A 288,358-nucleotide genomic window follows, 5' to 3' on the forward strand; every position below is an offset into this window, starting at 1 on the left:
TGTTTCCAACCTCCCCTGGCTGGGCAAGGTAACTGAGAGGGTGGTGGTCTCTCAGCTCCAGGCGGTCTTGGAGGAAACTGATTATCTAGACCCATTTCACACTGGTTTTCGGGCGGGCTATGAGGTGGAGACTGCCTTGGTCGGCCTGAAGGATGATCTCCAATTGGTAATTGACAGAGCAAGTGTGACCTTTTGGGTCTCTCGGTAGCTTTCGATACTATCGACCATAGTATCCTTCTGGAACGTCTCAGGGAGTTGGGGGTGGGAGGCACTGTTTTACAGTGGTTCCATTCCTACCTCTTGGACAGATTCCAGATGGTATCGATTGGAGATTGTTGCTCTTTGAGATCTGAGCTTAAGTATGGTGTCCCTCAAGGCTCCATACTTTCTCCAATGCTTTTTAACATCTACATGAAACTGCTGGGAGAGATCATCAGGGGATTTGGAGCTGGGTGTTACCAGTATGCTGATGACACTCAGATCTACTTCTCCATGTCAACTCCTTCAGGAGCTGGCATATCCTCTCTAAATGCCTGCCTGGAAATGGTAATGGGCTGGATGAGGGAGAATAAACTGAAGCTGAATCCAGATAAGACGGAGGTACTTATGGTGTGGGGTCAGAATTCCAGAGACGATTTTGATCTGCCTGTTCTAGATGGGGTCACACTTCCCCGAAAGGAACAGGTTCACAGTCTGGGAGTACTCCTGGATTCACACCTCTCCCTGGTTTCTCAGGTTGAGGCAGTGGCCAGGGCTTTCTGTCAGCTTCGGCTGATATGCCAGCTGTGCCCGTTTCTCAAGATCAATGACCTCAAAACAGTGGTACGTTTTTTGGTAACCTCTAGACTTGACTTCTGTGATGCGCTCTACATGGGGCTGCCTTTGTACGTAGTACGGAAACTTCAGTTGGTTCAGAATGCGGCAGCCAGGTTGGTCTCTGGGTCATCTCAGAGAGACCATATTACTCCTTTGCTGATAGAGCTACACTGGCTGCCTATAGGTTTCCGAGCAAAATAAAAAGTGCTAGTTATAGCCCTAAGCCCTAAACGGCTTAGGCCCTGGGTATTTGAGAGTATGTCTTCTTCATTATGAGTCCTATCATCCACTGTGGTCATCCGTGGAGGTCTGTCTCCAGTTGCCACCAGCTCGTGTGGTGGCCACACAGAGACAGGCCTTCTCGGTTGCTGCCCCAGGGCTATGGAATGCGCTCCCTATTGAGATACAATCCTCCTCATCTCTGACAATTTTTAAAAAAATATTTTAAAACCCATCTTTTTACTCAGGCTTTTTTAGCTTCTTGATAATGCATAGGTTTTAAATTCTGTGATTGTTTTAAATTGTTAGTTTTTAATGGTTTTTATGTGTTTTTATATGTGTTTTTAACTGTTTTATCATTGTGAACCACCCAGAGACACGGGTTTGGGGTGATATAAAAGTGTTAATAATAATAATAATAATAATAATAATAATAATAATAATTTACTGAGATTTTATCAGATTAAAAATAGAGCTTTGTTTAGAGAGCCATCTACTTGTATTTTTGTCTTGCTTTTACTAGTATAGATTGGAACCACTCCCTTTATCGTGATTCTAGGAGTGAATTACTGTATCCATTACTAGAGCAATTCCCTGGTAGGCCTGATTCCTTCTATCTTAACTACTGTTTTGCTGATACCAACGATGAAGAAACCAAAGTGGTAGCCAAATTTATTTATGGGGCAATGAGACAGACATCTCGCCACAGTCTTTATAAGTTTGATTTTATGGTTGTTTTAATTTATCTGTATATGTATCATTATATTTACTCTGTTTACTGTAATGCTGAATGGTTGTCACTTTTGTTTCTGTTTGGCCTATGGCTGCAATAAAAGAACTGACTGACTACTAGTATACAATTTAGATTTTCAGATCCAAGTGAATATCACTAAGAACCACTTTGGACAATACATTTCTCCTCAGAATTGACCCACATAAATAAAAAGAGAGAGGTCATGCTGACAGTGTTCCCACCCTGACATCTTTCCTGGGCATTCTGATATCTTCTCAACCAGGGGTGCAGATTTCCACCTAAGCACCTGAAGATTTCCCACCCTCATTTTAATGAAACCCGCCCCACCAAACCTAATAACCCATATCTCCCTCTAAGGTGTCTTTTCTTCCCCAAAAAACGATTAAGTGAGGATTTGCTCCTCAAGTCCTCTCTATCTACACTCCTGCTCCCAGTGTCATTTTCTGGCTGAAACGGAAGCCTGATTCAGATGTTATTCAAAAGCCCTGCTATAGCCATTTTCAGTGGGGTGAAGGGAGAGGAAGTTCTGCCCTGCCGCATCAATCACCCATGCATCCTACCTCTCACAGTTTCGAGGTGCCTTGTCTGAAGAAGGAAAAGGCCTCCCTGTGATGGGCACATCTGTGATTGGGGTGTGTGTGTGTGTGTGTGTGTGTGTGTGTGTGTGTGTGGATTGATCCACCCTTGCAATCATGGATGTGCCTACCATCACGGAAAGGGGTCTTCTCTCTTCAGACAAACCCCATCAGAACTGTGAGCAGTGGGGCACATTGTTGACTGCTGCTGCTGGACTTCTCCCCCCTTTGCCCCAAATTTCACAGCTACAGCTGGGCTTTTGAATAACTTCGGAATCAGGCTAGAGACTAGTGGAAAAAGTGAGGCCCTATTTGACAGTTTAACTGAAACCACTGCCATTTAACTCCTCCTCTCCAAAAACTATCTCCTGTCATAACCATTCCACACAACTTCATTATGTAAACAGTATGAAAGGCCTAGTATCTGATTTTGCTTATTTCCCACTTCCTTCCCCATTCCCCTTTCTTTTTCTATCATGCCTCTTAGATTGCAAGTTATTATCATAAAAATGTAAACAGCCTTGATTGTTTTGGCAGAAAAAGAATATAAAAATGGAGAAATAAAAACATAAATAAAATAAACTAATATATTACTGTGCTGTATGGGCATTTCCAATTGCCTTTCATTGCTTGACTTTTCAGTATCTGCATTGCTTAATCTTTGTTTCACTTTGGTAATTATCTTGCTTAATTCATCCTTCTCTTCATTTAGTTTTATTTTAGTGATTTTCAGTGAGGTATAATAATTCATTTCATTCAACACTAGCATAATCCTGAACTTCAGCAACATACATATTCATACAAATATAACTATATTCTCTGTATGAATTGCTGTCAGGCTGTGAGTATTTCTGCTTGTGTAGAGCAGAAAAAATGTCATTCTGTCAAGATCTATTATGCATTCTTTAATGATTGTGGCACATTCTGTTCATACATTATTACAATGGTATGTGCAGGTCCTATGATGTTAGACTCATTTGTTTCAATTTTCAGTGGTACATATAAAGATTTCCCACAGTGCACTCTGAATTTCTGCAGTGTGGCTATTCCCCTACTCCAAGATCTTGTCACTTATGCCTAAATCACCATGTTATTATTATTATTTTCATTTAGATCCCACTGTTTAACCTATAGGTCTCCAAAGTGGCATATCACATCAGCCATTCAGATCTCACAGGTATTTCCAAAGCCCTTTTTCTTCAGAGGAATGGCTGGCAGTGGGATGGAAAGTACCACTGATCTGTAGAACCACATAATGCAGAACTTCAGATGTTTACCAACCTACACAGTGTCAGAGCTGGGGTTGAAACCAAAATTTCTCCAGAGGAAAATTCAAAGAGAATGTCAGGGCTTCTCCAAGGAGAAAATGGAATTTGAAGAAAATGTCAGTTTTCCTTCCCATTTCCCCAAGCAGTTTCTCCAAATCCATCATGGGAGTCAACCTTGGCAAGGATATAAATGTAGTAAACAATTTATGACATTTACTCACTCAGTGTCGGTCCAGCTAATCCAGTATTTTCTACTCTACCAGTGCTTCTTCAGACTCTCAGGCTGTGATAATTCCTCAAGGTGTGGTCTATCCTGATTCCTTTGATCTGTTAATGGGAAATAGCAGAAAATGAACTTGGTACCTTTTCTAAACAAAGCATGTGCTCTTACCACCAAGCTATGGCCCTCTCCAAAGGGAATGATACATCTCAAGAAACGCCAAGTGTCCATAATAAATGACCCTGATAAATTCACTCTGATGTCAACATTTACCATGACAGTCTGGTAAATGTCAAGAACTGGGAAAACAAATTGCTTCTCTCCAAATCTCTTATGCATTCTGCTATTATTCAACAACATGAAGCCTGCAATCCATGAGCATTTATAAGGAAATAAACTCATCGCGCATAGTGGGATTTATTTCTAAATGTGCATGAGATCAAGCTGCAAAGAAATTCTCAGTAGTTTTGAAGAACATTGTGTTCAGATATGAAATACTTCTATTTCTATTGCATTTCCTTCCCATTTGTTACCCTAGCTGTTCCAGCTCACCCATTTTATGGCTGCAGACTCCTAGGTTTTGATTCACAGATTGCAGGAATGAGTAGTGCTGGAGAAGTGGGTTGGAAGTAATCATTGGAATCAAGTATAGTGAGGAAAGATAGTGAAGATGGTGGGGAAAGCAATTTCTGGGAATTGTATATCCTCAACTTTTTATAATCCAAGTATGCGTGCCAAAAAAAAATGGGGAAAAACTATTCTAATTTGAATGCTTCACACCATTACAAAGCTGGCTTTATATGGGTCAGTAAATAAAACAAACACACTTGCCTTGGAAGAAAGTAGACTTCTGGAGGAAAGTCTAGGTGAGTTACGTAAGTCACATAAAAACCTGTTTTTGGCAAAACCCCTATCCTATTCAAAAGAAAAAAACCATGCATGAAATAATGCTATAAGAAACAAGCATAAATAAAATAAATCTTGGGGTGGAATATCAGTCATGTGGTTGTAATCAAGACGTAGTGCTGGCTGGCCAGTAAAGGCTTATATATGGGGATATTTTTACTGGTACCCTATCACATTGGAAGGCTCCCAAATGATTGGTGTATATGATTCTGGCTTGGTTATTGGACAGCCTAGAAAGCCGTTTGGGACTCGTAGCTTTCAAGAAATCCATTTCAGTGAAAGATGGGAAAAAGAAAAAGCCATACCAGAGAATCCCTGTCTTAGGACCATCCAACAGTCGCAAACTAGTATTAAATTTTTCAAATGTATCAAAAATTTTAAGAACATAGGAAGCCACCTTATATCAAGACATATCATTGATGCATCTAGCTCAGTATTGTCTGGACTGATTGGCAGTGGCTCTCCAAGGCTTCAGGCTGGAGTCTCGCTCAGCCCTACCTGGAGATGCCACGTATTGATACTAGGATGTCTGCATGCAAAGCAAATGCTCTGCCACTGAGTTATGGCCCCATTCCCAAATCTTAGTCATAGTGCATACCATGACATTTGGCTGAGTAAAGCAGAGGACCCAATCACCACTCCTTTCTCTTCCTGTTACAATTTTCTCTATTAAAACCACATCCCATTATCCTCCTTTCTATTATGGAAAGAAGGAAGGGGGGGGGCAGCCTGTTGTATTCTATCTAGTAACCTTTTGCATTGTATTTTTTTGAAGTTTGTCTCAGTTGGGATCCTGTAGAGAGTGTGGGAGAGGGAAAAGAGAGGGAAGGGAGAAGGAGAAAATGGAGTAGTTGCTCAGAATAAAGTCTTAGTTAAACCAACATAAGACTGCTTTGTGTTTGTGAGGTGAGCAGCTATAAAACACAGCCTGACATCAGTTTGCCTTCCTTCCTCTGCAGGCTGTGTAGAGGGAGAGGGATGCCAGGTGGGGCTGTTCTGTTGCCCCTGAAAACTTCCACTACTGAAAACTTCCAGTGGGGGAAAAACAGGCTGCCGAAATTATGGAAATTTGAATACATCCTCTAAACACCAATTTTGCAAATATACAAACATGTTTATTTTCTGTTGTTCTCTGACAAAAGAGATCCATGCATTCAATAAGTGCTAAAAATAGAGGTGAATAACTATTGGCTTTCATATTTTTAAAGGAAGAGTAACAATTACTTGTTTTCCTCCATATGTTTTTCCCCTTGAAAAAGAGTTGTGATGAACTTGAAAACTGGCATGCTGTGCAATTTTTGTTGTTGTTCTAAAATATATTCTTTCCTGAGAGTAAAGGTAAGACATGCTGTCAAGTCAATTTTGACTCCTGGCACCCACAGAGTCCCGTGGTTTTCTTTGGTAGAATACACCCTCCGGTATTCTAGGTTTACCTTTGCCTCATCCTGCGCAGTAGGAGATGATGCCTTTTAGCATCTTCCTATATCGCTGTTGCCCTATATAGTACCAGCGGGGATTCGAACCGGCAACCTTCCACTTGTTAGTCAAGCATTTCCCTGCTGTGCCATTAGGTGGCTTTTCCTGACAGTACAGACAAAAAAAAAAGGGATCTTCCCACATATGCTTTGGGTCGGGTGGAGCTACCATTGGCCAAACATGTTCAAAGAACCTGGGCCACACCCTTCAGGTGCTGCGCCTCGCACCCCTACCCTGCCCCCTGTATCTGATGTCAGATGCAGGGGTGGGGTTTTTGCTGTGCAGCTCTGTTTAGAGCCACTTAGCCCAGCGCCAGCTTCCCAGCCTGGCTGGGAATGTGTCTCCCTGCCTTTGGAATGTGGAGCTGGTTGGGAATTTGCATGGAAACGGGGCATGCCAAGCAAAACCCCACCCCCTGCATCTGATGTCAGAGGCAAGGGGCAGAATGGGGGGGGGGCAGTGGCAGGCAAATGCCTCTGTTTTGGGTTGTGGGCTTGGCACATATGTTGTCAGTTAAAAGCAGCAAGAGTAGGTCATGAGAACCTAAGGGAACTACTCCTGCACACTGCACTTCCACACTGTTAGTGGCAATATTGACCAGTATAATGATTTTCAGGTTATTTTTATTGGTTTATTGTCTGTTTCAGTACTGAGTGGTGGCCACATCAAACATTTGGAGAAATGATTTTGATATTTTTAATATGAAGTGGAGCAAAATGATGAATACTGTATTGAAAAATTAGATATTTATTCATTTTAAGACACATTCATTTTATGTTCATGACTGACTTTCTGCCCTTTCTTGCACAAATAACAGGTGCTTCCTTTTAAAATTAGCACCTTATCTCTGCCTCTTTTGTGAGATGTGACAATGGAGTGTATTATTTCCCATCAATATGGTCAGGATCAGGGCTGAAACCTGTCGCTTGGATGGGGCAAGAATCAATTTCTAACATATGAAAACGTAGGAAATCTAATCATGTAACAGCTGCTTCATACACTACATCTATTCTGAGGGTACAAAGAGGACTCGTTCTCACAGATTGTCAGTTCACTGCCTCAAATATTAAAAATATGATCTAGGGAACTGCAACACTGAAGCTTAGCTAGGAAATGGAAGCATCAAATACTACAGATTCATTGGTGAGAAATATCTATTGTCATCTAACAACAATAGTGAATATTTTTTGCCCTATGTGAATCGTGAACTATCTAACAACATACTTTCATTCCCTACTTCTTGCCCCCAAGGAGAAGACTCAATTTACTGGAGACACTTAAACTGTGATTACAAATGTGCTGACATTCTAAAAACCTTGCCTCATGTTCTCTTCTATGCTGTATTCTCATGGGAGTGCTCCAAATTGCAATAGGACACCATGTCAAATGAGCTCCAGGTCTGAGATTTTTTTTAATGATCCAAGTTCTCATTTTGACATAAATGAATGTCCTACCAGTCTGCACAGTATACTTTTAGAGAGAGCTCCTAAATTCTATATGCCACATCTGATGCAAGCTCCATTTTGCATAACAGTAAATCTGAATCTATCACGAAGGAAGACCATAGGAAAATTCTGGTATGTATGAATTCTCTGAAATATAGTTGTTCATTATTATGTTGTGAAGAAGGATGTTGGTCTTGGAGTAAAGCGAGTTATTGTCAATAATCTGAGATTCCCAGGAAATGGTCTATGTGATCTTTTCTCCTTGTCTTTCCCTTTCTTTTGCCTTGTATATGTTACTCTCCATTCATACCCTATCTTGGTTCCCTTGCCTTGACTGCAAACCAAGCCTTACTTGTGAGCCTCTCATTAATCATGATGAGGTCTCATTCTGGTCAAGGCAATTGGTGCAAGCTGTCATAGTGAGGATGGTCAACATGGAGAACCAGTCACTCACTGTATCGATGGCTGCTGCTTTCTCTGTGCAAAGGAACCAGATGTATATATTCACATAATTGGGTAATTGGATCATTTTAGCATACATCTGACCTAGCATACTCCTCGCCTCAGTAAGATGCATGGAATTTGCATGGAAATGGGGCATGCTGAACAAAACCCCGCCCCCTGCATCTGACATCAGATGCAAGGGGCGGAACGGGGGGCACGGTGGCAGGTGAACACCTCTGCTTTGGGTTTGGGGCTTGGCAAATATGTTGTCCATTAAAAGCAGCAAAACACTTGTGTGGAAGTTCCTTGGACACAATAACAATATATTAAGAAAAGTCTGCTTTGATGCATTTATTAAAGTGCTTGTTTAATATCAGGAAATACTTTTCCAAATGAAATGAGAGTCTCAGTTGATTGTCTTTTACACAAGAACCAAGAAACATTAGTTTGGTTTAACACTAAGAAATCCTAAGTAAAACAATACTTTTGTTTTCAATAAAGAATCCTTAGTTTTAAACACACATTTTTGGTGTGCAGTATCACTACTTGTTTGTGTGAAATTTCACATCAAAATCTGATACCTATCATGTCAAGAGTCTTACATGTCAGGGCTCTTGACATGTTTTCAGTTGTCACATGGGAGCTGCTTCGTATGCAAAATATGGGATAGTGTACCTTCTCTCTACCTGTCTGAGCTCTGGCCTTCATTTCCTGAAGGACATTGTTTCATACAGATTTTATTTTCCAAGCTCATGTATTTATTTCTGGATAGCATTGGTCTTTTTCTCAAACTCTGTGTTTCTGGGATGTACTTTTTTCACGCTAGGTGAAGTTATTGTTACTGTTCATGGAAGATACTAATGAACTGCCCTCATTCTCCTATTATTACATAGATGTTACACCCTATGTAGCTATCCCATTTCTTTATTATATGCCTTTTACATTCTTCTGAAAGTAGTCCCTAGTAGCTGAACTGGCATTCAATTTGGTGTCCTGTAGTGCAAAATTTGCTCCTCTGAAGAAGTACACCTCAAGGCTGCACTGCATAGGTCCTAATTTCAGATTTAGGAATGACTTTTCTTTAGTATAGCCTTTTTCTGACTCTGCACAGTGTGTGTGAATTTCATCTGGAATCATTATTTTAAAATTTATATTATCCCCTGTTGGACTGAGGCAACTATTTTATCTCTCACTGTGAGGTGATTTTCCACTTCTCTCCCCAGTCAAATTGCCACAAGATCTACATTAAGGGAGTTATAAGAAGTCTAGCACATGGGGAGATCATAGGCCAACACAAGCAGAAGACTGATTTGCTGAGGTTCAATAAACTTGTGTTGACCTGTAGCAAAGAGACAACACTGTGCCATTTTGATAACCCCTGGATCTCTCTGTGTGAGAGATTTGTTTAGACAGCAATGACATGAAAATATAGTATTGGATCAGAATTGGTTTGTTACTAATTAATGTTTCTAATAAATATACATTTGTTAAAATTGTTCACCCTGTTTGAAAAATTATAATTTTTAAAAAAATAATCCAAAATGGTCTAGGTGAGAAGAGATATAGTTCTAAGGAAAATAAGTACAGAATTTCTATAAAGTAGTTTCTATGTAACCTAAAAGCCAGAAGCATAATGAACAATGCAATCCTATCCTCCAATTATGATGGCTATATGATTGCTGCTACATTCTTTATGCTGGTCTAACTACAAAAGGAAAAAACATGTAGGGGGGAAATGTAGGAAAAAAACTAATTAGAATTATTTGGGTATCTAGAAATGAGAGAAGTAATATATCTAAAACGTAAATCGCGATACAATGAACAAAACAGGAGCACAATGTGAAACTTTTATTTATACATTATTTCTGATCTAATGACAATTTGGGAGATTGTCATTAGGTCAGAAATTTTATACACTCTCTATATATAAACATTATTTTATATATAAATAAAAGTTTGGGAGGACATATGAAAAGCAAGTTTGCACAGAAGTGGGCAATGCTTCAATTATGATGGAAAGAAATGCCACATGCATTCTTCCTTGATTTTTCCTTTTGTTTTTGTTTGAATTTATGTTGTGTATGTTTTGTATATAACATAAGAGGGTATGGCTTACCTGAATTTTAGTTTATAAATGGGACTGCCTCATAAAACTGACCACCTTGTCCAATGAAAAGTTTCAATGTGGTTGAACCTGATATGCTAGCTCAGTGTTTTCCTAAATTTCCTAACTACTGATGCAGAAGTTCAGAAGTTCAGCAGTTCAGAAGTTCAACAGTTCAGAAGTTCAGAAGTTCAGAAGCTCGCAGTTCAGAAGCGACGCTGGGCCGAACGGCAGGCCTCGGCGTCACTCTGTGTTACATCCGCTGCTGCACCGGCTGCTGCCGCGGTTAAGCAATTCAAGGACTTTGCTTGCCGCTTGCTCACCCCCCCTCCTGCCCCATCTCAGTTGGTTAGCGATGCCGGGCCACACGGCAGGCCTCAGCATTGCTCTGGTGGCGGCCGCCGCTGTGGGGACGACGAGTTCGGACTCCGCTTGCTCCCCCGCCACCCACAGCCACCCCCTTGCCTCGGAGGACACATGGCAGCAGGCGGCTGCCTCCTACTGCAGGGCCAGGCTCTCTCTTGCTAGGAGAGAAACAAAAAAAAGAAATGCACACCAATGTGGCTTTTTTTAAAACAAAAAAATTAAAAGTTTTCGGAAAGATGCGTGTCAGATGTATGGGCGGGGGGGGGGGGGGCAATTTCAGTGCTTGCCCTGGGCGCTGTTTTCCCTAGTTACGCCTCTGCATGGAGTCGGGTTGAAAGGACCGAAAATGTCTCTAAAATGAAATTGGAAGGAGAATTTCAAGGTTCTTCCTAAGGAGAAAAATCAGAGAACTGGCATAGATGGTGTTTCCATATCACTAGCTGGAGTTAGGAATGTGCACAAAACTGGTTTACCCAGTTCAGTTTGAATCCAAACTGTATTTGAACTGGACTGGGCATGTTTGGTTTTGTCCCCTTGAATGGGGGGCCCAGCCCAGCTCAGCTTGAATTAGAACCAGTTCGGGACCATTTTGGGGGTGGTGAGTGGCATAAAAATCCATTGTTTAAAAGACTGACTTATCGCCACCAAGAGCTGAAGTGGCCACAGGCGCCCCGCCCACCGCTGACCTCCCCCTGAGTCTCCCTGGGCTGGTTTGGTCCATTTCGTGGTCATTTTGGCCCTCTGTGTGTGCAGCAAATATTTTTTGGGCTGCCGCACATGCGTGTGGTCCAAAAAGTGTCCACTGTGCATGCACTGAAAGCCAAAACAGCCCTGAAACAGACTGAACCAGCCCAGGGAGACTTGAGGCGGGGGAGGTTGGTAAGGGAGGGGGAACGGCTGGAGAACATACAACCCGCAGCTGCCGCAGCACCCCCCCCTTCCAAGGCTGCTGCAGCCTACAGTGACAGTAAGTCAAGCTGTTTTAAACAAATTTTTACGTCACTCACCACCCTCAAACCAGCCCTGAACTGGTCCAAGAGGTTCAGCCCAGCCTGCGACCAAACTGGACCCAGTTTGGTCCAAGGTCAAGCCCTCGAACCAAACTGGCTTGAATGTGAACTGGCTTGATTTCCAGCCAGTTCACACATCCCTAGCTGGAGTTTGTGAATTAATGTTTTGTACTAACTATGAGACAAATCAGGAAGTCCTGGGTTTGAATTTTACCTCTGCCATGGACTTACTAGGTGTCCCTAGAAAAAGCATCTTCCCTCAGTTCTCCTCACCATCTGCAAGTATGCATCCTCAGGGAATACAAGATAATACATGCAAAATGCTATACAATTGCTGAGTATTATTTTTATTAGAGAGCTGCAATCACATCCTCTTAAATTGAGGGTGGTGAAATCTGCCCTCCAGCTGTTGTTGAACTACAACTCCCATCATTCACAGCCACAATTGTAGTTGTAGTTGATGGTAGTTGTAGTTCAACAGGGCCAATTTTGCCCACCCCTGCCTTAAACGTAACTAAATGGGTTATGATTTTCTGGGACATTTGAAGACCCCTAAAATAATTCATTAAAGTAATCCCTATTTAAGGGAGGAAAAGCCTTTGAAAATGTGAGATTTCATTTCATTACTCATGAAGCTTTGAACTAACCCAGCTCTTTCTCAGCTGGCTGGCCTATATTCCACCCCTATCTGTGGCAAGGCTCTGATGAGCATTCAAGTTGCACATATGTAAAACAAACGAATGTGCATTTGTATATTGTATCCATATAATGTATGGATTTATTTCACTGCATCTCACTTTGTCTGGCTATATATTTATCCAGCTTCTAAAAAATTAGAATATGTGTTCATTTTTTTAAAAAAGTGGAATTCTGTTATCCTCATGACTTTGCTTTTTAAAAAATGATATATTCTTTTTAAAAATCTCAAGATAATTAGGGTGAAGGATCACATTTCAGGCCCCTTGATCTGGCTGTGAAGTAAACTTCCACCGCGGTATTCATGACATTCATTATTCATACAAATTAATATCCTGACTGTGCTATGCTAGAGCCCCATTATGCACAGCAAGTCTGCTTACACGGCTCCTAGTAAATAATACCTTATTGTGCAGCTCCACCAAGATGCTTGTAAATATTTACTACCCCTTTGCACTTGACCTGCTCAACAGTGAGTTCAGCAGGAGATTTTTCCCTCCAGGTTTTTATCCAAGCTGCAGCATATATACTGCTTATTGAGGAGTACTCGACAATTTAAGCATGTCTCCCTGCAGACTTTTAAAGTTGCCTACAACAATATAAACATAATTAAGGTACATATGTGTGATGAGCCATGTTGGTTCTGCTTTGAAGCACTAGCAGCAACAAAGGCATTCCAAATGCTTGCCTGTGTTTTCAACAACAACAAACGGATTATGACTTTGGGAACATATAACCACTTCTGGTGTGTTGGGAGGGTGACCAATGGCATAAGTGAAAGATCTAAAACCTCAGTACACAGCAAACATGGTACGATCAATGCACGGAAACAGATTGAGCCCACTGGCCCTGCCCCAGCCTCTGTTCATTGATCGGGTCTTGTAAACACAGCAAAGAGGCATACAGGCTGTGTGTGTATAGGCTCTGGATATGCAATCAATACTGTGCAAAAATGCTCTAGTCACAGGCTCTGAAGGGAGCATATTATCCAGCTTCAGGGCTGTTGGGAAAGTCCTGCAGATCCTAGACTGCCGTGCCCATGCATAACAGAAGATCATGCCTGCTTGGCATCTTTGAAACTGCCTAGAAGTGGGAAGTGTGTAATAGAGTAAGCGGAGCTGCTATGGACTCTTCTACAGTAAGGACAAGTTGCATGATCACCCTGAGATTGTACCATATTTACCTGAATAGAAGATGACTCTGAAATTCTGAATGCAAGAGGATGCCTTAAAAGATAGAGGTTAAATACAGGTTATGCCTGTATTTACCCAAAAGAAAGAGCACTCTGCATTCAAGACAGCCCCCCTATATTTAATAGGATAGAACTAGGGGGAAAACTTTATCTTGCAATTGGGTAAATATGGTACAAGTTCTAATTTCCTAACACAGAACTTCAGATGATTCAAACAAGCAACCCAGGCTGCATGATTCAGGAAAATGCAAGATCCCTTCTCCTTTCCCTGTCCCCAGTTCCTGTTTGACCCAGGAGATAATCTGTCACAGCCATCACATGGAGGGGATGGAGACATAAATATTTTAAATCAATACATATGCCAGAAATATGTGCTTCTAAGTTTATGATTTCCAACTAACAGCCCAATCCTAGGCAGATTTATTCAGAATTCATTCCCATTTATTTCCTTGGGTCATTTATTTCCTTGGGTCTTAGCAACCCATGGGGGTGGTTGGCACCCTCTTTGCACTAGACCACCACTCACTCTGGGCCACCCCAGCACCCCACAAGTGGCTTTAAGGTTTTTCTCCATAGGGAAGAATGGAGGTACCAGCAGCCCCATAACTGCACTTAGGGGGTGCTGGGGTGGCCCAGAGCAAGGGTGCCAACCACCCCCATGGGTTGCTAACCCATGGGGTACTGGGTTTTGTTGTTTCTGAAGTGTTCTGAGTGTAGATTCTTTGGTAGCATATAAGATTTTCAATGACAAACCATGAATCCACTCTCAACTGCTAACCTTAAAGACACATAAACTTCAAAAATCACTTTAAAATCAGCCCTTTGCCCAATTCCTTTCAAATAATTCTGATAGCTACCTGGCCCCACTTGGGCACTACCACCCACCACACTCCACTCTAGGACACCCCTTTCTCCCGGACGTGAAGCTATACATTTGCTGCAATCCTCATTATTCTCTATGAGGAATTCCAAAATAATTTTAAAATCCACCAATAATCAGAGGAGTGTCCAATTGCCTTGGAATTTTGTGGACAGTAGGAACCCCTGGGTTGTCTACCACTCACCCCACTTTTGTGCCCCTAGGTACTCCACAATAGGGGATATGGGCTGCTTTGGGTCCCATTATACCCTATGAGAAAAATAATTAAAAATCGTTCAAATATTCATTAAAAATCATAGGGGTGTCCGATTGCTTCGGGGTTCACATGGTTGTTGGCACCCATAAGTGCTCCACAATAAGGGATAATGGGCTGGTTCGAGTCCCATTATACCCTATGAGAAAAAAATAAAAATAATTTTCAAAAATTCATAAAAAATCGTACGAGTGTCCGATTGTTTTGGGGTTTGGATGGCAGGTACCACTGGGTGCGAGCTACCATCCTACCAATTTTTGGATGTCCAAACCAGTTCAAACTGGTTCAAACTGATTCAAACCGGTTCAAATTTGACCCGAACCAGGAGGAGGTTCGAGCAAAACCAAAACCGAACCATCCCAACCTGGTTCGAACCTGGTTTGAATTCGAACCGAACCAGGCAAACTGGTTTTGTGCACATCCCTACAAGGAGGGATGTACACTAGGGATGTGCACAAACTGAGGTTTGTGCACTGGCTTGATGCTGAACTATGTTCTTTGAACCTGTTGGCCCAATGGTGGCTCCACCCCTGTGCACAATGCCAGTACTCACATGATGCCTTGTCCAAACCAGTTTGAACCTGTTCGGCCCCAAACCAGTGCTTGAACCTCAATTTGTGCACATCCCTAATGTCCGTTTATGCTGGAGAAGAAGAGAAGAAATCAGACTTCTTCTCATGGTAAGAGTCTAGAGGCTCCCTACCAAACCTTGTCAGACCATTGGTCCATCAGGCCATGACTGCTGCTCTGTCCTCCTGTCTCTGTGGCAGGCAGGATGGAAGGAAGGAAGGAAGGTTTGATTTTGTGGTTTTCTCAGCACTGTGTAACTAAGTATAATATGCTTGCTGTGCTTAGTGTCCTATTGCTTGCTGTTAATCTGTTTTTGTTGAATCTCAGACTGACAACGGCAGAACTTGGGTGCCTACCTGCCTTCCTTGAGTGTAACCTGGTATGTTTGTGGGTGATATTGTGGTGAGAAATTGACAGTGGCAGTTCTCTGTGTAATATTCCTTGGGTAATGATGTGATGAGCTCCATGTCTGGCCTTGAGACTAACTTGTGCTTCACTCACTGCTCTGGTCTGCTCTGCAATCTGCATTCTGCATTGCTGTTGCAATGCTGAAGTAAGGAGTAATAGTTGTATGTGAGAGAGAAAATTGTGCCAATGATGTTACTGCAGCACAGGCACTGTGGCTGGCAGAGGATTCTGGGTCAGTGATTCTTTTTTGACCATTTTTAGATTGTGTGTTTGATAAAATGTGCTGTTCTGTGTTGGGAGCAACTGTGTGCTTCTGCTCGGTAGTGTAGGCAGGGTTGCAAAATTAGTGCAGTCTGCTTGTTTAGGCCATAGGGAACGAAGGGGAACTCCAATCACCCTGTTGTTTCCTATGGGTAAGTCTTAGGGACACCAGAATGGGTTGACTGCTATGACATGAAGGGTGCTACCTACTACCCAACCCACAAAGGACATTGGCAAGTAGGTGATTATAAAATGAAGTTTAACCTTTTAAAAAATCCCACCCATAGGATCCTCTGTGTGTGTGTGTGTGTGTGTGTGTGTGTGTGTGTGTAAAAGGGTTAATTTTTTTAAATTTAAAAAATCACCCTTTTGCACATTAGTTTTGAGGGTTAGGTAGTAGGTAGCATCATGCCCTTCCACATAGCCCTCTGGTGTCCTTAGAACTTACCCATGGGGAACAATGGGATGATTCAAATTCCAAATTGTTCCATTTGGGTGAATCATGCATTCCCTCCCCCGCCTCAAATTTTCAAGTCAATTCGTCTAAACGGCTGGCAGTGACCGGTTTTTTCGATGTATCAGTTTGAGTATTTGCGATTAGATTTGAGCTCAAATTGAATAGCAAAGCATGATTTGTAGACATCTCTACTATGCCTCCTGAAAATAAGTCATGTTATTGACAAAATTTCTCCCTAACCAATGAGGACTATAAACCTGATTTTAAAGGGGAACAAAGTTGTCTTTCTATGGTTTTAAAAATAGTTTGTATAGATATGAGGATGCAAAGGCTTCACTTCAAATCTCACCCCACTCCCCCCCCCCAAAAAAAACACCATGGAAAGCAAATGGAGATGATGTCCCCATCTCCTACATAATGTCCAAAGCAGCACAAGAGGCAAAACTAAGTCATATTAAATCAGTCTATGTATGGGTTCCCACAGTGACATTGGCCGGGCTCACATGTCATGGCAGCAAGCCAGTATGGAAGAACTGATGACTTCAGGATCATGTTTTTGGGAGGCCCAGAGGGTAGGGGAGATAATCAAAATATGCCTCCTCATACCACAGTGCAGCATTAGTCAGAATGTCAAGCACTGCTTCACCAGTTTAGTGCTCGTTTGGACATCAGTCACTATATTCAGCATTGTCATATATGAATAGGGTTTCTGAAACAGCAGTATTAAGTAGTAGAGCTGAGTGCAAAACCATTATTTTAGGACATATCCCATAATTGCTGAATTCATATCCCATAGTTGCTGAATAAAGATGTGAGCCATTGTTTATTTTGGAAGGTTGCTGCTGAGACAGGTGGCATATTTGAGATACATGAATGGAATGTCAGGAGATAACTTCTGCTTAGAGTGGAGAATCCCATTTGGTGGATGAAAATATTTAAGAAGGAACTTGATATTCAAATCCTGCCCCCATCTGTCCATGTGGAACTCTAATTCTGCCAAGAGGAAATTTGGAAAGCAGCGGTAGAATTAACTTCAGACAAATTGTAAAGTGTTGTAAACCTATTTGATGTCTTCACATCAAGCTTTTAAAAATGGTGCTTTTAAAGATGCCGGTACTCAGAATATTTCCAAGGAGTCCCATATGCTCTAATTTGTTTCAAGATTTAAAACAGAATTTAAATATCAAAAGCAAAAGTTCAGGTACCTAGAAAATTAGGAAGCTCTATTTAATACCTTACATCAGCATTTGTATGTTTGTGGTTGGCAGAGATTTGCTGGAATTTTGTTAAGATGTAAATTATCTGTCACAATTTTAAAGGAAAAAATCAACTGAAAACTTCCTTTGTCTTCAGGTTGCTTTTGTGATCAGCGTCTGCTTATTTTCACATTCTCCCAGCTGTACAATTGGAAAATATGCCAATTAAACCCATGTTTTAAGAAATCAATAAGATTACAGTATGGAGGGAAATAACCCTATCACTTCACTTGTATGTGAAGTAAGTCTGAAGAATCTGAAAATGTATGAGACAAGGGAGGAGGGGAAAAACCCTTTAAAGCCTCAAAACACTTGCAGTGTGCCACTTACTACACACTGTGACAGTGATAAATTCCCTCAGCGAATATCAGGTGCCCTGTTGTTATCTTTAACTGTCTTCTGGCTTGTCAATCTTTTGCTTGCAGATGGTACCAGTCATTCACACTGGCGAAACCTTGCTTAGAGGGACTTACACTCTGTGTTGGTAATAGGTGCTTTATCTTCTGTGGGATTATTTGCACACTGTCCGTGTGGATTTTTACAAAAGAAGCATCTTTGATTATCTGGCCATTTATCTTTTGTAGGAATCTTGTTGGAGACTGAATTACCTGATAAGGGTGGCTCTCTCAGAGCTGACTCTCTTCTGGCTTTTATCAGAGGGTAATAAGTCTGCTGTGTTTGGGATCTTAGAAGATGGGAGGGGCAGAGATGAAAACTTCATAGCTCGCATGACTGAATGGTGTACTAGACATTATATTTGTAGCTTTGGCAGTCAGCAAAAAAAAAGCCTGATTATTTTTAAAATATATGTTTTCATCCAATAATAAGAGTTCGCAAAAGAAGGTAGAGAAAAGTCTTCTTATTTCTTTGTAGAAAGTTCAGTTAACAGAATTTTTCTTTAAAAAATATTAGTGATATGAATGAATATGAAAAGATAAATTCTGCATCATGAAATGATGCACATTTTATTCATGTACATTTTTCTAATTAAAATAACCCTGATATTTATGGAACGTGCATGGGTTTTTGATGTCAAGGATTAATAGAATGCCTGCATGGGGCATTGTGGGGGGAAATCAGGTTTTAACAACATGAATTTAACAAATATGGACCAATGATTGCCTCCTAACCATTACAGCAAAGACACTTTTAAAGATGCTGGTACTGAGAATATTTCTGAGTGTTTCTTATTTCTGAGTGTTTTGAATGTTGAGGCTTTACCCAAAACGTCATGTTCACAAGTCATGGTTCATGCCAGGTACAGACTCCCGCTCTTGCCACTGTTTTCGTTTCATCAGAACCCAGAAATCTCAGGTAGAGAATGTCAGGTATCCACTCTAGCTCAACATCTGCCCGGCATTTGTGACCATTTGAAGTTGGTTTGGCAAAGTTGGGCTGAGGTGGGTACCGATATTCTCCAGCCAACATTTCTGGGTTCTGATGATGCAGAAATAGTGGCAGGAGTGGAAGCATGTGCCTGGCGGGAACTGTGGCTCTTCAGTAGACTTGCTGCTGTGATGTGAGAGCCTGGCCAGTATCTTTGATTGTATGATGAGCACAGCTTCTCCTAAAAAGGTAAATTTTCTTCAGTTCTTCTATATATCCCTCCCATTGTCCATCTAACTCTTATTAAGTACGATGCTTATCACATGGCTTTGTCATTCTTTACAGTGACATAAGATGGATTTGCTTCTCGTGATGCTTGTGTGAAATCATTGGGGAGATTGACATATTTTGAATGTTACCTTTTCATTGTACCTTTTTACAACTTTTGTGGACTGTTTTACCCATGATTTTTTTTTTTAAACCAAGGACAAATAATGAGGCGGGTCTCACAATCAAAGAGACCCGCCTGGGGAGGGTGAGCGGGGAGATACTCCAGATACTTACGATCCAAAAAAATGGGTTTGCGGAGCGAGCACTCCGCAAACCAGGTTAAGGGGTGGGTTACTTGAGCAGGTTACCCACTCAGGAACCACTGGGCTTGCAACCAAGCCCGGTGGTTCATACGATGGGACAAAATCGGGCTAGCAGAGGCTAGCCCAATTTCGTCCCATCGTGTGAATAGCCTCAATATGTAATGGTAAAGTGAGGCATGCAGTATGGCTTCATGGGCTTGTACACCACCACCCCTCCCCGACCAACTGCAGCTATTGAGAGGTATGGGGAACCCTGATCAGGACTGCAGTATTAAACCCTTTCCTGCTGAGCTACAGTCCTAACAAAAATTGTACCCCTGAAGCTGCTGTTACTTCCAGAACGCTGTTCTCGAAGCTTCTTTTGGCACCAGTGGAATCATAATTGATATATGGTAACAATTCAATCAACTGGACTCTCTGGCAGTTGTAACCATACTGTTAAAAGCTGAGGCTCTCCACATGAGCAGTGTGGAGAGTCAAGGAGGGTTTGTCAGGGAAATCAGGCACACTCTCCCCACACTTGAGCACTCCACCCAGTGTGGATGTTGCTTAGCTAAGGGGACAAGCCATGCTTGCTACCACAAGACTAGCTCTCCTCATTTTAAGAGGAAAACCTGGGTAGAAGTGATTGTGTGGAAGCCAAGTAAGAAGAAAACCTGGGTAGTTTTTTCCTCCTATCTTGCTTCCACACAATCACTTCTACCCAGGTTTTCCTCTTACCTTGCTTCCACACAACCAAACATCGGGAGCATAGTGAGCTCCCAAAACTGGGTAAAACACAGAGGCTCTTCTCATGATTGGTGAGAAGAGCCTCTAGGGAGTTAGCGAGGAGAGCGGGCTAAGGCCACTCTCCTCGCAGACAGTCTGCTCTGGGTGGCCGCAGCAGCCGCCCACACAACTGCCGGCTCTGTGATGGAGCCGGTGGAGGCTGGGAGGATCGGGGGCTGTGCGGCCCTCAGAAGCCCCAATATGCCCTGTGCAAGCGCGCAGGACATACTGGAGAGACCCCCGAGCTGGGAGGCTGCTTTTAAGCCTCCTGGCTGAGGGTCTACTCATGAGTAGCTGCACCGTGGAGCCACACCGTGGCTACTCACGATTTTGACGCAAACCCGGTTTAAGGGGAGGGGTAGTTAGGCGGGTTAACCACCTGGAAGCCACTGTGCTCGCCAGGCCTGATTTCGCCTGATCGTCAGAATAGCCTCAGTTTTTGATTGTGTGAATGACCTCACTGAAACATTGGGAGAACACACAGCTCCCAAACCCAGATAGAACACCTTTTTTGATTGTGTGAATGACCTCACATTCAAATTCTTCCCTGTTGAACACATCTTTGTTTTAAATTTTGCTGTCCACCTCTCTAAATAAAATAGCAAAATGCACTGGCTCTGAGTTTCCTAACCTGTGGCTTCAATGGAACAGGAAAGAGCAGTACCCCAAGGTGTCATTCCTGGATTCTTCCTTGCAGTTATGATTCTGTTCTTCTTCTCATGAATATATTGAAGTTGTGTGTGTGTGTGTGTGTGTGTGTGTGTGTGTGTGTACACACGTGTGTGCAGACATAGTAAATTTATAATCATGGCTAGGAAAAACAAGAATATATATGATATCCATACTATAGAATCTAGATTTAAGGATGCAAGCAAACAAACAGAAAATTAGCTGATTTTAGATTTGTTTGCAATTGTTGCTATCGTTTGGTTCTAGCCATATTCAACAGTGCATTAAGTTGTTTAATGTTATTGTAATTGTCATTCTTGGTTCACATTGTGTGGTTCTTTGTTACTGATCCTTCATTAAGACTCTTCAGCACAACTACCAAATTAATTTGCAGCCACCCAACAGCTGGTTTCTGATTTTGTTAGACTTTCTGTTGCATTTTAGTGTGTTGTTGGATTATGCTGTCTTGCACTTAGTGTGTGTAATCCATGTCTGCATTAAAAGGATACTTGACCGCATTTGGTGTAAATATCAGCACTATTTAGTCTCATGAAGACAACTGGTAAATCAGCTTACAGTTAGTTTGCTTCATTTTATCAGACTGTCAATAATCCAGTGCAAAGGATCACTGCGGCTATGCATTTTATTTAAAGTAAAGAAACAAAATTGACATTGCCTTTTTGGCCAAACTTCATTTGGGGGTTCTAGACACATGGTAAAAAAATGTTTAGAAAAATGCACCAGTCTTTGTATGAACACTGTAGCAATAAATGAAGGGCCAAAAAAGATGATTTTTAAGGAAATGAAACTCAAAATGGAAGTGTTCAACTCTTTGTAACTATTAAGTTTCCTTAATCTCGTGGACTAAAACTTCCAGATGGGTCAAATACGTTAACCACTACAAGAGAAGATTAAAAACAAGGGGGGAAATCCCTTCTAGGATTTTGATTTTATTGCTGGTATTGTTTTTGTCAATAAGCCTATTCAAGATATAGGGGTAAGCCTGTGTTCTGTACATCATAATTTAATAGTTTTGTGGTTTCTGTATTGGTCCTAACAATGGACACCAGAGCAGAAGACAAAAAATAGGACAGGGTCCAGCAGAAACATTTAAAGCTATTGACTAACATCCTAACTAAAGAAGTAGACATATCCCAGGAAGATGTGCCCACACTGTGGATGGCTTCCAGAGTGGAGGGGGTAAATTTTCCAATTCTTGCTTCCTCTAGAAATGCCCAGCACCACCAAAACATATGTCTCTGAGGGCTGTATGGCCCTCAGAGACATATTTTCAGATGAAGCAGGGATTGGAGGAAATCACCCCCACTTTCTGCACTCCATGCTATGCAACTAACAATGCAGTGTGAGCATATCTTCCTGGGGCACATCCTTTCTCCAAGTTAAGCTGTCAGTAATTGATTTTAATTGAAGAATAAAGCATGCATTCTAGTCACCCATTGAAATAAGCCAACTTTTGTTGGGTTGTACCCATAGTAGTCGTCTTAATGCTTTTTCTCATGAAATTACCTGCTCTTTTCCCCCCAAAATGGAAACGTTCTTCTATGACAAAAAATGACATGAAGCTGCCCTATACTGAGCCAGACCATTGATCCTTCTAACTCTAAACAAACTGGCAATAGCTCTCTGAAATTTCTGGCAGGAATCTTTGCAAGCTCTGAGATAATCTAGCTATAGATGTCAAAGACTGAAGCTGTAATTTAGTACACACAAAGCACATTCTCAGTTCTGTAGGCCCTCTCTTAAAGTTGTGGCTCACTGTCATTCATATAATGGCTTCATTGATGGCTCTAATACATGGGTTTCCTTTTAAACAGATCATGAGGCTCTTCAAACAATTAGTGTGAAGAGCCTCTAGGGGGTTTGTGGGGATGAGCAGACAAGCAGACAGTCTGCTCTGGGTGGCCACAGCAGCCACCCACACAACTGCCGGCTCCATCACGGAGCCTGCCGGGGCTGGGGAGTTTGGGGGCCACGCAGCCCCCAGAAGCTCCAGCATGCCCTGCACAAGGACACAGGGCATGCTGGAGAGACCCCTGAGCCGGAAGGCTGCTTTTCAGCCTCCCAGTCAGGGGTCTACTCATGAGTAGCCATGGCTACTCACAATTTTAAAAAATGGGTTTGCGGAGTGCTCCCTCTGCAAACCTGGTTTAAGCGGAGGGTTACTTTGGCAGGTTAACCGCCTGGAGGCCACCGGGCTCACCTGCAAGCCCGGTGGTTCTCACGGTCAGGGGAAATCGGGCTAGGCTCCCCTAGCCCGATTTCTCCTGATCGTGGGAATAGCCTCCATGAAAAGCAGAATCAGGAGTCACTCATCCATCTATGTTTCTGACATGTTTTTGTTCTATTCTATCCAGTATCTTTTATGTTTTGTTGTTTAGAAGTTTGTCCCAAGTGGGATCCTGTAGTGAGTTGGGAGGAGGGGGCTGGAGTTAGAAAGGAAAAGGGAGGAAAAGGAAAAGTAGCAAATGGAGTTGTTTCTGAATAAACCCTTAGTTAAATCTATGTAAGATAACTGTGTTTGTGAGAGAAGTAGCTATAAATCATTTGGCAACTGATTTTGAACCAGCAAAGCGTGTAAATGTTTCTGCAACTTCCTTTAATTGCATTACTGGGCCTACATTCCTGAACTGCTGCATTCTACCATTGCTGCTGCTGCTTGTTTCTCCAGCTTCCTGACCTGTACAACCCCTGAAGGTACTTTTTCCTTATCGACCCTGTACTTTGTTGTTCACTGAATGCCTACTGAGCATGGCTCAGATTCCACCAGCACCCTTTTTCTTATCCCCACCAGGAGAACCTGCCCTTCCCTGGAAACAATGGAGGTCCTATTTCTGCAATTACCTCCTCACCATACAGAGCCCTGATTTTAATCCAGCAAAGCAGAAGGCTACTTTGCTTCACTTCCTGGGCTCTGAAGGCCAAAGAATATATAATTATTTGCCCATTCCCACTAACTTGGAAGGGGATGCCAATTATTATGAAGCTGCTCTTCAAGCTTTCGATGATAATTTCAACTCTACTTTGAATGTGATTGCTGAACGTTATAAGTTTTATTCTAGATTCCATCTGCCTGATGAATCTATTTGTCAGTATGTTTCAGCACTGCATGCCTTAAGTGTAACCTGTGAGTTTGCCAACTATGAACTGATCAGGGAGCAGATTGTTATGAAAACAAATTGCTCCAAACTGTGTGAAAAACTGCTACTGGAGCAAAAACCTACCTTGGATAAAGTCAGAGAGATGGCTAGGATGGTGGGAAATGCTCTTCACTGTGCCAAATTGCAATCTTTGGTACCCCAAAGTCCACCTCCTGAAATCCAGGTTGTTCAATCTAATCCTTTCAAGCCCAATCTTCTCATATGGTGCTGCCCCCCAGAAGGTGGCAGCACAAGAAAGGAGGAGCTACCACTGCTACCGATGTGGAGACTCTGCCCACAAAGCTAGTTTTGCTCATTGTCCTGCATGGAACAGGTGCAAAAAAAGTGGACACTTTGCTAAGATTTGCAAGTCTGCTGTCCACTCCATTGCTGGTTCACTATATGATCAAGATGAGGCAGATGAAACACTTTCTGGCAGCATTTTAAGTGTGACAGACTCAGAGCATGCGTCTTCACATTGTCAAGTTAAACCTAATGGCCATGAAGTGCAGATGCTGGCTGTTTCTGGTTCTCCGTACACTTCAATTTCCCATCTGATTTACAAGAAACTCCGTACTACATCAGATCTGCACCTGCAGCCTTCAGACATCCATCCATGGTGATATGGAGGTTCCCTTATTGTCATAAATGGAAACTTCACTGTTGTCCTGGAATTCAAAGAAGGACTGCAGAAGGAAAAGTGTATGTGTTACAAAAAGGATTCTCAATATTGGGCTGGAAACATCAGAAAGATGGATGGACAGTGTTAGACGCAAAGAGCCCGGAACTCCTATTACAGATTATGGCACATCCATATGCTGATATGATTGCTGATTTCTTCTACATTTTTTGCTGATACTCCTGACATTACCATACATTTCAAACGTAAAATTCAGATGAAGGCAAATGCAATACCTGCACAACACAATGTGGAACATACCCAAAGCATTGTGCCAACCACTTAGATAGAAGCTCTTAAGACATCGTAGAGGCTGTTAATTCATCAGGGGTATCTCCCATTCTTCTTGTGAGGAAATCAAATGGTACACTTCGAATATGCATAGATTTAAGAGACTGAACTCCAGTCTTGTAGTGGATTGTCATCCATTGCCCAAAATCAATGAAATACTGCTTACTCTGAAAGAGTAAGTGTTCACAACTTTGGACTTGTAATCACTAATCAGTGTTCACAACTTTGGACTTGTCTTTGGCCTATCATCAAATTCTTCTGCTCAAAGGTTCTCACAAATTCACAGTCCTCAGACCTAGAAGGTCTTTCTCAATACAAAAGACTGCCTTAGCCTTTGCAGCTACAGTAATTCAAAGAATGATGCATGCAATTTTGGGGTCTACAAATGGAATCACTTACTTTCAGGATGACATTTTAGTACACGGCAAAATCATTGGGTAGCATGATGCTAAATAGGAGTGTGCACGGAACCAGTCCAGGGCCATGTAAGAGGCCTCTGAACCGGTTTGGAATTGGGCCGGTCCGGCGGTCCAGTCGGGGTGTGTGTGTCTGACTAAGGGAGAGTGTGTAGTACTTACCCCTCCCGCCGCTTTTCCCCCTCCAGCGCTCCACCTTGGTGCAAGGTTTTTGGGGCAACAGAGTTCCTCCCTGCCACCCCTGCCTCCATCGTTGTCTGGGGAAAGGGGAAGTTGCCATTGCGGTGCGCACATGCCCATTGCCGCCGTACACATGCCACACGTCACACGTTGCGTGTGTGACATGACACACACAATGTGTGATGTGTGCGGCACGCGCGCTGTGACGGGCGCATACGTGGTGGCAACAGTTACAGTTGCTTTTGCTTCCAGGGTGCTTACTGCACCAGAGAAAATGTATTTGGTCATGGAAAAAGAAGCTCTAGCATGTTTCTGGGCAGTGAAGCACCCCAGGACTTACTTGTGGGGCAGAAAATTCACTTTATGGCCAGACCATAAACCCTTATTTGCTTTATTTACGACTTGGGGATCAAGGTGAGCAACTCCAAGAATAGCCAAATGGATCACAGATTTTGATTTCCAGATGGAATATCTTACAGGTCTTTGAAACACATATGCAGATTGTTTATCTCAGCTTCCACTTCCATGTCAAGATGAAAACCCAAAAGGCAAGGATAGCTTCATCCACTCATGGTCTCTTCTTATTGAGCTGGTGCTGAGGACTGATTATTCAGAGGTACCAATCTCATTACAGGCAAAAGTGATCAAAAATTGCCCACCAAGGTCACCTGGGCATGAGCTTGACTAAAAGGTGAATCAGAGAAAGTTTTTGGTGGTGAGGTACGGACAAACACATTGAAATTGTAATAAGGCACTGTATGGCTTGTGCTGTATCTGACAGGTGCAGAGCCAGCCAAGCGGTGGCCTGGGTCCAGCCCCACCAGGCGGCCCCTCTGACGATGTCCTATGTGCGTGATGTCACACACATGGGCGTGCCTAAACCCCAAGAGAAATCCCCGCTCACAAGCGAGTGCTTTCCCATCCTTTTCAGGCAGCTTTTCAGGCCTGAGAGAAAGGCAGAATAGATGTTTTCAGGCAGCAAACTCTGCCTGAAATGGATGGGCAAGCACTCACTCGGGCTCTTCAGAGCTCAAGGCCATGCCCCTTTGCACATGGTCACGCACATTTCAGGCAGCGTTTGCTGAATGAAGGCATCTATTCTCCCTTTATCTCCCTCTCTGGAGGGAGACAAAGGGGAATAGATGCTTTTAGGCAGCAAACTCTTCCTGAAAAGGATGGGCAAGCACTCTCTCGGGGCTCTTAGTAGCCCGGGCATGGGCGGGAGGGTTCATTCAGGGCTCTTCCGCAGCCCAAGCCATGCCCCCCTGGGGATTTCAGCAGCCCCTACCATTGGTGGCCTGGGTTCTTTGAACCCATTCACACAATGGTGGCTATGCCCCTGGTATCTGACAAAGCACAGAAGACCTTTACCACAGGGTGTCCCAATGGTCCATGGGAAAATCTTACTCTGGATATAAAGGGGCCTTTTGATAATCAATTCGCAAAACAAAGGTTTGTCATAGTAATGTTGAATTACTATTCCAGGTGGCGAGAAGTTTTATTTGCTGTCAACATTACCACAAACAAGGCGATCCAGTTCATGGCTGCATTTTTTGCAAGAGAAGATCTTCCTGAAGAACTAGTAACTGACAATAGGAGACACCTTACCACATTTGAAATGGAGCAATATTTACATAACCATGGGATAAAACACAAGACTCCTCCTTTGTACCATCCTCGAGTGAATGGCTTAGTGGAAAGAATGAACAGATTAGTGAAATATAGTTTACAAATAAAGTTTACAACTGGCTACTGCACAACAACAATCCTGGAAAGAGGCAATCCATGAAACTCTTATTTGTTTATTGAACTACTCCTCATTCCACTACAGGAAAATTATCTTTTGAACTGCTGAGGGGATGCAAAGCCACCACCAAACTTACACAATGGCAATAATTGATAGAGCTTCCCATGGCATTTCACCCTGAGGATGCTGAGATTTGTGATCCGGTAAGGGAGAAGCAACAAAAATACAAATTGTATATGGATCAGAAACGGGGTACACATTTCAGATGGGGGACTTTGTTCAAGTATGGCTATCTTATAAAGTGAGGAAGGGGTGTTCCCTATATCCTGGACCAAAACAATCAAAATATGAAGACATTCTGTTATATTGGAAGATGGAAAGAAATTGAACAGTTTGAGACTTTCCAGTATGCATATTATGAGAAAAGAGGGAGGGGAGTCTGGTCTCGAGAGACGAACTGGAGATGACTTAGATCTTGCCTCCAGTTCTGACTTCACAGAGGAGGCTGATGAAAGTGATGGACAATCCTCTTTACCAGAAAGAATATCACTAACAACTCCTGTGCCAGAGAACCTAAGACTTAGGAGAAGTGTGTGTGACAGGAGACCACTTAAAAGACTTCAAGACTTTGTCACTGAATTTTAAATCAATTCAATTCTGGTTGTTATAAAGCAGAGGGATGTGTTTTATTCTATCCAGTATCTTTTATGTTTTGTTGTTTAGAAGTTTGTCCCAAGGGGATCCTGTAGTGTGTGTGTGTGTGTGTGTGTGTGTGTGTGTGTGTGTGTGTGTTGAGGAAGGGGGGAGTTAGAAAGGAGAAGGAGAAAATGAAGTTTCTGAATAAACTCTTTGTTTATCTACGTATATAAGATTACTTTGTATTTGTGAGGGAAGCAGCTATAAAACAGTATTGTAAGATACAAAATCACCCTTTGCCTCAGTGCCAGCAGCATGGATTGGCATGATTGGGCACCTGCTGAGGGCCAGAGCCCTAGAAGAGCCCACTGCTATGATTGTCTCTGTGCTCATATCCTCCATACCATCTCTCAGTCTCAATCAAGAGAATCACTCCATTGTCACTGTCTTTCTCTCATTCCATTTTCCTTAGTAAGCTCCACCACGATCAATGGGAGCCCACTGAGAACAGTTCATCAAGGACTCCAAAGTCTGGGCCTGGCCTTGCTTAGGCTGCAATCCTTCTCACTCTTTCCTAAGAGTAAGCATCACTAAATACAATGGGAATATCATGGGTAAAAAAAATAGAGAATTGCACTGTTAACCGCTGACATGAGGAAGATTTCTCAAAGAAGCCCCATTGAAATAAAATTTGTCATTTTAATTTCAACTTTGAGTAATTTTCCTCATCATGTCAGCCATTATTTTTTAGCCTTATTCATCACCTTTGCTATACTTTCTCAATACGCTGTACATCAATTTTTAAACCTTCTTTCTTACCTGATTTCGATCTGGTTGGGAAGTTTTAGTTGAGCACTTATTAATGCTAAACTGTAAATGCCGAAAGAAGTTCAACAGGATATCTATTTCAATCCCTTAAAGAAGTCATAATGCTGAGAGGATTCTGCTCGTATGTGTTTAATTTACCGGACACAATAAAGAAAACTTTCAGTAGTTTCTGAAATATAAATATACTGCCCCTGAATACAAACCTGAATCTAGGTCTAAATGCTCTGTCTGCGAGCATTACGATATAAATGGATTCATCCACCTCAATCAACTACATTTCAGTGTTCAAATAAAATGTCAAATATCATTCTTCCTTTCTTAAAAAAAAAAAATATTCCCAGAGCTACTAGGATTTTTTCACTTTTATTGCAGAAGAAATAATATTTTTCTTGGCAACAAAATATAACTACTTTATTAATTAAAATATCAATTAATATTCATAACCCATTATGCCTCCATGCAGCCTACAATGATCAATTGAAAAGCTGCAGAAACAATAAATAAAATCCTTTAAATCAAAAAACTAAATCAAAACAGAGACAGAAACATAATATAAAAGTTTCCTAAGAAACTGATGAAAAATTGAAATGCAAATACTTATAGCAATTAGGAAAGTGTACATGTAAAATTACACACACACACACACACACACACACACACACACAAAACACCATATCAAAATACAACAGTTTGGTTTACAGGATTCAGACTTGATTCCCAAGGTTTTATTTGAGTTTTTTCTGAGAGGAGAGCTTCAGATTGCACTGGACTATACCTAGCATTATTTAATTTAGCGAATGCTGATGATATTTGCAACTCCCCGCTCAATAAAATGAAGTTTGAATCCTGTTCCAAAAATTCTGATGCCATGCACCATGCTTCTGAGAAATCTGTGAAACTGAATGTAAATTTTTCAATATTTATTATTATCTCAACAAGCACAATATAGAGGCTCTGCACACAATCTGTGTGTAGAGCCTGGGAGGCTTAGCCCACTCTCCCTGCAGATGAGCAGTTGTGCAGCCCTGGGTGGCTGGATCAGCCACCCACATGATTAATGGCTCCGTCACAGAGCTGGTGCGGGCTGTGGGGATAGGGAGCCACTTGGCCCCTGGAAATCCCAGGATGCCCTGCGTGAGCGCACAGGGCATTCAGGGGGGACCCCTGATACTGGGAGGCTGCTTGTAGCCTCCTGGTCGAGGGTCTACTCTTGTGTCACCGCACACTGCAGCAGTACACGAGCAGGAAAATGAGGTTAACGGAGCACCCGCTCTGTTAACTCCATTTAAGGGGAGGGTGTTTCTGGCTGGCTAGCCACCTTAGGAGCACTGGGCTCACCCATGAGCCCGGTGGTTTCCACAATCACTGGAAAGTGAGCTAAGCTCCCTTAGCCCATCTTCTAGTGATCATGAGAATAGCCTGAGGGTATTCTCATTATTACTGGAAAGCGGGCTAAGCTCCCTTAGCCCACTTTCCAGTCATCGTGAGAACCAGTGGGCTCGCAGGCAAGTCCGGTGGTTCCCTGGTGGCTAGTCCACCAAAGTAGCCCTCCCCTTAGCCCAGGTTAGCGGAGTGAGTGCTCCGCTAACCCGGGCTTCCTGATCATGTATTGCTGTGGCATGGCTACATGCCATGGCAACACACGAGGAGACCCCCCATCTGGGAAGCTGCAAGCAGCCTCTGGGGCTCAGGGGTCTCTCCAGCATGCCCTGTGCACTCGTGTGGGGTATCCTGAAACTTATGGGGGCCGCGCAGCCCACAATCCCTGTAGCCCCCACCGGCTCTGTGATGGAGCCAGCACTTGTGTGGGCGGCCAATCCAGCCACCCAGGCTGCTGCCTTGATCGTCTGCGGGGAGAGCAGGCTAAGCCTGCTCTCCCTGCAGAACCCTCCGGTGGGTCTCACTGATTGTGAGACTCACCTCCCTTTCTTATAACACCTGCACACACATGGCACTCACGTGGTGAATATAAATAATCGCGCCTGAGTTCTCATGATTCCCTGCCTCACAAAATTTGTTACTAACATATGTAGCCTAGAGAGAAATTCACAACAATGGCAAAGTGTTTACACACTAAGCCTACAAATCCTACAATATATTGTGTCCATAAGCACAATTCAGACAGTGAAAGGTTCATATTCTTAATGCTACAGTCCTCTGACACTGAAATGTGAAAGTACATGTCAGAATTTTAATTAGAGTAAACAAATCGCAATATTTAAAGAGGCTTTAAACATGAAAATTTTGTGCTTGGAACTAACATAATGCAACTGGAAATGGAATTCTTCCTGAAGATGTTTGGTATTGGGATATACCAGGATGGAAGGTGGTACAGGTATTCTGTAGACAGGGTTTCATCCTGGGATAGATCTCCCAAATCCTACAGCTGATGTCACCACAGTGGACCTCAAGATTTCTCTCCAGCACTGTTTCAGGATTCTGCATAATCTACAACAATATTTGTTATTCCTGCGCTCAGATTGTTTGTACATACATACATGTTGTTGTGTGAATCACTGTACAGGTATTCATTATAAAAGTGAAACTGGGTACACATCCCTCAAATGCATGGTGCAGATAGGAAGTGTACTGCTTTCAGCATAACATGTAAATATCCATATCTGTGTCATGTTGTCCAGTTTACATATTAGATCAGGGGTTCCCAACCTATGGTACTCCAGCTATTGCTGAACTACAACTCCCATCATCCCTAGCTACATGAACTAGCTTGACCTTGAGCCAGTTTGACATCAAACTTGGTCAGCTCGAGGGATCGCACTCAACCCAAACCAGACCAGCTCGAGATCGAACCAAACCCCGACAGCCGGTCCAGGGGTTCTGATGGAAACTTTTTTAAGAACTCACCACCTCAGGGGGCATTGCTGTGGCCATGGGGGGGATCTCCAGTAGTTCCCACTACCCCCCCATGGGCCTCTGCCCAGTCTCATATTGGCCCCATTTCGGTGGTTTCTGGCCCATTCTGTGCCTCTACATGCTGGTGGTGGCCATTTTGGAGGCCACCACGCATGTGCACTGGCCATCTCTGTGATCCCAGTCATGCAGATGGCCAGTTTGTATGCACAATGGCCTCCAAAATGGCCAAAGAGGGGGGAAATTGTTAGCTCGAATTTGAGCTGAACCAGGGGGATCTGTTCATTGGGGGAACTTAACATGCCCGGTTCTATATGAGTCCGATTTAGACTCGAACCAAACCAGGCATTAGGGGTTTATGCACACTCCTAATTTCTGGAGAACCACAGTTTGGAAATCCCTGTATTTTATCATAGGAGCATAGAAATCTGGCTTATACCAAGTTAGACTATCAGCCCATCTAGCTTATTATTGTCTACACTGACTAACAGTAACAGTTCCAGACAGACTACTTTTCCAGCCCTACTTGGAAATGCCAAGGATTGAACCTGGGACCTTCTGCATGCAAAGCAGATGCTCTACCACTGAGCTACAGCCACATACCTTAAGCCACATACCTTATAGCAGATGGTGCTCACATGCAGTCACCCATCCAAATGCAAAGCAAGGCAAACCTTGCTTAGCAAAGGGGACAATCTGGCCACTCACACAGCTTTGCCCTGGCTCCTTTGATGAAGCTTGAGGCAGCAGCCAGGAACCCATTAGCTCCTGGGACTGGAGGGGGCAGAGTTAAAAAGGCAGTTAGCTTTTGGCATCTCTGCTCCCTCAGTCTGGTTCAGAGTAGCAATCCTCTCCCACCCATTCCTTGGTACAGTATGGGTTTTGCTGGTCATCTCTTTCGGGCCATGAAAGATTTTTGTTGTCTTCTCAGCTGATTGGCATTTGGTGCGTGCCCTTTTTTTGCCTGCTTTTGCCTACTTTTGTACCCTTTGGTTAGTCTGGAGTTTTCATGGTCACAATGGCAGGTACAGTGTGGGTTGCAACAACAGAATAGGGTTGGTGAGCACCTTAGGCATGCGTTGGGCAATAGAGGAGCTTGGGTCAGTCCCTAGATTCTTCACTGCTCAGGGAATTCTGACTTGACTCATTCTACTTGACTCACTCTAAGCATCACCTCCCAGAAAGCTAATGTGGCTCAGAGGTAGGGTGGGGTAGGGTAGGGTAGGGTAGGGTAGGGTAGGGTAGGGTAGGGTAGGGTGAGACTGTGGACAGAGTCCTGACCTTAGGTCAGATAAGAAGGGCAGCCTCTACCATAGGGCAATGGCGCTACCTGGACCAAAGGTGTTTTCACTCAGGGCGTTTCCAAGTTAGGGTTGTACCCCTAGTGGCATGCCTATAGCTACCGCACTTTAGGTGAGTGGAGAGCCATTCCCTTCCACTTGTTAAATAATTCTTTTTTTAAAAAAGTTGCCCTTTGCTACCATTAATACTGACTTATGTCTTCATTGGTCTGACCAGCTCTCCAGCTAATGTCACATAAGATCACATATGAGGCCATTCACACAATCAAAGACTGAGGCTCTTCTCATGATCAGTGAGAAGAGCCTGGATGGGGTTTGTGGGGAGAGCGGGCTAAGCCCACTCTCCCTGCAGACAAGCAGTCAGTCTGCTCTGGGTGGCCGAACTGGCTGCCTACACGACTGCCGGCTCTGTTACAGGGGCTGGCGCTGCTCCCAGAAGCTCCAGCATGGCATGGCGTGAGTGTGCAGGGCATGCTGGAGAGACCCCTGAGCTGGAAGGCTGATTTTCAGCCTCCCGGCAGGGGGTCCACTACTGAATTGCCACAGCGTGGAGCTGCGCCGCAGCAACTCACGATCGGAAAGCCCAGGTTAGCAGAGCTTAAGGCAGGAGCAATTAAGTGGGTTACCCGCTTTGACTAAATTTGGCTTGGTTGCGAGCCCGGTGAGTCTCATGATCTGTGGGAAGCAGGCTAAGCACCCTTAGCCCACTTTCCACTGATCATGAGAATAGCTTCACTATGTTCTACATGGGTTTAGGAGCTGTGTGTGCTCCCAATGTTTGATTGTGTGGAAGCAAGGTAAGAGGAAAACCTGGGTAGAAGTGATTGTGTGGAAGCAAGGAAAGAGGAAAAGCTACCCAGGTTTTCCTCCTGCCTTGCTTCCACACTTTTACCCATGTTTTCCTCCTACCTTGCTTCCACACAACCAAAAATTGGTGTGAACTCAACTCCCAAATCTGCGTGAAACACAGTTTTTGATTGTGAGAAAGACCTCACAGTAGCTTTCTAGCCTTCACTGGAACCAGACCTGGAGAAAATTTACATCTTTATATTATAAAGAAAGCAATAGGACTCTGCTGTACTACTGAGTGCTATAATACCATTACAGTATATAATGTATATATTGTGTTATACTAGGTATTGAATCAGATATGAAATAGCCTTTCCCACTGGGCTTATAGTCTAAACATATACACTGCAATATGGTCTTGTTTTCTGGTACTGGTTGTTTTTCTTCATAGACTGTAAATTTAATAGCTTGCTGTGTGGAAACAAAATCTATTGATTTGCGGTTTGGACAAGTTAATTTTACAATAAGTAGAACTGCAGGTAGCCTATATGTGAAGAGTCAGGTGATCTGAATGAGACAAACAGCATTCTAAAGATTATCACAGAGTGAATTGTCCCAGACTTGCAGTCTTCTTAAAGATATAACGTAGTCTGTGTTGCTGGTTGGCCTTAATTCCCTTAAAGGTGACACTAAGTAGTTAATGGAGTCATGGGGATTTAAGACTTGAGTTCTTCATTATATCCAGACAATTTGGGCTTGTCTTAATGACATTTCCTGGCAAGTCACCTAATTCCTGATCTGCTGCTAAAGTCGGCATTCTTTTGTTGAGAAAATGTTTATTGTGTCTAAGTGGGGTTAGAGTGCAAACTGGGAATAGGAAAACGCTGACATTAAAAGAGGAAAAAATCCAATGCTAATTTAGGAGATTCACAATATTCAAAAATGAGTCACACTAGTTTCAAAATATAATTTTGGCATAGAGATTGGAAAGAATTACAGTATGTCTGAAAGTGTGCATAAAATGGACAGATGCCCATGGGGCAGAAATACAGCATATAATAATACAAAATTTTACTATTGTCTGCCTTTTTGTGAAATAATTTGGCTGCCTGCAAGAGGTGCCACTTTCAGGGAAAGGAAGCAGCCATTCTTCCACTAACAGCATTTTAGATTCACTGGACCATTTCAGGTATTCATCCCATGGTTAATGAATATTGTTGGGGAATGGGAGGAAAGGGAGCCTATCTTGGTGGCTAGCTCTGCCCCCTCTTCCCCAAATACTCATATTCATTAGAGGAGAGGAGAGCTGGTCTTGTGGTAGCAAGCATGACTTGTCCCCTTAGCTAAGCAAGGTCTGCCCTGATTGCATTTGAATGGGAGACCACATGTGAGCACTGTAAGATATTCCCCTCAGGGGATGAAGCCGCTCTGGGAAGAGCAGAAGGTTTCAAGCTCCCTCCCTGGCTTCTCCATGATAGGGCTGAGAGAGACTCCTGCCTGCAACCTTGGAGAAGCCTCTGCCAGTCTGTGAAGACAATACTGAGCTAGATAGACCAATGGTCTGACTCAACTTATCACAGCTTCTGATGTTCCTCTGTTCCTAATATCTAAAGAAAGCCCCTGGGTCGGCTGCTATAAACACAGTGGGCAGTCCTCAGGCATTTTAATGAATGTGCATATTGGGGGAGAGACTGTCTCCCATGCACATACATTATTGTTAGAATAAACACCCGAAAAGGTGTGATTATCAGGTACACCTCCATCTCTATATAGTGTGCTTGTTCTACAGAAGGTGGATATTGTTACAGACAAATTAAATGGCCCATATAAAGAGAATGAATATCTCTCTATATATTATTAAGAAATATCATTATTAAAAATATATATGGATACCCATCTATCTAGAATATATCTATATAGCCATCTGTATTATATTTATGTCATTATAAAATTTAAATGTTGAGGAGGTAGTCAATATAATAGACTCGATGGAGTTGTATACATAAACTAGATCATTACTGAGACTTCCATTCGAATACCTCAGAAACATCAAGAATTGGTCAATTTAGCTGTTATTACTAATTAATGAACAGTAATAGCAACAATAGTATAATTACTATTATTAATTTAGCTGTTATTAGAGATGTGCAAACTGATTTGAGCTCAAATTGATTTGAGCTCAAAATGGGCCATTTTGAGTGTTTTGACTTCAAAACAAAACATCCTTATAATAAAGGGGTGTTTTGAGCTCAAAATAAAACTCAAAACATTTTGAGTGTTTTGAGTACCATTTTGAGGCCTGTTTTTCCAAGGAAAGCTGATCTATCAATTGGAGTCAGCAAGTAGACCAGTCCTCCAAGGTGGGCCGACACAATAAATCCAGTTTGGAGGCCTGGTCTAAACGCCTCATGCAGAGGGTAGACAAGCTCTCCATTCTGGACCTAGTGCGCCAGCCTTCCTTGGAGGACTTGGAGATCCACCAGGTAGATCAGTCCTCCGAGATGGGCCAACATGCTAAGTCCAGAGCTGAGGGCTAGTCTACCTACCAACCCCAATTGGTAGACCAGCTCTCCCTGGAAAAACAGCCCTGTTTTGGACTTAGATTGTTGGCCCACCTCAGAGGGGCTGATCTCGGTGGCACCACGGTGGCAAACCCACCTATGTAGCCTCCTTTAACCTCATTTTTCCAATTGTTTGTCAGCTCTGGCTGCCAACTTGCTAGCCACAGCTAGCAAACTCAGGGAGGGAGGATCACCATAATGCACTGTACACTTGCAGAGTGCATTATTGGAGCTCCAGAGGCGGGGCAACATGGGGAGACATGTTCGGAGACCCCTACCCTCAGAGCTGCTGGCAGCAGCATTGCTCATCTGGGTGGGCAATCTGCCCACCCTGGGAAGGTGGAATTATCATCTGCAGCGTGGGGGGGAGCTCATTAGGTATACATGCATGTGAAAAACTGCACTGGGCTCCCTTAGCCTGGTTTTGCACGTACATGTGAATAGCCTCACTTAATTGAACCTATGCATGAAGGGCACAAATACCTTTCAACAAGGGGCAGGGGGAGAAGATACCAATGACTGTTATTGTATATTGATAATATTGCTAATGAGATTATGAGATATCAGCATGAAACTAATAACAGCAAATGTTATTCAGTGGATTGGGGTATCATCAGAATACTGATCTTACCAGCTGCTTTCTCCCTGTACACTGGAGTCAGATAAGGCAGTCCAGACTCAGCACTGAACTGGATAAAGGCTAACAAACTGTCCAGAGACTATGGAGGTGCTGTTGTGGGTGTTGATTACCTGACTGAACAGGGGTTTTAGTCTGTGATGGATGGGGCTGCACACCTCCAGAGGATCTGTTCCACATTCATGGCTTAAAGCACCTTTTACCAACTTTGATTGGCACACCATCTTCTGGACTGCCACAGTGGACTGGTCACATGAAGGCTAGTTTACCATAACTGGTTGTATGGGACTACTTTTGAAGACCACCAGGAAACTTGAGCTGGTCCATTTTAGAAGATCTGATGTTGATGTGTGTGAATTTCCAAGTGCCATTCTAAGTGCTGATTTTCACCTATAAAGCTCTCTCCTGGGTCCAGGTCATCTGAAGGACTACCAAAGGAACATTTTGCCTTGGGACATTGCCATTTCCTCCCTCCCTCAAAAGGCATTTGAAATAATGGCAAAGTTATTTTAAAAGGAAGAGTTTTATTTGTGTTTGAAAAAGGAAAAAAAATCCTGAGCTAATTATATTTATTCTAGCAGAAATACTCAACTAACCAGTCTTCTTCCAGTAACTAGCAAAGTTGTCATAGCATTTAGCCACACTCTTTTCTAATTCATCCATAAGATGTCTAAACACCTGCTGTGCCAAATGGTATTGTCTTGTCATGCATTTGTCAGGTGATGACCTGGATAGCTAGAGATGTACATTCCTATCTGTGAAAAATCTGGGTTTTGAGTTCTCCATTGACTCCATGAATTCCACTTACTAAAGAGAGAGAGAGAGAGAATCTTTTCTGTTGTGATTTACTTTACTTTTCCTATTTTACTGAAACAAAGAGGTGGAGAAACCACTTCTGCACCTCATTTAGCAGCAGAATCTCGCCTGTTAATGATTTTCCTCAACGTAATATATGGAAACCTCTCATTTAAATGAAAGAATGGCTTTGTTTCCTGAAATGAATGATAAATGAGCATACAGCACACCATACTGCCTAATGAAATTTCAAACCTTGTTCTGAGAGCTACAGATTGTTTATTTCCCTGGCTCTGATTACTTGAAGGAAATCTTTGATAATAGTACAGCAAAATGGAGAATCTCATTGATATGCCTTAAAATAATATTTTTTAGAGTATAACATTTTAAAGCTACAGCTGTTAGGTAAAAACAGATGCACAGAACTACATTTTGTACTTGAATTACACATTTAGTTTCAAGGATGAGTATCCCTAGAGGCAGATGGTATTCCAGACTGTCAAAAAATGGAATGTTGTGATGGTGATGGGAAGAAAGTTATTCTTGATACTATGAATCAACCTGTTCAGTACTTACATACAGTGATATAGTAGGCCCAGTTCATACTTTCTAAGTTTCTCCAAGTAATCTTAAGCATGGATTGTTAAGTACTTTAAGCAACTTACTGTCTATCCTGTCTATTACATATGCAGCTCTATTATGGCTTTGTATTGTGTCATGTCCGACATGCATGGAGAGAGTTCCTCCATGACAGTAGGGAAGCCTGATGCTAGGAATACTGAAATTCCTGCTGTCATTCTGGAGCTCTGACTTGGAATTGAGCCCTCTTGAGTGACGCTTGCTTTGGTGTAGATAATCTTGCTGCATAACAATGGCTGAGAATGGTATGTTCCAAAAGTTGCATATCAGACTATAAAATGTTAAACTGGCATTTCAAGGACCTATCTTTCCTCCATTTGGATTTTGTGTTATTATTATGCATGTCACATATGGAAATATATACATAGTATATTGCTATTACTTCATATAGACTTCTTGTAGCTTGTTGCTGAGCTGTTTGACCTGAGAGTTTCAGACGGAGAGGGGTTTGTTCATTGTAGTCCTCCTCTCTGCCCAGCTTTCCCCCCATCTATTATTCCCAGTGACCATCTTTGGTCTCTAGGAGTCTGTGAACTGCCCTTCTCCTTGGTCTGCTCTGCTTTTATTAAAGACATACAGGACCCCACCTCCTGATTCTTTCCTCCCAGTACCTGCTTCCTCCCTTATTTCAGCCCCACCATGCCCTGTTAACTGTTTCATGTCCCCTTTTCTCCTCAGCTGTGCTACCATCTGCAGGTCTCCTGATGCTTTCCTCATAGTGCTTGACTGGTAAGTACACTTCTACCCTTTCACTTGTCAGTCTCTGGAATCACTTCTCTCTTGCCTTGCCTACCAGTTGGGCTGGCACATGGACCCACTGGCAGAGGAGAGTGTCCCAACAGCCTCCTGACATTTTAAAAAAAAAACTTTGTGGCATCCTAGTCTTAGATTTTAGAACAGGGTTTTAGAACAGTAAAACAGAAACAGAGTATTAACAATGGCTGACATCCTCAATAAATTTACTTGAGGGAGTCCCAATGAAGTTAAAAGGACATGTTAGGCACGGCTAAAGTGCCCTTTCAATTTCAATAAGACTGGCTTGAATAAATTTAGTCAGGATGAACCTGTGATCCATTTTGTTACCAGAATGGATTGTGTTTTCTTAGACAAGTGTAGGTATTAGGGAGCAGAAGGTAGAGCACAATGTATAAATATGCACAAGAAGCTGCCCTTCAGGAAGCAGCTGCTTTGAATTTATTTTAGAAGGAGCTAATGATCCACAATGAATTGTATCCACCAAAAAAAACCCCGTAGAAGGCATTTTATAACAGCGAGGTCTAGACACATAATTAAGATGGTGTCCTCAAAAGCCCCTGACTCTTAACCTTAAGAAGTGAATGTCTACTTTAAAAGACAACATTCAACTGTTGTTATTTACATAAGTAAATTAATTATATATATTATGAGCTCAAGGACGAGACCCAGAGCTTGGGCTATATAATTAGGTCCATGTGCCGTCCCGAAACCACATTGGTTCTTACATTGATAATAATGTTTCTGCAACCATTAAGGAGTAACATAAACCCTTTTAAAAGCATTTAAACCTGACCATTGATTGTAGGGTTGAATTTCTTGACTGTAAGCCCTTTGTTTTGTTTTGTTTTCCTTTGAATGGTAGGTATAGTACAATCCCAACAGTTTAAAGCCTCCCTCCAAAACATTTTCTTATCAGCCTGTTTCATTCTATTTCCAAGGATCTCTTTAAAAAAAAAATCACTGATAATAGTTTGAGCAGTATCTATGCTTATTCAATTGTAGGTAAAAATCTACTTTTAAATAGTGATTAAACTCTTTCTATATTTGAGCTACAACCTTGTAGATGTACTAGACAGGACAAGATCAAACCAAATTTAAGCACTCTTGAATATATATAAACTGGTGAAGATATAACTATTTTGAATATTTATAAACAGGTGAAGTACTCCACTACCAGGAACCGCTGGAGTCTACCTTGTGAAATTCCAATAACTACTTTACTGGCTACTTTAAACGTGCCTGACATGGGCAACTTCAAATGCTCTGTAGTGCACTTTTTTGTACATAATCCAAGTTTTCAATCTTAAATTCAAGACAATGCCCAAAAGCATTTATTTCCTAGGACATAATCTTTTCAAGGTGAAACATTAGATTTTATTTTGATATGAATTCCTTATGATATGGCTTGTTTTGAAGATGTGCACACTGCTGTACATATTTCAGTTCATTCAACCACTAATGTTTCAAATCTAGCCATAAATAAGTCTAATCAGACATTAGTCATGCAGTTTTCAGTGGAATTTTCTTTTTAGGTCTCAAGCCCTGAGGTGTAATTAGGTGCCTGTCAATATTAGAAAAATTGGTTGCATCCTGAGTTGTATGAATTGAATATGCTTTAGAGTCAATTTTAGCTGCTGTAGTCAGGTAGAGGTCTTGTGCAGGTCTTGTCCCCACCCTTTAAAAGTGGTGATTCTCTTTATTGAGCAAGGGGTGGGCAACTGGCCCTATCCATCCCCAGCACAGCATCCCTCCAGTGGCTGTTGCTAGTATATTGTGTTTATTATTTTATGTATATTATGTTTATTTCTCCTTGTGAGTCTCCATTGGTGCAGAGCCGCACCATGGCAACACATGATCAGAAAACCTGGGTTAGCGGAGCACTCGCTCCGCTAACCTGGGCTAAGGGGAGGGCTACTCTGGCGGGCTAGCCTCCAGTGAACCACCGGGCTCACCCACAAGCCCTCTGGTTCTCACAATGAAGAAAAACTGGGTTGGGCTTCTTTAGCCCAGTTTTGCCCCATCGTGAAAATAGCCTCATTGTGTTGGTATACTTATTCATTTCTCTGGAAACTACACCTTTTGTGCATTTGTGCATGAATTTGTCCCTTTCATTGAATGAGGAAGCCTAAAAGGTAGGAATTCTATGTGCATAGTGGAGCTTAACATTGATTTCTAGCTATTAATGATGTGATCGCTACAGCTTAATTGCTTACTTATGATCCTGCTAATCCAATCCCCTGTTCTTAAACAGGATATTTTCTAGCTAGAGCTAAGAGAGTTGTTGTGGGGATAAAATTAAATAACCCTTATGTAAACTAGCATGTGCTCTGGGGAGGAATGGAAGGATACCAGTGTGATAACCATAAGCAGTACATTTATATTGATTTTCACTGTCCATTCTTCCTCATTAACGTTGTCAATATTCTGTAATGAGAAGCAAATCCATCCTTGCTATTTAAATGCAAAGGATTGCCTTTAAACTTTGAGAGACGCACAGAAGTTTGCATTTTATGATTTTGTTTGCAACCCCTTTGTTGCTAAAGAGGCAATCTATTTGTATAATTAATCAGTCAAAATATCCCCAAGGAGTGTTCCTTTCTCCCCCCCCAGAAGATACCTTTTGTTGTTCACAAAGTAATGAAAACATTTCATCAAGGTTTTCTGTTGTGATTGATGGTCTTTGTTGAATTTGGTTGAAGGTATTTTCATCTAAGTGGTGCCTTGAGCTCTTTATTCACTTTCACGGGGATATGGAACATCGCTTTAATTCTTTACTAGTAACAGGTGTTTCCTCTATAGGAATCCATTAGCTCCATGTTTTTAAACAATACAAATCTGATTTTGATTTTAGGCATGAATTAAAAAAAACCATGATGCATTAAATAATTTACAAGCAGACCTCAAAAGCGATGAAAGACGAGTATTCAAAGACTAAAGGCTGAGTTCATAGACTAATTCTTCTTCAGCGCTTTCCAGTTTCTAATGATTGTTTTTAAGCACAAGAGTGAGCTTTCTGTACATACATTACACATTTTAATGATTTATTGAGTCACTCTTTTCAGGAAAGGCAGGTGGTGAAGGGCTAGTGATTGCTCCTACAACAGGTCTAGAATTGTCGGGACACTAAGGGAAAAGCAGACTTTCTTGTGAAAATCAAGTTAACACTTATATTTAGAGAGAGGAGTGGGGAGAGAGGGAGGGAGAAAAAAGACTTTTCTTTTCTGAATTCTTAACTCTTTGAGCCAGTACTCAAAGGAGAGCAACACGGAAATAATGAAGTCTAGACTTGAATATACCATGAGATAGTCTTGGAGCATCTGATGTGTGACACTATTACTACCACTACTACTTTTTCAGCAGCATCCAGACTAACTTAGTCATGACTAAATCCCATTGGAATTAATGGGACTTAAATTAATCATGATTTATTAATCATGATTGCCTCATTGACTTAAATGCTGCTTAGTCATGACTAACTAGTTACCCAATGTTTATATACCCGTAACAAAAAGTGTAGAAAGTATTGGGCATAGCCATTTTAATTGTTTATTTATATCTCTGTGGACCAATTTGGGAAAATTTGTTGAAAAGTGGTATATATAAATGTTCGTTGTATTCACTGTTAAAGGAATACAGAAAAAGAATGAAGATATGGTTACATTTCCCAAAAGCACTCACAGGGGTGATTCACATGATCGACCCTGGTGGGCTGGGAGGGCATGGGGGGGGAAGGCTGCACTTAACGTTCCTTCCCCTCAGATGACCAAACTTCCCTTTCTCAGCATGCCTCCCACGCACCCACATGGACAGCCCTGTTCTACGCAGCTCCATGAAGCAGGGAGCAGGGCGGAGGGATTTGGGATTAGAGCTTGTTGTTCTGGCCTCCAGGTGTCCCTCAGTGCAACGTGTGGCATGCACGTTGCATTGAGGATTCCCCCATCAGATGGGCACTCTATACACCTGTCTGTTTGACTCCACGGGCAACACACAACCTGAGGAATCTCATGATATCTGGTAGCTGAGCACCCTTAACCTCAGCTGAATGCCAAGTTTGTTAAGGGGGCTAGGCAGGTGGGGAGTGGAAGGATCCACAAGGATCCCACCACTTCTCATGATCATCCTAACCCTGCTTTGGGCAGACCAGGCAGGGTTAGTCTGGTTGTGAGAACATCCTCACAATCTAAAAATAAGCATACTGGAGACACCAGCAACAGCCTTTGAGAGCTATGCTGTGATGGGCTGAATAAAGACAGGTGCCCCCCCCCGCTAAATATAAGATACCATCACTTTAAAGGTGCCTCTTTGCCCAGTTAGCAGAGACATGAAGGCATTTGCAGTGATCTTTTCCTTCTGATAAAGATGGTCATGTCCTGGGCCCTGTTTTCATCTTTTCTAAATGCTTGTGCTCCCATTCTAGATGGATATAGATGGAATATAAATGAGATGGAATATAGACTACAAAAGAAAGCATCAAGGGGCTACAATCAGGCAAGTAAACATGATCACCACCCTCCATCTTCTGTGAGCCTTTTCTGTCTGATCCTGCAGGCTTAGATCCAGAAGTCCTGATTTCCTCATCCATAGACTGCCATTTTTGCCAGAGGAAAGGCCTGCCCCCCCCTCTCCCTCTCCCTCTCTCCCTCCCTCCCTCCCTCTCTCTCTCTCTCTCTCTCTCTCTGATGTATAAATGCACGAGTAGAATAATAGGTTTCCAAGATTTCCAGGTGTTCTGGCTCTTTCCTAAGAGCTACATGTACAGCCTCTCATTCACACACCTGCTTCTAAGGTAGTGGTGCACAGCCTTGGGTTCTCAGATGCTGTTGGACAATAATTCCCATCATCCCCATCTACAGTGGCTGAAGGCCAAGGAAAAAGAAGTTTCTTCTTGGAGCTTCTTATTGTACTGATTTTCAGGCTTAACAAAAGCATGAGGACTAGCCTTCTCCTTCACGGCTCCTAGAAGATGTTTTTGGGAAGGGGGTGAGAGCACTTTAGAATACCTAACTTACATAGGAACATAGGAAGCTGCCATATACTGAGTCAGACCATTGGTCTATGTAGCTCAGTATTGTCTACACAGACTGGCAGCGGCTTCTCTAAGGTTGCAGGCAGGAATCTCTCTCAGCCCTATCTTGGAGATGCCAGGGAGGGAACTTGAAACCACCTGCTCTTCCCAGAGTGGCTCCATCCCCTGAGGGGAATATATTGCAGTGCTCACACATCAAGAGGCTATTCACACGATTGTAAAAAAATCAGGCTAGCCTCCGCTAGCCCGATTTTCTACAATTGTGAGAACCACCGGGCTTGGCTACGAGCCTGGTGTTTCTTGAGCAGGTAACCTGCTCAAGTAGCCCGCCCTTTAAACTGGGTTTGTGGAGCGAGTGCTCCGCAAACTTGGTTTTTTGGGTCGTGAGTAGCTGCGCTGTGGCTCTGCACCGCGGTTTCTCATGTGTAGACCCCCAGCGGGAATCTGAAAAGCAGCCTCCCAGCTCGGGGGGTTCCCCAGCACTTGCGCAGGGCATACTGGAGCTTCCAGAGGTCATACTACTCCCGAACTCCCCAGCCCCTGCTGGCTCCGTCACGGAGCCGGATGTCTTGTAGGCAGCCAATCCGGCCGCCCAGAGCTCCCACTCACTCTTACAAACTGAGTCTCACTGATCGTGAGACCAGGCTCCAAGTCTCCCATTCATATGCAACCAGGGCAGACCTTGCTTAGCTAAGGGTACAAGTCATGCTTGCTACCACAAGACCAGCTCTCCTCCACTATTTGTGAGCTTCAGCAAAGTTCAAACATGTTTTGTCCTCTATAATAATAAGCTTGTTAAGCCAGCCACACCCAATTCCAGAACTTGGCAACATCACTAGCACGACATTGTGCCACTTCTATCTTCCATATATGGCCTTCAGCCACTGTAGCTGAGGAAGATGGAAGTTGTAGTTCAACGGCATCTGGGGACCTAAGGTTGAGAACTCCTGCTTTAGCTTCAGGTGTGTGAAATGGGAGGCTATAGACCACATGATGCTGTGCACCTGCATTTTCCTTTCTGTGCACTAGAGACAGATGAATTTAGCCAACCTTTCAAAGATTTAATCTGCAATCCTTGGGAAGAAGGCTGAATCCGGCGGGGAGGAACTGATAGCAACTTGTACTAGCCACAATTTTAACAAGGCATCCCTTCAAAACCACAAGGGACAAAATAGGGCCAGTGATTTACCAGGACCAGGGGGAAAGGCCTGTCTTTAGTAAAGAGGGACAGCTAGAGAAGAGTACTTTTTGAAGCAATGGGAATTGCTTCTCAATCCTAAACTTGTTCCCTGAGAAGTAAATTCAGTTTATGTCAATAGAACTTATATCTGGTTAAGCATGTGTCCAATTGCAGGCTAAATGGGTTTGGGATTAGGGCACCAACCTGCAGTCCATACAGAATTAAACCACAGTGCTTGGGTTTAAGCTACTTTTCACCTCAATCATACATATTTCTCTGGCAGTGAATTCCATTGATTTCAACTTAATTCAGACTAACAAGTTGTGGTCTGGTCTCTAATGATCCAAGAATGGAAATAACAAAACTGTGGACCACAAATGAATAAAGAAACAGAGAAAACTAATGGCCAGACTTCTCAAGAGGTGGAATTTAAGTTCACACATTAGATTAAAGCATGAATATCCCCAAACTTTTCCACTCTAAAAATGAAGGATAATATGCAATTTCCAATTCAGAGTTGTTCCCCAATATACTGTGTATTGTCTATAGCAGCTAGTAAGTTAAATAAATTCCTCTGTAACTACAGGACTTAATGTTCAATTAAGAGTTCAATCTGAGTTACAGCAATGAATCACAATGCATTAAATCTTTTATGGCTATGAATACCATCAGCCTTTTAACATCAGAGTTACCTGTAGGCAAAGCTCATAAAGACATATGCTTGCCTTGTACTCTCATTTTCCCATTGATGTTAGCGCTGCTGCAGTGCCTGACCTTTCAAGAACAGTTTAATGGGGACTCCTTACATTTGGTCCTTTCATCTCTTTGCAGTTTCTTCTGAACCCAGTGCATTAGCAGTTATTTAGGCACATTGGGAGGAAGTTTAGAACAAAATTTAATTTTTTGTGTGCATCCTATTATAATGCTCTAAAGATGCAGCTGTCGAGAACGGTTCATCTTCAGACTATTTGTGCATGTACCAGTGAACATGTCCGTAATGGTGCTTCCACAACATTGAGGTGATAGGTACATATGATTCATGTTATTGCTTTTCTTTGCTGTATCATAAGATGCAAATGCCAGTTCCATTACACTGGGACACAGTACAGTTTAAGATTATTTTGTTCCCTTGAAATTGGTGGGGATAAGTTACATAAAGGTGGTAAGGCACTTCAGAGCATAGAAGTGCTGTGAAAATCATTCTAATTTCTTAAGGATGCTGTACTTATGAAAGAGCTGGTATTTACATATTTTTTCTGCCTATTCCTATTTGCTTTTAAATATATGGGATGTAAGGAGTCCTGCAGAGATTTGGCTCACTTTTGCAAGCCTATTTATTTTGTACCAATCTCACTTCATTTTGAGGAGTAAATAGTTGTTTCCTATTCACTTCTTCAAAATCATGCACATGTTTTATGTATTTACAAATTTGTTCAGAGGTAAGTAAGACTGAGGACCAAAACAATTATGAATTTCCCTTCTTACTTTTGTTCAGAGTAGAGAGAACCAGCCTTTGCACTGAGACTCAATAAAGAGACACAGACACAAGTATATGTAGGAAAGTGTTTCAGATCAACTAGTCACAACTTTATTGAACTTAACAATATAACAATACTTACAAACATTGTTTAGGAAACTGAATAATGTAAGCTCCATCTCAAATCCCATCCCATGGGGTTCAGGCCCAAACAGGGGTACAGATTTCCCTCTAATTATTTGAGGTGTGTCCCCTTCATTTTACTGAACTCCTCATGACCAAACCCATATCTTCAATACCCTGAACATATTTTCCTTGCCCAAAGTCTCTTTCTCCCCTGCAAAATTAAAATGATGAATAATAAACAAATGAGGAGTTGCTCCTCAAGCTTTCCATCTGTCTGTACCCCTTAGCCAGATGCTTTCTGTCAAGGTCTTTCCCCCATGCCCTATCTTGATCTTGAGGGCACGCCCTCAACTCCTGCTTGTGGCTCCAGCAGCATCTGGTGGGCCACCATGAGAAACAGGATGCTGGACTAGATGGGCCTTGGGCCTGATCCAGCAGGGCTGTTCTTATATTCTTATGTTCTTATCTTGGCTACAGGATCCCAGCCCATGAACTACTCTGGAGCAGTACCTTGGCAAACCCTAGCTGACAGCTGCCTTTCCACCATTGCCCAAACCTCCTGCCTCAGTCATCCCTGAGCTGTCCTAATGTGATTATTAAACCCTGTTCATTTCTGCCTTCAGCCTATAGCAAAGGTCAGCCTGGTCACTATCAACCTGTATGCAAAGTCTAAATGCTTCATCAAAGAGTGGAATTCTGTCAAGACTGTCCTTATCTTATTCAAAAGCCCCCCAACCAGGGCTCTCATTGTTTGTAACTTCTCTTGCAGTGTCCAACCCAGTCCCCAGAAAAATCAGTGTTGATTGCCCTCTGGACCTTTTGGAGCCAAAGCACTATACAAATTCATTAATGATGTCAAAGCCATCAGCATGTCCAAACAGTCCAAAGAGCCAGCTGCACCCATGAAGATCATCCATTTCATGAGTCAAAAAATCAAAACCGGAGGTACAAGAAAAGCAGAACTGCAGCTCCAATGCTGAAGATGAAATGGAGCATTCTGGTGGCAAGGTGTTGTCAAAATAAAGCCTGCCCCTAAACATAAACCCCACAATTCAAATCAAGAGGACAAGCCACACTTAGCCAAGAATGCCCCCTTTCCCAGGCTACATACCATGGCTTATGCTGAGTTGAAAGAGGCATGTCACACAATATGCACAACTCTGAGGCAATATTCTCACTCAGTAGTCACCCCTAGATAAGGGAAATGATGGATATACATGAACTCTCCCTCTTCCTTCTTGGGAACCAACAGTGTAATTCCAAAATTGGTCAGTGGAGGAACTCATTGGTCAGTGGGGGACTCAAGACTATTCCTTGCTCCACATCCTTAACTAGCTTTGGATATACCATCTCCTTCCCATTAGACCTATTGCTCACTAGACAGGACTCAAAAATAAAACCTGCTAGCGAGATGGCAGCAGAATAGCACCACAGCAGCCCTCTTCACATGAACAAATTCCACATGTATCTCAAACACATGAATTTACATTTAAGCAGCAATAATCTGATAATGTGTGTGGGAATCCTTCCTAAGTTAAAGCTAGTTGTACAACTTTTAGGAGACCAATATTATAGGGCATATATCACAAATGAAAGCAAAGCAATGGGTTGACTCCTAAGTATTTCCTCTGCAAATGGAAGGTACTTCCATTCACACAAGGTGTGGCAATTTTTGCCAATCTCTCTTCCTTTGGCAGCTCACTTTGGCCTTGAAAAGCTGTTACTGAGGATTGTGGGACCCTAGAACATGATGCATGCAGCACAGGAGCTGCAGCAGGAAAGGGGAAATCACAGAAAATTACCCTTCCTCCTTGCATGAATGAAGAGCCTTCCATTTGTGAGGAAATGCTTGGATCCAACCCAATAATTTTTGAGGCATTAATAATATGTCACTTATTACAAAAGTGTGGACGGGTGCAACTAATGAAGATACAACTGCTGTGATACTGAAGTTGTGCATTTAAACTTTTCAAGCACGACTTATTTCCCATGCTTTCTGAAGTGTATAATTATCAACTAGATCATCAGACATTTGGCTGAGAAGTCATGGCTGCTACAGTGAAGATGACAAATTCAGTACTTCCACTGTACTAACAAGCAAATGGGGACGTGAAAGGATAACAGCAGATTGTATAGTGAAGTAAGCAGCAGTTGGCCTCCAGTGATAATGATAATGTTCCTAGTTTTGGTATGTGTGTTTGAAAGAAAACAAGAGGAAACATAACAGATGCTAATAGCATGCAAATTGTTCTTCCTGTATCCATCATGACCTGTATATTACGACCCTTTAGTCTATCACCTTTGCCTAGTTCAGAACTATGCTTGATCCAGCATTGTCACTAGAGGCTCAAGTGGTCTCTTTGTACACTGCCCCAAACTTTCATCTCTGGGTGGTTAACAATGCTGCTTCTACCATCCTAGTAGTGGCATAAAGGAATCATCTGGTCCAATAAAACTGCTGACTCTGCCTTGGATCCTACATCTAAACAACATTTTACTCAGGTACAGACAGTGACGTTCATATCCCTGCTTGAGCACCACCTGTCAACACTCCACTTACCTCCAGGTCACCAGCCTTGACAGGGACATCATGAGTCCTGCCATGTTCCCCCTCCTACCCTGCATCAGTGCTTAGTATGGGGTGTATCAGGCTGCACTTTGTGTCACTGAAGGGACCCATACAACTGACTGTGAGCTACTGCCTCAATGCAGCAATTTACTGTATAGCATCTGGTTTTGTTCATCAAAACTTTCTTAACAGGATACCCTCATCAGAATCTGAGAAGCCTCCCTTATCTTCAGGGAGACATACAAAGATAATTTCATCAAAAAGCAGAAAGGTGGCAGGTTTTAGGCCAATGACAAGTAGCATTTGGCTTCATTGGTTACATTTGGCTTGGCTTGACTTCCTAAAGGTGACAGAGTTAAGACTTTTTTTCAGAATTCCCTCCAGAAGGAGTGCATAATTTTGAGTTTAACTTAGTGCACTATAGCAAATGGATGTGTGGAAGACCTTTTGGTTGCCTTTGATGTACAATAAATATCGATAAAAAGACATCCCCTAGCAGGAAGGGCAGCAGCAATGAAATAGGATACAAGTGAAAAACTCGAACCAAAGTCTTCCAAAACTCTGTTCGCCTTTTATCAGCTTCGGCTGATACGCCAACTGTGACCTTACCTGGACAGAGGTAGCTTGGCCACAGTTACTTGTGCTCTCGCTTGGATTACTGCAATGCATTGTACGTGAGGCTGCCTTTGAAAACGGTCCAGAAACTGCATCTAATCCCAGGTTATGGCGGGACAGACTACCACCTCCCAGCCTCCTTTGCCCTCCCTCAATGACATATCCCTCCTAGGAAGCCTCAATGTTACCCTCCCATTCCAGAGTAACAGGGAAATATCCCCCCACTGGAACCAACCCCATCCCTACCCCTGATTTCATGCTTCTGCAGGTCTATCCGGATACAGGACTTCTTTGGGAGCACCTGTGCCACCACTGCCAGGAGAAACACTGGCATGGCAATGCATGGCAGGGCTTAACAGGGCATTTAAATGGATTTAAATGCCCTTTCCCTGCCAAGGGTGGGTGGGTGGAGATATAGATATAGATAATAGATATAGATGATGTGCCAATGCTTTTCCCATAGTCTGGCAATGGAGCTTTATGGGATTGGGATTGGCGACTGAGCACGAGGGAGAAGCTACCTTCTCCTGCAACTAGAGTCTGCTGGTCACAGTTTGCCAAACGTCTGCGGTGCAATTTACAGTTCCCAACTGAAGCTGCAGGTTCGCCAACCTCCAGTCACGTATAAACTGGGTCCTTTTGTGTCTAGTGCAATTTCTATATTGAAATGAATGTACAATGCTAAGGCACTATGCAGAGCACAACATATAGTGGGGATGGAATCCAGTAATCTGTAAAGGAGCAAGGGGCTTGGGCAGTAATTCTTGATGTGAGAATTGCTTCTTATAAGTGTAAAGTGTGCTGTCAAGTGGATTTCAACTCCTGGCGCCCACAGAGCCCTGTGGTTTTCTTTGGTAGAATACAGGAGGGGTTTACCATTGCCTCCTCTGGCGCAGTATGAGATGATGCCTTTCAGCATCTTCCCATATCGCTTATCGGGCAATATCCCATATTGCCCAATACAATACCAGTGGGGATTAGAACTGGCAACCTTCAGTGTTGGAGGTTTATTTATTTATTGTTGGATTTAACAATAAATCCAAGGTTATGGGTTTAGCTTTTCTTCTTTAGTAATCTGGAATAATGCTGTGTTTTTTCATGCCCTTAATTGCCTGCCTTCCATTTATGGATGAGTAGAGATATGCTGGTCTTCCTTTTTAAAAATGTACAACCTCTGTTCATATCATTGTACATGCTCAGTTTGTCACAATCTGTCCCTCTCTCTTTATTTATGTGTTACCAATGCATAAATGCTGATCTAATCACAGTACAAGTAAGAATCTTGATGCAACTTTCTGCTGTGCTGTAATCAATGCCCACGCTAAGTCAGATTAAAAGGGTCCCGATGGGACTGTTACATTGCATCAGCACTCCTTTTCTCATATGGTGTTTTAATCAGTGCACACAAGCACCCACTCATTGGTAACTTGTATGGGAGCTAAAAACATGAACTCAAAACGGGAGGAAGCCATGCATGGGGCAGTTCCAAAACTGATTTTAGAAATTCTCTAGGTTACACCAGAAGGTAGGCAGAGTGGAAGGACCAACCCACACAACAATAATGCAAAATAATGACTCGTATTTTTTGTGCAGACCATGGAAGAGAACAGCAAGTGAACCTTTTCTGTGGGGATAGTTTTGTGAGCTAAAAGCAAGCCTTTGTTGCCTATTCCATTAAAAAGTCTGATCTAGATGACCAAATAGTTGCTTCTGCTTCTCAGACAAGTGTTTGGCCTAGATGTCCATGTTGGTTCTTGCAAAATTATGCTCCTCTGATGTTCTGTACTATGCTTTCATCATCCTCTGCTTGTACCAAAAACATGGGCACACATGTTTACAACATTTGTAAAAGAGAAAGCCCTCTGTGTTGTGTTTTAGATGCCATTTTTATTTATATATGAGTGCATGGGGTGTGCACCTGTACCATATTGTCAGAGTGCCGGACTACAACAGTGGAGACTTTCAATCTCAAAGTCAATCTATTTCTGAGTCTCTCCTCTGCTTAGAAAGAAGCTCAAACATTTCCCTCTAAAGCTTATTCTGCTTTCATAATTGCATTTGTGGATCATATTTTCTTTCTTAAAAAAAAAAAAAAAAAAAACACTTTGCCAAAATAAGTTCAATTGTTTTCCTGACTCCACAATCATATTCTGCTTTTGTTTTTCATTATCACTTTTTCAGAACAACAGAAATAAATACCTTTCTCCTAATGTAAAATATGTTTCCTTGTATATACCCAAACTTTGATTCCTATTTTAAAAGAAAATACAATAGCCTACAGGTAGATATATCCTTGGAGATATATTAGGATAAAGCAGCATGACAACTGAAATATTATACCCCTGTGGTTTATTCATGATGACCCTTTTCACTACTGTGATAATAGCAGATGACAGCATCATGCCATGCCATGCATTCATTAAGTCTTGTTCTGTTCAGTCCATCATTTTGAAACACCAGTTTTAATGAAGGTTGATTCTCAGTGGCAACAGGGAGAGCCACATGCACACCAATGCAGCACAAGCGCATTTCCACAATCCTACTTTATATCCTATAACAAACCCAAAAATACAGTTCTGATCCATGTGGAAAGTGCTCCCCTTTTCCAGTATTGTTGCTAGTCGCAGTTCCAAAACTGTTTTGCTGGGAAAGGAAGACGCCACTTGAATTACCAGGCATTTGGGGTATGGCACATATTTTGGCAAGGAATTAGTAGGGTTCTTCAGAAATGTTTAACCATGTTCCTTATAAAACCCCATGTCCCATTAGCCCTGTTCCATATGAGGAAGTGATACTTTTGAAAGGGCTCAGATCTAAATACATTTCTGTTTGTTTTCAAATGTGTGTGGAAGTTATTAGTGCAGCTATAGCCATATTCATTCTTTCAGGTATAAAGGCGTGCAGTACATCCATCCCTTCTCCTGAGTGCAAATGGGGATATTGTATACGCACCCTGTGGTTCGCACAAAGTGATTCTTGTTTGAATTCATATTAAATGCAAAACTAATTAGTCAGCTCAGTGAATTCTCTCTGCAGCATTAAATGTATTTTCATGCAAGTGTTTACAAAATGTTTATCTAGCTCCCATGGAGGCTTGTGTCCTGCATGTGAAAATATGAATCCTATATTTCTAAAAAGCAAATATAATTTGAAGATACCTGGAGTATTAACTCCATGGTGAAATTGTGGAATACTTGGAACTTTCTTTTGCTCCCTTATATCTGCATCTTACAGTCCATTGAACATTGAAATTAATCTGTTTGGATCATCCATTTGAGAAAAGGCAACCTTTCCCATCTGTTTCCTATGAGCCATACAGGCAGCAATTTTTTCCCCCCAGGATCAAGTCATGGCACTGCTGTCTTCCTTTTTGAAGGATGGTGGCCGTGGTTAGTAGATAATTGTCAGCTTAATAGTGAGGGCTTCAGCAAATATTCTGAGGGAAGAATGCAGTGGTAAATTAATTTCACATGGGGATAAATTTATTTATTTATTTGATTTCTATACCGCCCTTCCAAAAATGGCTCAGGGCAGTTTACACAGAGAAAAAACAAATAAACAAGATGGATCCCTGTCCCCAAAGGGCTCACAATCTAAAAAGAGACATTAGATAGACACCAGCAACAGTCACTGGAGGGATGCTGTGCTGGGGGTGGACAGGGCCAGTTACTCTCCTCCTGCTAAATAAAGAGAATCACCATGTTAAAATGTGACTCTTTGCCAAGTTAGCAGGGATAAGTTAATTTCACATGGGGATAAATGATGGAATAAAAGTGAGTGAAAGAAAGAGGTAATTTGTTATTTGTTATTTATTTATTTGAAATTATACCCCACCCCTCCAGTACTGCTCGGGGTGGCTCACAACATTAATAAAACAGAAACAATGTAAAATAAGACTAATAAAGTTAAACAAGTTCAGTTAAAATACCAGGCTAAAACCACATTTAAAGTAATTAAAAACAACATTTCAAATTAAAAGTTATTTAAAAAGCTAAAAACTGAGAACTATAAAAACTGAAGAGCCTACCAGATATAAGCCGCAGATAAAACATGAAAAGGTGTTAAACTTTGACATTGACAGGGCTGGACAGCACCACTAGTAGTTTGCGTGGTACTGGGATGGTTGAAATGAACAGCAGCCCCAACACACGATCATGTCAAGGCTGCTGTGAGAATGTGCTTACCCTGTCATTAAATGGCATACCGATGTATTTTTGATGCATGTCCTTTAATCATGTGTGAGGGGTTATCATCCAAATCTCTCCTCTACAGAATGGCGGGGCAAGGGGAATGAGGGCCTGGGCTCACTCCTGTCCCTAGTGGCCCTGCGGGTGGCAGAGCATGCAGCAATGATGCCCCTTGCGTATGATGTGGTTAGAGCCCCAGAGAGGCTGCGTGAGCCCCCCCAGAGCCCATTCCCAGCCAGCATTTGCTGGCTGGATACATGAATTTCCCTTTCTCTCCCTAAAGCAAGGGAGAACAAGGGGAATCATGCACCCAGCCAGCAAGCTTCAGCTGGGAATGAGCTCCGGAGGCCCCAACCCTCTGGCCATGCCCCCTTGCATATGATGTCACATGTCAGGGTGTGTGGCTAGAGTCCCGTAAGTAATGCCTCTGGAGCCCATTCCAGAGGAGGCAAGGCGGGAGGTTCCAGGGTACCCCCCCAAATTTTGGGGGCATGTGTCCCACCCCCCAAACCCAATGATACCACTGAACTGGACAGGTGTATAGTCCAAACCAGGAAGCCATGAACTTTAGTGACATCACTACCTCCAGGTTTTTCAACACTTCCTAACCCATTCATTTTTAAATAGCTGCAGTACTATCCCTCCAATGCCTCTAGTGATGCATATGTTCAAGGTCTGGAGAATATCTTAGTGTTAGTCTTTTGTGTTGAGAAAAGTATTTCTCTTATCTCAGGTACCAAATATTGCTTGGGTCCCTGAAGTTTCCAAGCAAAAGCTATTGTCACAATGTGCCACTGGGTTAGCAAAACTGCTTCTTTTCAGCTTCTTTTCTGACAGTGTGGATTTCAAAGGTTGAGGAAGTGAAAAGTGTAAGGTGACTAACAAAAACTTTTCTCTATCTACTGATTTATTTTTTTAAAGTGCAAGGCTGATGTCACTTCTGATCTCTCAGATGTACATCATTTTCCTTCACATTTAGTAACTTAAACTTGTGAAGTTAAGAGAGCAGAAATGGGTGCCAGAGGGAGGGGGACACTAACCCTCTTTATCATTTCTAGATTTAACTCTGAAAAAGAATACTATTTTTAAAAAAACCTTGAAGCCAAGAAAGAATTAGGAATTAGTCTTCTGAATATGAATTGCAGAGTTCTCAGCTGCTATTCATGGTGGTTGTTTTATTTATTTTTACATTTATATCCCACTCTTCTTTCCAGAATCCCAGAACAGTGTACAAGGGTATGCTTATCCTCACAATAGGTAGGTTTAGGCTGAAAGCTAAATGACTCACCCAGAGTCACCCACTGAGTTTCATGGTTGAATGGGGATTTGCATTTGAGACCCCCTGGTCCTTGTTCAACACTTTAACCACTACACCATGCTGGCTTTTTTGTTATAATATTTTCTTACTTGTAGGTTCAGGTCAGGAGACATGTGGTTGAGCTCCCAGAGAGAATGTCCAGGGTCAGGAATCAGTAAGATGTGCATTTTTTATTTATTTTCTTGCTGTTCACCTTTTCAAAATGTTTTCTACGAATCTTACAAATGCAACAATAACATAACAGAAAAAGCAAGTGACAAACAATTGATCATAGGAATACTTAATATTAGAATAAAAAAGCTTCTGTTGTGATGTTGCTCTCTTCCCTAGAAAATTGTGGGGTGAATCCTGGGGAGAAAGGGTCGCATTTCAAAGCACCACTGATATGGCTGAGCAAAAAGTAGCCCGTTTCCAATTAGAAAACAGATGGAAGCCTACTTCTTGAATTCAAGTAAGCCCCTCACCTTGATGTATCAAATCAATGCAATATATTGGCTCAATTTGATGCATAAACCCCTGTGTATTGGTAATACACTACAAATTAAGTGCTATTAAATTGGAACCTGTACTGATAATTTGCTTAGTTCACAGCTCTAATACCTTTGTGCCTACCAACTTCAGACTGCCCCAGTTGTGAATTAGCTCCCATCACTAAGGATTCTTCAACAGGTCATACACACCATATAAATATAGGCCCTGGCTTGACAAAATGTTCTACAGGTTTCTGTTTCTCATGCAGTAACTGCTACTTTTCTATTCATTTATTTGTAATGAAATATTTCTGCCTGGAAATTTGATAGTCCTGCTAGTGATAAAGCCCGGCTATAGACTTGCTGTGTGTGCTGGAAGCTGTATGAACTGGAAGACTGAACAGCAAGATGGCAAGTAAGTATTTAATGTGCATAATATTGCACTAGGAAGATTAATTGGTTAATAAAAATGTAAATTGCTAGATAAATGTTATTAATATTAGCCCTTGGTAGCAATAAAGAACACTAGAGTAAAAGACCAAAAAAAAAAAAAAATCCTGTTACTCTAGCTGTGCTGGTTTCAGCTGATGCCAAAAATTCTTATCACATACTTGTCTTATTAAGTGAGTTTAGGACCATGGTTTTGTGGGAGGTTGTGGAGTTCATTTGATGCCAGCATTGACTTGAGATATTGATCTCAAAACACAAATCTTGTGGAAGGGTGGGGGGGAAACCCCTAGGTCCTTATCTGTCATTCCCATTTATGCAAGAGATTATTCACATTATATAATGTCTGGGGATCACTTATTCAGTGTAGATATTCAGGCAAAACTGGTCTTCTTTGCCTTGTGATTGCCCAGAGTGAGCCAATTAGGGTGGCTAATCTTTTCTGAGAACTCAACAGCAAATTGTTTTCGTACACATGCACTTGTGAATAGAGATGAGCCTTGTGCAGCAGTAAAGAGGCTGCTGCTGCTGCTGCATGCTGAAATACGGCCCTCTAGACATAGAGCTAGAGAAATTGAGATTCAGAGGAAGTAAAGGATCACCTAGGCACTACTGTACAACTGGATGAGGGACCAAAGCAGGATGATTCATATGATTTAGATGGCTCTGGGCCTGGAAGCTAAAGGAGCTAAGCCTCTTTCTGATATGGCTGTGAGCCCCTTTGCAGCAGGGGACCATTTGCTCATTATTTTTCTCACACTATTTGCTACTGCATTTACCTGAATCCAAGAGTAGGTTTTTTTCAACTTTTTTGATAATAGAAATCAGGAGGTCATCTTTAAATTCAGAGTCCGATTCCTTTTGAGTAAATGCAGGTATAAGTGTATTTACCTTTTAAGGATAAATTTAGAATCGTCTTCGATATGGGTAAATATGGTATATGCATGACTTTATGAACTTTTTGGAGGGTGGAAAAGTGGTATCTAGATTATGATAATGATGCAGACAAAGGAGAATAGCATCCTAGTCTTAACATAGCCCAGTCCAGAATAGCCATTCCACTCCTAAACATGTTAGCTCTGGTTAATGTTCTCTGGTTAAATTGGTGGCTCTCATATCATGCAGCATCACACCCATGGAAAAACAGGGCAAGTGCAGTGACTCCCTGTGATTCCAAACAGTGTCCTGTTCCATGTGATTCCAAATTGTGTCGCTGCTATCAAGCTCACAGGGCCTCGGTGGCTCCTAAGAATCATGCCATGGCTGTAGTAATGCTGCTTCCATTGGGAATAATGGGAACAGTGTGGCTTAGAAGCCACGGAGGCTCTGCTCGGAAGCAGTGAGGTCACACTTGGAGCCACCAGTGCAAGCAGCTGCTTTTCCATCAGCAGGGTGCTGTGTTTGTAGGGTTGTGCACGGAACCAGTTCGGCACTCCTTTTCTAGAGCGCCAAACCACTTCTGTTGACTGGCATTTGAACTGGTTCAGAGGGCAGGGGGGTTGCTTTAAATGACAGGGAAGGTGCTGCCTACCTGCCAGCCCCCAACCTGCTGCTTCCCCTCTACTAGTGCTCTCCTCAAAAAATGTGGGCATGAGATGCAGCATTCCTCCTTGTGTCACCATGCAAATAGCTGACGCGCATGCATGCGAGTGCCATGCATATCGACCATTTGTGTGGCGACACTGAATGGGATTGCAAGGAGCCCCTTGCTCATGCTTTTTGGGAGAGCACCAGCAGGGGGAAAGCAGCAGGGCAGGGATGGGCAAGTAGGAGGCACCCTCCCTGCCCCTTAAAGTAATCCCCACCCTCCCAAGGGTACCTGGAACCAGTTCCGTGCACATCCCTAGTGGTATGTAAACACCTGATCAGTTTCTCTCGCTCTATGTCTGTGTATTTAAGCATACCTCATTATTTTAAAATTCTGTCTTCAGCCAACATAAATCCATCTAAACAAAGGAGTAACTGTACTAATATAGACTCTCTTTTAACCGATTAATGTACAAACATAATAGCTTGTAACTATAACCCTGGTTTCATGTATAGAAGATAATTATTGGTATGCCTTTTTCTCCCTCAGGTGTAATGACTGATATAATTCTTTCCACTTGTTTGCTAACTGTTAAACTAGACCTCTAATGAACCACTAAGAGTATTCCTGGGTATTTAGCCAAGTGTTTAACCTCTTTTAAGTGAGTCTGTGCAAATAGATACATGGTAAATATTTAAAATCCCATGAATAAGCTTTACTCTAATCCTTATCAACAGACCTCGGATGTGAAGATGGAAGTATTATATACACTGCAGTTTCCTAAGCAGTGTCCTTCTGATCCTAGAGTGATGATTTGTATAATCACTAATGATTAAAATAAGGGGTGGGAGGAGATGGTGGTGGTGATGTCTTCTTAAATCTGTAGTACTTTACTGTGGCTAGGATAGAAATGAGATTGTGATTAAAATAACAAAATGTATTACTTAAGGGAACCTATTGCACACAGTGAAGCTATTCTCACGACCAGCAAAAACAGGGCTTGAGGTCTGAAGGCGAGGTTAGCACTACCGTGTGGAACCTCGGCATGCTCCCAAAGAGGGCTCTGTCAAAAGAGGGTCACCCAGTTCTCAGCCCCTCCTCTAAAACCAGGTTCAGCAAGCAGGGGAGGTTGCCTACCCCCTCCCAGTGCTCATGTGGAGCCACGGGACGCTGTGGGATGCTGCTTGAGGCTCCCTTCCTGCCCTCTTCACTGGGATACCATAGAGCCAGGATACCTGAGTGCCCTGCAAGGCAAGCAGAATGTTTGGGGAAAGCCTGGCCAGCCACAGCTCTCAGCAGCACTCACTCCAACTTTCTTTAAGTGACCGGCACCTTGCAAATGAGCCCAAGGGAAAAGATGAACATAGGAAGCTGTCTTCCACTGAGTCAGATCATTGGTCCATCCAGCTTAGTACTGTCTACACACAGACTGGCAGTGGCTTCCCGAGGCTCTCAGGCAGGATCTCGCTCGCTCTTGCCACCGCCCACAACTCTCTCGCCTGCTCTCGCAGCCCCCACAACTCTTTTGCCACCCCCTGCTCCCCCCACAAGTTTCCCCGCCCCCTGCAAGTCTCTCGCTCGCGCTCGCTGTCTTCCGTCTCTCTATCTCTGTCTTGCAGTCCTTGCTCCCCCCTGCCACTGCCAGGGACTGTTACCTGCTTGGCTGACAGCCTCCGAGCTCCCTGCTCCCTGCCGCTTCATGGTGCAGCTCAGCCAACTGTCTGCCGCCCGCAGCCTCCAGAGCCAACTGTCCAGCTCCCGAAGCTGCCCCCAGGGCCCATGGCCCGTCTTGAAGAATTAATAATATAGAATATCCCACTCTTCCCCCAAGGAGCCCAGAGCAGTGTGCTACATACTCAAGTTCCTCCTCACAACAACCCTGTGAAGTAGGTCAGACTGAGAGTGAAGTGACTGGCCCAGAGTCACCCAGCAAGTATCATGGCTGAATGGGGATTTTTGTGCTCCTTCCTGTCCCCTGCAAGTCACTGGAAGAGGGCAGCAGTGTCCCTGCCCTTGCCTGCAGCGTGGTGTAGTGGTTAGGGTGCTGGACAAGGACTGGGGAGACCCGAGTTCAAATCCCCAGCACCCTTGCTCTATCCAGGAGGAAACTGCACAGGTGATGGGGCTGCTGCTCTCCCCTTCCTGGTGCCTGTGGGGGGGGAGAGGAGTGTTGCTGCTGTAGCTGCTGCTGCTGCTGGGAGCCAGTTCAAAGGGAATTGGGCTAGAGCAGAGGTGCTGAGGGAGCTGGGCGCTCAGCAGAGGTGCTGAGGGAGCAGCCCAGAAATCAAGTCCCTGCCCCACTCAGAATCCAGGGAAAGGCAGGGTAGGGAGCAGCAGCAGTCTTGCCAACGCTCTCCTCCTTCCCAGGCAGACCTTCGGCTGCTCTGGGTGGGTCCGACAACGTTGCCAACAGGCAGGGAGCGGGTGGGATGGCTGGACGACCTTCCTGCAAGCAGGGGAGCCCCTTCTCGAAGCACAAGGGGCCCGCCGCACATCCCACCTCCAGAGACTCCCAGAGGTTCGGCCGCTCCTGGTCTGCCCACCACTGCCCCGGTGGGGGGGGGGATTGGTGCGCACATGGTGACTGGGATACTTGCAAAGTGTTTTGACTTCATGGTGGCAATGGCAGCAGCGGCAGGGGGCTTGCGGTGGCTGCAGGGGGCTCAGCGGTGGCCAGAGCAGCTCCTACACCCACTCGCCTGGTAACATGAGTGGCCTCCGTGCACGCGCAGAGGTCCAAAATGGGTTGCAGATTGACTTCCCTGTTATTTTGGAGGCTGCCAGGGAGTGGCAGTGGCAGATGGATGGGGAGGCAGAGTCGCCACTTGGCTATGGCGGCAGTGGGTGGGGGCAAGGGGGTTCTTACCATCTACACACACTATACAGTGGGATGGGGGGGTGGCACGGAGGCCACAGCTGCGGGGAGGGTGAGGGGCGGGGCAGGTTCCCCCTTCTGCCTTCCCAAGCCATGCTGTTGTAAGGTGGGATGGGCCGATGGGGGCTGCCACAGCAAGAGTGAAGGGGGTGGTGGCACATGTGGCAAGGAGGGCTGGTGCACACTCCCCATTGCCTGCTTGTCTACCCATCCACTGTGATCAGGGGGGCAATTGGACAGGGGTGGTAGGAGACTCATCTCATCACCCTTGCCACCAGCTTAGTGCCTGGGCTAGTTGTGGGGCATCTGGCAGCTGCTCTCACTGGCATCTGGTAACTGCTCCAGGGGGCATCTGCTGTATCCCTCCTGGATTTGGGGTGTGTGTTGGGGTTTGTGTGTGTTCATGTTGGCTTTTCCTCTGCTGGCAGCGGCAGCTGCAGCTACTCTCTTCTCTCTCCTGCCTTGTTGTGAGCAGGGTGTTTGGAGCATGGGGACGGTGTTCAATGCCTTTGACAGTGCTGCAGTTGCCAGGAAAGGGTTGCCAATGCTACCAATCAGGGAGCAGCAAAACGGAACTGCAGCTTGGAGCCCTTTGGTCTCCTTGGGTCACGTGCTTGCCCGGTCCACTCACAGACTGCCGTTGCCATGGGCGGGGCTGGAGGACCAACAATGCTAGCAACAGCTGGAGAATCTTAAAAAGTTAATCGTCTGTCACTCACACTCCCTGCCGGGTTTGCAACATGTGCCCGTCTGTTAGCTATGAGGTAAAAATAGGGTTCTATCTGCTTTCATGTGGTAACCCTGCCGGGTTTGCAACATGTGCCCGTCTGTTAGCTATGAGGTAAAAATAGGGTTCTATCTGCTTTCATGTGGTAACCCTGTTTTTGGCTCGTCTGAATAGCTTCAGTGCCTCTTCTTGTCTATGAATAGAAATGTTCTGCACTAGGGTGTGTGGAAGAACCAGCTCAATTTGAACCAGTTTGATTCAAGCCAGGCTCAGTTTTGTTCAAACGTGAACCAGACCAGCCTCAAAAAGAGGTGGCAAGTCTGTGTTCGAACCGAACAAATGGTTGGTTTTCTGCCACCGTCTTCCAATTGACTAGTGATCTGTCTCCTGATTGGCTTGTTATTCAAATCAGAGTGTTGTCAGGGCAACTCTCCCCCCATTGGCATCGGGGAGGAGGGAAGTGGGGCCCGAAAAGGAGGGAATTTCAAAGGGCATTTAAAGTCAGGCAGTGCCTGCCTGGCTTCACTCTGCTTTTAGATTCTGGAGAAAGCGAAAGAGCTTCCTTGCCTTGCTGCATTGCTGCTGGATCCCCCATGGCTGGATCCCCTCACTGCTGTGCCTTCTTGTTGGGCCCCAGTGTGTGCTTCTTGGCCTGAATGCCCAAGCTCCCTCTTGGTCAGACTCCAGCTGAACATGCTGAACGAAGAAGACGGATTGGTAAGCCCCATCACCACAGTGACCCTCTTGGTTTTAGGTTAGAGACTAGAGTACTTTCTTTTAAGTAGGGCCCAGTTTGGGGGAAGGGATGTCCTTCAGAAGGGTTGACCTAAGTTAAGGTTGGCCTACTGGCCTAGAAAAAATTCAAAAGAATCATTACAAAGCACCCTATTGACTGATTGTTTTGCAGGTTGGGTGGTAGGTAGAACCCACCATGCCCTACCACCCTACGTGTTTTGGTGTCCCTAGGCATTACCTATGGGGAATAAAGAGTTGGTTTGATTTCCCCATTATTCCCTATGGTTGAACCAGTTTGAACCGGTTTGAGTTCAAATTGAATTTGAACCGGAACAGCAATCAGTTTGGTCAAATTGGTTCTCAAACCTGCAGTCTGGTTCAAATTCAGTTCAAACAAACTGAACTGTGGAAACCGGTTCAATGAACATCTTTATTCTGCACAAACATGGCGATTTCCACAACGTCTGCTAATGATTTCTGTAAGTTAATAGTCAGCAGCAACTGTGTTAAACTAGTAGCAGCTACTGTGTGATGATAAAGGCAGTGGAGAAATCTTTCTCTTACCTTTCAGCTTTGGAAGGTGATGTTGGAGGTGGGGGCTGTCACAGTCAGCAGCATGCAAACCTATAATGACTGGATAAGTGACCTGTACTGGCAAACTGGTGACATCAACAGGGATGCCTATCCAGTCAGCAACTGTCTACTTACATAGCACTGGCTGTGACATCACAAACCCTCCCTCACTGCCTCCTCTTCTGTCATCATCTCCTGGTGCCAAAAGACAGAGCCAAAATTTTCCTCCCAACAACAACTGATATTTATATACCACTTTTCAACAAAGTCCACAAAGTGCTTTACATAGAGATAAATAAGTAAGTAGGGCTCCCTGTCTCCAAAGTGTTAACAATCTAAAAAAGAAACATAAGGCAAGACACCAGCAACAGCCACTGGAGGGATGCTTTTCTGCTGATGAATAGCATCAGTTGCTCTCCCTCTGCTCAATAAAGAGAATCACCACTTTTAAAAGGTGCCTATTTGCTCAGTTAGCAGGGGTAACTCTTGTGCTCCATAGTGATTGCCAGTTATTTTTCCTAGCTGCCACTGTTAATTATACATTGTATGAAGAAGTACATTTTTTTCTTTTTGGAACTTCCCTCAAATTAACATGATCTCAAGTTTTATTATTTTTAAAGAGGAAATTTTACATCTTTCCACTCTGCCACCATTCATATATATTTTTAATCAATCATGTCATCCCTAGGGAACCTTTATTGTAATCTGGAAAAGCTTTCCTTGCTTTATTACAACATCATTGGGTAGCTAGGGAGGTAAACAAGGTGATGATTTCAGAATAAATGGTAAGATAGTCCTTACATATTATGGGGAAATGAGGGAGAAATTGATATAGAGTTATTACCAAAAATTATATTCATATATTTGGCACATTTTGTATTTAAGATGAATGGTATTTGACAGTTTTCAGTTTTGAATCAGCAATATGAGCTCTAAAATAGCTTTTTTAAAAATATGGGTTTTTATTAATTGTAGTGTTTGATACTGAAAAGTTCTGGGTTGCCATTGGGCCATCTGCTCATTAGCGGAAAATGTGGTGTGTGTGTGTATTTGTGTGTGTTCTTCGCAATATACAAGATGCATTTTGGCTGTTAATTAGCCTTCTTCAGTGGCATTAATCCAAAACTTCTTTACAGTAGGGGTGTGCAAGCCGGCTTGAACCAAACAGGGCATTGCATTGGCAATGCTGGTCCAAGTTTGAACCAATCAAGCCAGGTTCAGTTCGAGCCTGTTCAAGCCTGTTCGAACGTTCTAGAGGCCATTTTAGATGTTGTGTTCCAGTTTGTGTTATTTGTGTTGCTTGATTTTATTGGCTGAGCTCTTGCTTCCCTGATTGGCCAGACAAGTCTCACTCTCTGGTAGGCTCTGCACTGTGCCAGTCCTTGAGAGCTGGCACCCAATTGGCCAGGAAGGAGGGCAAAGGTGGGGGCTGCCAAAGGAGGGAGTTTCAAATCCTATTTAAAGCCAAGCCTCTGGCCTAGCAAAATCACTCCAGCTGCAGTTGCTGCTTGGCTTCCTTCTGGTCTGCTGTTGCTGGTGCTGCTGGTGTGATGAGAGTCTGCTTGGCAGACTGTTGTGTTTTTGTTCCCAATCCCCTATTTCCTTCTGCCTGTTTTTCTCTGCCCCCCCCCCATCCCCTGCTTTAAACCACTTTTCCCCCTGGTGGGTGTCTGTTCTGCTGTGTGTTTGTTCTGCTGCTCCCCCCCCCCGAGTGAGTGAGTGAGTGAGTGTCTGTTTGTCTCTCTCTCTCCCCTTTCCTCTGGGCCAGGGGGTCCCAGGCCCTTTGACCTGAGGCCTCTCTCTGGCACATTTCCCTAATCCAGTCCCCACTTTCCCCCACCTTTTTTGCTTTTGGGGGCTGTTGCTTTTAAATCTGTTGGCTGAGTTGAGATAGAGAGAGTCCTCCTCAGATCAGCAGCCACTACCAGTTGTTTTTATTTTATTCTGGGTTCTTTGGGGTCCCCCCCCCTTGTTTTCTCTAGAGCAGGTGCTTTTCTTTGTTAATCTTTTTCTTGCTGTGCTTAGCACAATGCCTGCTCCAGAGGCCAGCACCTCTCTGTCCTCCATTTTCCTTCCCTCCCCCCACTTCCCCATCCCCATTCCCACAGCCTTTTTATTTATTTTCTCAGTGTTTTTACTTTTAATTTGTTCTTTGGGCAAGTGAAATAGCTGGAAAGCTTTCATTCTGCCCCCCCCCCCCACCCCTTGGCTGTGCCTGCCCACCCGCACTGTGCAAGCCTGCTGCCACTGGTCTAGAATTCCTTCTTTTTTTCTCCTGACCAGTGTGTGAAGCAGTAGATCTCCAGGACAACAAGGGGGTAAAGGATTACTTTTTGTTGTCCCTTCCCCCTCCTTTAGTGTTCCTCAAATACGGTCTCCTTTCGTATTTGGGTGTGGTGAGATATATTTTCTGTGTCTTTTCTTTACATGCTGTTTCTTATTTTCACAGCTTGTTTCTTGTTTTTACAGGTTATCCTTTAGTTGCCCCCCCCCCGTGTATTTTATTGCATTTTTGATTGTATGGTATTGGTGTGGGTGGAGTGGGTGGGTAGGCTTGTTTGAAAAGGGGTTTTCTTTAAACAGGGTTTCTTAAAAATAAAAAGGTTTTCCACCCCAATAGGTTTTGTTTGTTAGTTTGTTTTTTAAAAAGGTCCCCCCATCGGCTTTTTTTAAAAAAAAGTTGGGGTGGTTTTTTGCAGTTTCCCATTTTTTAAAAAAAGCCCCCAGGGTCTTTGGGAATGTCAGAGCACTGTGTGGTGAGCAAAGCTCACAGCAGGGTAGCAGGCAGAGGTGGGAGGTGTCCCCAAGCTGGTGCAGGAGGCTGGGGCAGAGAAGACACCATCCTGGGGTCCCACAGGTCCCCATCAGTGAATTCTTTGGCCCTGGTGAGGTGGTGGCAGAACGGCTCTCCTATCCAGAGGAGCCTGCTGCTGCCGAGCCAGGTCCTGGACCAGAGACAGGTCCATCAGGTGGTGCACTGCCTGGGTTGGTGCCCGGTGCAGATCCTGGTGTGGTGGAGGTGGAGGGCAAGGGCTTGATGGCTGGCAATGCAGTCAGATTTCCCCTCCATCTTGTGACCTTTCCAATGCTCTTCTCACCACTCAGTGGGGGGGGCCCTCATGATGCCCAGGTCATGGCAGAGCCCAGTGCTGGGTCCTCCCAGTCTGGTTTGAGGGGGAAGGGTCTGCTGCTGAGGTGGAGGGGGTGGCCCCTCCTCCAATGAAGCCGGGCCCATCTTCTTCCATGTGGGGTGAGTGATGGCAGTGGGCGAGCACCAGCAGCTCCCCTAGGTCTGCCGTCACACAAGAGGCCCAAGACAGTGCCCAGGGCATCTGAGGCCACCCAGAACAGTGATGTTTTGTAGCATTTTGAGGTCCCTCAAGATGCCCTAACCATTGCTTGCTGTGTCTACTGCAGAGCACAGGTCAGTCAGGGCAAGGTGTTGTAAATCTGTTGGCCCAGCTGACCCAACAGGATTTACAATCCCTTCACCTCTACTTCTGTGGGTTAAATAGAAAGTCTGGAGATAAGAGTAGCAGCTTAGCTAAACAACAAAAGCAGAAAAATGACTCACAAGAAAAGTAGTATAAAAAAATTTAAAGTCCCTTGAAATAAACTAGGTTCCCCCCCCCCCCCGCCACGATAACTGAGTCATAACTGAAAATAATGGAGCAAGGAATGAACAGAACAAGGACAGGCTGAAACATGAAAGGTTGAATAATTCTAAGTATGAATACCGTCTGCAGTAGGCAACATTGCTGACAGTAACTGTAACAGGAACAGCATCTGCTTAATATAGGGCTCAAGATAACCGGCAGCCAATCAGACTTTCCTGACTCATCACTTCTATTTCCTCTCCTGTGAGATCTTGCGCCTGCTGAGCCTTTCTCTGAGACGTCAAGAAGACATCTCAGACGTCAACACAGGTGAAATTCCAGCTTCCTCCTGATCAATCTCCTCATCCCTCATCTCTGCCATCTGTTCAGATTCCCCTGTCTGCTGCCATTCCAGCTCAGCATCAGAGTCTGTTCTCACAGCCGAACCCTCCTGCTGTGGTTCTGAGCCTGCACTCCCAACCAAGTCCTCCTGCTCTTCCTCTGACTCAGAGGTCTGGGCCATGACACAAAGATGCTAAGCATCTGGGGACAACCTTCATGTGTTGACACATGCGACAGCATCACCCGGATCTCCTTGACTCTGCTGGCAGTGCTAGTGCACCTCGTATGCCTGCGACTAGCACTGACAAGGGCAGTGTGCCAGCTTCCATGAAGCAGGGCACGCTGCCAGTCAAGTGGTGAACACAGTCATTGAGCAAGAAGCGCCCTGGTGACATGGACCCACAGCTCCTCACCCGTCTGATAGGGGAGCTGATGGCCACTAACAACCAGCTCTTTCAGGTGGTAGAGAACTCTGGCTTCCACCAGATACTCCAGCTGCTAGCACCCGACTACACCATCCCCTCAAGGACCATGTTCAGCCGCAACATGGTCTGCTCCCTGTACAGGTGGTGCAGCTCTCTATATGAAGCTCTCTCCAATATATGAAGCTCTCTCCAAACACACACACATACATATATATATACAGACCAGAGAAGCTAATCTGATAGAGATAGATTTGTTAAAAGAATGGTAGCTGTAAAAAAATTCCAGGGAGAAAAACCATGAACCCCACCAGCTTGGGGCTGCCTGAAGGGGGTTGTGGTGCAACCCACCATGCCCCAAGACCCACTTTGGGGTGTTCTGGCATCCCCCAAAGGGGGGAATGGGGCTGCCTCAAATCCCCATTGTTCCCTATTGGAGGAATGCAAAAATTGGAAAAATCTTCAAAAACTCATTAAATATCACAAAAGTGTCCAATTGCTTTGGGGTTCGGTGAGTGGTTGGCACCCCAGTTTTGTGCCCCTAGGTGCTCTACATAGGGAGCAATGGGCCAGTTTGAGTCTCCATTATACCCTATGTAGAACCTTTTAGAATCGGTTCAAACTGGGTTTGAATTCAAACCTAAATGTGGTGGGGGTGGGGGTTCAGGCAAAACCAAAACCAAACCTACTCACCCTGGTTTGAAGCTGGTTCAAATTTGAACCAAACAGGCCAAGCTGGTTTTGTGCACATCCCTAGTCTCAGGCTGTGCATAATCCAATCCCAGGCTACACACAATTCAGTCCAAGTGGGCCAGCACCACCTAACCCCATTGTGGAGTCCGCCTTCTAAATAAGTTTAAGGGAGGGGCTGCTTCCTTGGCCCCATTTTTAAAATATTGTGCAGCCTGGGCTGCTTCAGCTAATGCCACAACAATGGCAGGTGCCACGCCCACCACTAGGGGTATCTCCATAATGCACCACACACTTGTGTGGTACATTGTGGGAGTTCTGGGGGTCTGGATGATGTGCCTTGTCCCTCATACCTCTGTGCTTCTGATTGTCTAGGTGTGTGGGATTGTGTGCCTTGACCATCCTAGCCCTGGCAGCCAAATAATCTCTGGAGAAGACAAGCTTCTGCTGCCTTCCCCACTGCGCACCACCAAGGCCTTCTCACTGGTTGAGAGAAAGGACTCTTCATATCAACTCACAGATTTTTAAAGAAATATCCATGGAGTTTTATTAAGGACATCTTGATGGCACTGACTCAAAACCTTAGAAGAAATATCTACTTGGATGATGATGATGATGATGATGATGATGATGATGATGATGATAGAGCTAGACTTATACACTTTTGATGAACGAAGATCATTTTTATGTATGATTATTTTAAAGGATTTTAATAGTGTCAATTACGGTTTATGAATGGGATCAAATCATAGGAATTAATGGTTATAATTTATCATGCAAGTTTGATTAAATGAGATACTTCATTATTTAAGATTTGTATATTAAGATTTTTCAGTTAAGGTTCTTATGTGCACCATTTACTGGGTTGCCATTGGACCATCCACTCAGTGTGTGTGTGTGTGTGTGTGTGTGTGAGAGAGAGAGAGGAGAGAGAGAGAGAGAGAGAGAGAGAGAGAGAGAGAGAGAGAGAGAATATCAGCTTAGGGACTGAGGGTTAAAATCTGAGGTCTAGATAATGTTTCAAAGTTAACTGCTTTCATGCAGTCAGAAAACTATGATAAACTTAAGACTCATTTTTAAATGTACAGACCTCCCATAATGTCTCACTCTTAGATTACTAATGATTCACAGCTAAATGTTTAAATTCCACTGAAAAGTTAGTGATTTGATCATGTGTAGTGATATGAAAGTTCCATTTGTGGCTTTTATGCTCTGCAATGGCTCATTCACACAACATGGCTCCTTTCTTAATGCTTCAGTTATCAAGGGATGAACATACATGAATGAACCACCCATTCATTTCTGTTTCACATTGGTCTTTGTGAGCAAATCCGAAATGAAGTGGAAGAACTGAAATGGACTACAACTTTATTGGCAGCTAGAATCTACACAGAAATATTTAAATGCTCTGTTTATAGGCAATTCCCATATTCTCAGGATGGATGGGTACTTTTGGGATAGTTGGACCCTGAAAAGTGAAGTGGCTAGTCTGGCACTGAAATGACCACAGTCTAGTAACAAGTGTGTCAAGGAGGTGAGTCTTTTCCTATAAATAGACAGACCTTGTCCACCTCCCACTGATGGGCTTTGTGAGGAAGAGCTGTCTAATTCTCTCTGCTCCTCCTCCTGACTCCTGCTTTCCCAGCTTTCCCACAAAACCACCTCCTCAGCAATGCAGGGCAAGGCAAAAAAGCATAGTTAGAATTTTCTAAAACTGCATATTTTAAGCAGTTATGTTACCATAGTGTTTTCAGCAACCACAGTTGTTCCCAGTTCTTTACTTTTCTGTAGAACCGTGAGTGCCACCTTTGGAAAACAAATTACAGCAATAAGAAAGACAAGGTAACCAACATTGGCAGTGGATATCACTTTGGGAAGGTGTGTGAGTGCACATAGTGATTCTAGAAGGTGGTGCTAGCTTTAATGCTCCAAGTCATATAGGTGTTGATTTCTTTGTGATTGTGTTGCTGCTACCTTACTGTGACATTTCCACCTTCTAGTGACACAAGTTTCGTGGGGGCAAGCATGCAGCCGCCTCATTGCTAAAGACTTGGGTGGTATGTTCATTCACTTTTCGCCACAGGGCAGACCTTGAAATAACTGCTTAAAAGGAACCAAGTTTGTCAACTTAAAGAACTACGGACTACTTTGACCTGAGTGAACAAGTTGAGCCTGTGGGTACTCATTGAATTTGACAATAAATCTTTGCCATTTCAGCTCTCCTGTTCACCTTTTCTCACTAAATAACTGTTGAAATGAAGATGTGCATTTCCCCCCCTCTTTTTGAGACAGAAGAGGTTTCAAAGGGGGACAGAGGTCAGGAGTTCATGTGTGGCAGGCAGGACCGTGAAATGAGATAATGGTTGTGAGCAAAAGTCAGATGTATTTATAGGTGGTTAACGTGTGTCAGTGTTTAGATTTCACATCTGAACTAATTTTACCTGAAGGAAAAACAAGGCAAATGGCTGCAAAAAAGGTGTTATTCTAAGGCTGCCTCATTTTGTGATACATTGTAATCCTTTTTGGGTCACTTGAGAACACCTTTCCTTTGACCCAAGAGCGAGTAGCTTTTCCGTGTCTAATGCAGTTTCCAACTGGCAGCAGGCCTGCTAAATAGTTTCCCTTATGGGGTTTCATTTCAGTGCCTTGCCTGTCAGAGTCCTTTCTTCTTCACTGGTGATGTGTCCCAGCTATGTCAAACTTTGTTACCTTCCCAAGTGTTCAACCAAACACGCCCTTCCCAGTTTTTTCACCCAGTGATAACTGAAGTTACATTTTATCTATCGTATCTGCCAAGCCATTTTATTGTTTCATCTTTCAAGAGCTAGATATTTCCCCTTGTTTACAAATTGTTCCTGCTGTTGCACCTGATCACAAATCTTGGAACATAGATAGGAACATAGGAAGCTGCCACATACCAAGTCAGACCATTGGTCCATCTAGCTCAGTTTTGTCTATACAGACTGGCAATGGCTTCTCCAAGGATGCAGGCAGGAATCTCTCTCAGCCCTATCTTGAAGATCACCCTATCGCTCTCTTTAGGGAGAAAAAAGTCCCTTTCCATTTATGGGAAACAAGGTGGCGCTTATACCATCAAGTACTACCACTTAATGCGGCTAAGCCATGGCTCCCAGAGGACCAGCAAGAGTGCCCTAAAATCACCTGCAAACAGAAAGCTAGTGAGCTAGGTAAAACATTCAGGGAAACCCACTCACATTTCTTAAAAGAGTGTCTGGTAGCCAAAAGAGTGTGGCAGGGAGTAAGCAAGCTGTTAGAATGGCCTGATTTGGAAAAACAGACTTGGGAAGAACTAACATCGGGTTTGAGCGATAGAACCTCTTTTCGAGGTCCCAGAAAGAAACCTTCAAGGAAACGGGACAGAACGGGTGCCCTCATACTAGGGAATTGGAATGTTCCCCTCCTCGTAATCAGGTTAGTAAACCTGTATGTCATTTATGCAATGCTCCTGCATAGGAATAGGGAGGGAAGACGTGACCAAGAGGTTCACGTGGATGAGACAGTAAATCTCTTCTGGAAAAGTTTGTATGGTTATGTGCAAAAAGACAAGTCTATCTCTTCTAAACAGCAATGGGACAAATTGTGGAAATGGACGTTGGATGTAACCCCCCTGATTACCTGATGTGCCTTGAAATCCCCCACCCCCGAGTTACAGTACTACCTGCATATACTTCATAACCGTGTGGGTTTCCAAATCATTGTGTGTAAATCTTTGTAGATATCTTTATATATCTTTGTGTATCTTTTATATCTTTGTAGATATATCATGTACAAACAACCACTTTGTATATAATTGTGCTTTGGCAACGTACTGTATGCTTTGGTAGTTTGTTGGTTCAATAAAAAAATCTTGTCCTATTAAAAAAATAAATAAATCTTGTCCTATCTTGAAGATGCCAGAGAGGGAACTTGAAACCTCAGATGCTCTTCCCAGAGCAGTTCCATTCCCTAAGGGGAGTATCTTACAGTGCTCACATATTTGTAGTCTCCCATTCATATGCAACCAGGGCATTATGCTGTATGACACTGATACACATGCCCCTTGTACCTGCTTAAACTGTATATAGCTTGCATAAATATACTGTAGAAAAATGCTTCAATTAAGGGATGGTAGTTATCCCCAAATCTGAACCTCCTAGCACTATGCAGCACATCAAGTGGTCACCTCAAGGGAGTGGATTAAAAAAAAGCTGTGTCCTCCCCCCGCCCCTTCCTCCATTCCCATTGTGGCTTGAACAGTGGTACAAGTCTCCTGTTCCTGGTTGTCCGGAACCCTGAACATTCCCTTTTTTTCCTTTTTAGTAGGGATGTGCAAAATGTTTCAACTTGAAACAGGCCATTTCAAGTGTCTTGAGCGTGAAACAAAATGCCCTGTAAATAAAGGGCCTGTTTGGAGTTCATAATAAATAATCCTGTTTTGATTGGAAATGTTTCAACATTTTGAGCACCATTTTGGAAGCCTGTTTTTCCCTTGCTGGTTGGTTTTCTGGCAATAGCTTCCAAATGGCTTGCAACGTTCTTGCTTCTTGGTTGGCTTGTGTTCATACAAATAAAGTGTTGTCATGGGCAACTGTGTCCCCATTGGCTGAGGCGAGGGAGGGGGAGCCAAAAGGAGGGAGTTTCAAAATGTAGAGATCCTATCCTATGATAGGCTGTTAAAAATATAGGATCCTATGGGGGTTTGGGGAAAAGGTTAAACATTTGTTTAAAATTGGCTGCTTGACCATTTCTTTTGTGGGTTGGATGGTGGATAGCACCCATCATGCCCTACCTCCAATGCACCTTGGTGTCACTAGGAGCTACCCATTGGAAACAATGGGCTGTTTCAAGTCTCCCCATTATTTCCTATGGCCAAAACACTCAAAACATTTTAAGGTTTGTTCCGTCAGATGCTGTTTTGATGAAACTTTTCAGCCATCTGCATTTTGTTTCGGGCTTGAAAGAAAATGCAATATCTGTTCTCTGAACATCCCTGCTCTTTAGGGATGGGGATACAATGGAACAGTTGGTCACAGGTCTCATTTATTCAATAAATGTTTATCCTGCTTTCCCACCATTTATGCCTTCTAGATGGTTTACAAACCTATTTGTATAAAGTTATTTTCTATAACAATGGGAGTGGGTTTCTACAGTTAGATTTTTCACCCTAAAACAATCCAGCTATAAATATCTATATATTTAATTCTCTCAGACATACCCATGGCTAATCCCATGTGTGACAACTCTCGCAAGGGTTTGGAGAGTTGCCAGATAGCCATGGGTATGGGTGGGAGGGAAGAAAATGGCTGCAGCAGCAGTGGCCGGCCAGAAAGCAATGGGGGGGTCAGAGAGAAGTGGGCCAGTCAGCCCACCAAGCTAAAAGTGATGGGGTGTGTGGAGGAGTGGGGGGGGGAGAGGAGAAGATCCAAAAGCCTAAAAGCGGGGGCGAGGTGGAGAAGAAGCGGAATGGCTGGACGGCCAAAAAGTGGCAGGGGGAAGCGGGCAGGGTGGGGGGGAGAAGAAGTGGGCCAGGTGGCCCACCAGCCTAAAAGCAGCAGCAGTGTCGTGAACTGATAGCCCGGCTAACCCTACAGGATTTACAACCCCATGAAAGTAAACAGAAAGCAGCAACAAAACTGGATGAAGGAAAATAAAAGGCTCGCAAAGAAAACAGTAAATGAATAAAGTCCCCTGAACTGAAACTAGGTACCCTGCTCTAACAATAACTGAGTAATAAGTGGAAGGCAAAGACAAAACAAGGAATGAAACAAGCAAAGGACACAGAACAAGGAATTAAGGGAACAATTCAGGGAAGTACAGACAAGACAAACTGGAACACGGAAAATATATAATATGCAAGAGCACACTATAAGCTGCCAGCAAAATTGCAAACAGCAACTCAGCCATGAGAGATTGTTGAATATATATGGTTCCACAGAACCAGCAACCAATCAGGCTTCCCTGAGTCAGCAGTTTGGCTTTCTTTCTTGTGATCTCTTGCACCTGCATGAGTCCCACTGAGCCTGACTCTTGATACGTCGTCTCAATACAGGGAAATCCCAGGCTCTTCCTCATCAGAAACCAAGTCTGGCAGCTGTTGAGAATCTTCAGCCCCAGAGTCTGGTTTGTCTGCCAATTCTTGTTGCTGCGGCTCACTAGCAGGTGAGTCCTCCTGCTCTGATTCTTCTGATTCTGAAGTCTGAGCCATGACAAGCAGTGAGGGGCAGAGAAGTGGGCCAGCTGGCAAGAAAGTGGTGGGGGTGGGAGAGAAAGAAAAAGGTGGCGGCGGGTGGGTGGGTGGGCTGGCCGGAGGTGCAGATGCTCTGCGCCTGGCCCAGCTAGTTATTTATATTTATTATTAGAGCACAAATGCCTTCTGACATGACTTCTGACTCAGTGATGCCCTGCCATTGTCTGCAGGAGTTCCTCCAGTGTCATTGAGGATACTCCAGCATGGGCTCCGGTGTCAACTTCAGAGATCCACAGTCTCATCGCCCCACTGAGGTTGGGAAAGGCTCCAGGTTATTCTACCTTATTCCACCGAAGGCTGTTAAAAACAATCTGGACTGGTGGGCCCCTAATCTGCATCACTCTTTACCTACATCAACACGAATGGCCAAATTCCCAAGGATTGGGGGGTAGCGATCATTGTCCCCATATTTAAAAAGGGCAAGAAGGATGATCCCACCATTTATAGACCCATCAGTCTGCTCAATACTATTAGCAAACTGTCTGCAAGACACCTATATGGGAAACTTAGAGACTGGCTGGAACAGGAAAATCTCTTTGCTGAGGAACAAGCATGCTTTAGGGAAGGGCGCTCCACTTTTGATCAGTGCTTAGTGTTACAGCACCTCATTGGGAAATACTCCTCCTGTAGGGCGACTTCTCTACATGCTGCCTTCATTGATCTCAAGGCAGCATTCAATTCCATCTCACATGTCAAATTATGGGAGACGCTGGAGGCCTCCTGCATTGACCGCTGTCTGCTATATCTCTTTCGCACCCTGCATCTAGACACTTCACTCAAGGTGAGATGTAGCCCACAAAGTCACCTCACAAGTGCTATTCTAACACATAAAGGCATCAAACAAGGATGCATTCTGGCCCCTCTCCTATTCAATTTCTACATCAGCTCAATGGTTGGCCAGCTCAGCAATACAAATTTCCACCCTCCAAGCCCGCTGGGAGACATATAGCCATCCTGTTAAATGTGGATGATGCAGCCATCCTCTCAAGGACTCCCATTGGCCTTAGAAGAGCCCTGATGTTACACTCCAAGCAAGACTGCCTGAAAACTAATTATCACAAAACTAAAATCATGGCCTTTGCCAGGAGGCTCAAGATCCACTCCTGGAGGATTGAGGGACATAAGATTGAACAAGTGGCACATTTCAAGTAGGAATAGTTTTTCAGTCTGGTGGCTCTAGAAAAGCCCATGGAGAACTCGTGGCTTTAAATGCTCAGAGAAGTTCCTCTGCCACCCTCCAATTCCTGCGTACAAGAGGAGGCCACTACTTACCCACAGCTCTCAAACTGTTAAAAGTCAAGTCATTCGCTCAACTCCTCTATGGCGCTCAATTGGGCCCTTTCCCCAACATTGTGACTCTGGAATGTGTACAATCTAAATTCCTGAGAGCAGCACTCTGTGTACCGAGATATGTCTCCAATGCCACCCTGCGCCTGGAGACAGGCCAGATCAAGATTGAGGCTAGGGTGTGGGTGGCCACTCTCTGCTATTGGCTCAGACTATCCTTTTGCCCAATTGGTCTTGCCCCTCTAACCCTACACGATGATTACCAATCTAGTTGGGCTCAGACAATTGAGGCAAAAATAGCTACCCTGGACCTCTCCCCACTGACCCTGCTCAACATGGGCTATGATCAGGCAAAAGCAACCATCAAGGAGCACATTACAGACATTGAGCGCCAAACTGATGTCAGCAGTGTCCCAAAATTTTATATCAGTGAGGAACTTAGATATACTGCCTCTCCTGCAGCATATCTTACCCAACTGGAGGGCCCAAAACACAGAAGGGTTCACCTTGGCTCGCTGCCATGGCCTCCCCTCAGCAGTGCTAGAAGGCCGTTATAGAAGAATCCCATTCAGGACAGATCAAAACAACTGAGCATGTCCTCCTATACTGCTCATTCTATAGAGACATTCATGCCTCTCTCATCCTCCCATTGTTAAGCAAGTTCCCGGGACATCCGAGACAATTCTACAGCTTCTTGTTACTCTAGGACACTAAGCCTGCCATTGCATATAGCGTTGCCAGGTACTGTGTGATTGTGATCGGCATCTGTCGGAGGAGGATGGGCTGTGAGCCCTTTTAGCCTTAATCTGATCCCCAATGACTCTGGATAGATCTTGCATTTGCCCATGTCTCCCTTCTCATTGCCGTTTATTGCTTTTTATTGCTTCTTGTAATTTTTAATCTGGATTTTTCAGTTTTATTACCATTTTATACTCCCCTTTTTATCTCTTCTGTGCATTTTAATAATAGAAATAGCATTATTTTATCTCTCATTTTTAGTAGTTTTAGTTTTTTAGTATTAACATGTATATATGTAATCATTTTTATCTATTTTAACTTGTCTCTTTTTAAATTGCAAGCACCCTTCATTTTAGCCCTTTCATGATATGTATCATCATATATGCAATCACCTTTATCCTCCCGTATTTTTTAACATGTAACTTTTAATTCGTATTCATTTTTAGTCCTTTTAGTACTAATATGTAATCACCCTCATTTAACATGTAGTTTTATGCTGGTCTCTGACCGTAATAAAGGTTGATTGACTGATTGATTGACTCAGTGATGGCAGCAGGGCAAGGCACAAGATCTCCCCACAATGTCCAGCATCAGACCAATCTAGAAGCAAAGCAGGTAACACTGTCTGCATTGCAGCTGTTTCTGCCTGCTTCTCCACATACAGCTGGCTTGAGGAGAAGCTTGATGGATACAAAGAAGCTCGATGGTGTTGTCCATCTTTCCTGCTGATTTGGGGCTAGTTATGGCTGTGTCGGCCCTTACAACAGCTTGTATGTGCTGTACCCTCCTCTTGTTACAAACGAGAAAACTTGTTCAATAATAGAAGCTTGTTTCAGACATTATGCTGTATGAGTGTTCATATGTCTATACCCTTGTAGACGTGTTTGTGTGAATGACTGTACCTGTGTTCATTTTAAAGGTGAACCTGGATACAGGTGCTTCAAATTCATGGTACATTTAGGAAGTGTACTTCTCTATCTACGTTCAACATAACATGAATGACTGTACTTGTGTACAGATCTGTTCCTGTGTACATTGTAGACTCATACGAGTGTGGAACATAATGTTTCAGTAGGTCTCTAGTTTACACCTTTTCAGTGTACATTCACAGTTTTATTTCATTTTTCTTCACAACATATAACTGAGAATGGCTTGCAATAGTTCTTGGTGATGATCTTGATATGCTTGATTCATTTTCCATATGACATCATTCTGATACACTTTCATTTTAATTATAACTAGGTGCTAGCACCTTTTGTATCTTTCATGTATACCATACATAAATGGATCCTTCTATACACCACAGACATTTTTATTTTTGTGTTAGCATCTTTTTGTAGTTCTCCATAAATCTGTACAAATGCATTTAGGGACTAATAACCAATACTATAATTAGTGGTGTTCCAAGTTAAATAATAACATTCTGATGTAGAAATGGCTTAACGTAGTATTAATAGAGTCTTGGCACTCAGAAAACAACAGAGATCTTTATTTCTGCCTAATAACAATGTATTTCAGTTAAGCACCTTCAGTTAAGGTTGGAGACAATGTAAAAGGCAGCCAGGTCAATTTGTTCCAATGGAAGACTCAGATGTGTTAAACGAACCAGTCTGCTGACTAGTGCAAATTGTATATAATATTTCATTTGTAGGTGATAGGGATTTCTACTAGTGCTATAAACTGGTCTATCTCTGTTATGGGGAGCAAACAGCAACATGAATAAAGCATGAGGCAATGAAACCATACTCATCAAGGGGGCAAACAAAGCAAGAGGTTTAATGTGCAACCTATACATTTGGGCAACTAGTACAAGTTTAACAGGGACCTTAATAGATGGGAAGCAACCAGGAGCTAATTAGAATTGCCTGGCCACGAGTAAGCAGAATTACTGGCCATGACTAAACAGAATTACTGGGGAAGAACTGAGTTATAGACGTGTGCATGGAACCGGTTTGGCCAGTTCAGTTCCAGGTCCAGCCGAACCAGCCATTGAACCAGGCCAAAACAGTTTGCGGGCCAGGGGATTTATTGATTTATTTAAAATATTTATATCCTGCCCCTCTATTGCATTACTGCTCAGGGAATCCATTGAGGATTCCCCTTACAATTACAGGGGTGGGGGGCCCTTCAGGAGGTAAGGGGTGTCCGAGTGGGGGCAGCAAGTGATAGAAGGAACTGCTTACCCTGCCAGCGCAGCAGCTGGTACTGTCCACCCCAAGCATGGCCCCCCCTCCTTTACCAAGCCGCTGGCTCAGTTCTGGCCTCTGTGCAAGCTGGCGGCTTGGTAAAAGGAGCGGGGGCACACGTGGAGTAGCCAGCAGCAGCAACTGTGCCACAGGGTAAGCAACTCTTTACATCCTTCACCGCCCCCATCCGACTGCCCCTTACCATGCTGAACCAATTAGCCCGAACTGGGCCTTGTTTAGTCATAGACCAAACTGACCCCGGTTCAGTCTACCACCAGGTCCGGGCCAAGGTGAACCACTTCTGCATGAACTACCCATCCACACCCCTACTGAAGTAATCTATCAAACATTACTGGACAAGGATAATTTCCAAGCTTGCCACCAGAGTTGCCTGTGGCTCCAGGATCCTAATAAACAACTGTTAATAACGTTACTATAAAATGTTATTGTTTTTATGAACAGTCATGAAGTGGGTAACATGGCTTTTGAGAATGCCAGGATATTATACCAGGACGCTAAACTGAGTAGCTGACATCATGACCCATTCTAAAAGTAATAACCTAATATATATGCATGGCTAATAACTTAACATCCCAGTTTATCCTATATGATTATATATAATTTCTTGAATTTTCTTATAAGTTTAATTTATGCAATATGATTTTGCCTGATCAAAAACAGACCTCACCTACTAGTGTATGTATGCATGTTTGTATATATTTTATGCCATCTTTCCTGAAAAGGCAGCGCACAACCAGTCCAGTTTCATTTTAGTTAGTATTGATTTATTGTTAAAATTTGTAATACCACCTTTCATGAAAACAATTTCAAGGTGGTTTGCAAAACATTTAAAACATTTTAAGACTATAACAAGTTAAACAGGTTGACTATCCCTTATCCGAACTGCTTGGGACCAGAAGTGTTCCGGATTTTGGACTTTTCCGGATTTTGGAATATTTGCATACTGTGATGAGATATCTTGGGCATGGGATCCAAGTCTAAACATGAAAGGTTACTATAGAGGTTACTATACTATTTTTTAGGTTACTATACTATTTTTTAGGTTTTAGTTTTTATTTAAAGTATAAAAACAAATAAGCATTGAATTTACAATAACTACAGGTAGCTGTATATGTAATGAAAACTAATTCCAAGAAAATTTTCAACGCAATAATGTTGCTGCTCATGTTAAACTCAACCATGGCATTTTAGGTGGAGATGAAATTCAGATTTCATGTGAAAATAATGTTTTGTACTTACTAAAAAAAAGCTTGATCTATGCTTCCCTCCTTCATCCCCCTCTGCTCCTTTCCCTTCCCGTCCTCCATTTACATTTCGGTGGCGGCAGCTGCTGCCTTCGTCTCTAGAGCCAAAGCGAATGAGTGAGCTAAGGCATTTTTATTTATTTATTTATTTATTTATTTATTTATTTATTTATTTATTTATTGTTGAATTTGTATACTACCTTTCATTAAAACAATCCTAAGGCGGTTTACAACAAAATTAAAAACAAGATTATAAAAATGACACAATTAAAATATTAAACTTTATTTTTTGTTTTGTTACGAGGCACTCAGCCACAACAAGTCAGTGCTGCAGGCGCACGCCATGGTGGTTTCTGGATTTTGGAACATTCTGGATTTTGTATGTCCAGATTAGGGATACTCAACCTATACAATAAAAGTATTATATTGGAATATAAAAATACAAATCTAATTAAAAGTCTAATTTAAACATACACAATAGGACCATAAAATATAGAGCAGCAGCAACAAAAATGGCACTCATATAAAAGCCTGGGTAAAAAGCCAAAATTCCACTTGCTTTCTAAAAATGTGATGGAAACTGAGGAGCATATGCCCACCTGGAGAGCGTTCCAAAGTGTGGGGGCAATAACTGAGTATATAAGCAACTTGCCTATATAACCCAATGCTTTCTGAACTCAGTCTAGATTTCCTTCTAGCATAAGCATTTCATGTTAAAAGAAATATCTAGTCTACCAAGGCCACTCTTTGATTGAATAGTAAATGTAGCATATCAACAGAACTGATCTTATTTCTGTCTTAATGAAAACCTAAGTGCAGTACTGAATCCAGTTCTGTTTAACAGTGTCTGACAGCCACTGAGCCTGAAGATGAATCAAAGCTGACATTTTAGAATAAAACAGTAGCGCATTTGACCAAGCCAATAAATGGCTGCAGCTGGGACACATCTTGTGGTGGTGGCAAAGAAGACATCTGTGTGGATTCTGTGGCAAACTACTTTAGATCGCTAGGGGTTTTTTTGTTTTAAATTGTGTACAGGTGATATGGCACAAAGCATTTGCAAGAGAAACCTACTTTTGTCAAAAAGAGATGTGGAGTAATTGTTTCACGATGCAATTGTTAGATCTAAGGTAGCATGGAAATTAAGCTTGCCAAGCAATTTCCCCAAGGCTCTTGGCAGGTCATATTCTTTACATGCCACTTATCTGCTGTGTGTATCATCTCTCCAGATAACCATCTGAAACTCTGCAAGGAATGATAGAAGAAATGCAAGCGATTGGTTTGACTTGGATTTAGTGGAAGATAGGATAATCCTAGGTTTGAATGGCTTGTTAAATTGAAAGTGGAAAAGGAACAATTGTTAACATTCAAAAGTGACAATATTGGCAGGGCCAAGTCTGGAAATGTTGCCAAGTACACTGTAGGGACAGCAATCTAATGCGTCTGCCAGCGAGTGAAAATATACCTGGAATCCTAAGGTGCCTCTGGATCTGTGAACATTGTTCATTTCTAATTTATTGGTAGAAAATGCTGCTCACTGGCAGCAGCATCACCCAACAGCCAGATACACCAAACACTAATGTCAGTCCTTGTTAAGGTCTCCTCAACCTAAGCATTCTACGGTGTCATAGATGGCGTTGGTTGCCAGTGGTGCCCTTTAACATTTTATAAAAGCAATTCCTCCATAATAATTTAATGAGCACAAATCAAATATTAGAAATGGGATCCTATAGGAAACCTATGGAAAATAAGTTACTTTGTTTTGGTATATCTGTGTGTTGATATAGATGTCAAGGACAAGTATATGAAAAGCTATTGCGGGGGACAGGACAGAGAAATCTCTATAAGCATGGGTGTTCCACTAAAAGGAAAAGGTGGAATTGCTGTGCACACAGCATGATATGCTCCCGTCTGAGGGAAAGGAGGTCTGCTCACACAGAAAGTTGACCATGCCTTAGTTTTCATTGAACGGCAATGTATAATTTCAGGACTGGGATTCCTAATTCATTCTTTCTAAGGAGACAAGCCTGATCTCCCTTTTCATTACATCTCTTGTTTTTAATTTCAAACTGACATGTTTCCTAATAAGTAATTCTGGACACCATTCACATTGCTCTGCATACACATGCATACACATGATGTATAGACGTAATTATATTGTCTTTGTATTTTAAATCTTTTTAGTCAAATCCATATTTCTATATTTTTAGCTTAATATTTTAATTGTTGTAATTGTTATAGTTTTGTTTTAATTTTTCTGTGTGGACTGCCTTGAGATTGTTTTAATGAAAGGTGGTATCTAAATTTAACGATAGATAGATAGATAGATAGATAGATAGATAGATAGATAGATCACAATTCAGGGGTTCTTCAACTTGACTGCAACTCCCATCATGCCATTGTGGCTGGTGATGATGGAAGCTGAAGTGCATCAACATGTAGGGAGCCAAGTTTGTGAACCACTGGAATAATGGAAAAAAAATATTGCAGCAGCATATATGCGGAAATAAATAAGGAAATATTTCATACAGAGATGGGTAGATGACTCTGAAAATCATCTGTAGTTGCTCTGGTAAAATGAAGTCCACCAATTGTTCAGGATTTAATTTATTTTTAATAGTTTCTTATGAAGAGATGAGACCACCCTCTTGCCTAATATAGATGTTTGAATAAGGTGTGCACAGTAGCCTAGAAGTGTCCCAACTTGCACATATCTTGCTATGGACAAACCTCCTTTTCACTTTTTCCACTTCACATTACTTATCAGAGGTGGGAGGACAGAGATGGCCACAGTTATCAGTTATCTTGGATACTTCTATTCAGGACTATGGGAAAGCTTTATGAATATGCCCTAAGAAATATCCTAGAGATAGAGCTAGAGAAAAAAAATTGAAATAATTTTTATTTATGTCAATTTCAATTTAGGCAAATGGAACAAGGGCCATATTTAATGTATGGACCTTCAATGAGGATTTACCTACCTGAAGTTTGCATTTAGAATCTCAAAGATGAGGACTGGTCTTCTAAATTGAATCAGATTTATTATCTTGGACTGGGGGTGTGTGGAATCTCCAGAGAAAGTAAATGCTCAGCAAGAGAAAGTGCATTTTGCAAATTAAATAGAAAAAGCATTGCTCATTGTAAAATAGTTTGGTCCAAATGCACTTTTAAATGTGGCATTGTATTGTTTTCCATATGAGACACTTTTCAAATAGGATCTCCTGCTGAGAGAAATCATTGTATCTGAAAAAAGCAGTGGAAACCTGTCAATAATACCCATATGTCCTATAAAATGTTTTTATTTCTTTCATGGTATATTATGCTTCATCAGTTCTCTTAATCCTAGCTTCAGTTCACGTTGCCGTTCTGAAACAGCTCACTGAGCAGTAATTTATCTCTTGGCTGGGCATAACAACCGCAACTACAGGTTATTTTGGGAGCAGGGATTTGCATTGCATAAACTCTATTTGAAAATCATTTTCAAATGAGATTAATTTGCGATAGGGAAGGTATTCCTCTATTTTTAGAAGCAGCCTCTAAGCCACTTGAGGCCGACTCCGGAGTGCTTTCTTGGGTATCAGGCAGAATCTTCATTTGAGGATTAGAGAAGGGATGCCACAGGAGAAAGGAAAAGACGTTTCCCCTTATTTGTTTTAATACCTATTTAAAATTGGCAATGGAAAGATAATGACAGATTGCGTCCTAGCCAAATATTTCAGTTGTGCTCCAGATGACTTGTATGCCTTTTCAATTAGGCGGACTGCTTTAGCATGGGAAGAGATTACTGTTCCTGCATGCTGAAAATATATTAACAATTAAAATTGCAGGGGGAGTGGGGAGGGGCTGGGTCATGTACTGAGGATTATTGTCATTTTCTGTGCAAAATGACTGGGGATTCTCTTTGTATCATGTTAGTTTTTGTCACGAAGCAAAGAGAGCTACATGTTGAACAACTACAGTGTTTATTCAAGATGAAAATGGGGGTGGGAATATTTGCATATCTGCTGCAGAACCAAAAGAAAACCAGTGTTTCATAACAATGTGTTTTGTGGTCATAAGGTGCTTTTACAGGTTGGCAACTATGATAGCCACAACCAGGCCCATTTACAATTTACTGTATTTTTCTGATCTATTTACATCAGCAATGCCTTCAGAAAGTGTTAACTCAATATATTCACCAATTTCAGCACGTTTCAATACTGAAGGAGATTTGGGTGTTTGTGTGTGTGAAATGCTTCTCCTAGTATTCCGAGGGACCTCACAACATTCTGTCAGTTTTATCAGGATGAGGAGATGGCTTCCAATAGCCAAGCTGTCTTTTCACAGGAAATGCTATATCTCTGCAGGCCCCAATGTCCGTGATGGCAAAAGCAATTCTGCTGCTCTTACTAGGGGTGTGCCTCTAGGAATTTGCACATGCGCGGTGGCCATTTTGTTTTCGTTATAACCAATAAAGGCCTAAACAGATTGAGGCCTGGGTATTTGAGAGAACGTCTTTTTTGCTATGAACCACACTACCCATTGAGATCACCTGGAGAGGTTCGTCTGCAGTTGCCACCAGCCCATCTGGTCGCTACTCGGGGACGAGCCTTCTCCATTGCTGCCCCCGAGGCTTTGGAACACACTTCCTGCTGAAATAAGAGGCTCCCCATCTCTTACAACTTCTAAAAAGGCAGTCAAGATGCATTTGTTCACCCAGACTTTTAATTAGATACTGTTTTAATTATGTTTTAATTGTGTTTTAATAGTTTTAATTTTTAAAATTTTAATAGTTGAAAGGTTAATCTTTTTTATTCGTTGTTTTTAATCTTTCATAAATCGCCCAGAGAACTTGCATTTTGGGCGGTATAAAAACATGCTTAATAATAATAATAAATTAATAATAATAAGAGACAGGACATTTTCTGTAATAGTGCCTAGAATTTGGAATGCACTTCCTGGGAAGATCCTGGGAAGAGATTATAAAAAGCAGCCACTAGTTACCAACGGGACCTAAATGTGGGTCATCTAAGAACAGGATAAGTAGTAGAGGAGGATGAGAGAAATCAAAGCAGATTGCAAAAATTCTGCAATCCACCCAGACATGTTCTAGGTGTGAATTTTTATTGTTGTTGTTGTTGTTGTTGTTGTTGTTATTTCTTGTTTACACAGTCAGACAGGTGTTATTGACTGGTTTGTTTTATCCAGACATCGTGTCCTTCCCAAGGACCTGGGATGGCTGAATTTTATTGTCAGTTGTTATAGATATAGTCGCAGAATATAGGCTGTTCCCAGTAAAGCTGATTTTTGTAATTGGCTGGTGGTGATTTCTGTGGCCCCTATGGTGTTGAGGTGCTCTTCAAGGTCTTTTGGGACTGCACCCAGGGCGCCAATTACCACTGGGATTATTTGGGTCTTTTTCTGCCACAGTCTTTCAATTTCAATTTGTAGATCTTTGTATTTGGTGATTTTTTTCTATTTCTTTTTCTTCTATTCTGCTATCCCCTGGTATTGCTATGTCGATTATTTTGACTTGTTTTTCTTTCTTCTCGACTACAGTTATATCTGGTGTATTGTGTGGCAGGTGTTTGTCTGTTTGTAGTCGGAAGTCCCATAATATTTTAACATCTTCATTTTCTTCAACTTTTTCAATTTTATGGTCCCACCAATTTTTGGCTACAGGTAGCTTGTATTTTTTGCAGATGTTCCAGTGTATCATCCCTGCTACCTTGTCATGCCTTTGTTTGTAGTCAGTCTGTGTGATCTTTTTACAGCAGCTGATTAGGTGGTCCACGGTTTCATCTGCTTCTTTACAAAGGCGGCACTAGCTGTTTGTTGTTGACTTTTCTACTTTTGCTCTTATTGCATTTGTTCTTAGTGCCTGTTCTTGCGCAGCCAGTATTAAACCCTCTGTTTCTTTCTTCAAGTTGCCATTCTTAAGCCATTGCCAGGTCTTGGTGATGTCTGATTTTCCATTTATATTGTGCAAATATTGACCATGCAGGGGCTTATTTTTCCATTTTTCTGCTCGGTTCTTGACTTGTTCTTTCTTGTAGGCCTGCTTTGTTTCATTGGTGTTGAACAGTTTCTCATTCTTGACCATTTGAAGTGCATCTTCTTCACTGTCCTTGATATATTCTGCAAGGCCTCTTTTCTCCTCCTCTACTGTTTGATGGACTTGCAGCTTTCCTCTTCCACCTGAGCTGCGAGGGAGGTAGAGCCTATCTACATCACTGCGGGGGTGCAGAGCATGATGGATGGTCATGATTTTCCTAGTCTTACGATCTAGCGTCTCTAGCTCTGCCTGGGTCCAGTCTATTATTCCTGCAGTGTATCTGATAACAGGTATAGCCCAGGTGTCTATGGCTTGTATGGTGTTCCCGCCATTGAGTTTGGACTTGAGGATTTTTCTGACTCTCCTGATGTATTCACTTCCAATTTTTCTTTTAACTTCAGTGTGTGCGATGTTATCAGCCTGGAGAATGCCCAAGTATCTGTAATGTTCTTTCTCTTCCAGGTTCTTGATCTTGCTTCCAATGGGCAGTTCTATTCCTTCTGTTTTTCTTATTTTCCCTCTGTTCATTATTAATAGAGCACACTTGTCTAGTCCAAACTCCATTGCTATATCGCTACTGAATATACGGACAGTGTTTAGCAGTGATTCGATTTCTGACTGGGACTTTCCATACAACTTCAGATCGTCCATGTACAGCAGACGGTTGATTTGACTTGATGTTTTAGATGTTTGGTATCCGAGGCCCGTTTTGTTTAGTATTTGTGAAAGTGGGGTCATGGCGATTACAAACAACAGAGGGGATAGTGAGTCCCCTTGGAAAATGCCTCTTCTAATGCTAACCTGTCCAAGTGTCTCACCATTGATTGTTAACTGTGTACTCCACATGCTCATTGCTTTTTAAATAAATATCTGAATGTTTTTGCTGACACCAGTTGTTTCTAAACATTTTAGTATCCATGTGTGAGGCAATGAATCGAAGGCTTTCTTGTAGTCAATCCATGGAACACTTAGATTGGTTTTTCTTCTCTTGCAATTTTCTAAAATCATTTTGTCAATCAGCAGCTGGTCTTTTGTGCCTCTGGTGTTCGGGCAATTTCCTTTCTGTTCAACTGGAAGCTGTTTGTTAGTTAATAAGTGTTGCATGACTTCATCTGCTATTATTCCAGTTAATAATTTGAACATGGTTGGAAGGCAGGTTATCGGTCTACAATTACTTGGAACTGCACCTTTTTCTGGGTCTTTCATGATGAGATGAATTTTCCCAGTTGTTAGCCACTGTTAAATATCACCTCCTTGCAAAATGTGATTGAACTGTTTTGATAGTTTTTTATGAAGGCTTGTTAGGTGTTTAAGCCAAAAGCCATGCAGTTCATCGTCGCCTGGAGCAGTCCAATTTTTAATTTTCTTTGCTCTTTCACTTATTAATTCTGGTGTTATTATTAGATCTTGCATTTGTTGGTTACATTTTTGACCTCTTTCATCCAGCCTGCTTTCTTATTATAATCTATTGGATTGTCCCATAATTTCCCCCAGAATTGCACTGTTTCTTCTTTATTTGGTGTTTCTAGGTTTCTTGCAGTTTCTCCTTCTATGCTTTGGTAGAAACGTCTCTGATTCGACTGGAATTGGAGATTCTGCCTGTGTTGTGTAATTCTGGCTTCATACCTGCTAATCTTCTTTGACACTGCTGTTATTTGCTGCTTTATTATTTCCAGGACTTCTCTAATTTTCCTTAAATCTAGATGGTATTTTTGGATCAGATACTGTTTGGTGTTTTCATTCTTCAGCTTCTTGTCTTTCATATCTTTCAGTTTACTAGCATCTGATCTAAGCCTGGAGATTTTATTTTCTAATCTAATCTTCCATGTAGGTGATGTACTGCTTTCTTTTTTTACAGGTCCACTGATCTTATATCCGAGCTCTTGTGTTGTTATTGTTGCTGCACTGTACATTAGTTGGTTTGTTTCTTGCAAATTTTTGGTTGTTATTTCTGCAAGTGCAGCCTTGACATCTTTTAATGCCTGAGCAAGTTGTTTTTTGGCAACTGTTTTTAGAGCTGGAAGTCGAACGCTGGTGGTTGTTTGGTTCATGAGCTCAGTTATTTTTTGCTTTAGTTCTTTTTGCTTTTCTGTTAAATGGCATTTGTGTTTTTGAGGTGAAGGCAAAGGGGCGGTTGCCTGGTTTTGATTTTGAAACAGTTCAGTAACTCGATTTCCAACACCTCCTCCACCTGCGCCTGAGCAACTTCTTCAATTGGTGGTAATTCTTCTTCCATATCTTGAACCTGTGTTGCTCTTTCCAGTTCTTCCATCTCAACTTCTGTGAATACTTTATTTCTTATTATGAATCTTCTCTGGTCTGCTAGCCTTTGTTCTGTTATTTCTGTATCTGGATGCTTCTCTTTCCAAATTTGGTACATTCTTTTTAAATAACCTCTTCTAGTTGGACTAGACTTGTAATAGCAGATCATTATTTCCTTGTTGGCATTTTTCGTATATTTTTTCGGTTAAGTGATGTTTCTTCCAGTAATTTTGCTGTCTTCAGCCCTGGTTGCTCAACTGACGATCCTGAGTCCTGTTGCCCACTTGCCAGCAGATGTCCAGGGACTATAGCACCTGGCGCAGTACTTGTTGACCCGGGCGACGACCGATCTGGTATAGATTTATTAAAGTTAGGTCTCACCATATTGTTGATGGGAGAGGCACTCTTTGTCTGGCTCCTCTGGTGAGACCTGTCCAGTATGGTTGGACCTCTGGCATAGCTCTCACCTTCCTCAGAGCACACAAGCCCCACAACCACGCCAAGGTAGTGCCTCACTGTTGTTGTTGTTATTATTATTATTTCTTGTTCACACAGTCAGACAGGTGTTATTGACTGGTTTGTTTGATCCAGACATCGTGTCCTTCCCAAGGACCTGGGATGGCTGAATGTTATTGTCAATGTTGTTGCTGTTGTTATAGATATCGTCACAGAATATAGGCTGTTCCCAGTAAAGTAGCTTTTTGTAATTGGCTGGTGGTGATTTCTGTGGCCCCTATGGTGTTGAGGTGCTCTTCAAGGAGTTTTTGAAACCGCACCCAGGGCGCCAATTACCACTGGGATTATTTGAGTCTTTTTCTGCCACAGCCTTTCAATTTCAATTTGTAGATCTTTGTATTTGGTGATTTTTTCTATTTCTTTTTCTTCTATTCTGCTATCCCCTGGTATTGCTATGTCAATTATTTTGACTTGTTTTTCTTTCTTCTCGACTACAGTTATATCTGGTTTATTGTGTGGCAGATGTTTGTCTGTTTGTAGTCAGAAGTCCCATAATATTTTAACATCTTCATTTTCGACCACTTTTTCAATTTTATGGTCCCACCAATGTTTGGCTACAGGTAGCTTGTATTTTTTGCAGTTGTTCCAGTGTATCATCCCTGCTACCTTGTCATGCCTTTGTTTGTAGTCAGTCTGTGCGATCTTTTTACAACAGCTGATTAGGTGGTCCACTGTTTCATCTGCTTCTTTACAAAGGCGGCACTAGCTGTTTGTTGTTGACTTTTCTACTTTTGCTCTTATTGCATTTGTTCTTAGTGCCTGTTCTTGCGCAGCCAGTATTAAACCCTCTGTTTCTTTCTTCAAGTTGCCATTCTTAAGCCATTGCCAGGTCTTGGTGATGTCTGATTTTCCACTTATATTGTGCAAATATTGACCATGCAGGGGCTTATTTTTCCATTTTTCTGCTCAGGTCTTGACTTGTTCTTTCTTGTAGGCCTGCTTTGTTTCATTGGTGTTGAATAGTTTCTCATTATTGACCATCTTAAGTGCATCTTCTTCACTGTCCTTGATATATTCTGCAAGGCCTCTTTTCTCCTCCTCTACTGTTTGATGGACTTGCAGCATTCCTCTTCCACCTGAGCTGCGAGGGAGGTATAGACTATCTACATCATCATCATCATCATCATCATCATCATCATCATTATTGCCTCACCATGTCTTCTGATTACGCACAAGACAGGGGAATGCAATTGATTGGCCAGGGAATCCAGGGTGGTAGCAAATAGAAGCCATTTATGTTATGTTCATATCTCCATTTGATGAAGAGGAGTAACTTCAACCTTAGGGTTAAGATGCTCCTCTGAGATAAAGTGTAATCTCCTAACATTAGGACAGGGGTGTAGCAAGACCCCCAGGGGCCAAAACCCAGTGCATGCCCCAAACCATGTCCCCTGAACTTGATGCCTTTTCAGTACAACTATGCACATCACATGCCTGTGGCATCACGGTTATGCAACTTCCATAGTCAATCTGCACAGGTGTACAGTTCGGGCAGACTGGAGACTGCCATGCCTGCCACATGTCCCACTTAACCACCCCACCCACTCACCTGGAGCCAGAGAACAAGATAAGAAGCGGAGGTGGGGCAGGGGCGTCAGGGGCAGGGCTGGCCACAGGACAGGTCAGGACATGACAGGGCGGCAGTGGGGCACTCTACTTGGGGGCCCAGGGACATTAGTCCCTGTTTGTCCAACGGACGCTACACCCCTGCATTGGGGGATGCAGATTTTAGTTCCTGTATTGTTAGGGGTGGAGAGCTAATCCCCATGTTGTTTTAAATGGTTGTTAACTGAATAAAGTTGTGGCCCTTGGCTTCCAGAAATTGTGCCCCTTCATTTGGTATGGGTGCAATGGATGCTAACTGGGCAAAAGAGACACCTTTCAAATGTTGATTCTCTTTATATTAAGCACTGGGTCAGGAGCAACTGGCTCCCATAGTCCCAGCACAGAATCCCTCCAGTCACTGTTGCTGGTGTCTAACATATCTCTTTTTGGTGAGAGGGAACCATCCTATTATTATTATTTTCCTGTGTAAATTGCTTTGTGAGCTTTTTGTTGAAAAGCAGTATATAAATAATAGTAAACATAACGGATATAGTGAATGTGTTTTGGAAAACACACACTCACATAGATATGTGGGATTAATACTTCCTAGTGCTCAAAACATTTGCTGCTGTAGTTATATCTTATTCTGAAATTGAATTAACTTCACTATCTCAGGGTATCAGCCATTATGATTTGTCCTCAGGCAATGTCCTGAGACTACTTACTCTGGGAAGATATAGCTATCTTCAGGCAAATCTTCTGTGTTGTCTGTTTCCTCACATCATGTCCTATGACAAGTATCTTGTTAGCAAATCTCTTCATAGTTAGCATGTATTGAATAATGCAGTCAAAGAAATGAAGCTAAGCCTCAAAGCACCAGCTTCTCAGTTTACATTCATTAGTGTGACTCCATGATAAGGCTTCAGCGGACCTACACTAGCTTAAACCTGCTGAGATTCAAACACCAGGAGATTATTAACAGCCATGGCTTCCAGCAAGTGTGCTGTTTCAGGGACAAAATGTATACTGTTCAATATCTGGTTTTCCACCAGAAATAAAATCCAAGCAGTAGGATGCAGGGAGAATGCATGGAAACAAAGAATCTGAAGAACACAATTTGTTAGTGAGTGCACATATATTTGGAAAATACTTCAGCATAAGTATCATAATCTCCAACTTCTTTAACTGTTTTAATGTTGCCTAATTGTGTTCCAGACCTTTTAAGATAAAGACCACTCTTGTGCAATTCCAATTTGTGAAGCCAAGACCACTAATCTGCAATGGGGTTTGGAGCAGAGAATATTAAAGTGGAACAACTATGAACTGTATACATCAGATATCAGAATAACAGAAAAATAATGCTTGGCAGCAAGTCATTAATACATGGAATGACTCTAACAAGAAGTAGAATTGTCCTGCTTCTCTAGTAGAAATGTTGCATTTATTACTGTTAATGATAGTTTATAATTGTCAGAATGAAAAGAGTTACAAGGGCAAGGATGTTGGAGAAACACAAAGGCTACACAAATGGAAATAATTGTCATTATCTACAATATAGAAATGCTTAGAATTCTAAATAAATACATGTTTTAAATTTCTATTCAATCCTATATAGGTCAGTATAAACTTGGTACTAATTGCACCAAGTTCATAATATGAGGTCATGCAGAGAGACATTCTCAATGAATGCTCCTCTGAGCTTTCTTCCCCTATGTCTTCCCCAGATAGAAATTTTACTTTGCTTCACTTTGCAGGTGTGGATTCACAAATCTACAATGGGTGGATTTATGTTGAAGTCCAGGCAAGATATCAGGGAGCAGAGAGTACATACATGATTTGGGCATTTCCATGTGCATTGGAGCTTGGTCCACATTATCTTCACACTAAAAAGTTCCACTTTTTACATTTTCTCCTTAAACATTTGCTTGCTGATCTTGAGGAATATCATTCTATGCACCCACATGGTGCATTTTGTTTTCCTCTTTTAATAAAATGTATTTCTTTCCCCCCCTTATGAAATGCCTCCTGACTCTGACTCCCAGTGGTACTTTATGGTGAACTTAAGAATGCTTTTCTTAAAGCCTCACTAACTGAGTAAGGCTAACTAATAGGGATGTGCAATTTGATTCGGGTACATTACAAATCTATTTGTACCCAAATCTAGCTGATTTGGGTGATTTGGAGACAAAACAAATCACCCCTGTGATCCATTGGCTAGATTTGGGTACAAATCTAATCACACCTTATTCGATTTGAATTGATTTGAAATTCCTATTAATTCCCTATTAATTCCCCAATATTCTCAGCTTTCATTTTTAAAAAGCTAAGCTCTAGCCCTTGTAGAAGTGGAGTTATGGAATTAATTTCCTATTAATTCCCCAATATTCTCAGCTTTCATTTTTAAAAAGCTAAACTCTAGCCCTTGTAGAAGTGGAGTTATGGAGCAAAATGTGTGGTCACTATTATTCAAGTGTTTATATTCTTAGGTGTATAATAATAATAACTTTCCCTCAATAAATCCCTATGATGATTCATTACACTTCTTCATTTCTTCTATTCATTTTTACTGTCTTTTCCCGACTGGTATGTTTCCCAGACTATGGGAAACACCTATATAGGGCAGCAATGATGTAGGAAGATACTGAAAGGCATCATCTCATACTGCGTGAGAGATGGCAATGGTAAACCCCTCCTTTATTCTACCAAAGAAAACCACAGGGCTCTGTGGTCGCCAGGAGTCAACACCGACTCGACAGCACAACTTTACATTTAGAGATACGTTAACATTCACCCACCATTTCAGTGTTCTTTATTGCAAGGCCTGGGGGCCAGTGGAAGCTCCCATGACCTTAAGTGTGGTTCCCTAACTAACTGTTTATTAGACCTGTGAGAAGTTTACAGAAGCAACTGTTCCCAGATAAAAGGTATAAAACAGGTTGGGCTCCTTTCAGAGAAACTGAGCCATTATGAGCTCCAGCATAATCTTGGAAAGCACACATGGAGGTCTGGGAAGGACTACGCTCTGTGTGCGCCTTCCAAGATAGCACTGGGGATTTATCTGGCTCCATTTCTCTTAAATGAGTCCCCTTGGTGCCAGGAAAAGTGGATCACTGTGTGGAAGTCAGTGTGGTGGGAAATGTCTCACACATTGATTTTTTTTTTTTTGTCAAAGTGGCCCCCACTTGCAGAAAAAGTGAAGATAATTATCCCATATAATATGTTGGTCCTGTGACAATACTATTAACTTCTTCACAGCTGGTTTTTTGACTGCAAATGTGACTGAAATCAAATTTATTGTTGCACTTATCATGCAAAAAGAAATATCATTCTATGGCAATATAATATTTTGTCTGCAGCCCCATTTGCTTTTTTGTTGTTGCTTTGTTCTGTCTGAACAGATTTTGTTTTATGTTCAGTTTTATTTTAAAAATCACATTGTATGCTGATAGCTAAAGAGACAAAATGTGAAAAGTACACAGCCAGAATGAGTTTCTCAGACAAAGCTATTAAATGCTAATTTGAAACAAAAACGAACAAAATGAAATGTTCTCTGAAAAGGCAGGCTTGAGAACTACATTTGGAAATAGGTTTGGAAATAAAAGTGTCTTGCCTTCATATCATCAAAGAAACAAATACCATGTATCAAAACATATGTATAGCACGTAAGAAGTAAAGGTAGCATTCTGCAAACTGAATTGAGGAAACTTGAAGTTAGTATGTTGAATATATCAGTTTTATTTCTATGTTCAGTGGTAAGGATGAGCACAAATCGCAATTCAAAGCATGGTTTGCAGCACATCACCAGCACCTTTAAAATGCAAGAGAGCAGGTGCATACCTGCTCCTCTGCTGCTGACCACCCCTTCCTGTATCACTGGCATGCCCCCAGCTATCATCATATGCTGGTGGCACCCTCACCAGCTGTCCTCACATGACACATACATATGCACAGCCTCCACACATGCACAGAGGCCATTTGCATGGTCAACAACCATGCTCACCATGCAAATGGCCACCGCACATGTGCGGAGGCCATGTATGTGCCAGCATCATGTGAAGGCAGCTGGGGAGAGTGCTGTCTCCTCACACAACATGAGAAAAATTCACTGTACAGTGTATAAGGCATGAATAGAAGTAAATTTTGTAATTCAAACTATTCAAATATATGCATGTATTAAGCCAAGGATTTTTTTTTTTAAAAGATGGGCAGAGAGAACTGTTCAAATTGGTTTGGCATAACACAGATAATGTGAAATTACTATTTGACTAATCAGTTACCTGCATAATTGTATTAGTTGAAAAAACTGTAAGTTGCTTAAAACAAGTTACTTCTCTGTTCAGCTGTGGAGTTTAACACATTTCTATGGTAATATATACAAGCTATGTCTATTTTCAGAACTGTGAGGTGTGTTAGAAGAACAGTGTATAAACCAATGTGACTAATAAATGTCACTTGAGATCCATTTTCACACAAATCATCCCCGCTAGAGGAAATTGTATATGATGATACTTCAGGGATCTGTCTGTCTTTCTTTTCTTATTCAGAGGAGGGAAAGGGCTGCATTATTTTAAAAGCTTGTGTTTTCTTAGTAAATGCAGACTTGAGGTGACTCGCAGCTTCCAAACCACAGTCATGTTGATGATATGTCTTAAGAGAACATATTCCTCAATCAGGATCAAACTAGGACGGAATAACCATAATTCAGTTCCGCACATATATTTTAAAGTAAAAGCATGGTCTATGACTGTAATAAAAGATGATGATGATGATGATGATGATTGGTGATGAAGTAAAAGCAGTTATGCTACTAGAGGGCAGGACTGGATCAAATACATGGTACTGGAGAAAGTTTTCTTTTTTTCTTTTCAAATCTTCATTTGCAGCGTTCCCCACTGTGAGTCAAAAAGAAATTTCAAGACAATTCAGATTGGAAAATGAAATGGGGAATGGATTCCTTCCTCCAACTGTCACTACACTATTTTTATTAATTATTTATAAGAAATGTTTGATTCACATATCATATGTCAACATTTCTAGTTCATTGCTTTCTAGAAAAGCAAAGGGAAAAGAAAATACAAATACAATAAAAAGCAATTTTAAAACTCTTTAAAAATAAGTCTAAAAATCAAATTTAAAAATAAAAAATTAAATTTAAAAATCTTAAGTGAACAAAAGGTCTTTACCTGTTGATGAAGTGATGAAGCCAGGCGAACCTCACTGGGGAGGCTAAACCATAAATGGTGTGCAAGCTTGCAGGAGAGAGAAGAGGAGAGACAACATCTGCTCCCAGGTAGACCCCAGGGTGAGAGACTGGGTGCCTGCCTGTTTGCTTGTCCTGCTTGTTCTGTTGCCCCCCTGTCTGTTATCTGCCCCCTAGGACTTGTTGCTGTGCTGAGGTGAAGCCTTGCAGGATTGGGGCCGGGGAGGAGGGGGACTTGGCAGTTTCCTGCATTCCAGCTGCCTAGAGCTGCCTGCTCAGGGTTATATAGGCTTCTGCCAGTGGCGGCGGGCCTGCCACCGGCGGGGTGACACCAAAGGGGGTTGCCCCTTTGGTGGAGCCACTTTGGGGGCCAGCGAGAGCGAGGGCCAGGTCTCTTGGCCTAGGTATTTGTAGGGGGGGCATTTAATAGTTGAGCTTCTGTTTTAATTTGTCCTGGGTGAGACAATCTTAGAATGTGTCTGGACTTAACTGGAGATGGGGAGACAGGGGGCGTGTCCACTGACTGTGGGGTGGCCATTCCAGTTGTGGTGGGGAACAGAAGAAGTAACGTTGGCAAGTCAGCGGGCCGTTACAGGGGAAGGGGACTTGGAAATCTAATAGCTGTTTCCCCTTCCGGCCGTCCTGCCAGCTCTTTGACCTTGGGGAGCAGTGCTTATCATCCTTGGAACCTCACCTTGCTCCTCTGTAATGCCAGGTCGGTCCAGAACAAATCAGAAACCATCCATGGTTTGATTCTGGATGAAGGAGCTGACCTGGTATGTATTACAGAGACCTGGCTGGGGGAGGCTGGGGGCCCGGTGTGGTCCCAGCTTCTTCCTCCAGGCTACTCTGTTGAGGAGCGGGTGAGGGACCGTGGGCGGGGAGGTGGAGTGGCTGTGGTCTATAAGAATAACCTTTCCCTTACCAGGATCCCTGTTAGAGTGTCGGACCATATTGAATGTGTGTACTTAAGACTGGGTACCAGGGATAGACTGGGACTTCTGTTGGTGTACCGATCGCCCCACTGCTCAACGGAGTCCCTAACTGAGCTGATGGACTTGGTCTTGGACTTGGTGTTGGAGTCCCCCAGGCTTGTGGTGCTGGACGACTTCAATGTTCACTTTGGGACCAATTTGTCTGGGGCGGCTCAGGAGTTCATAGCGGCCATGATGACTATGGGCCTATCCCAAGTGGTCTCGGGGCTGATGCACATTGCTGGTCACATGCTTGATTTGGTCTTTCACTCTGATCAGGTGTCAGTATCTGGCCACCTGGCAGGGAAGTTCACAATACCAAATGGAGCTGCAGAAACAAGATACAGCTCGGAACAGTTCTTCTTTATCCAGCTTGGCTGCAAGCTGTCGACACGAAAGTTGACAAACGTTGTTTTCCAGCAGTGAAGAGAAAGCTGGTGATGTAATTTATAGTACAAGCCGAGAGCTCCCAGCTGGCAGGAATTCAAGGCTTATTAGCCCTCTGTAAGAGGCGTTTACTCCTCCTGATAGTTTCTAGCTGTGTTCTTTGTCTTGTAACACGCCTCTGTTGTGGAGTCAGTGGAGGTTGCTTGCATAGCTCCTCTTCTGATTGGTCCGTCATGGTTTCTGCTGTCTCAGGTTGTTGTGCCTGCTCTGAATCATCAGCTGGATCTGCCTCAGCCGTTTCTTGGAAGCTGACAGCTGGGCTCTGCCCCTCAGACACCCCTGCATCGGCTGAAAAGTTGACAGCTTCCCCTTCCTCCTCACTGTCTGAGATCGAGGGCGTGACACCAGGGTGGTGTTCCATGGGTGGGGAATCCTGTGATTTCCCCATTGTCATGGACGGACCACCATCTTGTTAAGGTCGCACTCACAATTGCTTCCCACCTTCACAGGGACGAAGGACCTATTAGGATGATCTGCCCGAGAAGGTTATTGGATCCAATAGGATTTCAAGAAGCCTTGGAGGGATTTAGTGCTGGGTCTGCTGGTGATCCTGTTGATGCCCTGGTGGAGAATTGGAACAGCAAACTCACTGGGGCAGTAGACATGATTGCTCCTAAGCGTCCTCTATGACGTGCTTCAAAATTGGTCCCTTGGTATGTGGAAGAACTACGGGGGCAGAAGCGGTGAGGTAGACGACTGGAGCACAAGTGGAGAAAGACTCGGCTTGAATCCAACAGATTGCAACATAGAGCTCATTTGAAGACCTATGCTCAGGCAATATGTGCGGCAAAGAAGCAATTCTTTTCTGCCCATATTGCATCTGCAAGTTCATGTCCGGCAGAGTTGTTCAGGGTTTTGAGAGGGCTAGTGAGTGCTCCTCCTCCCTTGAATCAGAATCTGGAACCATCAATTACCTGCTGTGATGTGTTTAATGCATTCTTTGTGGAAAAAAATCTCTCGTATTCAGGCCGACTTAGACTCCATCTCTACAATTACCTCAGTGTCTGATGTGGAGGTGTCCAGCAACTCCTCTTGTGTGATTAGGTTGGATCAGTTCCACTTTGTGACTCCTGAGGATGTGGACAAGCTGATTGGAATGGTGCGGTCTACCACCTGTTCTCTTGACCCTTGTCCGACATGGCTTATATTATCTGGCAGGGGGGTTGTTGTAGAAGGCCTGGTAGAGATTATAAATGCGTCTCTGAGGGAAGGTAGGATGCCTCCTTGTCTTAAGGAGGCAATTATTAGACGGCTTCTGAAGAAGCCTAACCTGGATTCCTCGGACTTGAACAACTACAGGCCTGTCTCCAACCTTCCGTGGCTGAGCAAGGTAATTGAGAGGGTGGTGGCCTCACAGCTCCAGACAGTCTTGGATGAAACTGATTATCTTGACCCATTTCAAACTGGCTTTCGGGCTGGCTATGGGGTGGAAACTGCTTTGGTTGGCCTGATGGATGATCTCCAATTGTCAATTGACAGAGGAAGTGTGACTCTGTTGGTCCTTTTGGACCTCTTGGCAGCTTTCAATACTATCGACCACAGTATCCTTCTGGAGCGTCTGAGGGGGTTGGGAGTTGGAGGCACGGCTTTGCAGTGGTTCCGCTCCCACCTCTCAGGCAGGTTCCAGATGGTGTCCCTTGGAGACTGCTGTTCTTCAAAATCTGAACCTTTGTATGGTGTTCCCCATGGCTCCATATTGTCTCCAATGTTGTTTAATATCTACATGAAACCACTGGGAAAGATCATCAGGAGATTTGGTGCAGGGTGTTACCAGTATGCTGATGACACCCAAATCTTTCTCCATGTCGGCATCATCGGGAGAGGGCATAACCTCGCTAAATGCCTGCCTGGAGTCGGTGATGGGCTGGATGAGGGCTAACAAGCTGAGACTGAATCCGGCTAAGACGGAGGTATTCATTGTCCATTGTCGGAACTCGAGAGATGATTTTGATCTGCCTGTTTTGGATGGGGTCACACTTCCCCAGAAGGAACAGGTATGCAGTCTAGGGGTGCTTCTGGACCCAAGCCTCTCCATGGTGTCCCAGGTTGAGACGGTGGCCAGAAGTGCTTTCTATCAGCTTCGGCTGATACGCCAGCTGCGTCCGTTTCTTGAGGTGAATGACCTCAAAACAGTGGTACATCTGCTGATAGCCCCCAGACTGGATCACTGTAATGCACTCTATGTGGGGCTGCCCTTGTACGTAGTCTGGAAACTACAGTTGGTCCAGAATGCGGCAGCCAGGCTGGTCTCTGGGTCATCTCAGAGAGACCATATAACTCCTGTATTGAAGGAGCTACACTGGCTGCCGATATGTTTCCGGGCAAAATACAAGGTGCTGGTTATAACCTATAAAGCCCTAAACAGTTTGGGCCCTGGGTATTTAAGGGAATGCCTTCTTCTGCATGAACTCCACCGCCCACTGAGATCTGCTGGAGAGGTCCGTCTGCAGCTGCCACCGGCTTGTCTGGTGGCCACTCAGGGACGGGCCTTCTCCGCTGCTGCCCCGAGTCTTTGGAATGTGCTCCCTAGTGATATAAGAGCCTCCCCATCTCTGACAGCTTTTTAAAAAGTCTTTAAAGACACATTTCTTCACCCAGGCTTTTAATTAATGTTTTAATGGTTTTAATGCTGTTTTAAAGTATTGTTTTGAAATTTTTAAATTGTTGTCATGTGTGTGTTCCCCACCCCCATTTTTGTCTTAATAAACATTTTACTTTGTTTTTATTCTGTTGTTAACTGCCCAGAGACATAAGTTTTGGGCAGTATAAAAATGTTTTAATAAATAAAACTACCAAAAAGGCGCTCTCCATAGTAGCTACCCGCCACACCTCATTGCACCTCCTCGGAGACGGGCTTCTGAAGAAGATGTTAAGGTCTGGGTTGGGACATATGGGGCAAGGTGCTCTCACAAGTGACCTGGTCCCAAGCCATTTAGAGATTTAAAGGTTAAAACCAACACTTTGAATTGGGCCCAGAAACTGACTGGGAGCCAGTGCAGCGGACAATGCACTGGTGTAATATGCTCAAAATGTCCTGTCCCAGTTATTATTCTTGCAGCCCTATTTTGTACCAGCTGCAGTTTCCGGACCATTTTCAAAGGCAGCCCCACATAAAATGCATTACTATAATCCAAGCGAGAGGTTACCAGAGCATGAGTAACTGTGGCCAACCTATCTCTGTCCAAGTATGGTCACAGCTGGCGTATCAGCCAAAGCTGATAAGAGGTGCACAGAGTTTTGGAAGTCTTTGGTTTGAGTGTTGCACTTGGATCCTATTTCATTGCTGCTGCCCTTCCTGCTAGGGGATGACTGTTTATAGATATTTATTGTACAACCAAAAGGTCTTCCACACATCCGTTTGCTATATTGCACTTGGTTAAACTCAAAATTATGCACTCCTTTTGGAGGGAATTCTGAAAAAAAGTCTTAACTCTATCACCTTTAGGAAGCCAAGCCAAGCCAAATGTACCTCATGAAGCCAAATGGAACTTCTCACTGGCCTGCCACCTTTCTGCTTTTTGAGGAAATTATCTTTTTATGTCTCCCTGAAGATAAGGGAGGCTTCTCGGATTCTGATGAGGGTATCCTGTTAAGAAAGCTTTGATGAACAAAACCATACAGTAAATTGCTGCATTGAGGCAGTAGCTCACAGTCAGTTGTATGGGTCCCTTCAGTGACACAAAGTGCAGCCTGATACACCCCATACTAAGCACTGATGCAGGGTAGGAGGGGGAACATGGCAGGACTCATGATGTCCCTGTCAAGGCTGGTGACCTGGAGGCAAGTGGAGTGTTGGCAGGTGGTCCTCAAGCAGGGATATGAACATCACTGTCTGTACCTGAGTAAAATGTTGTTTGGATGGAGAATCCAAGGTAGAGTCAGCAGTTTTATTGGACCAGATGATTCCTTTATGCCACTACTAGGATGGTAGAAGCAGCACTGTTAACTGCCCAGAGCCGAAAGTTTGGGGCAGTGTACAAATTTGATTTTATCTGATCATGCTTACTGGTAGTGCTGTTGTGCAGCACAGAAATGGTTCAGAAATTAAGGCTGCATTCATTTGACTAAACAGTCCTGGAACTGGGAACAGCTGAACACCCTGATGTACTCACTGCTGACAAGAGAAGAGATGCTACATAAATACATAAATAAGATGCTACAAATATAAGACCATCTCTTTCTCTATTTGTTTTCAGGAAGAACCTCAAGACTCTCCTGTTTTTGCAGGCTTTTAATTAGAATTTTGATAATTTTAAAAACTTGTTTTGGTGGCTGTTTTGCTCTGTTGTTTTTATTGTGTCATGTTTTAATCTGTGAAATTGAATGTTTTGAATTTTTTATACAGCCTAAAGATGTGCATATCAGGCAGTGTAAAAATATAATAGATAGATAGATTAGCTAAGATGGTCCCCTGTCGCCAAAGGACTCACAGTCTAAAAACAAATATAAGGCAGATATCAGCAACAGCCACTGGAGTGATGTTGTGCTGGGGTTCGATAGGTCATTTCTCGACAAGTTTTTTTCTTCTTCATTCCTTTCTCTATGCACCTTTTGGCTAAGTGGTCAGTTTTGTGGACTTAAGTTAGTCAAGAATCACCAAAGAATCACCCAAAAAGTCTAACACAGACACTTTGAATTTCAGAAGAGGAAACTTCTCCAAAATGAGGAGTATGGTGAAAAGAAAGCTTAAAGGGAAAATCAGGAGAGTCACTTTGCTCCAGAATGCATGGAGTTTACTCAAAACCACAATACTAGAAGCCCAGTTGGATTGTATACTCAAAAGGAGGAACAGTACCACTAAGTCCAGGAGGATGCCAGCATGGCTAACAGGTAATGTCAAGAAAGCCATAAAAGGGAAGAAGACTTCCTTCCAAAATTGGAAGGCCTGCCCAAATGATAACAGAAAGGAACACAAACTCTGGCAAAAGAAATGCAAGGTGACAATAAGGGAGGGAAAAAGAGAGTTTGAGGAACATTTGGCCAAAAGCATCAGGGGGGATAACAAAAACTTCTTTAAATACATCAGAAGCAGGAAACCTGCCAGGGAGGCAGTTGGACCTTTGGATAATGAGGGATTGAAAAGGATTATTAAGGAGGATATGGAGGTTGCAGAGAAGCTAAATGAGTTCTTTGCGTCTGTCTTCATGGCAGAGGATACTGAGCATATACCTGTTCCTGAAACAGGCTTTTCAGGGATGGAGGCTAAAGAACTGAGCCAGATAGATATGACAAGAGAAGATGTTCTAAACTGTATGCAAAAACTGAAAACTAGCAAATCCATCCAAGAGTCGGACGGCATCCATCCAAGAGTCCTCAAAGAACTCAAATGTGAAATTGCCAACCTCCTTGTTAAAATATATAATTTATCCGTGCAATCAGGCTCTGTACCGGAGGACTGGAAAGTAGCCAATGTAACATCATTTTTCAAAAAGGGATCCAGGGGTGATCTGGGAAATTACAGGCCGGTTAGCTTAATGTCCGTTCCAAGCAAATTGATGGAAAGCATCCTCAAGGATAAAATTGTAAATCACATAGAAGAACAGGCCCTGCTGGGAGATAAGCCGCATGACTTCTGCAAAGGTAAATCTTGCCTCACAAAACTTTTGGAGTTCTTTGAGAGTGTCAACAAGTGTGTGGATCAAGGTGATCCAGTTGACACAGTATACCTGGACTTCCAAAAAGCTTTTGACAAAGATCCTCATCAAAGACTCCTGAGGAAACTTAGTAGTCATGGGATAATGGGACACATAAATGTGTGGATTGCTAACTGGTTGAAGGATAGGAAACAGAGGGTAGGGATAAATGGAGAGTTTTCACAATGGAGAGAAGTAAGAAGTGGGGTCCCCCAGGGATCTTTACTGGAACCGGTGCTTTTTTTCCAATCCAATCCTTATTATGGTCATAGTCCAGAGTACAAAAACAAAAAAGAACAGACACACAAAAACAGAAAACATAAGAACCAGTGCTTTTTAATTTATTCATAAATGATCTAGAAGTAGGGGTAAGCAGCGAAGTGGCCAAATTAGCAGATGATACCAAACTCTTTCGGGTAGTGAAATCCAAAACAGATTGTGAGGTGCTCCTAAAAGATCTCTCCAAACTAGGGGAGTGCACGGCAAAATGGCAAATGTGCTTCAGTGTTGGCAAGTATAAGGTGATGCACATAGGGATAAAAAATCCCAACTTCAAGTATACGTTGATGGAATCTGAGCTGTTGGTGACTCATCAAGAGAAGGATTTTGGGGTCGTGGTGGACAGCTCATTGGAAGTGTTGACTCGATGTGCAGCAGCTGTGAAAAAGGCCAATTTCATGCTAGGGATCATTAGGAAGGGAGTTGAAAATAACAGGGCTATTATTATTATTATTATTATTATTATTATTAATAAAACTTTTATACCGCCCTTCCAAAAGGCTCAGGGTGGTTTACATTAAAACACCTTAAAATTTGTATAATGCCCTTATACAAAACTATGGTGTGGCCACACCTAGAGTACTGTGTACAATTCTGGTCACCACATCTAAAAAAGGACCTTGTAGAACTGGAAAAGGTGCAGAAGAGGGCAACCACGATTATCAGGGGCCTAGAGCACCTTTCTTATGAGGCAAAGCTACAACACCTGGGGCTATTTAGTTTAGAAAAAAGATGACTGCGGGGAGACATGATATAGGTCTATAAAATCATGCATGGAGTAGAGAAAATGGATAGAGAGAAATTCTTCTCCCTCTCACATAACACTCGAACCAGGGGTCATCCCATGGAATTGATTGCTGGGAAATTTAGGACCAGTAACAGCAGGAGAGAGGGCATGCCCTCAACTCCTGCTGTTGGTTTCAAATGGCATCTGGTGGGCCACTGTGTGAAACAGGATGCTGGACTAGATGGGCCTTGGGCCTGATCCAGCAGGGCTGTTCTTATGTTCTTTTAAAAAAATGATTATCTCAATTGTGGAAGGATGACTGAGACTATACTGCGCTGTCGAGGAGGTAGAGCATGAGGCTGGTCTACAGGACTAGCTTCATCAAGTCTTCTGAAACTTTTACAGAGCAATTGTTTTAAAGCAAGGAATGGTATAAAGATATCACAGTGTTTTATATATTTGTGCAAAATATTTGTATGGGTGTATTTGTCAACAGTGTTGTTACACCCAGTTTCAAGCCTTCCATGGTGAACCTACTCTTAGCATCAGTGAGTTAGTTACTTCAGACTCAATGATCTGGAGATGTCAAAAATAAAGACTTTACAAGAACAGCCCTAGGCGAAGCACTTGAGACAGCAGCTGTAACATTTCTCTTTTTCTCCCACTGTTTGCTTATAAAAGGCTCTCCACTGGCAGTTAGTGCCTCATGGGGATTTCTGTGTTTGTTTAACACCACACTGTTGTATTGACAGCAAAGCTCCATTATAAACACTGTACCTGAACATAAGTGGAGTTCCTTGAACTATAGCATGTGCAATTACCTGGTAGGGTAATTCCAAGACTTTGGGGATTTAGCAGAATGGGAAAGGCCAATGATAAGTGTCAAAACCAAAAAAACTATCTTCTAGATTGTCTCATATATACAATATATTTCCATTAAAAGGCCCCCTTTCCAATACTTTAGCACTTCTCTTATCAAACAGTCGTTTTTACTTGTTATGGTACATTCCAACAATTCCATTTTTGTTAAGCACATTTTACACAGTTTACTTGTTATGGCATATTCCAGAACACAATTGTAAAAGTTTAAATCCCATGTTAATGAGATATCCATGCACCGAGCTGCACATCAAATGACATCCTATGCTTGCACCTTTTTACATTACCATATAGACCTTGTGCATAAACAAGCATTTGTTGTTGGGGAGATATTTGAAATGTGCTTTTGCTATGCAATTCATATATGAAGGATTAGTTTGGGTCACCAAGCAAGATAGTCAAAATGCCATGAAATTTAGCATTTTATTCAGAAAAGTGCTGTGTTTTGTTTGTGCAGGTTTTTCCACAAATACCAATAAGGTTTATTAGCATCTACAGACTGTGGCATTATACAATGCGTAACCAGGAAATGTTCCTGCTTCTAATATTTTGCCGATCTGGAAAAATAGGCAAAATAATAAGAAGAAGAAGAAGAAGAAGATTAAAAATAATAATAAAAACAAGTAGGAAATTGCCAACTAGCAAGGAAATCCTGGTCTGCTTGTCAGAAAGTGCAGCTGAGGTATTTGGACTGTACAACTTCAGGCTGCAGGTGGAGATTCACTTGACCAGACTTTTTCACTATTAAATAACACATACAACAACCCTGCATGAGAAAAAAGGATCCAAGTACATTATCTTAATATAACAGCATCTGGAGTCACTGTCCTGGTCCCCTTTGAACCACATGGAATGAACCACTTGTTCAGTCATCTCAGGATGCTTGTAATAGGGAGCAACTACATTAAATTATTTATTATTATTATTATTATTATTACTATTATTATTATTATCCCACCTGTTCAGATATTATTATTATCCCATCTGTTCATAAGAACATAACAATCCTGCTGGATGAGGCCCAAGGTCTATTTAGTCCAGCACAGTGGCCCACCAGATGTCTCTGAGGAGCCCACCAGCAAGACATGAGGGCATGCCCTCTCTCCTGCTGTTGTTCAGATGATGATGTTATTATTATTAACAACAACAACAACCAGACAAACATCTACCACACAATACACTAGATAGAACTGTAGTTGAGAAGAAAGAAAAACAAGTTAAAATAATCGACATTGCAATACCAGAGGATAGCTGAATAGAAGAAAAAGAAATAGAAAAAATAACAAAATACAAAGATCTACAAATTGAAACTGAAAGGCTGTGGCAGAAAAAGACCCAAATAATCCCAGTGGTAATTGGCACCCTAGGTGCAATTCCAAAACACCTTGAAGAGCACCTCAACACTATAGGGGCCACAGAAATCACCATCAGCCAATTACAAAAAGCAACTTTACGGGAACAGCCTTTATTCTGCAATGATATCTATAATAATAACAGCAACAGCATTGATAATAACATTCAGCCATCCCAGGTCCTTGGGATGGACAACAACAACAACAACAACAACAACATTTCATCCCAGATGTTCAGATATTCTACTACTACTACTACTACTACTACTACTACTACTACTGGAGAGGACAGCTGGTGTTGTGGTGTTGTCCCTTTAGCTAAGCAGGGCCCACCCTGGTTGCATATGAATGGAGACTAGAAATGTGAGCACTGTAAGCATTCCCCTCAGGGGATGGAGCTGCTCTGGGAAGAGCAGAAGGTTTCAAGTTCCCTCCCTGGCTTCTCCAAGATAGGACAAGATTTTTTATTTATTTTTATTTTTAGGACAAGATTTTTTTTTTATTGAACCAACAAACTACTAAAGCATACAGTACGTTGCCAAAGCACAATTATATACAAAGTGGATGTTTGTACATCATATATCTACAAAGATTTACACACAAGGATTTGGAAACCCAAAGGGTTATAAAGTATATGCAGGCAGTACTGTAACTTGGGGTGGGGGATTACAAGGCACATCAGGTAATGGGGGGGGGGGTTTACATCCAACGTCTATTTCCATAATTTGTCCCATTGCTGTTTAGAAGAGATAGACTTGTCTTTTTGCACATAACCATACAAACTTTTCCAGAAGAGATTTACTGTCTCATCCACGTGAACCTCTTGGTCACGTCTTCCCTCCCTATTCCTATGCAGGAGCATTGCATAAATGACATACAGGTTTACTAACCTGATTATGAGAAGGGGAACGTTCCAATTCCCTAGTATGAGGGCACCTGTTCCGTCCTGTTTCCTTGAAGGTTTCTTTCAGGGACCTCGGAAAGAGGTACTATCGCTCAAACCGGAGGTTAGTTCTTCCCATGTCTGTTTTTCCAAATCAGGCCACTCTAACAGCTTACTTACTCCCTGCCACACTCTTTTGGCTACCACACACTCTTTTAAGAAATGTGAATGGGTTTCCCTGAATGTTTTGCCTAGCTCACTAGCTTTCTGTTCACAGGTGATTTTAGGACACTCTTGCTGGTCCTCTGGGAGTCATGGCTTAGCCGCATTAAGTGGTAGTACTTGGTGGTATAAACGCCACCTCATTTCCCATAAATGGAAAGGGACCTTTTTCTCCTTAAAGAGAGTGATAGGGTGGTCAGGTTGCAACAAATACTGTGAAGTGTGGTGTTTGTAGTGTTTACGTTCTAAATCAGGTTTTAAAAACCCCACTTCTAGGATCCCTCCATAAATTGTTTTCCTTAGCTTCTTAACTGAGGAGGAGCCTTTAAATAGATCTGGTTCAACCATCCATTTTTAAAGTGTGAATAACAAATCTCTCAAGTAGTCTGGGTGTTCTCTTTTTAATACTTGTGTGATATTACCGTTGAAAGATCCTTTCCCCCACCATGCTATGCCCCATGCTGACTTTGGCCAAAGCAGAGCGAAAAGAGAGACCCAGGTTTTTTGTAGGAGGTTGGACATATTATGGACATTCACGAAAATCCAGTTTCCAAAATTGTAGGACATGAATTCAGTTACAAAATAGGGCAGGGCAGGTAGGGCTAGGCCTCCCTGCTCAACCTCCTTAAATGCTACCACACGGGCCAAAGGGAAGGACGCTGTGTGCCATACTAGATGGAAGATCTGGCTTTCAGCTCTCCGAAGGAGATCAAGCGGAGGAGGGTAGACTACCGCCAGGTTATGCACCGAGGATATCAGATAAGTCCGGATGTAAACCACTTTCTGGTACATGGCAAGGCTCCATTTTTTCCACATGGTGATTTTAAGCATTACTTTTCCTTCCCAGTCTGTCCAATTTTCACCCCAGACTTTTTCCTTAATCCCATATTCAATCCCCAAAATGTTTACTGTATCTACCCACTTCAGTTTGGACTCTGGGGCCCCTTCGCTTTTACATTCAGAGATGGGTAGGTACGAGAGTTGCTGGTGTCCGGGGTCCATTTTAAGAAATACACTTTTGTCAGCATTTAATTCTGAGCCCGAGATCTTGCCATATTCCCAGAAGAGGTCTAGTATTACAGAGATTTCATTTTCATTCGATAACAGTAATGTAACATCATTGGCATGAGCTACAAATTTTACCCTAAACTCAGAATGCGGTTCTGAGTGGACAGGTGGTTCGGCTATCCCATCACTCTCCCTCCTCCTCCCTCCAGGGAAGATCTCGCAGGGTGCAGGGATAGAGACCGAGAGTCCTTGCAGATGGGGTTCTCTCTGAATCCTGATCAGGATCGGATCCAGGGCAAAAACATATAGTAATGGGCTCAGTGGGCATCCTTGGCGGACGCCCGAATGCAAAGTGATTGGGTTGCTCCGCCATCCATTAATCTGCGGTGTCACCTTTGCATTCGCATAGAACAGCTGTATCCAAGTAACGAAGAGGGGTGGTTAGAATCCAAAGGGAAGGTTTGAATCAGGTCTGTACAATCGTCCCGTGTCAGTTGTGGTTTTCCCAATTGTGGATTTGAGTATCCACAACTAGGAAGTTGTGAACGCCTTTGCCAACCGTGACCCGAGTATCCATGGTTTGGCAAGGTTGTTTTTTTAAATGCTTTTGGTGGATTTGGGGGGGTCAGGGGGTAATTTTCAGGGGTTTGGGGCAATTTTCAGGGCTTCAAGTATTATTTTCCGGGTCAGGGGATCATTTCCGGGGGTCAGAGTGTGATTTTCAGGGATTCAAGTGATTTTCAGGGGTTAGGAGTTCATTTCCAGGGGTCAGGGGGGATTTTTTTTCTATTTTTTTACTTTATTTTATGGTCTTTTCTTGACGGCAGTTCCCCTAACCCCCTGTTTCCATTGCTTCCAATGGCTCTCCAACCATGAATTTGCCAACCGGGAGGGTTTCCCAGAATGGAACCCTGGCGAGTGGTGAGGGACGACTGTAATTGTTCAAGTTAGAGGAGTCAAAGGGGGCTTTTTTTTAATGGTGGTCTCACCACTGCCTTTTCTGGGCATGATGGCATCCTGCCCTCCTTTAATGGAGCATTGATGACATGGGTAGGGCCTGATACCAACTGAGATAGGCCCATGGTTACAATGGTGGCCATGAAGTCCTACTGGGGGGGGGGGCGGCTAAGCATGGACATTGTAGTCCCCCCAGGCAAAAAGCCTGGGGGAGCCCAATGCCACCTCTGAGACCACCTCTGTCAGCTCAGGTAGGGAGACTGAAGTGCAGTGTGGTGGTCGGTACACCAACAGAATCCTCAGCCTATCGCACAGGCTCACCCTCAAAGATAAACACTTGGAATCTGGAGATTGTCTAACTGGGAACCTGGAAAGGGTTCAAAACAGCCAGCTCCAGGGAAAGAACCACTCTGGGTGGCTGATCTTAAAGTCCTTCCCAAGACACCAGGTTGCTGCTGTTGCCTGCACACCAAGCAGCTGCTGCTGTTAAATCTCTCTTAATGCTCTGTGTTAGCATTGTTAGCCCATGTTGTTAAACTTGTAGGGAATATCTATCTATCTATCTATCTCTCTATCTATCTATCTCTCTATCTCTCTATCTCTCTATCTCTTAGGTGTACCTGTCGCTAATCTCATGCGTGGCAGCTCTCGCGAGAGTGTGTGAGCGAGCTGCCGGCAGGGGAATAGGAAAGCAGCAGTGCCAGACAGGCAGGCGGGCAGGGGGAAAATGATGGCAGTGGCGGGTGGAGAAAATGGTGGTGGTGGCAGGTGGGAGAAAACAGCAGTGGTGGGTGTGGGGAGATAACAGCGGCAGGGAGTGGGCTAAGAAAATGTTGGTGAGCGGGCAGCAGGCAGGGGAAAAACGGCAGTGGTGGCAGTGGGCGGTGGGAGAACTAGAGGCACAGATTCTCTGCGCTCAGCCCAGCTAGTATCCAAGTAATCTTCCGGCAGGTGAGGCCTCAGTCTGCTCACTTTAAGGCTGAGAGACATACAGCCAAGAGCCCTTGTGTTCTCACCTTTAGGCTCATACCTCTGGCATGAGAGCTATTTCTAGTAATCACTTGGAGTCGGGAGCAGAAACAAACATTCAGGGCCCCACACAGCAGAATTCTACTCCACACCTCTTTCTCCAGGCTCTGTCATGAGCCACTCTTTGCTAGTAATCACCTAGAAGGGGGAGGAGCAGAGACAAACATTTAGGGCCCTGCCCAGCAAAACTTTTTTCCTTCCCTTCTGATGAGTGTACACACATGACATTAACTTTGGCTCATACTGATCTGATCCTAATTAATTCAAGTAATGAATCCTAAACCACCATTACCAAATCTGAAGCCAAAATACAGCCTTCATATTTGCCTCTGCATGTCAGTACATGCTAAACAAAGAACACTAGTGGAGGGCATGAGTGCGCATTTGTGACAGAAAAGCACCGAAAGGGTAAAGGATGTAACAAATGGCACTAGGCAAGCCATAACCCTCTCCATTATAGCAGCATGTGGTAGCTCTTCACAGATCCATTAAACTCTGAGAACCAGCAGTATATTAGCAGCTAAGGTTTTAAAAATTAGTTTGAATTTTTATAAAGATAAAAATTCCAAGAATAGTGTTGCACTTGCATAATGCAAGGAAATATGTTCCTCTAAGTCAGTGATCTTCATTGGAAGCCTGTGATGTTTCCCATAAACCCAAAGTGTGTCCCCCTGACTAATTGCTTATAGGGATGAGTCCGGACCGCACACGCACATTGTGGAGACATGAAGCACGCATGTGATGTGCGCGTGCACTACAGGCTTATTGAAGCCTTTGGGAGCATAGCCAACGGCAGCGGCAGGCTGCAGGAGCAAAATGTAAGAAGGGGTGGCAGGGAGGTATCCTGCCGCCCCAATTATTAAAAGAACTACGGGCGCCGGAGGGGAAAGCGGTGGGAGGGGTAAGTAAGCCCTCCCCCCACTCTTAAAGGAACCCCCCACCCCAGTGCCGGACTGCAGTTCCGCAGTTCCATGCACACCCCAAATTGCTTATTGGATTGTTCTGAAGCTTTGGCCAAAGGTGAATACTCTGAACAGTCCCCCTGGCACCATGCAGAGATGGCTATTTTCCCAGCACCAAGGAGGCTGCTTTATGGGAAACAGCCCTCTGAGCCCCGGCATCATTTTGGAAGATGCCCTTTCCCCACAGAGCCCTTAAAAGAGGGGTCCATCTCTTTTAAAGGGCCTTCCTGACACCAAGAAAAGGACAATACTCTAATACACATTTACCTACAAATTAGGAATTTTTTATTCAAAGCATAGAAGCCCTTATGTAATAAAATGATTGAAATAATATAATAAAGTGATCACATGTGGTATATATGAGATATATGTATTTCAATCAAATAATTCCTAATTATTTGTTTGAGGACAGTGTCAAGTGAAGATGATCAAAGGCACCCTTGCATAGATGTAACTATAGAATCAATGGAGAGGTGGGGGGAATTGAATGATGGCTATTGGTTGATATTGGTATTGCCATGTTTTGTCTTTTTCATGGGTCTCTAAAGGGTATCTTACTGATGAAGTGCTTTAATGGGGTGTGCAGGGGAATCTGAAAAGAGCACAATAGTAAAAAAAATTCCTACAGAGCTATAAGAGGAAAACAGCTCTCACACTGAAGTCTTATTATTGGTAGCTTTTTGCTGAACCATTAAACTCCCATAACTAGCAGTGTCTAACCAGTTGAGATTTTTTTAAAAAAATGGCTTTAAATAATAGTGTTGCACTTGCATAATGCAGTATGTGCCTCTGTGTGGTTTTCACTCCTCCACAATGTTGCACAACCATTAGTGGATTCCCCACCCCCACCTGGAACATAGGAGACTATACAACATGTGCAACAATCCGCTTGTTCCTGTGGGCTTCTACTAGCACAAGGACTAGTACAGAACTCTCTTTGTGCAATATCCATAAGCAGTGCCCTTCTTCTACAGAAATAGTGTAAAGGAAATGCACTTGTCTGTATTCTGCTGAACAATTATGCAGGTATTCCGCATCTATGAAAGTCTGCTTCACCTGTTGCTCTTAGGAGAATTAAATAGAATTGAGATAATCACCCAGGTGTGTCCTGGGCATGGCTTGTTTGCAGCAGCCTGGTTTCTAATGAAGCCTGAGGAATTGGGGGCCTGTTCTCCAAATGCATCTCTGAATTCATTATTAAAATTGGCTGCAGGGTGAAGAAGAAGAAGGGGTGGTGGTAGCACTGTGATGTTACCACTCTAATATTAGATGGCTTAAATGGAATGGTATATTCCATTTTGGAAGGGCGGTATATAAATCGAATAAATAAATAAATAAATAAATAAATAATATTCAATGGCTTAAATGGTATAGGAAAAGAAACAGAAAGGTTAGGCTTATTTAGGTATCTGCTGAAATAGCAATAATTATAAATAAAATCTGCATATACACAGAGTGTTAATGTTGAGTGGTAATTACAATATAATATAATGTAATATCATATTATATTATACTGTATTATATTTTAATTAATTTGTATACTGCCTAACTCTGAAGGTTCTAAGTGGTTCACACAAATAAACACAACAGAAACAAAATAACAACTGTTGAAACAATTTAAAACATTCAAGGGTTACTAAAAGGCTGGATGAAAAAATGTGTCTTAAGGGCTCTTTTAAAGACTGCTAAAGATTTTAAATCAACAGATATTACAACAGATGTAGGCATCCAGATAATAGATTTAAAGGATTTATACCAATCTTACAGGCAAATACGAGATATGTTAATATGAATGCACCCTAGCATGCATTTAAATAACACACACAATCACACACACACACACACTATTTGGACAACAGGCTGTGTCTTTCATGCATGCATCCAGTCCTTTTGTATACATGAGCAAATGTACATTTGCAATATGCTACCTGTGTATGAGTGTACGTACATAGATAAGAGGCCATCACCACATCTTATGGCAATCAATGCCATAAGTGAATTATATGCATCTCTGCTGAAGGAGGTCATTTGGTGAGCCTGACACAAACCCCTCATGTTTCCATCCTGATGACCTGTACAACCTGGTCAAATCACAATGGGCAGGTTCACATGACCACCACCCTGTCTGGAAGTGGGTAAAATGTCCATAAAAAGTTGGGATGCAAGAGTGTGCACTCCTAGTAGGAGAACTTCTTCCACCCAGCCAGCTCCAAATTTTGGGGACAGAATTCAGTAGGATCTTGGGAGAAGCGGGGAACCAGACACGGGCAGATAAAGATGTCACATCTGCTCGGAGCACTTGCTTTTGCCTCCCAACATTTTATTGACATTTTCCCCACTTCCAGACCAGGTGGTGAGCTCACCCTCTCTATACGAGTCAGCTCTGACCCATGAGCTCCTCAGTAAATTGTTTATCATGCCAGAGGTCTGTTCCAGTTCTGCAAAATTTGCATAACATAAAGGTGGCAGGTTATCCATTTTAGAAAATATTTCTCAAGACCTGCTCATACATTTTATTTTCTCTTCTCTTCTCCAGACAGTGCAAACTATCTGAACTAGCAAGTCTCATTCATTTCAGTAGGTCTTAGTCATGACTTACTTAGTTTGGATGCTGTCCAGTCACTTTTTTGTGATTAACCTTCATAGTGGGAGCCCTGTTCTTGTGAAGAGACACATCACCTTGTATCTTTGCCATCCTGTTCACTTCAAGGAGAGGTAAATAATATTAAAAGATGGCTGTTGCTGCTCTGTATTTTTCTGCAGAATGGTATGTATTCAGCATCCTAACCTCCAGTGCAGAAGAATCTATGGAAAGGAAAAGTAGAAGGGGTAAAGGGCCCAACTTTCCTTTCCTTTTTTCTTTACTTAAAATTGGCATTATTTGATGGGAAGTAAGTATTAGGCAAATTTTGTGGAGATTCATTTGTTTTAAATTTTGTGCTATCAGTACTGATGTCTAATGTACATTACAGGCAAAGTGCAATCAAGACATATTGAAATAAATCATTCAATCAATAACTTCTGAAATGAAATCATCATGTCATAAATCATGATTCCATGAAATAGTATTACATGAAATGAAGCATTGAATGTGTTTATTTGATGGTGTGAAACTTATGATTGTTTGTTTAACATAACACATGCTACAGGGCACATTGCTTAATTGGATGAGTGATGCATTTAAAACTCCTGGGCTTTTATGAGTTGATTTTTCTGTATCATGTTTGGGAATTCCAAATTGAACTAAGTAATAAAGTATACTAAAGTAAATGAAGCATACTAATGAAGCAAAGTTAACAGTTAAATGCACAAAACAATTAATCTAGGCAACCTGCATTTATGCTTTGGAGCCAATGACCAAGATTCATAAAACTGGACAGCTAGTTCATAAAACTGGACAGCTAGTTCTAGCAGGGTATTGGATGGTTCCCTGAGCAGCGGACTCATAGCAAACAATTTTTCAAAGTGAGAGAAGTCTAAAAAAGCAGTCTGTGTTGTAACACAGTGATAACCAGAAACAATAAATACTGAACTGAGGAGAGTGTCTGTTAAAGACACACATGAACACAGTTATGTACACTAGACTAATAAAGTTCATTTACTGAGACTAGTTTACAAAGATATTTAACATTATGTTAAATTTTAAATTATTTTTAAATAATTTAAATGTTTTGACCTTTTAATTTTGTTTTGATTTGTATTGTTTTATTGTAAATTGCCCAGAGACTTTGGGCATTATAGAAATATGTTAAATAAGTAAGTAAGTAAAAGCATTAATGCAGCTGGTGAAGTCTTATCCTCACAACAACCTTGTGAGATAGGTTAGGCTGAGATATAAATAGCCCAGAGTCATCCAATGAATTTCATGCCTAAATGGGGATTTGAACTCCCAGACGTAGTCCAGCACTCTAACCAATTATACACTCTAAAGAATTCATCCCCCACCTTTATCTTGAATCTCCTGCCAATCGATTCATTGGATGACCCATTGGAATTCCAGCATTCTACTTTTTTACTTTCTCCACTGTGGAAGATATTGGACTCACCCTGTTGAAGATATTAGACTTACATGTTATTTCTCCCAGCTTTGGCATTCAGAGGCATAGTGCCTCTGTCTGTGCTGGTCAGAGGTAATCTGGAATATTGTGTCCCTCCAGTTTAGTGCTCTGCATTTAAAGAAGATCAAAGATAAACTAGAATGAGTTCAGAGGAGGGCAACTATGATGGTGAGGGATCTGGAAAAGAAGTCTTATGAGGAAAAGCTGAAGGAACTTGGTACGTTTAGCCTGGAGAAGAGAAGACAAGAGGGAGATAAGGCAGCTGTCTTCAAATATCTGAAGGGCTGTCACAGAAGGAGGAACAGACCTGAGGGGAGGCCCAGAACCAATGATTTGCTATCATTCATTCATTCATCATCATTCATCCATCACATTTATATACCGCCCAAACTTTCGTCTCTGGGCGGTGAACATAAAACAATTAAAACACATATAAAAAGTTAAAACAATTCAACAATTTAAAATCAATCACTAAATTGAAACCAACACATTTTAAAAGGCTGAGAAAGCTTGGTTAAAAAGATGGGGTTTTAGATTTTTTTAAAAGATGGGGAGGATGGGGGATAAAGATGGGGACGATCGTATCTTAGAGGGAAGTGCATTCCACAATCTCGGGGCAGCAACCGAGAAGGCCCGTCTCTGTGTAGCCATCAGATGGGTTGGTGGTAACTGGAGACGGACCTCCTCAGATGACCTCAATGGGTGGTGGGGCTCGTAGTGCAGAAGATGCTCTCTTAGGTACCCAAGGCCTAAGTCGTTTAGGGCTTTTTAAGTTATAACTAGGACTTTGTATTTTGCCTGGAAACCTATTGGCAGCCAGTGTAACTCCAACAGCAAAGGAGTAATATGGTCTCTCCGAAATGACCCAGAGGCCAACCTGGCTGACGCATTCTGAATCAACTGAAGTTTACGGACAATGTACAAAGGCAGCCCCACGTAGAGTGCATTACAAAAGTCAAGTCTGGAGGTCACCAACAGATGTACCACTGTTTTGAGGTCATTGATCTCGAGAAACAGACACAGCTGGCGTATCAGCCCGAGCTGATAGAAAGCACCCCTGACCACTGCCTCAACCTGAGAAACCAGGGAAACATGTGGATCCAGAAGTACTCCCAGACTGTGAACCTGTTCCTTTTGGGGAAGTGTGACCCCATCTAGGGCAGGCAGATCAATATCGTCTCTGGAGTTCTGACCCCGCATAATAAGTACCTCCGTCTTATCTGGATTCAGCTTCAGTTTATTCTCCCTCATCCAGCCCATTACTGCTTCCAGGCAGGCATTTAGGGAGGATATGCCAGCTCCTAGAGAAGTTGACATGGAGAAGTAGATCTGGGTGTCATCAGCATATTGGTAACACACAGCTCCAAATCCCCTGATGATCTCTCCCAGTGGTTTCATGTAGATGTTAAAGAGCATTGGAGAGAGTATGGAGCCTTGAGGGACTTAAGCTCAGATTTCAAAGAGCAACAATCTCCAGTTGACGCCATCTGAAATATGTCCAAGAGGTAGAAGTGGAACTACTGTAAAACAGTGCCTCCCATCCCCAACGTTCCAGAAGGATACTATGATCAATAGTATCGAAAGCCGCCGAGAGCTCCAAAAGTACCAACAGAGTCACACTTCCTCTGTCCATTCCCAATTGGAGATCATCCATCAGGCTGATCAAGGCAGTTTCCACCTCATAGTCCCCCCTGAAAGCCAGTTTGAAATGAGTCTAGATAATCAGTTTCCTCCAAGACCGCCTGGAGCTGAGAGGCCACCATCCTCTCAATTACCTTGCCCAAGGTTGGAAACAGGCCTATAACTGCTCAACTCTGAGGGATCTAATGCAGGCTTCTTTAGAAGAGATCTAATAATTGCCTCCTTAAGACAAGGAGGCATCCTGCCTCAGAGAGGCATTTAATATTTCCACCAGGCTGTCTACAATAGCCTCCCTACTAGATAGAATAAGCCATGCTGGACAAGGGTCAAGAGAACAAGTGGTAGGCCTCACCACTCCAAGCAGCTTGTCCACATCCTCAGGAACCACAAACTGAAATTGATCCAGTTGAATCACATAAGAGGAGTTGTTGGAAATCCTCCAGTTCAGACATCAAATTAATTGTGGAGTCTCCATCTAACTTGACCTGAATCTGAGATATTTTATCTGCAAAAAACTCTTTAAACACATTGCAGCACGTAACTGATGTCTCCTAATTCTGGTTCAAGGGAGAAGCGGCAGATACTAGTCCCCTCACAACTCTGAACAACTCTGCTGGACGTGAACTCGCAGAGGCAATACGGGCTGAAAAGAACCGCTTATTTGCCTCATGTATCGCCTGAGCATAGATCTTTAAATGTGCTCTATGTTGTAATCTGTCAGATTCGAGTCGAGTCTTTCTCCACTTGCGCTTCAGTCGCCTACCTTGCCGCTTCAGCCCCCGTGGATCTTCCATATACCAAGGGGCCAATTTTGAAGCGAGTCTGAGGAGACACTTGGGAGCAATCATGTCTACTGCCCTGGTGAGCAAGTTGTTCCAATTCTCAACCAGGCCATCAACAGGATTACTGGCAAAGCCAACAGTGAATCCCTCCAAGGCTTTTTGGAATCCTACTAGATCCAATAACCTCTTCGTGCGGACCATTCTAATAGGCCCCTCACCACTGCAGAGGTGGAAAGTGGTTGTAAGTTCAACCTTAACCAGATGGTGGTCCGTCCATGACAATGGGGAAATCACAGGAGTGATTTCCCATGGAACACGACCCTGATCAGAGTAAAATACCAAATCAAGTGTGTGATCTGCAATATGTGTTGATCCAGAGATCCCTTGGGATAGGACCATAGTTGTCATGGCTGTTATGAACTCCTGAGCTGCCCCGGACAAACTGGTCCTGAAATGAACATACAATCAGCCATGATTGTAATAGAGCGATGTGGCTACAGGGACTGGCATCTGTGCATATGCCACTTTGCAAAGCACACACACTGGCCTTTTGCTTACAATACAGCCAGTAGGGCTGGCCCCATCTCCTGTCCCATTATGGCAAATCAGGAAACAGCTGATGATGTAATGAGGGCAATACAGGTTGGGAAGCCTGACTCAATCCACAGACAACCCAGCTCCTGGTTTTTGCAATGGAGTCCATGGCTGCCTTGATCATATGTGCACTGATTTTGCAGACCCATACAGAGGGTCTGCTTGTCTGTGGCTTCCAGGGTATACCTGTCTGAAAAGGGCTGATTATGAAGAACTTATTAACTGTAAGAGCTAATTGCAAATCAGCCTCATGTATTGCTGGCTTTCTTTCATGGGCGATTTTCAAGCAGAGGCTGGACTGGATGCTGTAGCAGTTTCCAGCATGGAGCAGGAGGTTGGGCTAGATAAGACAACTTATAAGGTTCCTTCTGACTCTAGAATTACTTGTTGCTATGGTGCAGTGCATTGTGGGATGCCAGAGGACTTCCTTCTCCATCTCCAGGCTCTGCCACTCACTGTTCCAGTGTTCATGTGGGTGCATGAGCAGTGGAGCCCTGATCGGGCTCCAGATCATGGGGTAGTGGGAGAGACAGGAAAGCTCCTTCCTTCCCCACAGGCTTCCCTGGTCCCAGCAGATTCAGTCGTGTGAACAATCTTAATTTCTCATAGGCCTTACTTATATAATTAATTTTTGAGGCTCAGGAATTCTGTTTCTGTCACAGCCTAAAGATTTTTTAAATATTTTTCTCCTATAACACCTTTCAGACTACATAAGATTACAAGCACCAATCTGACAAGGATTATCTCCCTGGTATTGCCTGTAGCAACAGTTCTCTTGTGGATTGCAGGGAGAGAAGTTTGGTGGTTCATTTATTCACATATTCACAAGAAAAGAGGCAAGAAGAAAATAACAAGGAAGTCAGCATAAGGAAGCACTTGATTTGTTCTGTCTGATTTGAATTAGAATAAACCTATTCACACGACTGGAGTATGAGGTGGGGGGGGGAGGCTACACTGAATTTGCCTTCCCCACAGATTATTGCTATGCCCTCCCTGGCGCCTATTTGGCCATGCACATGGGTCATGCACGTGGGAGCAACATGGCTTTCCTAAGGCCATCCTGGCCTCCAGGAATCCCACAATGCACCACACAACAAGCGCAGTATGTTGGGGGAGTCCCCCATCAGACAGGTGCTCTAGGCACCCATCTCTGTGTCTCCATGGGCTGCATGCAGCCGCACGATCCTGGCAGCTGGGTTAAAGGTGCAGTCATGCCCTTAACCTTGGCTAAGAGCTGGGCTTCAGAGTAGGGTTAGACTGGGCAGGAGCACTGGAATCTGTATTAATCCCGGCACTCCACACGAGCAGCCTACCCCAGGCTGGGCTGCCATAGCCTGTGTTAGGCTGCTCGTGAGAACAGCCTTAATATGTTAAAACTAAGTATACAAACTAAACATTAAATGGAATCTTGACAGTATCTCATGACTAATTTTCTTTCAAGTTTTGGGGCTGGGGTGGGGGTGGGTGGTAAAGGGGGAAAAAATTCTTGCCCTTTTAATTTACAATCAGACTGAGACCATAATTTTTCAGTGAACCCATGTTTTGCATGTGTGAGAGTCCTTTTTAATACCTTTCCATCCAGAATGTTTCTGCAATTCTTTTTTAACCTGAATATCTTACCAGATTTTAGATTTCTAAATATCTGTTCTTTGTTCTGATGCATCAGGAAGTGTAACCATCCTACAAAATCTGGTTTCAGACAGAAGTAAGTCTGAGCAAGGTATGGAGAAGCACTTGATGCAAAGAGGTAAGTTGGCCTCTTATTGGATCAAACAGCTGTGTCATGCAAATCCTAAACCAGTGCAGAAACTAAAGGTGAACCCCCACTCCCCAATTCTGTGCATACTTAATGAAGCCAGAGTGCCTGACACAGCAAAAAGTCTTCAAGACAAAAGGCTATCCCTGAAACATAGGCAAAGTACACCTTGCAATGCAATTCAAGACCCAAATCAGTTATGTAGATTCAGCTCAATAGAGCCCTGAGGAACCCTGTTCCTCAGAATAGCAGCTACCACATCCACACCTCAAGTACCTAGAAACTCCCCTTTGGCTTCTATCCCCTCCTAACTTTTACCTCCTCTGGAACCTAATAGAGGATAAACCCTACAGTAAGCTTTCCCCCCTAGATGTGAGTGTGTGTTTTCTGCAAGGATTCTGTAAAATGGAGGCTTGCAACCGCCATTTTGGCTACCTGAGCTCAAGGGATCATGAACTCTGCACATGCCCAGAGTTGGCAAACTATGCAATTTGGTTGCTTGGCAGAAGCAAATATGAGGCAATGCTGCCCAAGGTCAGAACAACAAGCGACTGAAATAGACCCCCATGGCTTCTCTTGCAAAAAGGGAGAAAGCTGGCAAGCAGACCTGGGACAAAGATACCTTCAGAAGCGAAATAGCTAACTCCCTTTGCAATGGGACTAGCCTCTCTAATCACTCCTACAACTACCCAGACAAGCATGGCACACCCCCAGCCTCCTATAACAATGTTAATGAGCTGGTAAAGACCCAGAGGTAGGTTGGTTAACAGAAAAAGAAAACCTCTCTCTCCCCCAGGAAGAGCTGTCTTGGTTTCAGATAAAGCTTTTTCATTCACCCATCCAGTACTCTACACACATCTCTCGACCAGTCTTTCCATCTTTTGTTTCTTAAAGATCATTGATTGGTTCATGAAAACATGAACTTCTTTGTAACACATGAGTTTCAGCCCTTGCAGTCAAGTGCCTGACATTTGCAATGCCCCAGGGCATGATTTTGCCGATTTGTACTCCTGACAAATGGTCAGAAGGAGGAAAACAGGAGGGAACACATAACATAGAACTCCGAGAAGGACCCTGGACCTATCCTGGAACCAAACACTATCCTGGTTCCCGAGCTTATGGGTGGCAACTCTGCACCACTTGCCCTTTCCTTTTCCTGCCTTTCTGCTTTGCCTCTGTGAGGAAATCTACCTGTGCACATCACAAGGGTTGTTGTGAGGATAAACCTAAGTATGTAGTACACCACTCTAGGCTCCTTGGAAGAAGAGCAGGATATAAAATGCAGTAATAGTAATAGTAATAATAATTAATGGACAAGGTAGCAGGGATGATACACTGGAACATCTGCAAAAAATACAAGCTACCTGTAGCCAAAAATTGGGGGAACCATAAAATTGAAAAAGTTGAAGAAAATGAAGATGCAAAAATATTATGGGATTTCCAACTACAAACAGACAACCATCTGCCACACAATACACCAGATATAACTGTAGTAGAGAAGAAAGAAAAACAAGTGAAAATAATAGACATAGCAATACCAGGGGATAGCAGAATAGAAGAAAAAGAAATAGAAAAAAAATCACAAAATACAAACATCTACAAATTGAATTTGAAAGGCTGTGGCAGAAGAAGACCAAGATAATCCCAGTGGTAATTGGCACCCTAGGTGCAATTCCAAAAGACCTTGAAGAGCACCTCAACACCATAGGGGCCACAGAAATCACCATCAGCCAACTACAAAAAGCAGCATTACTGGGAACAGCCTATATTCATCGCAGATCTCTATAACAACAGCAAAAACATTGACAATAAAATTCATCCATCCCAGGTCCTTGGGAAGGACTCAATGTCTGGATAAAACAAACCAGTCAATAACAACTGCCTGTGTAAACAACAACAGCAACAACAATAATAATCCTGCACATGCATTTAATGCACCAATGGATTGGGCCCGGTAATACTATGTTCCTAACCCTTTAAATCTCCTTGCTCCCTTCTCTCCCCTCCTTAAGTCTACATCTTGGTCCTTTCTCAAGTAAAGCCTTAAGCTGATCTAATGTACAATTCAGACTTTAAGCTAAAACGCCTCTACATGAGACTCTAGTTAATAGTGTTAGCGGCGGCGGCTGGTGCGGGCGCTGCCGGGGGGTGGGGTGGTGGGAGGCATCTTTAAGTGTAATTTAGTAGGTGCTTGCCTCCCATACCACCACACCCGAAAACTCTTCCCAGCAGCCCCATGCTGCCCAGCACTCACGGTGACAGAGGATCAGCTTTGCCGCTCAGCTGGCGGATGCCATTTGCGTGGCCAGCAAATGGCCTCCACACACATGCGGAATCCAACTGAGTGAAGGAGTTGACCCTCCACTGCAGCAGCCACCACTCACTGTTAGTTAAGTTTTTATTGCCTCTGTACCTTGCCTAATCAAACTTTTTCTCTTCCTGTACCCCGATAATCGCTAAATAAATCTGACTGTACCATATTCTCTTCTCTTCATTTCCAGACCAAAACGCTGCACAAATTGATAGTGTAATGAACTGTTCCATATAGTCACACTGATTTATTGATTTATTTCATTAAAACATTTTTATACTGCCCAAAACTTATGTCTCTCGGCGGTTTTTATTTTGTTTGTTTGTTTGTTTGTTTGTTGTTGCATTTATATACCACCTTTCGAACCCTAAGGCGGTTCCCCTCATTTCGTTAAAAGACAACCCCAAGGCGGTCCCCTCATTAGCCCCAAAGCCCAATTTGAGTGTTTAGCCAGCACTCTGAAACACTTTCATTAATAGCAAATACTGAGACTGAGGGCTTGGAGGTGGCAGGTGATCAGGGGCCTGCCCAAATGTGAGGGACAGCTAGTAATCTGGGAGGGTGGCAGGCTGGTGAACATGAGCTGCCTCCAGTTATGCCATGTTACTGCTAGTTTGAAATAGTTAATACATTCATCTACATGGGTTGTTCATTACACTAGAACATACTAACATGTTCTGTTCACATTCCATGTCCAATCCACCATTATTTAAAACCTTGCCTCCTAATATAAACGTGTTTACTGAGAAATGCCTCTGAATTCAGTGGAACAAATCCCCTGATATCCAGATCGGTCCAAAACAATTTCCTATCTGTTTTGCAAAATTCTGATGTGCTGCTCCTTCTTTATAATTAAAATAATAATAATCAAGTTGTCGGGATTTCCTACCCTCCTCCGTGAGACAGGGTTGTTTACCCAGACAAACAACAGGATGCTGGGAGAAGCAGGGGGCTCCAGGACAACCCCAGTAATTACCTTTCAGAAGTCAGGAAGGGCTCAGAGAGGCAGGCAACAGCTGCTGGGAGAAGGGCAAGTGCAGCCCAAGAGGCAGCAGAATGGTGGAGATGGAATAGCAATGATATCAGCTCCACAGCTGCAGCCTTGTGTGGAAATGCTAATGAAGGGGGTGGAGTTGGAGAAAAAGGTCCCTTAGGAGGCCAGGGATTGGGTGGACAATCCACTTGCCTGGCCAGGGAAGAAGGAGCAAGTTGGAAGGGGGGAGGAGTGTCCTAAACGTTGGGAATTATTTGAGGCAGGGGCTGCCGAAGGTGAGAGGATCAGCAGGTATGGGGTTTGTTTGTCTGGGGGACTCCTGTAGCAGAGCTCAGACCTTTGCTCCCGCTGATAAGTGAAGGAGTGGAGTGACTATACTTCCCTCCTCCCCCAACTCTGAGGCAATACTCGTGCCTATAATTTAGTGCGAGAGGGTGGGAAGGTTAATTAGAGAATTTCTCCTCCCTAAACATGGACACAAGTGAACGATTTCATTACCATTAATGTGGTCCAAATCTGTCACTTGAGAGACCTGCATCAACCTATTTTCATTGCCGTGCCAGTTCCGCTTCTACATATGTTTAAGATTGCAACCCTTAGCTTGAAATTGTTAATACATTCTTCTGTGTGAGCTGCTTTCTTTTTAATAGACATAAGCAGTAAATTCAAGTACAGCTTACACTCAGTTAGCCCAATTGGGAGATAATACACAAGATGCTTAGAATCAATTTACACTTTGTAATATAAGCAATTTATTTTATTTTGATTCTATCTTTTATGAGTTCTATCCATTCACTGGGATGAGCAAGTCTGCCATTGACTGTAATGTCTATTTTTAGGTGCTTCGCTATATCAATGCACTCCTTGGCTCAGTCCTCCAAGAGCCTTGCCAAAAAAAGGCCTATTATTTTACTTCAGTAGAGCTTGAGCAAGTGGAACACCACAGGGATCAGATTCCCTCTGGGTTGTTTTTTTTAATTGTTTCTTTCCCTTAATGTGGAAGTCCATAAATCTGTAAATATGTTTTCTTATTGTTCTAATATAACAGATTTATAGCATTGTGTGGAGTGGAAGATTGTAAAGCTTCCTTTTAAATGTAAGGAACATTTTAAAACAAGACAGCCATCAGTTCTCAGTCTGAATGTGAAGCGGCTATAGATTCACTGTTACCTGGACTGAGAAGACAAGTTCATATTACCTAAGTCCTGAATTAGCCCTGAATTTACTGCTCAAGTCTTTCATTCTCTGCCAATTTACCTATGAGTAAAATGGAGACATTAAGAATAAAACTATAAGTTGAGTCGTGCACACAAGCTTGCCAGGGAAGGCGGGCAGGATGCAGGGAAGGATTGGAGAGCTGGTCTTGTGGTAACAAGTATGACTTGTCCCCTTAGCTAAGCAGGGTCCACATTGGTTGCATATGAATGGGAGATTAGAAGTGTGAGTACTGTAAGATATTCCCCGTAGGGGATGGAGCCTCTCTGGGAAGAGCATCTAGGTTCCAAGTTCCCTCTCTGGCATCTCCAAGATAGGGCTGAGAGAGAGACTCCTGCCTGCAACCTTGGAGAAGCCACTGCCAGTCTGTGAAGACAATACTGAGCTAAACTAGGTCTGACTCAGTATATGGCAGCTTCCTATGTTCCCTCTGTTCCCAGGTGCTTGCCCTTCTCCCCTGTGCCATGACCACACGAGTAGTGGCGCGATGAAGGGAAACGCTGGGAGCAGGAGGACTTCCTGCATCCCAGGATGTCCCAGGACATGAGCATGACAGCTGCTCTTGTTAGAGCAGCTGCTGCACTCAGTGACTGCTCCTTCGCTCTGCCAGCTCACTGCTGGAAATGGTGGTGGGCTGGGGTGGGGAGCTGTTTAACCCAGCGGTGATAAGCCAGCCAATTGCAATTTCAGCTAAACGTGTGGGTGCAGTGCCGGGAGCGACATTTCTCCTGGAACTTCACGCATGCAGCCTAGCCCAGGATTGGCTGCCCTAGGCTGGGTCAGGCTGCCTGTGTAAATACCCTTATTATGTTAAACATGCAATTTTCACCAGCATGCTTGCATTTGCAAACTTAAACAGCAGCCACCGGGGCCCAAACAGGAGCAGGACTCCAGGGGAGGGCTTTTCCCCCCGTCATGGTACCCTTCTGCATTGCTTATCTCTGCAACTGCAATTTAAGTTTGAAAAAAGAAGCAGGTCCAAACTACATCTTTAACTTAGCATATAGCTTGGTCCCAGGACACTACCTGAGATTGCAAAGCACTATGGCTACAATCCAATGAGTGATTTGTTCATAAGTCTAGTTTTCACATGCATATTTCCTATCCCATCTCACACCCATGCCTAAGGCTACTGCCTCACAGTGCCTCATGAAAGGGACACCCCTGCACCCCAGTGTCAGTTCAGCCAGTTCTGATAATCTCTCAAACATAAGAGACTTGGGCACAAGCAGCTCCACTAGCTGCATAATGGCCAACATGCTGCTCAGTGGTATGGAGCTGCTGTGCACCATGTTGTCACTGTTACAGACTCATAAGGAAGCTCTGAATCTGTAGAGAAGGGGCAGTTGAATGATTGCCATGAATACGGATGTAATATCGGATGTGGCTGGCACACATGCATGCTGGCCTCTTCCAGTATTATGCTGACCGGGGCGGCAAGAAGGCATACAGCAATTCCGTGCCAGCTATTATGACTGCAGTGCCAGTGGGTAAATGCAGTGGGGGAGGTAAAGACACCTTCCCATGCCTTAAAGAACCCCCCCCCCAGGAGTGCATGGAACCAGTTCTGTGCACATCCCTGACTGTTGTCCACAGCATTGGAACTGCTTTACGAGTCCACGGCAGCCCTGATATGATGCATAGTGGCTCTGTACCACTGTGCATCATGTCAGCCACTGTTGATAAAGCTAGTAAATCTATTTGGTGGGGAAGGGAAGTGTTTAATGTATGCAACAGCAGTAGCTGCTATTCTCAGTATTGGCTAGGTAAGCACTTGGGGCTGCAGTTGAGAAAAGGTTGTATGTACCCTTGTCCCATTAATTTCAGTGAAATTTAATAATATTTGTTTCAATGGAAGTAATATTCTCTGGATTGCGTCATATGCACACTAAGCACTAGATACATTATTAATAATTGTAATTTGCCTCATATTAAAAAGCTGAAAGGTATTCATAAAATAAACCACCATAGTTAAACCACTATGTTTAACCTTCATAGTTTAGAAGCTGGAACAACAAAGCAGATGTTCAAAGCACTAATTAATCTTTGATGATAGAGAGGGAGAGAGCTTTTTGCTGCATTGTATTCAGGGTAAAGGAGTGTTGTGTAGTGTTCTGAACATTGTTATTGGTCTGTCCAGTCATGAATTACTACTGTGCTATTAAATTCTATGAGGGGGAAAATACTATGGATAGGGTTTGGTAGGGCGCTCTCTCTCTCTCTCTCTCTCTCTCTCTCTCTCTCTCTCTCTCTCTCTATATATATATATATATATATATGATCTCAAGAAGGCAGATCTGACCACAGTTATGCATGCCTTAGTCACGTCATGGCTGGATTACTCTAACATGCTCTATGTGGGGCTGCACTTGAAGAATATTTGGAAACTGCAGCTAGTGCAAAATGCAGCAGCCAGGATTTTATTTGGAGCTGCCCACTGGGATCATATTACACCCATTTTGAAAGAACTACATGGGCTGTCAGCTTGTTTCTGAGTTCAATTCAAGGTGCTGCTTTTGACCTTTAAAGCCCTTCATGGTTTGGGCCGTAGATATCTGAGGGACCTCCTGCTTCCTGTGGTTTCTGCCTGGTTGACGAGGTCATTGGAGGGGGCCCTGCTCTGTGTGCCAGCAATGAGGGAGGCTCAGCTGACAGTTATTGCCCTCGGATTTTGGAATGCTCTCGCAGTGGGCAATCGCCACTCAGTCTCCATCACAGTGTTTAGAAAGCAAGTGAAATCTTGGCTTTTATCCCAGGCTTTTATAGGAGTGTTGCTTTTGTTGCTGCTGCTCTGTATTTTGTGGTCTCATTGTGTATGTTTTTTTAAAAATTATCTGTATTTTTATATTCCAAGTTAATATTTTTATTGTGTAATTATTTTATAGTTCTATATGGTTTAAAATGTTTTGTAAAGTGCCTTTGAAGTTCTTTTAATAAAAGGTGGTATAAAAACCAACCAACAAAAAATGTTGGGCATTCATGGTGGGGAAAATGTCAGGGAAATATCATATTATATAATATTATCATATCATGCTTTCCTGTCTCAAATGACCTACCAACTTATCAATGTGCATTGAATTCAATACATTGGATAATGGGTATTTAAATATGTGCTACAACAATCCAAATTGCCTGTCATAATGGCCATATCACAGCAGGATGTTCCCCTTTGGACACACAGATCAGAAATGTGACATGGAGGGAAAGAGTTAAACCTCCCTCCCTCCCCACTGACATAATTGCCATGATCTAGAGTACACACCCCTGGCAGCTAGTTTAAAAAAAAACCAAACAACAACTGGAAAGACAATGACAGAATTAATGTCACATCTTTATTACTCTTAAATTACTTGTTTCCAGAGGCAAGGGTTTGAAATAATGAGGCTGTTCTCACATGCAGCCCAACTCAGGCTAGGGACACCCAGCCTGGATTAGACTATGTGTGAGAACTGCCAGGATCAGGCCTGATCCTGGAGGGCCAGGACGGCCTAGCATGGCTCTTTAGCCCAGCTGCTAGCCGAGGATAAGCAAGTGAGTGCTCCCGTAACCTGGGTTACTTGCTTGTGTGTGAGCCAGGCTGCTTCCTGTCCGGCCATACACAGAGATGGGCACCTAGAGCACACATCTCTTGGGGGAATCCCCCAATGCATCACACATGTCACATGATGCATTGTGGGATCTCCAGAGTTCGGGACAACAGGTCCTGGCTTCTGTTTACCTGCGCTGCCCGGAGCAGCACAGAGATTCATCCACACTGCTCGTGGCAATGCTGGTCATGTGGGCACATGGCTTGCGTGCCTTTGTGGCTGTGAGCGGTCATCTAGAGGAAGGTAGGTTGAACCCTGTCTCCCCACCCACCCACCTGACCCTGCATCTGAATAGCTCATGTGAACAGCTCCACTATTTTTGGGGAAAAGAGATGTGTTCTTATGCATCTCCCCCTACCAAATATCCACCAAATTAGCTAAAATTGGTGCAGAAGAAATCTATCATGAACGGAATGGGTAAACTCTGGATCTGATAGGCCTCTCCAATAAAGCATATGTCCTAGAAACTTTCAACTGGTACCCGTGTACATGACCCAAATGTGTATACAGTATATGAAGAAGAGACTACCACACCCACTGCTTTTCTCTCTCTTTTTCTTGTCACTTAGAGCTGACAGTCACACACACTAGTTATCTGTGCTTCGTCTGGTAGAAGAGCTACACTACAGTTATAGGCATAATGATTGATTGATTGATTGATTGATTGATTGATTAAGTGATGTCAAGTCGGTGTCGACTCTTAGTGACCACATAGATAGATTCTCTCCAGGATGAATAGGCATAATACCACTGGTAAAAGAACCATAGTTATTCAATAATCTAATAACAATGTAATAATTCTTGCTGTGGAAACACAAACTGCCAATGCAGTTCCCATATCAATGACAGTCTACAGTTGGAAAGACTTTCCCATAAACCATATAATTTATTACTGCTAAAAAGAATTGCTTCTATGTTTGGTCTTGTAAATGTCCTGGCCAAGAATCAATATTACTTGTGTATAACTACTGTTATTCTGTATAACTGCAGTGCAACACCTGTCAGAAAATTTTGTGTATATCCAGCCCCAGGGATCTCTTTGGGCAGTACTTTTCATTTGGAAAGTCATCTTTTATTACTTTTTACAGTGGCTGGCCAATCCTCTCTGTGATGTTCAGTATACTGTGGAAAGAGAAAATGATTGCTATCTTAGAGGCCAACCACATCTTCTGGTGCTTCATTCAGTTTTTACTGTGTCTGCAAGCAGGACATTGTGCTAACCCTCCCTCAACTTTCCCCTGCCAGATGTATGAAGGGTAGGAGCCCAAACAAATCATTGACCAGCTCATATGGACAGAGAAAAATGAATGTCTCCACTGGTAATCCGGTATATGGACCCAACAGTAGGCATGTGTGTCACTCATCAGGAAGTGACACACACTCGGTGTTTGTTTGTTTGTTTATTTATTAAAATATTTAATATACCACCCAATCCACAGACTCAGGATGGTGTACAAAGCAAGAAGAGCATCCAAATATTATTATTTTTTTTAAAAAACCCTTTAAATTAAAGGGCAAATGCCTGGTGGAAAAGACATGTCTTCAATAAGGATTTAAAGGCTGAAAGGGACCAAATCTGGGGAGGAAGGAAGTTCCAGAGTAGGGGGCAGCAACAGAGAAAGCCCTTCCATGGGTCCTAGTACTATAGACCTCTCTGAGACCAAGGACCGAAAGAAGGGCCTGACAGTAGAAATAGGGCTGCAACTGGTGGACCATCTGAAGCTAGGCAAAGGCACCTCTGGCCACAGCCTCCACCTGCTGCTCAAGCAGGAGCCGCGAGTCCAAAAGGAAGCCCAAGTTGCGGACCACTTCCTTCAGTGGCAGTGCAACCCCTTCCATAGAAAGACTCAAATCCAGAAATTGGCCAGGTTGAGAAGTAAGCAAAAGCAACTCAGTCTTGGTGGGATTATGTCTGAGCTTGTTTTGGCCCTTCCAGACCCTAACAGCCTCCAGACACTGGGCAAGCACAGAAACAGCATCTCCAGGGTGACCTGGGGTGGCAATATACAACTGGGTATCATCGGCATATTGCTGGAATCTCGCCACAAACCAGCGGATGACCTGTCCCACCAGTTTCATGTAGATATTAAAAAGAATGGGTGCGAGAACCGAGCCTTGAGGGACCCCATAGAGGAGTGGCCACAGGGCAGAGCACTAGCCACCAATGCACACCGACTGAAAGCACCTGCTAAGGAAGGAATGGAACCACTGCAAAACAGTGCCCCCAATATCCAATCCATGCAGGATTGGATGATCCAGAAGTTTGCATCTCCTCTGGAATGGAGGTGTGGATTCACATATCAGCCAAATTTACCCTGAAGTCCCTGAGAGCTATCAGGGAGCACTTCACACACAATTCGGTTTTTTTCATCACCCGTTAACGTGTAGCCAAATTTATATCCGGTGTACAAAAATCCACTTTTTTCAAGGATGTGTGTGTGTGTCAGCTTCAAACTCACAGTAAAGCTTCACAGAAAACTCATGGTAAAGTCTGCTGTCTGGGAAAGCTCTGGGACTGATACAACTGAGGTGTCTTATTTTGCTCAATATTGCTTATTTTGCAAAATATTCCTTTAAACATTCCCATTTGCAAATAGTAATGTGTCTCACTTACATAGCATGATTAAATGCAAAGCACTTCTTTATTCCTTTTTTCATTCACATTTACAACAATTCTGCGAATTAGGATTGCCAAGGGTGAGGGACTTGCCCCCAATCCATCTGGTAATTCTGTGATGGAGCTGCAGTTTGAATCCACGGGTCACATTGAAATCCTACAATGTTTCCATTAAATGCTGGTGACTCACATTATACAAAGAGGCGATTCTCACAATCAGTGGAAAGTGGGCTAAGGGAGCTTAGCCTGTTTTCCACGGACTGTGGGAACTACCAGGCGCGCAGGCGAGCCTGGTTTCCCCAAAGCAGGTAGCCCACTTAAATACCCCTGCCCTTAACCCAGGTTAACGGAGTGAGTGCTCTGCTAACCCGGGTTTTCCGATTGTGGATTGCTGCGGGACTGCTGATAATACCCCTTAGAAAAGTATTATCTTATAAAACTTCATTTTAAAAACCAAAAGGAGCCTAAATCTTCTTGACTGATTTATCATCTACACTAACTTGCTTGTCCCCTAGAACTCTCCTTCAAATTGGCACATCCAGTCACAGGGTTGGGCAAATCCTGCTAAAGATTGGGCCACATTCAGTCCTTTAGTTACATCAGTCTGCCAGGTAATATTTCCATTGTCCCCCTTGCACCTTGTGCTCAAGAAGGACATCATTAAGCTGAAAAATGGTGAAGCTAGGCTTTAAAAAGTGATTGCCTTATCCACCCCTCTAACCACGCTGCTACTCTGTTTCCCAGATACAAGGACTTTGCCAAATAGAGAATTTAATGCCTTGTGCATACGAAAAAGAAATCAACCCATTAACTCATCAGAAAGGAGCTCATTGCTTTCTGAATATGTCATTGATTATTCTTGTGACTTGAAATGCCATACATGTGAGAAAAAGTCAGAAGAATATTGAGCGAAATGTGTATATCCCATGAGACAAAAGAGCTATTATCACCGCTTTCCTGAATGTCAGTTCAGTGTGATTTTTGGTTTTTTGGCCAAAGCTCCTCACATCAAATGCTCTATTGCAAACAAATGCCTTGTTCAGTGGTTGAGATGGAGAATGATATTCATAGTGGACAAGCGTGGCCATGAAATCAATTGTTGAAGGATAAGCTCACTTATCAGTGACCCTATTTCATTCTGCCTATCAAACTGCTTGCATTATCCTCTGTCTCAGTTTTTCATGCATTTTGGTATAGCTATTATAGAGGAATGAACTAGTTATGGCTTATGGTAATATGGCTGTCTTAGTTCAAGCAAGTGAAAAAGATACTTTATCTTTCTAAAATGGAAGGCAGAAGGAAATCTTGATTCCCCTACACCGTGAACAGATGTGGTAGGCACTGGTCTGGAATAAATTTCCTTTCTCCTTTGTATTGTCTTATCAACCTTGAATTGGTTTCTTGCAGATGATCTGACTGTCACTCTGGAGCACATCTTTTTATTGATGAAAAGGAGGGAAAGTCATTAGTAGTAATGCTGGTGAAGGTGCGTGTAATAGAAGCTGCAGAATGAAAAACACAAATAGAATATTAAATTCAACAACTTGTATGAATGCAAGCTTAGCTGAAAATGAGCTTGCCACACAAAGAACTAAAGATGCTGGCTGAACTAAATATGGTTAAGACTGATCTAATTGTTAGAGCATTTCCAGGTATTGAGAGTCATATTCACCAGTCTGTTGTTTTCTTCAAAAGACAGTCCATCATCCTGAGCTGACCAACTCCAGTTTATCTCCAATGCTCCACGGTGAAGATAAAGGAAGCATAGGAAGAAACCTTAGCAAGGCTCAGGAGCTAATGGCTAACAGCTCCAGAATTCTGTCTAAAGGGTGATGGGCATGGTGGAGTCTCCATAGCACAAATGTGGTACTAGCAAATTAGTGTAGCAAGGGATCAAACAGATTTGACATGTGGAATTCATGGTTGTTTCTCCTGACTTTTGTTTTACTTTAAAGCAGCCATTTAGGGGTTCTGTTTTCAATTGAATTTTAACATTGCTGGGAGAGGAAGTACTTAAACCTTTACACTGTGCCATTTTCCTGATCGAAATTGCCCACCGAGGAAAAAATAATAATATATAGATACCTGTATTGTGCCTGTATTTTTTACCCAGCAAACCTAGATAAAGCCTCCTATCCCAGTGTTGCTGTTTGGATAAAAACTGAAGCAGCAGGGGATCAGATCATAGATCTACCACAGCCCTATAAGGTTAATAGCAGCAAGTAATGCAGAAAGAGACAATGCTGCAAACATATAATGTTACCAACGTGTTATGGCACAAGGAAAGACTTGTACCATGACAGTTGCATTGACTGAGATCAGTCAACCCTTCACAAAAGAAAATAAAGGCTACAAAGTAAGGATTTTGAAAAGCTTTGGGGTGCCCATTGTCTAATAGATCACAATTTTAAAGAAACGAACCAAGAGAGATTTTTTTAGATTTAATTCACTGGTTACTTTCAAAGAATTGGGGAGGAGCTGTTGCATGGCTTTCCTGTTGAGAGATATGAGAATACACCAACAAAAGTACATTCTGACATTGAAAATCTGGGTGACATTTCTGCTCCCAGTTCTCCCCTATATTTATTAAACACTAGTGTCGGTTATATTGAAATGTGTTTTAATAAGAGCGGAACATGGAGTAGTCTGTGCGTTAGTGGATGATGCAACATTCATCTTCATTCTATGCTGTTGTACCCAAAAGTAAAGTTCTATTCAGACATTATGCCATACATTAGGTCTGTGCAAAGTTGGATCAGTAAAATCAGATACAGTCCTATTTTACTGGAACTGGAGAGGTTCAGAAAGAGTCCAGACTCGAACTCACATGGCCAAGTTCAGATCAGACCTTTCTGATCCCCTTCATTAAAAATCGGAGCTTTCCTACTGGCAGTGGAAGTCTGCTCTCTTCTTTTCTTTTTTAGTGATTGTGGATGGGGGGCGCATTTCTGCCCTCTCTGCCCACCTGCCCATGCATAAATCTCATTTTTAAAAAGTTTTCTAACCAATTTTTCACGCACAAGCAGCTGATTTCCAGTTTTCTCCTGCAAATTCTCTGATGTTACATCACTTCCCCTGCGACTCTCTGGTGTTATGTTACTTTTCTTCTGGGCTCACAGTGAGTATTCATGGTTACTTTTTTAAAAAAGTAGGTTTGTCTGACTCCAATTCAACCCTGATCCCAACTCTGACCCCAATGTTTGGAAGGACCCTGAACTGACATTTGAGGCATCAAATCAGATCAGGTTGGACCCAATCCCAACTTCTACATTTGTGCACAGGCCTATTGTACATGCATTCAGGTTTCTGTTCATACATACATAAATATTTGTATTTTGTATGGTTATTTTATGCTTGTATTTTAAATCTTTTTAGTATGATCTATGTTTTTATATTTTAGCTAATATTTAAATTGTGTAATTTTTATAGTCTTGTTTTAATTTTTGTGTGAACTGCATTGGGATTGTTTTAATGAAAAGTGGTATATGAATTTAACAATAAATAAAATACATTTTTTTGTGAAAGACTATATATGCATTTGAGACAGATGCACCAGTCCCAAATGCAGGTACAGATAGGATGTATACTGGTGTACATAACATAATTCAACATAACATCTGATTAACTGTATATGCATTCAGAATTATATGTGTACACCATACTCAGATTATACATGTGGTAAACATAACCACAGGTACAGGATTTTGATCCCCCTGAATTTTATTTATTTTTCAAATTTGTAGACTGCCACAAACCTCCATACCCGGGCAGTTTACAACAACATACAGTAAAGCTAAAAAGCTTGGGTGAAAAAAGCTGTCAGAGATGTGAAGGCTCTTATTTCAGCAAGGAGAGCCTTCCAGAGCCACAACCCCACAGGTCACCCCAAGAAAGACAGGCAGCAGCAGACAGATGGCAATGCAAGCTCGCCCCCTGAGCCATCTGGAAAGTAGATGGTCTCTTCCTCTCCTGCAGGGCTTCTGGCAAGCTGAGGCCATGGGCAGCATTCCTATATAGGCCCAGAGCTGGCTAGTCTGGGCACGTGGTATCCAGGAACTGCAGACTCACCCCAGGCCCGAATCCTGCACAAACGACCCACAAACCAGCAGCCACAATCCAACAGGTCATCCCCGAGACAGGCAGCAGGCAGGCAGCAGTAGACTCATGGCAATGCAGACTCTCACACTGAGTTTTCTGGGAAGTAGAAGTTGAGGCGCTTCACATGAGTGGTGTGAAGCGCCTCGCGGTGGTTTCAAACATGTAGCCCTGGGCAGAAGGATTAGCCGCCCACATTGGCTCCATCACGGAGTTGGTGGGGGATGCGGGGATCAGGGACTGCTTGGACCCAGGAAGTCCCAGAATGCCCCGCATGAGCATGGGGGGGCATTCTGGGGGACCCCTGCAACCTGGAGGTGGCTTGTAGCCTCCCAGCCAGGGGTTGACTTATGTTTCACCATGCACTGCGGCGGCACACGAGCAAATAAACGAGGTTAACGGAGCGCTCGCTCCAATAACTTCATTTAAATGGAGGGGGATTTAGGTGGGCTAGCCACCTTGGAACCACTGGGATCACCCGCAAGCCTGGTGGTTCTGACGAGCACCAGAAAATGGGCTAGGTTCCCTTAGCCCGCTTTCTGGTGATCGTCAGAATAGTCTTGTTCTCTTCCTCTCCTGCAGGGCTTCTGGCCCTGAATTTTATTCAGCAGGCCCTGAATTCTGTTCAGCTTTCATCTGCATAGCAGGCCATAGTCTCTAGTCTTTTGAGTTTCATATAATCTGCAATTAGCACAAGCTGAGATCTTCAGCTTAGTTAAGCCAGTGAAATGTCACTGGAATTCAAGAACACTACACCAGATAATACCAAATGAAATCTAGCCATATAGTCTAGTTGATAATTCAAGAACCAAGCTGTGTGTATGTTGCATCATGGAAGTCATAGAATATTATTTACAGTCCCCTCTTAAGCCCACCCTCTTTCTCAATGTTTTTCTAAGTAGTAAACTAAATAAATGGTAGAGAAAATTGGAGGGTATTTTAGATCAGTGTAGTTTTACCTGTATTGTTATAAAGGTTAAAAAAGTGCAGATATGAAATACCCTCCAGTTTTCTCCGCCATAGCATCTCTTCTCTGAAATGCCCCTCCCATTTTTGACACCATAAAACCCGGTGCGCAAATTGATATTGAAACTGAATGCATTGAACAGAAATCAATATTATTATATACATGAATGTGCCACAAAGGAACCTTAAGTCAATATTGCTAATTAAAAACAAATGCCTTTAGTACAGACATTTGAGCTTTTATGTAAAGCTTTTCTATGGCATTTGGTTTAGTATTAGAAATGACATTGAATTCTATCATGGGGTCACTTGAACCAAGTGATTTTTCTATTTCTAATCTACAAGCTACCCATTTTCTCTGAGACTGGATAGGTCCAGTCCTATTAGGATTTTTGACACAGAAGGTCAGAAACTTCATCCATATTTTTTTTATGTTTATTGTGCTTTTGTCAAAAGTTTCTCAGTTATACCAGAAAAATGAAATATCCAATAATAACAGCTTTAATGGTTTTCTGCTCATGAGACATGTTACACATCTCTTTGTTTTCTACTCGCTGTGAATAAACAATGGCCCTTTAACCTTTTCTCCTCTAACTTAACTAGACTGCAAAAATATACTTTATACATAGTGATTTCATTCCATGGGCTATACATGGTGATATTTCAGTACTTGTGCTATACATGCTTATTAAAGGCAGCTGCATATTCAGGACAAAAACTGGCCACAATTTAGCACAGGAAGCTAACATGCAGTACTCAAGGGTCCAATAAATACCCCTTTCAATCATATAGTTATTGCTCTATCTCTCAGAGATGGCTGAGAGTAATCAGACCACTCATCCACTCTTGGATGCGTATAGCAGGCAATGCTTAACTGTAGCTTCTAGACAACATTCGCATGAGAGAGTCTTTGGAACCAAGTAAAGGTTGATAGTTTGAGCTGGCAGCCTCTTGAAAGTAAGAAGCAGGTTTGCCAGCTGAGGAGGGGGCAAAGTACAGGTTTGCTCCTGTGCCTTTTACAGGAGATTCACTATCTATCTATCTATATATTGAATGTATATACCGCCTAGTAAAAAAATCTCAAGTTGGTGTACAAAATTAAAACATAAATATAACATAAAATGTTAAAATCCATAAAAAGATAAAATAGATAAAAACACATTAAATTTTAAAAGTTTAGTCTCAGTTGAAGGCCTGGGAAAATAGGTATGTCTCCAGGGTCCTCCTAAAAACAAACAGAGAAGGAGATGCTCCAGTTTCAGCAGGCAGTGTGTTCTAAAGCCCTGGGGCAGCCACAAAGAAGGCTCAGTCCTGAGTTGCCACCAATCAAATTGGCGACAACCGTAGCTGGACCTCTCCAGATAATCTGAATAGGTGACAAGGTTCATGACAAGTGAAGGCACTCTCTTAAGTACCCTGGACCTAAGCCGTTAAGGGCTTTATAGGTAATAACCAGCACTTTGTATTTCATTCGGAAACCTATCGGCGGCCAGTGCAGTTCTTTTAGAACCAGTGTTATATGGCCCTTTCGGGTAAACCCAGAGACCAATCTGGCTGCCGCATTCTGTACCAATTGTAGTTTCCGAACTACGTACCAAGGCAGCCCCACGCAGAGTGCATTACAATGCAGAAATAAGAAGGTGGAATAGACATAAACATTACCTACTGCTGGTTGCTGCAGATCAAACCAATGGTAAAGTTACAGGGACCACTTCAAAATCTGGCGACCCTATAGCTCTTTACAGATATTCATTGAGTGAATATTTGTTTGTTTGTTTAACATAGGGACATAGGAAGCTGCCACATACTGTCAGATCGCTGGTCAATCTAGCTCAGACTGGCAGCAGCTTCTCCATGGTTACAGGCAGGAGTCTCTCTCAGCCCTATCTTGGAGAAGCTGGAGAGGGAACTTGGAACCTTCAGATGCTTTTCCCAGAGCAGTCCCATCCCCTAAGGGGGATATTTATAGTGCTCATACATGCAGTCTCCCATTCAAATGCAAACCAGGGCAGACCTTGCTTAGCAAAGGGGACAATTCATGCTTGCTACCACAAGACCCGATCTCACCATACCAGTGGTATACATATATACTGTACTATATGTATACCAGTGATATACATATTTGTATAGTGCCCACTACCAAAGTCTCTAGGCAGTTTACAGCAATAAAACAAACCAATTTTTAATCAATTAAAGCATATTAAAATACCCATAAAACCTACATATGCACCAAGGAGGGGCATGGGGAGCAACAGTTTCTACTCCAACCTATACACATTCACTGGAACATACATAAGATCTCCTAAATGTACAAAATATGCAGAGAGCTTTCTTTAGGACCCCTAGATTTTCAGGAGTTCCCAAGTGCATGGATCAAGCCCTCTACACATACTGGTATGTGGGCTACACATACTGGCATTGTAATGAAAATCCATAGTTTAGGACAGAGTATTGTGTTGCTCCTCACACACCAATTATTTCTCCCCGAATTAAGATGTGGAAAGGTTTTTTATGTCAGCGAGGAAAATGTACTGGGAGGATTCAGAGTGCAAGTATGTCCGAAAGAAGATATTTCCTTTATTAGAAAAGGTTCAGAATAACATATATAGGGGTAGGTTTTTAATATGTTGTCAATGTTAAACTTTTGTTAATGTTATTGCTACTGGATGATGAGTAGTGTATAGTACCTATTAGTATTTCTATGTTTTCTGCTTCTGGTCTTCTGAAATAAAGATTTCATTCATTCCCCTGAGTGCAAGTACTATATGTACATGTTGAATTTGATGGTATCCTATCCAGATAGATAGATAGATAGATAGATAGATAGATAGATAGAGTGCTCTATATACATCCTGTTTCTTTAAGAAATGTGTGGCCAGTTACATTCTGTAGGTACTACTCTTCCTCCTTAATGTTGGAGTGGCAGGAAAAGCTACACGCTGCAGAAATTCCCCATTAAAAGGACACAAGAACTGGATTGAGAACCCGATTTGGCAACCTTACTGAATCATTTCTGAGCACTATCCTGCTTTCAAAATATAACAGGCAGGGGGATTGCTCTGGCTTTTCGCTCAGAGACAAGAAGAAAAAGATATGATGTGACTTCTCTGGCTAAAGTGTTGGGTGATTGTCACACAATCAGAAAAACCCACACAGCTGGAATGCTGATTAATAAATAAGAGGTTCTGAGAGGAATATATTACAAATCACTCTACAGATTTAGTAAAATGAGGGGAAATTGATGGAATAACTTTAAACAACAGGGAAATTTGAAGAAATTACAATTAGCTTATGGATATCCCACCAGCACAAAAAAGAGGCAACATTTGTCCAATACATAATTCATGGCAGAATGTTTGCTCAACCCTAACTGATTTTTCTTTTATTTCAGTCATGAAAATAGTCATGAAAATAGCACTTCTTATTAGCATAGAACAGAAAATGTGTTTTAAATTAAATTACCTCACATTGTGGATTCTGCAGTTGACCATGTCCCTGAGATGAGAAATACTCCATCTTCCTTATTCTACAGCTGTACTTCTCTGACCATGTTGTTACCACTGAAATCTACTTTGTTTCTTGTCTGCATGTTTTATTTAGGTATCAACCAGACAGAAAGTATTCTTTGTGCATTGTGCCACAAAGTCAAAGGGGATTATATCACTTCTGTTGGGAATTTGAGCAAGTCTGTTTTTATCACAGAACATATTGATGTACCTATAGTAAGAGTATGATTTATGAATAGTCTGGATCAGGTGTTCACAACTCAAATGCCCCAGTGTGGCTTGGTGTGAGGGAGCTGAGATCAATTTTCAGTGCTTTATTGCATTAAAATTAAATAACAGTGTTAATGGAAGCAGTTATGAGATACTTGTGGCTCTTTTCCCCCTACCAAGGGACCTCCAGTTTTAACCAAGGATAGTGATCAGAAAATAGGCCCTATCTCCGCTGAGACAGTGGAGCACCTGAAGTGCATGTTGGCCACAAACAATGCCAAGTCCTCTTCTCTCCCTAAATTGCTGTTGCTTTCAGGCTGCAATCCTTCCTAGGCATGCTTACTTGGGAATAAGCCATACTGGGTACATTGTGAGAGGTATTTCCGAATAAACATGCATAGAATGGCGTTGTAAGGCGGTTTCCAGAGAGGAAAGAGGGTGGCCCCCTTGGAAAAGAGGGAACTGACTGAAGAGTGACCCACTGTCCTTTTAGGCTGCATTCTGTCTGTGCTTGCCTGGTGCTGCTGCTGCAGCACAAGCAGCCGTAACTGGCTCACGTGCTCATTAGTTCATTGCTGCCATAAGCATCTTAGCTGGTCCCAAGTGCTCCACTCCCTTGAGCTGCTGCTGCTGCTGCTTGTTAATAGGATGTGTCAAGAGCACTCCATGTCTCCTACTGTAGTTGCAGGATATTCCAACCCAGGGGCCCGCCAAAAAAGGCCCCTGCAAGCTGGATCCAGCCCCTGGGCCTTATGCTGTGCAGGCCAGGTCTAGGTCAATAGAACCAAAGCTTTGCACAAGAATGTTATTGCCAAGAAAAAGCTGAGGTTCTTTGTCATTTGTACTTAAGTTTCATGAAAGATAATGAGGCAATTCTCACGAGCAGCAGAAATCAGGCTAAGGGAGCCCAGCCCAGTTTCTGCTGCTTCTGTGATGCAACGGGAGCCGTGTGCTCTGCTAATCATTTCTGCTTCACACAACAGGGACTCATGAGTAGACCCCGATGGGGTGGCTACAACCTGCCTCCTGGTGTCAGGGGGCTCCCCAGAATGCCTGGTGGCCTTGCACGGGGCATCCTTGGACTTCCAGGGGCTGGCAGGCCCTTGATCCCTGCCATCCCAACGAGCTCCGATGACAGAACCGGTAATCATGTGGGCGGCTGATCCAGCCGCCCAGGGTGAACTGCCTGCTTATGTGCGGGGAGAGTGGGTTAACCCTGCTCTCCCCACAAACCCCCTGCAGGCTCTTCACACTGCTTGTGTGGAGAGCCTCAATGTTGGATTCAGTTTTCTTCAGATTAGAGTTGCCATCTACCCATCCTCATTGGGTCATTTTTTTTTTAAGGAGCCATTTGGCAGTGAAAGTAATAATGTATAGCTGTGGTTCCAAAATAGTGTTGTCACCTGAAACCCAAACCCTAGAAACATATCTTTATGTATCAAATTATCAAATGTAGTGGGGAACAATGAGATACATGGTTCTTCCAGATACAAGATTCCGTCTCAGGACTTATCATCTATCCCCTTCTTCACCTGTATATATTTTATTTTATTTTATTTTATTTTTCACATATATAGCCCACTCTTCCTCCAAGGAGCCCAGAGCAGGGTACATGGTCATGCTTGTCCTCGCAACAACCCTGTGAGGTAGGTTAGGAAGGAATCCGGGTGTTTCACATAGTGGAAGAAACAGGCAGATGTCAGGACAAGAAAGAAATGGGTAGAAGGAAACATGTTTCCTGATGCACGGAGGGATTTCAAGGAGTGCATCTGATTCCAGGTTTGTTTGTTTGTTTAGATATTTTAAAATCTCTTAAATAAATAAACCAACCTGGGAATCAGATGGGTTCAAAAGAAACATGCCTTTATTTTCTCCAGTAAATGTTGTGCTTGTGAACTGTATAGAGAGATAATTTCTTGTGTATGTCAGAGCTGCACTTTGGCAGCCATTTTGTGGGACCAGGAGGTCAGCCAAGAATGGAGGTTTAAAGACAAGGCTCCAACCAGAATAGCAGAGACCGTGGCCACCAGCCTGGAGTGTCTCTCTCTCTCTAGTATCTGGGAACACTTTATGCTCCAATCTGTTGTCTTGGTGACTCATCACATAAAAAGCTATGCACAGAGCTATGGGTTTCTGGATTTAGCCTCAGCAGTTAATGATGGTGTTGGAAAAGTGAACAAAAATTGGTTCTTGAGAGGTCTTCAGTGAAAGATTGGAATTGAGTGAAAAATAGGAATCCATATCAAAGTTTTTAGTAATGTAACTTTCTGCAATACTTAGAGGCCTTTCTCACAACCAGCCTAACCCTGCCTGGGGCAGCCCAGGCAGGGTTCGGCTGGTCGTGAGAAGCAGTGGGATCCCTGTGGATCTCTCCACTCTCCCCCTGCCTTACCCTCTTAACTAACCTGACTGTTGGCCAAGTCTAAGGGTGCACTCACATGATACCGGGTATCATGAATTCAGCCCGAGAAGACACAGAGCGATGCATTGTGGGATGCCTGGAGGCTGGAACAACAGGTTCTGGCCCCAGACCCCTCCACTCTGCTCCATGCAGCTCCAAGCTGCCCATGTGGGTGTGCAGGAGGCACGCCAAGGATGACCTGCCTGGTCGTCTGTGGCGCGGTAAGTGCAAGCAGCCTTCCTCCCCAATCTCCCTCCAGCCCTTTCTCACTGATCGTGAAAAAGGGCTCTTATTTTTGGGTTCAGAGTAAAATACATGCCCACACAGCAAACTCAGTTGGTCAAGTGCCTATCAGTGTGGACTGGAAACAGGGTTACTCAAAAATAAAGGAGTGGTTTCTACATACTCAGGTAATTAAGTGTGCATTTCTATTTTTTTAAAAACCCAAAACAATTAAAATTAAAAACCTTTCTCAAAAGTCCTGTGATCCTCCAGGACCTTACAGCATGTTGAGGGCATAGAGGAGGACTACATAACTTCAGTCCTCCTGCAGATGTTGGACTATAGCTCCCCTCATCCCTGACTATTGGCCACTGTGGCCAGGGATGATGAGAATTGTAGTCCAGCAACAGCTGGAAGGCTGAAGTTGTGCCACCCAGACACAGAGCAATTGACACACAGAGGTGGGTGTGGGGGCAGGAAAATGCAAGGGAGAATGAGAGAAGGAATTGGTTTGCTCAAGCCCTTAATATCAAGTATCTGAGAAGAAGGGAACATAGGAAACTGCCATATACTGAGTCAGACCATTGGTCCATTTAGCTTAGAATTGTCTACACAGAGTGGCAGTGGCTTCTCCAAGGTTTTTAGGCAGGATTCTCTCTCAGCTCAATCTTGGGGATGCCAGGGAGGGAACTTGGAACCTTCTGCATGCAAGCATGCATGTGCTCTTCCCAGAGTGGCCCTATCCCCTATGGAGAATAACTTAGGGGAATATCTTACACTGCTCACTCCATCTCCCTCAGGGGGTTGAGCAACTCTGGGAAGAGCAGACATTCCTTCGCTGGCTTCTCCAAGACAGGCTGAGAGAGATTCCTGCCTGCAACCTTGGAGAAGCTGCTGCCAGTCTGTGAAGACAATACTGAGCTACATAGCCCAATGGTCTGACTCAGTATACGGCAGCTTCCTATGTTCCTATTTAGTCTTCCATTCAAATGCAAACCAGGGCAGATACTGCTTAGCAAAGGGGACAATTCATGCTTGCTACTAGGGATGTGCAAAAAATTTCGGGAACAGAACGATCTGTGCCCAAAATGAACAATTTTGGGTGATTCGGGGCCGAACCGAATCACCCCCGATGTCCCCCGATATTTTTCGGGCACGAGCCGAATCACCCGAATTTTGGACCCAAAAAATTTGGGTGATTCGGTTCATGGTTGATTTTGGGCGATTTTTTAAATTTTAGTGACTTTGGGGCAGTTCGGGGGCATAGCATGGGATCTGGGCAAAAGGAGTGGGGTGGGGTGGTAGTGCCTAATGGGTGCAGGCTACCACCCATCCCCAATTTCAGGGGGATTGGGCAAAGGGCTGATTTTTGGGAAATTTCTGAAGTTTTCATGTCTTTGGGGCAGATTGGGGCATATTGGGGCAGAAAGTGGGGCCTGGGGCAGAATAGTGGGGTGGGGTGGTAGTGCCTAATGGGTGGAGGCTACCACCCCAACTTCAGGGGGTTTGGACAAAGGGCTGATTTTTTGAGAATTTTTGAAGTTTTAGTGACTTTGGGGCAGTTTGGGGGCAGAAAGTGGATCTGCCCCAAAGGAGTGGGGTGGGGTGGTAGTGCCTAATGGGTGGAGGCTACCACCCCAATTTCAGGGGGATTGGGCAGAGGGCTGATTTTTTGGGAATATTTGAAGTTTGGGTGTCTTTGGGGCAGATTGGGGGCAGAAAGTGGATCTGCCCCAAAGGAGTGGGGTGGGCTGGTAGATAGTGCCTAATGGGTGGAGGCTACCCATTGAAAAAACTTCTGAGGTGTGAATTCTCATTCTATCATAGCAAATGAGATTTTTTTCAATTAAACAACCCTCATGACCCCACTTTCACTTTTTCACACTTTCCTTTACTATGAATAATATGAGGAAGTAATCAATTTAGCACACTTCACCTTATGAAGACAAACCTCATAAAAATAAATTCACCAAAATTCACCCCTCTGCCCAATCCCCCTGAAATTGGGGATGGGTGGTAGCCTGCACCCATTAGGCACTACCACCCCACCCCACTCCTTTTGCCCAGATCCCATGCTATGCCCCCGAAATGCCCCAAAGTCACTAAAACTTTAAAAATTCACCAAAAATCAGGACTTTGCCCAATCCCCCGGAAATTGGGGTGGTAGACTCTACCCATTGAGCACTACCACCCCACCCCAAAATTTTGCCCCTGGGCCCCTTTTTACCCCCCGAGTCAATTCGGATTCAGATTAAATCCGAATCCGAAACGAATCAAGGGTGATTCGGGTGACCCAGATTCGGGCACAAAACAGAACAGGGGTGATTCGGTTCGGGTCCGAGCTGAATCACCTGAAAACCTGAATTGCACACCCCTACTTGCTACCACAAGACCAGCTCTCCTCCTACCTCTCCTACCTCTCTTAAGGAAGGAAAGGGAAATTGACTCTTTTTTTTGGAAGGGCACCTTTCTCACTCTCCAGATCCTACCCTACCCACCCACCCCCATCCAAATATATATAGCAACAACAGTGCTTCAGTTTGGGCTTGCGGCCAGCCCCAAACCTTGCCATCGAGCACCATATATCACAGTATGGAGGGCCACTAAGAGTGGGGAGAAAAGATGATGGCAAGTCCCATACTGTACCGTGAGACCTACAAGGTCTCCTGTCAAGCTGACTGAAACAGGAACACTTCTGTCTTATTGGACCGAAGATGCACTGCAATATTCTGTTGTGGATCTCTCTTATTTCTCTTATATTCTTCAGCTGTCATTGTACTTTTGTTTCTACCCCCAAAACCTAATTGGTTCTCCATATAATTATACCTTTTAGGAAGAGCAAACTATTTTTATCCCGTCACAGTGGGCTTAGCTTAGATCTATGCAATTCAGTGTTTCACAGCAGAACTTTAGGCTAGTTTGGCAGAGTTGTTGGTATACATAATTAGCACCTGAGCACAAAAATTGGAGGTAATTAAAGATGCCACATTGAAGCTCATTATCCTTTTCATGGATAAGATTACCATATGCTCCAGAACTGATCTGCTGTGAAAAATGAAAATGGGTCAAAGAGGAGATTCTGATAAATTTCTGCTTGTCAATGCATATTCTCCTGCAAAGAGGAAATTCTAATTTGGTTGGGTTGCTTTGAGATATTAGGAATAATACTTCATTGATTGATTGATTGATTGATTGATTGATTAAGTGATGTCAAGTTGATGTCGAATTCTAGCAACCACATAGATAGATTCTCTCTAGGATGATCTGTCTTCAACTTGGCCTTTAAGGTCTCTCAGGCTTAGGTAAAATATTGCTAGGAATTATATTACAATACTTAGCAAGCAGCCATCACTGGAGCTAGGTGTCTGCCAATACCAATGTCAGTAGAGATATGTGTGTTATTTTAGTAACAGCCCACTAGGTAACCTACTAATTATCTAGTTATGAATAGTCTGCTAGGTAACCCAGAAGAAAGACAACCCCCCCCCCCAAAAAAAACTAACCAGGCAGCACTAGAGTCTCTTATGCATCTCTTTGACAATATGGGCACCCCAGGGATGTAGCTATCAAAGGGGGACCGATGTTCCTGGGCCCCTGAGGGAAAGGGGGCCCACCAGCTGAATAACAACTTGCTGTTCACTTTCCTCTTCCTGTCTCTCTGAAGAAAAGAGGTGTGTGGATGTGAGGGGCAGCATAGGAGGTGAGGGGAAGGGACTCATCTTCACTTTTTGTCCCAGGGCCCACTCAAACTATGCTATGCTCCTGGGCCACCCACACTCCTGGGCCACCCACTTAAAATAGGGGGGGAAATCCAAGTACTATAATGACTTATCTACTCCAGTGAAGTCACATTGGCTGACATGCCCCATAGCACAATATGGGTGGTTCAGAACTGCCCATGCCATTGCGGGGCTCTTACATATGCCTACAGTGCTGCACAAGAGGCCTGTTCTGGTACAACTTAGCCTTGCACAGTTGTAGGTTGCATGCTACTGAACTGCCCACATTGTGCTGCAGGGCATGTCAGACACTGACTACAAAGAAGATTCTGGAACAAGAACTCCAGTGAATGTACTTATGGTTGGAAGCAAAGTGCTAAGCAATTTGGTGATTTTTGTGATGGTGATAATGGTGATAGTGACACTTCTAGTCATGATAGGCTGGGCTGCCCTAATGTCTCTGAAGAACAAGGCAGGGCAAGCTCAATGGCTAGAAAAGGGTAATATGGAAAAGTATGAACCTAAGAAACCAAAAAGCCAGGTTATATTTCTGGTTAGGAGGATTTTATCCACATGGAGTAGAGAAGAAGAATAAATGTGTTTCAGTGCATGCTAGCTCCTGCAGACGCACTTGCATCTCTTCTCTATTCCTTGCTTGTTTTCTTCCATTGTTGTCTGTATACATTGCAGATTCTGGATCAGCATGGTTAGTCTGTATGGCCAGAGTACCTGTATGCACGGACATTTAGTTACTGCACAGAAGTCCCTACATTTTGTAGTTGGATGTTTTAATGGCATATCAATGAGGAGCAGAAGACTGAAATATCATTTAAAAAAAATGGTAGAACTACATAAGTCTTGCTATGCCTAAATAATTGCCTAGGATGAACTGGCTGAAATGTAAAACATCATACTACTTAGGGATGTGCGGTTCGGTTCGGATCCGGACCGGTTCGTCCGAACCGGTCCGGATCCGGCGGCTCGATCCCGGACCGAATCGGGCCCTCCCGGGGACCGAGCCGGACCGAATTCGAGCCGGTTCGGTACCGAACCGGCTCGGGTTTCCCGAACCGGTTCGGGAATGAAATTGAGTCTCACTCAGTGTCTCTTTAAAGTGTGTCCTCCATTTTGTGTCTCCTTCCCGAAACTTTTGCTCCTCCTTGCATCCATTTTGTGATGCTATTTCCAGGCATTGTATTGGCTGCGCTATTGATCCTTGATTGGCCAGAATGAGTCCTTTGGTCTGGTAGGCTGCTTGGCTGTTGCACTGTTGAGAGCTGGCACCCTGTTGGCCGTGGGGGGAGTGCAAAGGTGGGGGCTCCCAAAGGAGGGAATTTCAAACCTATATAAACCCAAGCCTCTTCTCTGGAAACTTCTCTTGGCTGCAGTTGTGGGATCATCTCTGAGACCTGCTTGCCCTTTGCTGGCTGCTCTGGTGTCTCTGTGAGTCCTGACTGTGTCCTGTGTCTCTCTGTGTGTGCTCTGTCTAATCCTTTGTCCACCAGCCCTTTGTGACTCTCTGTGTGTCTCCTCTCTCTGTCTGTCTCTTCTCTTGCCTGTATACTGTGTGTTACTTCACTTTACTTTCTTCTTAATTTCCCCCAATTTTCCCTGTTCCTTGTCTGTCTGCTTTTCTCCCCCCCCTCCCCCCCCTTTCCCTTCTCATCCTTTGGGCCTACCCTCCCCCTCCCCCACTCCCACCCACTGCATCCTCATTGCTTTAAATCTTCTTCCATTAATTATTGCTCTTTGTCCTGCCTTGTTGTTGTCCAACTTTTTGATTTTCACATTGCATTCCATTGGTTTCAGTTATATATTGCTTGCTGGTTTTGCTTAAATTGTACCATTTTGTTTGTTTCTGCTGACTGCTGCTGCCCTGCGAGTTGGTTCCCTGAATCCCTCCCCCCCACCCCCAGAGGATTCTGTTGTTGTTTCTTGTTGTCCCATATAATCAGTTTTGGTTCCCTGCTCCAAACTTGCCCCTCCAAGTCCAACCACACCCCACCCCAACCCCACCCCATCCAGCCTTCTCCCAAGTTTGCTGCTGCCAAACCGAGTCCAGTTTTCTTTGCTTGGTTCCACTTATTCATTTGCTATTATTAATTTGCAGCAATTGTGGTTTCATTGTCTCTGTTCACTTAGTGGCCCCCCTCAGAGTCTGTGTTTGGTTCCCCCTCCCCACACCCCCACCCCCAAGTTTTTTCTGCTGGTTATAGTCTTTCTTTTAATTTTTTTTTTAAACTTCTGGCTTGTGTTCTCTTGATATATATTGCTTTATATATTTTGCTACCCTCCTCCTCCTCCTCCCCCCCCTGCCTGCCCCCCCACCCTCCCTCCTCCCAGACCCTACCCTAGCCCAGGCCCAGCTCCTCCCCCAACCACCCCATCCAGCCTAATCGCTGCTGCTGCCCGAGTTGTTCCAGTTTCTCCTTTGCTGTTTGTTGTTGCCCCCTCCCCTTCCCCCCAACACCCCTCTGCCACACACTAGCCCCCAACCACACACACCCTCTCTGCTCCCCCCACCCCACCTCTTTTTCTCCTTGCCCCTGACTCTCTCCACTCACCCCAGGCCCCCTGCCACACACTAGCCCCCAACCACACACACCCTCTCTGCTCCCCCCACCCCACCTCTTTTCCTCCTTGCCCCTGACTCTCTCCACTTACCCCAGGCCCCCTGCCACACACTAGCCCCAACCACACACACCCTCTCTGCTCCCCCCACCCCACCTCTTTTTCTCCTTGCCCCCGACTCTCTCCACTTACCCCAGGCCCCCTGCCACACACTAGCCCCAACCACACACAGCCTCTCTGCTCCCCCCACCCCACCTCTTTTTCTCCTTGCCCCCGACTCTCTCCACTTACCCCAGGCCCCCTGCCACACACTAGCCCCCAACCACACACACCCTCTCTGCTCCCCCCACCCCACCTCTTTTTCTCCTTGCCCCCGACTCTCTCCACTTACCCCAGGCCCCCTGCCACACACTAGCCCCCAACCACACACAGCCTCTCTGCTCCCCCCACCCCACCTCTTTTCCTCCTTGCCCCCGACTCTCTCCACTTACCCCAGGCCCCCTGCCACACACTAGCCCCAACCACACACACCCTCTCTGCTCCCCCCACCCCACCTCTTTTTCTCCTTGCCCCCGACTCTCTCCACTTACCCCAGGCCCCCTGCCACACACTAGCCCCCAACCACACACACCCTCTCTGCTCCCCCCACCCCACCTCTTTTTCTCCTTGCCCCCGACTCTCTCCACTTACCCCAGGCCCCCTGCCACACACTAGCCCCCAACCACACACACCCTCTCTGCTCCCCCCACCTCTTTGGACCGCTGCTACTGCTGTGTCCTCCCCCCACACCTGAATCCCCCCTCCCTGCTGCGCTGCGCTTCTCCTCTCTCCTCTTTCTCTCTATCATCTCTCTTTCTCCTCTCTCTCTCTTTCTTTTCTCTCTCTCTCCTCTCTTTCTCTTTGTCCCTGCCCCCCCCCTCTTTTCTCTCTCTCTTAGTCTTTTCTCTCTCTGCTCCCCTTCACTTTCCACCTCCTCTCCCACAGCTGCAGCCGCACACAGTAGCCTACCCACCTGGCGGCTGCCATCGGGTTTTTTTTTCTTTTTATAGTTTTTGGTTGATTTTGTCTCTGCTTGGGGGTGAGTTGAGCGACACAAATAGTGTTGTCTCCTCACTTCTGCCCCTCCATCGTTGTTGAACTACCCCGGTTGCCTGTGTGCCTCGTGCGGCCGCCCTGCTGTGTCTCAGCCCAGGGTGGCTGGCTGGCGGCGGCGAATCCGTGACCAGCAGTGAGTGGCAGGAGAAGGACCGGAAGAAGAGGGGTTAGTGCGTGTGCGATTGTGCACCTTTTGTTGCCCCTTTCTCTCCCTAGCTGGCGGTTTTAAATAGGGACACCCCTATTCTGAAATGCATTTGGGTGTGGGGAGGAGGGAGGGAACCTTGGAGAGGAGATGTACTGTTGTAAAACTTGTGTCTTCATGCCCATGCCCAGTAAAGAAATTGCTGCTGTGTGTTGCGTTGCATTGCATGCGTCTTGCAGGTGGTTTTTGAACAGGTGCCTTCCAGAGTGCTTCCTTGCCTCTGGGGCAGTCTGAGTGGGGTCCAGGGTTCTGATGCGATGCTGCCACTACATGCTGGGCCCATGCCATGCCAGAGTGCTTCCTTGCCTCTGGGGCAGTCTGAGTGGGGTCCTGGCTGGGCTCTGATGCTGCCACTACATGCTGGGCCAATACACACGTATGATGATGATCATGATGTTCAATCCATGAGGCTGCCATCAAGTGTTTGCTGCTGCTTGCTTGCCATGGCATTGGGCAGGCAGAGTCACAGAGTGGGTGGGTTCAACCTCTGTGTTGGTGTGACTGGGTTCTGGTTTTGGTTGTGTGCAATTTAGAGTCACTAAATAGGCTGCATTGAGTTTGATGCTCCCCCCACAGGAGCATTACTTGAGAACCACCCCCCAGAACCCACACTTTGTGTTCCAGTTCACTAAATAAGGGTTTCCTCCTTTGATCTGCAGGTTCCCAAGCGTTGACTGCATCCCTCCCCCACCCCCGGTAGGTGCTGTGCCCTCCCCCCATCCACTCTCCCCCCCCAAAAAAGCTAAAAACTTGCCACCCACACCACAACTACTCCACCCAAGTGCCCGTGCCACCCTCCCACACCGGGGTTCCACCCTTTAACCCCCTATTTTTCTAAAAAAAACCCCTCCCAGACCCATCTCCCCAATTGGCTTGGTGGTTGACTCCCAAATTCAAAAAGGACACCCTCCCCCTCACTTCGATTGGCTTCCCCCCCCCCATATCAAAAAGTCTTCCTTTCCCCCCAATTGGCTTCCTTTTTTGAAAACAAACTTCCCCCCCGCCGCCTCCAAATCAGCTGCCTTTTTTTTGGCCCCTAAGCCCCTCCAAATTATTTTTTTGACCCTGTCTGGCCTTCCTCCTAAAGTCTCCCTCCTTCTGACCTAGCAGCATGTCTGAGCGCCGTGTGGCGGGCAGGGCTCGCTCAAGGCTGGCAGGCAGAGGTGGGAGAGGCCAGGTGCGGGGTGCGCCTGCGGCACGGGGAGGGAGAGGACGCGGGGAGCCTGAGGACACCCCAGTTCTCCCCATTGGAGAATTCTTTGCTCCGGCCCCATCTTTGGTGCGCAGGATTCAGTTCCCCACGCCTGCTGCCGCCAATCGCGGCAGAGGCAGAGGCACCGTTAGGGCTGTGGCGGGTCCCTCCTCGCCGGCGGCACCAGGTGCTGCTGAGCTACCGCCAGTTGTTGAGGTGGAGGAGACTGTGGAGTTGGAAGAGCAGGTAGAGGGCGGTGAGGACCGTGCGGCTGGCAGCGATGCAGCCAGGTTCTCCCTCCCTCTGGGGCCCCTTCCCCCTATCCTTTCGCCGCTCAGTGGGGCCCCCCCTCGTGAAGCCCGACACTCTGGTGGGGAGCGGTCTGGCGAGGTGGTGGAGGAGAGGCCTGCCTCTCCGATGCCAGTTGAGCCGGGCCCTTCCTCCGCTGTGGAGGGCGGAAGGGGCAGGTTGGGTGGCAGCAGTGGGCAGGCAGCGGCGGCCGCCCCCCCCCCTAGGACTGCAGCCACCCTGCGAGAAACGGCCTAGGACGGCGCCCAGGGCGCAGGAGGCCAAGGGCAGTGGTGCATGGGTGCATTTTGAGGTCCCTCAAGATGCCCCATTCCACGCCCGCTGTGTCCACTGCAGGATGCTTGTCAGCCGTGGAAGGGACCCTGCGCACCTGGGTACGACGCCTATGTGGAGACACCTAGAGCGTCACCACCCAGGTCTCAGGGGACAGGCTGGCAGCGCTAGTGCGCCTTGTGCATCTGCCACTAGGGCGGGCAGCGGCAGTGTGCCAGCCAGCAGGCAGGCTACACTGCCCGTCCAGCGGTGGACGCAGTCCTCGGGCAGCCAGCGTATTGTTCGCGTGGACCATCATCACCTCACCCGCCTCATAGGGGAGATGATTTCCACCGATGACCAGCCGTTTCAGGTGGTCGAGAACAACGGCTTCCGCCGTATTCTCCAATACCTGGCTCCCGAATACGTCATCCCCTCAAGGACGACGTTCAGCCGGAACGTGGTCCCCTCCCTGTACCGCCGGTGCAGGGAGCTCGTGTCGGCCGAGCTGCGTGCAGCTCCGGCCGGGACAAGCGTGCATTTCACGACTGACCTCTGGACCAGTGTCAGTGGGATGCACGCTTCTTTCCTGGCCCTCACTGCCCACTGGTGGGGACCGGAGAGTGAGGGGACCTCCGCGGGCGATGCTTCCGGGTCCGGCGCGGCTCCCGATGCACTACGGCACAGGTGGGCCGTCCTGCACGTGGAGACGATGGACACGAGGCACACCGCGGAGGAGGTGGCGGCCGTACTCGATCGCCAGATAGAGGAGTGGATTGGCGGGTGTCCACACCTCTCCCGCGGCTTCATTGTCACCGACAATGGAGCCAACGTTACCGCCGCTGTCGAGACAGTCATGGACTGTGTGAACATACGGTGTATGGCACACACGCTCCATCTGACCGTCAGGGACGCCCTTGGCCTTAAGGAGCTGAGGGCGTCCCAGGAGAAGGGGGCCCGCCCCATCGCAGGTGCTGTTGCTGCCACGGCTACGCTTGTGGATAAGTCCCGCAAGCTGGCCGCCCACTTCCACCGCAGCGAGAAGTCCAGGAGACTGCTTCGCCAGAAGCAGGATGACCTTGGCCTTCCTCGCCATCTCATCCCTACGGATGTGGAGACGCGGTGGAACTCCACCTTCCTCCTGTTCCAGCGCCTGTTGGAGCAGGAGAGAGCCCTTGTCGCCCTGGCGAGGGACGAGTCCTTGGATGTCTGCGACTTCTCGAACGCAGAGTGGAAGCAGATGTCCAAGGCGGTGTCGGCACTCGAGCCCTTCCAGCTTGCCACGAAGGGCTTGTGTGGCGACACCACTCCCTTGAGCCAGGCGCTGCCCACAGCTGTTGGTCTCGAGAAGCTGATGGGTGGACTCCATATCTCTCTGACCACGCCAGAGGGTCGTGCTCTGGCTGGGAGGCTGAGGTCTGGGGTTGACAAGCGGCTCGTTGATGTGCTGGGAGACAGGGAGGAGTATGTCCTCGCTTGTCTCTGTCACCCAGCCCTCAAGGGCAATGCCGTGAGTGCCGACGACTTGCCCAGGTGGAAGGGCATCCTGGTCGAGAAGGTTAGGGAGGAGGAGGCCGCTAGGGCCCGCAGAGACCAGGGTGTTGGTAGTGGTGCGGGGGCAGCCCTCGCGGCCCAACCCGCACCCAGCAGCAGCATGGGCGGCCAGCCGGCGTCAGCTTCCCCTTCCCCTCCCTCTTCCCAGTCCAGCAGCGTGGCATCCCAGGCGGCGCCATCGCAGCAGCCATTTGCTACCGACTCGAGATCCGCCCAGTGGTTTCAGCGGTTCTGCTATGGCGCCATGCCTGGTATGCGGGAGGCTCGACCTGCCAGGCCCCCCTCCAGTGCTGAGCAATGCGTTGCGCAGTACTTGGAGGAGCCTGTGGAGGGAGACGGCGTGGACTGCGCACAGTTCTGGGCGAGCCGCCGCCAAGTCTGGCCGGACCTGGCGGTGGTGGCTGTGCGCCTCCTCTCCTGCCCCCCAACCAGTGTCCAGAGCGAGCGGGTGTTTTCACGTGCCGGGGACATGGTGACACCCTCTCGCTCCCGCTTGGACCCTGGTCTGGTGGAGCAGCTGGTCTTCCTTAAGGTGAACCTCCCCCTGTTGGGCTACCCCAAGCTGCAGTTTGAGACGGGCGAGTGATTACCGTGGGTTGCCCCATGGTTGGTCACCTGCCTGGCTCGAACTCTGTGCTTATCCCTACCCTCCCCCCTTCCACCTCTAGCTGAGCTGACGTGACAGATGCTGAGCCGTGCCAGCCAGTCGCAGCGTGTAGTGTGCCCACACAGAGATGCAGTTGTAGTAGTAGTTGTAGTGCTGCGACTGGCCAGATGTTTACAATGCCCACGCCCACCTAAAAAGAAACCCAATGCTGACCAGCACAGGCCCTTTATCTATCCACCTGTCAGCATTTGGGGACCTGGCGTGGGCACGGCACACCCCCCCAAAGTAGCACAGCCCACGGAGTACTAGACTTAGCGGCAGCGGCGGGTATACGTTCAAAAATGCAGTGTAGATATGTAAATACTGTATGTAAATAAACATGTAAATAATTTTTTCTTTAAAAACCCCATGTCAAAATCAAGCCTCAAAATTATGCAAAAGAAAGAAAAAAAGGTGACAAAGGGAGAACAAAATGATGAATGCCAAATGAATTGATTTTATTGAAAATGTCACCAGAAATCATGTGTGGGGGGCTTGGTTTACATGGAGAAGATGATTGGGTGATTTTTTGAAATGAAACGAATGAATTATTATCATCTTATGTTCATCTTGATTGTGGTCACTGTTGATGTTGGCTGATGGCAAAAAACCCAAAACCATCAGAATAGCAATGAACTGGCTGCCAACACAACATATTGATTGATAACTGTGCAGGGGGGGAATTGGGTCTGTGTGTGTGTGTGTGGTGCAGGCTCAGTCTGTCTCTTCCTGTTGTGTGTCTGTCTGTCTGTCTGTCTGTCTGTGTGAATGGATGCCTAGCACTGTCTCTGTGTGTGGATGCTTTCTGTGTGTAGTGTGGTGTGTGTCTGTCTACATGTTTTTTTTCCTCCCCCCCATGCCTCCCTCCATCCTTCCCCTCTCATCCTCTCCCCTTCCTCTTCACCACCTTCCATCCTCCCTCCCTTCCAGCCCACCACCGCCTCACCTGCCCCCAACCCCGGTCTGGCAGATGATGAGAGTCTGGTCTCTCCCACCGAAGCACACACGTGAGCACGTGTGTGCACAAATATGTGGCTGACCAACTCTGAGCCGGACCCTCCCCCCTTCAATCCCCTCTACATCCCTCTCCCCCTCCCCTTTCCTCCCCCCTGCCTCCCAGCCTCCCTCCCTGCCTCCCTCCCCCCTCCTAGCTAGCAGCGCACACATACACACACAAAACACCTGTGGTGGCAAACACCACCAGCACACATGCACTCACACTGGTGCCACCACCTCTGCCTTGGGCCTCTGTGTCCTTGAGCAGATATGTGGTGGTGGACCAGAGAAGCATTTCTTTCCAGCAAGGCAAAAGGCATGCACTCACTGCACACACACACACACACACACGAAGAGGTGAAGACGAGAAGAGGCAACTTCTAGAACCAGCAGCAGCAGGTGAGTGTCGTGTAATTGTGTTGCTTCCCAAGGCCACTGCCCATGCTCAATGCTCAGTCTGCTGAAACTAAAGAACTAGCTACAATCACCCTTCCTCACATGCAGCTCAGCTCAGCTCAGCTCAGCTGCACAGCACACTGACTAACTAGACACTACAGCTGGTGGTAGAAAAAACAGAAGTCTAGATTCTAGAAGATGTCCTGGTGGATTTTAAACTTTCAAATCTGTGCTAGGATTGCCTCGCCCGCCTCCTCCTCCTCCTCCTCCTCCTGCCTGTAATTGTGCCCTCTCCCCTTGCAGTTGCGCCGTCGTGATGGGTTGGTGATGTGCGTGCGCCGTCTACTTGTTAGCTCTCTCCTCCTCATGTTGGCTGGGCTTGCCAGGCACTGGCTGGCAGCAGCTGTTGGCTGTGTGCTAGGCTCAGGCTGTGGCGCGCGTGACTGGACTGGGAATGTTATTGTAGCGGCAACACTGGTTGTGGTGGTAGCAGTAGTAGCTGTTGTTGTTGCTGGGCTGGTGGCTGCTGGCCTGTGCTGACTCTGCGCACTTGGTCTGGTCTGGTCTGGTCATTGGGATGCAGATGTAGGGTGTGTGTGCATCATCCATGGGGAGCATCAGAGCAGAGCAGAGCAGGTTGGCTGGCTTCTGTCTGTCGGGCCTAGTCAGTGGCAGGCACTGAGTGAGGCGGTGGTTCCTTTGGGCATCACGTCACCCATCATGCAGAGCGGCAGGTCTGCTGCTCTGCTGCTCCGCCTCCTGCTTCTTCTCTGTGTGTGCTGCTCTTGTGCTTAGTGTGCTGCTCCGCTGCTGCTGCTGTGCTGGCAGGCAGCACAGCAGTGGCCTTTTTGTTAGATCAGAGAGTGGGTGTTGTCTCTCTGAGTGTCCTCCTCTTACTTGCTTGGATAGGAGTGGTGGTAGTAGGTAGGCATTAAGATGGACTGACTAGGTGTTACGTGTTAGGGCGCCCAGAGAGAGGGGCCAAAAAGATGGGGTGGCAATTGTTGGGTTGCTCCTAGTATTATTGGTGAATTTCTGAAGAAAAATTTTTTTCCATTGGCTAGAATGGGGGTTCGGGGCTGCCCCAGACCCGCCTCTGTGGGGTGGCAGCACCGCCAAAGTGGGTCCGGGGCCATGGCAAAAATGCCCTCAGTCCCTCCCAGCAATCCCCGTAGAGATAGGAGTGATGGTTCTGTTGTTTTTCTGAGGTGTTCTGAGTGAGTGTGGATTCTGTGATAGCAAATGAGAGTGGATTCATGGTGTCTCATTGGAAATCTCATAAGCTATCATAGAATCTACACTCAGAATACCTCAGAAAAACAACAGAACCATCACTCCTATCTCTACGGGGATTGCTGGGAGGGACTGAGGGCATTTTTGCCATGGCCCCGGACCCACTTTGGGGGTGCTGCCACCCCACAGAGGTGGGTCTGGGGCAGCCCCGAACCCCCATTCTAGCCAATGGGAAAAAAATTTTTCTTCAGAAATTCACCAATAATACTAGGAGCCACCAATTGCCTTGGGATTTTTGGGGTGGAGGACACCCATGGGTGGCTACCACCCACCCCAGCTTTTTTGCCCCTAAGGGCTCCACATTGTGAGTTATGGGCAAAAATTTATTTTTTGAAAAAAATTTGTAAAAAATCAGAGGAAGGTCCAATCGACTTGAAATTTGGGTGGCAGGTAGAACACAATGTCCCCTTCAAAACCAGCCACTTTTTGTGATCCGAACCGGTTCGGTTCGGATCCGAACCGGTTCGAAACCGAACCGGACCGGGGGGGTGGTCTGGCAAAACCAAAACCGAACCACCCCGGTCCGGTCCGGACCCGGTTCGGACCCGAACCGAACCGGGAGAACCGGTTTTATGCACATCCCTAATACTACTCTGGCATTTCACTTTTTCTTTGAGACAAATAAACGGTTCTGATGGTCTGGCTGAACCTGGGGAAACTTGGAGGAACTTTGTTCGAGATCTTGAAACAAAGGCGGTGGTTAAGCAAGAGATGTAACCAGTTTGGTGTTTCAGTCTTCCTGCTTGAGTACTGCTATAGATTAAACAGAAGGTCTAATACAAAACCCTTAGATATTTACTCACCTTTCTTTAACAGATTGCTGCACAAGCCTAGCATGCAATGCTGGAATAGATCTCTCCTAAAGAAGTCTTCAGTGGGAATCCTTTAAATGAGTAGGTTGAAGAAGAGCCATGCACTTCTGGTCTGCTGAATGTAAAAAAAGAGTTGATCAAGATTCAATACTTGTTGAAGGCAAATATTGGACTAGGAAATTCATGGCAGCATCTGCGTGATAATGTGAAGATGAAGGCATACTGGAAGGTTCTTAACAATCAATACTGAAATCAACAAATTATATCCACCCTTTAATTCTTTAATAATAATTAATATCTTTATAAACATAATTCAATCATATAAGATCACTCATTAAGAATATTCTTGGCATAACAGCTAAATATGTGAAACAACTTTTTGCTACATTAGGAAAAAAGAAATAGAGTATAATGCAGCACAGTAGATTCAAAATGTTTCTGTAGATAAATTCACATTGACCATATCTTAAATACAAATACTCTACAGATTATTTTCACTTGTCATAAATTTTTCCTCTTCCTTATTTAAATCTTCCATTATGTATTGTTTAATCTTTAATCGTATACAATCTTATTTATGTATTTCAAATACAGCTATATTCTATTTTTCTGTTTGACAAAACACATCCAGAATGACTGACAAACAGAGCAAATTAGCACACAATAAACTTCTTTTGAAATAAAAAAGACATAGGCTGAGTAATGAAGTGCTCTTGTTGCTGACACTGTGCTGGTCCTTGTAGGGGAAGAATGGCAGTTCAGTCGCCAAATAGCAGAGCAAACCCAGTTTGATGAGAAAGCAGCAAAACAAGAGGTCTTGAGATGATTCTTTATTATTGAAGAACTGCAAGGATTTATTAAAATAAAAGGTTACAAACAAATGTGAAAAAGCCTGCAGCTTAATTTCAGCTGTAGCTCATGGCTGAAGAGAGAAACTAAAACAAACAGCCATCTCTGGAAAGACAAATTGGAGACTAACACTGGAAGAAGAAAGAGGGGAGGAGTCCAGCACTTTTATCCATGACTGTAACTGCCGCCCCCCACACCCCATGGTCACTATGAGACATTGTAGATAAGAGCTGATGCCGCCAGGGTCTCAGCTCCAACAGTCCTAAGGTGGGAGGGATGCTTTTAGTCAATTTTCCCTTTGCTCTGAAGCCTACTGTGCCTATTGAGAATATGTTCCTAAGGGCTGCACGATCCTCAGGGCCTTTTTAGTCTACTTTCCAGTAGGCTTATGAAATTACCTGGCTTTCTGTGTGTGTGTCCATGTGTCCTTTTGTCTGTGTGTCCCCCCCATCAACTTCGCAATGCCTGGACCAATATGAATCAAATTGGGTACTCTTGTAGGGACACATAGGGACACCTCAATGGGTAGTTTTTGATGATCTAATCCACCCCGATCCAAGATGGCAGATGCGTAAGCATTTGAGGCAAAAGTTAAGTAACCTTAACCCTGTGTGAATTGGGGGGGATAGGTTCCTAAGCACACTGAAGTGTGCTGAAAATCACAAGGAAAAGCCGGGGGGAGCAGAAGTAAGCACAGTACCTTGCTCTCCAGCTCTTCAGCAGTCCAGCAATGCTGCCCAAACATCCAAATCCTCTGCTTTTTGTTCTTTTTTGAGGGGCTGGTTTTTTGTTTTGTTTTGTTGCAGAAAAAAGCCACAAAATGGCTCAGCACTACAAAATGGCAGCAGAAAGCTTTTCCAGTCACTCAAGAATTGCAGATAGGTGAAGATAATCCTGTTTTCTCCTCATGAAAAAGAAACTGGGTCCCTATGACCCAACTGCAGATATGTGAAACTGCAGGTGCCAGGACTATGGATAATGAGGGCCCCCTGTAATTAGTCAGTCAGTCATTTATTGTTACAGTCAAAGACCAGTACAATATGAACAGTGCATTAAATAAAAGATTAAAAGAACTTAAAATACATTTATATCTAAAAGTGAAAAAGTTAAGACAATTATAATTTCTTATTAGCCAATCATTGACAATTATTAATAGCAGTAGCACATTATCTAGCAACTGTGTTTGTAACTGTAAGCTCAGCATGTAATTAGTTTTTATAGTTAAAGGTAAATCAAGTATGTCTGTCTTGAGTTTTTCACAAGAAATGGCCTCACCAAATTACCAGTGTGACACTTCCTCCAATTTGAATTTTAACCTGTTCTAATTATATACACTCTATCTATTGTTATATAATTGTAACCTTTTTCTTTTGTTTTGGCTTGTGGCTGTAACATTAAAGAACTTGAATGTGAACACTTCCTCCATTCCATTTTAAGGCTATTGTAGTCTGCATTTGGGGCTTATCTTGCCTAACTACAGTATTTTCCACATTCCCCACTACTTTGTTTGTTTGTTTGTTTTGTGTTTATGCCTAACATCCAGCCAAATGAAGAGTTCTGATGCAAAGCAAAACTAGATCATTATCCTAATGAACCAACAAGAATATCCACAACTAATTATAAGTTATTAATCTTCACTCTTCCTATGGTAGCCCCCAACAACAAGCTAAAAGTTTATAACCCATAATCTCTTTCTTTTCCCATTACTTTGATACAACCCTATTGCAGGGGTAAACGTCTCTAACAGGATATTGCTGCTCTATGCATCATTTCTGCTTTCTTTGGTGTCAAATGTTCTCAGTAACATCTTGAAATGTTTCTCTTGAAGGAATGCTGACTCTAAATATACAAATCTGACAATAAATAAGCAGATAAATGAATAAAATTAGAATTCCCCTTTTCTCTCAAAAAATAATTACATTACATTTCATCATTACATTTCATCTGTTATTGTTTATTTGTTTGTTTGTTTAACATATTTATTTACCACCCAAAACCTGCATCTCTGGGTGGTGTACAACAAAAAGCAACACAAACAATATTCAAAATGATTAAAACATAAAAATTATTAAAAACACAATGTTAAAAGCTATGAATACTATATATCAAATTAAAATCCTGCGTGAAAACATGTGTCTTCAGTGCCTTTTTAAAAGTTGCCAGAGATGGGGAGGCTCTTATTTCAACATTGTTGTCATGGAGCTTTTCATTACATGTAGTTGTCAGACATTTGGTCTGGATCCATTAAAGCATATGACTAGTTTTGTGATCCCAAGAAAGATTTGCACTTTTGAAACTGAGTAGGTTTCATAAGCAGTTTGTGATATGGCATGCTAGTAAATCAAAATAGTCAAATTCCTCTGCACACCTCCATTATCATGGGCATGCCTAAAAATTCTTTTTGGGATCCCTGTCATTTTCTCTATTGCCATTTAAGGAATATTAAAGTCATGGAGAAATTTCTGCACTCAGCTTATGCCTGACCTTTCCCTCTGTCCTAAGTTCTGTTTTAATTATTGGATTGTCATTTACTTTATAAAGAATTTAATCCACTATGTCTGAAATACACCCAGGTTTTCATTTTAGGGTCAAAGAACCAAAATTATAAGTCTACCAACTATCAGGCAATATAGTATATTAACACATTTGGCTCTTTATCCCCTTGCATTTGTTTGAATTAAGATATTAATTCTTCCATTATCTTTCTTTGAATTAAGACAGTGGCTGACCAGATGCACCATGTTATGGGTCCATAATGCTGAACCTCAGGATTGCTGCAGACGCAGAATCCAGACCCACTTAAATTAAGAATGGGAGGTTGCTCTAGCAGTGCTTCCAGAGTTTCCCCCATTTACAGCAATAGAGGAAACTGTGGTAGCACTGCTAGTTGAATTGTCCGATCTTAATCGCTTAAGGCTGCATTAAAGGTCTGCAGCAGCCCCAGGGCACAACTTTATGGAGCCATAATGTAGCACATCAGGTTGCCACTATTGTTAGAAATAATAATAATAACAACAACAACAACCATCACCATCAGCCAATTACAAAAAGCAACTTTACTTGGAACAGCCTATATTCTGCAACAATATCTATAATAATAACAGCAACATTGATAATAAAATTCAGCCATCCCAGGTCCTTGGGAAGGACTCAATATCTGGATAAAACAAACCAGTCAATAACACCCGCCTGACTGTGTAAACAGCAACAACAACAATAATAATAAATGCCTCGATAATAATTTAATCATAATAATAATTTAAAATGTCTGGATATGACTGGAGTGAATGATAACATTAAAATTTTTGTTTAAAAGGCAATGAACACATGGAAGACTCATTTGCTAGTACACGGAGAAGAAGTGGAAGAAGTTAACATCCGGAGAGGAATATTTCAAGGACACTAATTGTCGCCTTTAATTTTTGTAATCTCCCTAATTCCGCTATCCATTATCTTGAATAAAACAAACCATGGATACCAAACTTCAAAAACATCAGTTAAGCTTTCCCACCTTCTTTAAATGGACGATCTAAAGCTTTAAGAAAGTCACCATCCAAAATTGAGTGATTACTCAATATGGTTAGAATTTATAGCCTTGATATCGTGATGGAGTTGGACTGGACATATGTGCTATATTGGCAACAAACTGAGGGAAAATGACAACTAGTGAAGGAATTGAGATGCCAAACGGAAACAACATAAAGAGTCCCACATTCTCCAAAGTGACAAAATCAAGCATGGTGAAGTGAAGACCAAATTTAGTAAGGAATATATCAGGCAAGTAAGAAAGACACTGAAGTCCAAACTTAATGGTGGTAACACTATCAAAGCGATCAACATATGGGCAATTCCTGTAATCCAATATACAGCAGGCATTGTTGATTGGACACAAGCAGAATTGGATGAGCTGGATTGGAAAAACAGGAAAATAATTACCATCAATCATGCCCTCCCTGTACTCAAGAAGTGATGTTGATAGGCTGTATCTGCCAAGAAATGAAGGTGGACATGGAATGTTGCAAGTCAGACAGTCTGTTGAAGAAGAAAAATGAGCATTGACAGAATATATCAATGAAAGCCAAGAAGATATGTTACAGGAAGTGAGTAAGACAGGACTGGTGAAAATAAAGGAATCAAAGGATGAATACCAAAAACAGCCGATGAGGAATCGATGAGGGAAATGGCACAAGAAACCATTGCACAGTCAGTTCTTTAATGACATACAATCAAAAGTTAACAATAGCACAACATAGCAGTTGTTAAAAAAGAGGACACTGAAGAAAGAAATGGAAGGTCTCATTATTTGCAGCCCAGGAACAATCACTACAGACAAATGCAAATGCAAAAATTGATAAGACCCAGAAAGATAATTACTGTTGGTTATGTAAGGAAGTGGATGAGATGGTTGAGCATCTTGTATGTTGCTGTAAGAAAATCACATGGACTGATTATAAGGAAAGACACAATAAAGTTGCTGCGATGATCCACTGGAACCTTTGCAAGAATTACAAATTGCCAGCAAGCAAGAACTGGTGAAATCATCCAATTGAGAAGGTTACAGAAAATGAGGAGGCAAAAATTATTTGGGATTTTCAAATAAAAACTGATAGGCAGTTAGCACATAATATGCTGGATCTGACAGTCATTGAGAAGAATCGGGTTCTGGTCATTGATATTGCAATCCCAGGGGATAGACGAGTTGGTGAAAAACAATTGGAGAAAACAACTAAATACAAGGACCTTCAGATTGAAATTGAGCAGCTCTGGAAAAAGAAAACAGAAGTGGTCCCAATTGTTGTTGGTGCCCTTGGTGCAGTACCAAAAGAACTTTTATTATTATTATTTTTACATTGTATATCTCGCTCTTCCTCCAAGGATCCCAGAGCAGTCTACTACATACTTAAGTTTCCCTTCACAACAACCCTGTGATGTAGGTTAGGCTGAAAGAGAAGTGACTGGCCCAGAGTCAGGCAGCAAGTATCATGGCTGAATGGGGATTTGAACTCAGGTCTCCCGAGTCCAGCACTCTAACCACTACACCATGCTGGCTCTGTTTTTTGAACTTGAACACCATCTTGACACCTTGGGCATCAATAAAATTACAACACTACGGCTACAGAAGGCCACACTACTCAGGAGAGCACGAATACCACAACACTATCTTTAATTTTTCTTTAGTTATCCTAGACCCTTGGAAATGGCCCAATAATTAAAGTACCAAATCCATTCAATAACATCTGGTAGACTGTGTGTAAAAAGCATAAATAATCACATTTTATTTGTTAACCACCCCATAACAAATTGTTCTCTAGGCAGCCTACAACACAACATTAAAACATGAGATAAAAACACAAAACAATTTAAATCATAACAGACAAAAGAATGGGGGGCAGGGAGAAAGTGCAAAATGCAAAACACAAAACAATTTTAAAGACTTTTTAAAAACCAGTTAGGAACATAGGAACATAAGAAACTGCCATAAACTGAGTCAGACAATAGGTCCATCTAGCTCATTATTGTCTGCACAGACTGGCAGTGGCTTCAGGCAGTTGCAGGCAGGAATCTCTCTCAGACTTATCTTGGAGATGCCAGTGAGGGAACCTAGAACATAGATGCTCTTCCCAGAGTGTCCCCATCCCCTGGGGAATATCTTACAGTGCTCACTTCAAGTCTCCCATTCATATGCAACCAGAGTGGACCCTGCTTAGCTAAGGGGACAAGTCATGCTTGCTACCATAAGACCAGCTCTCCTCTCCTCGATAAAATCAGATCAAAATTTAAAAAGCCTGAGTGAACAGAAAGGTCTTTAACTGGGGACTAAAATAACAAAGTGATGAAGTCAGGCGAATCTCACAGGGGAGGCCATTCCATAAATGGGGTGCAACCACTGAAAAGGCCTTCTCCCTAGTAGCCACCCGCCTCATCTTGTTGGGCAGGGGCACTTGGAGGAGGGCCTCCAATGAAGATCTTAAGGTCTGGGTTGTGACAAGTGGGGCAAGGTGCTCGCTCAAGTACCATGGTCCCAGGTCATTTAGGGCTTTAAATGTTAACACTAGGGATGTGCACGAATCATTTTTAATTCAATGTGTGCCCCAAACAAATCACCCCTGATTTGTTTTGTGTCCAAATATACCCCCATCACCCCAGATTGGATCTGTATTTGCTTCAATTTGATTCCGATTCAGACTGATTCAAACCACTTAACAAGGTCCTAGGGACACAAAATTTGGGAGGTTGGTGAGACATCATGGGTACCACCTACCACCCAAATTTCAAGGAAATGGGACACTTGCTTGACATTTAATGATTTTTTTTTTTTAGTGTTTACTGATTGTGAACATTTCCTCCATAGGAAACAATGGGGATTTGAAGTTGCCATATGCTAACTCTTACACAGATCCCCAGCTTTCATTTAAAAAAAAAAAGCTAAGCTCTAGCCCTTGTACAAGTGGAGTTATGGAGCAAAATGTGCAGTCATTATTTTTCAAGTGTTTGGGTTATTTGGTGTATAATAACTTTTCCTCATAATAAATCCCTATGAGGATTCACTGCACACCTTCATTTCTTCTATTCATTTTGACTGTCACTGGACAGTGCCAACTGTCAACTGCCATGTGCCAACTATACCCCCCCACACACACACACATACACTGGGGTACTCAGTTTATTTTTTAGGTGGAGTGGGGAATTAGTAGCATCCCATTTTCCAACTACCCTGCAGCCCACAAGCCACTGGGTATTCAGTTTATATTTTAGGCATTTTTGAGGTGTTTAGATTCTTTGGAATGTAATGAATCCTCATAGGAATTCCTTATGAGGAAAGGTTATTGGACACCAAAGTGCCTAAACACTTGAAAAAAATCCTAGAACATAAACTGATTAGTACCCCACTGCCTTGCAGGTGGGAGTGGGGTGCAGTTAGCACAGGGCAGTAGAGAGTTGGCACTGTCGAAAAGAGAGTCAAAATGAATAGAAGAAATGAAGGTGTGTAATGAATCCTCATAGGGATTCATTGAGAGAAAGTTATACACCAAAGAATGCAAACACTTGAAAAATAGTGACCACACATTTTGATCCATAACTCCACGTCTACAAGGGCTAGAGCTTAGCTGCTTTTTTTTTTTTTAAGAAACCTGGGAATCTGAGGGAATTAATAGGAGTGATCCAAACATCGAATCGATTCAAATCGAATCAGGTGTGATTCTATTTGTACCCAAATCTAGCCAATGGACCACAGTTGTGATTTTTTTTTGCTTCCAAATCACCTGAATCAGCTATATTTGGGTACAAATCGATTTGTACCCAAATCAATTTGCACATCCCTAGTTAACGCTAGCACTTTGAATTGTGCCTGGAAACAGATGGTGAGTTAGGGCAGCTGATGAAACACTGGTGTAATATGCTCAAAACATCCAGTCCCAGTTAATAATCTTGCAGCCCTATTTAGTACCAGCTGCAGTTTCTAGACCATTTTCAAAGGCAGCCCCACTGTATATGGCACAGTGTGGAAGTAACTTGCCTAGGCAGCAAGAGGTTGCTGGTTCTAATCCGCGCTGGCATGTTTTTCCAGACTAGGGGAAACAACTATATCGGGCAGTGGTGATATAGGAAGATACTGAAAGGCATCATCTCATACCGCATGGGAGATGGCAATGGTAAACCTCTCTTGTATTCTTCTGAAGAAAACCACATGGCTCTGAGGTCGCCAAGAGTCAACACCAACTCAACAGCACAAATTTACAATTTGTTATCATAGATTCAAAGACTTGGAAAGGTGATGCCCAACCCCCTGCTTGATACAGAAAATCAAGAGGTAGAACATACTCAACAAATCGCTGTTCAGACTCATCCCAAAGACCTCTGACCAGTGAGGGCCACTAGCCCCTAGGTAACTGGCTCCATCACTGAACTGCTCTCACACTGGGAAATTTCTCCTAATTTCAACTAGTTTCTTCTAATATCTGCCAAGATCTACCCCCCCCCCCCAACCACCAAATATAACCTTTCAGTCTGGTCCTAGTGCTCACTGGAAGAGCAGAGAACACATATTTTTCTCTGTAACCGCCTTTCAAAGGTGTTTGAAGAGTTATTTCTTGTCTCCTCTCAGCCTTCTCCAAGTCTAGTGTACTGAGTTCTGTCAGTTTTCCTCATGGGGTTGTTTTCTTCAGAGTCTGGAATCTTCCAGTTTGTCAACAACTCTCCAAATACCTGAAGGGCTGGAGAAGAGGACAAAGGTGTGTCTGCTGACCCAAGGGGCAGGACTCCATCTAAAAACAGTGTGTACACACACACACACATACACACACACACACTCACCACCATCACCACCAACAACTTTGGGAACTAATATTTATATTCATTCTCCCCTCCTTTGAAAAAAATAGAGGAAAAGATCTTTTCCTTCCCATCAAGTGCCTATAACACCCTGCTGGAAACAGGAACAAAGAAGCAATGAGCCACCAGATGAAAAGTTTTGATTCCCAGTGGGGGTGTGCATGCGTGTGTGCATGCATATAGTAAACATATGTGAATTAACTCACACCAGATGAAAGAGAGTTAGAATTTTACCAGGGCCAGTTGAAGTCTTACGTAGCATGTGTGCACATAACTAGGTACAGCAGTCCAGACTTCTGGGAGGAAGAGTATAAATATAAACTAAAAGACACAGACACTCCATAAGGGTTCATCTGGCCCTGACGAGACTCTAAGGCCATTGACTGTGAGTTAATTCATACATGTTTGGTAATTTAAGGTAGAAGTTTTATGTGCCAGCTGTCATACCTCAAGCAGAGCTTTCTTTACAGTTCATATCATTGACATAATCATGGAGTGGTAAGATACATGATGTACAGGTATATATAATGAAATAGTTTGAAAGTGAGAGGAGTGGTATTTTTTCTAATGGGATAATCACAGTGATCTAAACGAGGTTTGTACATGTACCACACAGAGGAATCTGAGAAATAAAGAACAAATAAATCTATATAAATGACCAATTCAGTAACATCTTTTTGTACTATCTAGAAACAGAGTGCAGTGTTAGATCAGCGAATAAAGTAAACCAAATCTCTAGGGCAATGGAGAAGCTTATTCCATTGGCAATAAGGGGGAGAGGAGCAGCATAATCAAAAGCACTCTGCCTCCAGTGCTCCCTCCCAATGGTAAGTTTATTAATGCTGGAAATTTCTCTCTGTGTCTAGCTCATTCTAGACAGTAGTCTCAACAAACACTGTCAATCAAGCTTAGATTGGCACCCCCTTCAGGCTGGTGCCCTGAGTGATCATCCAGCTTCCCACTCCTAAGGCTAGCCCTGAATAGAGGACAATTACATATTAGGGCTGTGCACAATCACAAATTCTGGATCAGCTTAGTTCCAGTCTGGAATCACAGAAAAGATTTCCAGGTCCTTTGGATTCTTCAGAATTCCAGTATTGGCTTTGGGATCCAATTTTTAATCAATGAAAATCCCCTAGGAGTCTATGGGGAAAGTAAAAACAAATTGCCAAAAATAAAATAAAAGAAGAAGCTAGAAAGGGAGTTCTGAAAGTTGACACACAAATAGCTAGGGACGGCCAGACTCTGTGTATTTAATTATAAGTGAATCCAACCATCACTTGTTTTAAAATTATTTTTTCATATAACCAAGAAATTGTACTCACAGAGAATCATGGAAGAAAAGTGATGCAACATCTGAGAATGTACTGATCTATGTTTTAAAGTGTAAGTAAAATAAATGGCTTTTTAAAAAAAAAGAAAAAGAAAAGAAATAAATGCATGGATGGGCAGGCAGGTGGGCAGATAGATGGCAGATAGATGGGCTTTTTTACCCCAGTCTCAATCGGAGCGGGGGATGCAGACTCCCGTTGCCATTTGGACTTCAAGAATGCTTCAGAATTCCTATTTCAGATCTGGATTATCTCAAATGCCCTCAGATATTGGCTGACATTCCACACATATACTGTGCAAACACAGTGCAACCCCAGTGTTAAGGAAGCCATCAGGGCTGTTATGCCCATAAAAGGCAGTATCAGGGCTGTTGGGGTGCTGGGCTGTTGCAAAACTCTTCCAAAAAAAAAGCATGCAGTGTTTCCTATGGAAGAAGCATGAAGAGAGCTGGTCTTGTGGTAGCAAGCATGACTTAGCTAAGCACCCTGGTTACATATAAAAGGGAGACTAGAAGTGTGAGCACCATAAGATATTCCCCTTAGGGGATGGAGTCATTCTGGGAAGAGTATCTAGGTTCCCAGTTCCTTCCATGGCATCTCCAAGATGGCGCTGAGAGAGATTCCTGCCTGCAACCTTGGAGAAGCCACTGCCAGTCTGTGTAGACACTATTGAGTGAGATGGGCCTATGGTCTGACTCAGTATATGGCAGCAGCTTCCTATGTTCCTATAAGTGCCTGCCTACACTCTGTTTTAAGGAGTTTTGCATCAGCCCAGCTCTGCAACATCCCCAAGGTTGCCTTTTATGTGTGCAGAAGCAGCCCTGGTGGCTTCCTAACCTTGAGCTCTTATTGTGCAGAATGTTGGCCAATGTGTATAGCCTGAATGGTACAATCTTTGCCCGTCTTGAAGTAGCGGCTCATCCTGTCAATGTTTAACCAGCCCACACAGCTCTACCTGATGAATGGTCAGCCTGCAAGCAGCGCAGCTTTCATCAACACCGGAGAAGGGTGGGATGGGGAAGAGAAGCACAGCTTCAACTGCTGGGAACCAGAAGCAAATACACTTTGTTTGTTTGTACCCCCACCCCAACTCCATCTTGGCAAGCATCTGCATTACTGCATAATCAGTAGAGCAAAACTTGGCAGAATTGGGGGCATACAGGGAAACAGACATTAAACATGAAGATTGAGAGTGTACAAGCTATTAAACCCTTTTCTTTCTTTCTCTTTAGAAAACAAAATGAATTAAATTATCTTGTAATGAAAGCATAATCACTGAAATTCTGTGGATTACCTTTTCCATTCTAGCTCCACTCTACAATTACAAAATGAAATTAGGACATCTTCTAGACGCAACGACCTTTGTCCAGATAATGGTGTCCTATGTCTACATTTAAGCTGCTATTCTTAATTGTCATTTCTGATCAGCTTCTCAAGAGCCTCTGCATTCCGCAAGAATCAACAGTAAAATGTTAAGTGTTCAGTCATTAAAAAATCATTTGATATTCATTGAAACACTATTAATCATCACGCATTCATTTGGCATTCATGGGACTGTCACATGGACTTCTCTAGGAGCTCAGTTATAATATGCATTAGCTAATGAGCATATAAAGCATTCCTGAATCAACATAGCTGCACAATATTTTTCTTATTTGCATTATTCATGTTCAGTAGATTTAGAAACAGGGTGGAAGCACTTGAAGCACACTTTTTGCTTTTAAAACCCAGGCAGCTGCTATCAATATACTTACTTATGAGAGTCCAGCTATTTGTCTCTTAGCTTAAGGATGTCTTGCATGCCTTAGACTTTACCATTTAAACATGTGTCCATTGTCAGTACTGAAGCAGAGCGTACAATACAGGCTACAGCATAAGTCTTTAGATCCATGAGTGCCTCTTGGTGGGCAGTCTGCTGTACATCATCAAGATACTGACATGATTTGCTTCTAAGTAAGTGGCTCTTGCTTTGCCAGTACTAAAGAAAGCTCTCAATATTTATGAATGTAGCAATCTGGCATAATAGTGAAGAGAAATGTTTGGGTTTTCTTTAACCTCCTATCTAAAATAAGCCAAATATTCTGTGTTATGAAAAGCTCATTCTAGATTCATATACACGACCCTTCCTGCTTGGATGTAGCAAATGAATGTTTAGTAGCAACTACTTTAGAAGTAGGGATGTGTAAATCGATTCGGGAACAAAATGATTTTATTGTTGTTGTTGTTATTTATTTGATGTCTATACTGCTGTTCCAAAAATGGCTAGGCAGTTGACACAGAGAAATAATAAATAAATAAGATGGATGGATCCCTGTCCCCAAACGGCTCACAATCTAAAAGAAACCATAAAATAGACACCAACAACAGTCACTGGAGGTACTGTGCTGGGGGTGAATGGGGCCAGTTACTCTCCCCCTGCTAAATAAAGAGAATCACCACATTACAAGGTGCCTCTTTGCCAGGTTAGCAGGGGACTTGCTAGCAGGGGACTTAGCAGGGATTTGTACCCAAATCTACCTGTTGGGGCAATTTGTGGGCAAAACAAATCATCCCTGTGCTAGCTGGCCAGATTCGGGTCCAAGACAAATTGCCCAGATTTGGGACCTGAAAAATTTGTAGACTCAGACCTCAATTTTGTGGTGTTCTCTCTTGCTGTCTCCATTTTGTGTCATGGTTTTTTTTTTTTTTAATTATCCTGCCCTCCCAAGCTTCAGATTGTTGACTTACAGTGTGCAACGATTGGCTAGTGATTCCCCTCTGGTTCCAGATTGGCTCATTTCCATTCAAATCTTATGTTGCCAGGGGTGACTGACCTGCACTGGCTAGGGGAAGGGTCAAAGAACAGACAAGGAAGGGGGAAGTTTGAAGGAGGGATTTTTAAATATACTTAAGGAGGCATGCAGCGACCATTCTGCCTTTCTGCCTCATGGGAGAAGAGAGAGAGCCAGAGGAGCTTTGCTTTGCCTTGCCTGCCTGCTGCCTGGAGTGGATTCTCTGCTTTTTGTTCCTGCTTGAGGAAAAAAGAAGGGAATTTTTGTTCACCTCCTTCCTGCTGCTGAGAGAATAACTGCCTGCACCTGCTGTCTGTGCGAATCTATTTGGGTACAAAATAAATTGTACCCAAATCTACCTTTTTTGGGAGATTTGTGTTCGGGAGATTTGTGTACAAAACAAATCACCCATGTGCTAGCTGGCCAGATTTGCACCCAAAACACAACAGGGGTGATTTGATTTGGGTACAAATTGAACTGAATAAATCAATTTGTGCACATCCCTGTTTAGAAGCCACCATTATTCCTTCATCTACGAATGAAAAAACATAAACAAGAACTATCCTTTCATTAACATTTCCCATAACAAGGAGAGCTGGTCTTGTGGAAGCAAGCATGAATTGTTCCCTTTGCCAAGCAGGGTCTGCCCTGGTTTGCATTTGGAAGAAAATGCAATTGTATGTATGTGATTGTATGTACAATTATTTTGCTGTAGTCTTTTATCAATACACATCAGGAAATGAACATATTGCTAAAGTACCACACATGAGGGCATCAAGAGTGAGGGTTTTTGTTGTTGTTTTGCTGGGGGGTAGTATTTAGGTGCACTACTGCACCAATGAGAGACCTTAAAGGCCAAGTTGAAGACCGATCATACCGGAGAGAATCTATCTATGTGGTCGCTAAGAGTCGACACCGACTTGATGGCACTTAACCAATCAATCAGTATTTAGGTATGCACCCAGTAGATTGGTGCTAGACCAGATGGCTGGGAGAAGGGCTAAAAAGCTGCTGCAAACTATGCCTCCTGCAATTCCAGAAAGAATTTTATGAATTCTTTTAGGGCCAGTTCAGAAAAACAGCAGCCCCAACACACGATCATGTCGTGGCTGCTGTGAGAACACACCCACCCCAACATCATTAAAGGACATGCTGATGTGTTCTCAGCATGTCCTTTAATCCTGTGAGGGGTGATTCAGATTATCATCCCTCACATGTAATTAAAGGATGTGCCAATTCAGGAACAGATGAGCACAGGGCAAACATTCATTCATTCATTCGATTTCTATACCGCCCTTCCCAAAATGGCTCAGGGTGGTTTACACAGAGAAAAAATAAATAAATAAGATGAAATACTATGAAACACTAAAATAATGGAGCTGTGGAATCATCTCAACCTACACTTATTCTCAAATAAACAAGCATAGGATTGCAGTCTAAACTGCAAGGCTATTCTCATGAGCAGCCTAAGCTTGACTAGTCCAGGCTGGGTTAGGCTACTCATGTGCAGTGCCAGGATCATTCCCGATCCTGGAACTTCCACCCTGCCTAATTCAACTTTTAACCCCGGCCTTTAGCTAGGGTTAAGGGCATGTAAAGTAAAGTGTGCCATCAAGTCGATTTCGACTCCTGGTGCCCACAGAGCCCTGTAGTTTTCTTTGGTAGAATACAGGAGGGGCTCACCATTGCCTCCTCCTGCGCAGTAGGAGATGATGCTTTTCATCATCTTCCTATATCGCTGCTGCCCGATATGGTATCAGCAGGGATTTGAACCGGCAACCTTCTGCTTGTTAGTCAAGCATTTCCCTGCTGTGCCATGCACCCTTAATGCTGGTGCTACGGTCGTGTCTGTGCTCAGGTTGCAGGCAGCCCCCCCGACACACACACACACACACAGAAGGGCAGCAAAAGTGCCAAGCTCAGGGTAGATTCCTCAGTGCGCCATGCTCTTGGTGCAATGCCTTGAGGGATGTTGGAAGAGTCCCCTCCAGCTCCCTTTTCTTCCACTTGCTGCAGTGTGGCTAGTGTGCCTCACAAGCAGCAGAGTCGTTTGCTTGTGTGTGGGGAGGCAGGAGCCTGCCTCCCTTCCCATCTGCCCAGATAAGAGGTCATGTGCATGACTTCTACATCTTATATCTATTTCCAGAAGGGCTGGGGATGTTATTATCCTTATACACACATAACCATAGCACCTGTGGGCAAGAGGGAGGTACTGACACACTGGAGGTAACCCACACAGATATGTCAGTCTCACAAAATCCAAAGAAGAAACCTAAGCAAACCCACCAAATTGCCCCAATGTAACTTAATGGAGCAGAATGTTTGTAGATTCAGAGGGAAGTTAACAGACAACCAGGTGGGAGGAGCTAACAGAACTCAGTGGTGAGGAGGGGAGATGAGACCTTGAGCACAAACAGTGAAAAATCTCTCAGCTTGAAGAACACTCCTTCAAGGAAGTCACAATCCTTTGTGCTTCTCAGGGAAGAAGGTGCCTAAAACATTCACCCATCTCAGGCACAGACTCAGGCTCTGGCACTCACAAACATTTTATTGTGGGTCCATACTTGTTTACTACTAAATCTTCATTATATTTAAGCATATTCCAAATGCTGGAAACCTCACACATTGACCTCACACATTGGCCAGGATATTCAGGTTGGAAATAATTTTCATCTCTGCTTCCCTTACAGAATGGGTTGAGGCCAGAGCCTTTCATTTACGTCTATCTTAGAACCAGCAGATATGATGAATCTCATTTTAGCAGATATAGCAATATTCTCGACTTACAGGAACCTGGGTTGAATTGTTAATGTGAAACCTGCTTAACCTATACAAAATATTCTGTCTGCCTATTCAAAATAGACATGACTTAAAAGATCTTGCATTTGGCATCAAGAAAACTACAGTCTCCTGCTTGGAACACCCCACAAAAAGTCATGCTAACTCTCTGCCTGCTCCAAAATTGCTACTAGTGTAGTGCTGTGACTACATTAAATCAATCTTTTTTAAAAAGCCTTTGAAATAACAATCTGACAGAATATTGTATGGAGGTTATTAAAGATAAAACCTCAGGAAGAAGACTTTGGAAATATTTATTATTACTTTGAAAACACACATTTATAGAGGCAAAGGGTAAAAATATAATTAAAGTATGCTGCCTTATCTGTGTGACCTGGGCATGCTTATTTTCTTGTCTCATTTTAAGCATCACAAAGCCATCAGGAACTGATACTCTGCTCTTTCTTGTTCACAGGCAGCATTTTGTCTTGCTAACAACTCTATTTGAAAATGACTCCTGATCCCAAAACAAAATTCTAGCATAACAAAATCAGAGAGAGAGAAAACCTGCCATATAGCCACAGGATTACTTGTACCTTTGACAATCTTCTGCAAACAATAAAAAGAAACGCATTGGCCAACATGACACACAATGTTCTGACACTAAAATGTTCCATGCCAGAGCTGCTGCAGTTGCACAGTTAGCCCCAGTGTTGTTGTTGTTGTTGTTTATTTGATTTCTATACCGTCCTTCCAAAAATGGCTCAGGGTGGTTTACACAGAGAAATAATAAATAAATAAGATGGATCTCTGTCCCCAAAGGGCTTACAACTGAAAAAGAAACATAAGATAGACAGCAGCAACAGTCACTGGAGGTACTGTGCTGGGGGTGGATAGGGCCAGGTACTCTTCCCCTGCTAAATAAAGAGAATCACTACATTAAAAGGTGCCTCTTTGCCAAGTTAGCAGAGGGTTAACAGTTAACTGTTAAGAATGAATGGCTGTGTAAGCAGCACTATTGCAGTTGTTCCCACTAACTGATGTGGGAATAACTGTGGGAGTGCCTCTTGTACAAATGCTCCTTCTTAGCAGTGTCATGACACATCTGTAGCAGCCCTGGCACAGAGCATTCCAGTGCCTGAAAACTGCAGGACGTGTCAGCCATTTAAACAAAAAAATAAAAATAAAATTGTATTTGGAAAGGAAAGGTTATGGCAAAGCTGCTAAATATTTGGTAATGTGTCTAACTCATTTTAACTCCCATAGCTCTTTTTACAAATACATAGGGGAGGGGGGAGGATTGTATCTCCTGTCACTGCCCTCAATCTCCAAAAATTCATCTGAAGACTTGAGTTGACCCTACGTGGCATGTGCGAATATCCCCAAGCATGTGTACAGAACTTTCATGAGTGTATTCAGTTGAAAGTGCATAGGCTCTATTCAGACCTTCAGATTAACACACAGAGGTTGAAAGCAGATATAGTAGGCCTAGTCCTTATGTTCCTCTCATACACCAACACATCCCCAATTTTGAAGGCCCAGGCTACTTGCAGTGCATATTTACTATGCCTGTGCATGTTCAGAAATATAGGTCCAACCTATCCTATCCTATAGATATTGGTATTTCATGGTTTTACCCTTCGGAATATCATTATTGGTATCCCATAAGAACAGCCCTGCTGGATCAGGCTCAAAGCCCATCTAGTCCAGCATCCTGTTTCAAACAGTGGCCCACCAGATGCCACTGGAAGCCTACAGCAGGAGTTGAGGGCATGCCCTCCATCCTGCTGTTACTTCCCTGCAACAGGTACTCAGAGGTATCCTGCCTTTGAAGTTGGAGGTGGCCTATAGCCCTCTTACTGGTAGCCATTGATAGACCCCTCCTCTTCCCTGAAGTTATCCAAACCCCTCTTAAAGCCATCCAGGTTGTTGGTTGTCACCACATCTTGTGGCAGAGAATTCCACAAGTTGATTATGCATTGTGTGAAAAAGTACTTCCGTTTGTTGGTCCTAGATTTTCTGGCAATCAATTTCATGGGATGACCTCTGATTCCAGTGTTATGGGAGAGGGAGAAGAATGTCTCTTTCTCCACTTTCTCCACACCATGAATTATTTTATAGTCCTCTATCATGTCTCCCCACAGTTGTATTTTTTCTAAACTACAAATTCCCAGGTGTTGTAGCCTAGCCTCATAAGAAAGGTGCTCTAGGCCCTTGATCATTTTGGCTGCCCTCTTCTACACCTTTTCCAGTTCTACAATGCCCTTTTTTAGATGTGGTGACCAGAATTGTATTCAGTACTCCAGGTGTGGCCGCACCATCGTTTTGTATAAGGGCATTATAATATTAGCAGTTTTATTTTCAATCACCTTCCTAATGATCCCTAGCATGGAATTGACCGTTTTCACAGCTGTCACACATTGAGGTGATACTTTCAACGAGCTGTCCACCATGACCCCAAGATCCCTCTCCTGGTCAGTCATCGACAGCTCAGATCCCATCAATGTATAGAAGTCTAGGGTGAAGTCTAGGGTAAAGTCTATCCATAGAGGTCCATGGGTGAAAAAATGGCAGAGAGAGTTTAAATTTGGCACGCATATAGCGGATGGCAATACTCTTGCACATTTAATTTCTAATAAATTTGCTCATCCATTGATTTTTAATTAATTTTTGAAAGTAAATCAGAAATTGTACTCATGTCCAAAAATTGCAGCAAATTGCAGCAAAGTCACATTCGAGAATCACATTCTAGAAGTTATGCAACGTCAGAGAATCTACCACTTGCTTTATAACGAGGCCAGTTGAAAATTAAATTTAAAAATTGGATAAATAAATAAAGTAATTCATGGGCAGGCAGGCAGGCAGATAGATGGCAGAAGTTGAGGGCAGGGGGAGGGGGGGTTTCCAAGTCACCAATGAGGAAAAAATGTGGACATTTTGGATTTCTGCTGCCAATTTGCACACAGATATTCCAGTATATTTCCCCAAATCACCGATACCCTATCAGATAATTCTGATATGATATAGCCTTCTAAATATTGGGTCAGAATTATTTCTGATATTTTTGATATATCGGGACATTTCCGGATTCCGAAATCCAGTATCACACAGGTCTAGTATTTGCTCTGTAAGAATTTCCCTTTACAAGCCTCAGGTGGGCTGAAAAATGGAGGGCATGGAGGAGGCTGGACGTCACCACGGCAGTGGTGAGGCTCCCTGGCGGTGTGGTTGCTTGGTGGCAACACCCCTAGGAGCCACCATTTGCATTGTGATAAAAATGGCTTGGTGACACAATTTTTGTGATGATGGAAATGGCCTCCGCACATGTGCCAAGGTCAATCTCATGGCCTCATCACTTGTGCAAAGGCCTGAACCAGGCTCCCACTGGTCTGGGTTGTTGGGAGCACTGGAGGGAGCTGCTGCCGGCCTCCCAACTCGAAGGATACACATGCAGCAGCAGCACATGAGGTAGCATCCTGCCTGCCCCTGCCCATCCTATTCTAACCCCTCCCCCGCCAATGCTTGTAAAGGGAAATCCTTACCAAATTCCACTTTATAAGCATATGAACTCATTCAACTGGGCCAAACCAGTTTGATCAGAACTGGGCCTGGTTCAGCTCGAACTCGGACCAGCCTCCCTTTTTGGAGACTAATGCGGTTCGAGGTGGTGCTTGTCATTCACCCTCATGAATGAGCAGTCTAGGTGGGGTGCAAACCAGTTCAAGCTTGAACCAGGTTTGAGTTGAACTGGCCTGGTTATACCAGTTCGAGTCTATGTGGATATCCAGCAAATGACTAGCCTGCAGTGGTTTGAGAATACAGTGGAAGAGCATTCTCAGTCTATTATGGAGCACTTCAGAGATGAAAAGATGCTGCTGTTAATTTGGAAATCGAGTCTGAGACAATTTCTTTTTGGAAAGGAATGCTGAGGCAAGCAAATCTTATTCAAGAGAAGGAGCAGCTTATGAGAGTGGTTTATTTTATGAGAGCTGTTTATGTTTATTGGGGGCTGAGGTGCAATGAGCAGAGATAATTTTGGGGTGCAGAATGTACAGGCCTTTTGGTGAACAGAGTATAGTACTACATATTACACCCCTACACTATTGTGTAGTGCTTCTGGGGTGCAATGCAAGAGGGAGAGAAATAATAATTGGTCGTGCTGTATTCTGGCACTGTATGAGCCCCCCCCCCCACAAAAAATTGATGCCTTAAGCGTCTGCCTAGGTCTGCATAGTCGATGGGCCAGCCCTGATAACAAGCCACCCTCCCATTTATTTTTAAGAGCCGCAAGTCGGCATAGTAAGGAGAAGAATCACCAGCTGACATACAGCACAACATTCTGTGTTCAAAGCAATTGAACATGCATGCAGCTGTGCAAATTCAAAAATTGTGCAAATGGAGTTGTGATAGATGGCCGTTGAAAATAATAAAAGAGTAAGTTTTGCTGATGTAATAAACAATAAGCCAATAACTATAAGCATATATAACATGCCTGCTAGTATTAGCCGAAACACTAAAACTACAATATCAGATTTTCAGCCCACTTTCTAGTAGGCATATGAGATCGCCCTGCATTCCATGTGTGTGTGTCTGTGCATCTGTGTGTGCTCCCCTACCCCATCAACTTCACAGTGCCTGGACCAATATGAACCAAATGGAGTACAGTTGTACAGGGACACATAGGGACACCTCAACAGCACAGTTTGTGATGATGTCATTCACACCAATTCAATGGTGGACATGTAAAACTTTGAGGCATAAGTGGGCTAACTTTTGAACCTCCAAACTGATTTGAACCAAATTTGCCACAGTTTGTGATGATGTCATCCACCTTGATTCAAGATGGCGGGTGAATAAGCATTTGAGGCAAAAGTGGACTAATTTGTGGACTGTCGAACTGATTTGAACCGAATCTGCTACAGGTGTAGTGAGTGTCACATAGAGACATCTCAGTGGTGTTTGCAATGATGTCATCTACCCCAATCCAAGATGGTGGACACGTGAACATTTGAAGCACGAGAGGGCTAACTTGTGGACCACCTAACTGATCTGAACCAAATTTGGTACAGCTGTAGTGAGTGACACAGAGGGACACTGCAACAGCATGGTTTGTGATGATGTCATCCACCCAGATTCAAGATGGTGGACACACGAAAGTTTGAGGTGCAAGTGAGAATCGATTTGGACCAAATTTGGTAGAGTTGTAGGGACCCATAGGGATCCCTCAAATGCATAGTTTGTGATGATGTCATCCACCCCAATTCAACACAGCAGACACATGAACATTAGAGGAGCAAGTGGGCTAACTTGTGAACTGACTAACCAGTTTGGACCAAACTTAATCCAGTTGTAAGCATAGTGAAAAGAAAGTCGGCAGATTAGTTCTTTCTAGAACTTTTTTTCTTCTTTGAAAAGTTTTCTTCTTTTAAAAGTACTTTGAAAAGTGTATCTCTACATTGGCATAACTTGCATGTTATATACTTCAAGCATGTACCTATGATTTCATGGTAGCCTATTAAAATATTATTCTCTAGATAAGTCTGGTATTTTTTCATGGAAATCAGAAAAGGGATATATTTGAAAATGTGTTGTATATTACTACCATCTAGCTGCTGGCATTTTAAATGTATTCTATTAATCTTATTATCATGAAACTGCTTAGCTACATCCAACCATGCTTCTAGCGCAGATTCATATGTTTTATTTGCAAATTACTGCTGTTCCAAGGCAAAGTTGATGATTTATATTTTCACCACTACAGTATCAATTAACACTTGATATCCCTTTTGTACTTCTGTGATGTGCTGTAAGCAATTTGTAGAGTGTTAAGTACAGAACTGATGCTAGCCTGTAATACTTTGCTTTAAGTCAATATAACTTAATTTTCATTTAGGTGGAAGCTTATAGAGCTATATTGTAGTACAATGAAACTATCTGTTTTAATACAAGAAGATAAAAAAATCATCACAAACACTTCACCAACTTTAGAGATCTTATAAAGATCTCGTTACGGAGCTGGCGGGAACTGGGGGGATCAGGGGCCATGCGGCCCCCGGAAGTGAGAGACCTCTGAGCCATGGGGTCTGCATGCTGGAGTCACCTAATTCCCCCTCCCCTTAAATGAGGTTAATGGAGGAGAGCTGGTCTTGTGGTAGCAAGCATGACTTGTCCTCATATCTAAGCAGGGTCTGCCCTGGTTGCATCTGAATGGGAGACTTGATGTGTGAGCACTGCAAGATATTCCCCTCAGGGGATGAAGCCGCTCTGGGAAGGGCAGAAGGTTTCAAGTTCCCTCCCTGGCTTCTCCAAGATAGGGCTGAGAGAGATTCCTGCCTGCAACCTTGGAGAAGCCGCTGCCAGTCTGTGAAGACAATATTGAGCTAAATAGACCAATGGTCTGACTCAGCATATGGCAGTTTCCTATGTTCCTATGTTTCCTATGTTCCTATGTTCCTATGAGTGCTCTGTTAATCTTGTTTTTTGCTCATGTGCCGCTGTGGCACGTGGCAACACATGAGTAGACCCCTGACAAGGAGGCTGCAACCAGCCTCCCGGTTGGGGGTCTACTCGTGAGTTGCCGCAGTGTGGAGCTGCTCTGCAGCAACACACGATTAGAAAAACTGGATTTGCAGAGCCCTCGCTCCGCAAACCCGGTTTAAGGGCAGGGCTACGTAAGCCGGTGACCCGCTTAAGAACCACCGGGCTCACAGCCAAGCCCGGTGGTTCACATGATGGGAGAAAATCAGGCTAGCCTCCGCGAGCCCAATTTTCTCCCATCGTGTAAATAGCTTCTGTGTCTGAATAGAGTGTTAATGGTGCCAAAGTGGTGGCTCCTAATGGAAGAAGCCACCAATAATCTTGTAAAATGGCATATAGGGGTGAATCATATAGGGGTGATCCATACTCTCCCATCCCAATCCAAGCCAGTGAAAAGAATAATCTTGTAAAATGGCATATAGCGGTGAATCATATAGGGGTGACTCATACTCTCCCATCCCAATCCAAGCCAGTGAAAAAATACATTCGATTGAGCCTTGGTATGAGACAAACACAAAATGAAGCTCTTCTCATGATCAGCTTCTGGCAGGTCTGCGAGGACAGCAGGTTAGCCAGTGGAGGCTGTGGGGATTGGAGGCCACCTGCCCCCCCCCCCGAAGTTCCAGGATGCCCCATTGCAAGCACGTAGGGCATTCTGGAGAGACCTCGAGGCTGGTAGACTGGTTGCAGCTTCCTGGTCAGGTCTCTACTCGTGTGTCGCCATGCGCTGCAGTGGCACATGAGCAAAAAATGAGGTTAACAGGGCTCTCGCTCCATTAACCTCATTTAAAGGGAATGGGAATTAGGCGAACTAGCCGCCTTGGAATCACCAGGCTTGCCTGCGAGCCCAGTAGTTCCAATGATCAATAGAAAGCGGGCTAGGTTGCCTTAGCTTGCTTTCTACTGATCATGGCAATAGTTTCACTGAATTTTGGAGAGAAGATTCTGAACTGATATAGGTTTGGGGTGCAGGGCTTATTCTCTGGTAATCTGATATAACCTGTTGCTAACTTGTTGGACTTCTCTGTTATTTCAGCTCCAACTGATGTTCAAGTTGTATATTTGACTGTAAACCAGATATCACAGAGACACCATAAGGCTCTATTATAACTGTTATGATGACTAATCTCAGCTCATAGTTTTGAGCTGCAAGATCCCTCGGAAATTGAGTTCCAGTTTCATTTGCTCTCATTTCATTTCATAGTCATGTATAGTGTTACATGGCAGCCACAACACTTCCTTTCTACTTTTCTTTCCCTGAAAAATAAGATTATTTCTCCCGCCAATGCGGGATCTGAAGATTGTTAAGAGGTATAAAAAGAAAATAGCATATTTGATTTTCAGCAAGGTCTTTTTCATTTTTATTCCCTTAGCTAATTACTAATGACAATTTCCAGAAAATGTATTTCTCATTCGCTAACCTATTGTTACTTGTATCTTGATCCTTGTATCATTTGTCAGACAGATTCCATCAATAGAAAGCAAATTCTGAGAGGATGATTGCAATGGATGAATATTGCAGCCGTTGTTTTATATCTAGTCAGTTTCAAAGAAACTGTGCAATCTTCCAGAACTCATATTGCCCTGTACCTCAAGAAGACACGAGACACAAAGGCATTGGAGTAAACAAGGGCCACAATTTATTAAAAACTTCAGAAGAACTTAATTAATGAGCAGGGATTGGCTCTCCACCCACACAGTGCGGTATGTATAGGTATGCCCACAAGGGGCATGTCTTCCCTATGGCTTAGGACGACTGCACCAGGGCTCCAGGCAGCTCCAATGCTCTAGAGCAGGAGCTGCCCATCTTAGCCGGCCTAATGCCAGGCCTCTGCCATAGCCGCAACCCCTAGTAGCTGCCCAGCCATTCCGGGGAGTTTAGCCTGACAGAGTAGATCAGTCCAGGCCAGACCTCCCTGAGCCGCCCAGCCTTTAGGGAGTTGACCTGTCCGAGCTATAGCCAAACACTTACCTACAGGTGCTCACCAATTTCAGATGTTATCCCCAAACCGCACCTACCCCCCACAGAACCCCGAAGCAATCAGACACTCCTGTGATATGTAATTATATAGTGAGGCGGGTCTCACGATCCATGAGACCCGCTTTCGCTGAAACTGCGGGGAGAGCGGGCTAAGCCAGCTCTCCCTGCAGACAACAGGGCAGGGAGACCTGGGTGGCTGGATAGGCCACCCACACAATTGCCGGCTCTGTGACGGAGCTGGCGAGGGCTGGGGGGAGCAGGGGCTGGGAGACCCCCGGAGCTGGGAGGCAGCTTTTCGCCTCCCGGTCAGGGGTCTACTTGCAAGTAGCTGCACCGCAGCTACTCACGAGCAGATAGCCCGGGGCTGCGGAGCGCTAAGGGGCAGGCTACTTGAGTGGGTTAGCCTCTCAAGAACCACCAGGCACACCTGTGAGCCTGGTAGTTCTTACGATTAACAAAAATCGGGCTTGGCTCTCCTGGCCTGATTTTTGTTAATTGTGAGAATAGCCCCTTTGAATATTTTTCAATTTTTGGCATTTTCCCCATAGGGAATAATTGGGACTTGAGGATGCCCCAACTGCCACCCTGGGGTGTTCCTGGGCTCCAAAGTGGGTTTGGGGGCAAGGTTCCTGGGCTCCAAAGTGGGTTTGGGGGCAAGGCAGTGGGGCTCATGGTTTTTAATATATATATATTTAAAGATTTTAGCCTGTCTCAATGTAATGTATAGGAATTTCTCTTTCCCCCCCCCCGTGAACAATGAGGTCACACAGAGTTAATTATGTCAGACATTGTTCTATATGGTTGAATGGGGGAGAAATTCCTATTCATTGCATTGGAACAGACTAAAATCTCTGAGCATGCTGTCTCTGTCCTGATTCCGCTTTGTTAGACCGCTAATCTCAAGTTTCATCCTCTCACCTGAGACACAGACTTCCGTCATCTTCCTCCCACTCTCCTGATGTAGTGAGCAGCTAGGCATGTAGGCTTTTCTATTTCTCTGATGTATTTCCAAAATAAACTACTTTATGTAGAACTTTAATTCCATGTCTCCAGACAATATTAATTAGCGGTACTCTTTTTACTTATGCACTTCTGCTGCAGGTGGGGGCCGATAAATAATCTAACCCCTCTGCACTCTAACCCCAGGAAGTAATGATGAAGATTGAAGAAGTAATGCTTTATTTTCTTGTTCATTCCTCAGTCGAAATCACTCCCTTCCAAAAACTGTTTTTAGCTCCACAGGACCCCCGCCCCCCCCAAAAAAAATCCTGCTAAAGATGCCGTGCTTGCCCACCCTTCATCTTTTCCATGCTAGGATGTGGAGAAACTAGCTGACGTACACCAGGAGAGACAAGCTTGTGACACTTTACTACTACTGCTGTACTGCTACTTATATGCCACTTTTTAACAAAAGTTTCCAAAGTACATAGAAAAATGAATAAATAATAAAAAAGATGGTTCCCTTTCCTCACAGGGCTAATAATAATAATAATAGTAGTAGTAGTAGTAGTAGTAATAATAATAATAATAATAATAATAATAATAATATCAAAACCAGGCAACTGCCCCTTTGCCTTCACCTCAAAAACACAAATGCCATTTAACAGAAAAGGAACAAGAAATAAAGCAAAAAATAACTGAGCACATGAACCAAACAACCACCAGGGTTCGACTTCCAGCTCTAAAAACAGTTGCCAAAAAACAACTTGCTCTGGCATTAAAAGATGTCAAGGCTGCACTTGCAGAAATAACAACCAAGAATTTGCAAGAAACAAACCAACTAATGTAGAGTGCAGCAACAATAACAACACAAGGGCTCGGATATAAGATCAGTGGACCTGTAAAAAAAGAAAGCAGTACATCACCTAAATGGAAGATTAGATTAGAAAATAAAATCTCCAGGCTTAGATCAGATGCTAGTCCAAACTCAATGGCGGGAACACCATACACCATACAATGGCGGGAACACCTGGGCTATACCTGTTATCAGATACACTGCAGGAATAATAGACTGGACCCAGGCAGAGCTAGAGACGCTGGATCGTAAGACCAGGAAGATCATGACCATCAATCATGCTCTGCACCCCCGCAGTGATGTAGATAGGCTATACCCTTTCGCAGCTCAGGTGGAATCGGAATGCTGCAAGTCCATCAAACAGCAGAGGAGGAGAAAAGAGGCCTTGAAGAATATATAAAGGACAGTGAAGAAGATGCACTTCAAATGGTCAATAATGAGAAACTATTCAACACCAATGAAACAAAGCAGGCCTACAAGAAAGAACAAGTCAAGAACCAAGCAGAAAAATGGAAAAAATAAGCCACTGCATGGTCAATATTTGCACAATATAAGTGGAAAATCAGACATCACCAAGACCTGGCAATGGCTTAAGAATGGCAACTTGAAGAAAGAAACAGAGGGTTTAATACTGGCTGCACAAGAACAGGCACTAAGAACAAATGCAATAAGAGCAAAAGTCGAAAAATCCACCACAAACAGCAAGTGCCGCCTTTGTAAAGAAGCAGATGAAACAGTGGACCACCTAATCAGCTGTTGTAAAAAGATTGCACAGACTGACTACAAACAAAGGCATGACAAAGTAGCCGGGATGATACACTGGAACAACTGCAAAAAATACAAGCTACCTGTAGCCAAACATTGGTGGGACCATAAAATTGAAAAAGTGGTAGGAAATGAAGATGTAAAAATATTATGGGACTTCCGACTACAAACAGACAAACATCTGCCACACAATACACCAGATAGAACTGTAGTGGAGAAGAAAGAAAAACAAATGAAAATAATCGACACGGCAATACCAGGGGATAGCAGAATAGAAGAAAAAGAAATAGAAAAAATCACCAAATACAAAGATCTACAAATTGAAATTGAAAGTCTGTGGCAGAAAAAGACCAAAATAATCCCAGTGGTCATTGGCGCCCTGGGTGCAGTTCCAAAAGACCTTGAAGAGCACCTCAACACCATAGGGGCCACAGAAATCACCATCAGCCAATTACAAAAAGCAGCTTTACTGGGAACAGCCTATATTCTGCGATGATATCTATAACAATTGACAATAAAATTCTGGCATCCCAGGTCCTTGGGAAGGACTCGATGTCTGGATAAAACAAACCAGTCAATAACACCTGTCTGACTGTGTAAACAAGAAAATAATAGCTACATTGTAATGAACAGAGGGGAAATAACAAAAACAGAAGGAATCGAACTGCCCAATGGAAGCAACATCAAGAACCTGGAAGAGAAAGAAAATTAAAAATACTTGGGCATTCTCCAGGCTAATATAACATCACACACACTGAAGTTAAAAGAAAAATTGGGAGTCAAATACATCAGGAGAGTGAGAAAAATCCTGAAGTCCAAACTCAATGGTGGGAACACCATACAAGCCATAAACACCTGCGCTATACCTGTTATCAGATACACTGCAGGAATAATAGACTGGAACCAGGCAGAGCTAGAGATGCTAGACGGTAAGACCAGGAAAATCATGAGCATCAATCATGCTCTGCAGCCCTACAGTGATGTAGATAGGCTATACCTCCCTCACAGCTCAGCTGGAATAGGAATGCTGCAAGTCCATCAAACAGCAGAGGAGGAGAAAAGAGGCCTTGAAGATTATATAAAGGACAGTGAAGAAGATGCACTTCAAATTGTCAATAATGAGAAACTATTCAACACCAATGAAACAAAGCAGGCCTACAAGAAAGAACAAGTCAAGAACAGAGCAGAAAAATGGAAAAATAAGCCACTGCATGGTCAATATCTGCACAATATAACCAGAAAATCAGACATCACCAAGACCTGGCAACTTGAAGAAAGAAACAGAGGGTTTAATACTGGCTGCACAAGAACAGGCATTAGAACAAATGCAATAAGAGCAAAAGTAGAAAAATCAACAACAAACAGCAAGTGCTGCCTTTGTAAAGAAGCAGATGAAACAGTGGACCACCTAATCAGCTGTTGCAAAAAGATCGCACAAACGGACTACAAATGCATGACAAGGTAGCAGGTACGATACACTGGAACATCTGCAAAAAATACAAGCTACCTGTAGCCAAAGATTGGTGGGGCCATAAAATTGAAAAAGTGGTAGAAAATGAAGATACAAAATTATTATGGGACTTCTGACTGCAAACAGACAAACATCTGCCACACAATACACCAGATAGAACTGTAGTCGAGAAGAAAGAAAAACAAGTTAAAATAACTGACATAGCTATACCAGGGGATAGCAGAATAGAAGAAAAAGAAATAGAAAAAAATCACAAAATACAAAGATCTACAAATTGGAATTGAAAGGCTGTAGCAGAAGAAGACCAAAATAATCCCAGTGGTAATTGGCGCCCTAGGTGCAATTCTAAGACAACTTGAAGAGTACCTCAACACCATAGGGCTCACAGAAATCACCATCAGCCAATTACAAAAAGCAACTTTACTGAGGACAGCCTATATTCTGCAACAATATCTATAATAATAACAGCAACAACACTGATAATAAAATTCAGCCATCCCAAGTCCTTGGGAAGGACTCAACGTCTGAATAAAACAAACCAGTCAATAACACCTTTCTGACTGTGTAAATAATAATAATAATAATAATAATATAAACATAATGTAGACACCAACAACAGCCACTGGAGGGATGTTGTGCTGGGCTTTGATAGAACCAGTTGCTCTCCCCCTGCTAAATATAATACAGTCACCACTTTGAAAGGTACCTCTTTGTTCACTTAGCTTTAAACCCAGATAGCCCTGTTCTGAAGGCAGTGGGGCTCGATGCCTCCTAAGGAGTGCATCATTATACTTCCACCAGTACTCCCATCATTCCCAATGGGAGTATTGGCTGAAGTGCAATGAAGTACTCCTTAGTAGGAATGACACCTCCCTACTTTCAGTAGCAACACTGGTGGGGTTTTTTTAAGATCTGTCGAAGTAGCAAGCTCATCTCCAGGGGTGAATTAATACATAGGCAAAGTAAGCACTTGTTGACGGTGGCAAATTTGTATGAGCGGCAAATTCTGATGGCAGGGGAAGAGGCCAAGGTAAAGTTCTTAGTCTTTCTTTAAAATTGCCTTTTAAAAAGCGCCACTGTGCAAGGATTGTGTGAGGACTAAAGAGCAGCCACCAACCTGATGGTGGCCGCAGCAGTAGAGAGGATAGTGGTGGCTGCGGAGGTGGGGACTCCTTCCTCCGTCGCTCCTCCTTCCCACATGAGAGGTGGTGGGTGGCTGTGGTCAATTTCAGAGGAGCTCCTTCCCCTATCCCTCTACCTGCCTCCCAAATGCCTCTCCCAGCCATCCATCCCTCCCGGGAATGGTGGTGGCGGGAGCTCCTCCCATCCCTCCACCCTCTGAAAGGACTGCTCTGGCTGGCTGCAGCCCATATTTGGGCCCCTCTCCCTGCACACATGCACACGCACACACACCCGAATATGGGCTACAGACGGCTAGAGCAGTCATTTGGGAAGGCGGAGGGATTGGAGAAGGGGCTCCCATCGCCACCTCTGTTGTCCCAGGAAGGATAGGAGAGGCATTTGAGAGAGCAGGTGGGCGGATGGGAGAAAGAGCTTCCGCCTCCTCATCCTGTGAAACAGGCCGAAGCTGCTTGGTGCCCAGCCGGACTCTCATATGGGAGGGAGGGCAGGAGGAGTCCTTGCCTCCGCTGCCACCGCCGCCCTTGCTACTGTCTGGTCAGTGGCCACTCTTTATTCCTCATTTTGCACCACACAGCAGTGCTTTTTAAAAGGTAATTTTAAAGCAAGACGAAGAACTCCCCACCAACCCCTGCAGCCCTGCTAAAGGGGAATTCGTCTCTGGGGACAGAGTGGGGCAGCAAGTCTTTCATTGCCTATGAGTGGCAAAAAGCTTAATCTGCCCCTGGTCATCTCTCCAGAATGTCAGCCACTGTCCGAGAAAGTTCTCCAATATTTATCACTGGGAGAAACTGAAATCCCTCTTCAAATTTCACTTTTGCCCTTAAAGAATACTGGCATTCCCTTTTGGATTTCAGTTGGGAGAAATTTCAGTTCTATGCCCATCCACAGAAAACTCAAGCTAAAGATGTATGTTAGGCAGTGGGGGGTGTTGGTCTTGTTTAATCAAATTTACAACTTGGAAACTACCATATTGAAATTAACATGAATATACAAATTTCAATGTAATACAGCCCATAATTTTGTTTCATTCTCTCTAATATCTTTAAAGAATTGGTTATTCCATGATAGCTGCTAAAACTGCAATATTAAAACAGGCTGAAGGTGAAATGACATCCAAGGGACCTTTTCCATTTTTCTTTTCATTGGCATACACACACAAATGGCATGCAAAATGTGATTGCTATGTAGGCTAGCATGATCAGATTTTAGCATATAGAAATATTCAGCTATACAGCACATTGCTACTTGATAGAAATCAATTAACACCTAACTCACTCGCAAGGCTCCAAGTAAATATGTTAATGATCTCAGCCTATGGCCATAATCCAGAGAAGAGCTTTCAAGATCAGTATAAAGAGTAAAGCATTTGTGCAGGGAAGAGCAGCCTTTGTCCCACAACTGCTATGCCTCTTTTGAAACTCAAGAATGTTAAAAAGAACCCATTTGCAGTGTGGTACACTAGTTAACCTTTACCGAATGACAGCAGGAGAAAAAGCAGCCAGAAACAATAAAGAGCGACTAATGGGATACTGCAACTATAAATAGTGGCATGATCGTCCCAAAGAGCAGAACACACCAGAAGTGAGGCCAGTGAAGGGGGAAGATGCTTTGAATGAATGGCGCCGTGGGAAATGACTTGACTAGCAAGCCAGAGGTTGCCAGTTCGAATCCCCACTGGTATGTTCCCCAGACTATGGGAACTATGGGAAACACCAATATCGGGCAGCAGTGATATAGGAAGATGCTGAAAGGCATCATCTCATATTGCATGGGTGATGGCAATGGTAAACCCTCCTGTATTCTACCAAAGACAACCACAGGGCTCTGTGGTCACCAGGAGTAGACACCAACTCAATGGCAAACTTTACCTTTACCTTTAGGTTTAGTTTTAATTTTAATGATTTTGTCTGTTTTAAATGTGTTGTTTTAATTTTAATTGCTTTATTATGTGTTTTTGATTTTAAGGTAAACTGCTCTGAGCCACTTTAGGAAGGGTAGTATATCAATCAATCAATCAATCAATCAAATATTAGAGAGGGGTGGCATCTGGGACACTGAGATGGGGCCAGCAAAGGCGGGAGGGAAACACAGGGATAGTGGTGGGAGCAGTGAGAAGGCTGGGATGGTGATGACCAGCAGGTTGGTCATAACTGTGTTGGGACAGGGTGGGTTGCCTGCAACCTCCACAGCCTGATCCATGTACCACCTAAGGCTCTCACCTCACCCTGCCTCATGGGGGAGCCTGGTTCCACACCATTAAGAGTACCTGTGTTAGTGGAGTAGTTGGTTCTTTAAAGTGTCTTCTTTAATATGATAATATGATAACGTGCCAAGGAATGACTCCTTAGGTGTTATATCTCTCCCTTCTCCACCTTCAATCTCCCTTTGTGTACCTGCCCTTTGGGGCATCTACCTCTGGCAGATGAGTGCATTTGCACTGTCTGTGTCTCACTTCACCCATCTCTGTCAGCATCAAAGGGCCCTTCTTTGCCTATTGGGACATTCACTTTAATGTGTTTGCACCAGGATCTGGTACAGGGGTGCAGCGATGATTGAGTGGATGGGTTCAAAGTACCTGGGGGGGCAGCTTCTGAGGGGCCCCAGACTCACCCCTCCATATTTTGTTCATTATCTCCCTCACTCTGAAGGGCTACCAGGGAAAGGGGCGGACATGGGCCCCCTCTTCCCTAGCTTTGCCCGTGTTCTGTTGGATCCCGTGGGTTCATCTTGTACACCGTAGGATCTTGAATCAGAAACTAGCGAAATAAGCAAGAAACCATAGAATTTATCAGGCCAGCTACTGGAGCTTAGCTCCCAGCCTTGGGGGAAAGTAGCTATACAATACACAGATACCAATCTCTTGATCTCAAATTCTGTGCACTCCAAGAGTGTCTCAATCAAGTTCAGGCCAGCTAAACTGTGACAAAAGTACTGCTGCTGCCTAACTCTGCTAGTGAAGCCTGGAGCCCAGCTCTGCTTGCTTGGCTGTTCTGCTATCCAGCCAGACTCTGTTGCTAAAGTATGTTGCCAAAATCTGCCCACCTGGGTATTCCTTTACTCTGCCTGGTGCCCAAGTCCAGATGTCCCTATGCTGTGCCTATAGTTTTAATTACATTTAACAATGGCTTAAATTTGTTTGTGTGCCTTTTTAGTGGCTTTTAAAATTGGTCTGATCTTTTGGAGAGATCTGGGAAGGCCTGTAGATTTCATGCCAATTGGCTGGAAAACAGAGAAGTTAGAAGCAGGAGGAGTACAGCTGGTTCTCCATTTGAAATCAACAGGGAATGAAAATGAACAAACAAAACATTCATGAGGATGAAATGAATGTGATTTCAGTGAATTAATACCACAGCAAATGAAGTTATGAACAACAGAACGGAAGGGAGCCATGACAATTTTTTTTAAAAGCCTGCACATTTTTTTAAAAAAAGATCAAATATATCAATTTTTTCTCTCATCCCTTTCTCAGACATAAAAGTGTGAATATTCCTATATACTAACAGTGATGTTAGTATATTGCTTAGAGTTATTTGTCACTACAAGTCCATCAACATTTTGAAATGCAGTATGTGAAACATCAGTTTTAGTCGATATATTTGACATATTATATCAATACCTAAAGTGCCAATAGATTCTGCTGTTTAGGTTGCACTCTGTGTGGATGATTATTTCTAAATTAAGAGATGCAAATTTAATCAATGGATTAAAAACTTTACATCACTTGAAGCTCTTGAAGAGCTTTTAATCAGCCTAGAAAAGTGAATGCATCATCTATCCCCCCCCCCCCGTGAAAGACAAAGTAATACATCTTTAGAGTAGATTTTAGTGGAGCTTTTCACATTTTAAAAAATTGCTCACTTCTGTGCTATGCCTCTGTTGTGCAGAGTGGCATTTACAGTAGGAACAAATTTATCTCCTTCCAAATACTCCTAACAAGTACTAGAAGAATGGATATAACCCATTTGTGTGGTATGTCAAGATGACACCTTCCTTTTCTCCAGAGTGTACACCGCCCTACACTGCTATTGTGCCAGCCCCTCTCAGCTATCTACTGGTGACACCTATTGACTACTTCGAGACTATGATCATGGGATTGGGAATAGTTGGGAAAGTGTACCTGATCAGGACCAGGTTCAGTCTTTTTTCCTACCCAAAGTGAAAAAGTCTAAGCCCCCTCCTGCCAAAACCCCTTCTATAAACCTCCTATTTCCAAACAGCTTCCATCAGCCGCCCATGCCTTTTTCATTTGGCAGTGAGACAGTATGAGTGAAGCATCTCCAAGACGATGTTGAGCATGGGCGTTCTGCCACCACCTTGAAAGGGCTTCCCGTATTCCTGTTGCACCCACATGGGTTTGGCAACGTTAACTCAAATAATAAAAAAAACCTTCCATTTAAAATGAGAGTTGAGATGATTTACATTTTATCCCATATGCTAAAAAGAATGGAAATTAGAACATAGGAACATAGGAAACTGCCATATACTGAGTCAGACCATTGGTTTATCTAGCTCAGTATTGTCTTCACAGACTGGCAGTGGCTTCTCCAAGGTTGCAGGCAGGAATCTCTCTCAGCCCTATCTTGGAGAAGCCAGGGAGGGAACTTGAAACCTTCTGCTCTTCCCAGAGCGGCTTCATCCCGAGGGGAATGTCTTGCAGTGCTCACACATCAAGTCTCCCATTCATATGCAACCAGGGCAGACCCTGCTTAGCTAAGGGGGCAAGTCATGCTTGCTACCACAAGACCAGCTCTCCTCTTGCACGTTAAGGTTCCCATCTTAAGTTATTTATTTATTTAAAATATTTATGCCCCTCCCCTCCAGTACACTACTGCCCAAACTAGATACAATGTCAAATAAATGATTAATAAAGTTAAACAAGTTAAAAGACCAGGCTAAAACAATATTTAAAATTACCATTTTAGAAGTACCAAATTAAAGGTTATTAATAAAAAGCTAAAAACTGAGAACTATAAAAACTAAAGAGCTTCTCTGTGACATATAAGTGGTAAAGACTTTGTGCAGTCTGGTGATGGCTATAGAAATAAGGCTCCATGCACCCACACTTTGCCTTGAATAGAGATGCATCAAGCAGAAATTAGCCAGGGACATCTTAAGGAGTGATTTGGGAAACTGCACCAGTTAAATGTCTGCCTGGATGCATCCCTCCCCAGCTCAATGTCCAACCGAAAGACCAAGGCAAAGTATGGGTGTATGGAGCCTCATGTCTAAAGCCATCACCATAACCAGACTGTACAAAGTCTTTGCCGTTTATATGGTGCAGAAGTTAAGATGGGCACCTTAACTTGCAATTTCCATTCTTTTCAGAACACAAGTAAAGCATCTTAACTTTCCTCTTAAACTGGATGCTTTTGGATTACTGAACTTCCAGGCATTTTAAAAAGGAAAATCTGATTAGACACTATGAGGAAGAGCTTACCTATACTGGTTTAGGGATGTGCATTAATCGATTTTTGCTATTCAGTTCACATTTGAATCAAATCAGCCTGATTAAATTAAAATTTGATTTGATTCTAATTGAATTTGAATTGATTTGACTGAATTTTAAGGGCTAGTGGGCTCTGAAGTGGGTTGGGTGGTAGGGCCCAATGGCTGCCAACTGCCACCCAAACCCCAAAGGAATGGGGCAAAGGGTTGAATTTTTAGGAATGTTTATGTGCTATGGATTCTTGGTTGTGAAATTACTTCTGCATAGGGATTCCCAACCAAGAATCCACAGCACATAAACATTCCTTTAAAAAAATCACCATTCACAGTGATGGCAGCAGCTCAGAGGGGACAAAATGGAGATTGTTGGGAACAAAATGGAGGCTTTGAATCACCAAATCAATTTGAGTTTGAATCGAGGGTGATTCGATTCAACCTCAAATCTGGTCAGCATCCTCAAGGGTGATTCAATTTGAGGTTGAATCACTCAAATCGCCCAGATTTGAGTCGAATTGATTTGGCCACGAATTGATTCACACATCACTATGATGGTTAAGTGAAGTCTTCCCATTCTTCAGAAGTATATCTCTGATGTAAATACTCTGTGTTCAAAGGCAGTCTGCAACCAGTTTGCATGCCACCGCAAGGCCCCGGTCATCCCACTTCCTCCTTGCTCTGTCTGGGTAAGTACAATTGCCACTTCATTGCTGCCATACGTGACTTCACAAGTCCATTCACTACCCTGCCCCCTCTGCCTCAAATAGCTTGTAAATATACTTGTTACCTTGCCACCAGCTTATAAGCATTCACCCTATCTTGGCTTCCCTTCCGGAACCCATTGCCATCTCCTTGCATTCCCTCGCGTGTCCATACACCCCTCTGCAGCAACCATGGAAATAGGGTTGGGAAGAAGTACACTTCCCAAATGTTCCAGTGTGCTTTCCCAATGTCCATGTACGAATTCTCAGCCAGCCCCTTGGGCTCTGCCTCCTGCAGAAGATGCCCTTCCAGCCCTGGGAATGTAATGAGCTGCACCAGAGATGGCCATGGTGGAAGCAACACCAGGGGGATGCTAGAGATTTGTGGGATTGCAGAGTCCAATAACCAGCCCTAGCTGGCAACACTTATTTTCTAGAGTTTAAAGGTCAATATTTAACTGCCGCATCTTAGCCTCTTTCTGCAACAGTTCTGAAGGGTGGTGTCCCTTATTTGATGCCTGCAAACTCTCAGGCAGATAGAGCAGACAATTTATATTTTATCACCAAGAGAATATTTAGGGCTTATAATGCTAGAATGCTTAAACTCTGTCTTAATTATATTAGCAGACTGTGTCACAAAGAAAGACTCCCTTTCTTTGAAAGGAGTTTTCTCCACTATAGAAGCTCCCTGTACATAGGGATAATTTTTCCTTTCTATTAAAAAAACTGCTGGTTTTGAACAGTATTCTTTGGAGGGTCCTGTAGTATCTTAAGCCTTGTTTGACATAAATTAGTACACATGCGACTAATATCATTACTGGCCTTGGTAACTGGGCTGGGCACAGAAATGATCTTCAAACTCACAGAATACCCCCCCCCCCATTTTAGTAGCAAAAAGTATTTCTGCAGTAGAAAAAGATCTCTTTTTCTTTTGACAACACATAATTATTCAGGGATATTTTAAGTCTCCACACTTGGCAACATTCCATGCAGCCCAACAAAGGGATCAGCATCCAAATTATAAAGTTTTCAAAGTTCTGTTTTGACTGAAGTTCTATAAATTACCTACCAAATAATATAATTATGTGAGCTCAAACCACAAGGTAGAACTTCCTGATGCTGAACACCAAAAGTTTTGTAACACCTTCAACTAAGATAAAGTCATACTACCCCACCCCACCGAGAAACGACAATTAAATGAAATTAATGGATTCAGTAATAATGGCAGTGTGATTCCACCCCATGATTATTCCGTGGAGAATAAGGACATATGTCAGTTTCCCTTGGTTCCAAGGTCCTCTCCTGTTTGTCATGGCCTCTCCTATTTGGTTTGGCCTCAGAGATTTCATAGAGTACCACTTTCTAGAGGCTCTGTTCATCCACAGAAACTCCTAGTAGGCTCTTAAATGGACTCACAGGGCACTTGCCAGCATAAGCCCTTGTTGGTATCTGTCCCCTCATCATTGGCCAGCCTATCTTTATATAGCATTTGACAATCCTGACAAATCTCGAGAGATTTCATGCTAAAATGAGATCTTGTTCCCAGACCCCAGCCCAAGAAGACACGTAGACTTATTATGGGTAAAAAGGGCCACAACTTTATTAACAGGAACAACAGACATGGCAGACTGGAACGCCAGATGATTAATCAACCTTAGAGAACAGTGCGGGCCACTAGGCCCGGGTTAGGACTCTAACGTCCTACCCAGCGCCTTACTGGGCGACACACCCTGGCGCGGGAAATGGGCAGGTACGCCCCACCCAATTCCTTCAAAGCCAACCCCCCCTTTAGAAGAGGGGATCTGGATACTTCAAGGTCTTCACCCACCCCGGACCACACAGCCCAAAGGTTGGTGAAGTCCTGAAGCAGGTTTCATGGCAATCCTTTCTCCCTGTGCCGCACAGGCCAAAAAGGAACAATTGACCAATCAACCTTATAAATATCCAAGGGTGCTCACCAATGTTCTATCCCTCAACCTACCCCCCAGCCCGCCCTGTTACTGCCATTGTGACCGGCCTAACTCTAACTAAACACCTGGGTACAGAACGGAGTAGGCGGAAAAAACCCCAACAGTGGCCAATGCGTTGGGAGCAAAAATTCCTACTCGGCCCCCTCGGGCGACCAATCACTAGACCCGCTCTGCACCAGGGGAGGGAGGGAGGTGAATGCCAGGCCAAACTGAAGAGCATGGGGCGTGGATCGGCCGATCACAGCCGAAACCATGCCCCCAAACCTAAAGGGCCAATCGGCCCGCTTCTTGGGCCTTGTGTAGGGCAGGGCAGGGACAAACTCCCTCCCCTCTGCATGAGGCCAAGGGGAGGGGGATTGTCCTGAGATCTTGCAAGATTTCCTGCAGATCTCTCAAGGCCTCCTCCCCGATTACATGCTCAGACATTTCTGTCTGTGTGGACCAGCTTGGTCCCATCCCACCCCCGATCAGATCACCATTCCCTGCAAGTTGGGAAGGCGACAGGAGGAAATGACCTGATGGCCAGGCTCTCCTCATTGGTGGGATAGGTTTGCCATCTCCTGACAAGATAACAAGAAGCAGGCAATATATGTGCACCTTAAATCTGTATTGGATTTTTTTCTTCTCTTTTTCTTAAACACTCACACACGAACAACAACAATGATCATTAAAAAAAATAAATGCTTTAGACTCTGTGTTAAGGATGCACATCAAACTGGCTTGGCCAGTTTGGTTCAAATCTGGATCGGATTCAAACTGACCCAGCCCGGTCCAGTTCCAGGTTTGGCCCAAATGGGTTTGGTTCAGTTCGACCATCAAACAGCTGAACCAGTTCACAGGCTGGTATGGGCATACTTGTAAGGGGGAATCCAAAGACGGAAACTCAAGTAAATCTTAAAAACAAGGTTCTACATCAGAGCCAAACTGCCTGTGAATATGTAGGCGTCATTTCTTAAATATGGAAGTGAAGCTACCATATTCACTGGCAGTTTGGCTCTGATGTAAAACCTTGTTTTTAGGATTTACTTGAAATTCCTTCTTTGGGATTTCCTTGCATGAGGTCCTTGGTCTTAATATTATGCAGTTTTACTAAAAAAGTCCAGGAGAAATAAACGCCCCCCCCCCCCCCCCGCTCAGAAGGGTCCCCCACTTCTATGCATTGTTGAGGGGCTGGGAGGAAGGAAAAAAAGAGAACCCACCTTCTTGCCTAGAATTCCTGCTGGTCCTGATTACTATGCACATTTACTCTGAAGTAAGCGCCAGTGGATTCAATTACTTCCCAGTAATTTATTCCAAGCTTTGCTGAGATGCTTTGCTTTTCCCTTTGGTGGGTGAGAGACAAAGGTGGCAGAGGGAGAAAACAAATCCCCATTAAAGAAAAGAGAGGGTGATATGTTTAACTATAAAAGTGGTCATAGTCTCTCCTTATCAGGCACATATATTCAGAACCAGGAAGTCACTCGCCAGAAACTGCCAGAACATGCCCAGCCAAACTTTGGCTCCAGAATTCCCAGTGGGCAGACTCAGTTATGCTCTTAGCTAATTGTCCCTTAGTTATTTTTTCCAATTATTATGGGGATATTGAACAAAATTTACTCAAAAATCACTAGACTGATGTTTTTCAAACCAGCAAAAGGCACCAGTCCAGTATTCACCCAATTTTGGGGGGAATACTAAAAAGGCATTACAAATTTTAAAAAATGCATTATCTGTGGTGAAAAATGTTTGCCAGTACTTTAAAACCTCTTTTCAGGAGTTAAAAACTTAAATTTCTGTATCTCAGCCATTTCACAATAGATTTGCACCAAATTTGGTGGGGTGGTGTCTCTTGTCCCCTAGGTGTGGCTTGCATGATCTCATAGGGATTAGATAGATAATTTTGATTGTATAAGCAATGCAATGTTCAGGGCTGATAATGACGGAAAGTTGAAAAAACTCCCTATCTTATGTATGTATGTATGTATGTATGTATGTATGTATTATTTTTACATTTTATATCCCGCTCTTCCTCCAAGGAGCCCAGAGCGGTGTACTACATACTGACTGTGCCAATATAATACTCACTGGCTAACCTGATATGTGTGTTTCTAACAACTGTATGCATGCAGGGCTAACCTGATGCTAGTCTATGTGCTTCTCAAGCATGGGTGCCCTTGTGCAAGAGCACGGTTATTTTTGGTGCTTTTGCTGCACTGTGGAAGTATTCTGTTATAATAGAAACACCTCCCTCAGGGCCAGGGAGGTTTTTCCACTGTAACAGGACACTTCTGAAGTGCTGTGAGAGTGCCAAAAATGTTGCACTCTGGTACAAGAGCACTGTCACTTCAGAAGCAGGGGGACTAATGCAGTATGTGTGTACCTAACTACAGTTAGACCCTAACTGTAGTTAGGTACACACATACTGCATTAGTCAGGATATCAGCCAGCAATTGTTCAGACTTTGGTGGTTTCTTTTTTCTACATGTCTAGACTTACATCTTTTCAACATGATAGATTTATTGGCGAATCTTTCTAAAAAATGGAAGAGGAATCTTTTGACAATCCTTTAATAGCTGCGATGCTATCACTCTTTGAAAAATTGGTGATTAGATCTCTTGGGGGGAGAAAGGTGGCAGAACCTTTTGTTTTGTTTTGTTTTGTTTTGTTATCTTTCCTCTAAGTATGTTTATGTCTTGTTGTTCCATAGCCAACAATGGCAGGGAAAATGTCTGGAGAATATTTCAAATCCGTTAAATTTAATATTCAAATGTTCATGTCGGTTTGTTCATTACTCTTTAAAATCCATTATTAACAGTCCCTTTCTATTTGCTATAGCTATGCATTCATGATTCTGTTTTGTTGACTGTATGTTGAATATCACATTCTGTACCTTGAATGTTTAATTCACTTCATTCTGTAGGTATGGCATTACCTTTGTTGTATCAAGGAAGCTGTGCTGAAATATGACGCATTGCCAATGTTCTCGTCCCTTTGCTGTTCTTAATTATTGTACAATATTGTTTGGATAGTTGAACACTATCCAGACCCAGTGACCTGTATAATTCATTCCATGGATATGTTAGAGACTAAAGTGTTGACTATTTATTTCCTTTCATTGCCTGTGTATGAAGAATTGGTTATCCTCTGACCTTAGTTCCCTCAAGCACTTCCCATCTGTCAGATGTTTCTGTAGCTACATGTGTACTGATAGCTACATCAGTCTAAATCACCAGACATAAACCCAGCCTTTCTGATAAAAAAAGCAGAAATAAATACAATGAAGGCAACACAAGCAGCAAATGCACTCTGTTGCTTTTTGAATATTTTCACTTCCTTCCGTTATGTGTATATAGATCAGATCTCATGTTAATCTTCCATATGTTGTGGTCTAAGTTCATGGTATTTTTATGTGGCCATAAAGTCTTATAGAACCAAAGAGTTGGAGGGAGATTTGTAAGCCATATAGTCCAGCTCCCTGCATTATGCAGGAATGGGATAAGATGCAGTCATAGCTCAGTGGTAGAGCACCTGCTTTGCATGCAGAAGATCCCAGTTTCAAGCCCTGGCATCTCAGGTCGTGCTGGGAAAGACTCTTGCCTAAAACCTTGGTGAGCTGCTGCCAGTCAGTGTAGACAATTCTGAAATAGATGGAGCAATGGTCTGACTCAACATAAGGCAGCTTCCTATGTAAATCTTTTAATTTGAATTTTAAAATAATTTTCAAAACTGGTTTTAATAACTATTTTATTCTATTTTTATTGTCATGTATTTTAATCCACAACTTTTAAATATTTTAAATTTTGTGCACCGCCTAGAGATGTACACATCAGGAGGCTTTGAAGTATGCTAAATGAATGAATGAATGAATCAAGAAATACAACATCGTCAACTAATGGCTGTTGAAGCCGGCCTCAGTTGTACAGAAGCCATGTGCTTTCAGCAGACTGACTAGGAATATTATCTCCATTGTTCCTAATTTCTTCAGTAGCTAATCATGGAAAGAATGTTCAATTAAGGCTGAAATTCTATGCACATTTACCCAAGAGCACAATGAACAAGTGGGACTTACTTCTGAATAAACATGCAGAGGTTCATGCCATCACCTACTTACCTTAAAACAAAAACTGGAGATGCTAGGAATAGAAACTGAGACCTCCTTCATACAAAGCATGAACTCTATCACTAAGGTGTAGTAGCTCTTCTAAGATACGTTTCCTGGGGGATATTAGCCCCCCCCCCCAAAGATAGACTCCTTGAATACTTATAGGAACACAGGAAGATGCCATATACTGAGACAGACCATTGGTCTATCTAGCTTAGCATTGTCTACACAAACTGGCAGCAGCTCCTCCAAGGTTGCAGGCAGGAATCTCTCTCAGCCCTATCTGGGAGATGCCAGGGAGAGAACTTGAAATGTTTTGCTCTTCCCAGAGCGGCCCCATCCCCTGAGGGGAATATCTTACAGTGCTCACATGTGGTCTCCCATTCAAATGCAACCAGGGTAGACCCTGCTTAGCTAGGGGGACAAGTCATGCTTGCTACTACAAGACCAGCTCTCCTCTCCTTTGATGACATACATGTTAATTATTGTATTTTACTTGGGGTTGGTGTGTATATTACGTGGAAACTTGGTTAGAGCTGAGCTCTGCACAACATCCCTGAGTCTCAGGAACATATGCCCCCCTCCCATCCCTATATGAACATCTACTTCTACTCTAGTTTGAAATAAGCTGAGATTGGTTGTGTCATTGAAACCTTGACCTGCTTGCTTCAAATGACTCATGATCTGTAACTCACTTCAAACCTGTGCTACAGATCTTGAGTTACTGAAGGAAAGTATGTTAGAATAAGCTGAGATTGGATTCAGATGACCTGATGAATCTCAGCTTATTTTAACCTAGATAGCAAGTAGATGCTGAGGTCATTCACAAAATCAAAAACTGTTCTCTATCTGAGTTTGGAAGCTGTGTGTGCTCCCAATTTTTGGTTGTGTGGAAGGAAGGTAAGAGGAAAACTTGGGTAGAAGTGTTGTGTGACAGCAAGGTGAGAGGAAAAGCTACCCAGGTTTTCCTCCTACTCAGTTTCAACCAAAAATTGGGAGCCTACACAGCTCCCAAACCCAAGTATAACACAGTTTTTGATTGTGTGAATGACCTCACTTTTGCCGGGATGGAAGGGGGAGCATGTATTCCTAAAGCTCAGAGAAGCTCAGCTCTGACTGAGGTTCTGTGGATATCTGAACAAGCCCTAGGATTAACATACTGGCCAGAGATTCAATGGATGGAAGGTGATATAAGTAAACAAAAGACATCGCCAGCTTATACCACTTGAAAGTCTGGCTTGATATGAATAAAATTATGCTGATAGGCAAGATCCATCAAAAGCCCTCATGGAATTTGTTAATAAAATAATGGCCTAACTTTCAATGTGTTTTCTTCTAGTTTTTCAGGTGGTAGGAATATGTGATATTCATAAGAGATACATAAATCAAACTGATCAGTTTTTCATGTGAGGAGGAAACGGTAAACCCCTCCTGTATTCTACCAAAAGAAAACCACAGGGCTCTGTAGGCTCCAGGAGTCAAAATCGACTTGATGGCACATTTTGCCTTTTACTAACTATAAAGTTCACAGCAAAAGTCTTAGGCCTCATGGGAAACCTGAGGTAAACTAACCTCAGGCTTGCCCTCCATGATGTCTGTAGAAACTGAACCACGGTTCCTGGTCTCAACCATGGTTCCAATTCCTCCCCCAAACCTCCAATGGAACTCTCGGTTCCATTGGAGGTCCAAGTAAGTTACACTTATGAAACCGAGGGTCTGAAGGCTCCAACGTCTCATCCAGTTCGGGACATTCACCCAAACTGGAGTTAAGAGAGGAAGTGCCTCCAACTCCTTAAATCCTGTTGGCTGGCGCGACTGTCCTTCAAGGGTTGGAGGAAAGCCACACAGCCAGTTCTGCTCTCTTTGCAGTCTCCCAGACTACAGATTGTGATTATCTGGGAGTGCACCAGGAGCCTGTCAGGCAAACTGCAGAGCTGGTTAGGATCCACAGTTTAAGGTATATCCAAAGGCAGCCTCACTCCCATTAACCACAGCTTTGAAATAGCATCTCATCTTTTGTGTTTTATTACATCACAAAAGTGGTTCATTAATTTTACAGCTCTTTTACACTGAACACTGAACTTTTTAAACTGATCTGTGGCAGCAGTCACTTCACAGTGTGAACCCCAAAGGTTTTGCCATTTTGCAGTTGACGGCGGAGAACTGGAAGATGAGAATGGCAGTTCAACTCCCATTAGCAGAGCAAAACCAGTTTGGTGAGAATTCACCCAAGCAAGAGGTCTGGAGACAGTTCTTTTAGTTTGCAGAACGAGAAGGATTTATTTAAAAGTTACAAACAAATAAAAAGAGCCTGCAGCTTATTTTAGCTGAGTTCATGGCTGAATGGAGAGAGAGACAGACAGACAGATCAACAGACAAAATGGAGACTACCAAATCTATGAGAACAAAGAGCGGAAGAGTCCAGCACTTTCCATTCATGACCCTGAAGCCCCCAGTGGTCACTATGAGACATTGCAGCTGAGAGCAGATGCTGCGAGGGCCCCAGTTCCAACAAGAATTACTCGTGTCCCTTTCCTGTACCCTTGTTCTTTATCAGATACTTTGTGTATCCACTGAAAAGGTGACTCCTCTCTCTCTCTCTCTCTCTCTCTCTCTCTCTCTCTCTCTCTCTCTCTATATATATATATATATATATATATATATACACATATATATTTTAAACCCTCTTTAGGCCTGGTGTTCTTGTAGCAGTGTATTTATTTATTTATTTATTTATTTATTTATTTATTGTTGAATTTCTATACCACCTTTCATTAAAAACAACCCCAAGGCGGTTTACAAAAGTTAAAAACATACAATAAAAATGACAAAATATTAAGCTAAAAGTATAAAACAAATCTAATTTCAAAACTATAAAATACAAGCATAAAAACACATAGACACAAGAATAAAAACACATAGAAGCAGCATAAAAACGGTCGTATAAAAGCCTGGGTAAAAAGCCATGATTTAAGAAGCTTTCTAAAAACTGTGATGGAGTCTGAGGAGCAAATAGCCACTGGGAGAGCATTCCAAAGTCTGAGGGCAACAACAGAGAAGGCCCTGTCCTGAGTACATGACAGACAAGCCTCCTTCATTGTAGGCACCTGGAGCAGAGCCCCCTCAGATGACCTTGTGAAGCGGGCAGCAACCCTTGGGAGCAGGCAGTCCCTCAGATACCCCGGGCCCAAACCATTAAGGGCTTTAAAGGTCAAAACCAGCACCTTGAATTGGACCTGGAAACGAACTGGCAGCCAGTGCCGTTCTTTCAGGATGGGTGTGATGTGCTCCCACTGGGCAGCTCTGTATAAAACCCTAGGTGCCGCATTTTGCACTAGCTGCAGTTTTCAGATATTCTTCAAGGGCAGCCCCACGTAGAGCGCATTACAGTAATCCAGCCATGACGTGACTAAGGCATGGGTAACTTTAATGGGTATTAAAGCATCAGAAAGCAGTTGAGTTGATAAGAACCCACATTCTTATGTGCTTCTTCAACTCTCAAGATTTCTAAGTATGTTTATCAGGATTGTTCAAGGTCTGCACAGTGAAAATGTTGATAGAAGCAATGTCTGCAACACATTTTCAATATGTCTGCAACACATTTCAATATGTCTGCAACACATTTTCATGAAAACGTTATGCAAATTTATAAATGTGTATGTGTGTGTGTGAAAAAGAGAGACAGAGTCAGAAGACCCATGAACACGTTATGTTCAACATTCATACAACAAGTGTGCAGTGTACCAGTGTACACGGGTGCAATCATTCACATGTTTTGCTGAACATAGGTACAGAAGTACACTTCCTATCTGTACCATTTGAAGGGTCTGTATCCAGGTTCACTTTTAAAAGGAACACAGGAGCAGTCATTCACACAAGCACATAAAACAACAATCCCGCCTTGGGATTGTTTTTAATGAAAGGCGGTATATAAATTTAACAATAAATAAAATAAATAAAGATACAAGTGTACAGACATCTGTACACTCGTAGGCAGAGTGACTCAAATCTCATCTTTGCCAGACAGTTATTTTCTCATCTGTACACACATTTAGACTAGAAATGATCTGCCAAGGGATTTTGCAAAATTCCGGAAACCTCCCTGCCCCCCCCCATATATGAAGCTAATCATATATTTATTACATTTATGCTCAATTTATTTAGTTTTTTTCCTAAAGATTCACCTTTTGTTCCTCTCTGCATACCTTATAAGAGCATACCAGGATGGCCTAAGTCCCTTTGTCAATCAATGTAATTCCCTGAAACAATCAGTATCCCATATAATCTCATCCCACATGCTATGAATTAGTTTATAATGGATCAAAGCATTCAATGAGATGCATATATAGTTGCCGCATTCAAACAAATGAATGATAGACTGTCAGAAATGTTCAATTTGGAAATCTGCAGCCACTCTAATCCCTTCTATTATTTTTATAGCAAAGAAAAGTTTTGCTAGAAACCAATTTTCCCATTCATAGTAAATCAGAATGTGGATTTGAAGCAAAATCTTTACTGTGGGGAAGGACAGAAGAAAAGGGAGGCAATAAACTACGTGTTTAAGAATAATTCAAATCATATTGAAAAGAATCTGGCAAAAATGAATAACTTTCTCTATCAGTACCTAACTATGTAGCAAAGAAAACATTATATTACATTTTGCCTCATTTGTCATTGTCTAATTTCATGTTTCAAGTCCCAGAAGAATGTTATCTTTGCTTTAATTGATTGGTTACCTTGGCTTTGATTTTTTTCTTAAATATTTTTGCTGGGAGAAGGGAAGAGATGGTGTTGACTTCCCTGGTAGTACAATGTACCAATTTGTTTTCTTAAGCCATCCAGGCACATTCCGGTAAATGTATCCCTTGCTCTGTAAGAAAGCTCTGCTGTGGAGCATTTCATTTCACTTTGGACCATAGACAATCTTCAAGTTTGTTCCAATAAATGATGCCATCTTTACTCCCCTTTATTCCCTTTCAAAAAAATCCACCTACCTTGGCCTCAAACATACTTGCTTCTACTGAAAGTTCGTTATACCAAATGGTCTTTATTTTGGAATATGTTTGTTTACAACACTGATTCTGTGGTCTGCCTCAAATGTGAATGAATCCAGGAATGTGGCTACATGGAGGCAATAGCGTTTAGTTTAGCACAGTCATCATTACTGTTTTTCAAGTGGGGGCCACTTTGGCAAAGAGCCATTTTCCATTGAGCTGACCACTGGACAGGACTCCTTGGTGCTGGGAGGTTGCTTTCAGAGAGATGGAGCCTGTGCTTCATAGCTCCAGGTAGAGGTGTGTAGAACCACTTTGAATCAAACTGGGTTCAATTCAAACTGAACCAGTTTGACCAGTTCAAACTCGAACTGAACCAGCCTCCAAAAAAGGTGGCCTATCCAAGTTCAAATCGAACTAGGCCCAGTCCGTTGTGGACCAGTTTGACCTAGTGCAACAACCTGAGTGGCGATGCTTGTAAAGAGGAATCCACTGAGGAATCCTTTTTACAAGCAAAGGGGAATCCTGACTTTAAATAGTTTCTAAAAGTGGCCAGTCAGGGCGACAAGAGGGCACCTTTCCGACACCAGTGCCTCAAAACTCCGACGTTCACCCCAGCAGTGTGCCCCACACAGTGGCAGCATGGTTCCAGTCCCAGAACACACAAATGGCCTCCATACGTCCGCAGAAGCCGGAATGTTGCCACCATACTGGCCGCACTGCTGGGGGGAGCACTGGGGTTTAGAGGAGCTGCAGCCACCGGCAGCATAGTGCGCTCTCACTCCCCACCCTTAGAAATCTTTTAAAGTCAGGATTCCACTTTGATTTCAACTCAGTTCGATTGAATGGACTGGACCACTGGCTGGTTCAACCAAACTGGTTCAAGTTATGGCACTTTGGTTCAAATTAGGTTCAAATTAGAACCAAACAGCCAAAAATGGTGTCATGCACACCCCTAGCTCCAGGAGAAAAGCCTGGAAGAGATACACTTCCTGACTCTGTACACATATTTCAAGATGGTGCAAGGGCTCAGGGAGTGTGTGTTTCCCTTAAAGAAGCTTTTCTCACCCTGTGCTTGGCCAAGTGCAGCACTGCATGGTGAAAATGGTCATCTCTGCATAGTGCCAGGGTGAGTAAGCAGAGTATTCAGCTTTGGCGGAAGGACCCATAAACACAGGCCCAATAAACAATTTGTTGGGGAGCCATACTTAGGGCTGACGGGGCTGCCACTGGCCACTGGGCCTTACAATAAAGAATAATGGTTTAGCATATCCACAGATTATCCTGTTCCAGGCTGAGCTGAGATCTCCACCAAAGCAGGGGTATAGAAGCCTACCAGACCTCAGACAGTTCCAAGAGCGAAAGTCAGAACCTTGGCCAATGCTAAGCATAGGAATAACAACTGGATACTGCAATCTAAGAAGAATGTTGCTCCTACAGCATCTTGCAACCAACTATCAATTTTAATAGCTACTGTTCAGGTGGAGTGAATTGTCTCCAACCCTTTCCTAGAAAAGCCTCTGTATCTTAAAGGGCCCTTGCCAGATTTCTTAAGCACTGGCTCCAACAATGCTGTGTGCAGGGTACCTTCTGCTAAGATTGGTAGGTCCTCAGGGGACTCCCAACTCAGGGAACAAAGGCAGAACTGTGTATTGGGATTCTGGTGGGCGTGCACACTCAGGTTCTTCTGATGTGGGTGGTCGCAGTGTCATGGGGTCAGCTGGGGTCTGAATAGTAGGTTCTTTTCACCCTGTCTCACCGTGAACTTTCTACCTTGTCTTCCAACTGAGCGGGATCCTGGATCCCGGATGATTGCACAGATACATCTGCTGTTTCCTTGCAAAGCTATGCATAGGTGTGACAGCTAAAACCAAGACTGATTATTTCTCCATGGCATCACCAAAGCTGGAAGAGACCCAAGGGGTACTACAACCCAACCCCATAATCATAAGCCTATAGCATGTTTGAAACATTTCTGCTCAACCTCATTTCAGCTGCAGTTTAACAAGGTTGTAGATTTAACAAGGTTCAAGTTGTGGAATGGGTCCTGCTGGAGATTGACAAAACACCTGGATGAAAAGGCACACCATTTTAGAAAAGGAAATAATCTGATATTACCAGAGTTGGAAGAACCTAATGGATGTATAACCCAAACCCTAACTTTATCATATGCTCAAAGCATTTCTGAAACATTTCTGCTCAATTTTTCCTTTGACAGCTTCAGATTGCCATCTATCCATCCTGCCTTTCTGTATACTAAGGTGGCTTACAAAATTATTGAGAACCAAACCAAGAACATAATTTCAGAACACAGTAAAACATCTTATAAACTTAACATCAGAAGCAGAATAAAACACCACAGTGGAATCAAACGTGCCAAGAAGGACCAGATCTTTAAAATGTCCAAGGAATAAAGTTGTTTTAAGGGCCCAGCTAAAAGAAGGAAACAAGGGGATCAGGGGTGGAGCCGTACATCAGTGGTGGAGCATCTACTTTGCATGCAGAAGATCCCAGGTTCAATCCATGACAACTCCGGGTGGAACTGAGGAAGACTCCCGCCTGTAGCTTTGGAGAGCTACTGACAGTCAGTGTAGACAATACTGAGCTAGATGGACCAATGTTCTGACTCAGTATAAGGCAGCTTCTTATGTTCCTATGAGTAGCTTTCTGAGAAAACCATTCCATATTTAGGTGCCACAGCCAACTCACCCATTGCACATCCATTGGTAGGGGGAGAGAATAAAGAGCCTCAAAAGTGTAGCGAAGGTCTTGGGCAGGTTCGTATGGGAATTTTTCTAAAATACCCTGTTTCCAGGCCATTTAAGGCTTTCAAGGTCAAGACCAGCACCAGAAAGGTACGTTCCTCAGTTTCTGTTATTGCTGAACCAAAACTTAGAGAATTGCCTGTAACATATAAGTGAATGCTACTCTACTGTTTGCTGTTATCCTATCCCCAGTGCTTAGTGGTGATACCTGCCTTCCTTTTCATCTGTTAAACTGTGATTCCTTATGCAAAATAGGTCTTAAATACTACCCTATTTCAATCGGTAATTTCATATAGTCAGAAAAAGCATACTCTAACATTAAAGCTTTTGTATACATCAGTACCATAAACCTAAATGCAAAGGGGACGTAAAATGACAGTGGGAAGAACTTAGAAAAAGTTTTCATTAAAGCTTAGCTTTGGGTTTTTAATCAGAAAGGAGTGATAGCTTCTGAGCTAAAAGAAAAATATTTTTTTGCTTACCAAGCCAAATCTAGCTTTACTGGCTGGCAGTAGCAGCAGCTTAGTATTTTCATCCAGCGCATTGACAAGAAACATGCTGTAACTTATTTGATCTATCAGTAACTGAGAAACAGCTTGAAAGACATTCCTTTATTCCTGTCAGAATGAATCAGACTTGTAATATCTCAGAAGATGAGACAATCGATTCATGAATATAATAAATATGCCGATTTCTATTGTTTTCTGTTAGATATGAATGCATTGATTGTTTAAGCTCCAGTGGTAATTGCACTCCCAAATAATGGCCCCCAAATATTTTTTTCAATACCTTATTTATTTCCCCCAACTGTTTTGCATCTCATTTTTGTACTTCTTATTTATTTATTTCTAATGAATCACTTCAGTACTTCTAGCATAAATATGGATAAGGAGGAAAATTCTCTTTCCCGATTTCCTTCAGTCGTCTCAATTGCTGTGTGCAGTTTACGGCAACATCTGCTTAGATAAGACTTCACTTCCTTCCCCCATTCATCCCCTGTCATAATAAAATATTGACAGAAACAATTTCTGCCGGGAAAATGGAAAGTTAATAGATAAGATGAAGCTCTACATGGTTTTTCATTAAAGTTCTGGTGAACTCCCACAACTTCTGTTGTATTTATTTAGATGATAATTTTTCAAGTATAAAAATGAACTCTACAGTCCTTCAAAGTCCCAAATTCAAAAGGTTTTAGCTACCTAGCACTGAACCAGCTCTGAGCAAGTTAATAGTGGATGTCCTGAAGCTTCCTCAGATATTTTGCATGCTTCTGTGGATTTTTAGAGGTTATGTGGCTGAGTGTGAGAAGTGGCTGGTTCAGATCTTACCTCAAGTTACCTAGGTCCCAAGTTCTCATTAGGTACCCCCCAGCTCAATGGAAAGCAGTTGGAAGGACACAATGTTCTGAAGATGATACTGTGATGGGTGGAATATTTCTTTCCTCAGGAAGACCCAGTTCTTTGTTATGATGCCTCCAAACATATTATCTTGGGGGGGGGGGGTTAAAGTTGTCCTGTTCTATTATTATTCTCCAGGTGTCTGAGCAAGTTATGCCTTGCAATAGGCATATGATCATTTGTTTTCAAAATCAATGGGGAAAGAGGTGAAATGGTTAGGGCCATATTGAAATCCCAACTTCTTTTCTAATGCTGTTTTCATTGGCAGTGGAAATGGGCAGAGGCCCCCTGCCTCTACATGCAGCATCAGTGGGCTGTTGACTGGTGCAGAAATAGCAAGCACACCTCCCTCTGTGATGGACCGCTCACTGTGCAGAATACACCACCCCCCACTGACAGAATGCATTTGATTTAAACCTGATTTGGTCCCACTGGAATACGTCGGGGTAAACATAAAGCTTAGTATTGCACCTTAAGAAGCTGTAAATTATGCCAATGGAAAGATGGAGTTCCAACAACTTATTTAGTTATATTGTTAGGATTATTAAAGAGCTTCAGGAAGTAACAACTTGAAAATGAACTCTGTGCCATCATCTCACCTCATTGCTACTTTTGTCATAAAATAAATTAATTTTGTACTTTTTCTGTTCCCATTACCTTGGTTGTCAAAGAGGGAGCTATCAAAATTCTAATAGCACCTGATGTACTTATGTAATTATTGTCTTATGCTCTACAACTTTGACATTTTCAATTTTGCTCTTGATCTGCTGATTAGTTAGTTCTCTCCTATAAGACCATTTTCTCATTAGCTTCCTTCCAAGCAAAACCAGGTAACAGAAAAGTCAGCACCTGTCTATTATAAATGTTTTGTGAGTGTTTGGCTTGCCAACTCCTGAGGGAGCAGAGTAATGCAGAGGCTTCACCTCATGCAAGCTGCTCAGCCATTGAGGTTGGTGGTGATGCCAAACCAAGGAAGGGTTCCATTCCATTCCATCTCACTGCCAAGCCTCAGCGGATTGATTGACTACCCCCCTCTTATTCAAACATGCCCAAAGCCACTGACCAGTTACATCATCCCTCCTTCTGTCCCTGCCCACACTGAACTTGCCAGCTGTGACCAAACAACTCCACTGAGCAATAGGGATGTGCATGGAATGGATTTTGCATTTTGTTTCAAGCTTGAAACAAAATGCAGATGGCTGAAACATTTTCAAAGTTTTTACAATGGAGGGAAGAAAGAAGTGGAGTCCCCCAGGGATTTACACTGGGACCAGTGCTCTTTACATTTTCATAAATGATCTAGAAGTTGGGGTAAGCAGAGAAATGGCCAGGTTTGCAGATGACACTAAACTATTTAGGGTAGTGAAATCCACAACAAATTGTGAGGAGCTCCAAAAGGATCATCCAAACTGAGTGAGTGAGCAACAAAATGACAAATGCAGTTCAATGTAAGCAAGTGCATATACACTGATAGGGTCTGAGCTGTCGGTGAGTCATCAGGAGATCTTGGAGTCATATTGGACAGTTTGTTGAAAGTGTCAAATTCTATGCTAGGGATCATTAGGAAAGGAGATTGAAAATAAAAAAGCTAATATTATAATGCCCTTATACAAATCGATGGTGCAGTCACATTTGGAGTACTGCGTACAGCTTTGGTCATCGTATCTTAAGAAGGACATTGTAGAACTGGAAAAAACGCAGAAGAGGGCAACCAAGATGATTAAAGGCCTGAAGCACCTTCGTTATGAGGCAAGGCTACAGCTTTAGAGGCAACTTCAGGGAGACATGATAGAGATATATAAAATTATGCATGGTGTAGAGCAAGGGTGGGGAACCTTGGCACTCCAGCTGTTGTTGAACTACAACTCCCCTCATCCCCAGCCACAATTATTGTGGCTGGGGATGATGGGAGTTGTAGTTCAACAACAGCTGGAGTGCCAAGGTTCCCCACCCCTGGTGTAGAGAATGGGCAGAGATAAATTTTTCTCCCTCTCTCACAACACTAAAAATTGAGTCATCCCATGAAACTGAAGGATGAGAAATTTAGGACAAACAAAAGGAAGTACTTTTTTCACACAGTGCACAATTAATCTATGGGATTCTCTGCCACAGGATGTGGTGACAGCCACTAGTCTGGATGGCTTTAAAAGGGGCATAGACAAATTCATGGAGGACAAGTCTATCGATGATAGTGGTGATAGGCCACCTCCAGCCTCAGAGGCAAGATGCCTCTAATACCAGTTGGAGGGGAGCAACAGCAGGAGAGAGGGCATGCCCTCACCTCTTGCCTATGGACTTCTCAGAGGCATTTGGTAGGCCACTGTGTAAAAGAGGATGCTGGACTAGATAGGCCTTGTGCCTGATCTAGCAGGGCTGTTCTTATGTTCCTACATTTCATCAAAATAGCAGTTGACCTGGTTGTTTTGACAGAACAAACCTTGAAAAGTTTTGAGTGTTTCAGCCATAGGGAACAATGGAGAAACTTCAAACACCCCATTGTTCCCCATGGGGAGTTCCTAGTGAAAGCAAAGTGGGTTGGGTGGTAGCACATGATGGGTGCTAGCTACCACCCAACCCACAAAAAAGTGGGCAAGCAGGCAATTTAAAATGAATTTTTAACCTTTCTCCAAAAACCCCTTGGGGGACAGCCAATGGAGGCACAGCTGCCCAATACAACACTTGATTTGTATAATAACAAGCCAACCAAGAAACAAGGAGATCACAAGTCATTAGGAAGCCAGTGCCAGAAATCCAATCAGCAAGGGACAAACAGGCCTCCAAAATGGCGCTCAAAATGTTGAAATGTTTCAATCAAAATGAGGTTGTTTTGTTTTGAACTCGAAACAAGTTGTTTATTTAAAGTTCATTTTGTCTTGAACTTCAGACACTCAAAATGGCCTGTTTCAAGTTGGAACGTTTCAACGTCGAAACGTTTTACACATTCCTACTGGGCAACCTCCTAACCACACAGACACAAAATCAGACTGAAGAGATGCTCATAACAACAGGGCCTTTTTAGCATTCCAAGGGCTTACTGGTAACATGCTCACACCACCACCTTCTCCTCATGCATCACATCTAGGAATTCTCACTACTAAGACTACTCACTACTCACTCTCTAAGTTCTTTATGGTTTTCAACCAATATTTACAACATCCTTACATCCAGGAATACAGCCATAGCTGCTTTGAGATTTTATGTGTTTGGAAAAGCAGTATTTATTGATGATGATGATAATAATGGAACAGTGGAACACCCAAAAGAATGAACTGGAAAATTCATACACATGCATCGGAGATGGAGCAGTGAGATAGCCAGCCACTTCACTGTTCCATATCCATGGTATGCGCATGCCTTTTCTAAGTCAATTCTTCTGGGAAGAACCATGGTTCCCCATTAGCTGGAATCCTAGTTAGTTGGAATTCTATTCTTTCATGTGGCTATGGAGGGGGAAGTAGTAGGGAGGGAGGTCATCTGAAATTCTCCATTGATGCCAGCAGGGTAGAGTTTACTTTTCCCCCTTTTGACAACCTTCCCTTCCCCTGGAAGCACTCTGTTGCACCTAAAGCTATGCCCCTGAGGGTTTTTCAGCCATCAAGGATGTATTTTGGAGTGGCACAGAGCAATTCTGGGGAAGTAGAGGTCATCAGGGTTTGACCTACCCTACACAAATGCCAAATCTGCATTACTCTGGAACACAGCACCAACGCCAGTATGTTTCATGAAGCACTCACCCTTTGTAAATCAGGATGTCAGCTATGGTGACTAGTATTAATTACTTACCAGTTACATGAAAACTATGTGCAGAAATATGATGAATGCATGTGATTGACACATGTGTATCTGCACTTTTTTGCTGCTGCCTGTTTCATCTAATTCAGACATTGAATGCTTTACAGTATCTATTGATTGTTCCACAAATTCTTCACCAGCTACCTTGGTCAAAAAGGTTGTTTTGATCTATCGTTAAGTGTACCATTATTTTATTACATTGATAGATGTGTGTGTTTTTAAAGGTACAGAGCTTGCTGTATTTTATGCTAAACCAATAATGCATTTTTCCTTCTAAGGACCTATGGTAACTTAAAAGCATTCATGAATCAATGGGACAAAGCAAGAGCAACTTGTGAAGGACTAATGCCATAATTTGCCTCCTTCTAGTAGGGTATAGATGTACTACATGGCATCAGAGAGATAAATTCCCAGATTGTCCCTTAATTCTCAGCTCTTCTACTCTTGCTGGTACAAAGCAGCAGACAGTATGTCTAGTCCTTTGTAAACAGTATAAATTCCCTATTCTTCAGTGAATCATTAGGTCATAGAGTACATATCTATACGGTAGCATGAGTGACTTGATTGGATAGTTGGAGCACTCAAGAAGTTTTTTAAAGTCCTGTTTTTATTTTTATAAAAACAAATCAATTATCTTTATTTTAAAGCCCTATTGGATCCGAAACAACCATTACTGCAGCTTATCAACTGCCAAGGCACATCAAATATATCATTTAAAATTCTAATGGTTGCCAAATACTTTGGCCGTGGTCCAGCAATCTCTAAACATACTTAACTATTTTACAGGAGCCAGGAGGAGTGGAGAATGGCTGAAATAAACCTATTAAAGATACAGATTGCTTTCAAATATTGTTAAGCCTCTCTCTCCCTCCCTCCCTCCCTCTAATCACAGGTCATTTTTTGTTGCTGTGGATGACTATGACTCTTTGGCTCCTATTCCAAACCTCATCAAATCCAGCCTTATACACGGTGGGCAGCTTTCTCTTGACACCTCTCATATGTAAATAGAAGACAGAATTCAGATCTCAAAGTAGAATACACCCATATCTACATATCAGGCTATAAAGGCAGTCCTTATAGCTGAATCGAGCTGGACAAATAGTCACTCTTTAATGACTTTAACAGAGGCTCTCCTATATTTAGCAGTGGCAGGACAACTATTCATCCCAGCATAGCATCTCTTCTAGGCCCTGTTGCTGGTATCTCCCTTGAGTTACCTTTTAGATTGTGATCATCTTTGGGACAATCCATGATCTTCCCTTCCTTTTGCCATGTAAAAAGGTTGGGAATTTTTAAAAAAGGAATATACATTTTCTAAATAATTCTAAACAACACACTATTATTGTGTTTAACATGGTCTGAAATACCATCTCTGCTCACCAAGAGGTGGGGAAAGATTTTTTCTGTGATTCTCCCCATGAATACCAGGGATCCAACATGCAGAATCATGGGGAGAATCTCTCCTCAACTGTAGCTGAGGATTGATATGTCTCTTCAACAAACACTGACTTTGTATCCTGCCTACAGTGCAACACCTGATACTTGCTTTAATACTGTGTTTATTATTTAGGCTGATTTCTAAAATGTTCCAACTCAAGCAAGGAAGGAGGTAAATTTAATCCAAAATAGTATTTTTCCTTACCAGACCACAGCCCTTTGCAGATATGCTATCCATGCAGAACAAACACCCCATAGGAGAGAGCCATGCAGTGGGGGCACTGATGTAATGAACTTGGCATGTCTAGTATAGGGCTGTTCAGCTTTGGCCCTCCAGCTGTTTTTGGACAACAACTCCCATAATCCCCAGCCACAGTGGCCCATAGCCAGGGATTATGGGAGTTGCAGTTCAACATCTGCAGGGGACCCGACAATGAGCAGCCCTGGTCTAGTAACATGTTGGAACAATCAACTGTAAGTCCCAATCAACTGTTATGAGAAAAGTGTAGCAGACAAACTATGTATTATGTGCAACATTTTTTAAGCAGCAATAATAATAATTAGCTAACCTTTCATTAAACTCCACTGAATAGGGGTGTTCAGAAAACCAGGTAGCCCAATTCACTTCAAGTCCAGACTGGATTCAAACTGGACTGGGCATGTTCAGTTTTGCACCCCCGCACCAACAGACCCCTGGCTCAGCTTGAATTTGAGCCAGCCTGGGGCGGAGGTCAGCTCAAGGTCAACCTGAACTGGGCCCGGTCCAGCTTGATGGTGAACCGGCTTGGGTTGGGGCCGGTTTGTACATCCCTACCACTGAATGGCAGCCTAGACTGTGCCGTTTTTGCCAATGGAGAAGAAAATAAAGCATAACAAAGATTTCTGGCCTTGGGCCTGAAGACAGACTATCAGAATGAGCAGAGTGTGTTAAAGAGGAGCAAATACATGTGCAGTCAGACATTTCCTTTGTTGAAAAGACAAGTTTCAGAACATTCCAAACTAATCTAAAGCCACAGCATATGTAGATATGAAATTTACATTTCTGGAAGCAAAATTTACACTTCTGGAACAGCCCCACCACCACCACCCAAGTCCTGCTATACTGCCTCATCGTAGGGGGTGTGTGTGTGTTCCTGGGAGGGATGAGTGAAGTACATCAGGAGGTATACTCCCAGTTGGGTCACCCAAAGCGCGAAGGCTGCCCAGCAAAGCAAGCAGGCACCTATATTGGGCAGCAGCGATATAGGAAGGTGTTGGAAGTGGACGATCCCTTCAGTGACAATGACAAAGGCATCATTTCATACTGCACGGGAGAAGGCAATGGTAAACTATTCCTGTATTTTACCAAGAAATCCACATGAATAGACAAAATTGGATCTATCTATGTGGTTGCTAAGAGTAGACACTGACTTGGTGGCACTTAAGTAAGAAAGCAAGCAAGCAAATTCATTCTAAATAGCTCAGGGGGGGAATTATGAAACATCTTAAATTTTGAGATGGGGCATGGGGGTGTTGATAAAGGGCAGCATTCTCCATGTTTTCAACTCTGCTACAGGCTTGGGTACATACAAAATGCAATCAAAGCCAAAAAGATCTTATTAATGTGACTTTCATGTCATTGGCCCTTTGTTGAATTTTACCAAGAACTTCTCTTCTCTTAGCAGTAATCCATCATAAACCATACATTTTAAAATCTTCATTTCTTCAGTTATTTCTTGGACCACCATTGCCAGCTCATGCTGTATTAACTTAATGCTTTTTTTTAATCTGGGCCACACTCTAGTTATTTGATTTCCTTAGTGCATATTTTGCTTGAGGTAAAATTAGTAGAAGCTTGCTCAAGCACTTTAATGATTATATTCTTGGTTTTTTAATATGAAATAATGTATTGGGTAGTATTTCATGAGGTACTCCTAGTCAAAAGTCCTGAAGAAATGAATAAATCAGGGATATGTTATGAGGAAAATAGTTTCCATGGACTCCATTTTGGTTCTGATTATTTGTGAATGAAGTTTCCATCCCCTGGACAAATGAGTTTGTCACAAAAGTGTTATCCTTTTTTTAAGATGGTTCATGGAATATTAAAGCATGACTATGCCTAAAAATGTTAGAATGTCCTATGCACCTCAAAAATCGAAAACTCAAATTGCCTCCCTGCAATTGATTGGAGACCAATTGATTGGGTTGGTGATGTATGTGTTACAAGAAGAGAGTGACAGACCGAAGAAAAAAAACTGGACTGGTGATGTATTGACAAAACAAAAATAAACAAAATCAAAGGTTCTTGCCATTTTAATTCACACAAGTCTATCCATTGTTACTCCAGCCTCTCCTGTAGATCCAATGAGCAGATATGTTAGGATCAAACTATGCATTGTGTTAAACATATAGTTTGGCCTTGTATTTTTTTTTTTTTAAATACTGTAAATAGTAATCAAGTGGTAGTCCCAGGAGGGGAACTACATGTAAAAAGGAAGAGTTTTATTCTTTCTTTTGTACTATAGTCCTGACAAAAATAGCCCCCAAGTTGTTCTTGCCTTGGAAAGGATGCAGCCATTGGTGCCAGAGGCAGCTTCACTTGAATACAGAGATAGCACCTGAGGGCATCCATAATTATGAGTACTATAACACAAGGAGAAAGGCTTATACCCTGCTCCTGTACACCAAAGTCCTAATCTTGTTTGATCTTCTCCATAGCTACAATTTACTATTATCTCTAGGGATGTGAACGGATCCGGCTCGGAGGCCCTTTATGGGCCTCCGAACTGATTCGAAGAACTGGCGGTTCTGCTGGTTCGATGGCAGCGTAGGTGCCGTTTTAAGAGTGGGGGAGGGTGTACTTACCCCTCCCACCGCTTCTCCCTAGCCGGCGTCCATTTCTCTAACAGCTAATTGGAGAGGCAGCATACCTCCCTGCTGCCCCGTTGCCCCTGTTGGCCGGAAGTTCCAGACACGCCTGAGTCTTATAGACCTCTATCATGTCTCCCCGAAGTCATCTTTTTTCCAAATTAAAAAGCCCCAGTTGTTGTAGCCTTACCTCATAAGGGAGGTGCTCTAGGCCCCTGTTCATCTTGGTTGTCCTCTTCTGCACCTTTTCCAGTTCTACAATGTCCTTTTTTAGATGTGAGGACCAGAATTGTACACAGTACTCCAGGTGTAGCTGCACCATCATTTTGTATAAGGGCATTATAATATTAGCAGTTTTATTTTCAATCCCCTTCCTAATGATCCCTAGCATGGAATTGGCCTTTTTCACAGCTGCAGCACATGAAGTCGACACTTTCAACGAGCTGTCCACCACGACCGCAAGATCCCTCTCCTGGCCAGTCACTGACAGCTCAGTTCCCATCAGTATATATGTGAAGCTGGAGTTCGTAACACTTTCTGTGGTCTGGAAGCATACTGTAAGATCAGAAATATGTTCCTGACCTTGTTCTAGATGGTTTAAAGCACAAAACAAACCAAGAATTTAACATATAAAAATCTGATTTAAAATATCAAACACCAACTAACTAAAAAGCTTGGCTGAAGAGATGTGTCTTTCTTGGGTGAAGAGATGTGTTCCTAAAAGCCAACATGGATGGATCAGCTCTAATCTCACCAGGCAGGAAGTGCATTCCACAGTCCTGTAAGCATGAATAGGATAACAACAACAACCACCTACAACTTTATTTGTTAGCCACCCCATAACAAGGCAAAGGGCTGGTTCATCACTTAAGGAACATACAAACAAAAGAATAGCCCTGCTGGATCAGGCCCAAGGCCCATACAGTCCAGCATCTTGTTTCATTCACACAGTGGCCCACCAGATGCCTTGGAGAAGCCCACCTGTAAGAGCTGAGAGCATGCCCTCTCTCTTGCTATTGTTCCCCTGTAACCGGTATTTAGAAGCATCTGGCCTCTGAGGCGGGAGGTGGCTAGCGACCAGACTAGTAGACACTGATAGACTTGACCTCCATGAATTGTTCTCTGGGAGGCTCAGAACAACATGACAGTAAAAAGCATAGACTAAAAACACATTAAAAAATTACAGCACAAAACAGAAAATACAAAATGCAATATAAAACATTTTTGAAACATCTTTTTGTAATCAATTTCAAAAAGCCTGAGTGGGCAGAAAAGTCTTTACCTGGTGTCTAAAAGAACAAAGTGACTGACCATGCCAGGCAAGCCTCAATAGGGAGGGTATTGCATAGATTATGCTGCACAAAGTTTATGTGAAGAAAATGGTGGGTCCCTTCCACTGTTCCCGCTAACAGGGATTCCCAAATGTTGTTCACTACAGCTCCCAGCATCACCAGCTGCAATGGCCTTTGGCTGGGAATTATGGGAGTTGTAGTGAACAACATCTGGGAATCCGTGTTAGAAGGAACAGTGGTCCTTTGTTATCTGCATACACAAACTTAAAAATACCATCCTCAAGAACCAGAGTTAGGAAGTTCTGAACAGGATGAAGTGAGCACTGTGTTTTGCAGTCATTTGCCAGAAGGTAAAGGAATTCTGGATAAGAGAAAAACATACCAAAAATCTCCAAGTTATCACAGATGAACAATATAGTAACCTTGCAAATTAAACCAGGAAATGTTTCGGAGAACAATAGCACATTTTTTAATGATATGACAAAGTCGTTTCCAGGCTGGAAAATGTTTTTGACAAAGTTCCATATCTGAGGTTAATGACAATATCTAAGGGCAGGAACTATGAAGTAAAAAAGAATGCTGGCAAAGGGAATGAGAGAGCGGGAAGACATATACAAATAGTTCCAAGTTCTAAATGGGTAATCCTATTTTGGAAGGATCCATAAAAAATGAAGAAGCATGAAAACAGAAAAATGCAGAGATAAAAATTAAAGACTCCCATCTGCTTTGCCATGTAGGAATAAAGGGAAAAAAGATTAAAAGGCAAAGAAATACTCAGAACAAGTTTAGCATTTGCAAATGCAGGGGTCCAAAAATATCAGCTTGGCTTACTAGTCCATCTGTCCTTACTATCCAATCCACCCCTCTGGCATGTGTGGAGGCCTTTCAGAAAAAGTAAGGGTTTCTCCAATGGTGGTATGGAGAAGTGAAGAGAAAGCATATATCTCTTCTACTGTTTGTTTAATTTTAGCTCAGTGGTAGAGAACCTGCAGAAGGCCCCAGGTCCAATGACCAGCATCTCTAGGGTGCTTTCCAGATTGAATCGAGACTGTGAGCTCTACAGTGGTAAAATGTTTCAGCATGGCAGGATCCTATTGAAAACATAAATACAGGGTGGTAGCCATTTGTTACGCAAAGCCACCAGCAGGGGGAGCAATCCTTTCTAGCTTGCACAAACCTCCTAAGCCCTCTTACAATAAGAAAAAACAGCTGTTTTCCCGCAATGTGCACATGCAGCATTGTAGCACTGAAACGCAAAGATAAATCCCGAAAGCAGGCATTGGAAATGTGAATGGAACCTTGCTGACAGCGCAGGGACTGTGATGTCGAGACACAGGCAGTACAGAAGCACACTTAGTGGACACATAGTGATGCTGTGGTCGCATGCAATCTGGAAAGCAACCTGGTAGGGTTGGGAAAGACTCCTGCCTGAAACCTTGGAGAAGCTGCTGCCGGTCTGTGTAGACAATACTGAGCTGGATGAATCAATGGTCTGACTTGGTATAAGGAAGCTTCCTTTGTTCCTGTGATGTCACAAGACTCTGGTAGTGGCTGCACGCTTCTCCTCCTGCCATATCACCTCTTATGTTCCCTGCTGGGTGGGAGCACCTAGCATGTCTTACTGCACTTTCTTGCAGCTGGGTAAGGCGGCAAGTAAGTCTTGCTGTCCTTATCCATGATGGTGGCAGTAGCAAGTCCTGCTCCACACAGTGGTGGCAGCAGCATTAGGGACAGAAGACGTGTCTTATGGTGGTGACCTGAATCTTTCTCACCAGAGGCCAAGGGGCATTTGGCCTGTGGCAGCCTGGTAAATGTTGATGCCTTCATGGATCCCTACCAAGTACTGTGATGACAGGATCTGTATTTTATGGTTGATTCTTGACTTTGGCTGACATCCAGACTAATGGAACTCCAGTGCAGTACATTCTAGCATAAGGTTGTGGTAGTACAAATGGGGCGAGGTGACGGGGGGAGAGCCAGCATGGTGTAGTGGTTAAAGGATTTGATTGGACTGGACTGAGGAGACCTGAGTTCAAATTTCCATTCAGCCATAAAACTCACTCGGTGACTCTGGGCCAGTTACTTATCCCTCAGCCTAATGTACCTCACAGGGTTGTGGTGAGGATAAACAACAAACTATGTACACTGCTCTGGACTCCTCAGAGGCAAAGCAGGACATAAGTGTGGATTTTGTTTTTTTAAAAAAGATCTCCCCTTCCTTCCTCTGGTGTCTGCACTTGAAGAAAATCTCTCCCTGAGCCTCTAGGACATATTTCCAGGTAGCACAGGGTAGCAAAAGAGATTAGGAGATAGAGTCCTGAAACTGGTCCCAACGCATTATATAATAAGTTTGTTCACATGGCCATTATATCCAATGCATTATATAATAAGGTTGTTCACATGGGGTCTGGGGGGAAGGCAGGATCCTCATCCTACCTACTCCCCCGCACATGACTGCTGGATCCCTGGAGGTGCCACCACTTGCACACTCACATGATTGGTGCTGCAGTGAGAAGTGCATCAATGCAGAGACTGAGGGAAGGACTCCTGGACTCCAGGAATCCCACAGTACACTGTACTGCTTGGGCAGTGCATTATAGGAATCCCTGAGGCCGTGTGCTCCATCCCCTAGCCTCTATGGACAAAATGGTGGCCAGTAGCCCAGTCGTCCGGACGTATGGGGAGTGGGGTAAGAGGGTGCATGCCCCCCTACCTTCCTTTTAGCCCGAGATAAAAGTCCAGGCTAACCAGTCAAGGAGTATCGGGATCGGGACCTATCCGAGTGCTTCTCATGTCTAGCTTTACCCAAGCTTGGGCAGCCTACTTGGGTAGAGCTGGTCATGATAATGACCTTAAAATAATATTTGAAAGTCAACACAGATTAAAATACATGAGACACGATAAAAACAATAGTATAGAACAGTTGTTATTAAAACAAATTATGAAAATTAATTCTGATTAAAAGTTTGCAAGAACAGTCTTCCTTGATGAATCTTGAGAGTCTTCCTGAAAACAGAGAAGGAGATGTTCTTATTTCAACAGGGAGCACATTCCAAAGCCCTGGGTCAGCCACAGAGAAATCCCAGTCCTGGGTTGCCACCAAACGAGCTGGTGGCAACTGTAACTGGACCTCTTCCGAAGATCATAACAGGTGGCAGGGTTTATGACAAAGGAAGCACTCTCTTAAAAAGCCTGGACCCATGCCATTAAGGGTTTTATAAATAATAACCAGCACTTTGTATTTCACCTGGAAATGTATCAGCAGCCTGTGCAGTTTTTTTCAAAACCGGTGTTATATTGTCCCTTCGGGTTGTCCCAGGGACAAATATGGCTGCAGCATTCTATAACAATTGTAGTTTCCGGACTATGTACAAAGGCAGCCCCACATAGAGTGCATTACAGTAGTCAAGCCTGGAGGTTACCAGCATATGTACAGCATATGTTTTAAGGTCATTCACCGCTAGAAATGGATGTAGCTGATGTAGCAGCTGAAGCTGATAAAAAGCGCGTTTGGCCACTGCCTCAACCTGAGAAACCAGGGAGAGCTTTGGGTCCAGGAGCACTCCCAAGCTACGTACCTGATCTTTCAGGGGGGAGTGTAACCCCATCCAGAACAGGCAGATCTCAACCATCACTCAGGTCCCAACTCCCCCACAGTCAGTACCTCCATCTTATTTGGATTCAGCTTCAGTTTGTTATCCCTCATCCAGCCCATTACGTCCTCCAGGCAGACATTTAGCGAAGATATGCCATTTTCTGATGCGGTCGACATGGAGAAGTAGATCTGGGTATCATCAGCATATTGATAACACCCTGAACCAAACCTCCTGATGATCTCTCCCAGCGGTTTCATGTATATGTTAAGGAGCATTGGAGACAGAATGGAGCCTTGTGGAAACCCCACACTTTAGTTCTTGCTTTGCAGAACAACAGTCTCCAAGCAACACCATCTGGAATCTACCAGAGAAGAAGGAGCAGAACCACTATAAAACAGTGCCACCCAATCCCACCTCCCTCCGGCGGTCCAGAAGGATACTGTGGTTGATAGTATCAAAGACCACAGAGAGATCCAAAAGGATCAGCAGAGTCACACTCCCTCTGTAGATAGCCAGTTGGAGATCATCCATCAGGCTGATCAAGGCAGCCTCAACCCCATAGCCCACACAAAAGCCAGTTTGAAATGGCTCTAAATAATCTGCATCATCCCAAACTGCCTGAAGCTAGAGGCTACCACCCACTCAATCACCTTGCCCAACCATTTAGATGTTCCTGCTGACTTGTGGACTGGAAATATTTATTACACTGTCACAAATGGGAATGTGGTAATAGGAGCTTTTGTATGTGAGGACCAAAATCATCATGAGCAGTCACTCTGTATGCAGTTAAGAGAGTCTGACAGAAACAGCATTGAGTTTTCCTGTGATGAGGAAATGAGGAACCTGGACTGATATTGTTTGGGACTAACACTCCTTGACCTTGCTTTACACCTCTGTAGCACTGGCTCAGCTTGTACATACATCTGTCAATGAGCAGATTTCTCTTCCAAAAGAAACTGAACTCGTAAAGTCTGTCCTGAATCTTCTTTGCACCAGGAGGATGGTGCACAAAACAATACTTTAATGGCTTTTTCCCAAACCAGTTGAGCTCCCCAAAATCTTGTTAAATCCTGCTTGACATTCTTGCTAGATTCCTCGCTATCCTTGCTCAGATTATTCAAAGACTGCAATATGCATATCCTCTCCAGAAAGATGTGTTCACTGAATCTGAGCTGCTATTCATTTGTATCATATTTTCCCCTTTTCTTCCCAAGCTCCAGGCATGACAATGTTTGCTGCAGAAACCTGGGCTACGTTGGAGAATTGAAAACTGCAATTAAGGCAACAAACACCCACCATCACAGACCATGATCAGCCGGAAACACAACATGCATAGGCTTTGCCCTAGGGCGGTAGCACCGGTTTCATAATAGGTTCTATGCAAATCTGGCAGAGATGGATAAGAAAATGTGATGCTGAACACCACTGATATTTCAGAAAATTAAATAAAAGCAACACTAAGCTTGTAACTGGAAAACATTTGTTGTGGCAGCAGCAACAACAATCTTGCATCTTGGGCTTGTTTTTTGTGGTTTGCATTGCTTTTGTCAGAATAAAAATTACCCCTCATACTAATTTCTTTTTTAAAAAAAAAAATTACTACTGATTAATAGTAGTTAATCAGTTCCCAGTCAAAACTGCGCTAAGCCCAAATTAAAAAATATATATTTTAAATTATTTACTTGAATGAATGAATGAATGAATGAATGCTTTGCCTTACTACACTGGAGAACAATATTATTATTACTATTACGATTATATTTCTATACCACTTTTCCATGGGAATGTTCTCAAGGTGGTTTACATAGAAAAAGAATACTAATAAGATAGTTCCCTGTCCCCAAAGGGCTCACAATCTAAAAATAAATGAAGTAGACAGCAACAAGAGCCATAGCAAAGACGTCATGGAGGGGTCGGACAGGGGTAATTGCTCTTCCCCCACTAAAAATAAAGAGAATATCCCCTTTGAAAGATGTCTCTTTGCCCTGTTGGCTGGGGTTAGAAAATGAAATATGTAGAAAAAAGATGTAGGAAAAGATGCCAGAAGAAGGTAGGTAGTGGACAGAGGCATAACTAGGAAAAATAGCGCCTAGGGCAAGCACTGAAATTACACCCCTGTCCAAACAGGAATGATGGGACTTGTAGTCAACAATATCTGGAAATCCCTGTTAAAAGGAACACTGTACCATCTAGACATGGTTGTTGATCAAAACCTGAAAACATGAGCCATCTCCGTAAAAGACTTAGAACAACAGTCAGGAGTTATGCGAGGATTCCAAGTGTCATTTTCTCTGTCTCCTCTCATTCTTTTTAAAAAAACACGACTTTGTCCTAGAGGATCACCTGCCCAAATAGCCACTAGCAAAATAGGGGAAGAAGAAGGTGGTGGGGTGTGTGTGTGTGTGTGAGTGTGGGTGTCTATAAACCAGTGAATGATTCATGCCAGCCTTTGTCTTATGATGACTGTTGGCTCATGATGGGGTATATGTGCATTCACCACACCAGTGCTTACTTTGACACCAAGAGGGAGGAGGATACATTAGTTTGCCACACTAGACAGAGGAATTTGCAACAGGAGCAGACAGCCAAGTTCTGCCAGGGCCAAAACCAGCCCCTGCCAGACTAAGAAATCATTGTAATTTGCCCCTTCCTGTCACAAGCAGTGTGCTGTTCTTTTATTATTGACTCTAACTCTCAGATATCCCAGTCATGGATGGAAAATTCAGGGTCAATTTACAAGAGACACATTTTCTACATAGAAGTTTCTTCTGTGCAGGTGTTGTGCAGAAACCCACGTTTAGTGACCGTCAGGGGCATAGCAAGGTTGGAATGGGCCAAGATGAGATTTTAAAATGGGCCCCCAGCCCCTCAAAGTCCAGGGCCTCCTCACACCCCAGGCCCCGAAGGATTTAAGTCTGATATTTCAAAATAAGTATGCTACCTGGAAATACATTTCACTGAATACACACATGCACACTTCACAGTATATAGTGATATACATTGAGTACTATATATCTGTGCTACTTTTAATACCTAGAACACACTAGCAATGCTAATTATTAAAATGGCCCCCTCGCTGAAGATTAGCAAAGGAGATTTTCAACCATGCAGGGTGAGCCTATGTTTGTTTTCTCAGAATTCTGAACAAATTCAGTAAAGTTTGATTCCAGGAGGTTTTTCACACGAGGCTTTTAAAGCGCTTTAACACACATCTCCTCTGGAATGGAGATGCTGTATTCACATGTTGGCCAGTTTTACCCTGAAGTCCCTGCAAGTTATTGGAGAGCAGTTCACACACAAGAAAAATAAAATAAAAGCACAGCACATGCTTCACAGTTCTCACTCAGACCTTCTGGGTTGCAAAACAACTTGAACATAAGTGCATTTATGAATGGATGAATGAATGAATAAATAAATATTTGTTCCAGAAGTTTTTGTAATTTTCTGACATGAAACAAGCCACTTATAGGCCTTTTTAGATAGTTTTTGTTTTTAAAGCCAGCACATTTTTCAGTCTGTTTTAAATTAAATATTCAGATTTCTCAGTCTCGCCCCACCCCCCATATCAAAGCCCTATGGCAAGCAGATCCCTATATTGGGGGGGGGGGTTAACCACAAAAGGAATTCACAGCCTACCTGGCAAAGGCTGTACTGGATGGTCTGGGCAGAGGGTCTGCTGCAGGGAACTCTGTCTGTCTCCTTCCTGGCTTCCTGCCTCCCTTCAGGCCTGCCGAGTTCAGGCTTCAGGGAGGCCTACTCGGAGGCCTCTCTGGAAGCCCCACCCACCCCCCAATCAGCTGACAGGCGGCAAGAGAAGAGCTCTGCAGTTTGCAGGCTGCTCCGATCCTAGGCCTCGCCGATCAGCCGGAGCTGGAGGCAAGTGGCTGAGGGGCCATGGGGCTGGGCAGGTGGGCAATGGGGTGGAGGTGGCAGGAACTGGTGTGGCGCCCCCACCTCAGTGGCACCTAGGGCATGTGCCCTGCCTGCCCCCCCAGTTCCGCCTATGGTAGTGGATAGCATTATGTAGAAACAGACAATAAATATGACTGAATACCTAGAGGTTCAATCACCAAGGGTTATGTATCCCTGAGTATACCCAGATACAGGGGCAATGGGAACATGCCAGTTGACTATGACCCCTAGTGTCAATTCACTCTATGGCTACATACCCCTGCATCAAATGGTACAGTGGGTGTCTAAGGAGAACAACACTGAATAAATCCTCCATGCAATTTGGAATGCTGGGTACCTAGGCAGATATCTAACTTCTGACGAGAGCTTATATCTAAATGCAAACCATGTTCCACAATTTGTTTGTACATCTACATCCTACATGTATGTAAGACCAATAAAGCAGAATTGCTTCAAAATCAATGAGACATCTGCCCTATTCAGGGCTGTTCTCAAGATTCTAATTAGGGAAGGAAACAGGTCTCAACCATGTTTGGGAGCTGTGCATGCTGCCATTTCCCAATTGACTGTGAGTAAAAAGCAAATTGGATGGAGAGTAAGTGATTGTCTGCTAAGCAGCAGCTGATTTGGAGGACTTTTCACCCCATCTTGTTAAAGCACTGAGTACAACTACTGGATAGGACAGAGCCATCCAACCCAGTGCCTGCTTAGCAGATGACCACTTCCTCCCGCTCCTACCTTGCTTCTTACTCACAGACTATCAGAAAAGAAGTGCTGTGTGAGGGTGCATCTTCTCCTCTAATTAGAATCAAGTGAACCAACCTATTATGTCAGGGGTTCCCAACCTTTTAAAACAAGGATATTCCTTCTGTTGCAAGCCTTCAGCTTAGGTACCCCATAGAGATTTTTACAATGTGTGTCTAAATGTGCACACACACACACACACTTACTTAGATGATACAGTTACGAGACAGGCTATTCCAGGCACTGGCTTACATCTAGCCTAAGTTACCCCTGAGTATTCCCATTGAAATTAATAGGACAAGTTTACTTGTCCTGTTAATTTCAATTGAAGTACTAGTACTAATTTTCTGAAACCTATCAGTCAGGCTAAAGGGAGGGTACAATAAGTTTCAGCATGCAGCCAGCCAATCAGGAGCAGAAGATAAGGGTCTTCACCCTCCTCCCTCCCATTCTGCAGTGGACACATCACTGAGGTCACATCGGTTTCAAGCCAGTGTTCCTCAGAAGGGGAACAAATACTGTGGCTGTAGCATGGGGAGACGGGAGGATTCTGGGTACCCCTCCGGGAGCCCTTCAAGTATCCTTAGATTTACTAGTACTAGTACCCACTGTGGGTAAACATTATATTATGTTATATAACTGTACAGATGTCTGTACACTTGCATAAATTTTTTACTGTATCTGCATTCTTTTAAAAATTGAACCTGGATATGGGCCCTTCAAACAGTACTGTTAGGAAGTATATGTTATACCAGCATTTAACATAATGTGTGAATAACTGTACCAGTGTATAGCTCTGCACTAGGGATGTGCAGAACGTTCCAAGCTCAGAATGTTCTCACTCCAAATGGGCCATTATGAGTGTTCCATTTCGAAATGGAACCCCCTTCAAATGCTTGGAACGTTCTGTCAGACCAACCAGACGAGCTGGTTGTTCTGATGGAATGAGCCCTTCATGTTTTGGAATGCTCTGTTTTGGAATCCAACAGAACAGTCACAATGGCCCTTTTCAAGTAAGAATGTTCTGAGGTCAGAATGTTCTACACATCCCTAATCTACATCTGTGTACTCATTGTATATTCAGTGTATACTCATTGTATGTTTGTTGAACATAATGTAAGAATAGGGCTATCATAGCCAGGAAATGAGCACATGGTGAGGAGTAACAAAAACACATCTGCAGGGACCTACCATCCTGATTGATTCAGTGATACAAATTCTGAAAACATCAACCTCCTGTTCAAAGGAAGAATAATGGGTATAGCATTTGACTTCTTTCTAAATACATGTGCATAGGTTTGCAACTTTATATGACAATCCAGCCAAATTAAGCATTTATGGTCAATTTCAATACAAGAGATTTAGGCATATGTCTAATTTTAAATTTTAAACTCAATGGGATGTAAAAGTGCTTAACTTCAGCTTGATCATGCCCAATACACTTTGTTCCCTTTGCAGTAATGTATTCAGGGGCAGAAAAATGAAAGTGTGTATTTTATGAAGTTTATCTTTATCTATAGCAAACAAACCTTCAATTAATTCTTCATCTTCAAGGCTATGAAGATTTGACAAAGGCATTAGGGGATTATTTTTATTAACCTCCATTAATTTGGTATTCCACCTACTTTGATAACAAGGGATTGCTAGAAAGATTTTGTTTTTATTAAAAGGTGTGAGTGAATGTAATTAAACCTGCATTACAGACTGGGAAAGAAATGACAATATTGGTTGGAGAATTAATAAGAAACTAAGTGATTCCAATAGTCTTTGGAGTTACATTAAATATCCTAGCCTCCCTTCTAGTGGCAGCAGAGAGAAATGCTAACTAGAGAGAGTGTATGAGAGGGAGGAGCTAAAGGGTACACATGAAATCTAAAGGGGTTCCTTCCAGCAAAGACAACTCTATGTCCTGCACACTTGAGAGAAGAGAGATTATGTCCTCCATTTTTAACCTAACAAAATAAAACTTGCCACGAGCTTTTTCAGATGGCAACTTTAGTGCAACTTTACTTTAGGAGGATGGGTGTGCATTCACCTATGGGCCAGATTTACCTCAAAGTCTGTGCGATATTTCAGAGATCACTTCACACAATTCGGATTTTCCCCTCTGAATTGGAACCTAGCCCAATTTATGTCTGGGCTTAAAAAATCCTCTTTTTGGACTGGAGTATCTGTTATGGGGACACTTTGAGAAGAGCATCAGGTTCCAATTTCCCTCCAAGATAGGGCTGAGACTCCTGCCTGCAACCTTGAGACTCCTGCCTGCAACCTTGGAGAAGCCGCTGGCAGTCTGTGTAGACAATACTGAGCTAAATTGACCAATGGTCTGACTTGGGATATGGCAGCTGCCTATGTTCCTATGACCCAAACTTGCAGTAAAGCCTCATGCTAAACCCCGAGGTTTACTGTCTGCTGTCTAAAAAAGCCTCTATGTAAAATTTTCAAATGTGGATTATTTTTGCAGGCACAGTTTGTCAGCAATTTATAATCCGATGGTTTCAATGCATGCTAATTTTCCATTCTGAGCTATTATTTTCATCTTCAGCATTATTATCTGGGGTTAAACAAAGTTTAGATGCTGCCAAAAAAACCCCCAAAACCCATAGTTGAATGATATCGCCAAAGCTGACAATGGGATTCAAATTGCCTAGCTGTCCGGAATGTTGTAACTTGCTTAAATCACTTCCTTAATTCTCCTTAATGACCCATTCAAAAATCTATTGCAGAGCAACTGAACTATTCAGAGTCAAACTTCATTAAACAAATACGCTAAAAATTAAGCAATGACAAAGTTCTCAGTGAAGTTCTCAAAGGGATACTAAGCTTAACACATAAATTGCTAATCTACCAAGCAGGAGAAAAACATCTGTCTGTCTTGAAGTTACTCATTGTTAGTCAGTAGGTCATATTTTCAGGTTCAATTAAATGGATAAAGCAGAAGAGAATGCTGTCAGTTGCAAACAATGCATCGTTTGTGAGATTGTAAGCCATTGGTAGGGGCTTGTGGGGTTTCTGTTTAGTGCTTTGATAAGCATTACAACACCCAAATAGTGCTGTTCACATCATTTTCTCTTCTGCATTTGCAGTCTAATGAGAGTTGTGTACCCTATTGGCATTTACTAGTATAGTAGAATAACTCATCCTATTTATATTGAGGCTAAGGTTGGAAAATAGCCTGTGTAGATATCATGGGATTGCCCATCCCTTCTAGATGGTCTTTGACACACCGCATGAGGCCATGCAGATGGCAAGAGCACTGCAGGATTCCTTGTAACAAAGATTCCCAAATGTTGCTGACTTGTTGGGAATTCCCAGCATTCCCAGCTGCAGTGGCCTTTGGCTGGTGATTATGGGAGTTGTAGTTGACAACATCTGGAAACCCCTGTTACAGGGAACACTGCTTCTGTTTTAGTGTAAGCACCACTGATGGTGTTGCAAACTAGGGCAGTTCTGCGGTGGCATAGGGTTATGTAAATACAATTGCATGATGGCACCCCTATTGGAAATAATGGTCATCCCATTGCAAGACTTTACATTGCAGTAGAACTGCCCTGATGCACAACCATGTTGATGGTATTTACATTGACACAACAGTGTGGTGGTGTTCCTACTACCTGCATTGCCTTGCACAGTATTTCAGTTGGTATGTACTAGCAGTGAAAACATAATTCCAGGAACATAGGCAGGCTATGGAAATAGAGTTCCTTTAACTCTTATTTAATTCCTTCAATGAGTCTATATGCTTTTCCCCATTTCTCCTCACCTCTCCTCTTAGATAGATTAATTATGGATAATAATAATAATAATAATAATAATAATAATAATAATAATAATAATAATAATGGTTAGCCAGCCCATAACAAATTGTTCCCGGGGAAGCTGCTCACGGCAATCCTTCAGAGAGGATTATGAATTACTATGTGTTCAGTGAACTGTTGTGAACTGTTTCTTAAAGAATAGCAACATTATTTTTAAATGAGGAGGAATGGCCAAAAATTCTCTACAATATGGCATGGTTTGTTTATTTTATTCTTAGAATAAAGACAGTAAATGCAGATTCCTCAAAAGCCCATGAGACCTTGAGAAATGAGAACTGGGTTAGGAGAACAGGCCATCTGTGCTTTTGGGTTGTCATGCCTATAAAAAGTGGAATGCATAGGGGACTCATATATGTGTAAGAATATATTGTAGTTAGCATTGCCTGGGGGGGGGAAACTCTCAACAGCAGCTGAATTTTAAAGGAAGGGTGAACAATGATATTAGTGAAATAAACAAATACATCACACAGTTATATCTGAATAATTGCTTTGATAAAAAAGCTTGAAGCTACATAGTGTATGTATATGTTTCTATTGCCTTTTAAGCCCTCAGACCAAATCCTCATGCTCTTCCAGATTTACATCAGCTAGCAAAGACATTTATGAACACTTGCCACTGTTAAGAGTATTCCTTCCTGGATGTTTGAAGATCAGAACAAAAACGATATGGGAAGGACATTTCTTAAAGCCTAGACACTTCTGTCTGAACTAAACTGGCTTTTGGATTTTTCTTAACTTCTCCTTTTGCTATATACACAACCTCTTCTTCTTCTTCTTCTTCTTCTTCTTCTTCTTCTTCTTCTTCTTCTTCTTCTTCTTCTTCTTCTTCTTCTCTGAGCATAATACCCTTTCAGGTAACATGCAACCAACCAATCAATCAATTTAGATTGGTGGTTCCCAACCTGTTCACGTGTTCCTGAACTACAACTCCCATAACTCCCAGCTATATGTTATTGTGGCTGGGGATGATGGGAGTTGTAGTTCAGGAACATCTAGAGTATCACATGTTGGGAACCCTTGATTTAGAAGATTTCCCCCACCCCAAGAAGCATGAGTGCAGTCTTAATGGCTGAAACATCCTGCAGCATAATGCAGACAGCTGAGAACCACCCTCACAGCAGGGCTCTAACACACACACACACACACGTATGCACACAGTTTTGCACATGAGGGCTGTCCTGATACAATTCACCCTTGCACAATATCAGGTTGTGTGCTGCTTGCAATGGGAATAATGCAAGTTGTTTGCGACCAGTGATCATACAAGGGTGAGTTGTATTGGAACAGCCCTCTTGTGCAACACCGTTGATGCATGTGTGAGAGCCCTAAGCAGCGCAGATTGCTCTGAACCACCCATGTTATGCTGCAGGGCATGTCAGTCACTATTTATTAGCAGTGGCAACCAGTGAAGCAGTTTCCTAAGACAAGTGCCAGCCACTAGAAAGGAGTGATATAGGAGATGACTTCACTTCTGATGGCTAGCCTAAAGGGTATCCTGAACTATAGCCATCAGCAGTGGAGGTTGGGGTGCGATCCACATTCAAATGCACACTTGCAGATTGGCTGTCAACTACTGACATCCATGGTCATAAGTATCCAGTCAGCACTGCACACTTGCATGGTTCTTATGGAGGCATTCTCTCTCTTCATTGCCATCTTCAGTTCGTTATAGGTAGCAGTGAGAATGCCTGCCCCTTTGACTACATTTGATCCACAGTTGCAGCTGATGGTTCCCATTTGTGAAATCTCCCCACTAACCACTGCTGTTGATTGGCTGCTGTTGAAATTCCTATTTTGGAAAGCAGTCTAAAAACAGACATGATAAAAGCTGCAGCATATAACAAAGGATTATTTGGTGTGGCTTACTACAGGATATCCCCTAGGACAGGGATCCTCAACGGTGGGCCCCCAGATGTTCTTGGACTTCAACTCCCATAATCCCCAGGCCCAGTGGCCTTTGGCTGGGGATTATGAGAGTTGAAGTCCAAGAACATCTGGGGGCCCAACGTTGAGGATCCCTGCCCTAGGACACCCTGAAAAAAGTTCTCAACTATCAAGTTATTAAACAAGTTTGATTTTCTTGATCATGCAGCTGATTTTTTTTAAAAAAAAGATTAATGTTCCATCTTTCTTCCATTATGGAGCTCAAGGTGCCATACATGATTTTCCACTTAGTCTCCGCTCCAAGTACTGACTAGAACTAAACCTGCTTAACTTCAGCAAGGCTGGACCGGTATGCACAAACCAGTCTGCAATGAACCAGTCTGCAACAAACTGGAACGGTTCCATGGTTCAACCACAAACCAAACAGGCCTCTAGGAGAGTTGGGCTGGTCCGTGATATATCATGTACCTTCAGACAATGACCTGTCTCTCCCATTGCTGATTATGGCAAGAGAAGCAACCTTTTAATCATGGTTTCCCTCCATCTGCTATAGATGGAGAATCTGGTGCTTTTGATTTGCAGATTCAGTATACCACCTTCACTGTGCAAAATCCTTGTTTCACTTTCTTTCCAATTTTTCATTCACTATGGCTTTGTTCAGTATCTAGTATCTAGATATGCCCAGTATGTAGATATGCCCAGGCATATCCTGGGCATGACTTGTTTGTCCCAGCCTGGCTTCTAATGTGTTAGAGAGCTCAGGAGGGTAGATTTCCTTATCTCCCCCAGCTACAGCAGAGGTTCACAGGTCGGGACCACTGCTAATTGATATTTGTCTGGAGAAATGGAGTTAAAGTTTTAAATAAAGTAGCTTATTTAGGAAATCCGTCAGGAGAGATAAAGAAGACCTATCCTGCCTCATTGCTAGCTAGCCTGCGTACATACAAGAAGAGGGGAAGAGAGAAGAAGGAAGTCTCTCTCTCCGGTGAGAGAATGATACCTGTCTAACAAAGGGGAATCGGAGTAGAGAAAGCATGGTCAGAGGGGGGATGCCCTTACTGGCTCTCTCTACCCCTAATGCCCCTAGTGGTCAACAGAGGCACTCTTACCCCTGGACTTCCAGGCAGAAGTCCAGGGCCTCCACAGTGCCTGGTGGGCCCCAAATCCTTTTTAGTCTGTCCCGAGTGGTGTGGTCACCTGGCCAAGCATGCTGATGCTTAATTTTCATGGGGGGGGGGTGCTCCAAAGGCCTTTAGGTCCAGACTCCAAAATTATCTAGGTGCACCTCTGATGGTCAGTTTCTGGTGATAAGAGTCAATGCCATCAGGAGCTGCATCTCCAACATAATGAAGCTTGAGGCATTAGGGTCCATTTCACTGGTTCAGGGATCCAGGTGGGCAGTGACTGGAGAGCCATTGCAGCTCTTACCCACACAGATCACCATTCAGCATCGGAAAGGCAGTTCCATATTCCCCACTCGAGAATAGTAAGTTTCAGCTGATCACCCTTTTGGGTAGGAATTTGGGGGCCTTGATAATATTGACTGCTGATGAAAAGTGTTTCCCCCCTTTACCTCGTATTATGTTCTGTAGTTAGTTAGGTTCCATCCCTAGTCACAACTTCAAGTACAGAGCAGAATTTGAAAAAATTAAGATAGTGAGGTTGTTCTCACAACACAAGCTACCTGGGCAGGAGATAGTTAATCCAGACAACTCATGTTGTCTCAACCACCAGGAGGCCTCCCGACCCAGCTACTCCAGATTTGGGTAGTCCTGATCTGCTACCCATGTACAAAGGGAGGTAGGAGGACAAGCACATGCCTCCCACCTTACTCCATGGTCGTGTTCAGCTCCACGCTACTGATAGCTGCTCCTGGGCTGTTGGCAGCCATCTTAACTACAGAGCCGGGGGAAGGAGCAGCCAAGCAGCATGGAGGTCTCCCAATGTACTGTGCTGCTCGCTCAGTGCATTGTGGGATACCTGGTGGTCTGCTCTCCTCCCCCCACTCCCAATTGGTGCTCAGCTTGCTGCCATGCTGCTCATATGGGTGCATGGGCAGTGGAGCTCTGGTCATCTGGGGGAAGGCAAGTAGGCTTTTGCTTTCCCACAGCCCACCCCCTCATGGCCTTGTGAACAACCTCAGTGATTGGTGAGTGCCCTAGGACAGGTGTTTGGCATGACGAGGAGTCCTTGCTCAGTCCCTAGACAGCTCAGTCCCTAGACGCTTGGGGAGTGCTGGCTGGGGACTATAGGCACTTAGCAACCTTAAAGGCTTCATGCCTTGAGGCAGTGATGTCTTTGCAGATCCCTGGACCCCTTTGGTCAGCTAAGAGGAGCAGCAATCTGCCATGCACTCATAGTGCTGTTCTGAACCAAGGTGTGTCGCCCAATGTAATGTAGGTAAGGTCTCACACCTAAGTCCAAGTACACACTGTGCATTTTTTTCAGACAGTCGAATCATTAATTCCACTTGGTGAATTACACTGTTCTGCTAGTGATGCATTGATATCATCTTTAATGCTGCCTGCTGACAATTCCATCAGTGGACACCTAGAAGTGATCTCATCATATAGATGGAATGCCTGCTGCAACATTTAAACATCCACAGTGCAATATCTCACTCTGTACAGTGATTTAAGATAATTTCATTTCCAGTTATACAACATAACTCTGTGGAGACAAATAAGTAATATCATGTTACAAAATAGAGCCTCCCAGGGCCCAAATTAAGAATTTATAGGCTCAACAATGCCTGAGTAATCTTACATAACTTGATGAGGTAGCAGAATTCTATACAATTATGTATATATGCAATTTATACACAGCAGTGTTCTCCCCTCATAAATCCGGAGGTGTAAGAACAGAAAAAGAGAAAATATTTCAGTCGCAGTGTTAATTGCTCTAATGTTTACCAAAGTGTTTTAAAAATGACCTTTCTATAAAGGAGACTTCCAAACTGGGGTTGAGGGATCACCTTGCATTTTTATTACACATACAGTAGATAGAGTTCTCACTGTTTAACAGTCTTTTTTAAAAAGGAGGATATTCTGATAAACAAAATTAATAAATTATCTGGGGGGAAATGTAGATTTGGAGAATGAGGATAAATATTCATTCATTCATTCATTCATTCATTTGCTTTCCCAAAGTGGCCCAGGGTGGTTTAGACTAGAAAACAGAAATACATAACAATTAAAATCAGGAATGAATTACAAGCGGATTAAAATTACAATTAAAACTAAATAGCATTCGTAGCCGGCTAAAAAGATGGGAAAATATAGATTTGGAGAACTTTAAGGTTCTCCTGAAGGCCTCCAGGGAAGACAATACTCTCATATCCATGGGGAGCACGTTCCACAACCTAGGGCTGACAGCAGAGAAGGCCCTATCCCAGGTCGCTACCAGATGAACCTGAAGAAGGACCCCTCCTGATGAGCAGTAGGGATCTTGTAAAGAAAGATTCTCTCTCAGGTATGCTGGACCTAAATAACAGAAGAGACATTAATTTTATTAAGAGTACAGTAATATATGATAAGGATGCAATGCTCTTCTTTTAAACAATAAAATAGCTAAATTGTACAAATGAATGTACAATTAAGCAATTTAAATAGGCTTGTCTTTAATGGAAAGAGAGGGGGAGGGAGAGAGTGAGGAAGGAAGGAAGGAAAAAGGCAGGCAGGCAGGCTATGAATGATTATCTACAGAACCTTATGGGATAAAGTAACTTAATGTTGTTTTTGTTAGCAAAAGAAACATTGCCCACATCACGTAAAGATTTCCTGTCATTGGCTGCCAATATGTTTCCAGGCAAAATACAAGGTGTTGGTTATAACCAATAAAGCCGTAAATGGCTTGGGCCCTGGGTATTTATAAGAACATCTTCTTCGTCATGAACCCCACCACCCATTGAGATCATCAGGAGAGGTCTGTCTGCATTTGCCACCAGCTCATCTGGTGGCTACTCAGGGACGGGCCTTCTCTACTGCTGCCCCAATGCTTTGGAATACACTCCCTAATGAAATAAGAGCCTCTGACAGCTTTTAAAAGGTCTTCAAAGATGCATCTGTTCACCCAGACTTTTAATTAATATTGTTTTAATGGTTTTAATGCTGTTTTAAAATATTATTTTAAAAATGTTAAATTGTTGTAATGTTTTAAACTCTTTATTTTTTGTTTTAACTAATGTTTTACTTTTTCTGTTTTTATTTTGTTGTAAAACACCCAGAGATGTATGTTTTGGGTGGTAAAAAATATGTTAAATTAATGAATAAATAAACAAAGAGGAAAATTACTCAAAGTAGTCCATTTCAATGAGACTACTTTGAGTAATTTTGCTTATCATGACAACCACAGTAGTGGATCTGGGTGCTGACAATGAGGGAGGCTCGGTTGTCGTGCACATGAGACAGGGCCTTCTCTGTTGCTGCCCCCAGACTCTGGAATGCTCTCCCAGTGGTTATTTGCTCCACAGTCTCCATCACAGCTTTTAGAAACCATGTTAAATCCTGGCTTTTTACCCAGGCTTTTATATGATTGTCTCTGCTGCTGCTCTTTGTATTTTGTATTGTTTTTATGCTTGTGTTTTAAATTTTTTAATCAGATTTGTTATATATATATATATATATATATATATATATATATATATATATATATATATCTTTATATTTTAATTGAGTCATTTTTTATAATCTTGTTTTTAAATCTGCTGTAGACTGCCTTGGGATTGTTTTAATGAAAGGCGGTATATAAATTTAACAATAAAATAAATAAATAAATAAATATAGATCTTCACCATTCATTTATTACTGAAATAATTGTAATGCACTGCAATGAACATGTATATGTTCATTGCAATGGCGGGTTTAGACATGTTTACACATCACTAGATTTTTATATGTTTGATTTCTCTAATTATATGCAAGTTCTTTCTGTTATATTGTATGTGTGTTGTTCCATTCATATAAGTACTGTAAATTAAGGATAAAGAAATTGTGGACTTTTAGACTTATCTTCCTGACTATTCGCATTTTCCTAGAGAGAGAGAACTATTTGTGGGCGGGAGAGCAGGGGAAGAGAAAGCCGGCCACTTTAAAATATTTTCTCATGTGATTCACCCTCTTTCTGAAATTCACAACACTGAAAGCCAGTTTGAATATGAATGTAATTCATGTTCTATGAGCTGCTGGAGTTATTTGCCATGATTTATGTTATGAATTTTGGAAGCATTTAAGCAAAGACATGATCACAGGTCAGTGACTGACATCCAGGCTAACGTTATGCATGTGGGAAAATGTTCTGTGTGGGCAATTTCACCAGTCTCACCTTCCCTCTGTGGTCCACAGTACCTCCTAAAAGTATGTCTATGAGGGTCCTGCAGACCTCCGGAACTATTTTGCACAGTGGCTGCAAGGGAATAGCATGCACATTTTTATGTGTGTTTGCAATGTTAACTTTGATGTCAGCCAGTATTACCCAAACAGATGTTTCTGTTAATTTGATTTGTCCGTATTGTATGCTTAGTTTGACCAGTGTCATCTTTGCTTGTATAACACAGAAAATGAGGTTTTGACTGGTATAATGATTCTCAATAGGACTACTTCCAGGTAAGGTGAATTTCAGTTTAGGTGCTCTGGTTCCTAGTGCAATGTTGAACAAATATTGCATAAACAGATAAGGTGCCCCAATTGGTTAATGCCATCAAGGATATTAGGCAATGCTCTTCTATGCTTCCACTCCCTATGCATGAAATGGGCTCTCCATTAGGGATTTGTCAGCCATCTCAATTCGAGCCAGACTCAACATTGAACCAGTGCTGTTCAGGTGGTCCAAATTCAAACCAGACCACCCCTCAAAGGGTGGGAGGGGGAAGGTCAGATTTGAACTGGACATACCCCAGTTCAAAGAACCAGCTTGCGGTCTGGTTCAGGGAAGGGGGTATACTTGTAAATGGGATCTGACAAGGATTCTCCTTTACAAGTACAGAGCATTATCTAGGGTAAAGTCGGTGGGGGGAGCAAAAAGGTACTTTTAACATTTACATTTCAGGTGGCAGGGATGGTGAAGGCAGCCATTGCGATGGCAGAGAAATCGGCAGTGGGGGTGGGGGCTCCTCCAACCCTTCCACTGGCCACCCAAATGATAGCCCAAGCCAGCTGCAGCCCAGTTCAGGCTTCTGCACATGCATGGACACCATTTTTGTATGGTTGTACATGCACAGAGGCCATTTGTGTCATCACACAAATCACATGGTGATGCAAATAGCCTCTGCACATGCATGGAGGTCACAAAAATGGTGTGTGCATATGTGCAGAGGCCTTAACCAGGCTGCAGTGAGCCTGGCTGCCATTTGGGAGGCCGGAGGTGGCGGTGAGGAGATGCCGCCGCCAATGTCTCCACCGTGGCAGCCACTGCACCCACCACCCCCGCTGCCCCTACCACCTGAAAATTAAAGGTTAAAAGTACCTTTCGTTTCATCCCCCCTCCCGCTTTACTCTAGGGAATGCCCTGTACTTGTAAAGGGGAATCCTTGCTCATATACTTAGGAGTGAGAAAGGATTTTTTAATTCTGGAGCAAGGTCTCCTTGTTCTAAAGGAAGAGAAACTGTGGTTGCCATCCCTTGTCAACAAAGGAAGGAAGGAAGGAAGGAAGGAAGGAAGGAAGGAAGGAAGAAAGGAAGGAAGGAACCTTTCCTGATCCACATTAACTGTACTACTCTTCTATACTACCTCCTACTCCACCCTCATTGTCACTCTCTGACCACTTCTCAGTCTTGATCTTTTCCATATAGCATAAACTGCAAACCCTCCAGTGTTACATACAGTCTTGAGTATATATACATTACATACAGTAATGAGCTACACACCTAAAAGAGCTGTGAACTTGCTGGTTGAATGGGACTTGCTGCCCCATCTGTGCTTCTAGTGAAGGTGAATGAAGCTCTGCAAATTACACCGTGCACCATCGTTGTTGAACCTGATCCCCAGCCTTCTCAATGAAAGTCCAGCACAGCAGTGATGACACACAGCATTATTCACATGGTTCTTCTTCCACCTTTGCTAGAACCATGGACAGAGTGACGAGTCCCATGCAGTAAAGAGTTCTCATCCCTCTTGGGTGTGCAGCTGGCAATCTGGTATGGAAGCCATTTTAAATAACATAACACAAAATAAATAAACCTTCCAGGCAGGATCTCTGCCACTTTTGTCTTCTGCACAGTGCCTGGCATTCTGGTGAAATTAATCAAATTCTAATAATAATAATAATAATAATAAGAAGAAGAAGAAGAAGAAGAAGAAGAAGAAGAAGAAGAAGAAGAAGAAGAAGAAGAAGAAGAAGAAGTAGTACTGTGTTGGATAATCAACTATAATTAGTTTGCAGCCATCATATGCAGGATTTGCTGGCAGAAACTTGAATCACAGTAGACCTATTAAAATGTAACAGCTCTTCAGTAAAGATATTATCACTATGAATGGAAGGAATTAGTGGCCCAACTTCATTTATTGTAGTTAGTAGGGACCTGGCACAGAGGAAGAAGAGCTGTGGGTGATAATTTGATTTTATTGCATGTGAAATTTTTTGGATAGACACCAACAGCGACTAATAGCTGTGAAACCTTGATCATCTGAGCATTTCCCACAGCCACACCCAGCTAGAAAATACCAGTGAAATATTTGCTGGGATCATTGGAGTATGTGGGTATTTTCACCTTCTTGGCATCAAAGGAATGGTGACCTTTCAGTGTCAACTTCCAAGATACCATATTTAGCCATGCAGCTCTGTGTCGCCAACATAAAAGAGAATCTTTGGATTACCCAGTGCAATTTTGCCCCAGTAGGTGAGAAACTGAGATTTACAGCTGTTGTTTTGTTTTTCTGGTGAAATAATGGCATGATGCTAAATTATTTGACAGTGCAATTTTATTATGGGCAGCTGGTGTAAATGGCCATACCTTCATGCCCATTTACTGCAGCTGAGGACCTCATCCTGTGTGTTATGCACATTAAGTGGGAAACATTTGCAATTCTACTCCTGAACATGGCTGTTTCTTTGAAAAATACTGTTAAAAGTGCATGTTTTCTGGCAGATATCTCCCTGTTCTTCAGCTCCTTGACTCAGAACTGCTGTGCTGATCATTGTTCACTAGTTCCTCCTATTGTGTTGACACTCTATTAAAGATCCATCCATCAATCATATATACATATGTCCAGGTGCTTCCCATGTGGTGGGTCTGGTGCTTTAGTACTAAATCTAAAATGTGGGAAAGCACTGTTTGAGGGGGAAAGAATGAGAACCCATTGGGAAGCTTGATGCATCATTTTCTTCAAATAGAGTAATACTGGAAATGTAGCAGTGTTAGACTGTTGTAGCCAAAGTATTGGAATGATCCCATAGCACCTTTACGGTAACAATGTTACTGTAATATAAACTAAATAGACTAGAAGGGCCACTACATTAAAATACATGAAGTGGGATAGAATTGGTGGGCATACAGTATGTACTTGAGAGTTAATATGGGAAGAAAACCAGTTCTAAACAACTGAGTTGAAAACAAAGGGTGCGTTGGGGTGGAGGGGCTATAGCCCAGTGATAGAGCATCTGCTTTCCATGCAGAAGTCCCCAGGTTCAACCCCTGGCATCTTCAGGCAGGGCTGGGAGAAACTCCAGTCCAAAACAATGGAGAGCTGCTGCCAGTCAGTGTATGGGTGCAGACAATACTGAGCTAGATGAATCAGTACAAGGCAGCTTCCTTCCTGTCTACCTATGATCAACTGTCACAAACATGTGGGGGAAGACTGTATTTTCCACCTGTGCTATCTACTCTGCTTGTGAAATTATCCCAACCAACCACCCACCTCACTTTGGAGTTTGGTAAATGCTGTATAAAGAGAAGTGATTTCGAAATTTGCTTAACCTGGCCAGCAAAACATAAATAATAGATGTAAACCATTTTTTCCTGTGTTTCTCAGCATATTGCTGCTGTGATTTTTGTATATTGACGGTTTTAGGTGCTCATAAAACGTTCTAGCCAATCTGACATACAGTCAGCATGGCAGCAGTAGTCCCCCCCCCCCCACCCCCATCTTCTCTATGAATGATGAAGGCTGAATTAGTGGACTTTCTTATCTGTCTTAGCAGTGGTATGTAGGTTTCCTCACTTTTCTAGCTGAAAATCCTCTTTACATAGTGTGTACTCTCCATCTTCCACAAACTAAGCTGAAGAGGCCCCATTTCCTTAATATTTCTTTGTCCTTCAAAAAGATTGGAAAATTCACACATCTATATGATTTCCACCCAGAGAATCCCCTTCATATGTTCCTTTAAGGGTGTGGTGGGAGAAGAAAAATGTACAAGCTTCATCATCACTGGCTGGGTGAAGGACCACTTACCATGATTATTTCAGGTCAATTAACTCAGAGTACAAAGATCTAATCATATTTAAGATAAACCAGAGAACGGCGTACTTGGTAACCATAATCACCAGTTCTCTAGACTATGAGGCTATTCACACGAGCATGAAAAACTGGGCTAAGGGAGCCCAGCCCAGTTGTGCACGCTTGTGTGAACCACCAGGATCAGGCTCTATCCTGGTGGCTACATGGTGGAAAATCTGCTTATTGAGCCACCCAGTTAATCAAGGTTAAGGGAGCGAGCGCTCACTTAACCTAGTTTATTTAATTGTGTGTCGGCTGTGGCTGCTTGCAGCTGCAGCTGGCACAATCGGGGGGGGGGGGGGCAGGGAGATCCCAGTAATGCACCGTGCACTTGCGCACAGCAGTGCGTTCCGGCATCCCAACCCTGGGAGTTGTAGCAGGAAATGCTGTTCATCTGGGCGGGCAATCCACCCGCCAAAGAACTACAAGCCAATGGTCTGAGAGGAAGGTACATTCAACCCTCCTTCTCCACAGACTGCACAGACTCCACAGACTGAACTCTTCTCATGGATTGTGAGAAGAGCTCTATTACTTATTAGTAACAGCTACAGTTGTCAGAGTTCTTTATATAAAAATTCCAGGCGGTAAAGAGTCTGGAAATTTGGACTTCCTCTCTGGAACTTATGTTGACAAGAAAAGTGGTTAAAACTCACATAGCTCAGAAGTAGTCCCATGACACTGTTTTAGAAAAGATGATAGAATTATAGAATTTTAGAGTTGGAAGGCACACTTTAGGTTGGTTGGTCTTCTAGTCCAACCACGTACTCAGTGCAAAGAGCATCCCTGAATGAGAGCCCTTAGAGCCTCTGTTTGAAAATATTTAGAGAAGGAGTGTCCACTGTGTGGCACATTATTCCACTGTTAAATATCTCTTATCATTAAGCATAGAGGTCATTCCCATGACCAGCCCTACCTGGATAGGACAGTGCAAGCCCAGGTATGGCTGGTCATCTTCAGCCCCGGGATAACTCCCAGTCCCACTGCTCCTCCCCTACCAATGGTAAAAGGGATATTTGGTGACATCTTGATGTCACCAGCTTCTGATTAAAAAAAGGTAAGAAAATAATCCATTTGCTATTTATGGACTTTTTTCCCCTTTTGAAGTTCCAGTGTTTGTTCTCAAGATATCTTTCTCATTAAGTGTCTTCTTCCTCCTCTACTCTGTCATCATCATGTGGTATCAGAATTAGAATAACCTCCATCTGGAGTATTCATTCAAAACCTTGTATGTCAAGATAAACATGATCAGATTTATAACCTAAGCATCATGAGAATGATCACTTTGATAATGGCTGTCATGAAGCAACCCTGATTTTGTGAGATAAAATATGGTGAAATCAGCAGGTGGGCATGATTTGAATAGAATAGGAACAATTCTAACAGCTGAGGTATTCAGGAATGTTGAGAGGCAACTTATAAATAACAATGGAGAAATGAACATAAGTCTGCAGATATTATATTGTGCAAGGGAAAGTAATGACAATTTAACTGCCAGATAGCCTCATCATCAGCAAATATGAATTCACTAGTACCTGTTATCATTTAGGAGAGGGATTGCATCTCTTTAGAAAGTTTATGAGAGAAATTAGTCTGAATTCACCTACCTGGGAGTCACACCCAGTAGTTAACTTGATTGGCACAGGTCCTTAAGTGGGGAACAAAGTGACATACTGAACAACAGCCCACCTACAGTTTCCAGCATTCCCTTTTCACAGGGTCCTGTGCCTTCTGGTTTAAAACTTCGACCTCTAGGTCCCAGCTCAGAGCTTTATGCTCTCCCTTCATTCCTCTAATAAACGGATCCTAGATCTAATTAAATCAAGGGAGGGCTCTTCCATCACAAGCCCCCACTATTATTTTATTTTATTTTACTTACATTTCTATACAGCCCCATACAACAATGTCCCTGGGCGGTTCACAATCTAAAAACTATTAAAACATTGACACAAGTAAAACAACTTAAAAATACAAATAAAACCCTAAAACACTTTAAAACTATAGACTAAAAGCCTGGCTAAACAGGTATGTTTTCAGGTCCTTATTTAAAACATTCAAAGAAAGGGAAATTCTAATTTCATTAGGAAATGTGTTGCAGAGTCTTGGAAAAGGCCTGGTTTCAAGTCGCTAGCAAATGAGCCGGTAGCAACCACAACAGGACCTCCTCAGATGATCTTAGGTGGCACTGGCACAGTTTTTGAAGAAGAAGGCATTCTCTGGTACTTGCAGGGGGTACAATTCTGAAGACTTCCCCTGACCCCTTCACCTGGAAGCCCACAGTGACACCCCAAAATAGATCCCTGAGTCCTGTATTACCCCTCAGGAACATATTTTCAAGTAGCACAGAGGGCTTCTGGGGGAAGGGGAAGTCATCAAATTCTGCCCCTCTCCCCATGCAAGTACTGGTGCTGCACCTATCAGCAACTATTGTTGAACTGATCAGCAGCAACCTATCAGTGCTGCATCTGCATTTTGTTCTATCTTCCATCACTTACACCTACATGGTGGTGTGCTCTTTTTGCCTGTTGCTGTGGCAACAGGACCCAGGACATGTGAGACTTCCTCCAAAGCACTTTTGAAAGCTGAGGAGTGGAGAAGTCTGTCGGAAGGCAAGGTATGTAGGCAGCTGAAATTCTTCTCCATAAACCAATTCCAGATGCAGTTGGATTTCACAATTATTCTCACCACAGATCGTTTCAAACCTTTGGAGGCTCATCTTGTCTCCAGTACCTCCTCTTATTCCTATGCCCCTCTGGCTTTTCTGTTTGCACACAAAGGCATCCTTTGGACATAACATGAAACTGGTGGTATATGTGGCAGAGATTTGTGTTTGTATTTGTCTGTATACGTGAAGCCACTGCTCCTTTTTTGCCTCCAAAGCTAAATTTGAACCTTTGGTTTCTAGTGGGTTTTACCTCAAAACCATCAGGTTCAAAGGGGCCATTGTTTCGTCTGAATTCTGCCGCCGCCATAACCTGGGTTTAGTGCTGTGGCTCCCCCAAAAACCATAGAGACGGTGGCTCGGAGCAGCCCAGAAATGGGTGAGCTCTATGTCAGGCATGTTTCTAGCTAGCCTCCTCTTGGAGCTGTCACCTCACCTTCTGCTGTCTCTGCACTCTTCCTGCCAGTGTTGGGTAACAGGGATGCTGCATCCCTAGCATTCAGGAAGGGAATGAGCCACATTGGAGAAAGCCCACTTTCCCTTATGGCTTATGGCCCACCCTTATGGCCCACCCTTGTCCATCTACACAAAAAGGATAGGATGACAAGACAGGGGAAGTGTGGGATGTCAAGACCAACTCCAGCAATTCAGGATTGCAGTGATATGTGCCCAAATACATGAAGCCACAACACCAGAAATTAAACAACTTTTGTTCCCCCCAAAAGGGCACACATGCCAGGCTGTTGGGGGGGTGATAACACAATGTTTGGAACAAATACCAATGTGCTGATCCCCTGCACAGTGGGGTTCTCCTTAATGCTACATCTACACCAGCTCATTTGGTGGCAACTCAGGGCTGGGCTTTCTCTGTGGCTGCCCCGAGGCTTTGGAAAATGCTTCCTGCTGAAATAAGAGCATCTCCTTCTCTGTTTGTTTTCAGGAAGACCCTCAAGACTCACCTGTTCTCACAGGCTTTTAATTAGAATTAATTTTAATAATCTGTTTTAATAATTGTTTTATGTTACTGGTTATATGTCTGTTTTTATGTTACTGTTTTAATTGCTTTGTATTTTAATCTGTACTGATTATTAAATATTGTTTTAAATTTTGTACACTGCCTAGAAATATATCTGTCAGGCACTATAAAAATATGATAAACAAACAAACAAACAAACGAAACAAACCTGTGGAAACCCTGGCCATGGCAACCTTCCTGTGGGCCAGTCATAGAGACAACATACAGCTCCACAAATCTGGTGCCTGTCTATGTCAATTGGATTGGGTTTATTGAGCAACCTGGAACACACACCTTGACACATAGCCAGGCATGTAGGACCTTCACTTAGAATTAACATAGACAATTTTTGATAGCTTCCATCTTAAGAAGGAGAAAGGGTGCATGCACAAGGAACCCTTTCATTAATAACACCCCTGATCTAGTGTGGCTGCTCAGCAAGGCATCCTTTCAAAGGTCTTGTTTGTACTGTCTGGTTGGGCATCAGGGCATTGATTGCCATGGATGACTGGACAGTATCTGTATTTTTAAGGTTCCCATGGATAACGCCCAAAAGAAAGCTCCTGGGGTTTTCCCCCCCAGTGGCCCTGTTCTATTTTTTGTACCACTTTGCAGGTGAAAGGGGGGACAGCCCCTTCTCCTGGCGTTCAAGCTTGCACTCTTGGCTATGCTTCATGAGTGGTTCTGTCCAGCGGGACGAAGGGAACGAACATGAGAGCACTGTGTGATGAGAAAACATGAAATAATGCTTATTCCCTTCTCCCAAGGACAGCTCTCTCATGAGAGTGCCTAGCCATGGAGGCACACAGACTCAAACCTCAACCATGTTTACCTCTGGTTTTGCATTAAGTCCAAAGGCAGCCTTTGTGTGCAAACAGAAGAGCCAGTATGGCATAGGAATAAGGCATATACAGGTGAAACTCAGAAAATTAGAATATCGTGCAAAAGTCCATTAATTTCAGTAATGCAAATTAAAAGGTGAAACATATATGAGAGACGCATTACATGCAAAGCGAGATAAGTCAAGCCTTAATTTGTTATAATTGTGATGATCATGGCATACAGCTCATGAAAACCCCAAATCCACAATCTCAGAAAATTAGAATATTACATGGAACCAAGAAGACAAAGATTGAAGAATAGAACAATATCGGACCTCTGAAAAGTATAAGCATGCATATGTATTCAGTACTTGGTTTGGGCCCCTTTTGCAGCAATTACTGCCTCAATGCGGCGTGGCATGGATGCTATCAGCCTGTGGCACTGATGAGGTATTATGGAAGGCCAGGATGCTTCATTAGTGGCCTTCAGCAATTCTACATTGTTTGGTCTCATGTCTCTCATCCTTCTCTTGGCAATGCCCCATAGATTCTCTATGGGGTCAGGTCAGGCGAATTTGCTGGCCAATCAAGCACAGTACACTGTATACTTTTCAGAGGTCTGATATTGTTCTATTCTTCAATCCTTGTCTTCTTGGTTCCATGTAATATTCTAATTTTCTGAGATTGTGGATTTGGGGTTTTCATGAGCTGTACGCCATGATCATCACAATTATAACAAATTAAGGCTTGACTTAACTCGCTTTGCATGTAATGTGTCTGTCTCATATATCAGTTTCACCTTTTAATTTGCATTACTGAAATTAATGGACTTTTGCATGATATTCTAATTTTCCGAGTTTCACCTGTATAGGGTACTGTACTAGAGGTAAAATGGGTAAAATGGACCTTCGGTTTGAAACATGAGGGCCGGAGGGCTGTTGCCACTAAGCACAGTTGCTAGATCCATGAAAGCCCAAGGAAAGGTTACCCCAACAACACCTTTCCAGGTCCCGGCAACTGCTGTGAACCGAAGGCCCCCGCACTCTCTCTGACAACCTGGTCTCCTCACAACCTACACATAGCCACGATTTTTTTTTTTTGCCCCACATAGCCACCTGGCTTGAAAGAGATAGCTCTAATCTGTGAGTGCCTTGCACTGTGGGATGCCCCACAGTGGCCAATTTACACAAGCCGCAACACCCATCCCAGGCCAGCCTGTTTTGCTGTGGACGTAGGAGCCATCCAGGGTTGAGTGGAGAGTTAAGTGTATGTGTTCTATTATTAACCAGAGATAGTAGGAGCCTCACATTAGTGGGGGGCCCTATAGTTGGATGACCTACTTCATGTGAGTGCAGTCCAAGGGAGAGCTGAAGCACATGCTGCTTCTGTTTTTCTCCAATGGACTGGCTCTCTCGTGAGTAGGCTAATCTGCTGCTGACAAGCCAACATGGGGCAAGAGTGTGTTGAGGCTTCCTGGACTGATCGGTCTGGGTCTGTGAGTCCAAGAGCATCCTTTGTCACAATTGACCAAGCCCCGGGATTCTTTGCCTGCCCTCATAAACATATTCCCTCCTAGGAAGTCATTTTATTTATGTATTTGTTTATTTGTTCATTCATTTGTTCATTCATTCATAGGTTCATTCATTCAATTTATATACCGCCCTTTCTAAAGTGGCCCAGGGCAGTTTACATTAAAATCAGAAACACATAATAACAATAACAACAACAACAACAACAACAACAACAACAACAAATTAAACCAGAATTAAAACTCATTAAAATTGAAATTAAAACTAGACTTTAAAAGCCAGGCTAAAAAGATGGATCTTTAAGGCTCCCCTGAAGACCTCCAAGGAAGATAATCCTTTTATCTTCTCTTATCCTCTCACCCAGTTATCTGATCCCTTCCCAGAATAACAGATTGCTAGAACCCCTCACCATACCACAGTATCAGTAACTGTGCTTGTGTGAGACTGTATAGCTGCAGAGTTCTTGCAAAGGCAGTGGTGCAAATGGTGTGAGGAAACTGGGTTAAAATGTCTTTTCCCTGCTGAGAGTGGGCATTCGATGTCAAAAAGGAACAATCGTACTAGGCACATCCCTCAAAGATGGTGGCCAATGGATGTCACTTTACTGATGTCCTGACACCTTGCCTACCGTCTGACGAGGCACATGGTACAGAGCTTGCTGGGATGCAGCCTTGGCAGACCAGGAATGCATGTGTGTGTGTGCCCAGAAGCCAGGAGTTGTGAAACTACAGTCTAATGATTATGTGTGGGATGATTACTGACTTCAGGGATTAACCACAGGTTCATCTACCCAAGGTTTCACTCTTTGTCTGAACAGGCCCCAAGAGTTGTTGAAATGTCTTTGTTTAAACCTTGTAATTTTAGAGCTGGAATCTTCTATGGTATAGAAGCCTCATACCCTGACTTGGAAGTGGTGTATCCTCCCGTTTTCCAAGAGGAGAGCTGGTCGACTGGTAGCAAGCATGACTTGTCCCCTTAGCTAAGCAGGGTCCACCCACATTGCATATGAATGGGAGACTTGATTTGTGAGCACTGTAAGATATTCCCCTTAAGGGATGAGGCTGCTCTGGGAAGAGCAGAAGGTTCCAAGTTCCCTCCCTGTCATCTCCAAAATAGGGCTGAGAGAGACTCCTGCCTGCAGCCTTGGAGAAGCTGCTGCCAGTCTGTGTAGACAATACTGAGCTAGATGGACCTATGGTCTGACTTATATGGCAGCTTCCTGTGTTTCTATGTTCCTAATTTTCTGTCTGTTAAAATCAAGGTCAGAGGCACTGCTGGTGCTCGTGTGCTAAGCAGCTGCTGGGTTGGAGAATTTCCCTTCTACCTCATTTAACAGCAGGATACAGCTTCTGGGTAGGAGGGAGCCCTCCAACCCAATTGGTGCTTAGCACATGGACACAGAAATGAGCACCTCCAACCTTGTCTTTAACCGACAGGTGATCAGCAAAGGGGAATGCATACAGTTTCCGAATTAGGATAGGAGGCTTGTACCAAGACCCCAGCCCAAAAAGGCACGGACACAGAGCATGTTTGGGTAAAGGGCCACGACTTTATTTTAACCAATGCAAGGCATAGTGGACTGACAGCAAAGTGGGTGATTAATCACCCTAAATTAACAGTGCGGGTCTACGAAGGTCGGGTTAGGATTCCATCCTCCTTCCCCAGACCTTATAGGGCGACACACCTTGGCTCAGGCAAGAAGCAGGTACAACCTACCTCCCGCCTTCAAGGCCAACCCCCTCTTCTGAGGGGGCCTGAATACTTCTAGGTCTTCACCCGTCGCAGACCGTGCAGCCCAAGGGCTGGTGAATTCCTGAAGCTGGTGTCATGGAGAATCAATCTCCCTGGTCCGCACAAACCACAAGGGAGCGATTGACCAATCGACCTGATCAATATTCAAAGGTGCTCACCAAAGTTCAATTCCTGAACTTACCCCCCAACCCGCACTGTTCCTGCCACACAGGGAGGTTAGCCTAGCTTGACCTCCCTGCCCCATATTCCTCCAAAAGTTCAACAAGCCTACTTCTGATATTACGAATATAGAGGTCACACCCCTCCACAGAAAGGTGCACCCCATCTGGGTGATACAGGTGTGGGAAGTGGGCAGAAAGACCGGGCTGGTACAACACCGTGCCCCCAGCCGCCACCACCAGCTTACCAATGGCGGCAGATGCCTTCTGCCGTGCCCTTTCAATGCCTCTAATATTCCAGACTCCTCGCCAGACCCGCCGCTTTATCCAATCAGCCCAAACAATGCACACATCAGGCAACCAACCCTTCAAAACTGTCAAATCGGAAGAGGCCTGTTGAACTAAAGAGATGCCAGTCCGCTTGCCCAAGTCGTTTTCGCCCAAATGAATGACGATAACATCCAGCCTAGGGAACCTGGCTAGATGATCCCAAACTGCCGGGAGCAACTGGCTCCACAGCATGCCCCTCATGCCCTTCCAATAAACAGTTGCACGCTTGGCCAAACCCAGCTGGGTGCCCCACTGGGAGGTGCTGGCCCTCTTGAATGCCCAGAAGACCAACGAATGGCCACAAAGGAGGATGCGAACAGGAGCCGCTGCTCCGCCAGCACCTGCCAAGAAAACAAACAAGTAAAATACCACTGAACCGGCACTCAGCGCACGTAGCGCCATACCGCTGAAGATTTCCAATGCCCAATATGCTTCACAACCTCCTCCTGCAACCCCATCCGACTGGCAGTGGTAGCCGCCCCAATTCAAAAAGAATGGAGTGTGAATCCGGAGGTAGGTACCCCAGCAGAGGCCAAAGCCCTGAGCAGGATTGCCAAAAACTGGTACTGCGTCAGCGGGTCCCCAGTATCATGAACAAACAAACAGCCCCCCATGTTGAGGCCCATGTTGAGGCCCATGTCTAAGTAGTGCCGGAGTGTTGCCACTGGACAAATAGGGGGAGCACTGGCGGCCGTCAGGTGAATAACCTGCCCCCGTCCTCTTTGGTCCATTTTGGACCTGCGCAGGAACAACTGCGCTTCCCCTTGCAAGAGGGACAGATTGGAAAACTTCAGGCATCGGTCCCGAGGGGAATGGCCACTCCTAGGCAGTAGCTCCCCTGGTCGAAATGCCCCAAAGAAAGCAACCAACACGGCCGCCTGAAAAAGAGTGACTTCCCATGAGGACCTGCAACACATAGGCAATTTCTCAAGCAATGATTGAATCAAATCAAGGGTGAGGGGGCGCCTGTCATCCTTTACGCGCAGAACCCCCTGGGCCCATCCTTCCAGCATCCTCCGAACCCTGGGGTCACCTGAACAATCCTCAACCCCTCGGGCTTGGGCTTCAAAAGACAATGCTGCCACATAACCAGTTAAAGTGGACACAGCATGCCCTTCCCCATGTAACCGAACCAGGAACTGTAGAAGGTGGTCCCTTGGCACCAGCCAATCCTCCGCCAACCCCTCATCCCTCCGAAAGTGAGAGAAAGCGGCTATTTTGGAAGAATAGCTCACCCGGGTGCTGGGCGCCAGTGAGGCTGCTATAGCCTGCTGAGCCTCTACTTGCCAAAGTGCCATAATGCAGCAGGCATGGGTTCTGGGTGAAGTGCTGCTTCGGGTGCTAACTCCCTGAACCTGTCCACCTGAAAGCGAGACAGGGCATCAGCGATATCATTCTGGAGCCCCGGGACATGACGTGCCACAAACAGGATGTTCACCCGTAGGCATTGCAACACAAACGCCCACAGTAAACCCATAACCTGCGGGGAGTGGGAGGTCTGCGAGTTAACAACCTGGACCACCGCTTGGTTATCACACCAAAAACAGACAGTGGAGTTAGCCAACTCCCCTGCCCACAGGTGCACAGCCACCACAATGGGAAAGAATTCCAGGAAAGTTAAGTCTCTGGTTATACCACCAGACACCCACTGTGGGGGCCAGTGCACTGCGCACCAACCCTGAAAGTATATTCCAAAACCAACGCCCCCAGCGGCGTCAGAATGGACCTGGAGCTCAGCTTCAAGAAGCTGCACACCCCTCCAAAAGAACATGCCATTGAAACCCAACAGAAATGCCTCCCACACAGCCAGATCAGCCCTCAACCCCTCCGAAATCCTGACTCGATGGTGTGGGGCCTGCAACCCGGACATAAGGTCACAGAGGTGTCGAAGGAACGCCCTGCCAGGCACCACCACCCTGCAAGCAAACTTGAGGTGCCCCGCCACCACCTGCAGTTCCCACTGCGTAGCTTTACAAGCTCGCCCTAGAGTCCTCACTAAATCCAATAGAGCCTCCAACTTCCCCAAGGGAAGTCGGGAACAGCAGGCCAAGGTATCCAGCTCAATACCCAGAAAAGAGAGCTGGGTAACAGGTCCCTCGGTCTTTTCTGCTGCCAAGGGAACACCCAATTCCCAGGCCAGCGTGATAAAACAACCCAGCAGGTGCTGGCATTCAGTAGAATTAGCCCACCCTGAGAAAAGAAAATCATCAAAAAAAATGCGCCGAAAAGGCCAGGCCCGCCCTCTGCCTCAAGGCCCATTCAAGGAACGTACTAAAAGCCTCGAAGGCAGTGCACAAGATAGAACATCCCATTGGCAGGGCCCAATCAAAATAAAACTTGCTGTCAAAAGCAAAACCAAACAAGTCAAAATCCACCGAGTGAACCGGGAGGAGGCGAAAGGCAGACTCAATGTTGCATTTCACCAAAAGGGCCCCCACCCCCCGGCCCTGAACCATCTTCACCGCCTCGTCAAAAGATGTGTACCGAACCGAGCACAAGGCATCCGGAATTCCATCATTAACTGAGGATCCCCTGGGGTGCGACAAATGGTGTATTAAACAAAACACCCCAGGTGACTTTTTAGGCACCACCCCCAAAGGGGAAACCCGCAAGTCAGAAAAAGGGGGGTGGTCGAAAGGCCCAGCTACCCTGCCTGCTGCAACTTCTTTATTGATCTTTCTGATAACCACTGCTTCCATACCCAGCACGGATTTAAGGTTGCTGGACATGGTGGGTACCCGGTGGGACACAGAGGGGATTCTGAATCCCTCCATGAAGCCCTCCAACAAATAGGCAGCAGCAGCCCTGTTTGGGTACTCCCGCAACATGTGCTCGAGGACATCAAGCCTGATTGGGCTGGGCCCCTTTACCCGCAAGGGGTGGGGGAGGACTCCCTTTCCTACTACTCCCAGGTCTAAATCTAGCTCCTGACCCCGAGGCGCGAGCCCTGGGGCAAATGGAGCTCGGGCGTTTCACCCCGCAGAGACCACAAGCATGTCTGAACTGACAGGCTGGCCGTGCGCAACGCCCCCCGTCATTATATTCCCAGCAGACCATGTGGGGTTGAACCCACTGCTGGCCTGCCGCTGCAGCCGCAGACCCACCATGCGGTTTGGACAGCAAATGGCCACTGTCAGACCTATCTCCTTCCACTGGCCAAGATGGGGACACAATCACAAGCCAGAGCTCCTGCAAAGGAGTGTCCCAAGGTAGGGAAGGGTCCAGTGTGGCCCGCATCCTAAAACTTTCGTCATAACGAACCCATGCCGTGCCTGCGAAATCTGACATTGCCCTATGGATTATGTCCATATACTTAAGAAGGGCCGGCCCCCTAGCTGGCTAAGCCTGTACCACTATCCCCATGTAGATAGTGAAACCCAAAAGCCAATTGTTCCAGGTCTTCTCAATGGGCTTTCTCTTCGTGGCTTCGTGCTCCTTGCACGATTCGCCTTCCTTGTGCTTCACCTCCGGTTCACGAAACAAGAGGCTGAAGACATCTACATATTCTCCTTTCAAGATTTTTTCTTTTGTGGCTGGGAGTAGATGATCCCCTAAAGGGAGCCCCACTGCACCCTATGGGGCGTGCTGTGGGGTAGGCAAGATACCCATGTGGTAATAACCCGACCCGCTTGCCTGGCCTGGGAGAGCATTAACCGCCCCTTCAAAGCCCAAGGATGGCAACGCCGAAGATGGTCTGTGCCCGAGCCAGACTTGTTCAGCTACCCCCTGTGAACCCGCTATAGTGCCAGGAAAACCCGGTGCATGACCCATGCCCCAGTGCTGAGTGTAAGGCGGCCACCATGGGCTTCCCCATCCGCCTATCGCAGGTATCAGCCAGGGAACTACTGGCCACTGGCCGGTACCGCCAGGTGGTGTAGGTGCAGCAAACTCACCCGGGACCACAGGGGCGGATGGATCTCCTGGGCTGGGACCAGCCGGCAATGCAGGTTCAGGATCGTTGGGAGCCACCGGCTCAGGAACTCCAGGCACAGGTGCAGGTACAACAGGTGCTTCAGGAGCAACCGGGCCAGTAGGAACGACGCCTTGCTCAAGCACACTCAGCCTATCAGAAAGAGATCTTAGTAACTGCGTTCTGGCTGCCACCCTCGTGCGCTTGGGCACCGGTGGAGGCACACCCGAAGGCCCAGCTTCCTTGTCAGGAGGAGCAGCCCTGGCTCTCTCAAGGGCCTCCATCCTTTGCATGAGACCTCTAATGAGCACCATCTTTTCATCCTCATCTTCTGAAGAAGAAGGGGGGGTGCAGGCTGCTTGGGCGGCTTCACAGGCTTCCCCCCTTTATTTCCTTTTGCCTTCTTAGGCATTGCAGTAAGGAGACCCCACACCAAGCTCAAACTCCCAAACAAAGCAGGCCCACCTCCAAGCTGGGCTGAAAAGGCAGATGAGGAGGGGGGGTTCCAACACAAATAGGGATAAGCCACCCACCAGGCCACCAAGGACGGAGGCAGAGGAAGGAGGGGTTTGTCCGCCCCCTGGGCAACCAGACAAAGCTGCCCTCGTTCACGAAAAAAGGGTGGTGGGGGCTACAGACGTGTGCAGGCGCCACCACCCAGCTGCTGGCAAGCCCCACCCAATATGCACTACAACCTCCAGTGCAGCCCCATCCCGCACTCCGGCCACCAACCCAGCCCAGCTGCTATCTCCCCCTGCTCCCCCCCACCAAACCAGGCGGAGACGCGGCTGTTGCCAGGACCAGGCCCAGACTGGGCCCACCGCAGCTGGACTCAGCCGTTGCCACTCGGGAGGCCCACTGCCGCCGAAAGAGACGCCGCCAACGTCGTGCCCGCTACCGCCGACGCCCCGGCCCTGCAGGGCGGCCCGCAGAAGAGAGGAGGCTGAATGCTGAAGGCTGGAGGCCCCACCGCCGCTCTGGCGGCCCACCACGACCACCACCACTGCCGGTAACCCCCAAGGCTGAGCCACCTGAATGCTGCCGCAGAAGCACGCCTGATCAACGAAGAGGAGCACCAAAGAAGAGCTCCTCTCTCGTTGAAAGCTGGGCCAAGACTGAACAGCTAGGGCGGGCTCTGCACTAGAGCAGCTCAAGACCCGCCCCCTCTTCGCTTGACCAATGAGGCAGTTTTTTGGTCTCGTGCAGGGTGGCTGGTACAAATCACCCTCCCCTCTGCACAAGGCCAAGGGGAGGGGCATTCTCCTAACCTAATTATGATTGTGTGAACTGCCCTAGTTTCAACTATAGTAGGAGTTACTGTTTATCTGGGACACCAGGAGCTTTTCCAAATGGTGATTGAATTCAGCTTTACTACACTTAGGCCAATGAGGGGAGGGGATTTATACAAGGGGACCTGTCATGCTCTTCCTGGTGGCGCATCATTGTGGGGAGTGGCCGAGTCTGGAATGGTTCAGCTCAGCCTCAGAATGTCTCAGAAAGGGCCGTCCCTATCTTCTGTGAGGGCTTCTTCTGCTCACATCCCTCTGGAGATGGAAGCCACCCTGGGCCTCCACCTGAGTCACAGAGCTCCTGGCAGAGTGAACTCTCCTTGGCAACTGGCCCCTCATCATTGGCAAGCTGGCCTCTACACAGTCCCTGGCAATCAGAGCATGTCTCTTGAAATCTCAGCTCTGGCCAAGATTTAAAACTGAAATCTCATGAGATCTCCCTGAGAGCTCATGAGACACCTCTGATGCCCCGCAGGATGGAGCTGTTCTCCAGCATCATCCTGTTATCCTCCAAAGGGGGCCACATTAGTGCAGGTTGGGCAGAACAGCCCTCACGATCGGGGCCATTTGGGGCCACCAGCCCCATAGTTGGTCTTTTGTGGAGGGCGGCCACTTGATCCCTGCAGCTTCGTGCCCTCATCCGCCTGATTCCTCCACAGGACCATTTACAGTGACATCAGGATGGTGACAGAAGGAGCCATTTATATAGCCAATGGCATTATTCTCTGCTAACTGAGCAAAGAGGCACCTTTTTAAAAATGGTGATTCTCTTTACTTAGCAGGGAGAGAGCAACTCACCCTATCCATCCCCAGCACAACATCCCTCCAGTGGCTATTGCTTGTATCTTTCTTATGTTGTTCTTTTCTTTTCTTTTGATTGTGAGCCCTTTGGGGACAGGGAAGGAGCAATTTTATTTATGTATTTATTTCTATGTAAACTGCTTTGGGAACTTTTGTTGAAATGAGGTGTGTGTGTGTGTGTGTGTGTGTGTGTGTATTCCTCATATTCATATTAATCAGCTTTGCACCTGATGATTTACCATTGCTGTACATTATATGCCCTTGCAAAAAGTAGCACTTTGGTGCAGTGCTCAAAACAGCGTAACTTTAGGCACTTCCTGCCCAAGCAAAGCCACCCATCTCGGAAAGCTCCAGTCTACAACATACAGTCGTTGATCCTGTCTGTCTCTTACTTAAATAAAAGCATTCTCATTTTTGTTTTGGAAGATGTCATGGCTCAGACTTCAGAATCAGAAGAATCAGAGCAGGAGGACTCGCCTGCTAGTGAGCCACAGCAACAAGAATTGGCAGAGAAACCAGACTCTGGAGCTGAAGATTCTCAACAGCTGCCAGACTTGGTTTCTGATGAGGAAGAGCCTGGGATATCCCCTGTATTGAGACGATGTATCCAGAGTCAGGCTCAGTGGAACTCATGCAGGTGCAGGAGATCACAAGAAAGAAAGCCAAACTGCTGACTCAGGGAAGCCTGATTGGTTGTTGGTTCTGTGGAACCATATATATTCAACAGTCTCCCATGACTGAATTGCTGTTTGCAACTTTGCTGGCAGCTTATAGTGTGCTCTTGCATATTATATTTTTTCCATGTTCCAGTTTGTCTTGTCTGTACTTCCCTGCATTGTTCCCTTAATTCCTTGTTCTGTGTCTTTCGCTTGTTTCATTCCTTGTTTTGTCTTTGCCTTCCACTTATTACTCAGTTATTGTTAGAGGGGGGTACCTAGTTTCAGTTCAGGGGACTTTATTCATTTACTGTTTTCTTTGCGAGCCTTTTATTTTCCTTCAGTTTCATTGCTGCTTTCTGCTTACTTTCATGGGGTTGTAAATCCTGTAGGGTTAGCTGGGCTATCAGTTCACGACAGAAGAGCAGGGGACTATATTCCATCCAGATTAAAGTAAGTTTATCTTTCCTCACTGGAGATTGTTCCCCGCCCCCCGAAAACTCTTGACAAGCGCAAAGATACCTCAATAATGCCCTGTTCGGCCTCATTCATAGCTTCCCTGTTCACCTTGATGCTCTTGCTTGGCTTGAGACGTGTTTTTGTAGAGGCAGGATGAGCTGAGACTTTTTCATCCATTTACTTTTAATAGTAAAGGTAATTTTCTCAGGTGGTCACCAAATAGCTGCAAATACTGCTGCTTGAGCTAAAGAAATTTTTCTAAGACACTAATGGCAAAAGACACAGGAAAAGTGATAGAACCCAGCATGTCCTCATTCTGGCTACCAGCTACACAGTAGCAGGCTCCAAAGTGTGAAGCCTTTGCCAATTTTTTCTTGTTATAATCTAGCAGGGCTTTTTTAAAAAGCTGCTGAGTGGGGGTAGAGTTAGAAATGCAAAAGATTTTCATCCTGTGGACACTGCGATGACAACCGTTCTCATCGGTTAAAAGAAATCCCACTGAAGCACTAGTAGGCCGCTAATGGATTAGAAGCCATACCGAGAAAGACATTCCAGTATGGAAATCCTTATAAGCAAAGCACTCAACATGCTGATTTGAAAGTCCACCGTTGGGGAAAATTTTGTAATTATTTGAAACTGGAATTTGAAGACAGTCCTGTTCTCTTCCCACATTGATCCTGGAAAGAAATGAGTGACTGCATACAAAATTTTATGTACTAGCTGGCCCTGCACAGAACATCTGTGTGCTGTGACTTTATTGCTCTCCTTAAAGTCCTGCCACAGCCCCTGCTTTATTGCTGTGTCAGCCACCCCACTCGCATCCACCCCAATCCTCCCCACCACCACTTTCAGCCACCCCTCCTCCCCCACTTTCAGCCACCCCACTCGCATCTACCACCTCCACCCCCACTTTCAGCCACCCAACTCACAGCCACCCCCTCCACTCCCCCACACTCAGCCACAGCCACCCCAGTCATAGCCACTCACCCACTTTCAGCCACCCCAGTCGTAGCCACTCACCCACTTTCAGCCACCCCAGTCATAGCCACTCACCCACTTCCAGCCACCCCCTACTCCCCAGCCACCCCTCTCCTCCACTTTCATCCATGAAGGATGGATGGGAAGCCCCAGCTTTGCTGTCCTCACGATGAGACTCAGTGAGGCATCAGAGGCCAGCGGTTGGAGCTGAGGGAGTGAGCAATGCCACTGCTCTTTCTTCGGCCCTCCTGCTCCTCCTTGGCAGCAGCTCCATCTGCTCCTCAGCCTCACCCTCCATGCCTTCTCTCTCTCTCCAAATGTTGTCAGAACTCTCACAAGATGTGTTACATACATCCTAAGGCTTTTAAATATAAAGAAGATACTGTGGATGACATCCTCACAATGAAATGTGTGCATAAAGAGGGACTGCAGGGATTTTATTGGGACCACACACAACACCCACAGTGTTCACGGGCATTGTTGCACAAATGGGTGAAACATCCCTGCTCTGCTCATGCTCTGGAAGCACTCTGGAAGAGAGGATATCGTGCTCTGGTTAGAGAGTTGGACCAGTTTTGGGAGATCCGTGTTCAAATCCCTGTTTAGCCATAAAACTCACTAGGTAAGTCTGGGCTAGTCACTTATCCCTCAACCTATCCTACCTCACAGGGCTGTGTACATAACCATGTACACTGTTCTGGGCTCCTTGGAGGAAGAGGGAGCTATAATTATAAGAAAGTACGGTCAGTGACATATTTCCTCGCTTCCAGAGTGTGGAGTGTGTCCTAGAGAGACATTTTGCCTGCTTGCACAACAGCACATACATAGATGGACTGGGGGAGTTACACATGGGTCCCATTCCTGTCTCTGAAGTTCCTCTTTACGTTTGTGCTCCATTAGTCAGGATGCCAGCCACTGAATGTAACCAAGTAAAAATTAATTTCTAACAGCTAGTGAATGATATGATAACTACTCTCAGCTCGTCTCCAAAATCATGTATTTATTTCCAGGCTTTCCTCTGAAGGTTTATTAGTTTTCCAGAGAAAGCTCTAAAGAAATAAAGAAATAAATCCTTATTTTTGAAAAGGGTGCGAGAGTGACCATAGATGGGAATAACTCATTATTTCGCTCTATGACATAACTACTTTTCAGCCTTTCCCAGACTGGAAATGATGCTTCTGAGCATCTCAGGTGCATCATTTCCTGCTGAGGAGCATGGGATGTGTTGTTTTCCCATGGGCTTCAGCTGGATAGACTTTAGTGCAGTTTTAACTCTACCGGTGAAAGTGTTTGCCTTCAGTCAGATTGTGCCCAGTGCCAGTCAGTGGCATAGTGGCATTGGTGGTGGCCTGTGTCTAATTTTTTGGCAGGCTCCCACCATCACTACTGCTGGCCCCCATGCCCCCTGCTAATCTGCTGCCCTCACTTCCAGTCACCCGCCACTGACCTCTGTGGCCCCCACTCACCTCTGCCATCACATCTGGCTTGCTGCCCTTTGCCAGTCACAATGCAGTATAATGATGTCACCGCCTCAACATGCGCCTTTCCTAGGGATGACAGGCATCAGGTGGTGACATCATTATACCATGTTGCATCCAGCAAAGGAAAACAAGCTATCCATGATGGTAGTGGTGAGCAAGGGACATGTAGGCCAACGGAAGCCAGTGGTGGGCAGGTGGGTGGGCAGAGGGTGTGCTGCAATAAAGGTGGCGAATAAAAAAGAGTGTGGTGGTCCTCGTGACAGGGCTACTGGTACATCATTTGCAGAGCTCATGGGCACTCAATGGTAAATCTGCCCCAGTGCCAGTATTGTAAACGGTCTGTGGACACCAATTAAAGAACACTGGTTAGTATTGACAAAACAGACACATCTTAGAGCTACCAAAATTAGTTAGAGCTGTTTAACTAACAAAAATTCTCAGTGAAGACAGGGAGGGAACCAGTTCAAATGATATGGCCAGCAGCGCAAGTGAACAGGAAAGGGAAGCACCAAGAGTGCACCCATTGGGACATCCTTCATATGCATTGCTTCACTGAATGTGGGAGCTGTTCATCTGAAAGGTCCCTCAACACATGCTCCAAGTACTTGTTTGTGAGTACTTTCAGTGTGCTTCCTGTTCATGTGTGCTGCCTGCCATATCTTTTCAACTGGTCCAAAGTCTTGTAAGCTTGTCAACAGAAGCTGGACCCAGCTGTTTATCATGATTGTGCTTATAAATGAAACAATGCAGAGCCTTGGTGTTAGCTTTCCCAGCTATGAACTGCGGAAAGAGAAAAGAAAGGAAAGGCCCACTGGATAATACTATTTAACACAAAAGCCATCTTGTTTAATCTCATCTAGTTTAATTTTTTGTCTCCCTACTGGTGGAGGACTTTAAAAGTGCTCATTTGACTTGGCATATCCAATGTAATGCTCAAAAAATCCCTTTGGGATTTACTGATGAGTGAATAACAGTGTTTTACTGATGAGTAAATAACAGTGAGCCATGAAGTGAGCATTTGCTGGCACAGTTCACAGAAACAAGTTCACATGAGTTTACAGTCAAATATATAGCTAGAAAATAAATTAAAAAGTCATTTAATGGTCCTAGAAAACACCTAACATTGACTGTTGTTTACTTATTATGGACTCTTTCCATGAAGAGAGATTTGCACACTGTGAGATTTGAGTGTATATATGCAGATGAAAAAATAGATTCCTTAGATTGATTTCCATTGCCCTGCCTACCTCAGAGAACTGTAGCTAAAGAATACAAATTATACAACTACACCAAAGTTTTTATCCCTGGGGCAGGATTATCTGAATGTTTCGTTCCATGCCATTCACCCAAGCATTAACTAGTCTTTGTGCACAAAATGTTCTTTTGACCTCGCATTCCTCAATGGAAAATTCAAAATCTATATCTGTGAAATTAGAAGCTTTCATTCTATCCAGTTTGAATGTTACCTGTGCAGTGCTCTTTTTTCTGCTTCTAATCAGTCAGTCATATTCTTTATTTTCAATTTTGCAGCACTAATTAATGCTATTGAATTAGTTCTCACTGTATGAGGCAATATTTTCCTAGAAAATGAAACCAGATCAATGCAACCTCTGAAATGCTGTAAAGGCTATGACCAGGGGTGTAACAAGGTTGGAGTGGGCCCAGAGACAAGATTTTAAAGTGGGGGCCCCCTCACTGAAGCTCAGCTCATGAAGTAATCTTAAATGAGGCTGAATGGTGATAACAAAAGGCATGGTAATTGTGTGTGTGTGTGTGTGTGTGTGTGTGTGTGTGTGTGTAACCTATGTGCCACAATAGAACATCATCCTAAATTTTTTTAAAAGGTTTTGTAAATTGTGGATGCTACAAGTCATTTAATGGTACTAGAGAAAGACATGCTGTTGTGGTAGCTCCAGGTCTTAACACTCACATCAGTTTTGGAGGATGAATACAACTGAAGGAAGCCCGGGTGGGTGTGCAGCTGCACACCGGGTGGGTGTGCAGCTGGGGGAGTTAGTCACGTAACTTGCCTCTGGGGGGCCCCAAGGCAGTGGGCCCCCAGACAACTGGCTCCCCTTGCCCTATTCTAGTTACGCCCCCGGCTATGACCCCCAGAAGGTCTAACTTACCAACTCAACATCAGTTGCTTGTATTTATTTCAAGATAGATATGGGCCTCTGGGTATCACTTTATGTTGCTCAACTTTTCAGTTCACTGCTGCTCTAATACCCACACCTAGCCCTTTGACTACAGCCTAAAAGGAGCAAACATGGCTCAGGATTACAGCACATTTCCTTCACGCAGAAGGTTCTAAGTTGAATCCCTTGCTTCTGGTGCTAAAAGTAGGAGCTAAAATGACTCCTCTCTGTTCAAGCTGTTCAAGAAGCTTTAGACATTTAGGAGCCAAATCTAGGGTGACTAGCCCATTGTCACTAAGTGACCTGTCCCCATGTGTATGAGAGCTCACAATTGCTGTGAGGCTCCTGAGTAGATAAAGAGTGCGATCTCCAAGCCTGGAGACTTGAACATAGACAGGGAGGCTTCTGAGAGCCTGACAGAAAAGCTTGGCTAGCAACAAAACATAATCATGTATACTGCTCTGGGATCCTTAGAGGAAGAGCTAGATATAAATGTAGTAAATAAAATAAATAAGTAGTTTACAAAGAAAGAACAGTCCTGTTGTAAAAGGATATTCTCCCGTGTATTTAATAGAATGGGTAGGATATTTTCTCCTATTCTAAATAATGCAAGAGAATATTCTTTTCCATGTCTATGTTGCCACTGCCACTGCCACAAGCAGTGCCACCCTTGAAATCCCTTGAAAGGTTTCCCCATTTGAAGTTTTCCTCACAGTTTTGCCTCCTCAGATTTGCCCCTCCCCAATTTCACTGACACAGTTATTTCTGAATAATAACAATTTCAGTTGAATTTTTTTAAGCTGAAACAATTATTATTGATGGCTGAAAAGGAGGAAGAGGAATAAGAGGAGCTATCCTGCTTCAGGCCCATGCTGCCTTTAGAGGAACCGTTATAGAATGTTCCACATAAACGGAGCTTAGTGCAGCTGCCATAAAAGCCAAATGCCAGAAATGAAGTACTGAGAAGGAGCTCTAGCTTTTCTGCCCTTCTTGCAGAAGCTCCTGTGTTCCTGGGACAGGGGAAGTTCCTGATATCTCCAGATGGAATGGAGAAAGACCCCTTCTGAAACCCTGAGTAGCTGCTGCCAGCTACTGTGGACCATAGTTGGCAGCTTCAAATGTCACACAGAACCTCTGTTAATGCCCACCACAACATCCCTCAGTCTTGGGGCATGTGCTTTCATCTCTGCACAAGTGGCCACTTCCTTTCTAGGTCAGGAAAAGCTGAGATTGATCATGATGTCTGAAGCCACCAATCCTGGATTCTTCCAACCTGCTTGCTTCAGAAAACCCAAGCTCTGAAACTCACATGAACCTTCAGGTTCAGATCCATTCACTGCTTTGAATTCAAATAATATTTATAGTTGCTACAAATTTGAAGTGACTTTGTAGTATAGAATCAAAATCTAAAGAATTCTAATTATTATTAAAAAAATTTTCTCTGGCATTACTCTCTGATACAGAAGTTATCCTTGGGTAACTTGAGAGTCGCATTCTTATCCATCCTGGTTGATCTTTTATTGGTTCATGCCTTTGCAAAGTAACAGTACTAACTGGCCTCAGTTAGTGGTCAAGTCTACATTCAAAAATTATAATTTTGTTGTCACTTTTCCTATCAGTTTCCACTGTCTCCATCCTTTGAAGGGAAGGTTCTTATGCAGATGTTCCCTCTCCATCTTAAGGCACACTAATATGATTGTATATCTGCCTTATAGTGGATTGGACCATTGCTCTACCTAACTCTATATTGTCTATACAGCTCGCAGCTGCTCTCCAGAATTTCAGGTAGGGGTCTTCAACAGCCCTACCTGGAAATGTCAGATACTGAATCTGGCACATGCCCACCAGTTTGGTTTTCAATTTGATCATACTCTGAAGTTTCACTGGTAGCTAGCTTTGATGATCTTTACCAGAAGATTGAAAAGATACATTGATCTGGGCTTGAGAAGTGCTGGTAAGGTGCCGTAGGAATTCATGGAACCACTTTGTTCAGCAGAACTTTTTGAAGGATAACACACTGCAAATTCATTGTCCAGAGTTTTTTTAAAATTAAAAAATAGATTGATTGATCTCCTTTAAAAAATCTGGTGCTATTGTTAGGATGAGTTCTAGAGAAAACTTTCTTCAATCATTGCTAATCCTTTTCAACTAGAGAAGCATCATGGGAGCTGAGGATATAGGCTGGCTGGCTGTGATGGCTTCAGTTTCAAAAGCAATGAGCACCAAAAAACTCCACTAAGACGAGCCACAGATCCATGATCATTTGAAAAATCTGACCACTATATGGTTTCCTTATGTCTGCAGTTAATTATTGGTTTGATATTTCATAAAACATATTTAATTGCCTTCAAAATGAGTCAAGGTGATTAGGAGGCAGCATGTTCTAGATTTGGTGCAAGGAATGCACCTGTTTGGTACGTGAACAATAACAAAAGTACAAACGGTTTTGGAGCTTCTCTAAACTCCCATCTATAGGCACAGATTAAAAGCGTACAGTGCAATTTTACAAAAGCAAAAGAAGAAAAGAGAAATTGGGAAATCTCTTTATGTGTTTTCTTCAAATGAGGGCAGCATATGTTGCAGGCCCACTTTGAAGCCAAAAGCTTGCCATTTTCACCAGGACGTGAATCCTGGTGCTCCATTTGCTGCTTGTAAAGGATGGATTATAGATTTTCAAAAGACACCCAATTCAAGACAGCATGTTCAGTTCTAATGAGTTCATTGACACCTCAGACTAAAGTTTCTTTCTATAGTGGCAAAGGAAATTTTGATAGGAAAGGAAATTAAGGGTCTATCTTCTTATTCTCAGAAATTTCTAGCCTCACATTCCTAGTGCCTTTTAGCAATAGGAGAATTAGGGTTTGTTCATACATTTAGAGCTCACTAACCAACATTAAAAGTACTAGGAACCATTAAAATCTCATTGTTTCCAGACTGTAAATACAATGACATTAAACAATGGGATCTATGACACTGATAATGATGGCATAGGCTACATTGTGGAATTTAACCTACCCATGTAAGACTTAATCTTGGTGCCTAGGATTTGGTTGAAAGATTAAGATAAATTCACTTCTTTGAATAAGATTTCTTGAATGAATGTTAAGTGCTGCAAAGGGTGCTGTTTCATACTGGGGTGTATTAAACATAGTCACTGTGATACGAATTACAAGTTCATCCCACCCCCAACTCACCCATTTTCTATGAAAAATAAGAAATAATGGTACAAATTAAATTGTCTGCTGAGACTTTTTCAAAGCAGACAATTTATTTTACTGCTGAACAAAATGGAGTCAATCCAGAGTACTAGAACTTCAGAAGACACTCAGAGGGCTGTGCTAGCTACACTTTCTCACACCACAATGCTTGGGACCACCCCAAAATAGAGATCACACCTCTTCCAAGAGAACTGTAATACATGGAGCCAGGGGAAGCAGAATAACTGTGATCAACTGCAGACTAGAGGAGTGAGGAATTGAAGACTCAAACATATGGTCATCTGAAATATGGTATTTCTCCATGTATTGCTTTTGAAAGACCAGTGTTGCTAATAACTGCTTTGTTATTATCTGGCATTTATAAGCTGACACTTCAAAAGAATGGAAATATACAAGAATGAATTTTCTATGGATTTTATCCCCATAGTTACCCAGGAAGGTCCCCCTCCACCTTTTCAGCAAAGGTGGAGAAATACTGATATGTTGGCCTGAAGCTCATATTTTTCTCTCCTCACTGCAACCCCATAGTGTCCTTAATGAGGATCTCTAATGCGGGAATGCACAGTATGATTAATTTGGCATTCCTGGTGCCTTAGATGCTACAAAAGAATCAGAATTGGTCAGGAAGAACCACACCAGCACAACAGCAGCCTGAAGGCATGACCAAAACAAATCAATCTTTATTATGGCCATAGACCAGTATAAGGGGTGATTACATATAAAATATTAAAGGTAAAAGTAAATATTAAAGGCCTAGGGATGAGTAATACAATACAAGCATACGATAAAAGACTATTAAAACGTAGAAATAGAAGTAAAATTTAAAATAAAACTATGGCTGTCCAAAAACTAAATGACTTTTAATGGCCAAGATCTGAAGATTGCAGTTAACCATAGTTAATAATGGTAAAAAATGGGTACAAATATTTATTTTTAAAAACCCATAAAGCATAAAAGAAAAAAAGAAGAAAGATGCATCAAAAAGTTATATGAAAGGCATGGAGGCATTAAAAGACATATAAAATTATACAAGGACAACTATAGGCTTAGTAAGAGTTTTATCAATTTAAGGCAAGGTAAAAAGCCAAGAAGCTGTGGAACTATAGAACTGTAGGAGTACAGGGCTGCCATGAGACTGGCAACACTGTAAGTGGTGGCGGGGTTGTTACCAGAGAGCAGTAGAGAGGTGTAAAATTGGTTCATATGGTCACGATACTTATGTAATAGCGGTAGAATGAAGATGGAGCGAATATCCCTGTAATACGAACAAGGAAGGAGAACGTGCTCTGTTGTTTCTACTTGCCCAGAGTCACAAGGGCATTGACATCCCGAGAGTGGGATCTTCTTATATTGTCCCTCAAGCACAGCTGAGGAAAGAAAATCACAACGCGCCAGCGTAAAGGACCTCTTGACCAGCTGTGCCACAAGGCTGAAGGCTGATATAAATGACATGCACACAAGCATTTTCTCTGGTGGGGCAGAAGGCACAGTCCTCATCCCTATCCAGGTTCTGCCACTGGCTATGGCACTTGAGCAGTGAGGCAACAATTGGCAGAAACATAAGATGGAGGAGGAAGTCCTCTGGCATCCCTCCATGCACTGCACCAGGAGTGCGGTGCATTAAAGGATCCTCCCACAGCGGGGTTCTCTTGCCACCCGGCTCTGTGTGTGCCTGTAGCCCACACACACTCACAACCCTGAACCTGAGGTAAGGATGTGTTCATGCCTTTAAACCCAGGTTAAAGCCTGGGGTAAAGTCCAAGACTTGGGGTCAAGGAAGCACCGGGATTGGGCTCGATCCTGGTGGTGCACATGGGCAGCCTAGCCCAGGCCAGGCTGCTCAAGCCTGGGCTTGGCTTCCCGTGTGAATAGCCTAATTTATTGTTAAGCATCTCAGTTCTGACTCAGCTTCCCAGCTTGAAGGAGTTCTCTGAAACTGGCACAGAAAGAGCTGTTAGAGAAGACTCAGGTTAGGGTACATCCCTTCCACAAGAGTCAAAATCCCCACCCATGTGTAATGTGTCCATGCGTTAAAAAAGAACACAGATCAAGAGATCTATATGCATGTCTTTTGTCCTCTAGATTATCTGAATAAAGAGGAGTATCAGGAGCCCCAAACTAGGGATGTGCACGAACTGGCAGATGGCCAGTTTGGAAATGGTGGGGTTACTTTTAAGGAGCAGGGAGGGTGCTCTTATCCCCACCCTGAAGCATTTCCCCTGCTGGCGCTGTCTGCAAAATTGCTGGTACGGGGTGGTAGCATACCTCTTGCCGCCCAGATCAGTGTCAGACCAGAAGTGGCCGGTGCACGCACCGGTCACTTCTGGTCTGATGCTGATTGGGGTGGCAAGAGGTATGCTGCCACCACACACCAGCGATTTTGCAGACAGTGCCAGTGGGGAGAATGTGGGTGTGTGTGTAAGAGCATCCTCCTTTCTTCTAAAAGGTACACACACCCCACCTGACGTTGAACTGGTAGGACCCCCAGACCTGTCCGGAGATCCGGAAAAGGACCTCCAAACAGGTTCATGCACATCCCTCTTCCAAACCAAGCAAGCTTTTGTCTTTGAGTCATTAAGGGCCATTCCCAGCATGAATACATATCTAACCCATTCCTCGAGAAATAAGAAGAGCCCCCCTCCCCCCACCCAGTGTATGCAAGGATCCTGTGTGTATGTTGTTTCTCAAATTCTGCCTGTTTGTGTGTGTGTTTTGTTGGAAATTCTCTGTGGTGAGAGAATCCCTTTTTCAATATAGCAGAGTTCACAGAGGCACAAACACAGCGGATTTAGTTATGCATGCATGTGTGCTAAGAGTAAAGTAACTTGGAGCCAATTGCTTGTTTCAAATCAATATAAAAGGTATTTATTAAGGAACTCCATTCTAGATAGGAAAGTGAGGATTTAGGATCTCTAATCTATCTATCTAAATGGATGCAGATGGATTCACCATCTTCTCTGCACATATGGTGCAGGGCAAGAGACTTGCCATGTTGCAAGGTCAACAGCCAGGTAGGAAGAGAGAGAAGGAGGAAGGAAGTTGAATCCCCTAAGATTAGCAATCTACATTTCAAAGGGATAGCATCAGAGCAGCAGGAAGTGATGACCAAATGTCTTTGACCTTCTAGCCCTCTGACTTACTAGTCTGTCCTCCACTGTCTGAGGCAAAGAGACAGCGCAAAGTCCTTTCCTTCCAACACCCCCTCTCGTTGTCTCGTGACTCAGTTCACAATATTCATTTTCTCTCTCAGCTTTTCAAAGCAGGGTCTTGGTAGTGGCTTAGTGAGTAAGTCTGCGAGCATTTCATTTGTCGGGCAGTAGAGCAACTTGATTAGTCCATCTTTCTGCAGACTTCTCACTACGTGGTACTTCACATCAATATGTCTGGTACTCCTCTTTACATCTTCTTGTTTGGAGAGTTGAATGCAGCTTTGGTTGTCTTCATACACTGGTATGGGCTGTGGTACATCTGTACCTAGGTCCTTCAGTAGTTGACACAGCCATTGTATCTCGTGACAGCCCTGTGCAGCTGATACATAATATGCTTCAGTGGTTGATGATGCTACTATGTCTTGTTTTCTGCTTGACCAGCTTATCGCTCCATCTCCATAGAAAATTATGTGACCACTGGTGGATTTCCTGTCTGTTATATCTCCACCCCAGTCTGCATCTACGTATGCTTCTAGTTTTGGTTCACTATTAGCTGGCAGCTTGAGCTTAAAGTGTGCAGTACCCTTTAGGTACCTAACAAGTCTTTTCATTGCATTCCAGTCCTTGACTGTTGGTGATGCAGTCTTTCTACAAAGTAAACCAACTGCTGTACTAATATCTGGCCTAGTGAGTGTACTAATGTATAAAAGCTTACCCAATGCTTCACGATATCTATGGTTGTCAGATAGTGGCTCAGTTTGATCTTCTTGCTTTATGTAGTTCACTTCCATTGGAGTTGGTGTAGGATTTGCATTTTCCAGTCTGAGCAAGTTTATCAAGTCTTTAATTTTCTGTTCTTGGTTGATCAGGAAACTTCCATCTTTCTCTCTTTGTACTTGAATGCCCAAGTAGTGTGCAATGTTGCCAAGTTGCTTGACTTCCACTTCTTTGTTCAGATGATCCATTATTTCCTTGCTGTCATCTGGATTTTCATAGGCAAAAATCAAATCATCAACATACGCCAAAATGTAAGTCCATTTCCCATCTCTGCATCTCGTGTACAGGCAGGGATCAGCTTCACTTCTTTTGAAGTTTGCTTGAAGCAGCATATCATTCAGTTTTATATTCCATGCTCTGGCAGCTTGTTTTAAACCATAAATGCTCTTTTGCAGTTTGCATACATAGTCCTCTTTGCCTTCCTGTAAGAAACCTGGTGGTTGTTGCATGTAAATGTCCTCTTCTAGTTCACCATGCAAGAATGCAGTTTTCACGTCTAGGTGCTCAACATGCATTCCTTTGCTAGCAGCAATACTTAACAGAGTCCTTACTGTGGTATGTTTAACCACTGGTGCAAAGGTTTCATCATAATCTTCTCCATATTTTTGTGAATATCCTTTTGCTACTAATCTGGCTTTGTAGCGCTGAATCTCACCATCAGCATCATGTTTGAGTTTGAAAACCCATTTGCAGCCAATAACTTTTCTTCCTTGTGGTAACTTAGTAAGAGTCCAGGTTTTGTTTTTCTGTAGAGCCTCAAGCTCTTCAATTGCAGCCTGTTTCCACTTCTGGGCTTCTGGTTGTGGTAGCTGGGATATTTCCTCCCATGATGAAGGTTCTGGTTGTTCCGCTGTTCTTGCGAGGTAGGACAGCCTCGGAGCTGGAACACCTCTGTTTGAGCGTGTTGATCGCCTCACCTCACCCTCTGTGGTCCCTTCTATCACCTCAGGTGCGTCTGGTGGATCGCTGGGGGTCTCTGTGTCAAGTGTGGTTGGATCTGGATCTGCTGTCTCCTCCTCCTCCTCAGTTCCTCTGAGATCAGGAAGCATAATCCAGTCATCAGGGTGCTTGGTCTGGTTGCTTGCTTCAGTGTAGGCCCCCTCTGAAGGTGTAGCTCTTTCATCCTCTTCAAAACACACTGCTCTGCTTATGGTTATCCTGTTGGTGTCAGGATCCAGAATTCTGTAGGCTTTGGATTGTGCTGCGTAGCCTACAAAAATCCCTTTTGTGGCCCTAGGCCCTAACTTAGTCCTTTTTTCCTTTGGGATGTATGAGTAAGCCGTGCTTCCAAAGACACGCAGGTGCGTCAGGGACGGCTTATGACCATGCCAAAGTTCATAAGGTGTTGTTTCAATAGGTTTTGTGTGCATTCTGTTTTGTATGTATGTAGCAGTCATGATGCCTTCTCCCCAGAATTTCTGTGGGAGGTGTGCGTCAGCAAGCATGCATCTTACCATGTCCAGTAGAGTTCTGTTCATTCTTTCTGCGATTCCATTTTGGGGCGGGCAGTAAGGCACCGTAGTTTGATGCACGATTCCATGTTCTCTCAAGAACTGCTGTGTAGCATTGGACATGTATTCTCCTCCATTGTCTGTGCGCAGGATCTTTGGCTTCCAGCCAAATTTGTTGCTTGCCATCGCCACATATTGTTTTAATTTCTCCAGCATCTCTGATTTTTCCTTCAGTAAATAAACACACGTGTATCGTGAGAAATCATCTGTTATAGTTAGAAAATATTTATGATTACCTATGGTTGCTGGTAGTGGTCCAGATATGTCACTGTGGATCAGATCCAAGGGTCCTTTCGTCTTCCTTTCACTCTGCTTTGGGAATGGCTTGTTTACTGCTTTGAACTCGAGACAAGAAACACAGTTAGTTACAGTGTCACATGGTACAAAATCAATGCCATTAGCTAATCCCTGTTCCTTCATGTTTTGAATTGATTCAAAACTTCTGTGTCCTAGTCTTCTGTGCCATAATTGTAAGCAGTTTCCATGCTGACACAACTTGGCTAGGTTCATTACATTAGGCTGGTATGCCTCAGGTCTGGACTGGGCTGGTCTTTCTCTGTCTGTAAATTGCTCTTCCACATGATAAAGACCTTGAAATTCCGAGCCCACAAGGCAAACTTCTCCATTCTGGGTAACAACACATTGTCCATTTTTAATATACAATTCACAGCCTTGTTGCTCTAGCTTGGATATTGAAATCAAGGAGCTTGAGAATTCAGGGATATACAAAACATCTCTCAGAAAAAATGGTTTAACAGATCCATCCAGCAATTTGCAATATAAAATTCCTTCGCCCTTTTTCTTTGCTTTAATTGTAGTATTATTGCCCAAATAAACGGTCTCTTCAGGAATATCAAACAGTTCAGTATAGAAACTTAGATTTTTAGAAATATGGACAGATGACCCAGAATCTAAAATCAGCTTTTCATTATTTTTCATTAAATTAACACTATAGTTCTTGTTGAAATGTCTGTCTGTATACTTGGAATCTCTATTTTCATTCTCCTTTGTTTGACTGATATTCCCAGACCTCCTGGTCTGATTCTTGGGACAATGCGCCACCCGGTGGCCAAATTCGTTACATAGGAAACACCTGAAGGCTTTGTTTCCAGCTGACCTCATTTCAGCACTGGCGGTCATGTGACCTCTCTCTCTGGGCTGAGTTTCTCTGGTGTAATCTGCTCTCTTTGTATGCAAATGTGAGGTGCCCATGCGGTTCCCTCTTGCAGCATTTCCTCCAGCATTCCCTCCCCATCTCGGGTTACGTCTGGAATGATCAATTGTTGCTTTAAGAGCAAAGTTGCTAGCCAGTTCACTTTCATAGCGTGAGTTTAAAAGGTTTCTTCGGTTAGCCTCCGAAGACAATGTTTCTACAGCCTTTTCAAAGTTTAGATTGGTGTGGGTTTCCAATTGCCCAATTATAGTGCTATAGGAAGCAGGCAAGCTCAAGAACAGAGTCTCCAGCTTTTGACTCTCTGTAAATTCCTCTCCTGCTTGTCTAAATTGGAAAAAGAAATCTTCCAAAGTCCCAATAAAAGTAGAGAAACAGTCCCCATCTTTATATTGGAGATCTTGCAATTTTCGGCGTAAATTAAACGTGTATGCCCATCCTTTCCTCATATGCATAGAATCTAGCTTGTTTAGCATCTCCTTTGAGGTTCCAAGATCACAAATAGCATAAAGGAAAGTTTTACTCACGGAAGCTGTAATCATCGCTTGTGATTTTCGGTCCTTAATTAGCCAGAGTTCCTTCTCCTTTTTCTCAGCGTCCGAGGTTCCATCTGGCGGGGGGTCTTCCTCAGTAACTTGGTGGAGTCCCTCTGCTTTCAGTGCAATCCTCAGTCGAGTCTTCCATTCCAAGTAATTATCCGCTTCCAGGATGGTAAGCCTGAGTTTTCCCTCCAGGTATGCAGCCATGCTCACCGGCTCCAAAAGGCAGTTGCTGTAGATTAGCAATTCAAAGTGTCCACGCTAGATCTCAATGGATCTCCTGGAACAAACCTAACTATCTAGTTGCAGCACACGCAGCTCAAAATACTGCTCCCATAACTGGCTGGAGCCCATAACCTGTTGGAAATTCTCTGTGGTGAGAGAATCCCTTTTTCAATATAGCAGAGTTCACAGAGGCACAAACACAGCGGATTTAGTTATGCATGCATGTGTGCTAAGAGTAAAGTAACTTGGAGCCAATTGCTTGTTTCAAATCAATATAAAAGGTATTTATTAAGGAACTCCATTCTAGATAGGAAAGTGAGGATTTAGGATCTCTAATCTATCTATCTAAATGGATGCAGATGGATTCACCATCTTCTCTGCACATATGGTGCAGGGCAAGAGACTTGCCATGTTGCAAGGTCAACAGCCAGGTAGGAAGAGAGAGAAGGAGGAAGGAAGTTGAATCCCCTAAGATTAGCAATCTACATTTCAAAGGGATAGCATCAGAGCAGCAGGAAGTGATGACCAAATGTCTTTGACCTTCTAGCCCTCTGACTTACTAGTCTGTCCTCCACTGTCTGAGGCAAAGAGACAGCGCAAAGTCCTTTCCTTCCAACATGTTTCACATGCACTTTCCCAATCTTCTTGGAATCCTTCATGCATCCCAAGTTTTAGCAGGCTCTGGTTTGCTGTTGTGGGATTGGTAGTTAAGTCCAAGTTGACTTTCTGCTGCACCAGAGGTCTTGTAACTTGGCTCCTTCTCACAACTTCTATCACTGAGGCTCTTTTGAAGTGAGCCAGTGTGATTTTACACTTGCAGATCTGAACTGCTCAGACCTCTCAGTTCCTTCCATAACCCAAAGGAAGAGCCGATCCACCTTTTTCCATCCAGAGAAGGGTGACAAAAAACCTTGCAATCCATGTTCACCAGCTGTACAGAAACCCAGGATATTTTCTGCACTCTATCACATCTCTCTCCCACATCCCTCTAGACTAACATCATCTCTAGCTTGCATTAGTTAGAAACTAGATGCTCTGCTTAAGATCCAGCATCTTGAAGTCCATCACTTCTGGCTGGCTCACTGAGAGGCTGCCAACTACAGGTTTAATCTTGTGTGTGTGCTTCTGTTCTTTAATAGACCTTGTCTTTCAAAGAAACTTGTCCTGACACTGTTACTGACCTTGAGTACTCAAACACTGACCGTACATTTACCCATGACCTTACAACATTTATCCAGCTACCTTACAGAACAACATTGCTTTTGCACATTGGCACCTATTTTGAGCTTATTCCCCAACAGAAGCCAAAAGCATAGTCATAGGGTGTGGCAACAATCACACATCTGAGTAAATGTGGTAACAGATATGCAGATAGAACAGAAGTGTGCTTTAAAGACAACAACAGCAACTACTACTACTACTACTACTACTACTACTACCACTACCACTATTACTGATGATGATGATGATGATGATGAAGAATTATATCTTGCTTTTCAGCAAAAAAAAGTTCTCAAAGCGGTTTATACAGAAAAAAGAGTAAGATGATTCCCTGTTGCAAGAGGGCTCACAATAAAAAAGAAAGATAAGTGAAATACCAGCAACAGCCACTGGGGAGATGCTGTGCTTGTCCTGAATAAGGACAATTGCTCTCCGCCTGTTAAAAATAAGAGATCAACCACTCCAAAGGTGTCTCTTTGCCCAGTTAGCAGGGGTTAAAATACATTCACTTCAGCTGAACTGACAGCTGTGGTTGGTTTGGATGGAGAATAAAGCTGTGCGTGTCCTTTCTGGAGTAGCAGTAATTCTTAGCAGACCTTTAGGTTAATCATTCAATATCCACATCTTCATTAAATAAGCTGTGATAAGACATTAAGGGTGTTTGATTTTTCATTTGTTGGTGGTCAGTCACTCAATAGCTCATTTATACACTATTCAAATTTTAAAAATCAAGAACATCATAGTAAATGTGAAGTAATGTAAAAACTATATAGTTTTTATATTGAAAATGCAAGTACCAAATTGAAAACAACAATGATGCTCAACTGTAGCTTCACTTCCAACAAAACATCCCCGGGTGTGATTTACAATTAGCAGCATCTTGAAAATGAGACTTCCTTTTACATTTAAAAACTGCTACCACTCAATCCATCAAGCCTTAAAATCTTGCTCTTGATTAATTGCATTCTCTTCTGCCATTTCTCTCAAGAAGGCTTCATAAAATCAAGGCTATATTATTCAAAGTGTTCATCGAATGAGATGCATCCCCAGCTAGCCAATTCAATCACTACGGAGCTCGCAAACAGTAGGTGGTATGTGTTTTTGCAAATTTGGGTTTCATTACGGAGGCATTAGGATCTAATTTATGACAGCTTGGGCATGCTGGTCTACCTTCACATAAGGATTCTGCAGCCTCGCTCTCTGGACTAGCTATGGGGATCTGGGAGTGTTGTGAACTAAACAAAAAACACTAGGGAGAAAGAAGCTGCTTCACAGTAAATCACTCAAATTAATTAATAAGCAGCATTGATTGGCTCCATGGTCACAATGTCCGGTTGTTCTCCAATGGAAAGCGTAGAGTTTCTCAAACAATGTGCGGAGAAGGAAGCCCCTACAGGCTCTAAGCAGCGATGTTGCCGGAAACTCTTTTCCCACAAGGAGAAACAAAGTTTTAAATGCTAAGGTAACATCTGCATGTCATTAAGGCGATCGATGAAAACAGGAGGTATGAGGAAGGATGAATAAAATCTGAACAGTATATTGAACCAAGCAGGTGATTTGTATTAGTCTTTAAGATGAAGAAATGAATGCCAGCATTAGGAAAGCAATAATTTCAAAAGAAAATCCAATTTTCCAAATAAACTTCTGACCTGTGTAAGCATCGGAACTAAAGTCTTTCTTTTATGAAAATTGGCAGAGTTCCGTAGCACATAAAAGCAACTGTGTTTAGAAATATTACGGAATATCAAAGTCTGTTTAAATGCCACTAACGTTGTGGGAAACAGTACAGCTTTAGTATAAAGCTAGGTAGCATTTTTCCCCCCTGAAAATGTTCCTAGTGTTACATCTACTGGTCTGAGTGAATTAAGCTTTGGGCACAAATATAACTTTCAAATGAAAAGCGCAGATGCTTGGTATTTGGAGACATAAAGGACATGTTTATTACCCATTAAGGCTAGATAGATGACTGGTTCAAGGAACACTCATTGTCCTTCTTCATTTTCTTTGCCGGTCTTAACAGAGTTCAAGAAGGATTGGAAATCCAAGGTGAAACTTAAATATTGTCCATCTTTTCCCACGAAGAAGTCGCTTGAGTGTTTGTGTCTTGAATATTTTAGAGAAGTATTTGAATGCAGGACTATTTCTGGCACTCTTGAATACAATACTTTTTCAGCTTGGTGTTGCTAGGAATGAAAGGGGTTTCTGCATTTGTTCATCTGCTTGCCCAGCACAACTTGTAACCTATCAAATTTAATGCAACCCACTGGTCATATATGATAGTCCAGACTAGGCTCAATATACCTCCTCGTTTTTGCTGCCTGCCTGGGATGGCTAAAAAAAGGGAGTTGTCAGATACCTAGCAATCCACAATATATGGCTGGTTTCATTCAGTTTAATGGATCATAAGGCGTGCAGTGTTCTCATTTATAGTTTTCAATTATGTTCACTATATTGGACACAACAAGATACATACTATCCCCAGCTCAAAGAACCTAATTCAAACAACGATGCTTATTGGCATGTTTTTGAGACAATCCAGAAAGCATAAACTAGAAGTCAGTACTGGCTCCATGTTTTTGTGGGCTCCATACCACACATCTGAACACTTGGGAGGGTCTGGGGCTCATTACCCACACAAGTGGTTGCAGATGCTTTTTAAAAATTTCACTGCTGCTGCTGCCAGCTCCATTTCTCACTCAATTTCTGAGCATGTCCTTTACTTGTATCTAAGGGGTGATCTGAATGGTCTCTGAATCGTCTCAAACAGAGGTGATTTGGATAATTGCTCTTTACGCATGAGTAAAGGACAGGCCAAAAATGTGTCAGCACATCCTTGGGTGAAGTAGGGATGTGTACGTTTGTGATGAGGCTCCATCGCACATGTAAAAGAAGGGCAGGCTGAGATTCATCTGGCCCATGGGTGATCTCAAACTAGAAATAATTAACTGTTCTCTCGCAACTCTAGAAACTGTTTGTTGTTCTTGCCCCAGTTCCATGTCTGTTTGGGTGCTGTTGCAGTTTCAACTGGGCTGTGACATGGTCTGTTCCAATCCTTCCCACAATCCTCCTGTATGTCCCCAACACCCATCCTCTGCCTAAAACCCAAGCCTCTTGCCTGCCACGCTGAGCTCTTTGTGACTCCAGAGGTGGCAGAAGGAGACTGGAGATGAGCTTCTCTCCCCTCTCCTTTCCTTGATTGCTGGAATGGAGTCATGAGACCATAACAGAAGCAAAGAGGGCAGGGAATCTTAGACTTACCATTGGGAATTTTAGACTTTCCTGTACTTCTGCCTTAAGTCAGGCTCTTTGTGGCTGGCACACTGTGGTGATGCCATGCTAGGCATCAGATAAGGAAGGGGAGGGGAATGCTGCCAGTGCTGGAGCTATGAGAAAAGTAAGTGAGGAGAGAGGAAGGATTAAGTGGCCATCAAGAAATGCTTATACTTCTTTCCAGTTAATTAATATCCAAGCCTACAATGCCCAGCAGCCCTCCTGACCTGTTGTGATGACTCCATGCTAGGAAAGAAAACTACATTCTTTTGGAAGAGAAAGAGGCAGGCAATGCTTAAAAATTTCTCTTCCGTTTGGACTAAAATCCAAGCTAGGGAATACATTTGCACATGTTTTTTTAAAAAAAAATATGTATGTATGTATGTATGTATGTATGTATGTATGTATGTATGTATGTAATTTGGAGCTGGCTCCAAAGCTCTAGGTGGTTCACATATTGCATATCACAATGTTTTTCTCCCCTTGAAGGAGAAAAATGCCAGAAAATGACTTCAAAGCTGTGTTCAGATAAAACTAGTTGGAATGCTCACTTCAGATTTCGAATGTGTATTCCAAATCACCAAGATTTGAATTCATAACCAAAGAATTATAATCCTCAGTGATGTCGCTAATCCAAGGAGAAGGCATAGTAAAGAGCCAGAGAAACAAACATGGCTTAGAGACATGAGTCTGAGAAGAACACTGAGAAGAAACACTGCCTGAATTCCAAGATGGGTTATTAAATGGCAGCAGCAGCAACAACAACAAACCAAAATACTGTTTTGTTCATATTTATTTGATGCCACAGCTCTGAACATCTGAGTGGGAGGTAAATGTTGCATTCAGTGTAGGCCATTCCTTATTGCTGCCATTTAGCCTTGCCTGTAGGAGAAGGATCCGCTTGCATCCACATCACAATCACATATCATAACGTGATTACCACTATGTACTGATTTATAGAGGTTAGAACTGCCTCTAGCCTTGCTTGATAACACCCTCTGCTAACTTATTTACCCACTGAAAGAAGGGGGAAAAATATTGCTTCTTAACTGAAAAGCTCTGATACGTAACAAAGTAAAACATTTATTAGCCACTTTTCTTAGACCGATTTTGTTTAAGGGGTTTAGAGTTAATAATTTAACCAGATTAATAAATTAAGTGAGCCACTGCCATGTCTTAGCCTTTGCAGACTAGTTCTACAGGTCCCAGTTCAATGGCAATAGCACAAAATGAAATCCACGCACAGCTGAGGAAAGGGAGCCCAGCTATAGGATGACGTGTATCACTGTGCTGGTATTATGATTAATGTTCAGTCAATCAATCTCTATTACGGTCACAGACCAGCATATTGTGATGGATGTTTTTTAAAAGGCTGGATAGTGTGCACAACTGCATGAGAGGTAGAGAGTGCTCAGCCTGAAAAACAGGGAGGCTGTTCTCATGAGCAGACAAGCTCGTGCTTGACTGCCCATAAGAACCTCCAGTAGGCATGCGACCCCTGGCAGCACCTTGGTGGCCAACTCCGCCTTGTAAACAAGGTTAAGGGAGCAAGTAACCCCTGCTAACTTGGCAAAGAGGCACCTTTTAATATGGTGGTTCTCTTTATTTAGCAGGGGGAGAGTAACTGGCCCTATCCACCCCCAGCACAGTACCTCCAGTGACTGTTGCTGGTGTCTATCTTGTTTCTTTTTAGCTTGTGAGCCCTTTGGGGACAGGGATCCATCTTATTTATTTATTATTTCTCTGTGTGAACCGCCCTGAGCCATTTTTGGCAAGGCGGTATAGAAATGGAATTATTAATGATAACAACAACAACAACAACAACAACCCCATTTACATGATTGTGTACCAATGCTAGGTGCTTTCACCTTGTGCAGAAGCACTGATGGGTGCCCAACCCATGGCTGGGAGAATCTCCACAATGCACCATGCCCTTGTGCGGTGCATTGTGGGATCTCCATTGTGGGATCACCTCGTGTGGTGCCTTGTGGGTTCCAGCCTCCGGAGCCCAGCACTGCAGGCATACAGTGCTGCTCGTCATCTCGGAGCATGGTTCATACTCCCAGCAGAAGAACCCGGTTATCTGAGGGGAAGGTAAGTTAAATGCAACCTACCCACTGCCGTGACCTCCCCACCCACTCTCGGCAATCATGAGAATCGCCTGAGGGATTTGCACAGAACCAGTGAAACAGAATCATTTCTGTTCAGAAATTAAACAGAAAGAGAATTTATGTTTAGAAATTAAACAGAATCTGAAGGTAAAGCATGGAGAGACGCCGTCCACTTCATCCTCGGCATCAAGACTAAGCCCAGTATTAAGCCTGAATGTGGAGAATGAATGCACTACTGGCTACCTTCCCCAGCCCGCTCTACTCACCCAGGTTCAGCTCTTGTCTGAAAAGGCATGCTCTGAATCAAAGGACAGAAGCAGCTGTGGCCATAGAGGGTATCCACATGGCAGGTGTGGCTAGCTGGCACAGCCCCAGGGGCATAGCTAGGGGAGAGGGGGCCCGTGTTCATCCCTCTCTCTGGTGGCCCCCCCAAGAGTGAGGGAGATAATGAAGAAAATAGGGAGGGAAGGAGCTGAGGGCCCGCAATCTTTAAACCCTTTCACTCAGTTATAGCTACGCCCCTGCACAGCCCTGGCCCTCCTCTACGCGGGTTCAGGTTGAATGTCTAGAGAGGGCTTAAATCTCAGGGAAAGTAAGGCAATGCACTGAGAGATGTGGCTGGGAGATGTGGTTTGCCTTGAGGCTAGCCAATTCCAGCTCCCGTACAAATCCTTGCCAGCAGACAGTTTTTCTGGTTGTGCGTATGCTACAATATAGCACAGCAGTGGGTGAGTGGTTTTGTGTGTCACCCATGCTCAGAAATGTCCCAGGCAGAATCCATGGCAGTGCTCCTCATGGCGATATTCCAACAAGCCTGGGGAAAGACTAACATCTCCCCAGTAACAATATAATGCTATCAGAGTAGTGAGAAAATGAAATAGCCCAGAAACATAAGTGGTCCCTTAAGGGGAGATATCAGAAACTTGATCTGAGGGCAGGAAAAAGTAGCAAAAATTGTGCCCCCCTTTCACTCTAGCTAGGGCTGCAGAGGAAAACAGGTGCACAGATAGGCTTCAGTCTTCTTGCGTCTCCACTGGACTATTTCTGTTGTCCTAGCCTTGCAGAGAATGTCAGCCAGTTTCACTAGTACTCTGACCCCGTTTGCTAGCTTATTTATTATTTATTTATTGCATTTTTATACTGCCTTTCCTTCTTGACCAAGACATCCAAAGTGGTTTACAACTCTGTCTTTACCTGAATTGAAGACGACTCTGAATTTAAGATGATCCCTTTGAAAAGGTAGAGGTGAAATACAGGTTATGTTTGAATTCATTTGAAAGGAACAGGACTCTGAATTTAGGATGACCAGCCTCTTGATTTATAATATCATAAAAGCTTTGAAAAAATCTAGACAATACAGGATTAAAAATAAACAATTTACGTAAGATTTGTGAAGCAGTGTCGTCTCGGGTGATTGGTGGTCTTTTCAGGAGCTCACTGGCCTGGGCACATTCCTTCTTGCCTCCCTCTCAGAGTATACAAGTTTTTCAGTACACCAGAGAAAGCACTGCCTCAATAGACCAGTGTTGGTCTCTATGGGCACTGATGTTTAGCTCTCACTTGACCTGGGTGCTTCCATTCTGGCCTTCCACTCAGGGAACACAGGTCTTTCTGTGTTCTCCTGGGAAGGTTAGAAGTTAAAACTTAGATGTTAAAGGCTGAAGAACAGACTCTGCTGTCCCTTTCAGGGGAAATTGTCTGCTCAGTGACTTTTGTCAAGTGGTTTTTGAAACCATTCATTTATCTGAAATTCTAACAAAATGATTCAGAGTCATGTGGGTACTGAAAAAAGATAAAGTGATTTCCATTTGTTAGAAACTATTTTCAGGCCATTGTCTGGTCTCAGAGCAAAATATAATGAATATTGAATTTGAACAATATGCATGCAAGCTAGCTATGTGGAGTGCAGAGAGTTTTTTCCTTGACTTTGCAGGCCAGATAGAAATTTACAGCTAAAATGGAGAAGGTGTGGTTGATGAAATAGAAGTCAGGCAGATTTCTATATGTAATGCAAGCATATTTTTATATCTACATTACCTTCAGGCATGAGAATGGTAATTCATTCCAGAGAAATGAAGAAAGAGGAAGCTACACAACTAGAGTCAACAATAGAATTACAATTTTTAAAAGAACCAATTACATAAAAACCCTCTGCCTAGAGTGAGCACATAATTAGAACTGATGTCACACTTCCATGAAAGATTGTCAGTACGATTTAATGATCTTCCAGAATGTAAGAATAATGATAAAAAATAGAACAAAGAACATGAAATAACATGTTCCCTTGAGAGAGAGAAAAAGGATCAAGCATCTACATCAGATAGGCTACAAGTTAGCGATCACTGGTGAAAAATAATGTCCATAACATTCTGATTTGCATGCCCTTCTGTCTGCTGAAACAATGTGGGGGGAAACAGAGCAACTGCATTTACATAACATATGCAGCAAGACCATGATATAACTCCCAGTGGAAAGAATGCTATTGATTCTAGTGAGTTTGGAATAAGGTTACACGTGAGTGTTAATCATCTTATATAACTGTGTCCGCCCAGAGGACAGACTTACTCTCCTTGCTAAAACATTTGAAATACATAATTTATGTTGTCACCATAAAAGTGCCCTCCAAGTTTTTAAAATGACAGAACTTTGAGAAACTCAGGGTGTCCGCGCACCTATCACAACATATCTACAAAATGTGGGTAAAGGGCTAAATGAATTGAGAAAGGGAGAGACAACTCTTCTTTTATTATCTTATAATACAGGTCAAGTCAATCTTTATTATGATCAGTGACCAGTAGGACAATACAATAAGGTCATTTATACAAATCATACATACAGCACTGACTATCGTTGTTCCTCATATTGATGAAACAAGCATACAATGTGCCCTAGATGGTAAAAAACAACAATAAAATTCAGCTATGTTATAGGTGACTTAGGATTCTCTGTCCTCTAAAAGAAACTTAATATAAAACTACTAAGACAATGTGCTACTAGATAACTGATTGTTCCAGAATATCTTTGGAAATATATATGTAATTGGCTTACCTTGACTTAATACTTGTTAACCTCGAGAGGGTTCGCGGGGAGAGCGGGCTTAGTCTGCTCTCCCCACAGACGGGCAGGGAAGCAGCCCTGGGTGGCCAGATCGGCCTCCCACACAACTGCCGGCTCCGTTATGGAGCCAGCTGGGGCTGAGGGGATCAGGGGACACACAATCTTTAGAGAGACACCGAGCCCGGAAGCTGCTTTTAAGCCTCCTTGTCAGGGGTCTACTCATGAGTTGCCACGGCATGGAACCGCGCCACAGCAACACACAATAGAAAAGCCCGCTAACCTCGGCTAAGGGGAGGGACATTCCAGCGGGTTTCCCACTGTCATGAGACTGGGCTCGATTTTGTATGACCATGAGAATAGCCTTGTTTTCTTCTTTCCATGGAACCCTGACAATTGCAGTTGTATGAGAAGAGTGATAAGGGCTCTAACAGAGAATTCTTATTACTCACCAAACTACAATTCCCAGGGTTATTTTGGAAAATACATGACAGTTTACAAAAATCCCTCAAAGAAGATAGAGGTGTGTGTGTGTGTGTGTGTGTGTGTGTGTGTGTGTGTGTACACAGTCTTATCTGACTGTACCTTTGTGCCAATGGCCAGGGCTTCCCTAGCACAGGAGAACTGTGCTTCTAGAACTGGAAAAAGTGCAGAAAAGGTCAACGAAGATGATCAGGGGCCCAGAGCACCTTCCTTATGAGAGAAGGCTACAACACCTGGGGCTTTTTAGTTTAGAAAAAACGACAACTGCAGGGAGACATGACAGAGGTCTATAAAACAATGCATGGTGTGGAGAAAGTAGGTCGAGATAATTTTTTTCTCCCTCTTACATAACACTATAACCAGGGGTCATCCCATGTAATTGATTGCCAACAAATTTAGGACCAACGAACGGAAGTACTTTTTCACACAACGCATAATCAACTTGTGGAATTCTCTGCCAAAATATGTGGCGACAGCCTTGATGGCTTTAAGAGGGGTTTGGATAACTTCATGGAGGAGAGGTCTATCAATGGCTACTAGTCAGAGGGCTATAGGCCACCTCCAGCCTCAGAGGCAGGATGCTTCTGAGTACCAGTTACAGGGGAATAACAGCAGGAGAGAGGGCACACCCTCAACTTCTGCCTGTAGGCTTCCAGTGGCATCTGGTGGGCCACTGTGTGAAACAGGATGCTGGACTAGATAGGCCTTATTTTCTTAGGAGCCTCCCTAGCAAAGGAGGCCAAATCTCATGCAGGAGGCCCTGGGTATACAGTACCTGACGCCTGTCACTTCAGCAGCCACATCTACTGCACAGGCAGGAATCAGGTGGTGCACTTCCCTGCTCAAAATGAGTGCACTGGGCTACCGAGCATTCTAGAGGCCAGGTCTAGTACCACCCCCACTGGCCCACCTAAGTAAATTGGTAGACCTGGCCTCTATACTTTTTTAATTTTTTAAAAAAGCAGTGGGAAGGGGGTCTCATTTTTCAAGTTGAACATATGGTAGCCCTATGTGAAAGGAAATTTACACAAACATTTCTAAGAAGAAGTAAGAAGTATATAGTTTCTCTTTCTATAAAAGCAATTTACAAGTCTTGATCCTTGATAAAGTATTTCATTAACTTCTTGCCCTTTGGCATGAAGAGTTCTTTGGATACAGCTATGCATGATTTACTGTAGAGAAACTTTCAGAAAAGAAAAAGAATTTCCCCATCTCTTAATGACTTGGCACAGTTGAATCTTCTCCATAGATCAACTGATAGAGTTATTGAGAAGATTTAATTGTGCTGGTATGAAGCCTGTCAAAATAACTTACTAGTGAAATTCACTGAGCAACTAATTATTTTAGAATTCATTACCAGCTCACAGAGGGTTGGTGGGGAATGTGGCTATATCATGCTTTGGTGAATACCTGCTTTAGAAGCAGAAGGTCCCAGGTTCAGTCTCTATCACTACCAGGGATTGAATCTGATTCAGTAAACGACAACATTCTATGTTTGAGATTTGTGTATATTTATCTTCTCTCGGACATGGTCCTAATTATGAAATATTGGTGACTGATCACACAGTTTGAAATCACAGACATTGGCTGCCTTCACGTGTAATGCAAAACTGTGGATCCAATGGATCTGCGGTTTCCACACACACACCCGTGCGCTTCCAAGACAATCAAAATATCAGTCCAGGAAACTGCAGAGAGGAGGGGGATCTGGCTACACAGGCAGGGAACTAGCTGAGCAGGCTTCTATCAGGCATGAAGGGCAGCCCTGACAGCCAGTCAGAGAAGGACAGAGGGAGGAGTTTCCTTCCCCCAACTCCGGTTACAGCAAGTGCAGCCTTCAATTCAGTCATTGGATGACATGCTCCTAACCTCAGGTAGGAGCAGTGAAACTGACTACAAACTGAAGGTTCGAACTGAAGTTTGGGGAGGGAAACTTAGAGTGATTTTTGAGATGGGACCGCAGTTGCGTGCATTCAGACTACCACAAAATCCAACCTCTGCCCTGTTCAACTCTGGTTTTGTGTTACATGCGAAGGTGGCCTGAGAGTGAAGCATCACATTCTATCTCCCCAGTCCAGCACACTGCATATAATTGCTTTTCTGTTAAGTTTTCAAATGGTTTTTGGCCCAGCTATAAGGCTGTTGAACTAAGTCCTTGTGTGAAGTGATGCCCTCATGGTGTATGTCAATGGCAGCAAAGAAAAGAATCATTTTTGAAGTTTCCCCAGGATGGTTTCAGGTGCCATGGCCAACATAGCCAGCCACCACTCTTCAAAAGTGACAAATTCTGGTTGGCCATTAACATGGTTCAGGATCCTATTCCTAGCAGTAACCACAGCATTAGGAAAACCACAGCATTGGGGAAGCATATAAATGGGGCTTTTTCCACATAAAGTATAATTTACAGGAATCATTAGCAGAGATGTGAGTTTTCCAGACAATTTTGAATTGGAAAATTTTCTGGATTTTGTCCCAGAAAAATGTCCAGTGCAAATTCTGATAAAATTTACTTTTATCTTGGGGAAAAAATTACTATACAAATCTTCCTGATGTCCTAAACAAATTGTGATCTGATTTGACATGCTATTTGACCTATTTATACAGGGGTTGTTTTTGTGTTTTTAAAGCAACTTCCCATATTAATTTCCCCTCACTATATCTCAAAAGTTGCTCAGTCAGCAAGAAATTTTAGAAAGGGAAATTTTTCCACAGAAAAATAAAGTATGGGGAATTTTTACAGAGAATTTTGAACCCCACATCTCTGATCATTAGACATTGAGACATCACTTCATATGCCATGATCAAAAGTTGTTACTGATCACTATGAACCTATCCTGTCCTTTCAAGGATTTTGAAATTTAGCTGCTCTTCTCATCAGGCATAGTTTACTTTGATTCTGGCATGATGAGCTATTCACCCTTTTAAATCACCCCAAATAAATGCAGCATTGCATATTTAGAAGCAATCATTGCTTTAAAGACAAATGTCTGGCAACAGAGAGCAAGTCTGTGCTAGTTACTTAGATATTAACTAACTGGAAATGCCTGGAAAGTAGGCCCTTTAGAAGCTATGGTTTTATGTACCCTGCAGGAAATTGCTTTACAGAAGCTCATATTTTTAGAAATCCCTCCAGATTATTTTCTTTAATGGCAGCCACTATGTTCACATTTATTAGCACATTCTAAATCAAATCTAGAGCTGAAGTTTATTTGTGAGACTTTTCCTACTGTTTGCAATTACCTCTCTGAGCTAAAGTCAATGTTATATCAGCAAGTGTCTGTTGATTGTAAAATAAATGCCACCAATTGTTTCTTCCACTTCTGTCTTCTTCTTTTTTAAGCCATCCAACCAACACAGAACCAAAACGTAGAGTACTGTTTGAATACACTTAGTATGAAGACGCTGTTACATATTTTACCATGAATACTCAAAGAGAAAACTATGGCAACCAGTGATATATAGGGATGGATGTTCAAGAGCATACCAATAATAACCTATTCTGCATGAAACAGATATATCTTCTCAGAACTTTCCAGATATTTTCTGCTAAGAGTCAAGAAAACAATCAAGTTATTCCCTTTCCTTGTTCAACATCCAAATTGACCTTGGTTTGTCTTTATTACAATGCATCTGCCTCATCTATTAATGTAAGTTAGAACAGGTATTCCCGACCTGAGGCATTCCAGATGTTGCAGAACTACAATCCCACCACCCCCAGCCACAATTGATTGTGTACCACAGGCTGGGACCTCCTAAGTTAGAAGATGAGTCAGTTTGGCTTCCTTCATTGGGAAAACCCACCCAGGTAGTATGGGTTTACCTGCTACTTGATCACTTTGGGGTCTGACATCTACTTACATCACAGATTCACAAAAACCTTTTTCAGATTTTATGACATACATCTGTTCAGAGTTCTATACATATGTACATGTTTTTGTGTGAATGACTTTAGCATTCATGCTAAAAGTGACTCTGAGCACAGGACCCCTGAATACAGATGAAGAGTACTGTTGTACATGCATACATAATGTGTGAAGAACTGTACTTGCATACCAATCTGTAGGTGCACACTGTACACAAACTGTCCATACATGGAACATAATGTGTGGATAAGCCTAGACCTTAAATAAAAAAGACTCCAGCTGAATTTGCATGTAATGTGAAACCAGAGGTTAACAAACCTGCAGTTTCAATTTGAAACTGCAGATTGCATCGCAGACGTTCATCCAAACATGGTTCGTTAGCCTCCAGTTTCAGGGCAGGATGGCCCCTTCCTTCTCTTGGCCACCAAAAGGGCATTTTGCTATTGCTGTCAGAAAAGTGCTAGCATGGCATGCCATTAAAAGGGATTAAAATGCCCTTTCAATGTTGAGGGCGGACAGACCCTGACATACCATGCCAGCAGTTTTCTGACAGCAATTGCACTGTCCATCTCCTAAGAGCCCCGCAAAAATCTGCCCTGCACAAGCACAATTCCAGGGGGGTTGGAGTGTATTGAGGGGCACTATTTCCACGGAAAGGGAAGGGATCATGATGACTTCCTAGGGAGGGATATGTATATGAGGGAGGGCAAAGATTCGTGGGGGAAAGATTCCACTTTGTCCTAGGATGCTCTTGCGAGGGCTCACCCTGGTAAAGCAGTCGACACCACACTCCTGCTTCCCTGGCAGCTTGCTGCTGGTGAACTACTCCGCTCATGAGAGGGCCAGTCTACTGGGGAGGGCCATTGGGCAGAAGACACTCTAGGTGTTCTGTTGGACTGAATGCTCATGAGTTGAGCTAACCCAACAAAGGGAGCCCCAGTTGTGTGGTAAAAGATAGAACCCCTACTCTCTCTGGTAAAATACAGAACTTTTGCTCTGCAACCCCTTCTTGCCATGGGAAGCTTTGCATGGAACCTAAGGAGATTGTGACACTCCATGTGTCGGAGCCTAGCCGTGTGTGCAGACAGGGGGAACACCGGGTGCAGTAACGGATCTTTACTCCCTTGCAAAATTCCTGGGTGCAGGCCAGCATTGCGCCATATGCAAATCTGCCACCAGGTAGAAGCATGGGAGGGGGAGCAACTACAGGAAAGTGGGGTCGCTGCTTTGGGGCACAAGCAAGGCTGCACATGTGCACATGGGCAGATGGGTTGGCAGGAGGAATGCTTTGACATCTACTTGGCGGCAGTCACCAAGACAGGGAGAGCAGTTGCCATGGTACCTATCTCCATGGTTTTCCCATACAGGGCAACCTGGCTCAATATAGAGTCCCCATGATCTCACACTCTCGTGAGAGAGTGGTCTGTGGGATAAGGGGTTGTTTTGTCATCACACATTATTAATGATTCTGCCCAACACCCCGGTCTCCACTTGCAGTTCTTCTCACAAGTTGTGAGGGGGTGTGTTCACATGGCTTTCTGCTCAGCATCAGCCCTCTGCTCGGCATCAGCATCCATCGTCATCACACATATTGAATCACTCCTTTCACTGAGGTATTGCTAATCCTTCTGTCTGGACCTTCTTATGAGTAAGTCTAGGGAATGCAAAGGTCCCCCAAGGGGAAGGATCTGGGCTTCCCTTTCCCAACTTATTTGTGGAAGGAATATAACTTTTCTGTTCAAGAATTCCTGATTGGGGCTGCCTTTTAAACTCAACCCCAGGACCCCCCCCCCACACACACACCAAATGTTCCCATCCTGGCACTGTAATGGGGTGCCCTGCTTCCGACGCCACCTGGAGTGTCTGTGCTTCTGAATATACATCATTGTCACTTTATTCTTGGGAAGCAAAACAGTGCTTATCCTCTCATCCCATCCCCTTTCCCTCCTGCTTGCTGAGTGGGTGGGGGGAGACAAGGGACATCGTGGAGGAGGGAATGCCCTGTGTGACTTTGCCACTTGACAGGCTGGCAAGCTTGTGATGGGATGTGGCAGCAGCCCTAGTGCCAGGCAACTGCATTGCTGCATCAGAGACAGAAGGGAATGGGTGGGGTTGGTGCTCAGAGAAACGGCTAGCAGGATGCGCTGCAGACATGGAGCAGGCATGATCCCAGATGGGTCTAGGCTGCTGTCTCTATTATTGCAGTTTGGGAAACTGCTCAGAACCACAGTTATGGTGTCGTCTGCTTTCAGATGTAATGCTTTGGCAGACAAACCTCTGGTCTCAGAGGCAAGCTATACTTCAAAATGAAGGTTCAAATTGGAGTTTGGTGAGGCAAACTGCAGGTCACTTTTGCCATGAAGCAACGGATGCACAAATTAGGATGTAACAGAGTGCCAACCTCTGTCCTGTTTTGTGGTATATCCAAATTTGGGCTCTATTAAAAAAAAGGGTAGTGATAGTGAGGGGCCATTTTGGTTACAGATTTTCATATAAGCATTTAACTCTTTGTGTTGTGAGAACAGCAGAAACATTCTGAGAAAAGCTAGTGCTTAACTATTTACAGTATACTGGGAACTATTTATAAAACTTTCTGGAAAATACAGATTTAAAAATTGACTGAAAAATTAGAGGGGATTTAAATGATCCCAGTTATTAAAAAAACAAGCATGTGTGTGAAGAACCAAACCCATTAAGAGTATCTTGAGACAGACATTTAAGGTCCAAATACTTGTACAGATTTATTAAGGAAATTACATACTTAGATAGAAAGCTGTGTCCCTAAGCTTTATGTCTTCCTAGTGTGAGCAAAGAACAAGAAAGGAGAAAAGAGAGGAGGGAGGAGGAGAAGAGGAGGAGGAGGAGGGGAGGAGGAGAGAGGGGGAGGGGGAGGAGTGAGGAAACAAAGAAGAAGACCCTTGCATACTATCTCTAATGTAATGACCCTAGTGGTCAATAGGATAAAAGGTGTAGGAACATAAGAACAGGCCTGCTGGAGTCCTATCTAGTCCACCATTTTGTTTTATACAGTGGCCCACCAGATGCCTCTGGGAAGCTCACTGGCAAGAGCTGAGGGCATTCCCTCTCTTCTGCTTTTACTCCCCTACAACTTGTATTTGCTCCTGGAGGTGTATTTTGGTCCTGGAGGTATAGTGTATTCAAAATACTGTGCTTTGAAATACAAA

The 288,358-nt window shown here is 43.5% G+C and overlaps 1 long non-coding RNA gene across 3 annotated transcripts; it reads right to left on the reverse strand.

Moving 5' to 3' along the window:
* Positions 1–93,957: 93,957 nt before the first annotated feature.
* On the reverse strand, positions 93,958–224,545 carry LOC128327649 (uncharacterized). 3 transcript variants are annotated; one of them, XR_008308720.1, is made up of 3 exons: positions 224,452–224,545; positions 156,738–156,861; positions 93,958–95,091 (listed from the first exon to the last, which is right to left on the reverse strand). It is a non-coding gene; the product is annotated as an uncharacterized LOC128327649 (long non-coding RNA). The 3 variants fall into 3 exon arrangements; XR_008308721.1 differs by having other exon boundaries at positions 156,738–156,858; positions 224,452–224,540; XR_008308719.1 differs by lacking the exons at positions 156,738–156,861; positions 224,452–224,545 and adding exons at positions 109,777–109,927; positions 113,351–113,550.
* Between the last annotated feature and the right edge of the window lie 63,813 nt (positions 224,546–288,358).

This window comes from Hemicordylus capensis, chromosome 5, assembly GCF_027244095.1.
Source record: "Hemicordylus capensis ecotype Gifberg chromosome 5, rHemCap1.1.pri, whole genome shotgun sequence".
Classification (NCBI taxonomy): Eukaryota; Metazoa; Chordata; class Lepidosauria; order Squamata; family Cordylidae; genus Hemicordylus; species Hemicordylus capensis.